The 275,968-nt window shown below is 45.6% G+C and overlaps 10 protein-coding genes and 1 long non-coding RNA gene across 23 annotated transcripts; 4 read left to right on the top strand and 7 right to left on the bottom strand.

Moving 5' to 3' along the window:
• Positions 1-49,433: 49,433 nt before the first annotated feature.
• On the top strand, positions 49,434-50,420 carry LOC102972606 (olfactory receptor 1052-like). The gene has a single exon (XM_007092663.3). It carries the CDS (start codon positions 49,434-49,436, stop codon positions 50,418-50,420), a length of 987 nt encoding a protein of 328 aa, XP_007092725.1.
• Positions 50,421-94,690: 44,270 nt separating this feature from the next.
• On the bottom strand, positions 94,691-145,782 carry CTNND1 (catenin delta 1). 9 transcript variants are annotated; one of them, XM_042957928.1, is made up of 22 exons: positions 145,704-145,782; positions 144,977-145,120; positions 142,606-142,753; positions 117,147-117,265; positions 115,613-115,903; positions 113,327-113,398; positions 112,143-112,295; positions 110,946-111,481; positions 107,134-107,597; positions 105,846-106,029; positions 104,794-104,911; positions 104,178-104,331; positions 103,764-103,781; positions 103,252-103,320; positions 102,299-102,426; positions 102,046-102,196; positions 101,368-101,560; positions 100,909-101,023; positions 100,274-100,361; positions 97,050-97,112; positions 96,147-96,250; positions 94,691-95,371 (listed from the first exon to the last, which is right to left on the bottom strand). In XM_042957928.1, exons 5-22 carry the CDS (start codon positions 115,805-115,807, stop codon positions 95,360-95,362), a joined length of 2,817 nt encoding a protein of 938 aa, XP_042813862.1. In that variant the 5' UTR covers positions 115,808-115,903; positions 117,147-117,265; positions 142,606-142,753; positions 144,977-145,120; positions 145,704-145,782; the 3' UTR covers positions 94,691-95,359. The 9 variants fall into 9 exon arrangements, with proteins under 9 accessions (XP_042813862.1, XP_042813861.1, XP_042813860.1 ...); XM_042957927.1 differs by lacking the exon at positions 142,606-142,753; XM_042957926.1 differs by lacking the exons at positions 142,606-142,753; positions 144,977-145,120; positions 145,704-145,782 and adding an exon at positions 139,692-139,966.
• Positions 145,783-145,939: 157 nt separating this feature from the next.
• Positions 145,940-153,359, top strand: BTBD18 (BTB domain containing 18). Its single transcript, XM_042957356.1, has 4 exons — positions 145,940-146,378; positions 146,551-146,627; positions 147,752-147,916; positions 150,766-153,359. The coding sequence occupies exons 3-4, from the start codon at positions 147,793-147,795 to the stop codon at positions 152,829-152,831; spliced, it is 2,190 nt and encodes a 729-aa protein (XP_042813290.1). The 5' UTR covers positions 145,940-146,378; positions 146,551-146,627; positions 147,752-147,792; the 3' UTR covers positions 152,832-153,359.
• A 222-nt stretch (positions 153,360-153,581) lies between these two features.
• SELENOH (selenoprotein H) lies at positions 153,582-155,085 on the bottom strand. Its single transcript, XM_042957360.1, has 4 exons — positions 154,780-155,085; positions 154,553-154,698; positions 154,300-154,430; positions 153,582-153,761 (listed from the first exon to the last, which is right to left on the bottom strand). Exons 1-3 carry the CDS (start codon positions 154,899-154,901, stop codon positions 154,330-154,332), a joined length of 369 nt encoding a protein of 122 aa, XP_042813294.1. The 5' UTR covers positions 154,902-155,085; the 3' UTR covers positions 153,582-153,761; positions 154,300-154,329.
• Positions 155,086-155,597: 512 nt separating this feature from the next.
• On the bottom strand, positions 155,598-165,995 carry TMX2 (thioredoxin related transmembrane protein 2). The gene is made up of 8 exons (XM_007092626.3): positions 165,759-165,995; positions 158,713-158,773; positions 158,356-158,469; positions 158,026-158,102; positions 157,699-157,805; positions 157,209-157,274; positions 156,987-157,116; positions 155,598-156,481 (listed from the first exon to the last, which is right to left on the bottom strand). Exons 1-8 carry the CDS (start codon positions 165,945-165,947, stop codon positions 156,335-156,337), a joined length of 891 nt encoding a protein of 296 aa, XP_007092688.1. The 5' UTR covers positions 165,948-165,995; the 3' UTR covers positions 155,598-156,334.
• A 266-nt stretch (positions 165,996-166,261) lies between these two features.
• On the top strand, positions 166,262-174,995 carry MED19 (mediator complex subunit 19). The gene is made up of 5 exons (XM_042957359.1): positions 166,262-166,609; positions 172,325-172,581; positions 172,748-172,844; positions 173,163-173,257; positions 173,446-174,995. The coding sequence occupies exons 1-5, from the start codon at positions 166,342-166,344 to the stop codon at positions 173,512-173,514; spliced, it is 786 nt and encodes a 261-aa protein (XP_042813293.1). The 5' UTR covers positions 166,262-166,341; the 3' UTR covers positions 173,515-174,995.
• An 80-nt stretch (positions 174,996-175,075) lies between these two features.
• Positions 175,076-198,933, bottom strand: ZDHHC5 (zinc finger DHHC-type palmitoyltransferase 5). 2 transcript variants are annotated; one of them, XM_042957357.1, is made up of 12 exons: positions 198,673-198,933; positions 194,187-195,405; positions 186,320-186,441; positions 182,775-182,932; positions 181,582-181,754; positions 181,324-181,426; positions 180,647-180,738; positions 180,078-180,210; positions 179,346-179,469; positions 178,782-178,894; positions 177,230-178,089; positions 175,076-176,408 (listed from the first exon to the last, which is right to left on the bottom strand). In XM_042957357.1, exons 2-12 carry the CDS (start codon positions 194,288-194,290, stop codon positions 176,243-176,245), a joined length of 2,148 nt encoding a protein of 715 aa, XP_042813291.1. In that variant the 5' UTR covers positions 194,291-195,405; positions 198,673-198,933; the 3' UTR covers positions 175,076-176,242. The 2 variants fall into 2 exon arrangements, with proteins under 2 accessions (XP_042813291.1, XP_042813292.1); XM_042957358.1 differs by lacking the exon at positions 198,673-198,933 and adding an exon at positions 196,714-196,732.
• A 2,594-nt stretch (positions 198,934-201,527) lies between these two features.
• CLP1 (cleavage factor polyribonucleotide kinase subunit 1) lies at positions 201,528-207,081 on the bottom strand. 3 transcript variants are annotated; one of them, XM_007092623.3, is made up of 3 exons: positions 206,846-207,081; positions 205,486-206,113; positions 201,528-205,079 (listed from the first exon to the last, which is right to left on the bottom strand). In XM_007092623.3, the coding sequence occupies exons 2-3, from the start codon at positions 206,089-206,091 to the stop codon at positions 204,408-204,410; spliced, it is 1,278 nt and encodes a 425-aa protein (XP_007092685.1). In that variant the 5' UTR covers positions 206,092-206,113; positions 206,846-207,081; the 3' UTR covers positions 201,528-204,407. The 3 variants fall into 3 exon arrangements, with proteins under 3 accessions (XP_007092685.1, XP_007092686.1, XP_007092684.1); XM_007092624.3 differs by lacking the exon at positions 206,846-207,081 and adding an exon at positions 206,642-206,839; XM_007092622.3 differs by lacking the exon at positions 206,846-207,081 and adding an exon at positions 206,193-206,632.
• Positions 207,082-210,573: 3,492 nt separating this feature from the next.
• On the top strand, positions 210,574-215,909 carry YPEL4 (yippee like 4). The gene is made up of 5 exons (XM_007092621.3): positions 210,574-210,843; positions 213,140-213,464; positions 213,640-213,683; positions 214,022-214,130; positions 214,343-215,909. The coding sequence occupies exons 2-5, from the start codon at positions 213,324-213,326 to the stop codon at positions 214,430-214,432; spliced, it is 384 nt and encodes a 127-aa protein (XP_007092683.1). The 5' UTR covers positions 210,574-210,843; positions 213,140-213,323; the 3' UTR covers positions 214,433-215,909.
• Positions 215,910-233,138: 17,229 nt separating this feature from the next.
• LOC122231246 lies at positions 233,139-236,064 on the bottom strand. The gene is made up of 2 exons (XR_006208438.1): positions 235,450-236,064; positions 233,139-233,421 (listed from the first exon to the last, which is right to left on the bottom strand). It is a non-coding gene; the product is annotated as an uncharacterized LOC122231246 (long non-coding RNA).
• An 8,420-nt stretch (positions 236,065-244,484) lies between these two features.
• Positions 244,485-257,199, bottom strand: SERPING1 (serpin family G member 1). Of its 2 annotated transcripts, XM_042959180.1 has the most exons (9): positions 257,096-257,199; positions 256,437-256,511; positions 254,548-254,811; positions 254,292-254,499; positions 252,615-252,749; positions 250,348-250,551; positions 250,011-250,150; positions 246,198-246,417; positions 244,485-245,000 (listed from the first exon to the last, which is right to left on the bottom strand). In XM_042959180.1, exons 2-9 carry the CDS (start codon positions 256,485-256,487, stop codon positions 244,747-244,749), a joined length of 1,476 nt encoding a protein of 491 aa, XP_042815114.1. In that variant the 5' UTR covers positions 256,488-256,511; positions 257,096-257,199; the 3' UTR covers positions 244,485-244,746. The 2 variants fall into 2 exon arrangements, with proteins under 2 accessions (XP_042815114.1, XP_042815113.1); XM_042959179.1 differs by having other exon boundaries at positions 254,292-254,811.
• Positions 257,200-275,968: the final 18,769 nt, after the last annotated feature.

The following is a 275,968-nucleotide window of genomic DNA, read 5'->3' as shown; positions in this document are numbered from 1 at the left end:
GGTGAAATGTATTGTAACATCCAGATGTCAACTGAGGTTTAATATCTTTTTGGGAGTCAAATAAAATTAGCTTGAACCCCATCACATGTGTGATGAAATCCCTGTATGTCTGCCTATCCATCTGGCAAATCTGAGGTACTGGGGAATGGGGAGTAGATGGTTTGTGTTTTTCCCAGTTACCTCTAGCTTGAAATTCCTAAATCCACTGATGTACTCTGGCTTATGTGTCAGGAAGGGGGGAAAACCATGGAGCTAGAAATGTAGATGGTATAAATGGGGACGACAGGGAAACAGCGCCTAACCATTGTAGATCTTGGTGGGAGGGGGCAGGGGGAGACTTGAGCACACTGGGCTGAGCCAACAGAAGGGGGTTCACATCCCAGAGGAAACCAAGAAGCAACCGCATCTCTTCTAGACGAAACCTCCCTGTTCACGCGTAACTTCATCAATATCATAGTGAAACAACATGTCCTTGGCAAAGTGAATAATGTGTGGGTGAACCTACTGATCAATGCTGAATGATGGTACTGGCTTTGTTTACACGTTTGGGGTCATTTTTCTTAATATACTGTAGTAGGGCTCTCCAAAGAAATAGAACCAATAGGACATGATAGATTAGATAGATAGATAGATAGATAGGATAGATAAGATAGGTGATAGATACATAGATACGTAGATACATAGATACACACATAGATACATACATACATAGGATAGTTAAGATAGATGATCAATAGATAGATAGATAGATAGATGATAGATACGTAGATACATAGGTACATACACACATACATAGGATAGATAGATACATAGATAGATACATAGATACATAGATGATAGATAGATACATAGATACGTAGATACATACATAGGATAGATACATACATACATACATACATACATAGAAGAGGAGATTTACTATAGGAATTGACTCATGCGATGATGAAGGCTGAGAATCCCACCATCTGCCATCTGCGAGCAGAGAACCATGAAAGCTGGTGGTGTAATTCGGTCTAAATCAAAAGGCCTGAAAACCGGGGGCTGATGGTGTCAGCCCTGGTGGGAGTCCAAAGGCCCCCAAAACCATGCCCACTGATGTCTGAGGAAGGAGAAGGTGGATGTTTCAACTCAAGCAAAAAGGAAATTCACCCTTCTGCCTTTTTTGTTTCCTTCAAGCCCCTGATGGATTAGATGAGGCCCACCCCCGTTAGTGAGGGTGATCTTTAATCAGTCTACCGATTCAAATGTTAGTCTTATCTAGAGACCCCACTCAGACACACCCAGAAGTTGTGTTTTACCAGCTCTCTGTGCATCCCTTAGACCGGTCAAGGTGACACATAAATGAAGAATCACACACGCTAAGGAATACAGCAGGTGCCAGCCCGTCCCCACCACCATCAACACCCGACACTCTATCCCAGACTTAGGAGTTTAGGGACTGTGATCTTTTCATGTAAATAAGCCATTTGCCTGGCAGAAAACTTTCCTTTGAATAATAATTTCTCTTAGGGCCAAGGAGACACAGAGGATCCAGGAACAGAGACAGGGATGTCAACCCCTTTTTCACTGCACAGTAAACTCACACTCTGCTCCTAATTTTATCAGTTCCTGAGAACCCTCACTCCACGGTCCTGAGCCACCCAGTCACAGACTACAAAGTAAACGGGCTTGCCAGAAATTCCTACAAGGAAGGGGTGGGGGGGGGGGGAGATAAGACAGAGAAGGGGGATCGCAGGAGCAGCGGGGGACACGGCAAAGTCTGCTCAGAGACCAGGCACCCAGCTCCCTCGGCCCCATGCACACCGCCGTGTTTGAACAGAGCTCACCCTCTCTTCCCCTCTTCCTTCACCTAAAACCATGTGGAACCCAGTAGGAGTCATTGGAATGTTGTTCGGAAATGAAGTCAAAGTGTTACCTGTCTCAAGAGCGTTTGAATTAAATTTTTATCAACACCGTGTCTTAGGACCACCCAGAGCCCACTCAGTACCTGTGATGTGGAACTTTCTATTGGGTGGTGGTGAAGCCAAAGGTCAGGTGGAGGGGCGGCTGCAGCCACAGGTGCCGAAAGGAAGGCCGATGTATGGTTCTGGCCAGGCAGCCAAGGCACTGGGCCACAGCAGACCGCTGCCGGCAAGTACTGGTTGCTGAGTGAATGGGTACTGTTAGTAGGCACTGGCTCCATCACCCGAGGAAAGCGAGTTAGCCTTGCTGGGCCCCCGCCTGTCCCACAGGGAATGGAGACGTGATGGCCAAAGCCCGCCGTTTACAGATGGAAAAGGGGGTAAGTCACTGCGAATCTCTCCAATGTCCATCTTGTTCCCAAGCATCTCAAACTCATTTAAACTAACCTTAGAGGCCCTTGGGGAAGGACAGTGTAACCAGGTGGGGAGACAGTTCTGGTTTGGGGATATTTAGTGGAACACTCACACTCTCCTTCGCTGACAGCTATCACTGGCCACGTGGGATGTCTCTCCAGGCATCACTTCCGGGGACAACTTGGTGCAGGATGGAAGAAGCCAGATACAAGTGAGAAAGGGGTGTTTCTTGGGAGAAAGAACCCAAGACGGTCCAAGGACGCTTCCAGCTGGGACTGGTCAGAGGTGACCAGTATCAAAGAAGGGACAGACATCCTCCGGATGATTCATGGATCCCACCACTGAGCAGTTGCCCTGACTTCTGCACAGGTCAGAATACTGAACGCTGGCCACGCCCCCACTCCAGAATGTCATAGACCTCAAGTTTCATCCCTACTCTCTCCAGGACCTCAGAGAAACTGGCCACCAAGAAGCTGAGCCAGATGGGAAGCAAGCCTGGCTCGTGGACAGTGTGCGGATAAGCTCCGTGAAGATAGATTTGCTCAAAGGAGGGGCACCGGCCGATCTCAGAATCCCGTTCTCCTCTAAGATGCTCGCAAAGCTCATATGATGTCTGCCGTAATTCGAGAGACAGAGGTTCCAGGGCCGGTCCTCCAGATTTAAAACCAGACAGAAAATTCCATGCCCACAAATCCGTAAAGTGCTGCCCAATGAACCATGTGTCTGAGCGTGACCTCAGGGTTTGAACACTGTGGCTTCCTGGGGGTATTATTACTATATCTGACAGGGGGTATTATTACTGTATCTGACAACACAGTTGTTGTTGTTCTACTCACTGTTCTACTCTGTTCTACTCACTTGTGCGTTTAAGTTCAAAGTTGCAACTTTTAATATAAGTAACCCAATCACTCAGTTTACAAAGTACCAGTAAATAAGTGATGTGGGCGAGGCTGGCAGGCTCTCAAAAAGTGCCCCAGCAGGAAGAAGGACCAGAGAAAGGATCTCTGGGCAAGATGAGATCCTGCCCAACTTCTTAGGGTTCCCATCCGACATTGTGCTCAGACCTTGTGCCCAAATGTGGGTGTCTGTCCTGGCACGGACGTCCCCACCGTGGACCTCCCCGGGGAAGTCATCCCCCAGTGCCTTCTTCTGCCAGCCAGACTTTTCATGTGGTGTGGCCATCACAGTTCATGGTTAAATCCAAATCACACATTAGCTAAAGGGTCTCAATCTACCTGCGACCAGAGGCCCTGGCTCCTGATCGCCCATCCGCCATGGGGCTGAGAGCTGCTCACAGATGTGGAAAAGGCAAAAGGATCCATTTGAGGGACGCAGTCGAGCTGTTTTTTCTTTCTTTCTCACTGCTCACGTTGTTTCCACACATTAAGGAGCCTGAAGACACCTTCATTCTAACGGGAAACATGGTGGGAAGGATCTTGGCAGCATTTTTCCTACAAGCCACAATTTCGTAGCTGTTTTTCTTTTTAATTTTTTCTAAGGTTTATTCATTTTTCAGAGACAGAGAGACAAAGCGTGAGTGGGGGAGGGGCAGAGAGAGAGAGGGAGACACAGAACCTGAAGCAGACTCCAGGCTCCCAGCTGTCAGCACAACGCCCGACGCGGGGCTCGAACCCACGAACCGCAAGATTATGACCTGAGCTGAAGTCAGATGCTTAACCGACTGAGCCACCCAGGCGCCCCCACAATGTCTTAGCTTTAACTTCTTCAACCCGATATTTGCTTCATGGTAAACTCTGCAGCTTGTTCTTTGTGTTTCTTCCTGGGGGCTCATCTTCTGCACTCCATGAGCCTGAGATCGCAGAGTCCCAGGGTGACTAAAACCTTGGAAAGTAATAAAGCTGTAGTGATATGGGGCGGGGGTTCCGGGACGCATGTCACAAGCGTGTGTTGGCTTGTTCCCAGGGCAAGCCTGAGGAAAGTACCGAGGTACAACTAAATGGCCATTCTGCCACTACGAAGACAGTATTAGAAATGGTGGTCACCTAGGGCGCCTGAGTGGCTCAGTCGGTTAAGCGTCTGACTTCGGCTCAAGTCATGACCTCATGGTTTGTGAGTTCGAGCCCCGCGTCAGGCTCTGTGCTGACAGCTCGGAGCCTGGAGCCTCCTTCAGATTCTGTGCCTCCCCACCCCCTCTCTCTGCCCTTCCCCAGCTCACGTTCTGTCTCCTTCTCTCTCTCAGAAATAAATAAGACATTTAAAAAAACAGTTTTGTTTTTTTTTTAAAGAAATGGTGGTCACCTTAGGTGTGACCTTCTATGGGACTGCGAAGGGTGGAAGCAGGGGGGCTCTTTGCCCTTTGCTCTCTGACGAGGTAGGACTGGAACATTAGCCAGAATTTCACTTGAAATCCTACCTTAATGATAGGTAACATTTATCAAACACCTGCTGTATGCCAGGAATTTTCTTTAATTTTTTTTTTATGTATTTACTTTTTGAGAGAGAGAGAGAGAGAGAGAGAGAGAGAATGAGCTGGGGAAGGGCAGAGAGAGAGGGAGAGAGAGAATCCCAAGCAGGATCCCTGTTGTCAGCACAGAGACCGATGTGGGGCTCGAACTCATGAATTGTGAGATCATGACCTGAGTCAAAATCAAGAGTCAGATGCTTAACCAACTGAGCCACCACGAATTTTATTTTCATCTCATAAAATTCTCCCCATCTACCCCTGTGAGACGCAATTTACTATAGCTCCATTTTTAAGATAAAGAAACTGAGTCGCAGAAGGGTGAAGTCCCTTGTCTGAAATTACGTAAATAACAACGGGCAGAACCAGGACTGAAACTTAGACTCTGGAGTGCCAGGAGGGCTTAACCACTATTCTGTACCACCTCTACTTTTCAGAAAGTATTCCATGGACCCTATGATATTGAATTTCTAAGGATGGCCACCATTAATTCCTTATTTCCCTGAATGACATACTGCCCATCCCATGAAGGTTGGGGTAAAAATACAGATGCCTAGTTAAAATCGAATTTCAGGGGTTAAGCATCTGACTTCGGCTCAGGTCATGATCTCACGGTTCATGGGTTCGAGCCCCACGTCAGGCTCTGTGCTGACAGCTCAGAGCCTGGAGCCTGCTTTGGATTCTGTGTCTCCCTCTCTCTCTCTGTCCCTTCCCTGCTCATGTTCTGTCTCTCTCTTTCAAAAATAAACAAACATTAAAAAAAATTTAATTATCTTTTAAATCAAACTTCAGGCAGACAACAATTTTTAGCATAAATACATCCCAATAGTGCATAAGACATATTTATACTAAAAAATACTCTATTTTGTTTATTTGAAATTCGGTAAGGTAGGTACCATGTATTTTGTCTGGCAACCTCACTTGTGACTTGCTCTGACCAATAACACACAGCAGAAGTGAAAATGTGCCGATTTCGGGCTGAGACTTAAAGATCTTAAAGCCTTAAAGTTGGGGGGGTGCCCGGGTGGCTCAGTCGGTTGGGTGTCCGACTTCAGCGCAGGTCATGATCTCACGGTTCATGGGTTCGAGCCCCGCATTGGACTCTCTGCTGTCACTGTGGAGCCTGCTTCAGATCCTCCGTCTCCCTCTCTTTCTGTCTCTTCCTGACTTGCGTTCTATCAAAAATGAATGAATATCTGGGGCGCCTGGGTGGCGCAGTCGGTTAAGCGTCCGACTTCAGCCAGGTCACGATCTCGCGGTCTGTGAGTTCGAGCCCCGCGTCAGGCTCTGGGCTGATGGCTCGGAGCCTGGAGCCTGTTTCTGATTCTGTATCTCCCTCTCTCTCTGCCCCTCCCCTGTTCATGCTCTGTCTCTCTCTGTCCCAAAAATAAATAAAAAACGTTGAAAAAAAAAAATGAATGAATATCATGGGGCGCCTGGGTGGCTCAGTCGGTTGAGCGCCGACTTTGGCTCAGGTCACGATCTCGCGGTCCGTGAGTTCGAGCCCTGCATCGGGCCCCTGTGCTGACAGCTCAGAGCCCGGAGCCTGTTTCAGATTCTGTGTCTCCCTCTCTCTGACCCTCCCCCATTCATGCTCTGTCTCTCTCTGTCTCAAAAATTAAATAAACGTTAAAAAAAATTTTTTTTTAAAAAATGAATGAACATCAAAAAAAGAAGAAGAAGAAGAAGAAGAAGAAGAAGAAGAAGAAGGCTGTTGGTGTCTACTTCTTCCATCTTGGAAGCCCACCCTAAGACCACCGTGCTGTGAGAAAGCCCAGCTAGCCATGTGGAAAGGCCCTATGGAAAAGCACGAAGCCCCAGGTGTTGAGAAAGGCCTTGACCTTCCAGGACGGCCCAGCTGCACGCAACTGTGTGAATGATGTCTGTCCACACCATGTGGAGGAGAACGATTTGCCCTAAGTCCTACTCTAACTCCTATCCCTAACTGTGAAAAATAACCAATGAATGCGGTTTTAAGATACTACATTTTAAGAAGTTTTCTTATATAGTAAAAATAACTGGAATGACAGCTAACGGATTGTCCTTGAATTATTTGGAATTTGGTCCCCAAGCCTCGCGGGGTTCTCTGCAGCGGCTCCATCAGGCGTGGCCTCCGTGCCTGTGCAGTCGTGTCCCAGCCCGCTTTCATTTCCCTGGGGGAGGCCGCACATCCTTGAGCTCCGAGCACGACATTTGGAGACAGCCAGACCTGGCACCAGATTCCTGTTCTGCCACACAAAGCTGTATGACCTTGGTCTCTTTGTCTGAAAAATGAGTCTGTCAATAGTAATTACCTCATAACGTGGTTTGTGAGGATTAAAAGAGATTTAATGTCTATAAAGCACTTAGAACGATGTCAGGCCCTTAATTAGCGTTCAGCACGTCTGAGCTGCTGTCATTAGTCGTGCTTACACTGAGTCATTTCTCCAACCTGTGTTATTTTATTATTTTTATCTCCCTGATTATTTCTCTGCAGGGGAGGAAGTTTCATGAAGCCACAAGTTCACATAACCACGAGGCTGGCGGGGTCCCCAGCAACAAACCAGCAACAAGCTCGCTCTGTATGTCGTGAGCAGAGAAACGCAGCCAGGTGTCAGGCCTGCCCAAGCTCCCGGTCTGCCGTGCCCCTGCCTGACTCCCTTTCCTCCAGGCCCAGCAGTCACTGGGAAATCACAAGCCCCCCGATACAGCCCAGACCTATCAGGTAATGAAGCCGCCTCCTGGGCCCCCAAGTCACACTCCCAAATGTCCTTCTCTTTCCCCGTGAACCAGAAACGCTGTGCCAGAAAAAAAAATGTAGATTCACAAGAACAGAAGTTAAGGGATTCTAAAATCAGACAAGACCCATGTCTCAATCCGGTTTTACAACATACAATCTGGCATGATTTGTAAACAAGAAAGTTGGGTGAAGATTAAATACTCAAATGACAAAAAAAGAAAACCAAAAAGCTAGCACAAAGTGTGCTGTTGAGTAGATGCTCGTTTGAAACACTGTCCCCCTGGCCCCCAGCATTATCCATTCTGGGCATTGAACAAGGCACTGACTGCTGGTTATCAGTGATGTGGTCACGCAAAATGACAGCTTCATTTTGCTCTCCTGTGGCCCCAGCATCACTAGTCCCTACTTCCGTTCCTCTGCTCAACCGCCAACCCACCTGTGCTGATGTTGCCAAGGCCAGGGCCATTTTCTTCCTTCTGCTTTCTCTTCCTCCCCATCGTGGGCGTCCTAGTCACCTTCTGAAGGAGGCAGCCCCTGAAGCCCGAAGCAAACCTCTTTCCATCTGTACCTTTCCTCGTCCCATCTTCTTCCATGATGTTCACACATGCTCAGCCAGCCTCTCGTGATGGGCCGACCGTGCGGTCCTGTGGCGGGTCAGAGCCCAGGACAGGTTATCAGATCCTGGACAGCAGAGTGGTGACTCCAAACCAAGGACGAGCCACGGGTCAAATGCCAGGAGAGGAAGATGAGATTTCCAAACCTGGCTCAAAACAAGGGAAGCAGCATCGTGAGTGAAATCAGGGTCAAGCATGAAGTTAGACCAACAAGTGGTGCCTTGGGAGCAAGACAAAGATTGGATTTCTTGCCCTTAAGCCCACTGGGAAGTCAAACCTAGCTCATGAGGAGCCAGACTCAGAGTAAAGGGGTGTTTCCAGATCCCTCCAGACTTCTGTTTATGCACAAAATGTGTTTGGAATTAAGCTTCTTTTGAAGCTTTAAGAAGCTCCTCTCGGATCCTGGCCCCTGACATTGATCTGTCTTCCACATCTCTATTCCCAGATGAGAGACAATGGCCAAAGACAGCACTCCAGAGGCTGCAGGGAACTATACTCTTTTCCAGCCCCTGTTTTCTTACCAGTTCCTGTTTTGGTCATGAGACTTCCACTTCCGGGAGCGGCATGCAAACACAAGTACATTCATCACTGGGACACTGTGCAATTATCGCCCACAGACTCTGCTCACCGCTGTTACCTGGCTGGCATCTCACCTCCCCAGGGGAACCGCAGGCTCACTAAAACCCAGCCTCATACTTGGTTTCATCCCCACGGAGCCTGGAACAGTGCTGGGTACTTAATCAGGGCATATTTATTCATATATATCTGATCTCTTTCTCTTTGGGTTTTAGGTCTTGGGGCAGGAGATGACAAAAAGAACACCAACTGTCATTCCTCTCTAAGGCCCAGGCCTAACAAAATGCTACTGCTACCTGAGGAAGGCATTTTCCCAACAATGATAATTAATAGCTAATATTTATTGAACATATATTATGTCCCAAGCATTCTGGAAAGCACATTGTACACACTATCTCATTTAACCGTTGTAGGAATTCTGTGAGTAGGTTGTACCCACCGCACATATGAGGAAACTGAGAGCCCACGAACTCTAAGGTCAAATATAGTTCGTAATTGGTAGACCCAAGTCCAGCTGATTCCAAAGCCTAGGCTCTACTCTAGCGCCTAAAACCCCTTGGATTTTTGCAGGAAATTATGCAGCAAGTTTATTTCCACTGCTTCCAAAAATTCCAAGGAGCTGCTCCCATATTTCCCACCAGAGCCCAGCTTTCTGCTAATCCCATAGAGTCTTGACTCCTATCAGGAGTTCCCAGTTTCTACTGAGCACCTGAAAAAGAACCTGGAACAGGAAAACAGAAGTGGGATAGAAAAGGCAGAAAGAATTAGAGCATGAAAGGACCCTTGGTACCCCTGCCTTGGCCCCAGCCCTCTTGCCACAAAAGAAAGCCCCAATGCCCTAAGCCGGTTACCTCTCTGTCAAGCCCTTCCCGGGCCCCATCTTAATGTTAGCGCAGAGTTTTCTCTGTGAGTCATAACAAAGAATAAAGGCACTGCTTCTTTCATGGCCAGTCCAGACTGGTTTCAAGAGTGAACAAGCAGTGATTCATTGATTGATCAAAAAATTGAAGCTTAGAGAAGGAGTGATTTTGCCTAAAGTTTAGCATCTCTCCTCCAAATCAGAGAAGGGTCTGTTGTGCCAGAACCTCAATTATTCCTGGAGCAAAAGGAGGTATTAAGAAAACGTGATCTATGTAACGTGTCTTCCAGTCTTGACATTCACATGAAATTACCAGTGAACCTGTGTACCCATAAAAGATATGGTAACCTTCACAAGGCATTGTAATTCTACTTTTCTTCCTGATTATCAAGTAGTCAAAACAGGAAGCAAAAGGGCCAAAGAAAAGAAAAGGAAGGGAAGGGAAGGGAAGGGAAGGGAAGGGAAGGGAAGGGAGAGGGGAGGGGAAGGGAGGGGAGAGGAGGGGAGGGGAGGTGAAGAGGGAAGAGGGAGGAGGAAAAGCAAGAAGCAAAATGTTCTCAAGTACAGTAACCCTGGGTAAAGAATAGATAGTCAACTGATAACTCTTCAAAAGACCACCAGAAAACCTTTGCTCAGCCGAAGCTTGTCTTTGCCAGGCCTACTACAGTAAGAGAATGCACAGAATCTTAATGTCTCAAAAGGAGGAAATCAATGGAAGATATTTACAGAGTTTGGGGGTCTGGACCCAAGTGGGTTAAGGTAGATTTAAAAAAAAAATTGTTTTTAACGTTTATTCATTATTGAGAGATAGAGAGAAACTGAGCATGAGCAGGGGAGGGGCAGAGAGAGGGGGAGACACAGAATCCAAAGCAGGTTCCAGGTTCCGAGCCGTCAGCACAGAGCCAGACACGGGGCTCGAACTCACAAACCATGAGATCATGACCTGAGCCCAAGTTGGACGCCCAACCAACTGAGCCACCCAGGTGCCCCAAGGTAGATTTTTTTTTTAATATTTTTTGTTACTGTTTTTTTATTAAATTTTTTTAATGTTTTATTTATTTTTGAGAGAGTGAAAGAGAGAGACAGAGAATAAACAGAGGAGGAGCAGAGAAGGGGACCCAGAATCCGAAGCAGGCTCCAGGCTCTGAGTTGTCAGCACAGAGCCCAACACGGAGCTCGAAGACACAGACCATGAGATCATGACCTGAGCCAAAGTCAGACACTTAACCAACTGAGCCACCCAGGTGCCCCATTTATGTCACTGTTTTTAAACCAATCCCTACAACCCAACATGGGACTGGAACTCACAACCTCAAGATGCAGAGTTTGCATGCTCTTAACTGAGCCAGCCAGGCACCCCTAAAGTGGATCTTTCAAATCGGGGAGCACATCAGGACTGGATGAAGTTTGTGACATTATAGTTTAGGATCTGCAGGTACAGGGAAAGCAGGGCCTGAAAGCCAACCTTGAGAAGGAAGATTTACCGAGGAGGACATTGTTTCCCCCGGGTGAGCAATCTACAGTCTGAATAGGACAGCTGTTTGCCCAGACGAGCAAACTATTTGTTTACATAAAATTGGCTTGCAGGGATTTCATGAAGCAAGCAGTGAAGTTACTTCTTCGGTTATGGTCCTATCTTCCGGGCTGAATTTCCTGGAACAATAGTTATGGCCTGTCGCTGTAGGAAGTCACTGCTCCTACAGTAACTCCTGAGAGTTAAGCCATGTGCATACAGAGGATCTCCATTCTCAAATTCAACTTATTGTTGTATTTATTTATTTATTTATTTATTTTTAATGTTTATTTATTTTTGAGAGAAAGAAAAAGAGCATGAGCAGGGGAGGGGCAGAGAGAGATGGGGAAAGAGAGAGAATCCTAAGCAAGCTCTACGCTCAGTGCATGGGGCACGAGGCACTGCTCAATCTCACAACAGCAAGATCATGACCTGAGCCAAAATCAAGAGTCCGTCGTTTAACCAACTGAGCCACCCAGTTGCCTCTGAACTTCTTATTTTAAAACACCACATGGGGGGAGGGGGGCGGCACCTGGGTGGTGCTCAGTCCGTTGGCTCAGGTCACAATCTCACAGTTCGTGAGTTCAAGTCCCGCATAGGGCTCTGTACTGACAACTCAGAGACTAGAACCTGCTTCGGATTCTGTGTCCCCTTCTTTCTCTGCAGCCCCCCACCCCCCACCAACTCATGCTCTGTCTCTCTCTCTCTCTCTGTCTCTCAAAAATAAATAAACATTAAAAAATTTTAAGAACAGTCACCACTGTGGGGCATGCTTCTATTCCCCTGGAGACAGAACATCACCTCACTTCCCCCACCAATGACATTATGACTGGATGACATAATTCTGAATGTTTCTCCCACCCCACCCCACCAAATGAGCAGGGACAGTCAATAGGGAGATCATTTCAGCTGGAAAAGAGCTCACTGTCATGTGCACATAGCCTATCTGTGCCCCAGATGGTTAATGAGTAATCAGCACTCATCCAAAAGGATCCAGTTCCCCCAGTGGGCCTGGGAACAGCAGTACATTATTAGGGCATTGTTAGGTAATTTTAGGATGTATGCTTTATTCAGAAAGACCAGGTCTCCAGCCCCAGAGTCACTGGCTGTGTATAACTTTTAGCAAGCATCTTCCCTCTGGGCCTCTTTTCCCACTCTCAGACACGTTGGGTGGGATGTTTCCCAGGAGTCCTTTCAACTCTGGCTTTCTGGTTCTTTGATCTGGCCCTGCTAATGTATTTCCACCCTCGATCAAAAAAGATGCAAAGATAGTAAAGGACATCCTTTATGGCTGCTTCCATAGCCTTTATATAGTCTTCCCTGTGGGGACATTCCTCAAGAACATACCGTCTAAGCCCATGGACTTGCATTACTCAGAATAGAACTTATCAAGGGGCACACCTGGGTGGCTCAGTCGGTTGAGCGTCCGACTTCGGCTCAGGTCATGATCTTGCAGTTTGTGAGTTTGAGCCCCGCGTGGGGCTCTGTGCTGAGAGCTCAGAGCCTGGAGCCTGCTTTGGATTCTGTGTCTCCTCCTTTCTGCCTTTCCCATGCTCATGCTCTGTCTCTGTCTCAATAATAAACATTAGAAAAATTTTAATTAAAAAAATAATTAAATTAAATTAATTAAATTTAAAAAAGAGTAGAACTTAGCCCAGTGCCATGCAGAAGGAAGCACAAAGAGCTCATGGCACGCAATTGTCTTTCCCACTTACCGCCGAGTGGTAACAACGCACAGCCCTCTGGTTCTCCATCTTTCTATTTCCTGGAGGATCCTGCCAGCTGACGGAACTGGTGTAGGAACACCGATATTTCACTTCTGAGTGAGATTTTCATGAAAACTTTGCTGGTCAGTGTACCTGAGGAGAGAGAAAGGGCCCTCCCAACCTACAGACAGGACTATCGGCTGTTTGTACTTGCTTACTAACGAGTGTTTGTTTGGCAGAATTTGTAAGTTTGGTAGAATTTAGCCCAGGACTTTCTTTCACTGCATCCTATCGCCTGTCAACCAGGTTTGCAAGAACAGAGTCACACAGAACCTGCCATTAATAGCTAGAACCTTCTCATATTATAAAAATAAAATAAATTGCTTATATTATATATATTATATAATATTATCTCATATTATAAAAATAAATTGCTTATATTATATATTATATGATATGATATTATCTCGTATTATAAAAATAAATTGCTTATATATTATATTATATTGTGTTATATTATATTATATTATCTCATATTATAAAAATAAAATAAAGTCATGGGATGTAATGTACAGCATGGTGACTGTAGTTAATAATACTGTAGATTATTAAATGGTCTTAAAAGTTCTCATCACAAAAAAAAACATTGCAGCTATGAATGTGACGGTTGTCCACTTAGGCTCACCGGTGATCATTTCGCAACAGAGACAAATGTCAAATCATTATGTTGGATATCTGAAATTATAAAATGTTAGATACCAGTTATATCTAAATTTTATTTTATTTTATTTATTTATTTACTTTGAGAGAGAGAGACAGAGAGAGAAAGCACACATGAGCAGGGAAGGGGCAGAGATCGGGGGTGCACAGAGGATCTGAATCAGGCTCTGTGCCGACAGCAGGGAGCCAGATGCGGGGCTTGAATTCACAAACCCCACCCGAGTGCCCCTAACTTTTAAAAATTAATAAAAGTCAGGGCTTTTATTTACACTGGGTGGCTCAGTCGGTTAAGCAGCTGGCTTCAGCCCAGGTCACGATCTCGAAAGTCATGGGATTGAGCTCCGCATTGGGCTCTGTGCTGACAGCACAGAGCCAGCTTCAGATTCTGTCTGTCTGTCTCTCTCTCTCTCTCTCTCTCTGCCCCTCCCCTGCTCATACTCGCTCTCTATTGCTTGCTCCCTCAAAAAAATAAATATTTTTTAAAAATTAATAAAAGTCAACAATAGTTGCCTCTGGAGGAGGCAGCAAGGAACCCTACCTGACAGGCCCGGATGACCTGAGTTAGGGTAGATGAGATAGACTTGGGGCCATAGCCAAGAAAAGAAGTTTGCCCTTGAAGACATCAGGCAGCAGAGGCCGCCATATTAACAATTAACACCCAAATCTCACAGGCTTAGAATAAGTTTATTTCTCACTCGTGTTCCTGTTTGTCATGAGTCCATGGTGAGTCTGCTCCTTCTCCCTCCCAGATTCGGGCTGAGGTAAGAGAAGCCTCTATGTCGTGCCCGTGGCTGGTGTCCCCATAGAGGAAAGAGGGGGAAAGTGGGAGACTGCAGGGGGGCTCCAGAGCCTTCCACGCTCAGAACAGGGCACAACTCGCTTCCTCTCATGCTCCAGGGCCAAACCCAATCATGCAGCCGAGCTAAGTCTAAAGGACGGAGATAATGGAGCCGCAAGGAGCAACCTTGACTCCTGGGCACCACAACGACATCCACCACGGAGGGCTCGGCCGAGGCTGTGGCACGTTCACAGGCAGAAGCCTGGCCCACCGAAGGGGGCACTTGCCAGGGAGATGCGTCCCACGACCAGTGCAGGTTGGGTGCAGTGGGGAAGGCCAGGGGACAGAGCACTGTCTCACTTCCACGGGGAGACCCCTTCTTACCTCCAGGAAGTGTGGGCAATCCAGCCGCTCATCTGCTGAGACTGTCTGCCAGATCAGAGTCTAGGGACCAAATTTCTTCTACCCAAACAAATCATTTGCCTAACAAGGCCCTTTGCTCTGTGCGGTGATTTCCTCTGGGGCTGTGGAAACCCAGGGTGCCAGGCTCCCCAAGGTGCCAGCCAGAGTCTTCCTTCCTGGCAGAGGAAAAGCAGGTTCTGTACACCCTGTGCTCACTGGACTTGGCCTCTGGACGCCATACCTGGGGGCGTCTGTCAGAGAGTCTCTTACAACAGGGAGAAGCTGGAGACACCTTACCGTCAACCAAGGGGACCAGTTAAGTAAATGGCGACACACATACACGACAAAACAAGATGCAGCCACCAAGTATGATGATGCAGGTCTTCCTTATGCTCGATACGGGTATATATACACACACACCCCAGCAAGCGCATGTCCCAGGGCTATTCTGAAGGTCAAAGGAAGTAGCAGTCGGGGAAGCCACATCTAGACCTTCAAAGAGCACACATATGTTGGTTTCATTAGCATTTCTAGTCACTTCCTGTGAGCCTGTGCTCCGACCACCTGTGCAGACACTGCTGAGGGCAGTGATCAGGGCATCTTCTGCCCCGATTACCGTATTCTCTACGTCAGCGTTACCCTGGCCTCCTATGCCTACATCCCAGTCACCATCCGCGGGGTGTGTGGCTCCTCCTGAGTCAGGTGCTCTCTCCACCTGTGCCTCCCACCTCACCGTCACCTGCCTCGTCGATGGCGCGCAGCATCACCGTCCCGGATGCTCAGCTGAGCTGTTGTAGTTCCATGAAACAACAGGACAAGGTCGTGTCCGTCTTCTACTCTGTGGTCAACCCCGTGCTGGACCCTCTGATCTACAGCCTGAGGAATAAGGAGGTGAAGGCCACTTACAGAAGAGATGCTTTTGGCAAGCTGCCTTCCTAACCGAATGTGGAACATTCTAGCCCAGCCAAACCATGGTAGCCACCCGCTAAAGCACGGATAATATTAATACTTAGATAGAGTCAAATGTATGCCAGCACTATTTTTTTTATTTTATTAATTTTAAGTAATCTCTACACCCAACATGGAGCTCGAACCCGTGACCCCAAAATCAAGAGTTGCATGCTCTTCTGACAGCCAGCCAGGCGCCCCGAGTACTATTTTTAAAGCTTTACAAAGCTTTACACTATCTACTCATTTCAGCTTCACAATAACCGTATGAAACGGATACTATTATTATCCCTGGAAATCCGAGACACAGAGAGGCTGAGTAACTGGCCCAAGGTCACACAGCTAATAAAAAGCAGAGCCAGAATTTGAATCCAGGTAGGCAATGGCTCCAGAGGCAATGTTCTCAGCCAATACACTATATTGTCCCTTTCTAATGACTGCATCTTCACAGACAGACAGTGGGCACGGTTTTTCCTGAATTCATATGTTATGGGGAAGGACCAGATTATAGAATTATACAGTGGTACAGAAGGGACTAGGGCCTTAGCACACCTGAGTTCATGCTACCTCAGAGTGACTGTCTCTTGACATCTCTGTGATGTCGAGTCAAGGTACATAACCCCCTGACCCTCAGTTTTCCCAAGCGAAAACGGGGTACAACCACCCATCTCAAGTGGTCATTGTAAGGGTCCCGTGAGAGTACAGGAGGCTCACAAACAATTATTCAGACACCACTGTTTTCCTTTCTTGCTTGGAAAAACTTCTTCATAAGAACACATATTTTTTTAATACCCAAAATTGTATTTACTTAGAAGCACTCAGAATATCAACAAAACAGCTGCAACTTTGTGGGGGTTTTTTTGCAATTACAGAGTGGCATTCAGCTAACAGAACAATAATTATTTCATAGAAGATGCATCAGAGACAACTGAAAATGAACAAACTACCATCCCCATATGCAACTCATTTGTGCTGTGCACCAACAAGAACCTGCTTTAAATTTCCATGCCGGTTTACAACCCCCATAAGGTACCAGGCAAGGTTAGCGGCTATTGAAAATACCAGCAGGGGGCGCCGGGGTGGCTCAGTCGGTTAAGCCTCCGACTACTGATTTCAACTCAGGTCACGATCTCCCGGTTCCTGGGTTTGAGCCCTACTTTGGGCTCTGTGCTGACAGCGCAGAGCCTGGTTGGGATTCTCTCCCTCTCTGTCCCTCCCCTGCTTTCTCTGTCTCAAAATGAATAAATAAACATTAAAAAGAAAAAAGAAGGAAAGAAAAGAAGAAAAGGGGAGGGGGGGAGGAGGGGAGGAGGGGGGAAGGGGAGGAGGAGGAGAGGGGAGGGGAGGGAGGGGGAGGGGAGGGAGAGGGGGAGGGGGAGAGGGGGAGGGGGAGAGGGGGAGAGGGGGAGGGGGAGAGGGGGAGAGGGGGAGGGGGGGGAGGGGGAGAGGGGGAGAGGGGGAGGGGGAGAGGGGGAGAGGGGGAGGGGGAGAGGGGGAGAGGGGGAGGGGGAGAGGGGGAGAGGGGGAGGGGGAGAGGGGGAGAGGGGGAGGGGGAGAGGGGGAGAGGGGGAGAGGGGGAGGGGGGAGGGGGGAGGGGGAGAGGGGGAGAGGGGGAGAGGGGGAGGGGGGAGGGGGAGGGGGGGAGGGGGAGGGGGAGGGGAGGAGAGGGGAGGGGAGGGGAGGGGAGGGGAGGGGGGGGGAAGGGGAGGGGAGGGGAGGGGGGGAAGGGGAGAGGGGAGAAAAGGGCCAAGGGAGGCCTCTTGGGTGCATTGGGGTCCTCGAACTTCTTTTTTTTTCCCTTTTAGGGGGGGATACTAGTTTTCATTTCTCTTTCATGATGGGCCTTGTCTACCTTTACCTTGTCTTCAAATGTTCCTTTTTCTTGGGCAGACATGGTCTTCCACTTCTCTGAGCACTTCTTTTTAAACTTTTTTTTTCTAAGTTTATCTACTTATTTATTTACTTGGAGAGAGACAGAGATCGTGTCAGTGGGGGAGAGGCAGAGAGAGAGAGAGAGAGAGAGAGAGAGAGAGAAAGAGAGAGAATCTCAAGCAGGCTCCACGCCACCAGCCCAGAGCCCAATGCAGGGCTCGAACTCAAGAAGCTGCGAGGTTATGACCTGAGCCGAAAACAAGAGTCGGACTCTGAACTGAGTGAGCTCCCCAGGTGCCCCATCTCTAAGCACTTCTTAGAATACTCTGAGAGGGGTGCCTGGGGGGCTCAGTCGGTTAAACGTCCATCCGAATCTTGATCTCAGCTCAGGTCAGGGCCACACAGTTCAGGAGTCTTGAGTCCTGCACTGGGCTCTGCTCTGAGTGTGGAGCCTGCTTGGGATTCTGTCTTTTCCCCCCTTTCTCTGCCCCTCCTCTGCTTGTGTGCTCTCTCTCTCTCTGTCTCTCTCAATAAATACATAAACTTTTTAAAAAAGGAATACACTGAGAAGCTGACGGAAGCATCTCATGCTTCCTCTTGGGAAGTTTGCACAAAGAATGCATATGATGACATTTTTGCCTCTTGACTTCTTAGTATCTCCTATGCCCATGTTTAATTATTTTCTTCAGCGAGGCACAGAGTAGCCCAGTGCTCGGCTGGCTCTCACTTGCCCCGGGGCCGTCTCTATGGAACTCAATGTACCGCCAAGACCAAATATTTTTATACGTTAGTAGTTTTTAAGAATGAGATGATATCATGTAGCTCTGATATTAAATAGCATTTAGTTGAATCACCAGAAAATTCTTTATTTTGTCCTTACCTCTTAGGATTACATCAAGGTAGACACCCCTGCTTGGTGCTAGTTTGACATAAAACCTTCCTTAATCCAGAGGCGCCTGGGTGGCTTAGTTGGTTAAATGACCAATTTCAGCTCAGGTCATGATCTCACGGTTTGTGAGTTCAAGCCCCATGCCGGGCTGTGTGCTGACAGCTCAGAGCCTGGAGCCTGCTTCGGATTCTGTGTCTCCCTCTCTCTCTGCCCTCCCCTGCTCTTGCTCTGTCTCTCTCTCTCTCTCTCTTTCTTTCAAAAATAAATACACATTAAAAAAAGGTTTTTTTAAACCTTTCTTAATCTAGTCTCCCTTTTTAAAAGAGAGAGCAAGCCTTAGCACTTAAGAGTAACTAGCTAGCCTTTAATAATGTTATGTTGGGGCGCCTGGGTGCCTCAGTCATTTAGGGTCCAACTCTTGATCTCGGCTCAAGTCACGATCTCACGGTTTGTGAGTTCAAGCCCCGCGTTGGGCTCTGCACTGACAGTGAGGAGCCTGCTTGGAATCCTCTCTCTGCCCCTCCCCCACTCACTCTCTCTGTCTCTCTCAAAAATGAATAAATAAACTTAAAAAAAATTTTAAATAATGTTATGTTACTTTCATTTTTATTTACTACGCTAAATACTTATAAATATATAAGTATCATAATACTTATGATAAAAAGTATATTTTGATTAAAAAATTGCTTAGAGAAGTCCCATCTTCAAAAATCATAATACAGGTGATACCCAAGGCAAAACATCACAAAGGATGCAAATGAATGACTTTAGAAGCACTGATCTGCATCATTTATATTTTTGGAAACATTTTCCCATTCATGCTTTTATTTGATCTTCATCGAATGCTGTTAGATAAGCCAGGTGTCATTACCCCCATTTGACACATAACCAAAATCATCATAATTAACCTGAGGGGTTGAACTGGCCGGCGCCGAGTCCCCCTGGATGGCCCTAAAATAGCACAGAGCAGAGAACCCAGGCACCCTGAGGATTCCTGATGGAATCCCCAGAACATACTTCTCAACTTCAGTTCAGAAAACATGGACGTTCTGGATCGTCGTGGCCGCGGGCTGCCCTCTCCCTGCCTTCCCGGTTTAGTTTCTTCCGATAGGGTCTCCCTTGCCTCCAAATGCCCCTCCTCTGCCTCACACCTCGGGAAAACACACACTGGGCTAAATCGCTCCTCTTCCAGGAAGCCCTTATGAATCTGCTGGGAACTGCCTTCCCCCGCTAGCAACAGAGAACTGACCTTAACGGCTTAAAGTCCTAAGGTTGCTTATGAGGAAGTCTGTCTGTAGGAGTCAGAGAAGTTTCCCAAAGAGCAGTTAGGCTGAAGCTAGGGCTAGACTGATAACAAAGAGATTTTTCAGGCTGACAAAGGGATCGGGGAGAAGTCCATGCGTCCTGAATTGTAATGGAATCATATATTTTTTTAAAGGCTGCAAGTGATTCACACTGGTGTGGAGGCTCCCTGGAGGCAATGGAGATCCAGGCAAATTCCCTCTTTCTGTCCAGCATCTTTAATACACAACTTCTGCTATGGATTAAATTGTGTCCCCCCCACCCCTAAATTGACACGGTGAAGCCTTAACCCCTAACACCTCAGAACATGACTGTATTTGGAGACAGGGCCTTTAAAAGATGACTGAACTGGGGCGCCTGGGTGGCTCAGTCGGATAAGCGTCCAACCCTTGATTTCAGCGCAGGTCATGATCTTGCGGTTCATGAGTTCAAGCCCCATGTTTCAGGCTCCGCGTTGACAGTGCAGGGCCTGCTTGGGATTCTCTCTCTCCCTCTCTCTCTCTCTCTCTCTGTCCCCCACCCTCACTCATGCTCTCTCTCTCTCAAAATAAATACAAACATTAAAAAAAATATAAAGTGTTGCCTTCATATCACAGTTTTTCCTGCTAGGAAAGAAAACGGACTGTATTCACCTCTCTGGTAAACACGAGAAGAGAAAACAGGGACCTACAAGTGACATGTTTCGAGTCAGGGAGCCAGTGCCTAGGACAATGCCTGGCTTGGTCAGTACTCTTTGAATGCATGAAGATAACGTTTATCTTTTGGATGTGAAAACTGTGCAGAGGGATGGAATATGAGCTCCCCGCCCCCACCAAAATCGTACATCCAGGCAGAAAGAATGAAACCTACCTTTTTCGTCCATGTAAGGTATTTGAGTAGCCCTTGAAGGCATTGGAGTATGCAACCCTTGGCCCGTGGGGGATATTCTCAACTCCTTAGTGTTGCCTTACAAGCCTGTCCCAACCTAACTTTCGAGGGAACACTCACCCCACAGGTCCCACCAAACACCTGCCCAGCAGCCACAACTCATGACCTGGGCTGGCCAGAACCAGTCGTGCATGTTCACATTGCTCTTCCTTTGCTCATGGCTTTCCCCACGCCTGGAATATGCGATCTAACCTTCTATCAGCCTGCCTGACAAATCCCTCCAGCTGTCATTCTAGTCCCAGCCTAAACGTAATCTCTTCTGGGAAACTTCTCTGACTCCTACAGAGAGAATTTCTCATTCCTTCCTCTGCGCTGTGGTTTGCCTTTCTTAAAGAAAAAAACAGTGCTGAGTGGGAAAAACAGAAACATTTACTTTCAAGCAGGAAGCCCCAGTCCAGCACAGTCTAGGAAAATGGGGAAGAAGAAAGGGTGGTTTTCTAAAGCCAGGAGACCATGGTAGAAAACACGTTTTCTCCCCCGTGAGACATGAGTGCCTGGAGTGCATTGTTTTTGGTTTGGGTTTTTTTTAATCTTATGTCCCCATTGAACAGCCCCTGACCTGGTATTGGATACAGAGAGAATGTTAGATTCCTTTTTTTTTTTTTTTTTTTGAGGTTTATTTCTTTATTTTGAGAGGGAGAGAGAGCAGGAGTGGGATAGGGGGAGACAGAGAGGGAGAGAGAATTCTGAGCGGGCTCCGTGCTGTCAGTGCAGAGACAGTGTGGGGCTCGAACCCACAAACCGTGAGATCATGACCTGAGCAGAAATCGAGAGTCGGACTCTTAACCAACTGAACCACCAAGGGGCCCCAAGATTCTTTTTTAAGTTTGTTTGTTTGTTTGTTTGTTTGTTTGTTTTCATAATCTCTATACGTATCATGGGGTTTGAACTCACCATCCTAAGCCTTGCATGCTTTACCAACTGAGTCAGCCAGGTGCCCCTGCCTTTTTTTTTTTTTTTTTTAAGTTTATTTATGAGAATGTTACATTCTTTGTTAATTGCCTGGCTTACACGGGTAGTACAGCAAAGTGCCCAGCACGACACCTGACACGTAATAGAAGCTCAGAGACTGAATAATGGGCAGGAACCTTTCTCCCTAGAACCGGAGGAGATGCCTCCAAAGTCACAGAGCTGCATCTTTCCCATGAGGAGCTGATACCCCTCACTTCCGAAGCTCCAAGCTGCATCTGTGGACCATGTTGCCACACAGACAGCCGTCTGGAAGCATCCAGGAGTCCTAGAAATGGGCCTTACCTACCGCGCATGGGGAGTGGGGGCAGGGGCAGTTCACAGTCTCATTTAATCGTAGATTTTTATTGTTGCCTTCCTGTTGTGGAGAAGGTCACAGGGTTGGAAAACCGTCCTGAGAGTTGTCCTGAGAGCCTGGGGGCTCTGGAGCACAGGCTCCCTCCATAGCTCTGGATATGGGTAACCCTGTCATCACTCTGACCCCCAGCGCTGTTCCTTTGAAGCCTGTGCTCTCACTGAGCCCTCTTTAAAGCCATTTATAATCATTTTAAGTGTGCAGGCTTTGTGTCTCCAGCTAGACTGTGCACTCCCTAAGGGCAGGGAGTGGGGAGCTCAAGGAAATCTGGGTGGAAAGTTACAGAATTAACCCCCAGCACGCTCCCCCTGCACACCTGGAGACCCAGTTTCCCTCAAGAAATCTGGGGGCAGCTCAGTTTTTATTCCCTCTGAGAAAACCCTATCAGCTTCCACCAGCTTCCTCCTCAGGGATGGCTGCCCAACAATTGTGGTAGAGTTGGTCTGACCAGGAACTTCTAATGAGCTCCAGGAGGGCTACGGAGGGCCCCGGGGACGGGAAGAAGACAGGCAAGGCAGGGGACAAGTAGGCAAGTAACACAGCCCCTGTGGATGGACCAGTCTGCTTTCTAGAGCTTTCTCCCAGAGGGCTTGTCTCCAGCTGGGAGTGATCTCCACCTGGGGCTCCGGGAGGGTGAGTCCCACCTCTGAAGGAGAACTCCTTCTGTCTCCACCAGGATGAGTTCAGACAGGCTCAGGAGTTCGGGGGGGGGGGGGGGGGGAGAGACCATGAGTCACTGATGATCTAGAAAGAGCCAGGGAATGGAAGAGGGTGGAACAGGTTCCTCTGCTCTGTCAGCGTCCACACCCTCCTGCCTGACCCCTGTCCAAGGATGTTCAGAGTCCTTCCTAGGTGCAGGCCAGGATCTCTCAGCCTTGACACTATTAACATTTGGGGCTGGATAATTCTTTGTGGGGGAGGGGGCGGCTTGTGCCCATACCATAGAATGTTTGTCAGCATTCTTGACCTCCCCCTGAGATGCCAGAAGCACACCACCCCCTACGCCCCGCTATGCCGACCAAATACATCTCCAGACACTGCCACGCATCCGCTGGGGGTCAGGAGGGGAAGTCAGCCCGGTGGAGACCCCGGCCTCATCAGGATTGCCAGCTCCCTTCCCTTCCTTACGAAGAACACGGGGACGGGGATCTCCACCTTCCTTCTGTCCTCTCCTGCACCTGCCTCTCCTAGCAGCTCGTGGAGATTATCCTTCAGGCCATAATCACATCAGGGCTTTACTGCTGCTTTTTTCAGAGCAGCGGGCAAGAAGCAGTAAGTACTGCTCACGGAGAAGGAATCAAGTTCCCGGAGTTAGTTCCTTTGTAAAAAATGTAAAGTGTCAGAAGGAAAACCACATGCCCAAAATGGCGTCCCCTAGGCCAAGTCACCAAACCAGGGTTTACTACCTGACCGAACTGTAGTTTCAACCTCCCCCATAAATAGAAGTCTTAATGGGTCAGTCAGGAATTTTCTGGTCAGCACCAATGAGCTAATAATGGGTCACAAGGGCCCTCTCCATTCCCCAAGGGAAGATGAGGTCATCTGCATGATAAGAGCCCCTGCCTTTCCCTCTGAAGGAAGGTGACCTGGCCTGAAACAATCCTTTCTTTTCCTAATAACTTCCTTGTCCTACACTCCTTCCTATTAAAAAAACAAAAACAACCTTCCATTTTGGGGCACCTGGGTGGTTCAGTCGGTTGAGCGTCTGACTCTTGATCTCAGGCTCAGGTCAGGATCTCAAGGTTTGTGGGTTTGAGCCCCGCACCGGGCTCTGTGTTGACAGTGTGGAGCCTGCTTGGGATTCTCTCTCTCTCCCTCCCTCTCTCTCTCTGCCCCTCCTCCACTTGTGCAAGCCTGTGAGCGCCCGAACACGCATTCTCTCTCTCTCTCTCTCTCAAAATAAATGAATAAACTTAAAAAAAAATTTTTTAACCCTTCTATTTTGTACATCTCCTCAGAGCTCCCCTCTGCTTCCGAGATGGGCTGCCCCCCCATTCACAAATCACTTAATTAAGCCAATTAGAGTAAATTAGACATTTACTCAGTTGGAATTTTTTTTTAAGTTTATTATTTTTTAAAACGTAATCTCTGTACCCAATGCAGCACTCGAACTCACACCCCGAGAGATCAAGATTCGCAAGTTCCTCCCACTGACCCACCCAGGCACCCGCCCCCCCCCCCCCCCCCGCCCCAGTGAGGCCTGCTTTGAAATGAACAGGGGCGCCTAGGTGGGCTCAGTCAGTTAAGCGACCAACTTCAGCTCAGGTCATGATCTCACGGTTCATGGGTTCTGGCCCCATGTTGGGCTCTGTGCTGATAGCTCGGAGCCTGGAACCTGCCTCGGATTCTGTGTCTCCCTCTCTCTCTGCCCCTCCCCTGCTCATGCTCTATCTCTCTCTGTGTCTCTCAAAAATAAATTAAAAATAAATACATACATACATACATACATAAATAAACAAAATTTAAAAAAAAAAGAGTTGATCGCTCAACTGACTGAGCCACCCAAGAGCCCTTTTTTTCTTCTAAACCCAAGTTATAGGGGCACCAGCGTGGCTCGGTCGGTTAAGGGTCCAACTTGATTTCGGCTTAGGTCATGATCTCACAATTCGTGGGATCAAGCCCCAGTCCAGCTCTTGGCTGATAGTGTGGAGCCTGCTTGGGATTCTCTCTGCCCCTCCCCGGCTTGCATTCTCTCTCTCTCAACAGAAATAAATGAACGTTAAAGAATAAACAAACAAACACACACACACATATACACACACAGTCTATAGGTCAAGAAGCAAAGAGGATCCTATGGAAATTCAGCCTTGTCTTGCCTGGCATCTGCCTCAGGAAGGGCTATTACTGTTTTCTCAGGCAATGCCGAATGGATCCCCAGAGACCAGAGATGGACACGCCTGCTGTGAGGTGGGGAGATGCCCCTGCCACTGGGGGTAGGGAGACCTCTTCCACTGCCCATCAGGATTTAGGGTTCAATGTTCCCAGCTTCACCACCATCTTCCCACACGTCCCCAACACACTTGTTTAAATTCCGCTTTTTTCCCAGTCAGTGCCCGCGCTTGAAGCCTTCACTTGCTTGGTAAACCAGCCAGTCACACGATGAGATCCTGCGTCTGATTTTTCAGCAGTTTTGGTCCTGGGGTTGCAACCGATAAGGGGCTGCCTTGGAGAACACATGGAAGCTTTTAGGTCATTTCTGCGGCTTGAGCTGGGAATTCAAACACTTGAGCTCATTCTTTTATTCTGCCACCTGGTCCGGAGGCCCTCGGAGCAGCCAACCAGTGTCACTCTATTTCTTGATTTTCCAAAATGCTCAAAAGTATCATATACAGAGTTACTTAGCTCCTTGCTTCTTACACGTGGTTGATTGGGAGTAACCAACGTAGATCTTTTGTGCATCTCTGTAAACAGTTGCCACATGGACCAGCAGGGCTCTGTTTCCTTCTAGTATCTTTAAATCTGATCAGATTAGAGCCAATTCCAGAAACTCCAGAACCAATTCAGGAAATTCATCCTTAACGTTCTGTTCCTCTGGAACCACTATTCGTACCAAAATCGGTATTCTTCAAGGTTCTCCAGAGGAACAAAACCGATAAGATCCGCACCCACCCTCTCTCTCAATCTGTGTGGGGTGTGTGTGTGTGTGTGTGTGTGTAGACACCACATCCTCCAAGAAGAAGATATCTGTAACTCAGGGAACAAAATAGCCCTGCTCCATCCAAAACAATGCCCCCTCCCTGGGCAGGTAAACAAAGCAGCTTCCAGGTTGTCTCTGGCCCTTTTCACAGGTTGGACCTCAGACATTGCACGCCACACCCTGCGTCAGGAAGAAAGTTATAAACCTTCAGGCTGTAAATTAGTCTAACCCCACCCTATGCGTAGATTTTCCCGAGTCAGATGCGTCCACCCAGGCTTTATACGCCCTGCTCTTTTCCCTGCAGCTCAATTTGCTCGCCACTTGCCTCACTCAAGACTTCAGATCTGCAAGGCCCTGTGGCCCCCAACTTGTGGGCCATTATCTATTCACTAACCTTTCATCCGGATCTGCTTCCTGGAAGACAGATAAGGTGCTCGGTTACACTGCTCACCTCTCACCGATCCATACATCCCCAAGCCTTGTGGAAAAATTCCTAGTCAAGGCACCAGGCCTAGAATTCCGACCCTGGATGGAGATTTATAGTCTCTCTTTATGGGTGGGGTCTTCCCCATTCTTTCTGCCCAGATGTGCATCTAGGAATCAACTCTTCTTAGCTCAAACAAAGACCCTGCAGCAGCTTGGATGGAAAAAGAAATGTTGAGACCGCTGGGTGGCTCATCAGTTAAACATCTGACTCTTGATATCGGCTCAGGTCATGATTTTGATATTCATGAGATCGAGGCTCAGGTGGGCCCCAAGCATGGAGCCTACTTGGGATTCTCTCTCTCTCTCTCTCTCTCTCTCTGCCCCTCCCCAACTGTGCATGTGCTCTCTCTCTTTCTCTCTCTCAAAATCAATAAATAAACTTGGAAGGAAGGAAGGAAGGAAGGAAGGAAGGAAGGAAGGAGAAAAGGAAGAAATGCTGAGGCCAGGACCATCTAAGCAGAAGAAATTCCAAAATTTTCCAAATTTTTTCTCAGTGGAAATGTTCCCAGATAATCATTCAGCAGCTTTAAAACAAAAAAGCAAACAAAAAGAAAACTTTATGCCCCTAGTGCATAAAACTTGGCATATAGTAAGATCTCTATACCTACATGTATGAATTTGTTATAGGTGGCAAACACAGCCCAGACCCTGGGCAGAAGGGGTGTCTGAGAGGTCTCCATGTTTGAAGTTCAGGAAGGGGTGACCCCTTATTTGCTGTTTTCCAATGTCCTAACCCTTTATCTATAGGAACCTGGGCAACAGCCAGATTCATGACTCCTAAGGTCAGTTCCAACATTCTGCCTTGCGAAGTGTGTGGTCCAAACTCCCTTCCTAACATGGCCGTTAAATCCCCAGGCCTCAACTATGAAGATCCTTATCCAGTCTCCTTCCCCTTGGAACCATTGTTCAAGTTCCACTCACTATTCTGGCTTTTAGAAGACTCTTCAGTTCTGGCTCTTCGGGATTTCCTTTCCTTACATCTGAGCCCAGTCATAGCTTTTGAATGATTTTGTGATTTTTTTTCCCCCTACATTTCTGTACATGAGATGGGAAGGAGTTCCTGTTTCCACTGCGAAAGTAACCACATGAGGTCCAAGATGGAGTTGTTCATGCCAAGCCCATGGCAGCAAACCAAAACTTGGTTAAGTTCTATGCTCGGCTCTGCCAGAAAAAGTAAGCCAAGGTCATCCAATCAACACTTGTCTGCTCAACACAAATTACCTGACCCACCTCCCTGACTTCCTTTTTCTCCATTTACAGAAAGTAACCCTGCTTTGATCAGGTAGCAAGTGCTCAGTACAGCTTCCTTGTTCCTGCTCACTTTGTTCTATGAACATCCTCGCCTTGTACAGCTCCTCGGTGCTCCTTTCTATCTGCCAGAGGGGATGATGCCCGATTCATGCATCGCCAAATAAAAGTTTACTAGATCAGTAAATTATTTGTGAAACATTTTCTTTTAACACCACTAAGTCACCCGCAGTGACTAAAAGCACTGGGCTGATGCACATCTGGTCCTCTGAATTCTCTGTTCCCTTCCCTGAGTCCCCGAGTCCTTCAGGGTTTAGTCTGAAGAGCACAGCCTGGCATGCAAGGCCCCTCATGATCTGGCTCTGGTTGATTCTGGCTTCTTGGCAAGGCCATCCTCACACCCTTTACTCAACATCACTAAAACATTTGCTGTCAGCACGGTCTCCCACACGTCCCCCATTTACATATGTCACCTCTCTGCCCAGAACTTTCTCCACCTCGCTCTCACTCACCCTTTGTAATTCACCCCAGATGTCATTCTCCACACAAGGCTTCCAGGAGGTCTACCCTACAAGCTTGAGTCAACCCCCACTTCTGCTCCCGTGCTCTCTCAGTCTGCCCAAACCTCTCCTCACTGCATATTGTATGTATTTACATTAAAGAATTTTTTCCGTTTGTTTTCTCAGGGAACACTCACCTCACCCACCAGGTTCAGGTTAGGTCTCCAGCTACCATTTTGTGCTGCAAGACCCTGCCCTGGGGTCCCTGGGGGGCTCAGTCAGTTAAGCATCTGACTCTTGATTTGGGCTCAGGTCATGATCTCACGGTTCGTGAGTTCCAGCATCGGGATCTGTGCTGACAGCCTGGAGCCCGCTAGGGATTCTCTGTCTCCCCTCCTCTGTCCCTCCCCCGCTCCAAAACAAATAAATAAACTTGAAAAAAGTTACAAGACCCTGCCCAGAAGCAAGTTCCTCGCTTGCCCAGACTCTTCCAAGGCTCTGGGAAGTTCATAGCTAGGTGTTCACGAGGTCAGATGCTTTCTGTATAATTGTAAGAGGAAGTAATTTTAGCTACAATTGGTTAAAACCGGTGTATCTTTCCACGGCAGGTCCACCCCTCCCCTGCCCCATCACACGTTCTCCCTTGCAGCTTTAGGGTGGCTGCAGACAATAGGAGATCCAGCTAAGGGGTAGTTGAGGCGGGAATATACTTGGGCTTACTACATTTATCTATGACTTGTAAATAGTTTCATCTTACTCAAGTTCCGGTAGTCAACCCAGTGGAAAATGACTTCCAGGAGTCGCCATCACCCATCGTAACAACTCACCCAGCATCATGCACGAACGTACAGAGTCAGGATTCACATCACTGCGTTCACGTAGCCTACAGCACCCAGATGCATGTGTGTTTGACAGGGACAGAGCCAGAAGATATCTATGGAACCCTCTCCCAGCCATCAGAGCTATTATGAATATCATGCGATTTTTAAAACTTTTGTAATGTTTTGGTATCTGTCAGCTTTAGAACACGTTTAATTCCTTGTGATTTATTTTCTCAGTCACTCCCAGTAATCATTTTTTTTTTGGATGTAAACTTATGTTCTTTTCCTTAATGAGCCTCCCCACAATGATATAATCTGCAAGCCCCACAAAACTTGGATTTGTCCCTAGACCTATCCTCTGCCACCACTGACACAGATTAGACTCTACATTCTCTCAGAAATTTGGAATTAGGATTTCTGTGTTACTGGAACTGTAATGTATAAACTCAGGAGCTACGGGGTTACCAGGCTTCTCTCCATGGATGAAGTACTAGAGAAAGCCAGTAGGCAGCATAGCCAGAGGCAGATCATTCTGTGTACTTTCTAGACTCTGGTTTCTGCCTTCTCCCTTCCTGTGGGGTCTGTTTCAGTTAATTATTGCTGAATAACAAATTACCCCAAAAGTTAGCAGCTTAAAACAACAAACATTCGTTATCTCACTATTTCTGCAGGCCAGGAATTTGAGAGCAGCTGAGCGGAATGATTCTGCTCAGTGTCTTTCATGAGGTTGTAGAAAAGATGTCAGCCAGAACCCTGGTGCCCTGTTGGTGGGAATGTGAACTGGTTCAGCCACCGTGGAAAACAGTATAGAGGTGCCTCAAAAAAATCCAAATTAGAACGACCTTCTGAGCCAGCAATCCTACTTCTAGGCATTTATCCAAAGGAAATGAAATCAGGATCTCAAAGAGATATCTGTATTCCCATGTTCACTGCAGTGTTATTCATAATAGCAAAAAATGTGGAAACAATTTGAATATTGTCATTAGGTGAATGGCTAAAGAAAATGTGATATAGATGATTGATAGATAGATAGATGATAGATAGACAGATAGAGATAGGTATACACACACACACACACACACACACACACAATGGAATATTATTCAGCCTTTTCAAAAAAAGAAAATCCTGCCATTTGCCCCAACATGGATGAACCTGGAGGGAATTATGCTAAATAAATAAAATGAGGCAGACACAGAAAGACAAATACATGATTTCACTTACATGTGCAATCTAAAAAAAGCCAGACTCCTAGAGGCAGAGTAGAGTGGTGGTTACCAAGGGCTGGGCAGACGGGGAGATAGGAGATGTTGGTCAAGGAGCACCAACTTTCGGTTATGCAAGATGACCAAGTTCTGGAGATCTAAGATACAGCGTGGTGACTGTAGTTAATACTGTCTTGTATCCTTGAAATTTGCTATGAGGGTAAATCCTAAATGCTCTCACCATACCCACAAAAGAAATGCTAACTATGTGAAGTGATGATTATGTTAATTAGCCTGATTGTGATGATGATCTCACAATGGATCTGTATGTCAAATCATCAAGGGGTACCCCTTAAATATACACAATCTTTACTTGTTGATTATACCTCAATCAAGGGGGGGAAGTAGGGAGGGGAGGGGGTGGAAAAATGTCAGAGAAAGCCACAGTCATCTCAAGGTCGTCTGGGGCTGGCAGGTGTGCTTTCAAGGTGGTTCATTCACAGAGCTGTTAGCCAGAGGCCTGAGTTCCCGGCCATGTGAACCTTATTGTAGGTCTTCTGGAGTGTCCTCAAAACATGGCAGCTGGGTTCCCCCAGGGTGAGTGATCCAAGAGAGGGATAGCAAGGAGAAAGCCATGTGGTCTTTTATGATTGCTATGGCTTGAATTGTGTCCTCCCCCAAATTTACATATTGAAGTCCTAACCCCCAGGACCTCAGAAAGTGCCCCTAACTGGAGGCAGGATCTTTATAGAGATAATCACATTAAAAATGAGGTCAAATTAATGGTATGGAGTCTTAATTTGTAAGTGAATGAATATTGAAATAATACATTCTGCTTGTTCTGTGGCAGGGCAGGAGGGGGAGACTCTGGGCACAGAGACAGATATGCATAAATACTACATGACAATGAAGACAGACAGCCGTGAACCCAAAAGTTTACCAGCAAAGACACATGGAACAGCTTCTCCCTCCCAGCCCTCTGAAGGAAACAAGACCGCTGATACAGTAACCTCAGACCTCTAACCTCCAGAACTGAGACAATACACTTCTGTCGCTTAAGCCCCCCAGCTTGTGGCAGTTTGTTACAGCAGCTCTGAGGAGTCACCCGTCATTTCTTGGCAGTCCATTTGTCAGGAGTGAGTCACCAGTCCAGCGCATGCTCCAGGGGAGGGGAATGAAGCCTCACCTCTTGAAAGGAATACTCTCAGAGAGTATGGAGATATTTTTAAATCACTGCCAAGGCCATGAGATACCTCTATAACCAACCGTATGGGAAATTCTTCTCTTTTGTCTAAATGGACTCAAGTTGGGTTCCTCCATGCTGCATTCAAATGTCCTTGTTGAGAATTTATTTATGTGTCTCTCTGTTCTAATAAGGTCTGGAGGATAAATTGTGAAACTCTGCCTCCCAGAAACCTAGTCTAGGGCTGGAAATATGTGTTCTAAAAACTGATTAATCTGTTAATTATGTCAAAAAATAACATCACGCTGGTGTAGCCCTTGGGACTTCAAATAGCATTTTCCCAATAGATGCTCACTCTCAGAAACCTGTGGTGCAGATCAAGTAAGAGGGTGACTGTGAAGTTTCCAAAAGCATCAAGTGTTATTATTTTTCATGTAGGTGATTCATTCAGTAGATAACTAACAGATATTTGGCTTTTACACCCTTATGTAAGTGTTAGAAATGGGGTGATGAAGAAGAAAGTCCCTACTCTCAAGGAATATACAGTCTTGCATTAAAATCCTTGTCAGACTCAGGTCATGATCTCATGGTTCGTGGGTTTAAGCCCTGCGTCGGGCTCTGTGCTGACAGCTCAGAGCCTGGAGCCTGCTTCGGATTCTGTGTCTCCCTCTCTCTCTGCCCCTCCCCTGCTCTTGCTCTCTCTCTCTCTCTCTCTCTCTCTCTGTCCCAACCAAAAGTAAATAAACGTTAAAATTTTTTTTTTAAATCCTTGTCAGACTATGTATCCCAACCATCTCTGGATGGCTCTGTCTATAACCATCAGCCTCTCCAACTTGGGCCTTTCTTACTAAGCATCTCCCTTTTCCAGGCACTGGATGGTTAACTGAGACCAAGATGCCCTGTCTTTGGGAAGTGGCTGTTCTAGGAGGAAGCAGATGGTCAGAGAAACCCAGGTATCTGAAGTTTAATTTTAATGATCTGTGAATACGTTTTTCCCTTGCATGCTGCAGGGGATCTGGGCCAAAGACTGAGTGGGTGAAAAGGAATAGAGAAATGAAAAGCTAAAAATGACAAACAAGGGAAGCAATGATACATTCTCACTTGAGAAATAACTGAGAAGAGACTGCAGGGAGTTGGTGTGGGTGTATGCAAATATATGTAAATGTGACATCCACACCAGCTCAAATTCTTATAGTCCTTTTATTTTATATACTTGAGTGTTGGTCACTGGGACTATTCCCCTGGACCTCCTATGTGAAATGATTGACTGCTAATCTCACTTACCTCACTATCTATTTGATCAGGGATGAAGCATTTTTCCACTCTGGCCCTTAGTAACTTCTTTTATGCAACAGAGTTGGATACATGGTCTTTACGGTTTCTTCCAGTTCTTACATATGTTGTTAGCACAGAGAACAATCGTTTCCTTTGCCCCTCAGTATTTCCAAGGAAGCTACCCCAAGATTTGAACACTCCTAGAAAACCTAAATCGTGTTGAAGATATAAAAAGTGGTAGGGAGGGGAAAGGAGTTGGAAGAGAAAGAATTAACCATAGAGGAAAGGACAAGAGAATGTAGAAAAAAATAGAGATGTACCTGGCAAAAAACTTGTAGAGAACACCGCACAACTGCATGGGACCCACAGAAATGCAGAGCCATAGGTCATCTGTTCCTTTCCAACAGGAGTACCTACCACAATGCTGGTATACATTAGATTCTCAAATTTTTTAAATCATTGAACTGAGCCAAACTGGAATTCTATTCCATTGAACACATTGTCTCTATAGCTAGAAAAGTCCCCAGTACCAGAGATGTCTGAGAAGAGGTATGATGTCCACCTGGTGAAGATATTGAAAAGGTGAATCATGCATCAGCCAGTGAATTTCGGAGTGACCCCTGAGTCTCTTCAAACTCAGTGACTCTAGATTTCTGTGATAGTTTGAGATTAGACTGAATTCCATGAAACTCTAAAATTTTTGGCTTAGGTACACCTGAGTCTGTGTCTGTAAATCCTGTTGTAGCCTACTCTGCCCCAACTCCATCCAGTTCCTCCCATGCCCAATCCCCAATTATCCTTCGGGGACTATTCAGGGGGGGAAATAACAACCTATCAGATTCTCTGGTCCTGCACCCTTCCTGAGATGCTATTAGCCAACTTTCAGTCATTGTTTGTGCCTTTCACCCCCCCCCCAAAGTCATTTCCTTCTATTACTCAATCAATAAATATTTATTGAGCACCATTTTGTATCCTGCCATGGCGTCTGGAACTATATGGAACAGAGAACATGCAAACACTTTGGTCCTTGCCCTGTGATGCCTATCACCTGGCTGGAGAGACAAAACTGCCACATGTTTTGGCAATTTTCAAAATGAACTTAAGTTTATAACCAAGGATTAAGTGGGATACCCGAGGTAAAAATGCTGTAGGATTTCAAAAGAAAGGAATATTGCTTTCTGTTAGGTTGATCTGGAAGAAAGCAAGTTTACATTGGACATTCAAATATGGGAAAGATAAATCTTGACTGGGGAAGGAAGAAGGCTATCATGAGCTTAAAGAACAAGAAGACAGGAGCCAGAGCAGGGTGTTACACACAACAGCCTGACTGGATGGAGCACAGGGGCAGTCTATGCTGATGACGTGGGAGATAAAGCTGAGGGTTTAGCACAGAATAAGAGGCAGCTATAACCATGTTTCTGAAAGCTGTCATCCTCAGTCTCTCCAGTCTTTGAGGCTGAGATCCAGCCACATTAACACCGGGGGCTATTTATGACTGAAGGAGAAAGTGTTGAGTAGTCATCAGCCCTCAAAGACTCATTCCAGCTACTTCCCACACTCAGCACCATCCTAGGAATGAAGCATGTGCTGGCAGCAGTGAGCCTTATTTGCAGGAAGGTCAGCAGTCAGCCAGCTGGAAAAGAAGACAAGGTGGGATGTGGAGCCTTGAGTGAGAATGGTAGATGTAGGTGGAAGGTTGAGGTGACAGACTGTGAGAAAGGTGGAGAAGAGGAGGCGTACCTGAGATACGACGGTTGAAAAGCAGAGACGCGTTCAGACACAGTTAATTGCAACTTGCTGGCTGCGTCAAGGAGTCGTTTCAGCACCTTGTGACTGGACAGCACTCCCCCCCCCCCCACCCCAGGCTCTTCCCATTGGCTACTCAAAAGTAGATGTGTTAACTTGTTTCAATTCTACCTCAGATTCACCTTTTTCTTTTTCATTCCAATCACCATTTACCAATCCTCTGAGAGCTGTTTAATGGATCTCTGAGACCTCCTTAGAGATGCCTGTATTTAGCACACACACAGACACACACACACTCCTCCAAATCTATTCTACTAGGATGGAATCAAATAGTTTACTCTTTCTGTCTTTGTTTCCAGGAAGACAAAGTTATATTCAGCAATTAGTGAATCTAAATTGTCATCCATGGTCAATATAAACTACATTAACTGGAAGTTACTATGTACCAGGGACTACATTAATCTATATCTTATATGTACTGTATCTCATTTGGTTCTCTCGGCATTCCTTGGGAGACAAGGATTTTCAACTCCACTTTTACAGAGGAGGAACCTGGGAATCACAGACACTTGAATGTAATTTATCCAAGACTACGCCACTAATAAATATCAGAACCAGGATTTAAACCTGATTAAAGTGCTTCCCAAACCCATGTTAGTGTGGACTATTGGATTTTAGGTAAAACACAAGTTAACAAATTTATCTTAGTAGTTACATTTTTCTTCTAATATGCATTAAAAATACAATGGTCTCATTAAATCCATGGCTTTTAGGTATATTTTTTCTTAAGGTAGGGCTGGATTTCGTTCATTCTTAAGTGAGTTGTCTTTTTAAATATTAACTAAATATTACAAGTAGCATGTAAAGTTAGCAAAAATCATGACGGACTTTTAGCAAATATGGTGCTAGCCTTGACTTTTTATGTTACTGAGTTACAGTTCTGAAAACTCACCCAATCCCTAATCTTAGAAATGTCACTGTAGCATACAATTTCTTCATAAAGTGCATAGTCAACAAAGGCACACCGAGTGCAAATGTTGGGACTCAGCTAAATTACTCACTAGGAAAGTGGATCCCTCCAAACACCAGCAGGACAGTGCAGGTGGTTTGAATTCATATCTCAGCAAAATTGCAAGTTTTATCTCTGATGAATCTTTAAGGCCCTGAAACTGAACATGTTAGTTTGCTAAGTTTCTAGAGTCCTCTGTATTTATCTCCTATCACGTATCCATTTCTTTTTTTTAATTTTTTAACGTTTATTCATTTTTGAGAGAGACAGAGAGTGCGAGTGAGGAAGGGGCAGAGAGAGAAGGAGACACAGAATCCAAAGCAGCTTCAGGCTCTGAGCTGTCAGCACAGAGCCCAATGCGGGGCTCAAACCCACAAACCGTGAGATTATGCCCTGAGCCAAAGTCAGATGCTTAGCCAACTGAGCCACCCAGGGGACCCTCAGGTATCCATTTCTGTTTCCCTTAGGTATCTAAGACAAAGGAACCATCTATGGTTCCTGGCACATGTTGGTATTCAATTGATATTTATTAAATGAATTAATAAATAAGTGAATGCCTACATGCATGCATGAATGACTGAACAGTAGGCATTCACATGTAAGTAGGTTTTGAACATGTAATAAAGACAGAAAGTGGAATAAGAGAAAGTTCCCATTTGTCGTTCTTAGAGAAAGCAGTTTAAATATAGATATCAAATCCATCCAGGTCACATTTTTTGGCTCAGCTAATATCAGCAGCTTAAAGAGTCACTCCTGTCTCCCCTACCAATCTAAGCCCAGTGTTGCAGACCCAACATTCATACTTACTCCTTCTCCCCTCCCTGCTTCAAAACTATAGAGGCTTAATAAGCCAAATACTCTTTTTCTCAGTCACCTTTGTGATTAGAGGTAACCCTGTGATCCACTTCTGGCCAATGAGCTTCCAGGAAACATTAGCTAGCTGGCTTCTGGGCAAGATATTTATTTGTTCACTGATTTTTTAGAAATCAACCACCAAATTTATTATTAAGTAGGGAATAAATATCCTCATCACCTAAGGTATCTTGCTTGAGTCTTTTGTTATTTATAGCTGGACAAATGTAATATATTCATCTAATAATGCTATTTAATTCAGCAGATTTTATTTTTAAGCCTCTATTAAAAACAAAGTCTTATTGTCTCCTCATCTTCTACTAAATTCACCATCCCTTCACATGTCCTTACCCTTTCTGCTATCGTACACTGTTGGGAAATATCAGTCTTCCTCTCCTGCACTTTACATTTTATGTGTCTATACAAAACCATCTGCTTGATTAATTCCATTCCAAAATATAAAAGGAAGGCAATTAGAGTTTATCCATGCTGTGCAAACATTGTCTCGTGTGAATCTCTACAATCATGCTTTGATAAATTTTTTAATGTTTATTTTACTTTGAGAGAAAGAGGGAGCGAGAGAGTGTGCAGGCGTGAGTGGGAGAGGGGCAGAGAGAGTGAGAATCCCAAGCGGGCTCCACACTGTCAGCACAGAGCCCAACGCAGGACTCGAACTCATGAGCTGTGAGATCATGACCTGAGCCAAAATCAGAGTCAGATGCTTAACCAACTGAGCCACCAGGCACTGACAATCATGGTTTAGAATAAGCACTTTAGGGGCACTTGGGTGGCTCAGTTGGTTAAGCATCTGGCTCTTGGTTTCCACTCAGGTCATGATCTCACAGTTTGTGGGTTCAAGCCCCGCAGGGAGCTCTGCACTGACAGTGCAGAACCTGCTTGGGACTCTCTCTCCCTCTCTCTCTCTCCCCCCCACTTGCATTTTCTCCCTTTCTCAAAATAAATAAATAAACTAAAAAATAGAGAGAGAATAAGCACTTGACTCCCATTTTGCAAAGAGAAAAGCTCAGGTTAGTTGACTTAACTAAGGCCATAATGATTGTTAAAGCCATATTGTCTTAATCTGTTTAATTGCAAAAGCTCTGCTCTACTTTGTTCTCTCCCACCTACTCACACCTCCATGTAAATTGGTTTCTATCAGCTTATGCTATTTGAACAATCTACTCAATCCACATAAGGACCTCGGTTTCTATATTTGTAGTTGTATCATTTACAGCCAGCTCTTGGTTATCAGTATCCATGGGGAGAGAGCAGTTGCGCAGACATTCCAAACATAACTCATTTTTGTCTCAGAAACCTGCAAGATACTTTGTTTTCATAACAGGCTTTCCTTCTAATTTTTGTTTATCTCAGGCTAACACTAAGATAAATTTGAACTTTCTAAATACTCACTTTCTAATACTCACCTGAGGGCAGGGTGAAAAAGCCCAGGCTGAGAAGGGTAACCACCTGGTGGGATTAGAAATGACACCTGGTTGGAAAGTAATGCCTAACTGGGTGACAGAAAGTCAGCCCTAGAACCATATCCTCTGGCTCTGTATTAGTCTACGAGGAATGCCATCACAAAATGCCACAGACCGAGGGGTTTAAACAACAACAATTTATTTTTTCTTACAGTTGTGGAGGCTGGATGTCTAAGATCAAGGTGTCATTGGGGTTGGTTTCTGGCTTGACCTCTCTTCTTGGCTTGTAGACAGCCACCTTCTCGCTGTGTCCTTATATGGCTTCTTCCGTCTATGCACAAGAAGAGAGAGAGAGATCTCTGGTGTCTCTTTCTCTTTACAAGAACACCAGTCCTATCAGCCTTATGACTTCATTTAACCTTAATTACTTCTCCAAAGACACTATCTCCAACTACTGTCACATTGGGGGCGAGAGCTTCAATATATGATTTGGGGTGGGGCACACAATTCAGTCCATACAGATCCTGGACTTCGAAATTATCACAAGTCATGGGGGCCCGGGTGGTTCAGGTGGTTAAGCATCTGACTCTTGATTTTGGCTCAGGTCATGAGGTTGGGGCTCACGGACTCAAGCCCTGTGTTGGGCTCAGCGCTGACAGCTCAAAGCCTGCTTGGGATTCTTTCTCTCCTCTCTCTGTCGCTCCACCGTTCACTCCCTCTCTCTCTCTCTCTCTCAAAAAAAAATTTAAAAAAACATTTAAAAAATCTTAAAAAAGAAGAAATTAGTGCAAGTCAGAAGAAGATGCGGATGATAGAAGCCATGAGGGAGAAGAAGAGGAAGAAACAAGTAACAGCTACGCATACTGAGCATCTTCTCTGTGGCCCAGGAGGTGTTTTCACAAAAAATATATTTTTAGCTCTCACAGCAAGCTTGGAAGTCAAGTGTTATTACCATTCCATCACCTTTTTTTATTATTATTGTGAAATACACATAACATAAAATTTACCATTTCAACCATTTTTAAGTGCCTCATTCAGTGGCATTGAGTACATTCAGAATTTTGGGCAATCAGCACCACTGTCCGTTTCCAGAACCGCTTCATCATCCCCAATAGAAACTCCATATTCACGAAGAAGCAGCTCTCACTCCCTCCTCCCACAAACCCATGGCAACCTCTGTTCTCTATATTTACCTCTCCTAGGTAACTCATAGAAGTGGGATCACACTATGTATCCCCAAGGATCAACCACCTTGTCTTTTTGTTTTTGCCCGGCTTAGCACAAAGTTTTCGAGGTTCGTTCACGTCATATCGTGTATCGGAATTCCACTCATCATTCTGGCTGAATAATATTCCAGTGTGCGCATAGGCCACATTTTACTTATCCACTCATCTGTTGGTGGACATCTGGGTCGTTTCCATCTTGTCGTTACTGTGAATAAGACTGCTAGGAATATTGGATACAAGCTTCTGTTTGAGTCCCTGCATTATGGGATGAATTATGTCCCCCTCCAAACCCACATTACAATCCTAACCTCCAATACTTCAGAGTGTGACTATATTTTTTTTTAACGTTTATTTATTTTTGAGACAGAGAGAGACAGAGCATGAACGGGGGAGGGTCAGAGAGAGCGGGAGACACAGAATCGGAAGCAGGCTCCAGGCTCTGAGCCATCAGCCCAGAGCCCGATGCGGGGCTCGAACTCACGGACCGCGAGATCGTGACCTGAGCCGAAGTCGGCCGCTTAACCGACTGAGCCACCCAGGCACCCCAGAGTGTGACTATATTTAGAGAAATGGTTGTTGAAGAGGTAATTAAGGGCACGTAGGTAGCTCAGTCATTTAAGTGTCCTCCTCTTAATTTTGGCTCAGGTCATGATCTCATAGTTCATGAGTTCAAGCCCTGCATTGGGCTCTGTGCTGACAATGTGGAGCCTGCTTAGGATTCTCTCCCTCTCTCTCTGCTCCTTCCTCATTCATGTCCTCTCGAGAAGAAAGAAAGAAAGAAAGAAAGAAAGAAAGAAAGAAAGAAAGAAAGAAAGAAAGAAGAGTCCTGGTAAGAAGAGATTAAGAGACAGACACCCAGAACAAAGGCCATGAGAAGACATGGGGAGCAGCCAAGGAGAGAGGCTTTGGAAGAATCCAACCTGCCAACACCTTGATCTTACACTCCCAGCCTCCGGAACTGGGAGAAAACAAATTTCCGTTGGTTAAGCCACACAGTCTGTAGTCATTTGTGTGGCAGCCCAAGCAAACTCAGACACCTGCTTCCAAGTCATGACGGTGGACTTGGTATAACCAGGGCAATTCTATGTGTGACTTTTTGAGGAACCACCAGACTGTTGGTTACCTACAGTGCTGTCACCTGTAACACTTCCCATTCCCACCAGCGATGCACCCAGGTTCCACGTTCCCACGTCCTCACCAACGCTTATTTCCAGGGGTCTTTTTCTAGTAGTCGTCCTAATGCATGTGAAGGCAGTCCCTCTTCTTTCGGATGGATGGTCAGATAAGTTGTTTCTCCCTATTCAGACTCAGACCCTTCAGATACAAATCCCTGCTGTCTCTGTCTTTGCGTCTCTGTTACTCTCTCTCTCTCTGAAAAAGGGGGAAGAGTCTCCTGCCTTCTGAGAGCTACATTTGGGCCCATCTTGGAGTTGGTTAGAAGCTATGGTAAGACCACGGAAGGACCCATCTTCTCCTGCAGAAATTTCATTTTGGGGTAACTTAGAAAGACCCTCACACACATGCACAAAGAGACATATCCAAAAATATTCAGGGCACGCTGTAATAACGAAACTCTGGAAATGACATCTGTGCTCGTCAATGCAGGGAACAGGTAAATTAACTGCTGTATAGTAATATGTTGAAACAGTAAACAGTAAACTTGTAGTCAAAATGAATGAACTATAACTATATACCATCCTGGAGAGTTCTCCAAAATATGATATTGAAGGTAAAACAGCAAATTGCAAAAGAGTATATAGCATGACACCAGACAGCCTGGGACTGGATCAGATTTCTGCCACTCACTAGCTCTATGACCTTAGGGAATTTACTGCACTCTTGTGCCTCAGTTTCCTCATCTGTAAAATAAGAATAATGATAGCACCTAATATTGCTTTTGAGGGACAAAGGACTCAGTACATGTAAAACCCTTAAGACAGTGCTTGGCCCAAATTAATGCTTCACAAATAGCTACTATTATTATTTACAGATTCATATCTTTGGGAACATATAGAAATACATATCTGCTAAGGAAAATTATCCAAAACTTGAAAATAATGGGGGAAAGTGAATGGCATGTCCTTTCAATGTTCGAGTGGGGCGTTGTTTAACAGGCCCACCCAAGGATTTATTCAGGAAAAGGTACCTGCTTTGACCCATGCTTACTGCTGATTAAAAGTTCCAGACTTAGTGAAATGACATGTTAGCTTATAGATTGTTGTCCAGTAGAAATGCAAGCAATATCTGTTTTGCAGAAAAAAATAACCCCAAGGTCATAGTTTATTGCCCAATGAGACAAGAGTCACTGGAGAATCTAACCTAGCAATCTTCTTTTAACTGCCTTTTCAACCAGTTTTCTTCTATTAATTGTGTTAAGCTTATTGCCTATAAATTCCCACCCCCTCAAATGCTCTTTGTACTGACCTTAATATCTTACCGTTTTTCTCATTGATAAGTTGAAGAAAGTCTTTTTTTTTAACGTTTATTTATTTTCAAGAGAGATTGAAAAGCATGAGCAGGGAAGTGCAGAGAGGGAGGGAGACAGAGGATCTGAAGCAGGCTCTGTGCTAACAGCAGACAGCCCAATGTTGGGGTTCGAACTCACAAACCATGAGATCATGACCTGAGCCGAAGTTGGATGCTTAACCGACTGAGCCGTCCAGGCGTCCCAAGTTGAATAAAGTCTTTGATATGTGTGTCTATTTGTAAGAGTCACAGTTTTACTTTTTTTAAAATATATTTTATTTTTTATTTTGGGGGAAGGGCAGAGAGAGAAAGAGGGAGAGAGAATCTCAAGCAGGTTCCATGCTCAGAGTGGAGCCTGACATTGGGCTCTATCCCATGACCCTGGGATCAAGACCTGAGCCAAAATCAAGAGTCAGATGTTCAACTGACTTAGCCAACCAAGTGTCCCAATTTTTTTTGAAAATTATGCTTTCATAAGCTATAAAGACCACAAGCCAAATTTATGATAATGGTTGTCTCTAGGGAGGGAGGGGCATGGGACTGGGGTAGAATACATGGGGATTTCAATGTCCTTTGATGTGTTATTTCTGAAATTAAAAAAAAAAAAAAGGGAGGATGCCTGGGTGGCTCAGTTGGTTAAGGATCTGACTTTGGCTCAGGTCGTGATCTCATGGTTCATGAGTTCAAGCCCCACTTCATGTGAGCATGAGCCCCACTTTCCTCTCTCTGTGTCTCCCTCTCTCTCTTTCTCTCCCTCTCTCTCTCTCTCTCTCCCTCTACCCCTTCTGGGATTCTCTCTCTCAATCTCTCTCTCTCTCTCTCTCTGCCCCTCAATTACTTGAGCCCTCTCTCTCAAAAAGCATATACAGAAAAACATGTACATTTACTAAGTCAAAGTGGTGGACATATGGGTGTTTATTATACTGATCTCTGTTTCCAATTTGTTAAAAAAAAAAAATCCCAAAAAGTGAAGCAATAAAGTACTGAAGTATAGTGTTGGGGAAAGATAGAAAGTTCTATGCACTCATTAATCCCAAATTATTGACAGGGCACAAATTAAGAGGACAAAGGTGTTGTGTTTTGTAGACTGGGACCCAGAAGACACCGGCTAAATTCTTGAGTCTAGAACTAATCAGCTGCATGTGAAAGGAACAGCTTTGAATCCAAATGACAGCCCTGCCTTAGTTTAAAGCTAGGTTCTCTTTTCTGCTTATTATGGATCTTTGATAAGAAATACAATTGCTGAGAAGTCTGTTTTGCTTGCTGTTTGCTATGAGCATTGTGAGACCTTTCCTGATTGTAACCCACTGTGTAGTAGAATGGGCTGTAAAACTTCCTAAATGTAGTCTGATATGTAATGGAATGAGTGATTGTATATAAACTAACCGGCATTTCTCGCTTCTGTAAACCTGCTTGCTTAGCACATTCCTCACCTACCCCCTTCCCCCTTTCTTCCTCCCGCCACAAGTAAAAAACCTCCCCTGTGCTATTTGTCTCTGTCTATAAAAACGCTATACCAACCCTATTCGTGGCCTCTTGTGTCACCGGCGACGAGTGCGCAGAGGACCAGGTTCCAACCTGCAATAAACGACCCTTGCCGCTTGGCTTTGACTTATGACTCTGGTGGTCTTTTGTGGGAGGTTTTGGAACTTCAGGCATTACACATGACCCTGGGTTCCTTTCTTGGAACATCATTTTTGTTTCCCTTAAGATAAATAAACACTGAAGGGGGGCCTGGCTGGCTCAGTGCATAGAGTGTGCAACTCTTGGTCTCTGGATTGTGAGTTCAAGCCCCATGCTGAGTGTAGACATCACTTAGAAATAAAATCTTAAAAAAAAAAAAAAAAAAAACACTGAAAAATTATGGGGTGTACCACTCCACATATAAATTTTAAGGTGTAAATTCAGTATAAGGAATTGCAAGAAAATTTTGATTTTTCTGTGATGCTTCAATATCTTTTAAAATTATTATGAAGCAGTTCAAATAGATACAAAGAAAATAGTCTGATAAATTAACGCTCATGTGCTGATGGCCCAGCTTCGATGATGATCAACCTACAGCCAATTCCTGCTTCATTTACCCTGAAAATGCTCCTCCCACCCAGACTTTTTTTACCTTTTGTTTTTGACATGATTTCATATATTTTATATTTATAATATATTTAATATGCTTCTAAAAGTTGCAAGAATAATACTGGAAGTCTATATATCCTTTACCCAGAGACGTCCCTTGTTCACATTTCTGTATATATATGTGTATGTACACATAGAATATTCATATATATATGAAATTTTTTCCAAACCAATTATCCATAAACGCTTCAGTGAGTACTAAGAATAGGTCGTTCTCAGGGTGTCTGGCTGGCTCAGTCGGGAGAGCATATAACTCTTAACCTTGGGGTCATGAGTTTGAGCCCCATGTTGGGTGTAGCAATTACTTAAAACCATAAAATAAATATAAATTAACTGATTAATTAAATAAAATCTAGGGTTCACCTGGGGGGCTCAGTACGTTGAGCATCAGACCCTTGATTTCGGCTCAGGTCACGATCTCATGGCCATGGGATCAAGCTCCAAGTTGGCTCCCTGTGCTGAGCGTGGAGCCGGCTTGGAATTCTTTCTCTCCCTCTCTCTCTGCCCCTCCCCTGCTCACACTCTCTCAGTATAAATAAATAAACATTAAAAAAATAAGTAAATAAATAAAATCTTTAAAAAGAAAAAACTACGTCTTTCTCTCCCATCGTCAGTATGGTTATAGAAACTGGGACATTTTACAGTGATACGGTACGATTATCTAATACACAGTTCATATCAGATCTCACCAGTTGTCTCCAAAATGCCCTTATTTATATTTTCCCCCCTGTGCCCACCCAGGTTATGTTAAAGCAAAGCCCAATTTCTTATCATTTCCCGGTGCTTTTTTTTAAATGTCCAAATGTGTCCTTTCTCTATGTTGTGCCTCTACTTTGCTGGTGCCCTGAGCACACTCCTGGTCCTGACGCAGACGCTGCTGAGCCATCACACCTCAGCTGAGGGCCTCCGGGCTACATGCTCGGTAATTCTCTCCACCTAGAACAGTGGGGGATTCACACACCTGTAAGCACATCCCACCAGTAGCCTCAGCTGGGCCCAGAGGAAGTCTCTGGAGAGCCAACCAGCTGACAGTGGGGAGGGAGGGAGCCGCCCCTCTCCACCCTCAAAGCAGTGGGGGCGGCAGGGCGGGGGCGGGAAGGGGAGGGAAGGAGGGACAAAGCAACAGCTGGGAGATGCTCACTGTGCTCTTGGTTCATGGTTAACAATCCCCTGGGCTCCTCCTTATGCCCATCGGCATTTCCTATGCTGAGAAGTTAGCTTCCTTTCTGACAATAGAATATTTTAAATAGCTAATATAAATAAATTACCTATTCTGTTAACAAGGCCCCCAGTGCCTCCGTAGATGATTCCCTGGCTGCCCAAACCAAGAGAGCTTCATAGACAGGGTCAAGCCTCAGACTTCCTGCCCTATGTGTCCCCAACTCCCCTTCAGAACCCCTGCTGCTGGGACACAGGAATAACAAGAAAAGGCACTTAGCCCCAGCCACAGACTCTATGGAGCTCAGTGCCACCAACTCATTTGACCAGGATTAGGGCCCAGCCAAGAAGAGCCCCTGGGTAAACTGGGTAAGCTGTCCCCCAGTTCTCTGCCCGCTCCCAAGGGGCAAGATGACTTTTTTTCATCCAGACTTCAGAATCCCAGGAGGAGATAGGGAGTCTTTCTGCTGGTTAAGAATGAACCGTAAGTGCCAACTCCTCCAGGAGACCCTAGTCTCCCTCTGTCTCAAGACTGGAGCAAGTGACCACTGTCTCTAGGGGATCAGCTCTTCTTCCTCCAGGCCTGAACTTTGCAGGACCCCTGAAGAGGATATGGGGGTGGGTCTGTTTCCAGCACCTCCCCAGGGCTCTGAGCCTCAGCAGTCACCCGGGAGCACAAGGGGTTCGATCGAGCTGTATAAACCCTGGCGGAACCAGGATGCAGGAAACTGGTTTGTTAGGTTTATTAGGAACCAGTCCTAATAAACTGGGTGCCCCATCACCTGGTCTGGATGTGTGGCCACCCCAGAAACAGCTCTAGGGAGGGCAAGCTGAAAGACCCAGGCTGGAGCGAAAGTCAGTCCCACACTGTCCCCTCTGTGGCTGGGCTGAGACGATCTGGAGGTGTATCAGGTTGAGGAGCCTCGTCTGCTAAGGTTGGTATTTGTCTCTTAGAAATTCTACCTAGTTCCTCTAGAGCTGATTCAGAAAGCTGAGGTTGCCTGTTAACTTCTCCTTGCTCTCGCTCCAAATCTGCACCTACCCCATCCCCACTCTGCCAGCCTTTGAGTATTCCTGAGATCCCGCTGCGCTCAGGGGTCCTAGTGATCTCTTCCGGCTCCCCATCCGTTGGGTGTTTATAACCTAACCTGCAGTGGAGCGGACCTTTGTGTACACCAGGTGCCTGCCTGTTGCCAGAAGTGGGTCGAGTGGATCGGCTTACACTGTCTTCCCATCTCAGAAACGAAGGAAACCGAGGCTCAAAAAGGTTGAGTAACTCAACCAGGATTCCTGACCCTGTCCAATGCATTTTTGCCTGGTAAATATTTACCGATGAGTTGAATTCCCGCTTCCAGGCTCTTTCTTGTGCTTCCCCGGCTCCTGCACGGAGCGCCCCCTTCCTCACTCAAGGCCCAGCCCCGCACTCCTGTTTCTGAAGCCTTCCTGCACGACTCCAGTGGGTTTTACTGCAGAGAGGACACCACCCGACTTCACTCTTGTTTCATGGGAACGAGTTAGTCATTAGTCTCCCGCAGCAAGACTGTAGTATCATCCGTGACCAAAGCCACGTCTGACACTATTTGAACGGGAGTTGTTCAAATGGCTTAATTGCGTAATTGCTTAAATCCGTTGGAATTGTAATTGTTCAAATACTTATGGATAACGGTGGTTGCTCAAATATTTGCTGTTCACCTGATAGAAAACTTAGAACAGCCTCTGCTTTCAGAAGTCATAATGTGATAGGAAAGCAAAACAGCCCAGAAGGAGGAAAGAAAGACAGCGACACTGATAAAGCCCTGTGAAATGATTCTAAATACATCTGTGTGCGTGAGAGCCGACTGCCAATACCAACCGCACCCAACGAGGGAATTCAGTTGGGTAAGGGAAATCTGACAGGCAGGGCTGAGGGATGGCTTTGCAGGATTTACAGAGGACGCCTGGAGGTATGTTGCAAACTGGGAACCTCAGGGTACATCTGTGAGGCTGTTGGTGGAAGTCACCACAGTGGAGAATTGGTGGTGGGTGTGCCCCTGAAGGAATCGAATGGCCATCTGGAAGGGGGGATGGTGGGAAGGGAGGAGCAAAGGATTAGGGGGGAACGCAGCCTGGAGCAGGGGAATACTGTGGGAAGGGGGGACTTGGGGGAAAGGACAGGAAAGTTTAATTACTGGAGAGCAGGATCCAGGAGCTCACCCTAAAAACAACACTGAGTGTGAGTGTGTGTGTGTGTGTGTGTGTGTGTGCACACGCACGGGCAGAGGATTGGCTGCCATCCTATCAGAGAACATGAAAACATTAATATTCATGGTAGATCAGAGACTTCCGGATATTTGGATTTGGACACAACTAAACCCCTAAGAAAGTGAGAAAAGGAGTGTGAGACACACGGGGCACTCAGTGGAGAAAGTGGAGCACAGGGCAGGACACTGACTCTGCCAGGTTAGACTCCAAGATGATAGGATTCTGCCCCACCCCTGGGACCCTGACTTCCAGGTGGTCTCTAAAGGGCACAGAGTGTTCCAGTGAATTCTCCTACAGTCACATGATCACAAGACCAGCCCTGAGAGGAAGGAGAGGCGGCAGGGCAAGAGAGCAGCGTCCTGGAACTAACCAGTGTTTCTTCTTTTTTTTTCTTTTTTTTCCAATATTTATTTATTTTGGGGGGAGAGCACAAATGGGAGGGGGGCAGACAGAGGGGGACAGAGGATCTGAAGCTGGCCCTGGGCTGACAGTCTGGCAGCAGTGAGCCCAATGTGGGGCTGGAACTCCCAAACCATGAGATCGTGACCTGAGCCAAAGCCGGTCGCTCAACTGACTGAGCCACCCAGGCGGCCCTGGACCAGTGTTTCTAAGGGCACGGTCTTCAAACTAGGGTTGTGTACGCTTGAGGGTGAAGTAGAGACTATTCAGGGGGTTCGTGGGCAAAACAATTTTAATGGGAACTGATTTCCGGAACCTCAAGGTCCACATCTATTCTTTCATGAAATCAATGTCCTTGAAAATACATCTGGGAGGGAAGTGCTGTACTCCTTTCTGATCTCCCCCTTCACAATTGCCCTTCTCTCATTTTTGAAAAGAAATGCGTGCTTCTAACTCATCCTGAATCTTAGTCTAAGGCACTCTGCCAGCATACAAAACCTCCAGGATTGCACACAAAGAGGTAATTTCATAAATAGGTGTTGAAAAATTAAATGACTTTAATGACTGCCTATAAAATCCTTTCTAAGTCAGATGGAAATCTTTCAACAAAATAGAGGGAGGATCTTTTCAAAATGACAGACAATGTAGCATGAAAAATAATTTTTGATGACACATCACTATGTGATTCTTGGCATTAACTAAGTTCAATGAATTGGATGGATTACCATAACAAAACTCATATTTTCCTATCTACTCATTTCTGTTGACAAAGTGTCTCATAACTTCCTACATCACGTACAAAATATTTGCCAGTGATTACCGTTGTGAGTGGCCGAGATATTTAAATAGATCCTCGTGACTTGGACAGACCCTCCCAGAATTGTCTGTTACAATCAGGTATAGAGTATCCTTTTTTTCTGGAGAAATTCACATGGATTCTTTTTTGTGTTGCCTGGGGCTACACTGGCATAAAGATCCACCCAGGCAGCAAGTTCAGGGAAGATGCGCTCTCTCACCGTCAGATTGTACAGGGCCAGGTGTGATATTGACTCTGCCAACGAGGAATAGAGGTTCAGAGAGGAGAATTGCCCAAAGTAACGGAGCTGGAACTAGAGAGCGGGTCTCCTTCCCGTCAGCCCAGGGCTGTGCTCTGAACCTGTTACAGCAGGTAAAAACAGAGGTGGGGCCGTTCCCTGTCTTCTTCAAGGAGACACCACGTTCCCTCCTTGTCGTGGGACCATTTGACATGAATGAAGGGGTTAGTGAGGTTTTCCTAGGACTAATTTTCAGAACGTATTCCAGATCCCCCAAAGAGGTGGGAGGCGAGGGGTGGAAAGAGAGGGAAGTATGGGGAAGAAGGAAAGGACCGTGAGCGTGTCCTGTTCTCCTACGGATAAGCATCTTGAAGGACAGTCAAGCAAGCACTAAAAGACCATTTCCAAGCTGACGGTCTCCCAGGTGACATTCAGTTCAATAGATTCTCAGAGGACACAGTGGTTACTACCCAGAGGGTATGCCCCAAAGGATGTTTCGATGCAAGACAGAATGAATACCCATACGTGCTACAACACGGATAAACCTTGAAAACATTAAGTGAAAGAAGACAGACATGAAAGGCCACATAGAGGAGGAATGCATTTATATGAAATGCCCAGAATAGGCAGATTTTTAGGGCCTGGGGGAAGGGTAGAACGGGGAGTGACTACTAGTGGCCATGGGGTTTTCTTTTTTGGGTGACGAAAGCGTTCTGCAATTAAATAGCGGGGATGGTTACGCAACCCTGTGCATATGCTCCTAACTGACCACTGATTTATACACTTTAAAATGGTGAGTTTTATAGTATGTAAATTTTATCTCGATTTTTTTTTTTAATTTTTTTTTTTTAACATTTATTTATTTTGAGACAGACAGAGACAGAGCATGAATGGGGGAGGGTCAGAGAGAGAGGGAGACACAGAACCGGAAGCAGGCTCCAGGCTCTGAGCCATCAGTCCAGAGCCCGACGCAGGGCTCGAACCCATGGAACGCGAGATCATGACCTGAGCTGAAGTCGGCCGCTTAACCGACTGAGCCACCCAGGCGCCCCTCGATTTTTTTTAAACACAAAATGAAACCGTTGTCAAATATAGCCATAAGCATATTTGTAGATACGGGCACTAGAAATTGCAGAAGAGGCCTCACAATTTGTTGATCACCTCCTGTGTCCCAGACATTCAGATATTATACATTCATTTTTTCACTGAGGCCACAGGACAACCCTGAAAATACGCATGTTTTCTTTGTTTCACAACGAGAAAACTAAAGCTCATCGATAGAGCTTGTCCAAGGATACACAACTAGTTAGTGCCATCATCAGAATTAGGACTCGGGTCTGTCGGGCTTCACAGTACTTGTCCTTTCCACGAGGGCACGAGGCTTCCCATTAGTTTCTTGTGCAAGAAGCCTTACATCTGCTTGGTGTTGTCCCTCATTGTCCTATGCACAGTGGTGGACATGCTCAGGTAATACTGTTCGAGTGATTATCAACTGTCACCTCCACAGATGACACCTGGAGAACTAGCCCTTGCAAATGGCAACCACACTCCAGTTACCGAGTTCATCTTGTTGGGATTCTCCAGTTATGCAGATCTCCAGGAGCTTTTGTTTGTAGCCTTCCTGCTCATTTATGCCATAACAGTGCTGGGCAACCTGGGAATGATGGCACTCATCTTCACAGACTCCCGTCTCCATAGCCCCATGTATTTCTTCCTCAGTGTCCTGTCGTTTCTAGATATTTGTTACTCATCCGTGGTCACACCCAAGCTCTTGGTCAACTTCCTGGCCTCCGATAAGACCATCTCTTTCGAGGGCTGTGTGGTCCAACTGACCTTCTTTGTGGTGCACGTGACAGCTGAGAGCTTCCTGCTGGCCTCCATGGCCTATGACCGCTTTGTGGCCATCTGCCAACCCCTCCATTATGGTTCTGTCATGACTAAGGAGACCTGCGTCCAGCTGGTAGCTGCTTCCTATGCATTTGGTGGTGCCAACTCTGCTATCCAGACTGGGAATGTCTTTGCTCTGCCTTTCTGTGGGCCCAACCAGGTAACACACTACTTCTGTGACATCCCACCCCTTCTCCGCCTGGCTTGTGGCAACACGGCCACGGCAGGGCTGGTCCTCTATATCTTCTCTGCTCTGGTTACCCTTCTGCCTGCTGCAGTCATCCTCACCTCCTACAGCTTGGTCCTGGTGGCCATTGGGAGGATGCGCTCAGCAGCTGGACGGGAGAAGGCCCTCTCCACCTGTGCCTCCCACTTCTTGGCCATTGCCATTTTCTATGGCACTGTGGTTTTCACCTACGTCCAGCCTCACGGATCCTCTAATGATACCAATGGCCAAATCGTGTCTGTGTTCTACACCATCATAATTCCCATGCTCAACCCCTTCATCTATAGCCTCCGCAACAAGGAGGTAAAGGACGCACTGGAGAGGAAACTCCAGGTCAGTATCTTTCCCTGCCGAGTCCTGCAAGGTTATTTGACGGAATGAGGACGGAGCCAGATTCTCGCACAGAGAGTCGTGACGCCGAGGCTTTTCTTTCCAGGAAACAACTTTATTCGTGCTCACACGGGCTCAGAGGGTTTGTACCCAAAAAACTGAATGTCGCGTGCTGTAGCCTTTGAAGCATTTTCTACTTTGTCTCCCATATATGGGTAACGTATAGACATACAGCCTGATCGGGTAGTCTCATGTTACAAGGTCATGAGAGGTGTCACGTAAGGACATACAGAGTTGGGAGGAAGGTCACATACGCACATCGCTAGGTTGCCTTATCTTGAGGTCCTTTCCTCCCCACATTCCTCAGGGAGGGAACTCTAGCACAAGGAAGGTGGAGCATGCTCCGAATCACATTATGAATTGACCTAATGGAGAGCAGCCCTGGAAGAAGGAGGTGGAAGAAGGAGGGAAGAAACAGCAAATATCATTCTTTCTACAGAGAATCGCAGTTTTTGTTAATGTTTATTTATTTTTGACAGAGAGAAAGAGTGTGCATGAGCAGGGGAGGGTGAGAGAGAGAGACAGAGAAAATCCCAAGTAGGATCCATGCTGTCAGCACAGAGCCCAACGCAGGGCTTGAACTCACGAACCACGAGATCATGACCTGAGCCAAAACCAAGAGTCGGACACTTAACCGACTGAGCCACCCAGGCACCCCTCCAAAACGTTTTTAATGACCCTGTTTGCTTCTGATACTTTATGCTAAAAAAGAAATAATTAAATCCTTTCCGGGAAACTGAGTGTGAAAATCTCTCACTTCTGTCTTCTTTCATTAAGCCAATATTTACGAAATTCCTCCTATGCTCCACAGTCCATTAACGTATAACTAAGTTTTCAGTACATGCCTACAACGGAGGTCAAGGCTGGAACATCATGGCGAAGGGACCTGGTGAAAATGAGTCTAATTCATTCATCTGGAAAAATATTTATGAGGCAATTAGGTGTAACACACTGTGTAGGCCCTACCTGGATTAATAGAACAGTGAAAAATAAATCCCATCATGTCGGTGGGTTAATACCACAAAGGCTTTCCCGGGTGCTAAAGATGAGACAGATCAGGTGACTCTCCAGGGCCACTTTTATCCAGCCATCATATCTGGGCCCCTGTCATCTTACCACACTACCATCTCAACCTGTGCCCTCCAAGATTTTAACGGTAGAGGAAATAATCAAGAAAGTCTTGTGGAGTGTTTTTAATTACCTGGCCTGAAGCTGGCTCATGTCACTTCAGCCCACATGCCATTAGCCTGAAACCAGTCTTTGAGTTTAAAATAATTGCAAAGGAGACCAGGAAATGTAGTCTATTTACCCAGAGAGAGGAAAACTAAACGAGATTTAGTAAATACATAGTTTTGTCTCTGTCACTGGCCAATTGGACAGTTGGGTAGAACCATCTTCTATAAGGGATTCTAAAACATACTAGAATAAATCAGAAATAAGGTGCTGGTTAACTCATGTTTCTACGTAATTGAGGTGGACTTTTTCTTCGGATGAAAATTTTAGACTATCCCTTGCCTGATCTGAACTATCCGTGTTGAGTATTCTTTGAATCACACACCTGGGTTGCATGATGCTCCCACAAGCAGTAAAAGTGACTCTGAGATCAGCTAGTTGACCGTTGCCCGAAGCTGGAGGTCACAATTACCTTGACTTCTAAAACTAAATTATACACAACATAGTGGTATTTACTAAGAGTGATCTTATATAAGTTTAAAGGATGTAACGTATCACCCAAGAGTAGGTACACATATAAACATAAGAACTCCTGAAGAGAGAATAAGAAGCCAGAAAAAAGGAAAGCATTTTGAGACCATTAAAGTCAGGGACAAAATACAAAAGTTAAACGCGCCTGATGAGGGAGCCAAAGGTAAGTTGAGGGCAAAGGGCCCCCAACCCCCAGGTGGGGTATGTGTGACATTCCTCAGGCACTGCTGGCTGCCCAAGAACAAAGGAAGGAGAAAAACAAAAGGTAACTGATAAAAATCATAGTCATGCAGGACACAGTCTCCATCAGTTTGTAACTGTTTTAATAATTTACAAGAAAAAAGGCAATCTCCAGAAACCTACAGACTCAGTTTCCTAGAGCCCTAACATCACCCTCCTCTCCATAGTGATGTGGGGAACAGAGGCAAGAAAGAAATGTCAATAAAATTAATTTCTTTAATAACCTGCAGCCCATTGACCAATACTTGTGGCAAATACAGAGTATAACATTCCTCCCGGAACTTCCTATTCTCTTCATGTTAATGTTTTGCTAGAGGGAAAAACAACCTTAGCTTGACAATAGCTAAGCCTTCAGTGTCTTAAAAGTCCTCTTTAGGGGCGCCTGGGTGGCGCAGTCGGTTAAGCGTCCGACTTCAGCCAGGTCACGATCTCACGGTCCGTGAGTTCGAGCCCCGCGTCAGGCTCTGGGCTGATGGCTCGGAGCCTGGAGCCTGTTTCCGATTCTGTGTCTCCCTCTCTCTCTGCCCCTCCCCCGTTCATGCTCTGTCTCTTTCTGTCCCAAAAATAAATTAAAATTAAAAAAAAAAAAAAAAAAAAAAAAAAAAAAAGTCCTCTTTAGCATATGAAAGTCCTCCTGAAGGCCTCCCTTTTGCCTTTACCTCCCCCAACTCCACAGTATATACTCAGTCACTCCTCCAAACCCCAGTGCAGCTCTTTCTGCCCAGGGCTCCTGTCCCCCATGCTTTAATAAAATCACCTTTTTGCACCAAAAACGTCTCTAGAATTCCTTCTTGGCCATCGGCTCCGAACCCCCACCACCACTCCAAAACCGCATCACACCTCTGATATGGCTCTGCTGTACAATTTTTATTCACTATATAAGCAAGTATAGAGAGGGGCGCCTGGGTGGCTCAGTCGGTTGAGTGACCGACTTCAGCTCAGGTCATGATCTCACGGTTTGTGAGTTCGAGCCCGGCGTCGGGCTCTGTGCTGACAGCTCAGAGCCTGGAGCCTGCTTCGGATTCTGTGTCTCCCTCTCTCTCTGCCCCTCCCCCACTAATGCCCTGTCTCTCTCTGTCTCAGAAATAAACATTAAAAGGATTTTTTTTTAAATAAACAAGTATATAGACTTTGAACAAATATTTATAGACTTTCAATCTGAGAAGTGGCTAATTATTTTCCTATTCCTCCCATTCACTGTTGTATCCTCAATGCCTGGCACCTTGTAGGCACTCAATAGAGATCTGTTCAAAAATGAACGAATGGACATCTACACGAAAGTTCTCCTTGGAGCAGTGGCACTGTCATCACCCTAGAGTTTCTGAGAAACGCAGAATCTGGGCCCTGCCTCGGACCTACTGAGTCAGAATCTGCAGGTGCACAAGACCCCCACGTGCTTGGTGTGCACATTAAGGTTTGGGAAGCACTGATTCCCATACTTCGATCTAGCACTAAATTCTAAAGTGAACACAGTATGCAATTCTCCCAGAGCCCCACAGTTTAGCCTGGGAGAAAGTCCTTGGCAGAGGAAAGAGCGTGACAAAACCCAAAAAAGTGAGAAAACTACATCCCTGATCCTTTTTCAGCACTGTATGTGACCTACATTAAAATGAGCAGTAAGAAAAAAAATAATAAAATAAAATAAAATAAGCAGTAAGAGGAGAATCAACACGAACAGGGGTATCATGTTGCCTGAGGGGGGTGGTACAATAAGAGGGCAACGCCACCTGAGTTTGTCTTAACGGTGTGGAGAGTTATTATGGGCTAACACAGTATATGACTATGGCTTCCCTTCCATAATGCCTTGTTGTAGCTGGCAGGTGGCGACCCAACCCAGGATTACATTTCTGTGGACTCCTTGCATCTGGATGCGGTCCTGTGACTCGGTCGGTCTCACCAAAGAAATGTGATCAGAAGAGAGATTTCATTTCAAGGCATAGACTTTTAAGAAGTGGGTGGGTGTTAGGACCTCTTGGCTCTCTATTTTCTCTGCTGCCAACTGGAAGGGAGGGGGACCCCATGACCCTAGGGCATAGTGGAGCCACAGGGAAGGAGCCTGGTCTCCTAAATTAGTGGAGAAAAGCTGCCCCCTAACTGGTTTAACACAGGAATAAGATATATGCTCTATTTGGTTAAGCCACTGAAATTTACCTACAGCTATTGGAGTCACCTCCAACAGAACAATGAGTGTTAGGTGTTTTTGTTTTGTTTCTTTTTTTAAACAAACTGATACAGCCCTCTCCGTGCCCCAGGCTGCTTCTCTGAACCCATCATCTCTGTATTGATTGCTGCATCATTTGGAGATGCATCCCCCAGTGCCCTAGACCTAAAAGCAGTACTGGTCATAATGCCATCTAAATGGAAGCTAAGTAAATGCCATTTTACCATAGCAGGTCCTTCCCCCAAAGGGCAGCATCTTGGGTGGTGTATGTCATTCTCTTCTTTTTACTGCTGAAGAAAAGAAAAGAAGAAAAGCAACACATCCAAGTTATCACAGCTAATAAGACATGCTGGATTTGGGTGGCCCATAAACATTTGAAAGCTTCACCGGCAATTAAGAAGATGAAAATTAAAATCCCAAGATACACTTTTATAGCCTCCAAAACAGTAAAAATTAAAAATCAGACAATCTAAGTGTCAGTCATGGTTGTGTGTAAATTGTACCAGCCACTTTGACAACAATTAGACATCAAATTTAAAAGTTGAACCCAGGGGCACCTGGGTGGCTCAGTCAGCCAAGCAAGCAACTTCAGCTCAGGTCATGATCTCATGGTATGTAAGTTCGAGCCCCACATGGGGCTCTCTGCTGTCAGCACAGAGCCCACTTCAAATCCTCTGAAATAAAATAAATAAAATTAATATAAAAAATAAATACACATTAAAAAAATACAACTAAATAAAAGTTGAACCCGTGGTTTTATGAGTAGGCATGTAATCTAGAGAAATGCCTTCACTCTTGCATTATGAAATATGCTTATAGCAACATTGTCATACCAAAAAAGCAGAAGTAACACAAATGTCTGTGACAGGAGAAAGGGCTGAATAAAATAGGGCACAGTCGTTCAACAGAAATCAGTGAAGTACAGGTCCGTGCACCAACATGAATGTGTCTCTAAAGCATAAGCTTGAGGGGCGCCTGGTTGGGTCAGTCGGTTGGGCGTCCGACTTCGGCTCAGGTCATGATCTCACGGTCCGTGAGTTCGAGCCCCGCGTCGGGCTCTGTGCTGACAGCTCGGAGCCTGGAGCCCATTTCAGATTCTGTGTCTCCCTCTCTCTCTGCCCCTCCCCTGTTCATGCTCTGTCTCTCTCTGTCTCAAAAATAAATAAACGTCAAAAAAAATTTAAAAAAAAAAAAACATAAGCTTGAGTGAAATCAAGACAGAAAAGTAACAGAAGGATGCACACAGTATTATTCCATTTGTATAAAATTTTAAAACAGGCAAAACTAAACAATTATAATGTTTAGAAATGCATTCACAGATGGAAAAACTATTTAAAATAAAGCAAAGAGTGATTGACAGAAGATTTGAGACAGTGCTTCTCGTAGGGAGGTAAACAGGGGTGATATTAGGGGGAGACTCATGGGAGCCTTCCTGGATCACGCTACTCAGCGTGCGATCTGTGCACCACCGATACCGGCCTTGTCTGGGAGCTGGTTACGAATGCAAAATCTCAGGCTCTTCCCCACACGTACAGAATCTGAATCTGCATTTCAACATGATCCCCAGATGATTCGTAAGCACCTTAAAGATACTTGTAACAGTCTATTTCTAAGGTAGATGGTACACACACGAGTGTTTATTTTAGCGATATTCTTCACACGGTATAGGTTTTACAACGCATTTGCATGCATGATGTATTTTACAATTTAGTAACATTTAAAAAATACATAGTTTGAATTCAATTTTAAATCTTTTAAAATATATATAAGTACGAAGACGAATACATAAAATGACAAAGAGCTGAAACCAAAACCTGATATGTACACTCAGGATCCACCCCTATTTCCACTTTTCCATGCCTTTGGCTCAAGGTAGTAAATGAACTGACTCCAGTGAATTTTTCCATTTCTTTTTCTTTTTTTTTAATGTTTATTTATTTTTGAGAGAGACAGAGACAGAATGCGAGTGGGTTGGGACAGAGAGAGAGGGAGACACAGAATCCGAAGCAGGTTCCAGGCTCTGAGCTGTCAGCACAGAGCCCGACGCGGGGCTTGAACTCACAAGCTGTGAGATCATGACCTGAGCTGAAGTCGCGCTCAACCGACTGAGCCACCCAGGCGCCCCAGCTATTTCTAATTCATATTGCAATTGGATGGGCCAAATCCATGATACAGATAGATAAACTATTGGAAGATTCATTCAGTCGCTTGACCTTTTTTTATTTAAATATGCTGGGTTGGGGAGTGAAAGTTATTTCCCCATTCAGCCAATCTTTGCCTTTCCTGGAAAGGCTTTCATGGAATGTGTTTTGGAAAGTGGAATGCCTGAAATTTGAACTTTATACTTAACATGTTTTATTTGTTTGGAAGGAAAGGAAGAGGGGAAGGGATACAACTCAGAGAGCTACAAAGAATTATAAAGTCTCAAGTATGATATAACTGCTTAATTTGATTTTATGTCTGAATGTTATGCACTGTATATATGAATATTTAAAGTATCGAAAATAGATTATATTTAAATGCTGACAATCAAATTCAATTTTCTGGTGTAACTTTGCAACTCAAAAGTCCTTGTTCAATCCAGTTGACTTAAAACGATATTTGGTAAGGAGAAAATTTAACTTTGATGTTGGATACAAAGATATGCTAGTAGTAATTATGCAAATGATAGAGCAGGACCTTGTGTAACTGTCAAATGTCTTTTCAATGCTCTTGAATAATTTGTAAAGAGAAGATTTAAACACTGCTGGTCTCTCCCTTGATAAAGAAGCCTGGAACACACTAAATCATTGCAAACAGCTGGCTGGGACTGTGAAGTTCCCTCTGTGAGGCTGGCTGATGCCGATTCTCAGCCCGGTTATAATAGGTGCTTATGTAAGGCCCCGAACTCACCTGTACAAGTCACCTGTGACTTTTTTATTTCCCCCCCCTTGGCAAGTTGTCTTTGGAGCTACTCATCTGTCCGATGGTGAACACATCCTGTCTGTCAAATCTGGGCAATGCTGATCAGTTTACGAGCCCCCCTCTCCGCAACGTTCACCCGTGTACACACTCCTTCCCTTTCTCAGGGGTTGGAGAGTGCCAGTGAGGACAGTTGGATAGACTGGGATGTCTCCTGGTCCTCTGTCACGTCAGTCCGAGCTGGCATTTCCTAAGACATCCTATTCCCGTTTGGTGTCCAACTGCCAGACCATGATGATCGTGGTTATGACTCCATGTCTGAAAAAGAAGGCCTCTCTGAACTCCGTTACTCCTTCCCTCTCAGGGGGCACCACCCACTCTGCCATGACTCTCTGCCTCTCAAGGAAAGTTGCCTCGGGCTCTCTCAGCCTGGTCCAGCCACAGGCCGTTTCTTCTCAACGGCTCCTATACCTCGAGAGATACAGCTCTAGAGACTGGGCCACAGGATTCCTTCCTAGGCGCTCACCAGCCTGTAAACTCCCATCTGCTCTTTCTTCTCCATACAAGCTCAGGGAACTTTTATCTAGTCTTTGAGAAAAAGAAAAGCTCTGGAAAAACTGGCTCTGACTGATCATATATTCTTATATGCCTGTGGTTATGGCATCAGTTTATGCCCTGGGTTATTGATGGTTCTGGCTTTTGAAGTTCAAAAGCTTCTTATCACAAAAGTTTAATCTCTGCCTTGGGTTTCTAAAACATATTTTAAACCTCAAAGGCCAGGGATTGACTTCTTTTGGTATCTTCACTATGCCGTAACAACCCTTCCCTGAGGCATGGCTGCCAAGAAGTCTATTTGGAACAGGGGGAAGGACCACTGAGAAAAAAGAAAAAGTAAATTATCAGAAAAACAAAACAGTATATCAAAATAATATTCTAATATCTAATAAACATAATTGTAAAGGTCTCCACATTTTGCTGTTACCATGTCACCCTGTTAGCCACGAACTTGGGCAATGGAGGTCCAGCATTTTGTACACGTGTTTTAAATTGTGCTGTTTTCCTTAGTAAATTGAATACAGTTGACAGGCTTGCTTAAATTCAACAAGCGTCAAATTGACTGTTTTTGACCTACCAGATGGTATCTTCCTTTGTCTCAAATGCAAAATCACTAACTTCAGCACTTGATTTTTCCATTCTCCACTCTCCTTTGATAAACAAGGGCAAATATGCAACGAGACGTGCAAGTGATTACACAAACATTTGCCGTATTTAGATGGCAACGCGGCTGAACTGAAACTGTTGGCTGGCAGACAGCAGTACCGTGAGGTAACTGAAGGGGGGTTAGTTGCTGAAATAGACAAAGTAGAATTTGGTGGAGGAAGGGAGTCCAGGGGTGCGGGTCCTATAATACATATGAACGGGCCAGTTGGACACATTCATGATTGCCCTCCCCACTTTCATATCTCTAAGTAGGAGCAATTCTAACAAGGTTATTTGTAACAGCTTTACTGAGATATAATTCACACACCCTGCAATTCACCAAAGTAGGAAAAAAAAACCCAAAGCCCACCACGCTTTCATTCCGGTGTGTTTCTCCTTCACCCTTACACCACTACCGAACTCACAATACTTCTGACACAAGATGTTTGGGGATCTTCCCACCAAGCAATTCTCAGTAACATCAGCGGGGGTCCTACCGTGGAGTTCACTTCTGACACTAACCAGGCCCCACAGGTAAAAACTCGGTGCCACAGGATTACCCCTGCCTCCCTTAAGCTTCAACAGGGGACTTTTTGCTGTTACTTTCTGCAGGGGACAAAAGATGCTACGCCTAGGAGAAACTTCCCTGAAGGTGCTGGTTTTACCTGACTTGGATTCTTCCTAGGCTTTGGACACAAGCCGCGTTTGCCCCTAGTTCAGGATTGCCTCACCTGCCAGGCCTCTGCTGCGTGCCGGGGTGGCCGGTAGGGCTCAGGAGAGGACAGGCGCCAGGGAGTCGCCAAAAAAGAAAAAAAAGAGAGAATTTTACCGTGTATAGTTTTGTGTGTGCTTGGATACACCGTAGGATGACGTGGGATATATTGTATAAATAGTCTTCTTACGTGTCTGAGATTATGCACGATTGGTGCTTTGGCTTTGTAAAGAATTTCCAGATCACCTGACAACAGTTGTAGGGGCAGGGGGATTGGTTCCCTCATCATCCCTGATGTTTGGGAATATTCTGTTTGCTTCTTAGATAGTTAAGAATGTATTCAGCTACTCTGTACTAACTTGAAACGTGTTTAAGGAAAATGATTTCGCCCTCTTGCCGTCCCCTCCACCCCAACTCAGTAATGTCAAGAAACTAAAACCCGATGCCACAGCTCCCGTAGGCTTTTTAGAGATCTTGGATTTTTATGTACAGTCTTAGTCATTTTTAATAAATGTGGTTCATTAAGGGAAAAAAAAATTACCCCTGCCTCTAGTGTGAACAGGTGTATGAAGGAAGTGGTGAATAGGTTTGTTGATATAGAACAAGGTGTTCTCATATGAGCATTACAATGTCAAGATCACATATTAACCCGTGCCAGTGACGCCCTCAACACAGCTGGGTTTTCACCAGCAGTAAAAAAAAAAAAAGGAAGACTGTCTTCACATGTAGCAGCCTTACCTTTCAGTGATGCCTTGAGAGTTAAGGAAATGAAAAATCCTTTCTACCAAATTATAGGCTTGATGTCAAATTGAAGGCCTAGAAAATATTACATGTAGAATCCTGATATTGAGTCGGCCACAGATACATACACCATCTCTTCACCGTCAGCTGTTAGGTTAGTTACTCTTAATATAAAGTAGGTTGATATAAACACCAACACTGGGATGGAGCCTTCCAGCACTGCGGAGCCGTAATCCCCCGGAGCACCGTCCTGGCTTATGCTTTACTTAAAGCGGATGATGGCGAAACACTTAGCACTGACTACGTAGTAAGCTAAATGGCAAATACGAGGAAGGAAAACTGGAAAACTCTTCTCAGGATGCGCTGCAGTTCAGCTTTCAATGACATCTGGATCTGTACTTTGAGGAAATAACAGCAGCCAGTGGGCAGGCTGCCTTTCGGGGGTCCAGACTGGAATACCTTTGAAATGGATGAGTATACCAACTCCTGTCATTTGCAGAAGGGTCGCAAACAAGGAGACAAAGAATTGAAAACCTGTAGATCAAAATCGAAAACTTGCTTTGAAATTCACAGTCACCTCGTACATGCCTAACTCCACGCTAGGTTTGCATCAGCCTTTTATCTGTGTGATGCATTGAGATGGCAGCAGATATTCAAGAAGTGGGAGCTGGAATTCTTTATTGCTCTCAGTAACGTTTTGGAATACCAGTAGTGGTTTTATTTGTTAAAACAAAGACAGGGTGGATGTACAGAATGAAATAAACGTGCTGTCTATTCAAAAAAAAGAAAAGAAAACAGAAAGATTACCCCTGCCTCAGTTCAACACCAATCACAAGTAGTAGGTCCCAGGTTACCCACAACTTCTGTCCTACTTGGCCACAAATGAGAGGTTCCCATGACCTGCCCACCCACTCTTGGATTCTATCATTTGCTAGAACAACCCATAGAACTCAGGGAAACACTTAAGCTTACCGGTTTATAATAAAATAAAGGATATGATAGGGGTGCCTGGATGGCTCTGTCGGTTAAGCATCCAACTCTTGATATTGGCTCAGGTGGTAATCTTATGGTTGTGGGTTCGGAACATGCTTGGGATTCTCTCTCCCTCTCCCTCTGCCCCTACCACACTTGCACATACTCACACGCACCCACCACACTCTCTCTCTCTCAAAATAAATAAATAAACTTTAAAAAAATGAAATAAAGTAAAGGATATGATAAAGGATACAGATGAAAAGCCAAATTAAGAGCTATGTTGGGCGAGGTCCAGCAGTCCCCCAAGTTTGGGAGCTTCTGTCCCTGTAGAGTTGGGGTATGCCACCCTCCCCGCGTGTAGAGGCATGCACCAACCTAGAAGCTCTGGGAACTCCATACTATTAGGATATTTATGGACGCTTCATCATGATTTCATTTCTAGCCCTTCTTCCCATTCTGGAGAATGGGCAGTGGGGCTAAAAATTCCAAGCTTCTAATCATGGCTTGGTCTTTCAAGCCATGACCAGCCCCCCTGCCCCCCATCCAGGGACCCACCAAGTTTCACCTCATTAGAACAAAAGACATTGTTATCACCCAGGAAATTTTGTCAAGAATCAGGGTCAAAGAGAAAATCTTTTTTTTTTTAAATTATTTATTTGAGAGCGAGGCAACATGAGTGGGGAAGGGACAGACAGGGAGAATTCCAAGCAGGCTCCACACTGTCAACACAGAGCCCAACTCGGGGCTTGAACTCACACTGTGAGATCATGACCTGAGCCAAAAGCAAGAGCCAGACGCCCAACTGTCTGAGTCACCCAGGCATCCCTCAAAGACCAAATCTTGGAACAAAAGATGTTCCTAGTGCTCTGATAACTTAGAAAATTATAAGGGTATTAGGTTCCTGTGCCAGGGACCAGGGGCAGAGACATATATATATATATATATATATATATATATATATATATATATAATTTCACATCACCCATTTAAAGCATACAGTTCAATGATTTTTAGTCTATTCATGGACTTGTGCAACCATCACAATTAATTTGGGAACATCTTTATCACACCCAGAAGAAACCTTGGCCACCGTCCTGCAATTCCTCTATTGTCTTTAGTCCTTGGAGATCACTAGTCTACTTTCTGTCTCAAGAGACTTGTCTGGACACTTCATATAAATGGAATCCTAAAACTATGGTCTTATATGACTGGCTTCTTTCACTTAGCATAATGTTTTCAAGGTTTGTCAGTATTTCATTTTTTTATATGGCTGAATAATATCCCATTGTATGGATACACCATATTTTGTTTATCCATTTACTACTTGATAGATATTTGGATTGTTTCCACCTTTTAACTATTGCGAATAACGCTGCTAAGGACATGCATGAGAATGCAGCCATCTGCAAGCCAGAAATAGACCCCTCACCAGAAACACGGACACTCTGATCTCAGACTTCCAGCCTCCAAAAGTGAGAAATTTCCATTGTTTAAACCACCCAGGCTATGATATTTTGTTATAGCAGCCTGAGCTAAGAAATTTATTTTTTCTTTTGTTGTTGATGCTTTTGGTGTCATATCTAAAACTCCATTTCCAAATCCAAGGTCATGAACATTTACCTCTATGTTTTCTTCAAAAGACTTTATGGTTTTATTTATTTATTTTTTTAGTATTTATTTTTGAGAGAGAGATAGAGAACGGGATTCAGGGAGAGGCAGAGAGGGAGACACAGAATCTGAAGCAGGCTCAGGCTCTGAGCTGTCAACACAGAGCCCGAAGCAGGGCTTGAATCGACAAACCGTAAGATCATGACCTGAGCGAAAGTCACTCCCTTAACTGACTGAGCCATCCAGGTGCCCTAAGGATTTTATGGTTTTAGCTCTTATCCATTTTGAGTTCATTCTTGTATATGGTGTGAGGAAAGTGTCCAACTTCATTCATTTGTGTGTGGATATCCAATTGTCTCAGCATCATTTGTTGTAGAAACTGTTCTCTATTAAATAATCTTAGCATCCTTGTCAAAAATCAATTGACCATAAATATATGGGTTTATTTTGAGACTCTCAGTTCCACTCCACTGATCTATATGCCTATTCTTATGCCGGTTCCCACGCTGTTTTGATTAGTGTAGCTTTGTAGTAAGTTTTGAAATTAAGAATCATGAGTCCTCTGGGGTGCCTGGGTGGCTCAGTTGGTTGAGTGTCCAACTCTTGATTTTAGCTTGGGTCGTGATCTCAGTTTCTTGAGTGCAAGCCCCAAATGGGCTCTGCACGGACAGTGCAGAGCCTGCTTGAGATTCTCCCTCTTTCTCTACCTCTCTCTCTCTTACAAAATAAATAAATAAACTTAAAAAAAAAAAAAAAAAGAATCATGAGTCCTCCAACTTTATTATTCTTTTTCAAGACTGTTTTAGCAATACTTTTTTTTTTAAGTTTATTCATTTATTTTGAGAGAGAGAGAGAGAGAGAGAGAGAGCATGAGAGGGGGAAGGGCAGAGAGAGAGGAAGGGAGAAAATCCCAAGCAGGCTCCAAGCTCCCTGTCACCATGAAGCCCAAGTCTTGGAGCTTGATCCCATGAACCCTGGGATCATGATCTGAGCTGAAATCAAGAGTCAGACGCTTAACCAACTGAGCCACCCAGGCACCCCTGTTTTAGCTATTCTTGGTTGCTTAAATTTCCATATGAATATTAGGATCAGCTTCTCCACTTCCATCCAGAAGCTTGCTTGGACTTTGATAAAGACTGCATTGAATCTGTAGGTCAATTTGGAGAGTGTTATTAAAAAAAAAAAAAAAGTTTTTTTAATGTTTATTTTTGAGAGAAAAAGAGAGAGCATAAGTCGGGGAGGGGCAGAGAGAGAGGGAGACAGGGAATCTCAAGCAGGTTCTGCTCTGTCAGCACAAAGCCCAACATGGGGCTTGAACCCATAAACCATGAGATCGTGACCTGAGCCAAAGTCAGATGCTCAACTGACTGACCCACCCAGGTGCCCACGTGTTGTCATTTTAAAAATATAAAGCTTCAGGAGCACCTGAGTGGCTCAGTCGGTTAAGGTCCGGCTTTGGCTCAGGTCATGATCTAACTGCTCGTGGGTTCAAGCCGGGCGTGAGGCTCTGTGCTGACAGCTCAGAGCCTGGAGCCTGCTTTGGATTCTGTGTCTCCCCCTCTCTTTTCCCCTCCCATGCTCGTGCTCTGTCTCTCTCTGTCTCTCAATAATGAATAAATGTTAAAAAAAATTTTTTTTAATGTTTAAAAAAATATTAAACCTTCCTACTCATGAACATGGGATGTCTTCAGTTTATTTAGATCTTCTTTGATTTTTTCAATGATGTGTTATAGTTTTCCAATATTAATTTTGCACTCCTTTTGTTAAATCTATTCCTAAATACTTTGTTCTTTTTGATACTATCATGAATTGAAATGTTTTCTTAACTTAATTTTTGGAATGGTCATTGCAAGTGTATAGAAATACAAAAGATTTTTTAACAACTTTATTGAGATATAATTCACATATAATTCACTCATTTAAACTGTATAATAGTAGAAATACAATTGATTTCTGTATATTCTATATCTTGAGAACTTGCTGAACTCCTTTACTACATCTCACAGTTTTTAGTGGATTCATTAGGAATTCAGGATCATATTGCCCTGAATAGAGAAGGGTTTACTTCCTTCTTTCCAATCTGGATTCCTTCCTTCCTGTCCCCTCCCCAGTTGCCCTGGATTGAAATTCCAGTAGAATAAAAGTTGTGAGAGTAGATATTCTTTTCTATTTTTCTTATTTTAGGACATTTAGTCTTTCACCATTGAAAGTATTATGCTAGCTGTGGGTTTTTCATAGCTCCTTTTATCAAGTTGAGGAAATTCCATTGTATTCCTATTTTGTTGAGTGTTTTTATCCTGAAAGGGTGTTGGATTGTCTCAAATGATTTTCTTCTGCATCTATTTATGTCTATTAAATCAGTAACAATGTCTCCTCTCTCCTTTTTTTTTTTTTAATTTATTTATTTAGAGAGAAAGTACATATGCATGTGTGCAAGCGGAGGAAAGGCAGACAGAGGGAGAGAGAATCCCAAGCAGGCTCCACTCTGTCAGTGCAGAGCCCGACGAAAGGCTTGATCTCACAAACTGGGAGATCATGACCTGAGCCAAATCAAGAGTCAGACGCTTAACCAACTCAACCACCCAGGTGGCCCTCCTCTCTCATTCTTGATTTTAGTAATTTGAAACTTTTCTCTTTTTTTCTTGGACAGTCTAGCTAAAAAGTTTGGCAATTCTGTTGATCTTTTCAAGGAACCAACTTTTAGGTTATTGATTTTTCTCTATGGTTTTTCTATTTGCTGTTTCATTTCTACTCTAATCTTTATTATTTCATTTCTTTTGCTTGCTTTAGTTTTGGTGTGCTCCTCTTTTTTCTTCAATGTCTTAAGGTAGAAAGTTAAGTTATAATGATTTGAGAGCATTCTTCTTTTATAATATAGGGGTTTTAGCTATAAATTTCCCTCTCGGTACTGCTTTAACTGTATCCCATAAGTTTTATTATATTGTGTCTTCATTTTCATTCATCACAACATATTTTCCAGTTTCTCTCATTATTTCCTCTTTGGCCTGTTGGCTATTAAGGAATGTGTTGATTCCATATATGTGTCAACTTCCCAAACTTCTTTCAATTATTGATTTCTAATTTCATCTGACTGTAGCTGGAGATCGTTGAATAATTTTAGTCCTTTTAAATTTATTGAGGTTTGTTTTATGATCTAACACATAGTCTATCCTGGAGAACGCTCCATGTGCACTTGAGAAGAAGTTGTATTCTGCTACTATTGGGCAGGGTGTATCTATAGATATACATAGTTACTGTTAGATTAGTTGGTGCATAGTGTTCAAACCTTCTATTTCCTATTGATCTTCTACCTAGTCTACCCACTATTGAAAGTGAAGTACTGAAGTCTGCAACAATTATTGTCAAGTTGTCTATCTCTCCCATTATTTATCAGTTTTGCTTTGTGTATTTCGGGGCTCTGTTGTTAGATAGATAGATATAGATATAGATATAGATATAGATATATAGATATAGATAGATATAGATATAGATATAGATGATATAGATATAGATATAGATATAGATATAGATATAGATATAGATATAGATATAGATGTATGTATGTTTATTGCTATATCTTCCTGATAGGTTGGTCTTTTTATAATTACAAAATTCCCCTCTTTATCTCTAGTTACATTTTTTGTTTTAAAACCTGTCTTGTCTCATATCATTATATTCACTCCAGACTTCTCTTAAGGCTCTGTTCATTTGTCTTCTCTTTTTCTTCTTTTTCCTCTTCTTTGGATTTTATAACCTCTGTTGATCTGTCTTCAAGCTCACTAATTCTTTCTTCTACCGGTTCAAATCTACTGTCGAACGTCTCCAGTGGGTTTTTTTTATTTCAGGTACTGTACTTTTTAACTCCAAAAATTCCATTAGAGGGGCGCCTGGGTGGCTCAGTCGGTTGAGCGTCCGACTTCAGCTCAGGTCACGATCTCACGGTTCGGGAGTTCAAGCCCCGCGTCGGGCTCTGGGCTGATGGCTCAGAGCCTGGAGCCTGCTTCCGATTCTGTGTCTCCCTCTCTCTCTGCCCTTCCCCCATTCATGCTCTGTCTCTCTCTGTCTCAAAAATAAATAAACATTAAAAAAATTTTAAAAAAAATCCATTAGATTCTTTTTATAATTACTATCTCTTTATTGATACTCTCTGCATAATAACAGATTGTAACCATCTCCTCTTATTTCTTTGAGCATGATTTCTTTTAGTTCTTTGACTATGGCTACTTTGAAATCTGTCAGTCAGGTGTGACATCTGTCCTCACAGGCAGTTTCCGTTGCTTACTTTGTAGCCTATGTATGGGTCCCACTTTCCTGTTTCTCTGAATGTTACATAATTTTTGTTGAAATTAGATACTCCTGATAATATACTGTAGCAACCCTGGAGGCCAGCCCCTCCCTCTTCATCCAGAGTTTATTATTGTTTACCTGTTTGTTTATGTATTTATTTTTGAGCAGCAGGCCAAAGTTTATCAGAATATAAGATTAGGAAGGAAGAATAGTAGGAAAGCTCTCTTTAAAGAGAGGCGACATTCGAAAGTGAATGCCCCTACCTGTTGGTTTATTGACTGGCTGAACGATTTTAGTGAAGTGTATTTCCCCACAGTGTGAAGGCTCTGATGTTGCTCTTCAGAAGATGCTGTATTGGGCATGCACACAGTCACTGTACAATGACAGTGGGACTTAACAGGGCTCTCTTCCACTGTCTCTTTCCTTGTGGGCTCCACCAATGCCAATTTGTGCTATTGTTTGTGACAAATCCCTGGGACATAAATTGCTTCAGAGTCTAATCCAATTAAATTTGTACTCCCTTGCAGGGGAAGTTTTTGAGGTGAGTGTCTGAGGTTTGTTCTGTCCCCAGGGGGCTCTACCTAGATGTCCCTCTCCCTGGTTCTCTCTGGTAAACTAGCTGATTCGTGCTTTCACTTCTATCACTCATGAAGCTACCAGTATTTTCTTTTCTTTTTCTTTTTTTTTAAATTTCTTTCTTTATTTAAGTAATCTCTACACCCAATGTGGGCTCGAACTCACAACCCTGAGGCCAAGGGTGACGCACCCTGCTGACCAAGCCAGCCCGGTATCCTGCTATCAGCCTTTTCTTAATTGCTGTCTCATAAAACCTCCATCGTTTTTTGAGAGCACCCTTAGACATGAACTTCTCCACATTCTGTTTCAAGCAGTCTGCCCTTAAAGGAGAACTTTAGAGTTCTCCATTTTATAGCCTGTCTCTTCCCCTGGGCAAAACCCCTGAGCTGTGTTTCTGAGCTTGGGGCAGGGATGATGATGTCTTTCTCCCTGAGCACACCCTTACCTTAAGAGGAAGGCACTAGGTGGGACAGTAGCCTCTAGTCTTCTCAGTTTTCCTCTCCCAGTATGTCATCTCTCTCCTCCAAACAACCTGGAATTGGGGCCCGTGTTCTTAGCACACAGTGTCTGAGCTACAGCCTCTATCTCAACCTCTCAGCCGCACTTGCCATAACTGAGCCTCTGCAAGAAACAGCTGGTGATGAGAAACGCTGATGGTCTGGGTCTGCTCCTCTTGGAAATCTATCACTGTCCCGAACAGGGAGCCGGAGGAAGAGAGAGCACTGAGTTCTGTGCTGGAGTCCTGGGGCAGCATTTCCTTCAGGCTGAGCTGGGACAGGGAAGGGAAAGAGCAGGTCACGGTTCAAATGCCACAGACTTGCTGTTTTTGCCGAGTAGATTTTCTTAAATAATTGTTTCTTAATTTACCGTATGCCCTAAAAACCACTACAAGACCTTAAATGGCTTATGTTTTATGCTATTGACCAGTTATGCCTGTTTGCCTGGGAAGAAGGTCCATGGAACTCCTGAGAAAAACTCTCTCCTTGACCAAATTTTAGACAGGCTCTTCTGAGCCCTCGCTTCAAAGGGGGCTTGTCCTTGGGCCCTGTCCTAGGCCTGCTGAATACAGCAAAGAATCCTTCTAATTCAATCCCCAGCCCTTGAGATCTGACACTTGATAGCTCAGCAAAGTTCTTCATGTCCCGTCTTGATACCTTCCCCTTGGCTTGTTAAGTGTTTTGTTAGAGCCATTTACCAAGAACCCCCCAACGCCTGACTATTACCTAAGAATAGTCCATTGCTTGACCCTCTCACTCTGCTTCCTTGCTCTATAGCCCACTTTGTCCTTACTGTGTTTGGAATTAAACTCAGGCCCACACGGAAGTCTCTTTCCCCTATCGTAATAGTACTGGATAAAACTTCCCTTTACAGCTTTTAACTGACATCCATCCTTTTCTCTTTGACACTCCTCCCACTGGCCTTCCAGAAGTGAGTCCCCACATAACAGTTTTCTAACACACCGCGTCATATGTAGCATCTAAGTCCACAAGTTATGGAATAGAAAAGTTAAGCACTGTCAAAAGTGTTACTAAAGTATCACAGATATTACTAATATGTTACCTGAGTATCACATAAAGTATCACATTTAATTTCATTTCCTTCCAAATTCCATTCCTGATGCTCATCTCTCACAAAGGCCTGTGACTTTATTTTTGGCTTAGATCATTCCCTTTTTTTAAAGTTTTTGTTTTAATTCCAGTTAGTTAAGATACAGTTTTATATTAGTTCAGGTGTGCAATATAGTGATTTCACCCTTCCATACAACACCCGGTGCTCATCACAAATGTGCTTCTTAATCTTTATCACCTATTTCCCCCCTTCCCCTACCCAACTGCCCCCTCATGACCATTAGTTTGTTCTCTATAATTAAGAGTCTGTTTCTTGGTCTCTCTCTCTCTCTCTCTCTCTCTCTCTCTCTCTCCTATTTTCCTTTTGTTTGTTCATTTTGTTTCTTAAGTTCCACCTATGAGTGAAATCAGATGGCATTTGTCTTCTTCTGACAGATTTATTTGGCTTAACATAATACTTTCTAGCTCCATCCATGTATTTGCAAAAGGCAAGACTTCATTCTTTTTTATGGCTGAATAATATTCTACTGTATATACCTGCTACATCTTCTTTATCCGTTCATCAATCAATGGACACTTGGGCTACTTCCATATCTTGGCTATTGTAAATAATGTTGCTATAATCATAGGGTTGCCTGTGTCCCCTTGAATTAGTGTTCTTGTATTCTTTGGGTAAATACCCAGTAGTGCAATGGTTGGATCATAAAGTAGTTCTCTTTTTAGCTTTCCGAGGAACCTCCCTGTTGTTTTCCACAGTGGCTGCCCCAGTTTGATTCCCACCAACCGTGCACGAGTGTTTTTTCTCTACATCCTCACCAACACTTATTCTTTCTTGTGTTGTTGATTTTAGCCATTCTGACAGGTGTAAGGTGATATCTCATTATAGTTTTGATTTTCATTTCCCTGATGATGAGTGATGATGAGCACCTTCTCATGTGTCTGTTGGCCATCTGTATGTTTTCTTTGGAGAAATATCTGTTCATGTTTTTCACCCATTGTTGTTGGTTTGTTTGTTTATTTTGAGAGAGAAAGAGTGTGTGATCAGGGGAGAGGCAGAGAGAGAGGGAGAGAGAGGATCCCAAGCAGGCTCCATGCTGTCAGCACAGAGCCCAAAGTGGGGCTCGAACTCATGAACCATGAGATCTGACTTGAGCCAAAATCAAAGAGTTGGACACTTAACTGACTTTACAAGTTCTTTATATATTCTGGATTCTAATCCTTTATCGGATATGTCATTTGCAAATATCCTTTCCCATTCCCTAGGTTGTCTTTTAGTTTTGTTGATTGTTTCCTTCACTGTGCAGAAGCTTTTTATTTTGAAGTAGTGCCAGTAATCTATTTTTGCTTTTGTTTCCCTTGCCTCAGGACACCTATCTAGAAAAAGTGGCTACAACTGATGTCAAAGAAGTTACTGCCTGTGTTCTCCTCTAGAATTCTTATGGTTTCAGTTCTCACATTTAGGTCTTTAATCCTTTCTGAATCTATTTTTGCGTCTAGTGTAAGAAAGTGGTCCAGTTTTCCCAGCATCATTTGTTGAAGACACTTTTTCCCATTGGATAGTTTTTCCTGCTTTGTCAAAGATTAATCGATCATTTAATTGTGTGTTCCTTTATGAATTTTCTTTTCTGTTCTATTGATCTATGCATCCATTTGTGCTAGTTCCATACTATTTTGATTACTATAGCTTTGTAATATAACTTGAAGTCTGGAATTGTGATGCCTCCAGTTTTGCTTTTCCTTTTCAAGATTGTTTTGGCTATTCAGGGTCTTTTGTGGTTCCATACAAATTTTAGGATTGTTTGTTCCAACTCTGTGAAAAATGCTGGTGGTATTTTGATAGGGATTGCATTAAACGTGTAGAGTGCTTTGGGTATCATAGGCATTTTAACAACACTTCTTCCAATCCATGAGCATGGAATGTATTTCCATTTCTTGAATTTCTTTCATAAGTGTTCTGCAGTTTTCAGAGTACAGGTTTTTCACCTCTTTGGCTGGGTGAATTCCTAGGTATCTTATTGTTTTGGGTGCAATTGTAAATAGGATTGTTTTCTTAATTTCTCTTTCTGCTGCTTTGTTATTGGTATGCAACAGATTTCTGTACATTGATTTTGTATCCTGAGACTACAGAATTCATTTATCAGTTCTAGCAGTTTTTTGGTGGAGTCTTTAGAGTTTTCTTTTCTTTCTTTCTTCTTTCTTTCTTTCTTTTTCTTTTTCTTTTTTGTTTTTTAGTAGCACCCAAAAGTTTATTAGAGTATAAGATCAGAAAGGAAGAATAGTAGGAAAGCTCTCTTTACAGAGAGGGAACATTCAAAAGGGAATGCTCTTTGACTATAGGCAAGGTCCTTGTTCTATAAAGTTCTCATTGCACCCTCCCCCCTTCCCCCTTGGTCCTTCTCAGGTTCTATCCTTATTGACCGGATACCTCTAGGTGCTGGGTTATCCATTACTGATTGACTTGTTTCCATTGTATAAGGGGTGGTCTACGGCCTAGGGTTTTCTATATACAGTATCATGTCATCTGCAAATAGTGAAAGTTTTATTTCTTGCTTACCAATTTGAATTCCTTTTATTTCTTTTTTTTTTAAGTTCATTTATTTTGAGAGAGAGAATGCACACATAATCAGGGGAGGGACGGAGAGAGAGGGAGAGAGAGAATCTCAAGCAAGCTCCATGCTGTCAGCACAGAGCTCGACATGGAGCTCGTTCCCACAAACCCCAAAATTATTACCTGAGCTGAAATCAAGAGTTGGACACTTAACTGAGCCACCCAAGAACCCCGCCCTTTTTATTTCTTTTTGTTGTCTGATTGCTGTGGCAAGGCCTGTGATTTTAAAGTTTACGAAATTTTACATAACTATTGCTAGTATCTCTATAACTTCTGTACAGGTCTCTCACCACTGTTCTCAGCACATCATCAGCTACCAAAGGCATAGGCACACAGCTCAGTTCACGTTAGTGGTTGGGTCAGTAGCACAGGAGCGTCAAGTGGATAAAAATATAGCGTCTGAGACTTACCAACACATGTGGCAAATTCTACTTTAAGACCCCAGGCTATACATCCTATAGCTGATTCTAGTTCTGCATCTTCTGCTACGTGCTTATAATCCAAGGTAGTCAGAGGACACCAATGGAAGCGTGACCCCATAGAACTCATCACGACTGCTTGCCATTCACAAGATGTAAGTAAGAAGCTTAAAAGAACAGCTGAGTGATATTCACTCTAAGAGGCTAAAGGAAATGGCCAAGTAGTAATACTTTCCTTTGCTCCCTAATTCATGAAATGACTATTCCTTCTTCTCTGACTTTGGAATAGGACCAGGTTTGCCAGAATATGGTGGAATAAGGATGGAAGTTAAAGAGAAGAAGCCTAGTGTTGTTATTAGACTTTTTCTGGTAACCATTGCAAATGTTTTGTATCACTGCCTTGTGAACCAAGAAGGATCAAAATCCAACATGATATGGAAGGGGATTTGCTTGATCAAACTATTCCAATTTTGGAAATCTATACTACTGAGCTTCTTTCACATATATACGAAGACAGGGAAAATGATATTCAATGAAACACTATCTGAAAGAGCAAAAATTGGAAACAACCAAAACGTCCATCAATAGAAAAAAGAGTAAATAAGTTTAGTGGGGCCGTATAATAGACTGCTATGCATAAAGATTAATATGGGCAGATGTCCAAAGTATATTTTAAATTTTAGAACGGTACACACAGAACCATCACTATGGAAGGAAGGAAGGAAGGAAGGAAGGAAGGAAGGAAAATGTCATTTTCATTTGCATTTGTTATCGGCAAGAGTCAAAGTTTTTGACATACTTATTAATCCTATAATCTTTTTGATTTATTCATTCAAGTCTTCTGACCATATATTGTATGAGTTTTTTATATGATAAACACATTACCCATGTGTCATATCTGCTGATTTTTGCCACTTGTCATGTCTCATATTATGCTAATTATCTGTGTACATAACTGTTAAATGTGCACTTTAACATATCTTTTCCTTTTTTATTCATCCTATCATTTAAAAGTTTGTAAGTTAAAAAAATTTAAGACAGGCCACAGATTGAAAAAAAATATATTTGTCAAACACTTAAGAAAGGATTGTTATCCAGAATATATGGACAACTCTTTTTTTTTTAAGACCTTTTTTTTAAAAACATTTTTTAGCATTTTATTTTATTTTTTGAGAGACAGAGTGTGAGCAGGGGAGGGACAGAGGGAGACACAAAATCCGAAGCAGACACCAGGCTCTGAGCTGTCAGCACAGAGCCCAATGCAGGGCTCAAACCTATGGACCGTGAGATCATAACCTGAGCCGAAGTCACACGCTCAACCAACTGAGCCACCTAGGCGCCCCTTTAAGGTCTTACCTTTAAGTAATCTCTACACCCAACATGGGGTTTAAACTCATCACCCTGAGATCAAGAGTGCATGCTCTACCAACTGAGCCAGACACCCCCAAAATATGTGGAGAACTCTTAAGACTCAATGATAAGAAAACAAATAACCCAATTTAAAAGTGGGCAAAAGATGTGAAAGACACCCCACTGAAGACAATAAAGGTAGCAAATAAGCACAAGAAAAGATGCTCGGCATCATACATCATTAAGGAATTGCAACTTAAAAAAAAATCCCACTACACAGCTATTAGAACGACTCAAATCCAAAACACTAATGACACTGAACGCTGGTGAGGGTGTGCAGTAACAGGAACTCTCATACTTTGCTGATGGGAATGCAAAACGGTACAGTCACTTTGGAAGGCAGTTTGACCATTTTTTACAAAACTAAACATACTCTCACCACATGATCCAATAAACACACCCCTTAGAATTTACCCAAAGGACTTGGAAGCTTCTGTCCACACAAAACATGCATGAATGTTTATAGCAGCTTTATCCAGAAGTGCTAAACCTTGGAAGCAACAAAGATGTCCTTCAGTAGGTGAATGGATAACCAAACTGTGGCATAACCATACAACGAAATATTATTTGGTAATAATTCAAACAAAAGAGCTATCAAGCCATTAAAAGCCATGAAGGAAACTTAAATGCATATTGACAAGTGAAAAATGTCGATTTCAAAAGGCTACCTCATGTATGATTCCCATTACATGACATTCTGGAAAAGGCAAAACTATGAAAACGGTAAAAAGGATCAGCTATTGCCAGGGGCTTGGGAGAAGGAAGGGATAACTGGGAGAGCATAGGGAATTTTTAGAGGAAAGAAACCATTTTGTAGAACACTGTAGTTGTAGATACATATCATTTCTTTAAAAATTTTTTAACATTTATTTATTTATTTATTTATTTTTTGAGACAGAGAGAAACAGAGCATGAATGGGGGAGGGGCAGAGAGAGAGGGAGACACAGAATCGGAAGCAGGCTCCAGGCTCTGAGCCATCAGCCCAGAGCCTGACACGGGGCTCGAACTCACGAACCGTGAGATCGTGACCTGAGCGAAGTCAGACGCTCAACCGACTGAGCCACCCAGGCGCCCCAACATTTATTTATTTTTGAGAGACAGAGAGACAGAGCATAAGCAGGGGAGGGGCAGAGAGAAGGAGACACAGAATCCGAAGCAGGCTCCAGGCTCTGAGCTGTCAGCACAGAACCCAACGCGGGCCTGAACTCAGGTACTGTGAGATCATGACCTAAGCCGAAGTCAGACGCTTAACCAACCGAGCCACCCAGGTGCCTCAGTAGATACATATCATCATTACACATTAGTCAAAACCCACAGAAAGAGGGGCACCTGGGTGACTCAGTCGGTTAAGCACCGACTTTGGCACAGGTCACGATCTCATGGTTCATGGGTTTGAGCCCCACATCAGGCTTGTGCTCTGTGTGTCTCTCTCTCTGAAAAACAGATAAAAACATTAAAAATAAATTTAAATAATTTTTTTTAAAAGAGAAAGAAACCCACACAGAGAGTGATCCCTAAGGTAAACTACTGACTTCAGTTAAAAATAATGTATAACATCAATACTGCCTCACTAACACAAAATGTTAATAATAGGGGAAACTGGGGCAGGGGTGGAGAGGGGATGACATGAGGAGATAGAGGGGAACGCTCTATACTTTCCACACAATTTTTCTGTAACTGCTTCAGAAAATAAAGTCTTTTTTTTTTTTCAAAAAGTTTGCAAGCTCTTCCCCTTAAAAATTAATATTTATTTTTTCCTCCCTTTTTAAAAATATATGTTTTTAAATCTAAGTTAATGTAGAATGTGGTACAGGGGGAAAAAAATCTAAAAAGATTTTTTTTTCTCCTAATTGTTAACTCCACCATCCCCACATCATCTTCTGACTTTTCTTCCCTCACTGATTTGTGATGCTTTATCAAACTCTTAGGTACAATAGGACCTATTTCTGTGTTGATCCAGTTAACGTTTTGAACTACAATTGATCTACTCATCACCCAAGAAGTTCATCTTTATTCTTAGCCTTCTATGTCCCTGGCTTGTAAAGTGAGCCTTAAAAACAACTCTATTCCCTTTCAGATCGTACTGAATACTGAATACTTCAATTCCCAAATGACGCATCACATTATTGATGAGGAAATTGGGGCACACAGAGTACACAGACTAAATTGTGGTTATGCAACTGGTGAAAAGGAAGAAATGGGACTAGTACCCAAGCGTTTTTCACCTATATCAGGACATAATCTAAATTCGATCTACCAAGTTTTCAAACAGTTGGAGCTTAGGAAATTTTCGAGAGGTGTTCATTTATTAATTGGGGTGCCGTGGGCAAAAAAGAGGACCTAATGTGCAAATGCCCCTCCGTCGTTCTAGGATAAGATAAGATTCTGGAGTTTTATTTGCATGAGACTCTTCCCAGCTCATTCTCTGGGGGACGCAGTGCAAGTTCCTGAATGGAAGGAACTGTAAGGACACTGATAGGGTAAAGCCCGTTGGTCCAGAGATGGATCCACAAGGACTTCTCCAACTTCAAGACAGGAACCTCAGGGCAACAAGACAGCAGTAGTCTTAGGAGAGGGGCCGGAGGGGAAGTAACAGCAGCCATAGCAGAAAGAACAAGAACAGAGGCAGGTCTCCGGAGAGTGGAGGAATACTAATGGGAAGCTAGGTTGGGGGTCATAGTCTGTCATGATGTTTACTGAAGCCTGAAGTCTGAGAGGAAGTTGTACAGGATTGAAAAGTTATGCTTCTAGTATTAACGAAGTAGACCCCTCTTCCTCGGGGGACAACGGGGTTGTTTCCAACTCTCTTGGCCTCTCAGCCCTACCTACCCACCCCGCCGTGTAATATCTTGCTTGTGTGGAAGCCCTCGGAAGTATTTTTTGTTATGTAGTCCAACTTCCAAGTGTGGTAAGCCACTCCCATTGAGCTGACCGGCCTGGAAAATAGTTCGGAACAGTATACCCAGAGCCCTAAAAATGTTCTTGCTTTTTAACTCAGAAATTCCTCTTCGAAGGAAATAATCCAGATGACGACGATTTAGGCGCAAAGGTATTTATTATGGCGTATTTATAATATGACACATAAGTATTATTCCTAAATATCCAACAACTGAGCAAAAGTTAAATAATGATATATCCATTTGATTAAATATCATGCAGCCATGAAAAAATATTATGGTCTTGAAGAATTAACTGGGAAATGTTATAGGACAACGTTAGACCAGAGAAGCAGCTGTTTATTTTTTTTTAACGTTCATTTATTTTTGAGAGAGAGAGAGAGGGAGAGAGACAGAGTGTGAGCAGAGGAGGGGCAAAAAGAGAGGGAGACACAGAATCTGAAGCAGGCTCCAAGCTCTGAGCTGTCAGCACAGAGCCGGATGCAGGGCCGGAACCCATAAACCAGGAGATCATGACCTGAGCCAAAGTCAGACGCTCAACCGACTGAGCCTCCCAGGCACCCCAATCTGTTAAGTTTTGTGTTTTTTTTAACAGAAAAACACTTGATGGGAGGGTGCCAAACTGTTAATAGTGCTTGCCTCGGGACAGTAGGGTTTAGGATTACAATGGACTTACCTTCTGCCTTTTTAAAAAAACTTTCTGTACTTTCTGTTTTCAATCATTAAATTTTAAATTTCTTTTTACAGCCAGTAAAAGGAATCAGTTAAAAGGAAGTTACTCAGTGACTTGCCCTACACTTGTCATCAGTTTCGAACTAGTAGGATATACCTGGGCCAGTCAACACTAAGCTCACCTGTTTCCTGCACCCCACTCCCCAGGCCCTCTCACTCTGAACCACTGGCTATCCACGGGGATTATACGCCCCACATGTGGCAAACACGCAAAAGCACAGAACACCTTGCTTTGGGTGGGAATCTGCATCTCCGGAACAGGAAGCTTGCATTCTGGATTGGGAAAGACGAGTACAGAAAGAATTGATGAAAGATGGATAAAAGGAAATAGGGAAATGTGGCTCTCTAGGACACGAGAGATCCAGTCCCAGTGTCAGATTCTAGAGTTTCTCCAAGAAGGGGCTTCATTCACTATGGCCTTGGAGAAAAAGTACAGTTGACCTTTGAACAACATGGGTTTGAACTATGCGGATCCACTTAGCTGAGAATTTTTTCAATAAATACAGTATAGTACTATAAATGTATTTTCTCTTCCTTATGATTTTCTCAAGAACATTTTATTTTCTCCAGCTTACTTTATAAGAATACAGGACATAATACAGGAATACAGGACATAATACGTAACGTACAAAATATGTGTTAATTGACTGTTTATGTTAGCAGTATGGTTTTGAGTCAACAGTAGGCTATTAGTAGTTGAGTTTTGGGGAGTCAAAAGCTACATGTGGATTTTTGACTGCCCCAGGGTGGGGGAGGGGGATCGGCGCCCTTAACCCCAGCGCTGTTCAAGGGTCAAGTGCAGTTGTTTTCTTTGGATGAGGACCCAGACTGCAGAATTTGAATCCCTGTAGCCACAGTTCAGTGGTTGAGCAGAGAAGATGAAATAGACATTTCTCAATTTTAGCATACTTGAGATGCCTGAGTGGCTCAGTCAGTTAAGCGTCCCACTTCAGCTCAGGTCATGATCTGACGGTTCGTGGGTTTGAGCCCTGCGTCGGGCTCTGTGCTGACAGCTCAGAGCCTGGATCCTGCTTCTGGTTCTGCGTCTCCCTCTATCTCTCTGCCCCTCCCCTCCTCATGCTCTCTCTCTCTCTCTCTCTGAAAAATAAATATTAAAAAATTTTAAAAAGAATTTTTAGCATACTTAAGAATCACTAGGGATATTGTTTGAATTGCTGGTTCCTAGGCTCTACCTCTGGAAATTCAGATTTAATATGTCTGGACTGGATCCAAGAACACTGTGTGTTTATCAAGCAGTCCTCACCACCACCACCAAAAGCTTCCCGTTGCACTGAGCACCGTTTTAAAAATCTAGAGACTCTGAAATTGTAGGCAAAATGCTGTGTGTGCACACTCTTTTAGAAGAGGTCCCTAACTATCATCAGATTCTCGAGGAGTTCCATAATCTGAGAAGGCTAAGAACCATCTTGATAAGCACAAAAACAAGTAAGGAGGCCTCATTCAAGCATCAAGTCAGAGGGGCAAAGCAAAGTTTAAAAACAAAAAACAGGGGTGCCTGGGTGGCTCAGTCAGTTTTCAGCTCAGGTCATGATTTCATGGTTTGTGGGTTCAAGCCCCACGTCTGGCTCTACGCTGGCAGTGCGGAGCCTGCCTGGGGTGTTCTGTCTGCTTCTCTACCCAACTCACGCTCTCTCTCTCTAAATAAACCTTAAAGAAAACACAAAAAACAAAAACAGCCCACAAAGCCAAACCAGCAGAAACCAGGCAGAATTAGGATGGACTGGGGTGAAAGCCGATGGCTGGAGGACGCTGAGGGATGTACCTAAGGCGTGTTCACCTATAAGTCTGGAACATTAATAGCCTATTAGCCACCAGCAACTCAGCGCATGGGTGTGTGACTTAAAGGCACAGAGATCAGGGAGACATTAGCTCCAGAGGAGAATAATTAGCCGGGAAGTTTAGTGGATTTTCCTAGGAAGGCAGGCCCCAAGGTTGTGGAGATAAGGGAAGAAAAGTGAGTTCGTTGTTGGGTCTTCCAGTCTGGAGTTAAAACAGCGATACGAAGTTAGAGTAGTGGTCAAACAGATGTGGTGGGGACACAGCTGAAGCAGTTGTAGTTGAGACAAAGGCCTCGGTGACAGAAGTGGTCACCATGAGCCCAAACAGGTGGTGTCATTCCCTACCTGCCCACGCTATCAGTCATGGCGCACGGGAGGACGGGGTAGCACAGGGAGCTGGGCTGCAGCCCGTCGTCCAGTAGGCGCTCAGAGAGACTTTGTTGTCAGAAGAGTCAGCGTATTTCCTGACCCTCTTTGTTGTCCTGATGACTACAAAATACTTTCACGGAATGTTTTCACCTCCTGGACCAAATCTTCATTAGCTAAATTCCTCTCGAAACAAATTTCTCATTCACTTGTGATATCACAATAGTCCCGTAGCTAATTTCCCCACCTCTGATCTTCTGCACTACAGCTCAAGCAATAACCTTTCAAATATCCAATCGTTCCCCCAATGGTTAGAGAAAAATTTTAAAGCCTCAGAATCTTGTTTTTAAATGTTACCCAGAAGCCCAATTTTAACAAAGCAGCTAGAAGCAAAGCTGTTAAAATGTGTAGGTGAACTGGTGTATCTTCTGTTCAGCCCCACTCTCCCCATCCCTGTGGCTGCTCAGGAGGTACCGCCACAGAACCCTAGGTCCCCACGGTGGTTTCAAATCCATTTGCCTGCTTGTGACAGGAAAAGAACTTCATAACCCAATCACCACTGCGGCCATCGCCACCCCCTTCCTTGTCCCATTTCTTGCTCCTGTCTATGTGTCCCTGGGCCTAGGCTGCTCCGAACAATTAGCTCCCAAATTGGTCATCCCCATTAAAAACAAAACAAAACAAAACAAAAAAACAGAAAACCAAAAAACTTTTTTATTATGGGGAGTTACAAATAAACATAAAAGTCAAATATTATAATAAGCCTCCATATGCCCATAACCCAGCTTCAGTGGCTATCAGCTCACAGCCCGTCTTATTTCATTTATACTTCCCCCTTCACGCTTGTCCCATACTACTTGTAGCAAACTCCTCATAAGATTTCATCCACTAAAATGTCATCATATTGCTCAAGTTGACAAGAAATTGACAATACCACTGTCACATCTGAAAAACAATAATCTCGGGGCACCTGGGTGGCTCAGTTGGCTAAGCATCTGACTTGGGCTTAGGTCATGATCTCACAGCTGGTGAGTTCAAGCCCCACATCAGGCTCTGTGCTGACAGCTCGGAGCCTGGAGCCTGCTGCAGATTCTGTGTCTCCCTTTCTTCTCTGCCCCTCCCCAGCTTGCGCTATCTCTCTCTCTCTCTCTCTCTCTCTCTCTCTCTCAGATATAAACATTAAAAATTTTTCTTAAATAAAATAAAATAAAAATAATTCCTTAGCAATATCAAGTATCCTGTGTTCAGATTTCTAAGTATCTCATAAAATATCATGTTTATATCAGGATCCAAATAAGACTTGTGTATTGAGATTAACTGATGCCTTTCTTTTCATCTGTAATATCCTTTCATCCTTTTTCTTCTTTATTAAAGAAATTGGGTCACCTACATTTCCTGCAATCCCCCCATTTTGCTAATTGCATCCCCATGGTATATTTTAACATTTCTTCTGTATTTCTTATAAAATAACAATTGGATCTAGAGATTTGATCACATTCAGTACTTTTTTGAGGGGAACAGAGAGAGAGAGAGAGAATGGGAGCAGGGAAGAGGGGCAAAAGGAGAGGAAGAGAAAATCTTAAGCAGGCTTCATGCCCAGCACGGAGCCCGATGCAGTGAGAGCCCAGCATGGCTCTCACTACTGCGAGATCATGACCTGAGCTGGAATCAAGAGTGGGACACTTAACCAGCTGAGCCACCCAGGCACCCCAGGATTTTTTTTTTTTCCAAAACCACTTTGTAGATGGTGTCTGATTGGCTCTTTTCTTGATATTACCAGCTGTTGATGCCTAAGATCTAGTTATCAACGACTGCAAAGTGATGATATTTTACTTTGATCACTCTCATTTTTAAATGAAATGTTTCTATAAAGAGAAATTTCCCCTCACCTACTAGATACCCAGTGAACCATATTACTTTTATACCTCTGTACTTCTGCACATTATTCCATCTGACCTGCATGATTTTGCATCAATTGGTAGAATCCTAGTTATCCTTTGAAAACAACCTAAATTATCACCTCAGTGAAGCCTTGCCCACCCTCCCAGCAGTTTACCCCTCTTACAATGCTAAAAAGTCATCATTATAGTAATGCTTATCTCATTAATTCAAATTTAATGCCTCCATCCCTGGGACCAAAACTCCTCAAAGACAGAAATGGCCTTTGGTTATAAAGTGGTTATTGAACAAATATTTGCAGGATGAATGAAATAGGAATGGAGTCAAGATTTCAGTTTAGAAAAGTATTATTTAGGGGTGCCTGGGTGGCTCAGTCAGTTGAGCGTCCGACTTCGGCTCAGGTGATGATCTCACCGTCCGTGAGCTCGAGCCCCGCGTCAGGCTCTGTGCTGACAGCTTGGAGCCTGGAGCCTCCTTCAGATTCTGTGTCTCCCTCTCTCTCTGCCCCTCCCCTGCTCATGCTCTGTCTCTCTCTGTCTCAAAAATGAATAAAAACATTAAAATTTTTTTAAAAAGAAAAGTATTATTTAAGTGACATTATACAGAACTGCAAGTTGCAAAGCAACTAACTGGCAATGAGGTAACCATCACTGGAATGAGAGTTACCAGAATTTAAGACACTCTACAAGAAGATGAAGTCAGAGCTGAGTTACCAAATGTTCACAGTCATTAACCAGACCAAGAGAGGAGAGCTTGAAGCCTGTCCTCCCGAAAGTACAGCGAAGACAATACTAAGAATCAAGTTGGACCAAGGTCCTAGGAATTCTATCAGTAGCAAGTCAGAAGCAGGTTGCAGCCTTCAAGTGGCTGGCCAGGACTCAAAGTCAGCTGCATCCCACTTGTTTTTGCACTCAAATCATGCCTGGAGATGGCAGGCACAGCAACTCCTATTTTCAAATGAAACCTAAGTAAAAAAGCCACCCCTCCCTCCTGCCCCAGCTCCTTGTGTTCTGAGGGATGGAGAGGGTGTGATGCTTAGCATCTGTGCCCGGGGGCACAGAGCAGCAGGAAGCTTATTTCCAAATCCTCTGGGGAAGTGGGGTGAGGAGGTTGATAGGTTTAACCATCAACCATCTGTCAGAGAGAGGGATGACAGAAGGGAGGTCTGCTCAACCCAACCATAGGATCATGGGCACCTAGTCTCCTAAGGAATTGGGCTGTTGGGTTCCATGTTCGCACAGAAGCTGGAGTGTGCCAGGGTCTAAATAACAGAATGTCAGACTTACAATTGTAAACTAGCCAATCATGAGGAAAACAAGAAGGACCTAGATGTAGTAGAAAGATGTCCATGACATATTTTTAGAGGAAAACACAAATTGCAGAGCAATATGTATAGCCTGCATAGAGTAATTCCATTAATCCCGGGAGTATATGTTGTATGAGTACACATAGAAAGACATTTGGAAGAATATGCAACAAAATGTCAGTAGTTATCCCTGCAGAGTGACATAAAAGGGAGTGAAGAGTTTTAGTTAAACAATATGCTGTTAGATTTTGAAAAAAAAAAAAAAAAAGCAATAAGCTTTTATCATTGAAACCAAGATTTAAAAAAAATCAATGTATGTGGCAGGATGGGGTTAAGGTATATGCTGCTGAATGTGCACACCCTTTTGCAGAGGGGGAGGTGCCTGGTGGTGATGGACTGTGCCAGCAGAGGGCACCCATTCATCATCTCTTCTATCACAGGTGGGTACTCACGTATTTGGCACCTATTTTTATGCTCTGTGCTTGGTGTTTTACTTGTGCTATCTCACAGGTGGAGAACTGCCCTAAAAGGACAAGTCTCCAGCCTGCACTGTTCCCACTTGACCCTTGAAAGCATGGGGTGATGTGGCAGGAAGTCTGTTGGAATCACAGTGAGTCACAGGTAAGGGAAAGAATAAAGGAGAGGCTTTGTGTTCCCAGGTCAGTCCTGCCAGTCCTCCAGGATCCCTATCCCAAGTGAGCTGGGTATCTCTGCTCTGCAGGGAAGATTCACTACAAAGGCAACCTCCCTTGAAGTGGCTTCCTTCTAGGAGTCACAGGATGGAAGCCATCTTCCCTCTCTTCTCTATTGGCCATGCTCACTTCTCTTAAAGGGACAAAATTCTGAGGAGCAAGACATGGAACCAGAGATTTGTGATTCTTGATAGGCTACCAGGTAGTACAGGTCTTGAGTAGCAGCAACTAGACATGTAGTGGAAGAGAGATGAAGAGGAAAGCAAAGAAAGAGAGGGGTCAAAGAGCAAGCAAGAGAGGAGCAGGGAGATGAGACACGATGGTCAGGCAAGGGTGAGAGTGGGAAGAATCTGAGTTATTGCCCATTTTCTCCAATCGATAAAGTGGTTCTTCAGGATACAGAACCTTAGTTTTACACCAGAGGGAAGAGTTAAAAGATTGAATCCATGGTTCTAAGACCCTAGACCTCAAACCTTGGACCAAGAGCTAAACAAACACTAGAGGAAGATCAGAAGAAAAGCAAACATATCATCCAAAGATGAAACAGATCAAAGCAAACTCAACTGTTTGCTGCTAATTACTTCTCTTCACAATGGGGAACCATGCAGGCTTCTTTTAAAAGAGAAAAGTGTTCCTAAGCCAAGCAGTTCTCTAGTTTCAAGACCCTAGTGATATCAAACATTCTAGGAAAGACTCTCCAGTCCTTCTTTTAGTGTTTTTCAGGATCTCCCTTCCCTTCTTAAACATCATTGTGCCACTGGAGTTGGAATCTAAACCCTCTGCTCTTCTCACGTTAACGTTCCTTGGCCCATAGCTTAAATGCTCCCACAGCTTGAAATATGACCTACAGGTTAACCTATATGCTAATAGTTAATAATTTTGTATTGCATATTTGAAAGTTGCTAAGAAGATAGATCTTAAAAGTCCTCATTACAAGGGTTAAAAATTGTTACCTATGCATGGTGATGGATATTAACTAGACTTATTGTGATGATCATTTCACAGTGTATACAAATATTGAATCATTATGTTGTACACCTAAAACTAATGTTATATGTCAACAATACCTCAATTTAAAGAAAATAGCCTGGAGCACCTGGGTGGTTCAGTTGGTTGAACGTCCAATTTCAGCTCAGTTCATGATCTCGCGGTTCCTGATGCCCAGCCCCACATCGGGCTCTGTGCTGACAGCCCGGAGCCTGGAGCCTGCTGTCAGGTCAGACCCCACTTTGGATCCTCTGTCCCCTCTCTCTGCCCCTCCCTCACTCATGCTTTCCCTCTTAAAAATAAAAAAAAAATTAAACATTTTTTTAATAGACCAACAAACAAACAAACAAAAACCATGGGATTTAGATTCCAACAAATCTGGTCAAAGTCTGACTTATGCCACTGAGTGTAACTAAAGGCAATTACCTAACTGCTCTAAGATTTTATTCCTTCCTCTGTAAGCTGGGACAAACAAGAGCTGTAAGTATTAAACAAGAATAATGCATGTGGGGGCGCCTGGGTGACTCAGTTGGTTAAGTGTCTGACTCTTGATTTTGGCTCAGGTCATGATCTCGATGGTCATGAGATCAAGCTCCATGCCAGACGTAGAGCCTCCTTAAGATTCTCTCTCTCTCTCTCTCTCTCTCTCTCTCTCTCTCTGTCCCTCTGTTCAGCTTGCTCTAAAATAAATTTAGAAATTAAAAAAAGAATAATGCGGGGTGCCTGGGTGGCTCGGTCAGTTAAGCGTCCAACTTCAGCTCAGATCATGATCTCATGGTCTGTGAGTTCGAGCCCTGCCTCAGGCCCTGAGCTGTCAGCACACTGGAGCCTGCTTCGGATTCTGTGTCTCCCTCACTCTCTGCCCCTCCCCTGCTTGCACTCTGACTCTCAAAAATAAACATTAAAAAAAAAAAAAGAAGAATGCATAATAATATGATTATGTCATATTATATGAGTCACATATATTATGTCACTCTGCAGGGATAATACTATGATTAAAAAAACCTTTTTTAGAACAAAGGTTAGTCCCCAAATATTTGCTATTACTATATATGCTCATGTCATTCCCCTCTGTATAGGGTTGATATGAAGATTACATGTCAATATATTCAAAGTGCTTCATGTCCCAGAAACAGTAAGCACTAAACATTAACTATTTTACCATCATTACTCAACATACATGAAATTGATAAAATTTTGTCTCTGCACTATGGTGTAGTCTAAGCCTACCATCTCTTGCCTAGAATCTTGCAACTCCTTCTAACTGGTCATCTGGTCTCTTCCCCTCCATTCTATCTCTACAGCTAGTGACCTGGTCACTTCACTGCTTAAAACTCTTTGCCCTCAGGGTAGTTTACAAGTGCCTTGAGGACAAGGGTGTGTGGTCACTGCCACATCTCCATCAACGACCTAGGACCTAGTATACAGCACATACATGTAGATTTCAAGTCTTTTATTCATTTTAATTTCATAAAATCTTTGCCTTGAAAAGTTAACAGTAAAAACATACCAAGACACCTAGATATAAGAGCACTCATTTCCATCTCGCTACTGCATTCATTCTTTTCTGTTGAATTTCTACACTGCTTGAATTTTAAGTTCTTATTTTAATTCCAGTTAGTTACCATACAGTGTTATATTAGTTTCAGTTGTACAATATAGCGATTCAACACTTCCATATACATTCACCCTCTGCTCATCGCTGACAAGTGCCCTTCTTAATCCCTGTCACTTGTGTAAGCCATCATTCCCATATGTGTAGCTTTTTTCTCATTCTTTCCACTGAGTCCCTTCAAATATCTCACAGGTTCTGCATGAAGAGTATGTCTTTGATCTCTCAAGGCTACAGACATACAGAAAAACTGTGGTATCTCTGGTTCAGAGAAGTCTACGCGTCACAAGCACTACCAGCCTTAAGGGACACGTCCACCTGGGCCTGTGACGAAGTAGTATCTAAGCACTTAATGTTAATTCTGCAAGGCTCCTTCCTAAAGGTCCTCACATCTAGAATGGGGCCTGGACTGAAGAGGCATGAGTACCCACCGAGCGACCATTCCTAGCTTTTCCTAAACCAGAGGCTGAACATGTGCACCGATTGCTTGTTATTTTGGATTTTGCCCTTGAAATCATCCCCGAAGTAGTTGGGTACAATAACTGAGCAGAGTACTCATATAACTAAACACAGATTATATATACACATATGTAGACGAGAGGTGCCTGGTGATTGATACAATAATACAGTAATATTCTATGTGCCCACACTGTTCTAAGTGCAATTACATTGTCTCATTTAACCTGCCTAATGACCCTACTGGTAGGTATTATTACTCCCATGTTACAGATGATGAAAGCCACCAAAAAGCTTAAGAAATTTGCCCAAGGTTGGGGCGCCTGGGTGGCTCAGTCGGTTGAGCGTCCGACTTTGGCTCAGGTCATGATCTCACAGTTCGTGGGTTCGAGCCCCGCAACAGGCTGTGCTGACCGCTTGCTCAGAGCCTGGAGCCTGCTTCAGATTCTGTGTCTCCTTCTCTCTCTGCCCCTCCCCCGCTCACACTTTGTCTCACTCTGTTTCTCAAAAATAAATAAATGTAAACAAAAAAAATTTTTTTTAAAAGAAATTTGCCCAAGGTCTCACAGCTAAGTAGCAGAATAAGGACTTGAACTCAAGCGGTCTGCTTCCAGAGCCCCAGTTTAGTGCTAAGTTCTTTTATGTGTATTATCATTCTGAATCGTCTCAAAAACCTATGAGCTAGGTTTCAGAGGTATTAACACCAACAAAGAGAAAATAAATAACGGATTAAAGAAAGAGGCACTTGAGTAAGACGTTAGCACATCTTGGTCTCACATAAAATCGGTGCAACCCATTGCAGATGCACATGCTTTAAGTGGCTCGTAAAAGAGAAAGAAATGTATATTACAGGGCGCCTGGGTGGCTCAGTCAGTTAAGCACCTGACTTGGGCTCAGATCACCATCTCACAGTTCACAAGTTTGAGCCCCGCATTGAGTCCCTCTGCTGTCGGCATGGAGCCTGCTTTGGATCCTCTGTACCCTTCTATCTCTGCCCCTCCCCTGCTTGTGCTATTTCTCAAAAATAAAATGAACATTAAAAAAAAATGTATATTACAAATGTGTGTCACAGAGATGTATCAAAGATGTATCAACAATCAAAAATTTGAACCAACATCCCTGAGCCCTCAGCCCCTCTTAGAACCCAGGAAAGGACTGGAGACCCACAGATGAGCTGGAAGTGCCCAGTGCTCCCCCTTGATCTCTTCTAGGCTAGAATCAGTAGTGCTCCACAAAAGGAACATCTCCCTCATGTCAAAGAGACAGCCCAGCCCCACTCTGAGTTAAGCCCTATTAGGATATGGTGAGGATTCAGGCAAATAAGACTTTGTACACAGGGGATCAGCGACTAAGTCAACAAAATATGAAAATAGTGTCTTGACCTTCTAAGTCAGCCCAACTCACATACCAGCCAGCAATTTTCACTTAAATTTAACTTCCCTTTAATGGAAATTGCTTGAATCTGTTCTTTTCCCCTTCTTACATTTCACTCACTGCTCTTTCCCTGCACACATCTACTTTGTTGGCCACATAGTATGCCCCAGTGCTGTGAAATACAGGTAGGCTCTTCACCTCCTAGAAATGGTTTGGAACTTATATGCACCGTCTATTCTTTAGTTATTTAGCTAATATGCATAGCTTCACACAAGTCTTAAGTTAGTATCTTTCCTCTTGAATGTAAGAACATGAAACTAATGCTGTAATCACCCCCAACTGATGTGCTATTGTCATCTAGTATTTTGACTTGTCCATATCTCCCTCTCAGAAATTACATACTGCTCTAAGTTAATGTTTTCTTACTTTTACCAATATGTACAAATCTTTGTTCAGTGTTCTTTCTTGAATCTGACTCGCCATTTGAGATCATTTTCCTTCTGCCTCAAGAACATCCTACAGATTTTTACCTCTCCTGAGTGGTAAACTCAGCCTTTGTCCAAAAACGGTCTTAGTTAGTCCTAATAAGGTGCACTAGAGGTGCCTGGGTGGCTCAGTTGGCTAAGCAGCTGACTTCAGCTCTGGTAATGATCTCATGGCTCATGGGCTGGAGCCCTGCATTGGGCTCCATGTAAACAGTGTGGAGCCTGCTTGGGATTCTCTATCTCCTCTCTCAGAATTAATAAACTTAAAAAATTTTTAATGTGCACTAAGTGCCAATTTCCATATAACAGTTCTTTTCTTTTCACCAAGATGAATGGTAAGATTCCAGTGTTCTGGCTTTCATTGCTGATGCTGAGAAGTTAGCCATCCAGCTGTTTTCTGCATGTAGTTTGGGGTTTTCTATCTAGCTGTTCAAGATTTTCAGTTTCCTGCATTTCACTTTGTCTCTAGAAATGAGTTCCTTTTCAACTTGCTTGGAATTCATTGGGATCCCTAAATCCAAGGTCTGGTGACTTTCACCAAATCTGAAAACTTATCAGCCATCCTCTCTTTGGATAGTGTCTCTTGCTTCGTATTATTTCCTCCTGGAGCTTCAGATAACGTGCATCAAATCTTCTCTTGTCCGAATCTCACCATCTTCGCTATTTTCCATTCTTCCTTCTTCTCTTCTTCTGTGGAATTCATTCTGAATAATTTGTTGAGAACTATATTCCATTTCACTAGTACCCTTCAACTTTTCCAACCTATTTAATCTGAGTTTTTATTACAAATTTATATTTTTCCTAATTGAAAATGTTTTCTTTTCAAATCTGGATGTTTTATTGTCAAACTTATTTTATGATCAAAACGTTATTTCATTACAATCTGTGGGTCAATGCCAACATCTTTAGTATTTAAGGATCCGCTTCCATGTCTTTTTTGTCCCCCTCTTCACTCATGGTGCCTTATTTGTGTATCATAATTTTTGAGCAGGACTGCTCATTTGCCTGAGGAGTTTCTCAATGGGGACTGAAGCATTTCAGGGACTTCATTTGCTTCTGGAAATCACCTGGAGGCATGAGCAACTAGATACCACTTTAATGGTACAATTTGGGGGGACCACATGGGTAGTGCAAAAATTTGTTAGACTAAAAACCCACAGAGGGCCATCTTGTGGTTACAACTCCTCAGAGAAGATACTGGACTTATTTTTCCTTCCATTGAGCACCATGATGGGGACAAAGAAGTTCCTTGCTGCCCCTTCTATACAGTTTCTTGTTCACCTTGACACGGGGTACTCCAGCTTTACCTGGAGTCACCTGCAAAATTCCTTATTTCCTGTTTCCCATACCCTGTATAGTCACTAAAATAGATGCTTCAAGTCTGCTGAGTTTGGTAAAAACTCTGGGTAAAAGCTAGCTTTAGCATTTGCTTACTTCTTAGGATTCCAGTTTTCACTTCATTTTGAAGATCTGTAGATTCCTTACTTTTATGCTTGTTCATCAATGTGTTCATAAGTATTATTTATAAATACATTTACCCAGCATCTTATTTCTGCTGAAATGACATTTCAGATTATCTAATCCACCAGAATGCCAACAATAGAAGCCTTAACTAGTCCCAACTATACACACTATACTCCGCCCACTCTTGATTCTGACAAGAGCAGGTTGTAAAAAGACTCAGAGCCCAAAGTTTGCAAAAGACCAGTGCTAACCTTGCCTTAAACGCAGAGGAAAAAAGGCCTGAAGTGAAGACAAGAGCAGAGTAAGTGCCTAGCACAACTTCACCACATAACCCACATTTTCTTTTCCTCAGGCACAATCACCTTAGGCCATTCAGACTGTGCCCCCATTAGCACTAGAGATATCTGAGGAAAGACAGCAAGATAGTATTCCCTTCTGCACCTACACTGGAAGTGGGAGAACCTGTCCTTTTCAACAATAGAAATGTATATGGAGAGAAATGTAGCACTTTTTCCTCAGCTAAAAATAAAACACCTTGCTTACAATAATGCTTATGGCTCTTACAATTATACAAACCAGCATAAGTCTCTTGACTCAATCCACTTGTGAAAGCTGGTCCTGGTTATTTCATACCACCATAAAGAGGAGAAAAACAGTCAGGTTATGATAATGCAGACAGACCAAAATGATGATTTTCATGCTTTCCCTACCTCACTTCCTCCAGCTTTCTCTGCATCCATGTTTGCCCCTAAATTCTGGATCAGCTGAAGAAGTAATGCTTTAAGGGACACTGTCAGACAACATGAAAGTCAGGAGGTCACAGGGTATGAGAAAAAGAAATTCCCTCCTACAATGTCTTTTCTTAACTTTTTTTGTGTTTTCTTGAGGTAGGCTGTCTCTCAGGAGTATTTAAGCTTCTAAACACACCCACCTGGCTTTGGTCAATGGGGTCGCTATCTCCCCAGTCAAGGTACCCTTGTAGCCAGAAGTCACACATTAAAGTCAGCAACTCCAGAAATTCTCTCTGCGTTACGGGGCCCCGTATCAAGGACTAGCTTCAGCCCTCAGCAGGTTGGACCTTATCTATAGGACTTGATTTGAAGAGAAGTTTCTTGGGTGCCTGGGTGGCTCAGTCTAAGTGTCCAACCTTGGCCTCAGGTCATGATATCACGGTTTGTGAGTTCAAGACCTGCATCGGGCTCTGTGCTGACAGCTCAGAGCCTGGAGCCTGCTTCAGATTCTGTGTCTCCGTCTCTCTCTCTCTCCCTCCCCAGCTCACTCTGTCTCTGTCTCTCTCTCAAAAATATTTAAAAAAAAATTTTTTTTTAAGTTTCTTCTGCCTATACACTGGCCTATCACTATTCTTTCAAATTCAACAGTAAGCAATTCATCCCTTCCTCTATGAATTCTCCCTTACTGTGATTATCATTACACCCACCACGAAACTAGCAATAGTGCCAATGGAGTTGAAGCCAGTCATCCGGGATTCAAGTTTCAGGCCAAAACCTTAAGCAAGTCACTAGATCACGGTCTCAAGTTACAATTAACTGACCAAAGGCATCAAAATATAACCTAGGTGACTTATCAAGATTTCAGATTCCTGAGTCACTTCTATCAAATCAGTTTTTGGGAATGGAACATAGGGATCTGCATTTTTAACAAGCTTCTCAGATAATTCTGGTGCACTTTTTCAAGTCTATAAGGCCAGGTCTAGTTGGTCTATTATGTCTATCCATGAAAATACCAAGATGAACCTGTATTATCCTATAGTTCAGATAGAAACAGACAAAATTGAAACATAAGGATCTAGAAAGGCCAGTCGGTCCTCAGTTCTTCCTGGGGGAGAGGCTTCCAGTTTGTAACAAAGCACATTAGTTCAGCAAGGAAGAACAAGTGGCCAAGTGAAGTCATAGCTTTGAGCTGTCAAAAAGTATACTCCTTATGGCCTTTTCACAAACACGTTCACAAAAACAGCCTCGCTAAGACAGAAGAGTGGGGGAGCATCCACTATTACCACTTCCAGAAAACAACTCAGGCTCTAAAGGATCGAGGAGGACATGGGAAAATCTTGGCAAAATCCACAGGCTTCCTAAATTTGGTGTCAGAGACACCAAGAGGTTTCAAAAGCATTGCTTCATCAGTGCAGGCTGCTTAAGATACAGGGGCTTTACAGATCATTTTGTTGAACACCTTACTTTAGGTAGGGGCACAGGGGAGAAATGTTTTTAAAAGACCACAGATGAGGGCACCTAGCTGGCTCAGTTGGTAAGGCATGTGACTCTTGATCTCAGGGTCATGAGTTCAAGCCCCACAATTGGGGGTAGAGCTTACTCTAAAAAAACAAAACAAAACGACAGATCTTAGGACTCTCAAGGATTGTAAAGAGAAAGCGTCCATCTGTTTCATCCTTTAAACCTAACATCCACAACACCTAGCACATAGAAGATGTTCAGTAAATATTTACTTTATGAGACAAACAAATGAACCACGCCAGGGAGAGGGAAGTGTAAGATTTGTTTCTAGCTCAATGTCAGTGGATAATAAAGAATATAATGGAAATAAAGGCTATTCACCAGTAGCAAGGTTTTTCTATAGAGACAGAAAAGCATCTCAAGTGAAACTACCAAACCACTTTGGAAAGCAAACTCAGATAGCTTTTTGGCTCCGTGATTCATCCTGCTGGTCTAAAACTACAACTGGCAGACACAAACTAAGCTTTAAAAGAGATCAGCTACAATGCTTAGATTTCCTGGTCTCACTGGCCCAACAAAGTTTTCATACTCAAGACCTAGTTCAACAAAATTGAGACATGACCATCATCAGAAGCTATAGATTTTTAATCTAAAGATTGGGCATACAGCAAAGCATTTTACATAAATTCTCACTTTTTTTTTTTTTAAATTATATAACAGGAAATAGGCGCCCCAGAAAAATAAGTCTCTTTCCATAGGTCTTAATCCTTGGCCTCTGCAGTAAAGACAATCCCTGTCAACCCAGCAAGTGTTTGTGACTCACCCACATATTACTTGGTAGGACACAAAAGCAGCTATAGGTCTGTCCCTTGTCTTCTTACTAAAGGATTACTGATAGCCTGAAAAGCAACATTCTGGCCCAGTATTCAGTACTTATACACATGAGCCTTTTAATTCTACATTTTCATATTTATGAAATATGAGGGCATATTGGAGGAAGGCAATTGGAGTTGTTAGCTTCTAATCTTCTACCCATAAAGTTAAATGTTCAAGAGGGCCACGTATCGCAATGGGCTTTTGTTCAACGTTAGTTTTGTCAAATGTTGCAAAACAAATCCAGTGACTAAGAAAGTCATTAATTCCTATACTTCAGTTTCCTATCTCTAAGTTAGCAATAAGCTTCCCGTGCCCCACATTTAATTTTTAAGAATCTTGAGGGGGAAAATGTTTCATATGTAATTACCAACAATGTTGCTTGGTAAGACTTAGGACTGAGCTCAAAGTAATCCGCTCCTGGTAAACCCCCTTCTGGCTGCTCTGGAGAGAAGAAGGACACTGATACACATAAGGAAATAACCGAAATGAAAAGGAAGGAAGAGATACAGCTTAAAGTGAAGAAATGACACAGACCCCCCACATACACACTTTAAAAACTTTATTTATATAAAAAACTCATTTGTTTTTAAAAGCATTAACAAGAGAGAAAGGAAAACAGAAAAGGTATGGAGCAGAAGACACGCCCCTTAGTACTGTTCGGTGGGGAGGTGGGATTTTTGGTTCTCTGGAATTGAATGTTTAGTGTTTTTATAAACAAAAAAGAAAAAAAATAGTTAAAGGTCCCCAAAAGCCCATGGCTGTTCTATTACCCACACCCCACCGAGAAAAAGAGCACCAGGAAAAGAGCAGAAGAGGACAAGAGAAACCAAGAGTGGAGCCAGGTCCAGATGGGGGCAATTTCCCCTGTGCAGTATGTTCTTAGGGTCACAGAGAGGAAAAGGCTCCTTTTTGCCAGAAAAGGAGTGGGAAGAAATGGGGGGGTGGGGGGGTGGTAAATAAGGGATTTTAATGCATAGGGGAAAGGGAAGGGGGGTGGTGGGTTGTGCACTTGTCTCCTACCCCATAGCCTCAATATATAAGGGAAGGGGGAGAGAGAAGGATAAAGATTTCCAGTTGCATTGAACAGAGCTTTTAGATTAAGGGGAGGAGTAAAAGGCAAATAAGGAAAAGGGTTAAAAAAAATCAACCAGCATAGCAGCTGATTCCTCTAGCCCAACCCACTAATAAACACTAAACAGAAAGGAGGAGATGCTGGGGGTGGGGTGGGGCAGGGAGGGCACAGATGCAACTTCCCTCCGGTCCCTTGGGAGATGACGATAAATTCTGGGCAACTAAGGAGTAAGAGTCGCACCACTCACTCCTCCCACATTTTGAGATTCATCAGAACAGGATGTTTGCAAAACCCCAACCATATACTATTGAGCAAAGCTGAATGGCTGAAATCAGAGGTTCTACCAATTCCCAGTGGAGAATCTAAGGTTCTCTAGGTCATCCCTCCTTTCTGCTAGTTAGGGCCAATAGTGGGTAAGAAAGCAACAAAATATAATTTGCAAAATCATGAAAATGAGACTGCAGAGGCAAAGAAAGGCACATGGAAGGGAAGGAGGAGATGCACCCCAGGCCAAAGGCACAAAGAAGAGGCAAATCCAGGGGCGATCCCCCACCTTTTAAGGGTAAAGGGGGCAGGAGTATGTACATCAAGTCCTTTTGTCAGCCAACCAATCCAGGGAAGAGGCAGGGGAGGACAGAGCTAGAAGGGTAAGAAAAGGAGAAAGAAGGGCAGGGGAGAAGCCAGCTTCAAAGCTTCCTGCCAGTTTCAGACTAACTGATTCATGTACATTCCTACTAGCTCCTGCTAGAGGTTCTTCTCCTCCCCAGAAGACATCTTTCTGATCCTTCTCACCCAAAAAGTCTTCCTTGACACATTCTCCTCTTTCTACAGCCTCTTGCAAATGGCCAGGCCAAGTCAGCAGACATTTCACAGGATGGGAGAGGAAGATTAAGGACAGCCTTAGTAAAGGGCAGTGGCAGCAGCTGAGGGTTGGCATGAGGCTTGGAGAAGAGATGGAGTCTGTAGGTCCACAGTGGTCCCTGGCCTGGAGATGAGATCAAGGTTTCTTAATCTCAGTTCTAGGAGACCTTCACTTACTCAAGGGCCCTTGCCAGGTGGAATGTGCCAATGTTGCCAGCCTTCTTTGATTCAAAAATAGTCATCAGGAATACGGGAAGAGCTCACACTTCCGATTCTCCAAAAAAATAAAAGTCCCTTCCCCACCAAGAAAAAAAAAATCTTGATTAAGAATCATCAGTTTATCAGAGTGCTAGACACTGCATAGACAGCATGTAACTTCCAATTCTTCCCACAGCTTCCAGTGAGGATTCCCACTCTCTCCCTCCCTCCACACAAGGCCAAGAGTTCCAGGGAGAACTGGCAAAAAGAGCTAATTTGCAGCAGTTTCTCAAGATATGCATATAACTGAGTCAGGCTTCTTGGGAGCAACTGGAGGGGATCTGGACGGGGGAGGAGGGACAATTAAGCTTCACTGGAAGAAGGTAGGAGTTGGTAGGAAGAAGGTGGCCACTTAGGGCTATAAGGGCAGGAGGCAGCCTGGCAGTTGGCACAACAGTCCAGCGAAGAAAGGGAAAAATCATCAGTCCATTTCGCCACCAAAAAATAAAAGTACATATATTATAAGCCCAGATGTAGCGCAGACAGTGGTGCTAAATCTTCTGCTGTAGGGAAAAAAGAGAAAGAAATGTCAATAGGGTTGGGAATGAGGAGAACCAAAAGACAGTTGAGCAAATCCGGAGGGAGGAAAGCAGCACGGAATGGAGAATCAGATCACTGGAGGCACGTCCCAGCCTCTTAAGAGGCAATCATCACAGAAGCAGCACCCCCAAGCGCCAAGCGGCTGAGACTAGGGTCTCTGGCCCGAGTGGATCAGCTTGATTGGCAAACTGCTGGCACATAGGGACCTCCTTCCTCAAGGACGATCTTGGGGGTGGCTGGAGGACATACCATGGAGGGGTTAGACACTTGGTCCCCCTCATCATCCAACTCTTCCTCCAGAGATTCCTGCCCCTCGTCCTGCTGTGAACACATGCAATTTGTTAGTATGAGAGTAAGGAAATAGAAACCTCGTGAGTATGTGCCAAACCTAAGGAAAATCCCGAAACTGGTCAACTCAAACAAAACAAGATAATAGTAAGAAAAGGGCAAGATATTCAAGAAAGGGCAGGGACAGGAAGAGAGTAATGTATGAGAATAGATCTATTGGCATTAGTCACATCAGCAATACATTTATGGTCTTCCTTCTCCTAACCTGACCGTTGCAGAATTATGACCCAAGAAATCTCAACAGGAGTCAAAACTCCTACTTTTCCTGAAAATCCCTATCAGAAAAGGATACTGTCTTTCACTAGGTACTTTCTTCCCATTTCACAAAACATGAAGGTTTCAAAACAGAACTAGCCTTAGAAGGACAAGAGTATATAAAAGAGAATTTACCATCAGGGGTGTTCCCTTCAATGGCTCCATTTCACCTAGATCCCCGGATCGATCCAGTGTTCTGTTGTGGTCCCCTCTCTCATTCAGTGTGGAATAGTTGTTATCTAATGAAAAAAGTACAAGAAATACGATATTCCTTCTGGTGTACCATACATATTAAACAGGTAAGTGTGAATTAGGCACCCCTGTTGGGAAGTAAACTTTGTCAAATGCTCCAGAAAGTCATTAAGTTCTAGTCCTTGACTTAAGGTCCCTGACTTAAAAATAATTTGAATCTAGTTGGGAAGACAAATGAAACACACAGAGTATGACATATGATAATAAAGCAAAACAGAAGAGATCTGTCTATAAATGGTATTGGAATTAAGAAGAGAGCGTAGGGGTGCTGCAACAGTCAGGAAGCACCTAACAAAGGAGACAGGACTTGGTTAAGCCTCCGGGGATAAAGAAAATTTAGCAAAGCAAAGGGGAAGAAGGGCATTCCAGGAGGAAGTATGCTCTGAGAAAAATTTAAAAAGTAGAGTAAAGAGACAAAATAGCAAATTAGACCAGGTGGGCTGAAACAGAGTACATGGAAAGAAGATGGAGAGGGAACCTGGGGTCAGCCTGTGAAACTCGGTAACAGTTTAAGGACCCAAACATTATTCTGCAGTAAGTGGGGGTGGGGATAAGGGTGAATGAAGATTTGGGGGTTTTTTTGAACCTTTGAATATGTGGGAATGTGGAAGAAAGTAGATATATCAAGTTTCACTAAATCTCCTCACATCCTTCCAAATAGAAATGTCCAGCCAATGAATGCTCTCCCAGGATGATGAAGGTGCTAGAAAAGAAACTGCAGAGCCAGACAGTTCTCATCCCAATGAAATATAACTCCGTGTCCTTAGGCAGGAATTAATCACCTACCTAATGATTTTGTGTTTGATCCCATACTGCTCATCTGAATTTCTTCCCGATCAGGTTTCTTATCTATACGGAGTCAGAAAGTTATCCAGGTCAAAAACCAACTCTTCAAAATCTATACTCATCATAAAAATTGCTCTCTGGTTGGTCCTCCCTCCCTCCCTCCCATCAAATTTTTACTGAGCACCCACTATGTGCCAGGCACTAGACAAAGCCCTCATGGGACTTAAGAGATCCCTTTCCAATGGAACCCTAACGTTCACCCTTAACAACCATTCACTCTTAACAAGTACTTGTTAAATTATTTGGTCTCCAGACCCCTTTACACAGTCTTAAAAATTATGAAGATCCAAAAAGTATTCACTGGTGTCAGTTATATATATATATATTACTATTTTCCTGTACTGAGAAATTTTAAGTATTTCACTTAAAAGAAAAAATAGGGTGGCATCTGGGTGGCTCAGGTGGTTCAGCACCTGACTCTTGATTTCAGCTCAGGTCATGATCTCACTGTTCGAGCCCCATGTTGGGTTCTGCACTGACAGTGTAGAGCCTGCTTGGGGTTTTCTCTCTCCCTCTCTCTCTGCCCCTACCCCACTTGGTCTGCCTCTCTCAAAAATAAATAAATAATTAATTAAATATATATATTTTTTAACAGTAAAAATAGGGGTGCCTGGGTGGCTCAGTCGGTTAAGCTTCTAAGTCCTGATTTCAACCCAGGTCATGATTCATGAGATCAAGCCCCACCTCAGGCTCTATGCTGACAGTGCGGAGCCTGCTTGGGATTCTCCCTCTCCCTCTGCCTCTCCCCTGTGCTCGCTCTCTCTCTCTCTCTCAAAATAAACATTTAAGTTAAAAAAAAACTTATTCCATGTTAACATTTTAATGTTTTTTAAAAGCAGGTTTGTGGGTTTTTGTTTTTGGTTTTTTGTTGTTTTTTTTTTTTTTTTTTTACATTTTTGCACATGTCTTTAAAGTTTGGCTTAATAGAAGACAGCTGGATTTTCCTATCTACTTCTGTGTTCAATCTGTCATGATGTTATTTTAGTTGAAGTATATGAAGAAAATCCAGCCTCCCACAGACAAAAAGTTGGAAAAAGAATTTTCAACAATTTTTTCAGATAATTGTGTACAGTCTTTGATAGTACACTAATACACAACAAGTAGAATTTCTCTAAAGAGCAAGTAGAGTTTCTCTAAAGTTGGCAGTAATGTAGAATCTGAATCCAAATGAATGACCTCTTCTTCATACTTTGTTAAATTAAAATGCATTGGTCTGTCTTGCACTTTGAATGGGTCAGTTACCCATTCATGATTCTGAAACACCACACACTAGTCATTTGGAAAATACTGGTTCATAGAGTAATGCAGATCTTCTACATGTTAACACATTTCATTATACAACATCAAAAAAAAAAAATCGCATTCATTACTATCACCACTGGTTTGATTAAAATGTCAAACCATTTTGACATTTGGGGTGCCCATGCGATTCAGTTGATTAAAGTTGATTAAGCATCCGACTCTTGATTTTTGCTCAGGTCATGATCTCAGTTTCATGAGTTCAAGCCCCATGTCGGGCTCTGTGTTGGCAGTATAGAGCCTGATTGGGATTCTCTCTCTCCCTCTCTCTCTGCGTGTCCCCACCCCATAAATAAAATAAACCATAAATAAATAAATAAATAGATAGATAGATAGATAGATAGATAGATAGATAGATAGATAGCCTGATTGGGATTCTCTCTCTCCCTCTCTCTCTCTCTGCACGTCCCCACCCCATAAATAAAATAAGCCATAAATAAATAAATAAATAGTCTTTTAAGTATGGGTGTGTTATCAGGCTCATAATGGCAGGTACAAGTTTCTCACTTGAAAATTCAGGCAACAAGTACTGTCAGTTATTTTTCCTGAAAGTGACAAGCTCATTGCATTCATTTTTGAGAAAATGTCTAGCAAATACTCAAGTCTAAAACCACAGCTTGCCATTTTTTCCCAAGTAAAAATGGCATTCCGTAAAAAGAGTGGCTGGTCCACTCAGAAACTCCAACTAGAGCACCTGTGCTTTCCCCCAGGTCCACTACCACACTCTGGATGCAGCACAGGGCTCGCCAAGTACTTCCTATTTCATCAGCACGGGAGATTTCAAAAAGACGTGTGCTCAAGGTCACAAACAATAAAATTAGTAATTCTTACAGCTCCATCAAGTACATTAACAAGTGAAACTGGCTCTTTTTTACATTGTGAGCGCATGGCCACGAAGCCTAGGACGGCCAGTGGTGTGGGGTTGGTGCCAGAGCTGCTGCTGCAAACACTCCCACTGCTTCTGCATAATCAGCACAGATGTCAACAGACATGGGGATCCTCACACCACATCACAAGAACCCCGATGTTGGAACACCTGGGTGGTTCAGTCAGTTAAGCGTCCGACTTTGGCTCAGGTCGTGATCTCAGAGTTTGTGAGTTCGAGCCCCGTGTCGGGCTCTGTGCTGACAGCTCAGAGCCTGGAGCCTGCTTTGGATTCTGTCTCCCTCTCTCTCTGCCCCTCTCCTGCTCACACTCTGTCTCTCTCAAAATAAAAACCTTAAAAAAAAAAAGAGAGAGAGAACCCTGATGGAGGCAAAAGCCAAGTGTCAGCAAGATAATAAGGGTTACAGCACACACTTTCATGAAAAAGAAAATGTTTCATAAAATATGCTAATTCATCTTTGGGGCGCAAAATTTATTTGCTCACACGGCAAAAGTGTTTAAAAGATAAAACCACAAATAGCAGCAGTGATCTCTGGGTAACAGAAATAAGTGATTTTTGTTGTTATTTTTCTAGTTACCTGAATTTTCTAATTTTTCAACAGTCCACATATTACATGGTATTATGTGGAAATTTAAAAACCAAAAAATAATCATTATGCAATATATACATACATCAAAGCACTATGTTGTACACCTTAAATTTACACAATGATATATGTCAATTATCTCTCAAACAGAGAAAACAGTTGTAAGTCCGCAAGCAAAGACAGGATCACTTCCAGGCTACTGCCTGTTTTCTCTTCTAATGCTCAGGCCTACCAGCCTCTGTGGTACAATCCTGAGGTAAAGTATTATTACCGTCTACCAAAAGACTAGCTCATGCAGTAACAAATACATATTCTATTCCACGGGAAGTAAGCCCACTGAAGAATAGCCGTGGTGGAGTAAAAGCAGAGGGGTACGCCCCCCAGACACTGTACCTGATTTTGGGTTCCGGTCAATGAGAGGGAGAGTGCTGTCATCATATGAATGACTGCTCTGGCTTCGAGAAGCATTGTTTAGATTTACCTGGAAGCAAACATAAAATGCAACAATGTCACAGAATACTGAACTCACCCATATTTTATTTCCCAATGGGCACAGATCTTTAGGTTCCTATTCCCAAATATAGCTCTTCCCAAAAGGTACCTCATATGGGTTAAATATCTACATAGTGAAACAAATGAGGGTTTTGTGGCTTCTATTTATGTTCCTGAACAGGAGATTACAGAGGTACCAAACACTCGCACTATCAGAAGGTGACCTAGTTTCCAGTAAATTCCTTCAAGGGGCTATGGCACATCTGGGGAAAAGTCAAACAGGCCATCTTCCCTCGTCCCCACCAATGTGGACAGCATGCTGTGGCACCGAGGAGAACCACAGCTGTTCTGGCACCAAATGAAGCATAGCATCGTTCTTTTTGGGGAAGGAGTAAACTGAATGATCTCCTTACTCAGAAAGACTTGGGATAAAGCAGGACTTAAGGCAATAGTGAGGAGGAAGGAACCAAAGACAAAAGTGTTACGTGAAACCAAGGGAAAAAAGGGTCAAGTCTCAGGCCCAAGAGTTACTCTACCTGAAAGTCTGATTTCTTCCATCCTTCTTTTTCCAGTGGCTTCCGCAGCTCCTTATATCCCCAGATTGTCTGTAATACAAGTGCTGCTGCTCGGACTTCTTTTTCTGAACGGTTCCTTTTGAGGAAAGTAATACGATATGGAATTTGGGTGTTAAGACCAAGGAGGAAGCTGAGAGCCTGTACTCTCCAATATAATGTAACATAAGAAGAAATGCCAAAATGGGCAAGATCAAGTATTCACCAAGTATTGTACTGTGTCCCAAACAGTGACACAAAAAAATGTTTGATGCAACAGGTCTGTTATCAATTTATAGCTCAACATTAAGACAAAACATTAAGACAGCATTATCTCTTCACACTTTATATGTAAATAAGAAAGCAAACATGGAACGCTCCTTCCTAGTAACTCCCCTCTCACACACAAACTCTTCCAGTTGTCATTTTCAGTGTTAAACTCACCCTGATTTGTTGATCAACACCAGCTTCTCAATACCCTGTGTCTCTCGAAGCTTTTTGGCAGCCTCCAAGTTCTCAGCAATAACCTCATTGATGGTGTTCAAAAGAGAGACCACAGTGTCCTCAGAGAAATTCTGGGAAGAGCTCTGCTGCCCTCCTGGCAGGTTCTTTACCAAGTTCGGAATAGCATGTTTACCTACAGCGTTAAGACAGAAGGACTGTGTGCAGGGAGAACAAAGCAAGTCCAGTATATGGAGCCTAACACTGTACTTACTTGCATCAATCATATTAAGTGCAATTCACTGTCCACATGAATCAACTTCATTTTGCTATGGGGTTATCGTATCAGAAGAGCCATGAACATATGGTCCTTCTTACTCCTTTATTTATTCTCCCCTTTAGTCACATTGAAACTATGTGAATACTTTATATCAAATATGTTACAACGCCCACTAACAAAGCAAGTGCTTAATGAAGAATAGCTGTTTTTATTCTAGTTTTGAAGAGTTACCAGTTCTTGTCTTTCTAAGAACCATTAAACTAGAACCCTCAGAACCACAAACTATGGAGGACTAGCCAGGATCCCTCCTCTCAGTCACTGCAATAATAACTATTTAGCATCTGCCAGACTAAAGGCTTGGTACTGATACTGAGATTAACCGTGTGCATCCAACTCCTTACCAATCAGTTCTTTGTTGCGAGCATCTACCGCCAGATTTCTCAGCGCTCCGGACGCAGCTTTCACTACACGCTCGTGTTCACTGGTCAGGAGGTCAGCAATGGCAGAAAGAGCCTTCTCTTGACGCAGAGCAGAGCGGATGTATCGACCGTACTGGAAGTAACACACAAGAAGAGGTGGAACAGATTACAAACGGTGGCAAACTAGTTAGGTAAGTTCTCCCATCTCTAAGTCTATTCTCTGAAAGGTACTCACCGTCCAGCGCCCAGCACACAAGTTCTGGATAGCTCCAGCTGAGGCTTCTAGGATGGCAGGAGTCTTGCTCTCCTTGAGGAGTGAGATGTATATCCGAACCACCTCTGGCTGAAATAAAAGCTCATAGCCTGCACAAGAAAGGGCAGGAAAGCAGGGGATGCTAGTCATGACCTAAACACCAGGCTCTGGCTGGTTGAAGTTCAGCCTCAGTACTCTGGATTGATGGATTTATGCTCCTATACCATTAGACCCCCTATACTCTCCCACTCACCCAAGAGCAAACTCAGAGGCTTGATTCCATGCCTTCTTAAGAATAATTCATCCATGGGAAGAGCAGAACAGACCTCAACTCATATGCAACTCCTTTCTCTCTTTCCTCTTTGTCTCTTCTCTTCCACAGTCTACTTTGGCCTTGGCACTCAGGGCATTCAGGTGCCCACTGACACCGCTCAGGGTTAAAGATTCCTCATCTCAAGTGAATTATTTCTAACTTAACTGAATCATTCTGTCTACCTTTACTATGACTAAGTACAAAGCCTATCCTAGATTTAACAACATCTAAAATTTTTACATCCATGAAGAACTGTGAATTTTAAACTCACTGTACTGGTAAACATAAACACCCAAACTGTGAGAAAGAGGCTTCTTAGAACAATTACAGTCCTAAGGACAGTAGTGGTTACTTAGAGCACCTCCGTTTCTGGCCTAGATGGGTTCAGGACCCTACCCATCCTCCAATAATCTGAAAAGTTGCCACAACAAGCCATCTTTCCTAAGTTACTGCTACAATACCAGTTTCCCAGTGCTCCACCATCATTCCATGCCCAGAGTAGGAGGACAGAAAACAGTGATCATACTGCAGAGTCTACTGTTAGGCTACCAAACACTTGTCTGTGAAATATATATATATGAGACCGAGATCCCTGGAGACTAAAAAGAAAAAGATAACTTACCCCGGGCAGGACTAGTTCTTTTAGGGAAATCCACTGTATCGTTTGCTGGATCCTCTGTGGGTTTTTTCCCTTTGGAAATTAAAAAAAGGAGGGGAGGGGAAAAAGTTTAAGAAAGGAAAGAGTCCACATAGTGTACTTTTTATTCTTCAGTCAAAATCTTTGGATCAGAGATACATCAAGAGGGGGGAAAAAAACAAAAAACAAGGTCCCCCCCCCACAAGCTGTCCCAGCAGGGGGCTGTGCAGAAGCAAGGACAGAAAACAGGCAGCAGACAGGTAAGATAAGGATAAGCACCGTTGTTGCTGTTGTCCTGAGTTCTGATACCTGGGTCTGCTATCCAGAAATAGCATGCCATGAGCCATTAGCTCCAAAGAGCTGAACTTGTTTCAATGGTCCTCCTCAACTGAATTTTCCTACATGCATCCACAGGGAAGGGTTAGGAAATACTAGGGAAGCTAAAACCAAAGCATGCAAATTAGAAGTCCATAAGCGCCTTAAAAGATTCCACTCACCTCTGGAGAACCACTCATCTTCCAGTGCGTCACCCAAGGTGGAAAGCAGAGAGAAATGAAGGAAGAAAAATGCAGGAGAGAGATGTCAACAGGATCATGGGCAAATAAGCAGGGAAGCAAGGAGGAAAAGAAAAACACAGGAAACACAAAGGAGGAATGGGGGAGAAGGCCCCAGATTAGTTGAGTTCTCATCCTTCACTGCCCCCAAACTGATACCAATGACCACCACCACCACCATGATCACCGCCATGAATGGAGAACACGACACTGGGGAAGCGGCTGCAGAGCGAGGAGATATCCTTGACTAGGCAGACTCATGTACCGCTCAGCAAGTATTTTGTGCCTAAAGCTAAAAGAGTTCCTTCCCTTTCCCATCCTACATTAAAGAGCAAGGAACAAAGAACCAAAACTCACCTTTGCCCTTCTTGGCCCCAAAGCAACTGGCAGCATGTGGCCCAGTATTGTTGGCAACGTTGGGAGGTGCCTCTTGGTAACGCTCTGCCTGTGGGATCTCCCGGTGAACTTGGTATGACAAATTCCGAAGAAGGCAAACGCAGTTCTCCACAAGCTTGGGGACACAAGATAAAGGGCTCGGTGAGCGAGGAGAATGCCTATAGTGATTTCCCAGCAAGTACAGGTTTCCATGATCCAAGTATTAAAATACTGATCCCCAAAAGCATAGCCCAATCTGTCATCTCTCACAAAGCCTCTTAAGTGCACCAAGCCTCTCAAAATCCTTGCAGCCTCAGGCTACTGGAAGGTTTCTGCCACCATTTGGTGTGTGACACAAAACCGAGGGTCACCCTTTTTCCTACTTAGGAAAATATAGAACCTTGGAAATATAGCTAAACAGCTTTAAAATAGATTATACAGGTGAAGGAAATTCTAAAGAAAACCATGGTGAACATCTGCTTTAGGGAACAGGAGCTGGTACAGATACCTCAGGTCATCTGAAAGCCTGAGATGGTAGGTCTGCACTCCCGGTGCCTCATGGTTGCTGTGAATGGAATTCACTCAGCCGGCAACTTACCTTGCTGTCTGAATCCTTCTGCCCAATCTCAGCCTGCACAATGAAAATGAGGGCATCCACTAAACCATCACACTCCCGAAGTTTCCGGCGAGCCTCACTCCTCTCTGAGCTGACATTCCTGAGGGGAAAGGGAGAGGCTTCAAGATGACTCAAATCTAGAAATCCTCCCTTGATATCTTCAACATTTACAAGCCTCCTCTGTATCTTTTCTTTTCACTATAACAAATAGTGAGTACTTGTTATAAGCAAGGCACTGCGGTTAGAGAAAAGTTAAGACAATCCCTGCTTTCAGGACATTTATACTGTTAACAGTGCTTTAAGATAGAATAGATACTTCTTTCATGGAAGGACGAATGAAGAATGGGGCAGAGAACACAGGGGTATACTCCAAAGAGAGAAAGAAGATATCAAGAAAATTTTCATGAAATAAAGGCATTTTTGAGTTTAGCCTCAAAAGATAAATAAGGAGGGGCGCCTGGCTGGCTCAGCCGGTAGAGCGTGCGACTATTGATCCTGGGGTTTTAAGTTCAAGCCCCACAATGGGTGTGGAGATTACTTAAAAAAAAAAAAAAAAAAAAAAAATCTGTAGGAAAAAAAAGATAAAAGAGACAGGGGTGATGTGGACTGAAGGAAGAACAGTTCCTCCCCCTACCCTTCTAGTACATTTTGTATTCCTTTTGTTCACTCATTGCAGCCTTACTTGAAATACATATCATTGAGGACAGGGACACAGATACACACAAAAGCTCCAAGCTCAGGACTTGACAACTGCTTTACGTGTGGTAGATATTGAACAAACATTTACAAATTAAATGAACAAAGTCAAAGAGGCACAGAAGTGAGGATGTGCAGAGAACAAGTAAACCAGCGTAGCGAACGTATGTGGCATACAAAGGAGTAGTGACAAAGGTGGAAGACAGGCTGGAGTCAGAGTCATTCCTCCAGTCACAGGAATGGAGGCTGAGTGACAGGCTGAAGAATTTAAAAAGAAAAAAAAAAAAATGTTAGTCCTCAAAACTTCAATCTTCATACTCTTGAAGCCCTTACGTTACCTAAGACAGCCAGCTGTGTTGGTAAGCACCGACTCCCACTCGATATGGCGCGGTTTGCAATCTTCATTTGGTTCCCGCTCCCAACCAGAGTGTGGGATGATCACCTCATCTGTCAGGGCATGCAGTGCATGGTCCACAATCTCCATTTTGATTGAGTCATGGGATGAGAGATTCCACAGGGTTCCTGGCAGAGACAACTCATCAGATAACCTCTCCAACACCCAACACAGGATGTTTGAAGAAAGCCGAAGAGAATCCCCTACTCCATCATTTCTCAATCTTCCCCAATACTTTATAATCTGGTATAACCAGATACATTATACTAATATTCAAGCTTTTGTTTGTGACTCACGGTAAGAAATATACATTATGGCTCAACATACACATACATACATACATGTCATGAAATAAAATTTCATAAAGTAATACTTACTATAAGCAATGCTCTCTGGGCTATCTCTACCAGAGTTTCTCAACTTCAGCGCCACTGACCTTTTAGGCCAGATAATTCTTTGTTGTGGGAAGCTGACCTGTCCACTGTTAGATGTTTAGCATCTCTGGCTTTTACTCATTAGATGCCAGTAGCACTCCCCACAAGCCAAGTTGTCTGTCTCCAGACATTGCAAATGTCCCCTGATGGGCAAGATCAGTCCTAAGAACTAATAATCTACCCTATTTTTTGTTCTCTCTTTCTCTTGAAATACTGATTGGGATTCACAAAACTGTATTTAACATGCACTAATGAATCACGACCCACAACATGAAAAACAACTCTTCTAAAGCAAGGGCCACAAGCTCGATTGTCTACACACGCCAGGCAGGTATGTCAGAAGCAGATACTTAAAAGAAATTACAAGAGAGTAGAAAAACGGCAGACACCCAGCTTCAGTGTTTGGGAGACAACTTCCTACATGGCAGTAGTTGGCTAAAGGCAATAGAATACGTTCAGGATTATTGCAAACTGGAGCGCACACGTACCAATCAGCTCAGACCAACTGTCAGGGAGCAAAATAAACCCACTGTTACCAATCCTTGCACGTTTTTACCAGAAGCCAAGAATCTGGAATTTTAAGTGAAATCTTCTGAATTTTAAACATCAGCAACCAATTCTTTAAAATTTTGAAAACCCTGTGTGATCCAAACAAATCTGTGAGATGGATTTGACCCAAAGACCACCAGTTCACGACCTTGACTCAAAAATAAAAGGACTGGAAATCCTTCTAGCTCTCAACATCTCTAGGGGTAAGAGTAACCCCAACCGAGCAGTCCTCTTGTGCTTGTAACTCACCAGTAATGACTTCAGTGAGGTCCATATCACGAGCCTTTCGGAGCAATCGCACAAGGGCAGGAACACCATCACAGTTTTTTATGGCGATCTTGTTATCCTGGTCACGCCCAAAAGAGATATTCTTGAGAGCTCCACAGGCTCCAAGATGCACTTCCTTTTTGGGGTGGTCTAACAGCCCCACCAGTACTGGGATTCCCTTGAGCTTCCGAACGTCGGTCTTCACCTTGTCATTGCGATAGCACAAGTGTTGCAGGTACGCAGCTGCATTAGACTTGACAGCATCCAGGCGGAACCCTAACATGGCTATCACCTCTGGCAGCTCTGGCTGTCTCCAGTTGGGAGGTGGTGGCCCTCCCTTGCGCAGGCTATCCAAGCTTGCTAAACTTCCCCGTTCATGCTGGGCCAGAGGAGCCCAATAGTACTGGTCCGATGGCACCTCCTCACCAATCATGTCTTCATAGCTCCTGCAGTGTTGGAAAAACCAAGAGGAAAGACAAATACATCAAGTTGTTGAGTCTGGTTTCCCGGTGAGCTCCCATTACCCCTCACCTCCAAGGCAAGAGTAACTTCAGCTCCAGTACACTAGATCTTACCTCTCCTTTGCATAAATGATGCGGTGATCAATTTTTCTTAAGGAGAGAAGGTAACAATTTTAAAGGCATCTGCATTTAGATTAAAACTACCTTTCTTTCCTATCAAGTTTACTAGCTTGGAAGAGAGTAACAAATATTCAGAGACGTTAATCACAAAAAAAGAACCAAATCCTGACTGCTTAGCACTTAAATGATACCTGACAGCTAACCTCTCTGGATAGAGACTGAAATAAACACTCAGATGACAGGGTTAAACCAAAGAAGTCAGCAAACAATGTCTGAGAACAGTTCTTACAAGCCTTTAGCTAAACAGGAAATGAGGCATTTACACACAGGAAACAGCTGCTGGGATTAGACCCTTAAACACACTTCTTATTTAAGCCTCTCCTTATCTTATTTTGGAAATTATAAGAGAGGAGGCGATAAGAGTAAAAACAGTACATGCCTTCTTGGTACATCACATGAGGACTTCGCTTTGGTATGAGCCTGAACATTAATTTTCACAGTCCACCCCAACGTCATCTCTGCTATTCAACAAATATGTTTGAGATAGGATTTCTAGCCTCTAATTTCTAAATACCTCAGATTCTGTCAAAACAGAGGCTACAGAACACCACAGCATTTGGGATACCCAGTCACCAAGAAAAGTACAAAAACAAAGCAACTGAAGGTTTAGAGAAGTCTAACCAGAATTCTTCCTATTTCAGTACTACCAGCAACCACTAGAGGGTGAATCTGTCACACTATTATTTATTCATAACCACCAGGAAGGAAGAGACCCATTATCTGTGAGCTCATCTCACTCTTTGGCTCCCATAGGAGAGAGGAGAATCTATTGTGTGGAACTCTCCAAATGAGTCTGTTGTTTGTTCCACAAAACCCCTCCCACTGTCAGCCCAACCCTCAAGGTTAGCCAGGAACCAAGGGCCTGCCTCAAAGCTGTCAACATCAGCCACTCAACAGCAACTCAGATGGACGAAGCATTTAGTAAAAATCACTATTTTTTAATATCATTGAAACAAAATGAACAGGTTATAGAGCTGAGTTTTAAAAATAAGCTACTGAACAGTATTTTAAGTAAGATTCCAGTTTAGCAGAAGAAAAAAAGAAAGTCAGGGTATGTTTACCTGCATAGGAAAAAAGAACTCGCACCAAAGGAAAGGAAACACACCAAATGTTAACCATAGGTCTTTATCAATGGATGGTGTGCCTTTCTGGGTTTTCTAGTTTTTAGTGAGCATATTTTACTTTGATTATTATTTTAATATAACCAATCACAAAAACAATTGCTATAACCAAGATGTTGGTCACTCAGTTGTATTTCCTTCTTTTACAAGCAGTGGATCATGACATTCTTTCCCTTGTTTTACAAATAACAAAGCTGTACCCAGGAAGATTAAATGACTTGCTTGAGGCTATATAGCTAGTGGCAAAGGCACAACTAGAAGTCTTCTGGTTCAGTGCTTTTTCCACTAATCATTCTGCCTTACTGTTTCCGTTTGACCTTGTATTACTCTCCTAGGCCTAGAGCAGGAAGCAGCAAATGTTCTTGCTAGTCAAGCAGGTTTCCAAGTCCAGTGCCACCCTGGAACAGACCCAAGAACCAGGCCCCAGACGCTCTCTATGTCAATTGCCACAGCAAGGGACAGCAGAGAATGACCTGGCCACCCACACCTGCCTAGGTCCAATCACTCTACTAATGAGGAAGTCAGAAAGGCAGATTTGTTAACAAGCAGAAGGGCCAACACCCTGGGCAGACTCTTTGGTGATAGCTGTTATCTACCAGTGCTCCATGTTGCACCAGCTGAGGTCTGATGCCCACCCCACTGCCCTCTCCCCCCAATGAAAGGTGAGTCACATGGGAGTTGGACTAGCTGTCCAAATGATACAATACCTAAAAGGTGAGTGACTCAGGCTTAGATAATGGGGCCTCTACCCCTGGGCCCAGCCCAGTTCATTATTAACCAAAGCTACCTAATATGAGGAAAATGAGCACAAAGGCATTTGCTTTAGAAGGTTATGATCCCATAGAGAAATTCAGCAACAGCTGCTAGGATAGCCTTACCATCAAGACATCTATACATCTTCCCCTTTACTTCTTATTTTTCCTTGCCTAGTAAACACTATGTCTCTGATTTAATCTAAAGCAGAGTTGGCAGCCTATGGGCCAAACTTGTTTTTGCACAGCCCCAGAGCTAAAAATGGGCTTCTATATTTTTAAAAGTTTGTAAAAAGAACAACAACACACAACAAAAATTATACATGGCCCGCAAAGCCTAAAATGGTTCTATCTAGTCCTTCACAGAAAAGGTTTGCCAACCCCCATTCCAAAGCATTCTCTCAAGGCAAACCATCTACCAGCCCAAACATCAATCAATCATGCCCTTTTTCAGATCACCAAAGAATCCTCCGGGATGAGTAGTAAAGTCAGAAGAGGCAGCTGCTTAGTGACCTTTCAGAATGTCACTAATGTACCACCCTCAAAGGATGCCACCCCCATTTCATTTTATAATCAAATGTAAGAACCAAAACACAGTGTCAATTTGGGCTTTTGTGAGGTCAAGGTTTGTTTTTAACTTGAGATTAAAATCACCACGGGGAGGGTTCTCCCTTCACTGTCTATTCTGGCCTAGAAAGCCTAAAACCCTCAATTCTGAATACCAAATCAGATGCTGAAGAAATTCACAAGAGCAAGGGAGTGTCCCACAGCCCCAGGCACCAAGCTCCTTTGTGATGCTGCCTATCTCTAACTGGGGGTTAGGCAGAAACAGCAGAAACTCTTGGCAAAGAAGCAAAGGCCATTCTTCAGGATGTAGACCAATAACCATCACAAGTCATTTTCTATAATTAGATATATGACTTCTATAATGAAAAAGAGACAAAAAAGCAAGTCAGTATTTAGTAAAATCACAGAAGGGAAGACACAAGCGTCTCTTATTCAAAAACACTTGGAGAAAGAAGAGGGGAGCCTGGGTGGCTCATCCATCTGACTCTTGATTTCAGTTCAGGTCATGAACCCAGGATTGTGGGATCAAGTCTGGCGATGGACTCTGCTGAGCGTGGAGCCTGCTTGAGATTCTCTCTCTCCCACTACCCCCTCCCCCACTTGCTCTCTAAAACAAATAAAATGAACAAAATAAATTAAAAAAAAAAAAAAAAGAAGAGCTGTCCCTTTTCACTATTTTGAAAAGACCCTTACCTTCCCCTTTTCTTCCCTACCTGAGTCGTCGGCGAGGGTCAGAGGGCGTCCCCGTCCGACGGGCAGTGCCATAATCAGACATCATGCCGTAATCCAGGTCATCATAGCCCATGCTACGTTGGTCGTCCTCTAGCCCATAAGGCTCTGGATGAAAACGATGCAGATCCACACTGCTCCCACCTACCCGAACCTGGGGCTGGGGCCCATAGACATCCTGTCTACTAGGTGCCCGATAACCTTCCATGCTGGGCCGATACCGCTCCTCAATGCGGGTCACCCGGGACAGACTGCCATAGTTGTCACTGCTACTTGGATAACCATCTTCATAGTGGCGGCTATATCCATCAGGAGGGTAGTGGAAGTTCCTGGGAAGAGTAGCAGTGCCTGCTTGCCCCACATAGGGACCAGGTCCCCCATTGCCATTCTTGCGGAAGTCACGACCCAGAGTCTGGATATAGTTGTTAGAAACTGACGAGGCATCCACAGGCAGCCCATCTGGTCCCATAGGGACTGGCTGTACTGTCCGTGTTGTCACAGTCTTCACCACTTTCTTGACCTTCAAGTAAGGAAAGAGAAAAGAGTGAACAATAGAAGCTTAAATTCTAGACTGCTCTAAGAAATGAAATAAACCCCTACTGCCAGGCCACTTTATCTAGAAATGCCTTACGCTTTACCATCTACCCTCCTCTCCATCTTAGAGGAAGTCCCCAGGCAGGACAGCTGCACTGACAGTAACTGTGCCTATAAAGGAAGCTACTATAGACCTTATAAGGTCTTTCTTTCTTCCCCATTCCATTAGATTTTCCCAGATCTCTTCTATATTCCCTGTCTGGCCAGAGACCACTTTCTTTATGCCTCCACTACATACATTCAACACCTTTCATCCACCTTAATTTTTTTTTTTTTTTAATTTTTAAATTGTTAAATTTTTTATGTTTATTTTTTTTTTTAGAGAGAAAGAGAGCACAAGGAGGGGAGGTTCAGAGATAGAGGGAGACAGAATCCAAAGCAGGCTCCAGGCTCCGAGCTGTCAGCACAGAGCCCGACATCGGGCTTGAACTCATGAACTGTGAGATCATGACCTGAGCTAAAGTCAGGTGCCTAACTCACTGAGCCACCCCAGTGCCCCCACCCTAATTAAGTTCTTAATCCCTCCCAGTGAAGCCCACAAGAAGACCTCCTCCATCATCCCCGACCTCGTATAAGTCTTAGCTTACTGTGGTCTCTGTGCGCCGAGTAGTTCCATCATCAGAGGTCTCCACGGAGACAACAGACATGGCTCCCTCCGGGTCCTCCTCCGTGTAGGTCTCCACAATCTGCCCTGGCTCCTGCATCCTGGGAATGGTACTATACACAAGGTGACTGTGATCCTGTATGGAAAAGAGGAAAAGCAAGGAACAGCCATAAAGATCAACAGTCCAACCCAATGACAAGCAGTCTCCCTAGAGACAAAGACTTCTCATGCATCTTCCATGGGCCCCAGGATTTTCAGAGGGGTAGCTTTCCCCACGTTTTGAACTTCTACAAAAGAGCAGAAGCTATAATTTCCCAGTTCTAGTCATCTAACAAATATGAACTGAGGGGTATCTGGGTGGCTCAGTCGGTTGAGTGTCCGACTTTGGCTCAGGTCATGATCCTGTGGCTTGTGGTTCAAGCCCCATGTCAGACTCTGTGCTGACAGCTCAGGGTCTGGAGTCTGCTTCAGATTCTATGTCTCCCTCTCTCTCTGCACCTCCCCTGCTGATGCTGTCTCTCCTCTCAAAAATAAACATTCAAATATTACATATATATATATATACGTATACATATATATATATACATATATATGTATATATGTATAAACATATATATATACATATATATGTATATGTATATATATATATAAAAACTGAGTTAACTATAGCCACATCAACACCCAAGTGACAGAGACAGCAGACAGCAGATTTAACTTCCCAGTTCTGGTCGTCAAAGTGAATATGATCTGTGTTAACCGCGGCTACATCTACATATGAGTGACCCTTCAAAAAAGAAGTTCAACCAATAAAGAACTTTTAAGATGAACCAGAAAAATCCCCAAAAGAGCCATCTTCTGACTGGCTCTGTACCCTTCAGAAACTGCCTAAGGCTCAAGACCAACCAGATTTCAGGTAGAAATAGAAGCACGCCCATTCCAGAAAAGGGATGCAGTAATTGAGGGATCAAATACCAGATCAACAGCCATTAAGATTCATTCCAAAATACAATCATCTATACATTGAAGCTCCACTTTTTTATTTTCCTAATTAATGGTGGGGGGGGGGGTACTTACAATGTACTTTACAAGACACCCATAAGCTCTTATAGGCTGGGGAAGGAAGAAGATACAAATGAAAAAGCTGAGACTGTGAACCAAAGAAGTTACCTGGGGTCCGTTGAGTTTCAGATCTGAAAATTTCTGTCGCTCAAGGTCAGCATCGCCCACAAACCGGCCGTTCTGAAACACAGCCCACAAGGAGATAATTCATTTTGTGGCCTTCCTTTGCTCTATCAAATACAAATTATCTTTTTTTCCAAACAGGAAAAGGGCTTTCAAAATGATATTTGTGGCCTGGAGTCCTTCTGTCAAGTACTTATAAAAGAACAACATCACCCCTTAGTTTTAGCACTTTCCTCAAAACTGGAATTGGGCCTGGTACTAGCAGACTGGGTCTTTGGAGTATAAGAAGGTAAGCTCTATGAGGGCAGATGTTTGTTGTATTTTTATTTTTCATTTTTTGGTCAGTTTTGTTCAATGATGTATTTCCAGTGCCCTGACCAATGCTTGGCACATAACAGGCACTCAAAAACTATTGACTGAGTAAATAGCAGAGACTCAGGTAAGCCCTTAAAAATATAAGGCTAGGTTGGGGAGTTTCCAAAGGCCTTCTTTTTTTAAAAAAAAATTTTTTAATGTTTATTTATTTTTGAGACAGAGAGAGACAGAGCATGAATGGGGGAGGGTCAGAGAGAGAGGGAGACACAGAATCCGAAACAGGCTCCAGGCTCTGAGGGGTCAGCACAGAGCCCGACGCGGGGCTCGAACCCACGGACCGCGAGATCGTGACCTGAGCTGAAGTCAGACGCTCAACCGACTGAGCCACCCAGGCGCCCCTCCAAAGGCCTTCTTTATTGCTCCGTCCATCTTCATGCTTTACTACCACTGGAAACTTCCATATCAGAGAGACGCAAGAGATAGGAGTCTCTCTTTCCAATAGGAAGAAAATGAGTACCCCAATTCCCCTCAAGCAGACAGTTGTCTCAATATCATCTTCACCAATGTTTAGAGCCACAGAACACAAGTTGCTCTGTCTTAAGCAGCAGGAAATAATCTGACAACATTATACTATGTAAAAATACATTTGACTGCTCCTCTTCCAATAGAAAACTGTGAGATCCAGCCACCTTGGGAGACTTCCCCCACCCTTCTCCCATTACCTAGGGAGTGTAATGCTGCAGGGAGAGGAAGTTAAACATTATTTTCAGGAAGAAGGAAGGGTGTGGCTTCACTGCTGAACAGAAGTTAAAAATAAAAAAGAGACAGAAAGAGAAATCTTGTACTAAATCCTGGAATTCCCCACCACCTCCAAGCCTGAGCAGTCCTGCTCTCCCCTTAACATATATACCTCTCATTCCTGACCCTCAATTCTGGTTCCTATAAAAATCCTAGGAATCTTGCAAACACACTGCCTCCAAGTTCCTGATCATCCCCTAAATGGACTTCTGTCCTCTTACTCAATATGCTCCTCAGCACGAGGGACCTTCTCTGTCTTAAAAAATAAATAATCAATGAAAAAGGCAACTGGAGCATAAGCTGCAGCATAAGCACTGTTGTTAGTTCCCACAGGAGATCTCTTAAGATGGAGTCTACTGGGCAATGCCTACTCTACACACACACACACACACGCACACGCACGCACACATGCACGCACGCACGCATAACCTCAGACAGATTATATCACAGCAAAGTCAGACCAGAGAAACCATAGGAAACACAAGATACTTCTCATTTCTAACCCCAACTCCCCCAAGTCACATCACAAAGTCAGCCAACCCAGAGACCACTGGCTCCTGTGGTTATCTGGGTTAAATAGCAGCACGATGCTCCTTCTCCAGCTCTAACCAATGATCCCTTCCCTCCAAGACATGATTTGCAAAGCCAACAAAACAAGCACGGAAGGACAATACGGAGCGGGAATACACAATTTATGGACACTGCCACACCTTCTGAGCAGACTGTTCCCTGAGGGAGACTGAACTGGAGCCGAGAATACAAGATGCCCAACTGCACCAACCACTAAGCAGACATTTACTTTCTTGAATTTTTGATACCAAGTTGGGGGAAAAAATCAGAGAAAACAGAAGTAACTTGATTACAGCTCAAAACTACATGATGTAGAATCCCAACCCAGAAACCCCACTCCAGCAAAACAGAAGTCAGACGGATGCTTCTCGAGATAAGTCCACTCAACTCAGCAGAACAGCAATATCCCGTGTCTTATATCAGTATTTAACACCCCTGGATAGGTTCACCATGAAGCATGGGCACTGGACAGCCCAGCACCATGAGGAAAAGTAGTTTCCCAGGTAGGATCATAGCCTCTCTATGACCATGCCAAAGTCCTACCTGCAGGTCTGATGGAGAGTCCTACCTGCAGGTCTGATGGGTTACCTGATGCCGGCGGGTGAGGGTGCCGTTGGCCATGAGTGGGTTGGCATCTTGTGGTGAGACCCGGACGCGTTCCAGTTGCGCCGAGACGTGGCGCCGCTCCTCCTCCAGCGCCCGGGTCAGCTTCTCAAACTGGGCCTCTTGCTCCTTCACAGAGGCCAAGATGCTGGCGGTCGACTCCACCTCTGAGTCGTCCATGAAGGTAAAGGGCGGAGCCGCCGCAGAACAGGGTAAAAAGGAAGGTGTGGATCACAGAGGGAGGAGCAAGGAGGGAGAAGGCCCCCTCACTTCACACTACCGGGAGAAGGTAAGAGAGAGGAGAGAAAAGGTCACAGGTCAGAGAAGACAGATGAATCATTAATCCCAGAGCCAAAGATGCCCTCTTGTGGTTTTACTGCGATGCAGAAAGCCAGCCACCATCAAGCCTGGGAGCCCATCACCAGTGTCCGCTCAAGCAGGATCCTTTGCCCGTTACCCTTTGGTAAACACCTCACCAGAAATAATTACTGAATGGAAAGGTGCAACTAGATCCAAGTCTATACTGTTGGCACGAGAGGGAGAATACGGCTAAGGGCTGCAGTCATGACAGGAGATTAAAACTAGATTATTTTTCCCTGGGAAAATTTGCTGGCATCAACTCAATGAAAATTGTAACTCCACATTACAGACCAGCACTCGCTGTCCTGCAAGAGCAAGCCACTGTTAGAGGTAAGGGGGCAGTACAGGTCCACAGATCTTCCTCAACCTCCCCAAATCTGAACACTGAAATTGTTGCAGTGGTGGCAAAATACACTAAATGAAAATGCTAAATTAGAAGGCCAATTAAAAATGGAAATATTAAAAACTTGCTATCAAATGCAGGAAACAAAGTGAAGGCCCCCATATTTAATACATTCATGAAGGGGCCTTTCTATGTTTCAAAACTGTACTACGATACTGGAAGGCAAACCTTGTGCCTTAGCTAAAGGAGACAAGGGAGCAAAAAAACCCACAAAAATTCCATATGTGAACGTACCCGTGCAGCGACCTTTGCCTCTCTGGGGTAGTTGGAAAATGAGCATGAGGCTCAAACTCTGAAACTGTCCCTTGAAGTAGTTCATATTCTAATTTCCAGACAGTCAATGGCTGGAACTTCCTACATCCCTGTTATTCTACAGAAAGCTCTAAATAAACCAACTATATTTTTCATCTTTACTTACTCCAACTCAGGGTAATATCCAAGTATCTAGAGGGTTGGTGTGCTAGTTATACAATAAATGATAGTTATACAAAAATGAAGAGTTCCCCCTATCCTGTTACATTAACTGCAAGTTGGCCAGTAAATGGAGGGGCACTGTAGTCATACTGTTGGACTGAACAAGGTTTCTCACTTACAAATTGGCCATAGGAGATTTTATGGCCAGCTCACAATATACCATGTCAAGAGGCAGGTTTTAAAATAAACTCTCTTCCCCTCCTTCACCACCCTCTCATCAACCCCCTAAAGAAAAAAGACACTTAAAAATTTTATTCTTAAGAAACATAATTCCATACACACCTGTTAAGAGAAGGTCGTAACTGATTGGCTTAATACAGAGAACAGCCCAGTCTAGATTCAAAAAATCATGGGAGAAGCATCCCAGCCACCACAGCAAGGAGGAAGCAGGAAGGAGACAGCTGCAGAAATATTTGAAGGAAAAATGGGAATGAGAGGAAAATAATATATACACAAAATATTAAAAAAATAAGAGGAACAGGGGCAGGTATTGGGAGAAGGACAATCTGGGAATAGAAGGGAGTGAGTGATGTATAAAATACGACTTGGAATTGCTTAATGTGACAAATGCCCTTTGGACTTTGCTCTGTCTTCAGGTATTTGGACGTTGGATGTAGTTTTCACTAAAACCTGGATTCTACTGTCATAGACTACTTCTGTACAAAACCAGGGGTAGGTTATAATATGGATAAAAATTCATTTACCCCCTATTCCCAGCAACCAAATTGGGGGGGGAAATGTCGTTGGAATGCCCTTCCCCCTCCTCCCCACCTCTAAGGCAGAAACCTCAAAGCCCAGTCCCAGCATGCCCACAAAGACATTGAGAAACCAATGCAACAGCCGTAGTGGGGAAGACATGTGGGGACTAGCCTAGGCTGAGCCTTTTGCTTCAGTTCCCTTTCCCACGCTCCCCAGAGCCCCACCAAACACAAATGCTTGGGCCCTTGGGCCCGTGTGCCTTAAAGTATACGCAGCATTCTGTAAGCAAGAGCACCCAGAGGAGCAGATAGACAGGTGCCCAATAAACTCCCTAATTAGTCCTCCACCACTAAGCTCCTTCCAGCGGATCCAGTACCTAAATCCAAGAATGTGGCAACCCTGTCTAAATTCCTTCTACCCTGGCTCTGCGCTCCCACAGTCACACTTATCAACTCCTGTTCTTCCTTCCGGTCCACTGCCAAGTTCTTCTATTCCCACCCTATATCCCAACAGGCCACTCAAGGGTCTTTAATGAAAAGTAACCTCATTTAAAAAAAAAAAAAAAAAAACAAAAAGCTGCTCCCTTTTCTTCTCTATTGCTTCATTTTAACCATTGCCCTTATCCATCATGTACGATGACCTATGAACCTTCCATACCAAGAGGACTCTAAGCCCAAGAGAGATTCTTCCAGTTCTAGGCTTCAACAGGGCTCAGACTGCAGTTACCACTCTGGCAGCCTCTGCCCTGTAATCTCCTTTACTAATAAAAGCCCAAACCACCACTATTATGGGGCATACAGTGAAAACACTCCCTGCTGCAGAGAAACTGTTTGTCACCCACTTTTATGTCACCCATAAACGGCCCCTTTTTACCCCTACAGCTTTAGTTTAAAAGAAGGGGTTAAGGAAGGTTGTAGGAAAACTACCCAGGGCTCTAGGCCAGGAAGCACGATCCTTCCCCACATTCATGGCTTTAAAGGCCAACCACCTGGCTCTAATTTGGAGAAGAGGACAGCACAGTTAAGCAGAAAGACAGGGTCAGATTCCTGGGCCTAACAGCATGGGGAGATTTTCTGCCTGAAAGAGAGCAGAAGCAGAGGCTGTGTGGGATAGGACTCAGAAGACTGGTCCCAGTCCTGGCTCTGCCACTAGCCAACAATGGCAGAAAGTCACTGCCGTGTTCTCATCTGTAAGATGCCAACATCACCACCCCAGTTTAACTGAGGGTTGCTAAGAGAAACAGGTGAGATAATGTACATCATACAAATGTGAGGTATTAAGTTGTTTCAGGAGTTAGTTTCTATCTCCCAATTATATTACTTAATGGTAATGCCTCAGCCCAAAACTATTCTGTGAACTAGTAGATGAGACTCACTGGATCAAGAGCATAACTGGGTTCTAAGGAGTGGATGAGCTGGTTCCCCCGCTCCAACTCTATTTACTAGGGAGGTCCCACCTAGACCAGTGTTTCTGGGACATAGGGCATAGAGTATTATAGATCTGCTATAATAAGTTCTTGACCCCTTATTTCACGCGTTGGTAGTTTATTACCAAGGAGAAAGGGAAGGTGAAAAGAACTAACAATTACTGAATGTTTTACATTTTTTATCTTGGCAATACTTATAACCCTAAGGAAGTAAGTTCTACTGCAAATGAGAAAACAGGCTCTAGGTGAAGAAATTACCCAAGGTCTAGGTTAATAGCAAGTTCCGAATATCAACTCACATCTATTCCATTCTAAAGCCTGTGTTCTCTTTCTACTACATGCTGTCAAGCCCAAAAAATACAAGCCCAGTAGAAGATGGACAGTCCAGTCCTTCTTCCCCACAGTCCTTGAGCTTTCTGCCCAAACATCACAGGAAAAGGGGGAAGGGGAAGCTTCCATTTTTCCTTAAAGGCTTATTTATATGTCTGCATATAAGATACAAGTGGAAGAACAGAACCAAATGGGAGGAAAAAGCAAGCAGAAGTAGGGGGAGAGAATGAAGCTGCTGGCAAGCTATAGAACACTGCTTCACAACTCAGACTTAAGCAAAGTCTTCTCCATGCCATACACACACAAAAATTATGGTTTAGACCAGAATCTGCAAACCATTAACCGACTTTGGCAATTAGAGTCAAGAAAGTCACGGGAGTCCAGGCCAACACGTTTCTTAATATTTTCAAATGAGTTAACACTGGATCTCACTACAAAAAGAATCAAAAATTCTCAAAGTGAGAAGGAGCAGGAGAAGGCCACACATAAAGTGAGCCCTGCTATTTCCTTAAGACTGTACTTTCCCTTAAGACTACAATTGGGGTTTTTTTGTTTTGTTTTGTTTTTTAATTTTTTTTAACGTTTTATTTATTTTTGAGACAGAGAGAGACAGAGCATGAACGGGGGAGGGGCAGAGAGAGAGGGAGTCATAGCATCCGAAGTAGGCTCCAGGCTCCAAGCCATCAGCCCAGAGCCCGACGCGGGGCTCGAACCCACGGACCGCAAGATCATGACCTGAGCTGAAGTCGGACGCCCAACCGACTGAGCCACCCAGGCGCCCCATGACTACAATTGGTTTTACTTCTAACAAGCCATAGGTCCTACAGACTTGTGTCTACAGCAAAGCCTCAACAATGATACAAATTCAGTCTCTTCTGTAAGAATCCAAAACCAGAAGTTAAATTGGATCAAATACCCAGCAGGACCAAACGGACAAGGCCAACCAGGTAGCTGGGCAAAAAAATATCAGCAGTAGCATGGTCCCCTGAAATGATCCATTCTACTGTAACCCAGCCAAAGAAATGTACTTTGGAATTATGATTTTTAGAAGTTAAAAATACAGACTTTAGAATCAGACTAGGTTCAAATCCCAACTCCACTGTTTCTTAGCTATAGGACTTTGGGCAAAGTACCACTTAATCTCTAACCCTCAGGTTCCTTTTCTGTAAAATGGGGAAATAAAATACATGTAAGGGTAGTTGTAAGAAGTACATAAGACAATCCACATAAAATGCCTAGAAAAATGACTTGACACACAGAAAGCTATTAATATGGTTACTAATACAAACACTGCTACAAATAGCTACCACAAAGGACTAGAGTTTGGTGGTGTTAATAGGTCTTTTGAATAAAACACACGTTTCCACATGCTCCCCTCTCTGCTTTATAGCAGACCAGTAAACTAGAGGAACTCTTCACACTCTCAAAGGGAAAAACAAAATAAAACTCCAGATTAGGGTCAAAAGACCTGGGGTTCAAGTCCTATGTCTGCCAAAAACTAGCTGTGAGAACTAGCTCGCAGGGGAAGTTATAACCCAAGCAATCTGCATTTTTATTACTTGTCAAGGCTTAACTTTAATGGGCTCATATATGTAAACCTATAGGCTGGGTGACTCTGACATCCATGCTATCCTGATAAACATATCCAATAAAGATATGACCAGAATTAGGCAAGCTAGCCCTTATGGAAAGAGGAAAAAGTATGTCCTAAGCCCCACAAAATAGTCTTTGGGGTTCTTAGGAAAGAAATTTTCTGTAGCCAATCCCAAAGCCAGTTCTCCTCCTTCCTTCCTTTTTATTCATCATGAAATTAAAACCAATGTCACAAAGTTCTGCCTTCCTTCCAAAAGCAAGAATAAGCAAAACTCCTCTTCTAGGTCATCCTAGGAATTTCAAATGGTGGTTCTAAAAAGCACACTGAGGGGCGCCTGGGTGGCTCAGACGGTTGAATGTCTGACTTCAGCTGGGGTCATGATCTCGTGGTTCATGGGTTCGAGCCCCATGTAGGGCTCTGTGCTGACAGCTCAGAGCCTGAAGCCTGCTTTGGATTCTGTGTCTCCCTCTATCTCTGCCCCTCCCCCACTCACGCTCTATCTTTCTCTCTCTCTCAAAAATAAATAAAAACATTACAAAAAAATTTTTTAAAGCACACTGAGCCTCATACTGAAGAATACCAATCAATAGAACATAGCACCTGTAACGCCACAGAGCTGTACTACATAACACTCAAGCCAACAAAAGTAGGTCTTCTAGACCCCTAAAAGGCATTTGTTTGCCTTAAATAGCACTTGCTCCAAAATTCAAAGCAATTACTCCTGTTCAAACATACACACAGAAGGTTGCCATTTTATTTTTAAATTAAAGGAATATATTTTGTCAGTAGTTTTTCTCTGGCTTCTTCTCACAAAGAGCGCTTGTACCAGAGTCCAAGATCTAAGTACCCCACCCACCACCTGATGTTCCACCATCCCAAACTCAGTGAGAACAATTCCAGTATACCTCCTTTTGTTGGGAAGACTCACTCCCACCCTAAGCCAAGTCCCTAGACATGATTTGCATTAAGACCTAAAGAAGACCCCGCTCACTTCACGATCTCAACTGACCACTTCTCAGAGTTACAAATCCAATAGTCCAGAAATGGCCTTGTCTCAGGTGTTAGCGGTTTCTGAGCCTCCCCGTGGATCTGCCTGATGTGGGGCCCAGCTTCTCCACTTAAGAGCACCCAAAAGGCAGACTGGGAACTTTCACTTTCCCAGGGAAAGGCTGGGTCTCACTGTGTCCACCATGAATCTCTCTGATATAAGGGAGTCTCTGACAAATCACTGTCCTCTTAGAAACGAGTGATACTTCTGATTGGAGTTCAGAAAAGAAGGAAAATAAATACACAATAGTTTGAAGTTGTTTTTTCTTTAAATACTCTTTGTTAAAAGGAGGTTGAGCTGGCAATCTCTACAGGTCAACAGGACACGTTAAACTCATTTCAGTCTTATAATCCTGACCCAAAGTTACTCATCAGGTTTTAGCTTTTACTGTGACTTTAAAAGAAAAAAAAAAAAAAATATCGCCTCCATCATCTTGACCCTAAATTCGGAAACCAGATGGAATATTCTCCTTGTTCTTTTCCCCTACCAAGTATTCTGGGAACCCCCCAAACCATAACATACTAAATGGATGAATGCTAGACTGGCTTTGAAAAAAAGGAAGGGTGTGGCTCTCAGTTAGTGAGGGGCCCAGGACTGAAAGGCTATGGAAAGAGACAAAACCTGCTTCTCTCTGGGGCACGTATGACACACACACAGGACTGGTCTAACAAGTCCTTCTGATCTCTCAGGCCAGGCCGCCTCTTTCTCCTCCCCCATTACCCACGTGCCTCTCCAAGGCCCTCCACTGGGCCAGCCAACGCTGAATTTTCTCTCAATCCTGAAGGTCTGAGACACGGGAGTTACTTACCTGGATCCCTGATGCAACCCTGCCAAAGGAGCCTCACCTAGCCTTATAAGGAGAAAGCAGAGCTTTAGGGAGAGGCCGATAAGGAAACAAAGATAAGAGGGAGGGGCAAAAAACCAGAAGGAGGTGTCAGACTGAAGGGGAGAGGCCAAATGCCTTTCTCCTTCCTACAGGAGAAGGGAGAAAAAAAGAGGGAGGTCAAGTACACACAATGGGAAATGAGAAAAAGTCTAATCAAAATGGAAAGGTATTGTGTAACTCCTGTGTCATAAAACAGAAATCCTAAAATTAACAAGGACACCTTATACCCTTCCCTAGCCTAGGCTAGGGGAGAAAAAAAAAAAAAAATGGGAAAAAAGCTTAACCTTAGGGTTTTCTAGAGGTCACCCAACTGTCTGAGCTCACATTCCTTTTTTAAGGAGGCACCTTCTCACCAAACCCCCTCACTTTCTATCTATGGTACTCTCACCATTTCTTTGCCTGTCCTCTGATGGGGCTTGGACAAGCTGAAAGCATGCAATTGAGTCACGTTTGCAGTCCCGCTTCCTCAAAGCACTGAAAAGAGCTAAGACACCCCTTCCCCCAGGTTTAGAATATATCTCCCTTTTGAGACAAGCAACAGAGTCTATGAGGAAATGAGAGGAAGTGTGAAGGTCCTGTTTCATCTATAGGACAGACAGCTGAAGGAAAGGTTTTTCCCTACTTTAAAGAAGAAAATCTGACCTTACAGGGGAAGAAAAGTTATGAATTAATTACTGATGTCCCCCATAAGTTATCACAATAATCTTCTCAATGGCCTCTGGGGTGACACTGGACCCTTTTTATAAATGAGTAAACTCTACATCAGAAGAACTCAGTATCTTGCCCAAGGTCATAGAGCCAGTGAGTGGTGGAAACTCATCTGTTCTGCTCCAAGTTCGTGTTCCTTCTTCCCAACGGAGTAAAAGAAGTCTGAACTTCCAAAGGGTCTTGCGGTTAAAAGTCATTCTAATTCCAACAGAGAAGCTGACCAAAAGTAATGGCATGGGGAGGATGGCATGGAAGCAGATAGACTTTTGGGTCTTACCTTCACTTTAATGAGTAAGACGTACTTGATTCTGAGGAAGAATAGCGTACAGTCTACTTCAGATTTATATCCCATTTTATAAAGGAACGAGAACTCAGAAGGGAAAATGCTAGGGGCAAAAAGTAATACAACTTTTTACATAATCACCTACTTTTCCTCTGCAGAGCCTGCTCTAGAAATCTGGCTACATGCCACATTCTCAAATCATCCAGATCTCAAGAAAGAAAACCTAATCACAAATATCCCTACTCTCATTTTTAATGTGGCATCTCACTAAACCAAAAGCAGAGATCAGAGTGGGGTGGGAAACAGAAGGAACTAGAATCGGGGAAGATTGTGCTGGCCAGCATCAGAACAGAGGGGAAGGATTGTTCTAGTGGTATGTTAGCAATCTGCCTCTGGGGCAGCTGTCCTCCTGAGCAATCAAAGGCCGATTTGTATGTGTGCTCAGGGACTAGCCAGCTTGGCAAGAAGTTGAGGACTCAGCCACCCAATCCACAAAGTGCGAAGAGATGCCTGTTTCACAGCTGGAATGGAGGGCAGGGAAAACACAAAACAAGGGGGAAAGGAGGGAGGAGGAGAACAGAGAGTGCTACAGGTGCTATTTCAGTCTAGACAGAGGGGGGGAACATATCCTAGGAAACTACCAACCATTCCTTAGTTATGTGCCAACAGTGAATTGCCAGTACCTCTCAATAGTGAAATCAAAGAATGGGTGGGTTTCTCTGGCTCTGTATGTAGTAGGGTGCCAACTGGAGAGATGAAACCTAAAGTGTTGGGCCCCAGCAACACCCACTTCTCTCTGTCCCTTTCAGACCAAAGTACCTGCAACATACAGAGTGAATAAACATCATATAAACAAACATCTCTTTCTAGAATTCCTTTCTTAATTAAATCCTAGAAATCTATAAATAACAGTAACACACATAAAACTCAGTGAGATTCCCCAATGCTAGGACGTGGAGGCCATTTACAGAATTCGAGTGCTGAGAAGGCCACGGTCCGCATTCACACTCCCTCATCCCTCAGAGTAGCTTAGATGCCCTGAGACCCATTAGACACACAAAGGCTGCTCTCTTCTCAGTAGAGCCCTGGAGCAGAGCTGCTCTCCAGGGACAAAGAGATTTCACAGGAGAACCACAAAGGCATCGCCCCTCTCCGCTCCCCACTCCCAGCTTTCTCACTTCCTGTCACAGTAGCACCAGACCACAGTCTCCCAGAAACAAACAAATACAAAGTGCTGGATTCTGGGCTGCAGGCCAACCGCATTCCAGGGCATCCTGTCTACCAATCACCAGTCAGAGCTCCCACTTTGCCCTGCTCAGTTCCTTATCATGTTCGGGAAAACAACCCTCCTCCCTGCCTCAAGCCAACACTACATAGGACAAAGCTCAGGCCTTTGAGAATCCGCAGAAAGATACTGTGCATGGATCTAAGGGTTTGAAAGGGGTGAGGGGATTCTTAAGATTCCTACTTGGCAAGGCTTCTTCACTTTGGAGGCACTGCATTGGGGCTGTTAGAGCTACTGCTGCTGTTATATTCAGTTCAGCTACATGTGATACATCCCAAAGAGAACTTCACTATGGCAATCGGATTGCTGCTCTGGATTCAGTCAATAGAACATTCCCACCTGGAGAACTACTTTAAAACACATCTTCTGTCACCTTCTCTATCACCCATTTCCAGTTTTCAAAGTCTTTCAAGCCCTTTTCCCCACAAGCATAAAGTTGATTCCTAGAGGCCTCACAGAGAACAAACAAAGGCAGCAGACTCCACCCTACAAAGGGGCAGGATAAGCACCAGCAGGTGCTGGGAGCAAAGTTCTCCGCTTCCCCAGGGAATGAGATGTAGCCAAGTATTGCACAGTAGTTCTGGTGGCAAAGCGGTCAAGACCGCAACCTTTTCCTGTTCACTGCTCCCCCGGAGTGGGTCAGGGCCTGTAGATTTGGAACCTCTTCAGAAAAAGAAAAAAAAAAAAAAAAAAAAAAAAAAGCCTCCCTTTCTAATAAGGGTCCTCAGCTAATTCCAAGAATGGGATAAATGATACATTCTTCTATTATCTTGTACAAACCCCACGGAGGTTAGCCCAAAACCCCAGAAGCAAAGATGCAGATAGAAGTCAAGCTAATCTATTAGCCAGAGAGTCTTGAAATCCAAAGTAACACCCTTTGCCCACAGGGCTCAATTCCCTTTGAATAAAGCACAGCACAGGCTTAGCCCAGAGTCCTTCAACCAGGTGACATTCCAGTCAATGAACTAGTAATATGTTATCATTTCTCAGCTTTTCTCCTCCTTTGCTTTCTCCTACAAACTCCTTTATCCTTCTTCTTGGATCTGCTAGAAGTACTCTGGGCTGAACCCTGATTTCGATTAGTATATGATACAAAAGGAGCCTAAGTCTGAAACAACACAACTTAGAAGGAAGTAGCCAATATCTGAATCTGACATAACCAGGTGGGGAGGAATATACACAAGAGTCAGCCATTCTAGAGCTGGGTAGCAAAGTGGGCACTTAACACTGTGTTTTAGAACAGAACTTCAACAGTAGAGCCTAGTCACTGCAAACTCTATTCTATCACTGAAGCATACACAAAAAAAATTTAAGATCTCTCACCTAGCACTGAATCAGACGAACTCCCTTTTTCTCTCAAGAATAACTGAAAAAGTAGTAACAACTGTTAATGTATTCTTGTCCCATTCTCCCTCATCACAGCCCAGGCCAAATACATCACTCAGTTAAGCAATATCGTGTGAGGTAGTTATACAAAAAAGAGATAAAAAAATAATCTAGTGGGGGAGTTTTCTGGGATACCTATAAAAAAACAAAAAAACAAAAAAAAAACAGGGTTGTCAAAGACTCATCCCAGACAGAGAACTGGATACACCCATTATCAGTACTCCTGCTGATGCTCCAAAAGGATGCTAGGCAGGTTGTCTGCCTCAAATTGAGCAGGTGAAACAGAAAAGCCGTGCTGACTCAGAAATACAGTCACCCCAGGGTGTGAGGGAGGGAAGGAGACCAATATAGCCAACCGATTACAATTCATCATGACTTCACCAAAGGTCCTGGTTCTAATTGTATCTCTGGCTGTTTGCAGACATGTTTCAAAAACCCAACCAATGGAATAATGAATGGGTAAGAAGAAAGTCAATGGAGGGGCCCAAGACTTAGCTGAATACTCAATGGTTAGAAAAGCATGAATCTGTTTTGCTATCTAACTTCCCACATACCCCTTTCCAAATCAGGCCCAAAGCTGAAAGAATTAGAGGGAGGGGAGGCAGAGAAAAGAATGTGACTGAGAAAGGTTTAGTTACATTCCAACTAGCCAACATCCCACATGGTATTAAGAGTGCCTGACAATCCAATCCCACTACATGGGAGTTGCTGGGGCTCTGCTAACATACATCCAATTCCTCCACCCCTCCCACCCCCAAACACTCTGAAAAGAAGCGTAATTGAGATAGCTTGATGAAGGCACCAGCTGTTTCCACCACTCTCCCTCCCCCCAACCCCAGAGACCACAGTTCAAACTCACATCAAACACTTAATACAATTGACTAGCCAGTAGGAAGGAGAAGCCTGGACTAAAATAGCAGGAAGAGTGCCAACTGGCCCCACTTAGAAGGAATGTTTTCTTGGCTCAATTTAAAAATAAGAAACCTTTGTCACCCACTCCCTTCTGCCCAATTATGTTCTCCTTTCTGCAACCTACTCCTCAGTGTCAAATGGATTTCAGTTTCTTCCCTACAACTCCTTGATCTATTTTCAAATGTCAGGGAATACAGGGGAGGTAGAAGGTTGAATGTAAAGTAATGCCTGGGAGATTGGGAGGCTTCCTGGACGGCAACCGCCAAACCCAGCTCAGGCCTCTCACACAAGGGCAAGGAGACAAGAGCCCACACTGCACCCGTCTCCACATTTCAAATTCGGAAAGAAGGGAATGAACATTAGGTTTCCACAGCTGAACAATGATTTCCCGAGGCATGGGTAGCCGGTCAAGACTATTAACGTGATCAGCCCCTCCCCCACCCATATTTGAAGTTGGCCTGAGTTGGCCAAGGAGGAAGGGAAGGAAGCCAGCACTTCCTTTTCAGACAGGAAGTAACAATGGCCCTTCCTGTGGAGATTTAAACAAATTGTCCAGCTGAGTTTCAACGAGAACATCCTCTCCTGAATTTGTTCCACAATTTCAAAATGGAGAGGGGAAAATGGAGATATGGTCCAAAAGTTTCCCTTCCCTCACAACAGGCAAGTCCTCCATACCATGCTGAGTGCTGGCATAACCCCCAAATCAGGCGGTGGCATCTGTAATTACAAAACAATACAGGATAGATACAGAGGTAGAAAACTTCAAATTAGCCACCTTCTCACCAAGTCCACTACCACAAACTATTCTTGTCTACTTCTCATTCTAATTAAATAACCACCCATGTGAGAAATCACATACATATGCAGCTTAACTCAAAACGTTCAGGTTTTATGGTCCTCAAACCTGAGTGATCAGAATCACCTGGGGGGGTGGCTGGATGTTAGTACCTGTGTGGCTTGGTCAGTTAAGTGTTGGGACTTCAGCTCAGGTCTCACAGTTCATGAGTTCAAGCCCCACGTAGGGCTCCCTGCTGTCAGCACGGAGCACACTTTGGATCCTCTATTCCCCTCTCTCTGCCCCTCCCCTGCTCATACTATCTCTCTCGAAAAGAAATAAACATTTAAAAAAGTTATTTTAAATATAATTTCTGGGGCACGTAGCTGGCTCAGTGAGAGGAGCGTGCGACTTGAACTTAGGGTTAGGAGTTCGAGCCCCATGTAGGGTGTAGAGATTACTTAAATGAATAAACTTAAAAAAAAAATTGGAGTGCCTGGGTGACTTAGTCGGTTAAGGGTCTGACTTCGATGCATCGGGCTCTGTGCTGACAGCTCGGAGCCTGCAGCTGCTTTGGATTCTGTGTCTCCCTCTCTGTCCCTCCCCTGCTCGTGCTCTGTCTCTCTCTCTCTAAAATAAATAATAAACATTTTTAAAAATGAAAAGTTTTTAAATTCAAAATACAAAAAAAAATATTATCGCCCAAATCTACCTCCTCACCCCTTATACTTCAATTTCTAGAGAGAATGCCTAGGAATTTATGCTTTTAAAAAGCTCTCAAAGTGATTGATAGCTGCTGGGACCACTGTACTAGCCTATCACTGACAACCCTCTGGCCACCACACTCCTCCAGCAGAAAGGGCACTGGTTATTAAATATAGGATTTGGGCCTGCTCTGCTGTTCACCAGACAGCTCAGATCATTATTCCAAGCCGGATTAGTGACTCTTTGAAAGCCTGGGTTTAAATATAAGAATGACTAGAATGACACCGTCCTAAATCCTATATTCTAGACTCAGAACCTAGAAAGAATTATCTCATTTTTTAGAATCCTGAGCTCCTACATTGGAGGATATCCCTGTTTACATTGTAGACTGGACAACCCTGATTATTTTTAAAACAACTTAGTTTAGAGGCGCCTGGGTGGCTCAGTCAGTTGCGCTTCTGACTCTTGACTTCAGCTCAGGTCAGGATCTCACTGTTAGTGAGATGGAGTACACATTGGGCTCAGCACTGACAGCATGGAGCCTGCTTGGGATTCTCTCTCCGCCCCCTTCTCTCTCACTCAAAATAAATAAATGAACTTTTAAAAACTGATTTGGTTTAATTTTCCTCCAAGAAACAAAGAACTGTGCCAACATTTTCAAAGATTGGTTCCATATATCCCAAAAGAAGTCTAAAGTCGCATATCTAGCATTCATGACCCCAGATAATTCTAGCCCAGTTGACAATAGAACAGAAATAATCAGAAACTCTGGATTCAAATGTTATCTATGACATTTATTCAAGCAAGTGACTTTAACTTCTGGTTTGAGTAAGAGCAAGTGAGTAGCAAAATGTTTTTAGAAGAACCATAAAGAGAAATATTTCCACAGGAAGCATGTGTCACTAAAGATTTAGGAAAAAAGAATGCCACTAAAAAGCATACTTTCAAGACAACTACAAACATCTTTGAATGCTGAAGTAATACTTATCAAGCAGTTATTTAAAGCGACTTCAAAATTTGGGGGATCTGTGATTGCCTAGAGTATTTCCTATGCAAGAGGATACAGTTACTTGACCAGAGAAGGGGATGGAAGGGAAATAAATGTTTCCTGATTGAGGTCATCTCCCAAGGATGATATTAAGTAACAGGATGACAACTAGGTATAATTAAAAAGAAGGACAGAGGGTAACCAGGTCAAGTTGCAGAGCTAAACTCCAAACTGAGAGAGAGGGAGACAGAGATTCTTTCACTGAAGGACAGACTAGCTAAACAAGATTATCGTGAGAGGGAAAGTTAGAATGGTGATTCAAGACACAAGTACTCTTGGTAATCAAATATCCTTTTACTTTCCCATGTGTGGTTGCCACAGAACATCGATCACTAAATAGTTGGTGCTTATTCCTCAATCCCACCAAAGTCAACCAGACCAACCAGCTCAGTATATGCTTTAATAACCCTTAATGCTTAAACATACATATGAAAAAGGGAAAACAGTTATCAGGGATGAATATCTCCTCCCATGAGCAAAACAGAAATATGAAAATGGTGACCTACAACAAGATCGCTGAAGCCATTAAATCCCAATGATCAGGGCTTTGGGGAAGCAGGGGCTTTTTGATCAAATGAACAAACAGAAAAGCAACAGATAAGTGGGGCAGGCATATTTGGTCATAAACCAAAGCACAAATGTACTCAAAAAGAAACTGTACCAGATGTAAGGCTGTCACTTCTCCTGTTCATAGAAAATCGACTATGTAGATAAGAAGGTGGAGAAATACATCTCTAGGGAGGAAATTTTTGTCTCACTTCCCAAACGCATACAAGCTTATTCTAAGTAGCTGCCCTACTATTATATTCTCCAAGACAAGGGTCATCAATCTATGCAAAATCTGCTACTCTGCAAATTATGTGCTGACTATACTCACATGGAACTTCTGCAATGGGACAAAGATAGAAGTTGGGTCAGGTATTGCCTCAACTCTTTACAAAGAACACATAAAAAATTGTTACCATTTGTTGTCCCTGTGGTCTGAAGAAGACTTTTTTTGTATTGTACAGTGCACGACAAGGTCCTAAATTAAATTGTCCCCTCTTCCCCACAACACATACCCAATGAACTTCTCTGAACAGATCTACTATTCCTCTCATCTTTCTTGCTCACTGGTAACAACCAACCTCAGGACCTTTACACATTCTACTCATATCTACATGACTTCACCCTAATATGTTTTAGGTCTCTCTCAAACATACCTCATTAAGTGAAGACTTCCCTGACCACTCTCAGTATACATTTAAAAACCTTACTTTACCCTTGTACTTCTTATTCACCACTCTGTATTCTGCTTTATTTTTTCCTCAATAGTATGAACACACTCTAGCATACTATACATTTACTTGCTTATTTATTATCCGTCTCTTCCAACTAGAAAGTAAACTCTGTGAGGTCTGATGTACTGTTATATTCCAGTGCATGGCATACAGCAGGTTCTCAAATTTCTTTTATTTAAAAAAAATTTTTTTTAATGTTTATTTTTGAGAGCACATGAGCAGAGGAGGGACAGAGAGACAGGGAGACAGAGAATCTGAAGCAGGCTCCATGCTGACAACAGAGCCCAATGTGGAGCTTGAACTCACAAACTGTGACATCATGACCTGAGTCGAAGTTGGATACTTAACCGACTGAGCCACCCAGGCTCCCCTCAAATTTCTTTTAAATGAATGAAGATGTTTCACTCTTCCAATGAAAACAAAAAGTTAAATTTTAGAAAAATAAACCAACTTTGTTCATTTTTCTTTCTATATTTTTTAAGAGTATACACTTAGGCACACAGAGGTTTATTCATATCTTGTTAGGAGATTTAAAAAGATACTCTTGTATTGTTACAACTAAATATTTGGAGTAAAGAAATCCTGCCCTTCCGCTGCCAAAAAAGTTTTTAGCAATAAAGTTCTATATCAAGAGGGTGACATACACATGTGCAAAGCAATTCACTCATTTTTTTTTTAATATTTTTTTTTAGATTTTTTAAGGTAATCTTCACACCCAACATAAGGCTCAAACCTATAACCCTGAGATCGAGTCATGCAGCCCACCAACTGAGCCAGCCAGGCACCCCAACATTTTACTCTTTCAATTAATATGTTGGGCTATCTATTTTCTTCTGAGTCTTATGAATGGGTACAAAATAGATATTTTTTACATGCTCATGTAAGAGCTCATGTAAGGTAGTAAGATAGGATGGGACAAAGAAAGAATGCTGTCATGTTTTCTTAAAATAGAATTGCCTAAGAAGGCAATTTTTAAAAAGAAAAATAGGAAAGAGTAAAAAGATTCATGCTTACTGTTGGGAGCTCTCTTTTTCAAAGACCTGTGATGCTGCTTAATTCAGGAAACACACTTAATGACATCTTTGATTTCCATTTAATGTAACTATGTCCTAATTGTGATCTTAGGCCCATCAACTGGGGTCTCCTGTAGCCTAACCTGCAGATTTGGCTGACCTTCAGCAGGATAGACATTCAAATGGCCAACTCTGCCCTGGTTTACAACGTAGTCAATGGAGAGCAGAACAGAGAGGTTACAGAACCTCCCTTACTCCAGCAAAGAAACCGTGGAAACAAATCAGATTGGCACCAATTTTTCCTTTAAAACAGACTACTCTATTTTAAAAGTGTGCTGAATATACACAAGCTACTTTGTTTCAATGAGATTCACTTCACTTGCAAAGACATGGAAACTGTAGGTGCTTTGATAAAAGTATTGAAAAGTTGACCTAGTTTCTATAACAAGGTCTTATGTCCTCAACCATCAGAATATATTTTGGTTTCTTAAAATATAAGCTCCCTAAAACAAAAATCTTTTCACTCCGCAAAGCAATCTCTCAATGTGCTACTGCATTCCAATGCAGAACGACATGGGAAGCTACACACAAAACTATTAATTTACTCTTAGAAAAGTATGTATTTTTTTCGCTCTACTGCCAATAGAATGAAAGAGAGTAATTAATTGGTAAATGTGGATGGAATTTGAAAATCAAAAAGATAAAAACTAACCTGTTTAAGGTTTATGTATTTTTGAGAGAGACAGAGAGAGATAGAGCACGAGCAGGGGAGGGGCAGAGAGAGAGGGAGACAGAATCTGAGGCAGGCTCCAGGCTGTGAGCTGTCAGCACAGAGCCCGGCATGGGGCTTGAACCTGTGCCGTGAACTGTGAGATCATGACCTGAGCCAATGTCAGATGCTTAACTGACTGAGCCACCCAGGCGCCCCAAAACTAATCTGCATCATTATAAGAGATCTTCTTGAATCACAATTTACCCTAATCTAGACCTAACTGAAAGAAACCAGAAGCAGTATCCTAATACCTGTACCTTTAGCATGAGTGTAGTTTATTCTATGATAAGAATCAGAAACTTCTTCCATATTAAGTGTTAGTGAGGCAAAGCAATGACCAAAAAGACTACCAACCTCAGGAGAAAAGACAGGGAACACCAGAGGTCAGGAAAGCAAATAAAAAGGAGAAAGTGTAGAGCAATCAGTGGAGGGAAATGTGGGTTTAAAGAAATGCAAAGAGTTGGGTGGGGAGCTATGATGGGAAGCTATGAAGTGCCAACAGAAATTAGTTAAAATACTATTCAGAACATTAGTTTCATGGGTCAGTTAGTATGAGGGGAAGGAAAACCTTCAGCCAGAAGAAACCTAGAAATTTCCAGGCAAGCCTGCCTCTGACAAATATACATTTCCCACAGGCCACAGTTTGGCTTTTCCGCATACAAAAGCAGACCTCTTTCTTAAGCACACTTCTCACAGGATGCATTAATGAACTCACAATTTCTACACACCCCAGTTTTACAAATGTCCATAAATAGGGGTTGAAAATAGAGAATGAATTTTCCTGAACATAAAAGGGGAATTTATTTGAAGAAAAAAGATAGTAAAAGCCTGCCTTTATTTCTATGGAGTTTTCTATACAACCATTCATAGCTGAATATTGTCCTACAAAATCCTGGTTGGCCAAAATTTCAAGGTAAACAATCTGGTCCAAAGTCAAAAATAATAAACCAACCAAAGCTTTTCCAGTCCAGTCTCTGAAAAATTAAAGAAAGTTTACCCTTGAATGCTAGAATTTTATCTCTTGTAGATAGAAAAGATGGGAGAAACCTTCTTTTCCCCTAATGTTTCCAAGTCTCTGAAGAAATTACCGTAAGATATTCAAGCTTTGCCACCTGTTTCTCTTCCCCCACTAATGCCTCACTTTACTTTATTAAAAGTTATCCATCCCTAAATTTTGGACAACCTTGCCCATATAACTCCCCAAACTTGTCTATTATTAGACACCATTTTTCCTGTTAAAAAAAGTTAGCTTGGGGTGCCTGGCTGGCTCAGTCAGTAGAGCATGCAAGATATCAGGGTTGTAAGTTCAAGCGCTACCTTGGGGGTAGAGATTACTTAAAATATCTTTAAAAAAAAGAGTTAGCTTACTCATCCAGGAAGCCCATTTATTCCATAATACAAACATCCATACTATAGAGTACCTTAAAGGGTATCTAGTCCAACAGACAAATGATGTTTGAATTCATTTAAAGCATCCATTCTAATAGCAAAAACTTACAAGGCATTACCATGAGCTGAGCACCATTCGATGAATTTTAGATATATTAAATCATTTAGGCATCACAACAATTCTATGAGATGGATTATGTTATTGTTTTCATTTTACTGACAGAGCCAAAGGCATAGAGTGACCAAACAATCTACCCACTATTGCAAGAGTTGAAACGGCAGAGCAAGAGTTGAACTCGGGTAGTCCAGCTCAGGGATCCATGCTCTTAACCACTATGCTACACTGCCTTCACTCTCCATATCTGTGGAACTCTCAGACTGGAAATTCCCTGTTCAGTCAGCATATCGATCAAAAAATACAGAAAAATAAAACATTCGTGGCAAAAGGTTAACTGTGGGTGTCTGGGTGACTAAAGGGTATACTGGAGTTCTTGTGCCATTCTTGCAACTTTCCTCTAAGTTCAACATTTTTTCAAAATTAAAAGTTGAGGGATGCCAGGGTGGCTCAGTCGGTTAAACTTCCGGCTCTTGGTTTCAGCTTGGGTCATAATCTCACGGTTCGTGAGTTCGAGCCCGGCATCAGGCTCTGTGCTGACAGTGCAGATCCTGCTTAGGATTCTCTCTCTTCCTCTCACTGCCCCTCCCCCAATTGTTCTGTCTCTCTCTCAAAAATAAATAAACTTTAAAAAAATTAAAAGTTCAAGGTTGCTTTTATCATGTAATGGGACATAGTTTGCCAAAGTGATGACCAAATTACCTGCTGGCCAGCAAAGAAGGCTTTAAGAAAAAACTCTGGATCCTTATAATGTCCCCACTAAATGTCTGATCTAAATTGCCCACGCCACTCCAGTCAGACTGAAGGACTCACTGCAGAGGAAGTGGCCCTAAAAATGGAGAACACTGTCCCTGAACCATAACAGTAACTGTGGGCTCCATTCTCAGTGCTTAATATTTAATAACCAATGACACTCAATTCCAAATAGAATGGAGTGCGGACATTTACTCCCCAAAATATATTATATAATATAACCAAATACAAATCAATCCATACCCTTATTTCCCCCTCGTTAGTTCTAACCAGAATATCAGTTCTCTCCTTACTATGTCCCTGCCAGGCCGTATCGATGCTCTCTATTGGAAACCTTGCAGTCAGCTGCATTTTCGGCAGAGCAATTCCTATTTTAGCTTTTCATGGCATTTTAATCCTTGTGCAATGGAAGAGAACATGAAATCACATACTGATAACCTAGGAATCATTCCTTTAGGCAGTTTCTATTAGGATTCTCCTAATAGTAACAATCCTAATAGTAACAATGTTACTATTGTTCTACATTACCCATGAAAATTAATTTGGGTTCTCTTAAACTCATACTTCCCAATACACTTGAACAAAATCTGAAGTTTCATAGCAGAAGCACTGACAAAAAAATACAATGATATCCGAACATACTTTCTTTGGAACACTGATGTTCAAAACTATCATCCCAAGCTTTTTATGTTTTCATTAACTAGTATAAAAAACACTCAATTCTAACATGTCGGAAAGCAATACTTTCCTGCTGCTGCCCTAGTAAGTTCCAGGTAAGAAGTTCCTCTCCCCTAGATAGTGGCTATATTTAAGGTTTCAGTGGTTGAAGTTAATAGCCACCTAGATTATGAAATGTTATGATCCTTACTTTTTACACTACCCTTTACACTACTTTTTACACTACCCTGTCTGGAACCTGACAGCTCATCCAGAAAAGAGGTGTTTTATTTTTTTGATTAAAATGTTAAATCTTTGATTATTTCCAGAAACTTCATTTAAAAATGGGAGGTAGGAAATGTGTAAAAGGTTGAAACTACTGACTACAGCAGAAGCTTCTAAATTACACTGTGATTTTGTTAATCGAAGTTGTTCTGCTCCCCACCTCGACTTCCTTTCAGTCTTCCCCACAAAATCCCTCAGTGATTCCCATCAAATGCCTTATTTAACCAAGGCTTACTGACACTGAGATATATACTTGACACTAAAGCAGGTGCTAAGAGGACATAGAAGACAGTCTCATAGTCTAGAAGGAAAGACAAAAAGAAGTAGACAACTTTAACACAGTGTGATAAACATTATTTGAGCTACCGTTACAAGCCTCTCCCTGCAAGTTGCCAATATCATTCCAAACCACATGCCTGCAAATTCTCTAGAAGAAGAAATTTCACTGATAATCAAAGTTGGAGGCATTTCCGGTAAGTTCAAGAAGTCAGGATAGCAGTAATAGGCATATGGGAAGATCCCAGTTTTAAAGACTGAGGTAATATCCATTCTAGCATATTCAGGTCCCTGTGGGGCTTATGGAAAATGGATTTTTTACATATATTATTCCAACATGCAGGGGGTTGGAATTCTAAGTGGGGGACTGGCACTCTGCAAAATTAAACACTCCTGCCTCTAGCAAGGGCTCATTTTAGTTCTGGCTCTTGTTTCTATTCTCTCTGGAGAATGGTAGTATATTAGTGGCTAAGTCCATGGACTTTGTAGTTAGTCAGAGGAGGGTTTAATCCTGGCCTTGGCCACTTACTGGCAGTGAGATTTTTCAGCAAACCTCACGGGCAGTGAGATTTTCAGCAAACCTCAGCTTCTCTGAGGCTCACAGTCCTTAAAAAACAACAACAAAAACAGTGGTGGGAAATTAAGTAAATAGTTTATGCAAAATGCTTAGCATGCAGTAAAAAAAAAAAAAAAAACAAGGGGGCGGGGAGAAAGGGCTGGAAGTAACAGGGGACCACTGGGTACTAAAATAGAAAGCAATAAATTATACAGAGCTAATCATTTTGTTATTCCAATTGAATAGTGATCTATGCTTAATTTATTTGCATCCTTCCTGTCTCACCCATCCCTAGAGAGCAACTACCTCATAAACCTAAGGCTGAATTGCAATTACTCCGAGCTTTTTTTTAAAAAAAATCTACAATAGTCCCAATTTTTATACTGAGAGAACATATCCTAGCCCCTGTGACTCTCCATAATTTGGAACCCTAAGAAAGGCAGTAGAACTCTAACCACCCAAAAGAGACACCCACCTGGAACATACAGACCATACCTTAGTCGTATAACAAAGAAACCAACAGTATATAGGAGTCAAACAAAAAAAGAAAAATCTGCACAACTCATACTTACTCGGCATTTTTTATCCCAAAAGCACAATGAGGAGCAAAACAAAAAATTAAAGATTTACTTATTTGCACCCCTTATATTTCCTGAAAGAACTAGTAGGGGTGAGGTAAGAGACAAATCTTCCATCTTATCAACCAAAAGGCTCTATAGTACACACCAGTCAAAACAAAGCCTCAGTCGTGGAAATAAATATTCCTGGACGCTAGTTACTAGGATGCTCACTGCAGCTACACAAAGCCCAGTATTTAAAGCTGGACCCAAATCACCACCACTCAGTCATCCAGAACCTATTTTCAAACTGCCTTTGTACTCCTCCTTCAGATTCCCTCATCCCTCCCCCTAAAGGTTGAGTGGGAAACCGACACTCTGGCAGCAACATGACCAATCCTCCAAAGATCCACCAAGAAACCTCCCCTAGGCTGGAGTCAAGGCAGAGAAAACGTTTAATATTTTCCAAATTTTCTCTCAAGCAAGAAGTATAGTCGAACAGACTGTACACATTATCTTTTTTCTTTGTTGCTGCACTTGCTATAATTATGAGATCCAGACATCAAAATTTGACTGTAGCCCTCGCATAGATTAGATTAAAAGAAGGAACAAAGTTGTTTCTTCGGAAGCCACAACCTCACCAGGATGAAATCATCCTTCAAGAAATACTCTCATTCTGGAAAAGAAATTCAAGGAAGTGTTGTAGTCCAAAAAGAATGGGAGGGGGGCACGAAATCAGGGGACTATTAAAGATACATACCAGTTTAAAGCTAAAGGGCAGCTTATCTATTAAGGCCTATCTTGTTACAATCAGGGCAGTATCTATTCCAGCTCTAATTTTCAGACCGATGCGCATTTTCAAAGAGAGAAAGAAGAGAATACCCAGTTTTCAGCTCCTGATGAGTTGGCTATATAATTATCTAGAAACAGTATTTTTGGAAGAATGGATTTGCAAAAAGAAAAGACAAATCTTAAGATTAAGTATATGAAAGCAGTCACGGGCCTTCGGCTCGTACATATTTTTTATTTCATGGCAAATTAACCAAACCAAAAACTGACCTCCAAAAAACGACTTTCAGTTGGGTTAAAAAATAATTATTCCTGTTGTACTTTCTCAAATGCATTCTCAACACTAAAGTCTGCGTTAAATGTTTTCTCTTAACCTCACCTTATTTGATCCAAGGCCCTTTCAGAAGGCACAAATATTTCCAGGTGTGTTGCCACTTTATTCAGGTGAAGTTAAAAAGCATGATTAGAATTTCCTTATCCCTTTAAGCACATACACCAAACGTTATGGTACTTGCAAACTGAACATGTAACACCTCTACAAATCTTTGTCATCAAATGTAGTCTTAGGGAGAAAGAAATGGCAATTTGGTTAACATGGACCCATTTGTTTTCTTTTATAAAGCAAAGTAAGGAGGCTACGTCTCGCAGGAGAATGAGGCTCCCACCCACCGCACCTGGAAAAGTGAAAGAGGGATCCACCCAGGAACAGCAGGGCTGGAACTGAGCTGGGCCGTTCAAACTCTCTGGGGGAAAAAACACCACCATTTAAGCTGCAAAGCTCCCTACAACTTTCCACTTCCACAAATCTAATGATAAAGGGGGAGAAAAGTTTTGAAACATATGAAGAACCATCTGTATAACTAGCTTCCAACCCGGACAAATTCCTTTCCCAACCCACACGCAACATGCCAAAAAACCGAACTTTTGGTTTGGGCTCTGAAAATAGAAGTTTGTTAGCTGAACACCAGAAGAAAACATAAAATCAAACAACATACAAAAATGTAAATTTACATGTAAATGTAAATTTGCTCTCACCCCTCTGGATCTATTCGTCTCCCTATGTTAGAGAGAGCTTACAAGTTTGTTTCTGGGTCTTGAATATTTTACTTTTTAATCTAATAAATTACCCAAATTCCCCCAAAGTAAGTAGAAAGAAAAAATAACAATTGCTTAAAAGTCACCCGTCAGCACAGCAGAAGCTCTCGTTTTTAACTTCCCTCTGGTTACCGTAAGACAAAAATTCGACTTGGCTTATCCTCCTTCACCCGTCTGTACACACATTTTTTAAAAAGGCACACACCTCAAATGTGGACTTCTAAAAACCAGTCCTTTAAGAAAGAAACCCAAGGCTTCGTCAATGTGCTGAGAAAGACAAATCCAGCAGGGTACTTGATTTTTCGCCACTTCTTCCTCCTTTCAGGATCAGGATCTTTCCTGCTCTTCTTTCTCCCTCTCTCTCTCCCTCTCTCTCTCTCTCTCTCCTTTTTTTTTCTCTCAGATCCAACACCTAAAATGGAAGTTGCACCCAGCCAAAGGCTAGGGAGCCTGGGTGGTGACAAACTGATCTGGCAGCCCTACCCCCTCGCTTTCCTAAGTGATGTCAGCCCCTGAGAACTTCCAATAGGAGCCAGGCATAAATCAGGGAGCTGATTTTATCCAATAGGAAACTTTATTATAGGAAATTAAAAAAATAAAAAAGGAGAGAGGAGGAGAGAAAGAGACAGGGGGAAGTTTTATATATATATTTATATTTAAAGTGGAGACTACACAATCTCTGAGGAATTACTGCAGAGCTCCAGGGGGGGCCAAAGGAACAAGGGCTCCTTGGGATGGCACGCCTAAGCTCCAGTTCTCTTTGATGGTGGGGTTCTTGCTTCCTCTCCCTTCCTTTCCGGGTAGGGAAATAAGAGAAGAGCTGATTTGATTTGCCTGCTGCTATTTGGTTTGTTGCTTTCAACCCCAAAGCATTTTCCCAAAAGAAGACAGGAAGGGAAGGAGAGAAAAATCCTAGAAACAGGACCGCTATGTATTGATTGGATGGTAGGGAATATCTGAGGTAAACTCTCAATTTCGGTGTTTTCGTTTAACTGCATTATAGCTAAGGAGAAAAAAAATAGATGTTGGACTTGTTAACAGTTTTTCGTGTCTATACTTTCAACTGGTAGGAGGCTGTATCCCACTGGGCTGTTAAAGAAAATCACTGTCTTCCCATTTGTCCCCGAATCAAAAAAATGTGGGTTTGAGGGGGAGAATAAATGGAATTCAGTAAGAAATATATTTAGAGGAGATAACAGCATGTGTAAGAAAAAGTCTCACTTTAAGAAAATTCAGTTTCTTTGTGCACTTCAAGCTTATGATGATCTAGTTCATACATTCTCTTTTTACATTTAACCCACATAAAGGATTATACAGGTATTCTTTTTCTGAGCTGCAAATGATCCTTAATATGCTCTTACACTGTTAGGCCATGAAGGACAGACATTGGATTTTTTTTTTTTTTACATGTTTGACAAAGACTAGCATTTTATGGTCATTCAGTGGTTACTAAAGAAAAATGATAATGATGAATTGAAAATTTCCTTTTTTACTCTTACTGAAAAATCTGCCTGTAGACTGCTGCCAAATGAATCTTCATAAAGTTTTCATAATCTAGAGTAATAGTTAAGAGCATAGGTGCTGCAGTCAGACTGCCTGGCTTCAAACCTTCCTTCCCTGCAAGCATACTTAAGTAAATGTATTCCTACGTGACCTTGAACAAATTATATAATCTCTCAGAGCCTCTGTTTCCTTAACTATAAAGAGGAGATAATAACTATATCTCTCACAGTACTGTTGTGAGAATCAAAACACATATAAAGTTCTTAAAGCAACATACAGTATACAATATAAACTCACTAAGAATGAGTTATTATTACCAGTATCTACCCTCTCCCAAAACCTTCAGTGGCTCACCATTGCCCGATAATAGCAAACAATGACAGAGCATCTATCATGTGAAAGGCACTTTGCACTCATTATCTCTAACTTCTAAAACACCACCATGGAGATAGTATTACCACCATTTCACAAATGAGGAAATCAAGGTTCAGCAAGCTGAAGAAACTTGCCTGAGTTCGTCTGGCTAAGAAGTGGTCCCCTCATTGATCTGACTCCAAAGCCCATGCTCTTTCCATCACCCTACACTGTGGTCAGGATAAAAGCCAAGTTCCTCATCTGCTTTCAAGGTGCCACGTTTACTCACTCAATACACTAAAGTCACCCTTAGTAACCATAATCTGACCTTTCCTTATCTATTTAAACTGGAATTCTACTCCTCAGCATGAATGTGCCCTTCTAATCAGGCAATCTAGTCATTATCCACCCCCTCATATCTGGTCTAAAGTGGCCAAAAAAGGATTTCTCTCAGAATGGATAGAAGACCAAACAGGCATCACAGCACTTGTTTGATGGGCTTTAAACAAACTAACTAGATTGGGAAATTAATACATTAAACAGAGACATGCACGAACTTTAACCCTCATTATCTAGGAACCTTCTCTTACTATCTTATCACATCTTCTACTTCTCTTTCCATCTAGTATTCCTGGTCCTCCATAGCAAGTTCAAAAGCCAAAGATGACTGCCAAAGGAAAACAACCAGCACAAGAAATGTTCGTGGCTCTAGATCAGAGCCACATTTTAGAATATTCTGTTTTTCTAGCGATGGATTGGTCTTGTTTCCTTCACATCATCACTAAAAACTTGCAAGTATTTTGCCTTCCTTTAGTGTGTGTGTTTTCCTGTCTCCTTCACCAGAAGATGAGCTCCATGAAGACATGAATGGCATCTTTCTAGCTCATGGTGTACCCCAGAGCTCAGCCTAATGTCTCGTATTTAGCAACAGATGAGTGAGTGAATGAAGTCTCTTGGCTTACTAGTTATGTAATCCTGGGCAAGTCATTTTATAGTAACGAATTTGTAGATAACATTCGAAATAAAGTTATATACAAACCAAAAAAGATAACTCAGGGGATGCCTGAGTCAGTAAAGCATGAGACAGGCTCAGTCAGTAAAGCATGGGGCTCTTGATCTCAGGATCATGAGCTCAAGCCCACGTTGGGCAGAGAGCCCACTTAAAAAAAAAAAAAAAGATAATTTAGTGATGAAAAAGTTAAAATTTAAATTTATCTGAAATAGCTGTCTCCAAATAAAGCATCACAAGGATCAATACTCACTGAGGGATAAACTCTTTACAGTCAGGTGACCGAAAGCAAAAAGATGAGTTCCACTTGGATTATTCTTAGTCCCTACAGTGAGCCAGGTACCTTCTGGATGTCAAAGATAATGAGTAGACCAGTTTCCTGCTCTCAGAAAGCTTACATGCTAGTGGAGGGAGAGAGAAGATTAATAAATGTCAGATGTAACACTACGCAGAGATTTAAAACAGACTGATAGGGGCACCTGGGTGACTCAGTTGGTTAAGTGTCTGACTTTAGCTCAGATCATGATCTTGCAGTCCAGGAGTTCAAGACCTGCAAGGGGCTCTGTGATGACACCTCAGAGCCTGGAGCCTGCTTCAGATTCTGTGTCTCCCTCTGTCTCTGCCTCTCCCCTGCTCATGTTCTGTCTCTCTCTCTCAAAAATGAATAAACATTAAAATTAAAAAAAAAGCAAAAAGACTGATAATAATGACTCGTGGCTTATTCTACCCTGGATGTCAGGGACAAACTCTTCAGAGAGTTTGACATTTAAGTTGAAATCTTTAAGTTGAAATCTGAAGAAGCAGCTAATCATAAGAACATAGGAGCATTGGTAACTACTAATGCCAAAGTCCTCAAGTGTGAGGCTGAAACATGCTGAATCCAGCAGTGTGTCAAAATGAGGAGGGAGTGATAAGAATATGAAAGATTCTACAGGTTAGAGAAAGGAGTTTGATTTCATTCTTTGTTTAAAATGTTTATTTATTTATTTTGAGAAAGAGAGAAAGTGCTCACGCACACAAGTGGGGGAGGGGCAGAGAGGGAAGGAGGGAGAGAATCCCTAGCAGGCCCCACACTGTCAGTGCAGAGCCCAACGCGGGACTCCATCCCATGAGCCAGGAGATCAGGACCTGTACCAAAATCAATATTCGGATGTCTAACTGACTGAGCCACCCAGGTGCCCCTTGATTTTATTCCTAGGTAGAGGAAAGCCTGTGAGGGTTTTCAACAGCAGAATGACATAATCTAACTCAGATTTTGAAAAGATCTGGCTGTTTATGTGTCAAATGGATTAAAGAGGGGGTACGGGTGAAAGCAAGGAAATTAGTTTGAAGGTCAAGTTGCAGTAATACAAAGCGGACTACAGTAGTAACAGTGAAAACAGGGAGAAGTTAATGGATTGAGGATATGTTTAGAGATACAAGGTTGTTTTTTATTGCGGAGCTTTTTCTTTTTTTTTTTTTCTTTCTTTCATTTGTTTTTACCGCATGGAGTATTACATTCAGTGTGCTCGGTTGCACAGCTCTCAAAGTTTAACTCCCCCCACCCAAGCCACCAGCACTTACACACAAAGAAAAACAAGATACCATAAAACGTTGAAAGATTAGGGAAGAGCTAGGAAATAATACCGTGTTTAAAAAAGAAATATTAAAAACAAATAAGAAATATTAAAGTTATTATATAGGGCTGAGTTCTGTGCTGTGTTGACTCTACTTCTAAAATAGACTGAAACTATAAATGCCAAGGAGAAGAAATGAAAAAAAATTCAACTCCAAAAAAACCCAAAAAAACCCCCCTGGCTATCCATACAAAAGAAGACAAAATATTTTTACTCCTTTCTACCCTCTGGTGGCTACATATTACCATCAAAAGTTTGTCATTTTTGAAGCCCTGAGTAGGATGGCCATTTATCATTCCCTTTAGAAATTCTACTATCACTAGATTTAACTACAATGGTGTTGGATTTAAAAAGCAGAAACCAAGAAGGGAGTCCTCTCCAGTTCTTGAAAATTAATCTAATCCTAATAATAATAAATTCATGAGGAGGTATAATATTTATATTTTTCTTACAAGCCCACAGGATCACCTCTACTGGTACTCCAGCCACCTACTCAAGTCTTGATTCCACAGTAACAGATATCCTAAACAAGCATTGTTCTGCCTTCTCTTTTTTTTTTCTTTTTGCTTGCTTGTGTGTCCTCCTTCTGCTAAGTTTTATGTCCTTTCACGAACTGCTTCCTCTTCAAAATATAACTGCAACCTAAAATGTCTTCTGTTCCTTGATCTTTTTTCCGTCTTGAGAGCAGAGGTCTCAAACTAGGAAAATATTACCTGACTTGGAAATCCACCCCATCCCCCCATATTTGTCAACCTTCTCAAATCCTATAAAAAAACAAAAAAACAAAACAAACAAAAAAAAAAACCAACAAAAACCTTAAAAAAAATTTTTTTTAACGTTTATTTATTTTTCAGAGACGAAGAAAGACAGAGAGTGAGCAGGGGAGGGGCAGAGGGAGAGAGGGAGACATGGAATCCCAAGCAGGCTCCAGGCTCCGAGCTGTCCGCACAGAGCCCCACGCGGGGCTCGAACTCACAGCCGTATTTGAGCGCACCGTACTTTACTCACCTCTCTCCACTGATCCTTTGCAGGTTCCCCGTGTCTTAGGCATCTTCGTGTCCTGTCTCCAGGTGGCCTCCGTGAAGGCTGCTCCGTTTTAATTCGCCGCACTCTGTCACCAATGGCTTTGGATTCAGCTGTCTTCACCTAGAGCTGGACATCGCGGGGCGTGCAAGTGAAGCCAGGCCCCAGGTCCTAACACACACACACGGGGGGGAACCGCTGTCTAGATTTATAACGTGGGCTGGCATTCTCTCTGAATGATTAATCTTGAAATCATTTGTTACATCACCCCTGAAAACAGCTGCTGCCAGTCAAGAGGTGCGCTAACTAAATCATGTCTGGAAGGCCACTGCAGGCCCCACCACACCCGAAGTTCCGTAACCCCCTTGGTCCCACCAGTTTCTAGTGGAGCGGGATCCGTGAAAACCGGATTCCAGACACTAGCCCAACAGCCTTGTTCCCGAACATCCCTGGCCTAAGGAGCTATCAAGGTTAGAAAGATCTGATCAAGGTGCGAGGAGAGCCATCCAGAGGCTTTTTCCTCCGAGACGCCTTCCTCAGCGGGGCCTGGGCCCCTTCAGCGTCTTCAAAGGGAAGACGGAGGTGTCCTTCAACCGCCTCGGAGGCTGCCCTACTGGGGAATCCTGACCCCGTCCTCCCTGTGATTTCGTCGAGTGTCGTGGGACAAGACGGCCTCCACAAGAAACCCTCCCGCGCGGGCCTTCCCACCTACCTCTTGCAGCCCGACCATCTTGGCTCGGCCCTCAAGTCCCTCGAGACGTAGCCTCCCGCCCAAAGCGCTCCTCTCCCTGTGATTGGCCGCCTGAGGAGCCTTCGGCCAATGGGGATGACGTATTCAGGCAGACGTCAGCCCGCGGGCTGGGGGAGGAGGAAGGACGTCGGGCCCCGCGACGCGCCGTGCGCGAGGGCCACAGCGCGAGGTGTGTGGCGCTGGCCGCGTGGCCTCAGGCCCTGGCTGTCACCACCTCCCGGTGCAGGAGGGTGCCGGGCCCGCAGCGGTACGAGGGCACCAGGGAGTGGCTGCAAAGCTCGTGTGGCCGGAGGTGGTGGTGAGGGCGAGCCCTGAATTCGGGCCTTCGGGAGCCTCACGCTCCATTCCCAGAAACCTTTGCGCCTAGAGGTCTCTCTTCAAAGGAGTTGGGCCGGGGCGCCCAGAGCGTGAGGGGCGCCCAGCCTTGCAGGGCCTGCTGTGAAGCCCTGCTTTTCCCGCCAACCCCGATTCCTTGCTTCTGGACGCGGAGCGGAACCCTCGGGCCGTGGGCCCACCTGTGCCGCTCTGCTAACCCTCCCCGCGCAAGGCTCGACTTTGGGAGGAAGCAAGGCAGGCTGGACAGAGGACCCGAGCACCGAGAGGACGCCAAGAGCAACTTCTGCAGAGCTATTCCAGGTCGGGTCTGGGGGCCAGGCGGGGGGCTTGGTGGCTCGGGAAGCTTCCCCAGAGCCTATGTTTGGGACCTTGCAAGAGCTGCCATCCTCCGCCCCTTTCAGCTCTCCGGCTGAAATCGGCATGGAGCCTACCCTTTCTGAATTCACCTTTCCGTCCCCTTCTTTCCTGATAGTTTGACGGGAACCGTTCAGAGCCGTCGGTGCCACCTGACAGAAAACTGCATGCCAGGAAAGGAACGCCAGCTGTGCAGTGAGTGTGGGGGTTTCAGTGCAAAAAGCTGGACATGGAGTGAGCCTGAAGTCAGAATAGCCAGCTTGTTTCGGGAAGGGAAGGATGCTTAATTATCCTTGCTCCGTTGTTAGCCAGGTGATTAACCAGACTGACAAACCGAACGGCCAAATCCTTTGCCAGTTTCCAGGCCGCGTGAGGCTCGCTTTGGTCAAGAACATCTGAAGCAAGGGTGGCAACGTCCTTATTTCTTTCTGTGAGAGACCTTCCCACGGAGTCCAGCACCTGCTTTTCTTTACTGTGCACCCTCTGCTGGTTAGTGTGATAGAGTGAGCTCAAAGAAAAGAAGGTTGTGTACAACCTCCTAGAGAATTTTATGTTCTATATTGTTTCCTTTAAAAGTGTTAAATTGGGGATTATACCCATGGAACTCAGAAGTGTGGTGCTCGGGAAGAATAGGAGTTGTCAGCACTATTGGTGTTGAGTCTCGGTGGTAACGTGAATGAAGAAGGTTTAAGCATAATGGTAATAGCTACTTTTTCTTTTTTTTTTTTTTTTTAAGTTTATCTGTTTCTTTTGAAAAAGAGAGAGAACAGGGGCAGGGCAGACAGAATCTCAAGCAGGCTCTGCACTGTCAGCACAGAGCCCGACACGAAGCTCAAACTCACAAACCATGAGCCAAAATCAAGAGTCAGATGCTTAACCAACTGAGCCACCCAGGTGCCCCAACCACAGCTACCGTTTCGGAAGTGATAGTTATTATGTGCCAGGCACTCACAGTACTAAGCAATTTTACCTGCATTGACTCATTTAACCTGTAAAACAGTCCTACCAGGTAAGTACTATTATCATTACCATTTCATAGATGAGAAAAGTGAGGCTCAGAAAAGTTAGGTCAATTGCCTGAGATTATACAGCTAGGCTAATACATAACAGAACTAAGATTCAAATGTGCACATGCTTCTGAGCTCCTACATGTAACCACTATGAAATTCTTTCTTGAGATACCCTTGGCACAATTTCTGGGCTTATGGTAACTCGACTCACGGCTATTCTCTCTCACTTTCAAAATTTCCTTGTCATTTCAAAGACAAAAAGCAAATTAGGTGCAGCCATTCCTCTGAAATGTACTATCTCATCCACAGGAATCCGATCTGTGAAAACGTAGGTTTGTTAAGAGACCAACATGTGCTCTCCTGCCAGTTCCAAAATCCTATATAGGAATCCCCGGTTTCTGCGGTTGGCTTTTGTGCAGCTTCATCACCAGCAACAGAGCGGTGTGTTCTGCGATGTCCTTCTACAGGCGGAAGGTAAGAGACTGGTGGGGACCCGCTTGAGAAGCCACTCACTGTAGGATACTCACGATGGAATAAGATAAAATGAGTTCAGGGCCAGGGAGTAGAGCACAAAACCAAGAAAAGGTATTATCATCACCTTTGAGTATTGTACATTATTTGGTAAAGAGCTGTTTGTTTCGAGGACAGTTGGCTGTTTTCAAGAGTGAATAGGAGACTGTGCTCTTTTTCTTTTAAATCGTGAAACTAATTGTAAAGTTTAGTAAGCCTAGAAATTCTGTAAAAGATGGATAATATTGTAAGAGGATGATTGTGAAGATGGAGTTAACATACACACAGTGCTCAGAACGGCGTTCTTCATGAATTGAGCACAATGTAAGTGTTAAATAATACTATTACTTATTTTCCCATTTTCTCGTCAAGCTGCTGCTTTACTTTTCTCATCTTCAAATTGGTGGGTTTTGTTGTTTGTTGTTAGACCTAAAAATAGTTAATTTCCACTCCTTCCCTTTACACTTACAATGGTCGAGCAGCATGAAGTAGAGCCTGGAATCATGTAGAAGGCCCAACACTAGGAATCAGAGTCTTAGTTTTTTTTTTTTAAGTCTTAGTTTTGTTACTCAGTAACAAAGTGACAAATGGGCAAGTAAGTCCCACTCGTCTCTGTCTCTCCGGAGCTCAGTTTCTTCATTTATAAAAAAGGATTATGACAACCAACATTGTGTAGCACTCTACATTTTGCAGAGTACATCCAGTATAGTGTCTCATCTGATTCTTAAGACAGCCTTATGAGGTAAAATATTATGTGGTTCCAATCTTAAAGATGAGCGAATCAAGGCCTAGAGAGTTAAGCGACTTGCCTGTTGGTTCTCTTAGTAAGCACAGAATTGGGATTCATTCCTTAACTCCTAATAAAAAACACAATTGCCTGTTGTATACTAGAACAGTGTACTAGCATGGGCGTATAGTATATATGAAGATAAAGTCCCCCTTTGTACGAAAATCATGTAAAGGGGAGACCTTCGGATAACCAGTGCATCCAAGTAACTGTGCAGTATAGGAGTAAGTAAAGGATGATGGAGGAGTACAAGAGAGGGGTACCTTCCCAGACTTGAGGTTCGGGAATAGGGGTTAGGGAGATTTTCTTGGAGAAAATAACCCCTTAGCTGAGATCTGGAAGACAAACAAGTAGAAGGAAGTGAGGAAAGATTTCCCCAGGCATGGAGAACAGCATGTACATAGATGTGACCAGGGATTTGCGAGTGGTTCACTATGGCTAGAGTGCAGACTGCAAGTGTATTGATCAGAGATATGGCTAGAGAATTAGCAATGTAAGGTCTGAAGTGTTATGCAAAGGAAGCAAGTCTTGTCCTCAGAACATTGGGAAATGTATTCATCGGTTTCCAGAAGAAGGTCATGATCATGGTAAAGGCCCAAGCTTTAGAAATAACACTTGGGCTGCATGAGAAGAATTATTGGATTGTTGTTGAGCCCAGATAGAGGGCTATTTTGGAATCCAAGAGAAGGAATGGTGGCCTAAACTAAGGCATTGAGAATAGAAATGTATGGTTTATAATCAGAAAGAATTTACAAAACTTGCTGCAGTTAAGGGCATAGGCTCTGTAGCCAAATTCCCTGGATTCAGATCCTCTCCCTGTGACTTGCTAACCATGTAATTGTGGTGGGCGTATTACTTAGCTCTGCCACAGTTTACTCATCTGTAAGAACAACTGCTTCACAGGATTTCAGTGAAGACCAAATAAATGAATATTGGTAAAACCCTTACTTAGTACATTATATGGCATGCAAGAAGGACTCAAGAAATAGTCGCTTTTTTAACAAAATTAATGTTTGGGGGAGCCCCGCTGGCTCAGTCAGTAGGGCATGTGGCTCTTGATCTCAGGGTTGTAAATTCAAGCCCCATGTTGGGAGTAGAGATTACTAAAATATATGTATGTATCTATATATCTATGTATATCTCTCTATACAGAGATATATTTAAAATAAATAAAAATAAATTTAATATGTTTGATTAGATACAATGAGTAAAGGAGAACAAAGACTTCTAGTTTTCAGGCTTGGGAGTAAAGTGCATACTTATTTTGAAGTAAGAAATGGGAGGTTTTGGGGTTGAGGAATGGAGTTCAGCTTCTAGAAAGGTTGATGCAGGTTATGGCATGTTCAGTGTCTTGGGAAAGGTATCTAGGCAGAGGTAGGACCTGGGAGTCAGCATCAAGCCTTTGGAAACTGAAGTCATGAGAGATACCAACTAAGATTGACAGGGAAGTGCCCATAAAGAAGGTGGCTCACGATAGACAACTGCCTGGTAGGCAGTGCCTAAGAGGTCGGGAGAGAGATGAACCCTGGTTATATGCATCCAAAGCTCATATTCTGTTAGACCACAAACAGCTTCTGTAAAAAATTTTAAATTCTTGTGAGTCAAAAATTTGATGCCCTCCTTTGTGTGAAGCGGTGGGTATATCTTAGCGAACAAGATAGATATGGTCTCTGTCCTCAGAGTTCCACTTTAGTGAAGGAGATGGACGGTTCTAACACTGAGACCTAAGTGCTCTGATAGCTAGAGTACCTCTCTGTGCCCAGGAGCAGCTAACCTAGACTGGAAGTGGGGTGGGGAAAGGCTTTCTGGGAGAAGTGATGTCTAAACTAGATTTTGAAGGATAAAAAGTGAGTTAGCTAGGTAATGTCAGAAGGTTCCAGACAAACAGAAGGAACAGACTTCTCCTATTTGAACTTCCACGGAAGGAAGTTGAGAGAAGCAGCACGTTTGGGTAGTAAAGACTCTGCTTAGCCTGTGAACATGCCAGTTTGCAGGAAATAACAAAAGTGTTTGGATTTCCTTCCAGGTGAGGCAGTTCCAGCCCATTGCTGCATCCTGTCAGCCTGCAGCCCCTTCTTCACAGAGCGCCTGCAGCGGGAGAGGCCAGCTCAGGGTCGGAAGGTGGTCCTGGAGTTGGGGGGCTTGAAGATCAGGACACTCAGGAAGCTGGTGGACTTCTTGTATACCTCAGAGATGGAAGTATCTCGAGAAGAAGCCCAGGATGTGCTTTCTGCTGCCCGTCAGCTCCGTGTCTCTGAGCTAGAATCCCTTCAGCTAGAGGGTGGGAAGTTGGTGAAGGCCCCCCCGGGCCGAAGACTGAACCGGGAGTGCTTACAACCTCCAAGTCCTGCACCAATCTCTGCCAGGGTGCTGGCATCCACCCGCCGCCCTCGGACTCCACTGCCTGTGACCCAGACTCCTTGTCCTCTTGGACTAGTGAGATTGAAGTCCTTGGGAAAGGAGGAGGGGCCCCTGGAGAAAAGCAACCAACAGAACACAGAGAACTCGTCTGGCAATCTTCTGCTCAAGAGGAAGGCCAGAGCTTGCCCAACTCCACAAGAAAAAAGCTCTTCACCATCAAGCCACAGTCAGGGACCTAAAGAGAACAAGAGCGACTCTGCCCTTGCTCCTACAGCAGTTTCCCCGCCTGGTATGTACCCCTCTGTGGATGAGCGACTATTGCCCAGAAAGATCAGGCTGAGTCGCTCAAAACCATCTCCTGATGTCTGTACATCCAAGCCTTCCAGCACTGTGAGCGGACCCAGCTCAGTACCGACAGCCCCTGGCCGGCGTCTTTGGCGGCAGAAGAGTATAAATAAAGGACCAGAAGACAAGGAGAAGCCAGGGAGAGCTAGTCCTCTCCAAAGCATCCCAAGCCCATCTGGTCTTGGAAACACAGGTGGGAACAAGAAGCGGAGCCCTGAAGTCAGGGCACCAAACTCAGACTCTGCAGAGGAGGGGCAGGTTGGAAGGGTGAAACTTCGGAAGATTGTCAACGGGACGTGCTGGGAGGTGGTACAAGAGCCTCCCCTCAAAAACTCTCAAGAGAGCCCTCAGATCCCAGAACCTGAAAGCTCCGAAGAGCCTGCAGGGATGCAGCCATCCTCCGTGAACCAGCAGGAAATGTTATCTGCCCGAGTAGATCTGTGTCAGGACTCCCCCGTGTGCTCCAGGCTACAAGATCTCCTGCTCTCTGCTAGCCACTCCCCAGACCACCCAGTGGCAAAGTCTGAGTTTGGGTCCAGTCCAGAGCCGGTAGGGAAGGAGCCCGGGTTGGATATGGACTGCAGAGAGCACTACGCGTTTGACACAGCCCTGCTGGGGCAGCCGTGCGAGGCTGAGGAGTACCGCATCACCAGTGCCGCTGCCACCAGTGAGCTGGAGGAGATCCTGGACTTCATGCTGTGTGGCTCAGACATTGAGCCCCGCACAGGGTCTCTGGAGAGTCCTGGAGCCGAGGGCTGCAGGACCCCTAATTATCACCTGGCAGATACAGGAAAGAACTGGATCGAAGGGGAGGAATGGTGTCTGCCAGACATGGAACTCTGGCCCAGGGAGCTCACAGGATTGGAAAAGGAACCTGTTGGGGAGAACAAAGAGCCAACAGAGCCCTTTAGCCCCCTTGTCATGCCCTCTGAGAACAAAGAGCCAGATGAGTCCCTCAGCCCCCTTATCATGCCCTCTGAGGTGAGTGAAGAGGGGGTACTTTCAGTAGGAAGCCCTTGGACTCCGGATCTGGAAATTACCAGTTCCCAGCCACTGGATGGTCAGAGAGAGAAGCTTCTCCACATTGACTCTCTCGACGTTCCCCAAAGGTTCTATGAGGATCTCTCACCTCCCTGTTCAAACTGGATGGACGCTAGGCCGGAAGTGTCCCTAAGTATGGATGAGGTATTATACCCTGCTCCAGAGGCAGGCAAGGAGGAACTTGGCAACTCCGGATTGTTGGACCCACTTCCTGCCAGCTCGGAAGAGGAAGAGATTGATGTTGTGGACTGGACGTCAGAGGGGAGGCTGGTGCCCACGGGTATTCCTTCTGTGTGGCCCGACCCTTCCTCAGAGTCAGACACAGAGGTAGACATACTAACGTAGAACAGGTAGTGCAGGTTAGCGGCAGGGGGAGGGTGGGAAATGTTGACTAGCAAAAGGTGTATTGGTAGAGACTAGCACGTGCCCTGTCCCCTTAGCAGGAGAGGCAGGTGTGCTCCCAGGTCTTGGTCGGTCCCTTCCTCTCCTCCCCAGGTTTTGGGAGCCAAGCAGAAGTAGTACCATGGGTACAGAATTATGAACCTGAACCATCTTATTTCTTTGTAATCTATTTTCCAGTTAGTGATAAACAAGTCAAACTATAAACTGTGTGGTCCCCAAATCTACTAGGTCATAAATAACCAACGCCAGGTATCCTAAGTCATAAGACCTCTAGTCACTGCTAGTTTAATAATAAATCAGAAAAAAACACCCTCTGAAACAAAGCGTTTCAGAAGGTTCGAAACAGTGCTGGGGTGGGACAACTGGGTAAGAGTGACAGGACATTTTCCAGTACCTACTGTGGGGCTTATTCAATCCATTATTGAAGTTCTAGTCAAACCTCTGCAGGGGCCAAAAAGATAGAACTCCCATCATCACTTCCAAGAAGTGAGTTAAAAAGAAATACATGCTTTTAAAAAAAATAAATTTACTTTTTTCCCATAGTTTTTGCAAGTATTTCACACGCTATGCCAGACAGCCTAGGAGCTCCAGGATAATTGGTGACCTTAGAATATGAAAAATAGAAAGGGAGCCAATCCCACAAAAGGCTGAGCTCTGTCCATCTAATACCATAACATCAAGTTATTACTCAAATACTTTGTTTCAATTTTTATTAGGCAAACCAAATCCAAGAACTTTTCAGTGCCTTACTAGAGGGCTGCCTCACAACTGAACCATCATTTCTGGAGGGGAAGAAACCAGGGCTTCAGGCACATGACTGAAGTTTGGCCATGTCCCGTCATAAATGCTCCAAACGTCACCAGGGACCGAAGGCTGTGAACGTGAGAAGGGAAAAAAGGGTTAGAGAAGGGGCCCAGGCAATCCTAAAGCCTGAGAAAGATGTGCCCCCCGCCCTGGAGCCCACAAACCCAGGAGAGTTCAAGGATTGCATCCTACCGCCGCATTTCACTCAGCTCATCAGTCAGCTGTCAGTGCCTGACAACATGCAGGAGCATTAGGGATAAAAAAACCAGTCAGATCCTTGGGGCCAGGAGTGACAGTACAGTGGTTCTCCCACGGGATCAAGAGAAGGACAACCGCATCTTCCAAGGGCACAAATTGCATTTCTATAGGGTCATTTACATTACCATCAACATCCTACGACTTAGCTCAAGGACAGTGAGACGTGCAGTTTAGCCAAAAGCACACTGATAAGAAACAATTTTATTGCCGACTTCTAGCTTTCCTACCAGTAATAAGGGGACATCCTGAGAGCAAGAAGAGTTACGAGCGGTAGATCTCGTGTGATATGGGGTAGAGGGAGGGCTGCTTCGCAAATAGCCACAATCCACCCCTCCCGCCCCCTTCAAACCTCAGCGTGAGGACTTCTGCTCAAAACACCCTACGAGAGGTACTTCTTCAGCTCCTTCACCACCTCTTGAGGCTCAGGGAACTTGAGTTTGCGTGGGGGCCCCTTCTTAATCCCAGTCCAGAGCTCCACACCTGGGAAAAGACCGAGAGCGAAGTCACTTCGTCATGCACCAGCCTCTCCCCCCACATCCCGAGGTGCCGGCGGTCTGAGACCGGCGCTTCCCGCCTGCCCCCGGTCCCGGGCGCCCACTCACTGCTGCCGTCTGGGCGCAGCAGCGTCACCTCGAAGCTGCCCCTCCGAGGCCTGGCAGGATTCACTTCCACCGGAAGCTCCGGGGTGTCCAGGCGCAGCGCCTGGCTCAGGGCCGCGGCGTTGCGCCCGTAGACGCGTCAGCTCGTGCTAGGGAGAGGCGGGGAAGCTCAGAGGCCGGGGCCTCGGTGTGCCCTGGCCCGCTTCCCCGTGCCTCTCCAGGCCCCTCACCAATGCTCGATCACGACGGTCGCCTCCTCCACTCTCTTCCGGTCGCCCGCCGGCTTCTCCCGCTTCCCCGCCGCCGCGACCACCTCCGCTTCGGCCTTCCGCTTCCTGCCGCGGGAAGCCATGGAGCCGGGAGCCGGGCCGACCTGGGGGGAATAGGGTGGAGACTCGGACACCGAGGGGGCGAGGACTCCGGCCGCCGCCGCTCGAGCCCCAAACCACAGACCAGAAAACCCGCCGCCAGGCCCAAGCCCCTCCCTCGCTGCGGAAAGCGTGGCCGGGGCGCACACGTGGCCTGGAGGCGGGCTCTCTGGGCACAACCACTCAGCCCGCGGCCTGGGGGTGGGGGTGGGGCCCCGGGCGCAACGCAACCACCCAGCTGGAGCCCGGGGGGTGGGGGCTCCCTGGGCACAACCATTCTGCTCACGGTCGGGGGTGGGGAAGGGGAAAAAGTTCCCTGGACACAACCACTGCCCGCGGAGCGGGGTAAGGTACAGGCAGCACCCGACCGAGCCACCGCACTTCGGGAGGATCGCCGACTAGGTAGCTCTGAAAACAAGCCGGGCTTCGCACAGGCCTTTCTGTAACCATCCGTCCGGTTAAAGAGCGTGCCCCACGCCCCACCTCCTCCTTGGGAACCCGCGCACCAATCCCAAACCAAACCCACAAATTAACTTGGCGAGGTCAGGACTCTAAGATTATGGAAACTAGTCTTCCCCAACTCTCCCGGATCCTGGGAACCAATGCCAGGCAGGTGAGGTACACACTTCCTCTGCAGTTGCCAGGCCTTTCTAATAGGCTAGGAACACACAAAGGCGCAATCAAAAGGAAATCCCAGTCTTTATTATTGAAAACCATCAACTGGGTGTTGGGAGTAGGTAGGAGACTAAGTGAAACCTCATACCTGCCCAAGGGCGGCTTTCTCCTGAGCCCCACCATACAAAGGAACGTCTCAAACCTATTCCCTTTCCTCCCAAACTCCAAAAATTAGGGGGATTATTCAAAACTATCTCCAGTGAGTAAGCTCAGTGGTTAAAGGTTTCTCCTGGGGACCAATGACAAAGTTAGCCTTATTAATGAAGGCCACAGACCAAGCCAGAAATGCCTAAAGAAGTAAGGGTCCTTGAGGAAAAAATCCTAGTGCAGACTCCATACCTAGGCATTTTCTGTTAGGCTTAATATAATCTAGGCAGACTGTGCAGGTCCACTAAGAGGAAGGATGAAAACACCGCACAGTGGAGACATGTGAGTGGTGGACAGCAGCTGATACTCGGACCCAAGCTTGGAAGGCAAGCATTTCCTCCTCCATCATCAGAGATCTCTCCCTTCTTCCAGTGAAAGTTGGCCACAGCAGTGGAGGCCTTCCCGGAGGGTGCCTGTCAATTCCCTGAAAGCCTCTTTAAAATCAGAAGCAGCACCCTGCCTGACTGAGGCAGAGCCAAAGGGGAAACATAAATAAGAGGCCCAGGCCTCAGGCAGGGCCTGTGGTTACAAAAGGGGCAGGGCCTCAAAGGTGGCAGGGCCTCAAAGGTGAGGAAGCACTGAGAAGGCAGGGATTCTATTTGTCCTTCTTGCTTTCCCCCTCTGGCACTTCCGCGGTGGTTGGGGCCACAGGCTGCTCCTCAGGGATGTGATCTCCAGCCTTTGATAGCTTCTTGGCCCTTTGATACAGCTCATTCAGGTTGAATTCTCGGATCACATTCTCCTGCACAAAAGAGGTGCACACATTAGGGTTCCAGTTGGAAAGGAGAGTTCTTACTAGGAAGTCAGAAATATTTAAACACAGTGTAGGAGAGAAGGAAGGAGAGGACAGAACCAACTCTAACCTAACTCTCCCTTTCTGGGTACTGGAAAAGTCAACCCTGTACAGTTAGTTAAGTACCTGTTATGTGACCATCACTGTACCAAGAATTACAGCTACACTTGTAATGTACTCCACGAAACAACCCTGTGATCCACAGGCCTACAGACTGGGTACGAGGGCCTTTGAGACTGAATCGTAACTAATAACGGTTCCCCAGTACTAGCAATTCTGGCACATGGGAGAAGCACAACAAATTTGCTGAATAAATTCATGAATTAAATCTGGTAACGAGTGCCCTCTCTCAAAACTAGGGGGCATGTGGCAGAGCCAGGAATCAGAGTGGAGCTCCAAAGCCTACCACTGTTCCACACCCTTCTCCAAACCGTTCGCTCACTCTTTCAGATACCTCAGAGAAGGTCCAAGAGACAGCTCGTCCTTTTTTGTCAATCTGGGGCCGCCGCATGACCTCCTTGCCACCTTGGAATAGGATCAGAGTAGGGAGTTGCTTGGTAAGGGGCGACGTGCTCACTTTGTACCTACAGGGCCCAGAAAGTACTCTGTAAATGCATCTGTCTACGTCACTTAAAGTGATTTATTGCTCAGACCCTCTGTCCAGGCCTTTACATACCGTGTACTAACATCAGTGTAGCGTCCAACGTCCACCTTCCCAAAATTTAGCCCTGTACAGTTGTACCTGAGAAAAATACATTATTTAACATAGTGAAAGAAGGGAATGGATCAAGGGAAGAAGTCCACATATTTGGGGTGGGGGGAGAAACGCCGTTAGCTGGGGCACCTGGGTGGCTCACTCAGTGGGTTGAATAACTGACTCTTGGTCTCTGCTCAGGTCATGATCTCTCAGTTCGTGAGTTCGAGCCCCCCATCGGGCTTTATGCCACCGTGCGGAGCCTGCATGGGATTCCCTCTCCCTCCCCCCCATCTCTTGCTTGTCCCCTACTTGCGTGTGTGCATGCTTTCTCTCTCAAAATAAATGAGTTAACTTAAAAAAAAAAAAAAAAAGGCTTCAGTTGCAATGTGCAAAAATCAAGGCCAAAAACAATGAGAGGGAGAGTGTGGCACCTCAGTTCCCTTCCTCCCCCACCCTCTGCGGTACTCACTTGAGGGAGAGGTCAGCATAGATAGGAGCAAACGACTGGCAGTCATTAGACCAATTGGCAAAGAACTCCACGATCCAGGTGACCCTCCTGTCCCGCTCCAGCTCTTCCTGCCATACACAGGGAAGAAACAGTGAGCTGGACCACACGGGCTCCCGGGTCTGATTCCTCCCCCTGGCTTTCCCTCTCCCTGCACCGCTCCCTAGCTCTGGTAATGAACCGCAGGGCCCTTGACTTCCATTCTGAAGCACCGTTACTCCTCCTAGCGAGGAAAAAGCACAGATACAAGGTCACCCACGAGGGACCCAAGAAACAGGAAAGAGCACTCACATCAATGGTTTTGTCATTGAAGTACTTGATGTACTCAGGGCCCATATACAGGGGGGGCTTGCACGTCATCAGGAACACTAACCAGAAAAAAGATGTCAGAGGAAACATATAAGGCCTTCGGCAGGGGATTTACTTGCAAACCGACTCGAAGATTTCAGGCACCAAAGAATACACTTTGTGGACACACACAGACCATGGACATGTTTCTCTCTTCCTAAAGTTTCCGTAGATTCTTCTCACCTGAGCCACACACGTAGTTCATGAGGTACAACATACAGAAGAAGGGTATGTTTGGGGTCGGAACTCGGGTCCCACAACCAATCTCCTTACCTATGCAAAGTGTGATGTAAAGCAGGCCCATGCGAATATCCAGACGGAAGAAAAGAATTGCATTGGCCACTTTACTGAACATGAAGATGTTGCCTATATGTTGCTCCACAGTGACTGAAACACAAAGATGTCACAGGTCAGGCTGGGCTGCATACTCCTATATCCCGTTTGTCTCTCTTCCTGTGGTACTTTGGATTGGGAGAGGGGGGAGAGGATAAAAGTTCAAGATCAAATTCAGCCTTGGCGCGGAATGTGGGACTCCTTCACCAAATCATGCCCCTCGCATAATAAGAATGAAAGTACGACCGGAGGGCATTAGTCCCAACCTCGAGAAGCTGAGGTGCAGGCTACACTTACTAGATCTGCGGTTTTTCATCATCACAATGGCACTGAGGAACATCAGGATCTCTACTTCTCTCTGGAAGAGAACCAAAGTGACAGGAAATGCCATAAACAGAGATGATGTGGGTGGGGAAGGGAGCCAAAAAGGGAAGAAAACCCAGCAGAGCTCCACTCTGGGAATGGTGTCAGCAAAGACAGAAAAGAACCGGAGGGGCGCCTGGGAGGCTCAGTTGGCTGAACATCAGTTGGTAGAGATTCTTGATTTCAGCTCAGGTCACGATGTCACGGTTCGTGGGTTCAAGCCCCGCCTTAGGTGTCTCTGCTCCAAGCAGTGGTCCTGCTTGGGATTCTCTCTCTCAGCCTCTCCCCACCGCTCAAAATAAATAAATAAACATTAAAGAAAAGGGGAAAAAAAGGAAATAACTGCAGTCAGCTAAGATGTAGTGGGAAAACCACCAGTCAGGGTCCACCCCTGCCGCAAACTGGCTGGTGTCTTTCAGCAGATCACTTAACCTCTGAGCTTTGGTTTCCTTGATGGAACTGTATCTATTTGTTCAAATATCTAGTAATATCTATTACTGTGAGGATTAAATGAGATAATGGGTATGAAAGAGTTGCATAAAGCCTGGTACCATATAAAACTGTAAGACAGGGGTGCCTGGGTGGCTCAGTCAGTTAGGTATCCAACTTTGGCTCAGGTCATGATCTCACCATTCGTGAGTTTGAGCCCCGCACTGGGCTCTGTGCTGACAACTCAGAGCCTGTTTGGGATTCTTTGTCTCTCTCTCTCTCTCCCCCCCCCCTTTCAAAAATAAGTCAATAAAAAAAAAAAAAAAAAACTGGGGGTGCCTGGGTGGCTCAGTCGACTAAGCGTCTTCGCTTACCTCGGCTCACAGGTCATGATCTCGCGGTTCATGAGTCTGACCCCTGCATCGGGGCTCTGGTCTGACAGCTCAGAGCCTGGAGCCTGCTTTGGATTCTGTGTCTCCCTCTCTCTCTTCCCCTTCCCTATTTGTGCTGTCTCTCTCCATCTCAAAAATAAATAAACATTAAAAACAATTTTTTTAATAAAAAAATTAAATAAAAATATAAAAACTGTTAAGAAAATATAACCAACTCAGCGTGACCCTGGCAGAATAAAACTTTTCCAGGGAAACCTTCTCTGTAATATTTCATTAATACAGTATTTGGCTATTTCATTTGGGCGGGGGGGGGGGGGGAATTGCTTATGTTAAATCATTCCTCCCCATTCAACAATCATAGTGATAATCCAAGCACCTTTGACCGAATTTGAAAGCTGGCAGAGACCTCAGAGCTTCAGAAGCCCTTTTTCAGGATCCTGGGCTCCCAGTTCTTTCTCACTTTCTCAACTGGAAGGTCTGTGAGACAGACAATCATCACAACAAAGAAACAAACAAGGTTATTTCAAAGAGTAAAGACCACAGTGAAGAATAACAAGGACCATGTGAGAGAAAGCATGGGAGGCAGGGCAACTAGAGCTTAGATGGTCTGAGAGGGCTTCCAGACCTTTCTATTTACAACACAGGTGCCCAAATCACTATTTCAGACAGAGCTAATCAACTGTGATTTACAGCTGGGATTCAGGGACCTCTTAGGTCCTGGATTTTTAGCATCAATCTCCTACAAAAAGTAACTGACTTTAGAAAGAGACCTGTAAAGTGGGGGTCAGGGAATACAACAGACCCTACTAAATCATCCTGAGCAGAAAGGAGCAAGAGTTTTCACAAATGGAATTGGGTTAGAATTGGGACTTAGCAAATATGGAAAAATGAACTTAAAAAAAAAAAAAAGGACTGTGGTCTAGCAGGAGAACAAAGATAGGACTGTAAGGAATATTCTCTGAAAACAGAGTGGGTCAATGGCAAAGACTGGCTATGTATACTCCAAACCAGTTTCTCTTTCCTCCTGGGCGTACTTGGCAGTGAGATGCTCTCTGTCCACCTGCACCTAAGTAGAACTGTGCACCAGCACTCCTGAGTGGCGCGTGAGTGGAAGCGATGTGCCATGTCTGTGCCAGGCAGTAAAGAAAGCATGTGGCCTTGCATTCAGCCTTCTGTCTTGTCTGCTGGCTGGATGATGCAAGGATGACCATAAGGCAACAGAGTGAGACTGGGGTTCCAGACCAACAATGCAAAGCGGCTGCCCCTTTAGTTGTTCTGCCTGCTTGTTCCTAGTTTTAAACCTTTTATTATGGAAAGTTGCAAATACACACAAAAGTAGAGAGGACACTAAAAGGTAGCGGAATCTGCCACCCCAAAATATGCTACTTTCGATTATTCTGCGTAATAATTTTGGACTTAAAAGCAATTAAGAATAGATGTAAGAAAAGCTCCTTGGGACGCCTGGGTGGCTCAGTAGGTTAAGCGTCCGACTTCAGCTCAGGTCATCATCTCACAGTTCATTAGTTCGAGCCCCGCCATCAGGCTCTGTGCTGACAGCTTAGAGCCTGGAGCCAACTTCAGATTCTGGGTCTCCCTCTCTCTCTCTGCCCCTCCCCCACTCGCACTCTGTCTCTCCCTCTCTCTCAAAATTAAACACTAAAAACATTTTTTAAAAAATGGGGGGCCTGGGTGGCTCAGTTGGTTAAGCATCCAACTTCAGCTCAGGTCATGATCTCATGGTTCATGAGTTCGAGCCCCGCATCAGGCAGCTCAGAGCCTGAAGCCTGTTTCAGAGTCTGTGTCTGTCTCTCTCTCTGCTCACACTGTCTCTCTCAAAAATAAATAAACATTAAAAAAAAATTTTTTTTTAATTAAAAAAAAAAAAAAAGAGATAGGAAAAAATTAAAAGAAAAGCTCCTTGCCCTCCCTCTCTGTGTCTAAAAGCAGGACATAAATTTTTAAAGGTGTTCCTCCAACCCTCTCTACCAGGAAGGACAAAAGTTAGTCAACGGAGACAATTTTAGACCCTATCAGCCTGGAGACAGCACCAGAGGAACCTAACATAACTAATGGGACTTTATCTACCATTAGTTTACCTTCCCACAGTTTGCCGCCCTTTGAAGCCTAAAAGTTCTTTCCTTTGTCCGGTCATTTCTCCAAAAATGTATTACTCTTTGTTGAGCCAGAGTTCTTTTTTTTTTTTTTTTTTTTTTGAAAAATTTTTAATGTTTTTATTTATTTTTGAAAGAGAGAGAGAAAGAGAGAGAGAGAGACAGAGACAGAGAGACAGAGCATGAGCGGGGAAGGAGCAGAGAGAGAGGGAGACACAGAATTCGAAACAGGCTCCAGGCTCTGAGCCGGCAGCACAGAGCCCAATGAGGGGCTTGAACCCACAAACTGTGAGATCATGACCTGAGCTGAAGCTAGACACTCAACTGAGCCACCCAGGCGCCCCTATAAGCCAGAGTTCCAATCCACTTCTGAGTTAATTCATTTTCCCTGGGTATCTCCATGTACACGAGGTATACATATGAATAAACTTTATCTTTTAACTGCTTTTATTTTTTTTTAAGTAGGCTGCATGCCCAGCACAGAACCCAAAATGAGGCTTGAACTCATGACCCTGAGATCAAGACCTGAGCTGAGATCAAGAGTCAGATGCTTGAGCCATCCAGGGGCCCCCCTCTTAATTATTTTCAATCTGTCTTTTATTACAGGGGTCTCAGCTAAGACCTCAAAAAGGTAAAGAAAACTAATTTTCCACCCCTACAATACTTTAATAAATCCCTACTACTCAGATTTAACAGTAATGTTTTGCCAAAACGGTTCCATTTCACCTATGCTACCCACTTGTTTTGGAGAAACTTAAAGCAAATTCTAACTATTATCATTTCATCTATAAATACTTCAGTGTGTATCTCTTACAGATAAAGACTTCTGTTTTTTTTGTTTTTTTTTTTAAGGAACCTTTTTTTTTTTAAGTTTTGTTTTTTTTTTTAAGTAATCTCTACACCCAACATGGGGCTTAAACTCACAACCCCAAAACCAAGAGTTGCATGCTTTTCCAACTAAGCCTGCCAGGCTCCCCAGGACTTCTCCTGCTTTTCTTTCTTTCTTTCTTTTTAACAAACCAAAATAGCATTGTCATATCTAACACAATTAATAATTCCTTACTGTCATTTACTACTTGGTCCTTATTCACATGATACCAGTTATCTCAAACTGTCTCTGTACAGTTGCTTGTTCAAATAAGGAACAAGCAAGGAAGGTCCACACAGTACATTTAGCTGATGTGCTTCTCTGGCCTTCCTTTATCTCTAAAGGCTATCTATTCTTTCTTTTTACCCTAGGCTATGTATCTATCGAAAACACGCATCCAGGTGCCTGCGTGGCTCAGCAGATTGGCTGAGCGTCCCACTTGGGCTCAGGTCATGATCTCGAGGTTTGCGAGTTTGAGCTGCTCACTGGGCTTGCCATCACTGCGGACAAGCAGAAGCCTGCTTCGGAGCCTCTGCCCCACTCCCCCCACCTCTCCCCTGCGCCCCTCCTCCACTCTTGAGAGCTCTCTCTCTCAAAAATAAACAAACATTAAAAAAAAAAAAAAAGATAGTCATATGAACTGTCAACTTTCCCACTTTCTGGATTTGGCTGTTTGCAAACTGATGGTATGTATTCTTCTGATGATGATTTTCTATCCACTGTGTTTTTTATAAAGTGGCAATGAAACCTAGAGGCTTGCATACAATGAAATCCATGTCTTTTGCAAGAAATACGTCATTGGTGGAGTATCTAGCACCACCTTCGGCATCCCTTTAGAGATGGTTTTAGCATCCACAGATGATCGTTGCCTAGGTTTATTATTCCATTAGGGGTTGCTACCTGTTTTTTGGTTGGTTGACTGGTTTTTTTAGTAAGCTCTATGCCCAACATACAGCTTGAACTCACAACCCTGAGATCAGGTGTCGTATGCTCCACAGACTGAGCCAGCCAGGCATCCTTGCTAAATGATTTTTAAATTCTATCAGTCCTTCTGTATTTATTAGCTCAAATTTGTCTATTAAGAAGTCAACATTCCCTTAGCAATTATTTGGGTACTCTGGAGACAATATATACAGAAAATGCAAAATGATTGATTCTTTCCTTTTATTTAATAAAACAGAAATAAACTTTTATTAAGTCACTGAAAATCTGAGGTTTACTTTTTTAGAAAATATTTTATTTATTTTTGGGAGAACAAGGTGGGGAGGATCTGACGCCGGCTCTGCACTGACAGGCTGACAACAACGAGCCAGATGTGGGGCTCGAACTCACAACCCGTGAGATCACTACCTGAGCTGGAGTCCACACTCAACTGACGAGCCACTCAGGTGCCTCTTGTTATTTATTTATTTTTATTTAGCTGTTATTGCTAACATTATTTACCTTAATACCCTAACTTCTCAGTCACCAAGGTAAATCAGTAAAACATGGGTTTTCCAGGAAAACAAACACTGGCTATAAACTCTAAGTAAAAAAAAAAAAAAAAAAAAAAAAAAAAAAAAAAAAAAAAAAAATCTATTAGAGAAACAGTAAAATACAAAAACTCCAGTATTTTGCATATTATTAAAGGAGAGTATACAAAGAAATTAGTTCTATAAAAGGTCCCTACACTTATTAAAATCTTTGCTACTACCCACTTATGTCTTGTATCTTTGAGTCCCATTTTGGTTAAATCAGTATAGAATACAGTGGTCCTCCCTTATCTGTGGTTTTAGTTACCTGCGGTCAACCTCAGTCGGGAAACACATCATCCTCTTTCTGACTTATCAACAGAAGGTCAATAGTAGCGTAATGCTATGTTACAGTGACTATGACATTCACCTCACTTCATCTCACCTCCCTTTATCATCCGATATCATCATCAGAAGGATGAGTATAGTATGGTAAGATATTTTAGGGGAGGGAAAGAGAGAGAGAGACCACATTGACATAACTTTTATTACATTATATTGTTATACATGTCCTATTTTATCATTATTGTTGTTAATCTCTTACTGTACCTAAATTGTAAATTAAACTTTACCAAAGATATATATGTATAGGACAATCCATCATATATATAGGGCTCCATGCTATCCAGAGTTTCAGGGAACCACTGGGGGTCTTGCAATGAATATTTACTCCCCACTCGCCTCAGATATACAGGGGAGGGGGACAGATGGACTACTGTATTAGATAAAAATAGGATCTTCTAAAGTAGCATGGGTACACTTGAGCTAATTAGGAACACTAAGGACAGAGGAAACATGAATGAGTAAACAAGGAATGGAGGACAAAAATAAGGAGTGGGTTCTGGTAAACGTCAAGACTCATTTGGGGGTCTGAGAAAAAGACAAAACCCCAGGTTGACCCTCCTCCCTCAGAACACAGCTGCTGTTGTACAGCAGAGAGAGAGCACAGAGCTTCAAGTCATTTTTCTGAGCGGTCTCTCCTCTCCTACTCAGGAAGTACAGCAAGAGGCTTGAGATAGAGTTCTTTACAATTTTGTTTTTTGTTTTTTTTTTTTTTTTTTACAATCCCTTTTTAACAGACCTAACAACTGTGTTCATTTTTACATCCCGAGGACGCAGGGCAGCGCCTAGCAGATAGTGCCCACTGTGGAAATATTAACTGGACTAAGAAACGGCTGATAAGAGCGTGCAGGTGCTATGGCCAAAACAGTGGTTTCAAGTCGCAATCACTCACTAGCTGACTCACTAGTGATTAGTTTGGCAACTCGCCTAACCACGCCGAGATCAACTTCTTCATCAATAAAACGTGAATACTACTACCCGCCTTGTTTATTTCACTGGCTCGTCAAGAGACTTTACATAATGGGCAGTCCTGTAAAACACTGTAAATGTGTAGAGTTTGGGTACGGCTGTTGGCCAGCAGGAATGCTGAGACAGAACCAGGACTCAAGAACACTAAGAGCTAGCCTGCTGTGCAGGATATCCTGTTTTCCCGTCTTAATTAAACATGAAGTGGTTTAGGCTCGATGATGGTCCAGGCCCTACATTCTAACAATCCGTAGGTCCGCTACAGGCTGGGAACCTCAGGTATCCTCAAAAAGGTGAACCTCGAGGCTCCCGCATGCAACCGCTGGGGACAGGGACAGTCAAGGTCGCGGGGTCCGCTCACCCAGTCAAAGTCACACGGGTTGCCGTCTTCGCGTTGCGTGGGGAGACTGTTGCAGAGAGGAGGTAGCTTCCTCACGAGTAGGAATGCAGCAGAAAGCAGGGCTGACAGGAGATAGTAAGGTCGGGCCAGCCAACGTGAAAGTCGTGGCACCGAATACACCAGAGCAATTAAAGGTGCGAGGACCGCCATCTTCCCGGCCCTTGCGGCGCCCGCCGCTCTTCAGCGTCTGTAGGTCCGGCCCCGCCTCTCTCACCATTGAGACTGCCATTGGGCCTAGTCTCGGATGCACCGCCTCTGTGCCCGGAAGTAGATCTCTCATTGGACGCTGCTGCAGGGAAGCAAGTAAAAGGGATTTAACACCTTATTGGTCGATCTAGCTGTCGCTTTTTCCACTTAAGTCATTTTATTGGATATGCGACTGTCCCGAACGGAGAACTACAGAGAAGAATTTAATTAGGTTAGATAGCACTTCCTGAACGTTCTCATAAAGCGACGGAAGTAGTTGCAGGAAAAAGGTAGGCGGAACACCCAATGAAAAGCGGCTCCTGAGGAAGGGGGCGGGACACCGTGAAAGGATTGTCCAATGAAAACTACCGACGCCAGACACCGGGACAGGGCCGGGGTGGAGGAGACGATGGAGAATTTCTCGGCGCTGTTCGGAGCTCAGGCTGACCCACCACCGCCCCCAACCGCACTCGGCTTCGGACCAGGGAAGCCACCACCTCCGCCTCCCCCTCCTCCGGGCGGGGGCCCCGGCACGGCCCCGCAGCCCACCTCGGCCACTGCCCCGCCCGGCGCCGACAAGTCAGCGGCTGGCTGTGGTCCCTTCTACCTAATGCGGGAGCTGCCAGGTGAGTACTAGGCCCGGCCGAAAGCAGCCAATCAGATCATAGTGAGGAGATGATGGGCGTGGCTCTCAGCCGGCTGGCGGAGGTGTTAGGTAACCTAGGCAACGCGTGCCAGGACCTTGGTGCTCAAAGTGAGTTGGAAGGGGTCTGAGGATTCCCACCCCTTTGGATGAGTGACGTGAGTTTTTGGCAGGGATTGGGAGGTGGCAGAGAATAAATTTCCGTGACCTTTCACACCATATCTGGCTCTGTGCCTGATACTGGTTCATGGTTGCCTAAAGATTATCCAGAAGTTGAGTTTGGAACTCGACAGTCCTCATTTAACATCCCTGCAGACCTAAGGTTTTCCAAATCTGCCACAAACTTGCTGTTGGTTTAGGCAAACTTGCATGCTGGCAGTAGGCATGTTGCTGTCCTACTCAGGGCCTCCACATTTCCTTATCTGTCCGAAGGAGCGATTAGAATTGAACCAAAAATTTGCTTTGCTGGAGCACCTACTATGTACCAAGCACTGTTCTAAATGCGTTAAGGTTCAGCTGTGAATAGGGTTGACAAGATCTTTGCCTTTTCTGGAGTTTACATTTCAGAGGAGGAGGCACAGAGTACCCTAGATAACATCAGATAATGGTTAGTGCTAACAGGAAAAAAACTGGTAAAGAATTGAGGAGGCGAAACTACTTTAGCTAGAGTGATCAAAGAAGCCCTCTCTGAGTAGATAATTTCTGAGCTTAAATGTAAAGAGTCAGCCATGTGTGAGGGGGAGAGCTAAATCAAGATGCAAGAAACGAGGTCAGAAGCCCTGCTGTGGGGGAAAAGCTTGGAATATCTGAGAGTCAGAAGACCAGCTGGACTCCAGTGAAGGTTCAAGGGAAAGAGTTACAGGAGATGAAGGTGAGAAGGGCAGGGAGAGGACTTTGATCTGAAGTTCAGGGGGAGCCATTTTATTTGTTTGTTTTTTAGTACTCTCTATACCCAACATGGGGCTCAAACTCATGACCTGAGATCAAGAGTCACATGCTCTACTGACTGAACCAGCCAGGCGCCCCTCAGGGGGAGCCATTTTCACACAGGAAAGTGACATGATCTAATTGTTTTAATCACTCAAGCTGCTACATTAAGAATGGAAAGTGGAGGGGCGCCTGGGTGGCTCAGTCGGTTGAGCATCCGACTTCGGCTCAGGTCATGATCTCACAGTCTGTGAGTTCGAGCCCCGCATCGGGCTCTGTGCTGATGGCTCAGAGCCTGGAGTCTGCTTCTGATTCTGTGTCTCCCTCTCTCTCTCTCTCTGCTCCTTCCCTGCTCATGCTCTGTCTCTGTCTCAAAAATAAATAAAAACATTCAAAACAAAACAAAACAAAACAAAAGAATGGAAAGTGGAGGTGGGGGAAAGTGGGGAAGTCAGTCAGAAGTTACTGCTTAGTAGTCCAGGAAAGAGACGACGGTTTGGACTAGGCAGTAGCAGTGGAGGAGAGAAGTGAACAGATAGATACAGGATAAATGTTAGGGGTGGAGCTTATAGGAACGAAGGATCGAATATAAAAGTAGAGAGGAGGGGCACCTGGGTGGCTCAGTAGGTTAAGCTTCCATCTCTTGGTTTCGGCTCGGGTCCTGATGTCACGGTTTGTGGGTTCGAGCCCCTTCAGGCTCCACGCTGACAGTGCAGAGCCTGCTTGGGATTCTGTGTTCCTCTCTTTCTGCCCCTGCTCCGCTCGTTCTTTTTCTCTCAACTAAAAACTAAAACTAATGATAATAATAAGAAGAAAATGTAAAATAAATAAATAAATAAGTCTTTAATAAAAGTAGAGAAGAATTGAGAATACTTGTAAATCTCTGGCTTGAATAATTGGGTGGATGGTAGTGCTGAGACCAAGAAGGAACAAGTTTGAGAAGGTGGAAATCAAGAGTCATTTTGGACGTGTTCAATCTCCCAAGTGTCTTTTTTTTTAATGTTTATTTTTGAGAGAGAGTATGTATGTGCGTGAGTGGGGGAGGAACAGAGAGAGAGGGGGTCAGAGGATCCGAAGCGGGCTTGAAGTTGACAGCAGCCAGCCGGATGTGGGGCCTGAATTCACTGTGAGATCATGACCTGAGCCGAAGCCGGATGCTCAACTGACTGAGCCACCCAGGTGCCCCTCCCAAGTTGCCTTTCAATTCCTCCCAAGTCCTACTGCTACATCTAGAGTTGAGAGAAATAATAATGCATATTGGTACAGTGCCTTGAAGTTCACAATGCAGTTATATACGTATGTAATAGAGTTTAATACTTAGAATAGCCCTTTCAGGGCCCCCTGGGTGCCTCAGTCGGTTGAGCATCCAGCTCTTGGTTTTGGCTCAGGTCATGATCTCACAGTTCATGAGTTCTAGCCCTGCATCAGGCTGTCTGCTGTCGGCACAGAGCCTGCTTCGGATCCTCTGTCCCCTTCTCTGCACCTCCCCCGCTCGTGCTGTCAAAAATAAACATTTAAAAAAAAAAAAAGCTGTTTGAGGTAGGCATTTTATAGCTGGAAAAAAAAATTGAAGCACAGAGAGATTGACTTTCCTTTGGTTAGTGGTTGATGTCTACCAGAAGTTTCTCCAACCTTATCTATTCTGATGGTACCTGTTTGTATCAGTCAGTTGATAGAGATATTGAATAGGTTTTGGGCAAATGCTGGGTATGTAGGAAGTGGGATATGTGGTGAGAAGGGGAGAGAACTAATATGTCTAGTCCTTGCTTTTTTTAAAAAATGTTTTTGATGTTTATTTATTTTTGAGAGAGAGAGAGAAAATGAGTGGGGGAAGGGCAGAAAGAGAGGGAGACACAGAATCTGAAGCAGGCTCCAGGCTCTGAGGGGTCAGCACAGAGCCCGACATGGGGCTCAAACCCACAAAACATGAAATCATGACCTAAGCTGAAGTCTGGCGCTTAACTGACTGAGCCACCCAGGCACCCCTAGTCCTTGCTTTTAGAGAGCTTATTTTACTTAGGGATATAAAATATGTGGTTTAAGGATAGTGTCTATATTACTTGTCAAGGCTAATCTCATTACTTTGTGGTCCTGCCTCACATACAACTAACAACTACACGATGGGGGGCCCTGGTTGGCTCAGTAGGTAGAACATGCAACCCCTGATTTTGGGGTTGTGAGTTCAAACCCCACGTTGGGGGTAGAGTTTGCTTTAAAAACAAAACAAAACAAAAAAAACCCAGAAAACTACATGATGGTTTTAAAAATGTTTACTATCCAAGATGACAGAAAGAGTTGTCACTTGAGCCAGACCTGGAAAATTCATATTGGTGAAGAAAACTAGAAAAGATGGTCTTATAATTACATCAGTATAAAAACAAATTTCCTAAAAGGAAACAAAATGAGCGTGTTTTTCAGGAGATGATGAGACTCATTTGGATGGATCAGAATTTGGCACAGGGGAGTAGTGGTTGATCACACCCCAAAGCTTACAGTAAGATATGTTTTATCGTGAGTGCCAAAGGAATTTGAGCTTTTTTCTTAGGGTAATAGTACATCATTGAGATTTTTGAACTGCGTAGTACTGCTTCTAAAAATATCTGGAGAATATGGGTGCCATGTATTGAAACAGAGAAGCCATGAGTGAGGTGGGGAGTATTTAGAGTTTAAAAAGATGAATCTGGGGGCACCTTGCTGGCTCAGTCAGAAGAGCATCCAGGGGTGCCTGGGTGGCTCAGTTGGTTAAGCATCAGACTTTGACCTAGGTCATGATCTCGCCATTCCCAAGTTCAAGCCCCACGTCAGGCTCTGTGCTGACGGCCCAGAGCCTGGATCCTCCTTCAAATTCTGTGTCTCCCTCTCTCTCTGCCCCTCCCCCACTCACGCTCTGTCTCTCTCTCTCTTTCTCTCTCTCTCAAAAATAAATAAATGTTAAAAAAAAAAATTTAAAAAAGAAGAGCATCCAATTCTTGATGTTGGGGTTGTGAGTTCGAGGCCCACGTGGGGCATAGAGATTACTTAAAAATTTTCAAATCTTAAAAAAATTTTTTTTAATTCAAAATTAAAAAATGAATCCGCATGAAATTGACTAAGAGGAAGTTGGAAATGCAAGATTAGTTTTTAGGAGGGGAGTCAGGGCTGGAGGGAGAGATTTATAAATCACCTTCGTGGAACTGACAGTCAAAACGGGAAGTGGGGTGGACGCGTAAAGTGTTCCAGAAAAGCAGGAGTGCCTTCTCACCTCAACCTTGAGCATGACCACCTGGAAGAGGAGAGCCGACCAGGGCGGGTGGGGAAAGCAGGGCACTCTTATGGCAGGAGGCAGTGCCTAGTTTTGAGGAGCAGTACTGTGGCACTGAGTCCCCTGCTGTTACAGTAGACCACTCCTGAAATGTTTGGCATGAAAAAGAAAAAAGGGAAGAAGGTAGGGCCTAGGGGTATGGAGGGGAAAATACCTTGCTCACTTAATAGTTACTGAGCACTGAAGTGTGTACTGTGTTGGGCACCGGCGACACAGGTATGAACAGGAAAGACCTGGTCTCGGCCCTCAGGGGACTCCCGGTTCAGAGCCAGAGTTTTTCCAAGTGAATGATTATGAACAAGCCACTCTTGTCATTTGTATTCTTCGTGTTCGTCATAACCGTAGATGAAACTGTAGGCAGGCTAGACAGCTCCACCCTTGCCTCTAGATCCTTACTACTATTACTAAACGTATTACTAATACGTTTCTATTCTTTGAAAAAGGTCAGCCGTGCAATATTTGTACTGATAGTGCCTTGCATCTATAGAATATACTTTTCAATGTTTTCATTTAAACCTTGAAAAAAATTAAGTGTGCTTAAGAGAGCTGTTACCCCACTCCAGAGATAAGAGGAAACTGAGGCATAGAGTATGACTAGGATGAGAATCCTGTTTGCTCAGCTGCTAATCAAACATTTCTTTTTTCTAGGCAAAGCATTATACTTTAATTAGGAAGAATAGAGACGGTGGTAACAAGTTAGGCAGCAGTAGCTTAAAAAAAAACCCATTTATTCCCTATGTAATTAGTGGTTCTTGCTATTAAAAAAAAAAGAAAGAAAAAAAAAGGGGTCCTTGACCAGAGACATTCAAGCCATTGGGTCATATTTGGCCCTTACCTTGCTTCTAGTTGAGCTCTGAGGTAACATCCTGCTGGTGTCAGAGAGTATAATTTCTCGCTGTGAAAAGCACTTGGAACTGTGTTTAGCCTGGAGTAAGGATCATGTAAGTTACTACTGCGGTGAGTGCAAGGAGGGGAGAGTGTCTCCTTCATTGGGGAAGAACAATTTCCATGTGCCCTGTTTGGATTTTTGCCGACTTTTCTCCTTCCCATTCCAACCTACCCTACCATTCTACAGTAGTATATTTTTTAGTGTTTATTGTATGTTATTTCATTTTGCTGTTTTTTACTTTAAAAATAAATTTAAATCTTTGTAATGCTCACCTAAAAGATTCTTTACAGTCCTTCACTTTCCCTGTGGGGTTCTTAAAAAAATTCTTCAGGGCGCCTGGGTGGCCCAGTCGGTTAAGTGACCGACTCTTGATTTCGGCTCAGGTCATGATCTCACGGTTTCATGAGTTCGAGCCCCACATCGGGCTCTGCACGCTGACCGTGCACAGAACTTGCTTGAGATTCTCTCTCCACCTCCCTCTCTGCCCCTCCCCTGCTCGCGTGCTCTCTCTCAAATAAATTTTAAAAAATTTCTCTTGGGACTGATTTTTTTGTTGTTGTTCTTCTCCCTGTGTCCTCTAGGTAGCACTGAGCTGACAGGCAGCACCAATCTGATCACACACTACAACCTGGAACATTCCTATAATAAATTCTGTGGGAAGAAGGTGAAGGAGAAGCTAAGTAACTTCCTGCCTGACCTGCCAGGGATGATTGATCTGCCCGGTTCCCATGATAACAGCAGCCTCCGCTCCCTCATTGAGAAGCCCCCTATTCTTGGTGGCTCTTTTAATCCTATCACAGGGACCATGCTGGCTGGCTTTCGCCTCCACACTGGCCCGGTGAGTCCCCTCCTGGGGAGGAAGAAGGCACATGGGGAGGCCTGAAAGGCATGGAGGTGGTTTTTCTGTCCAAGTCTGTTCCTTCATAACTTACTGAGCAGAACAGATGATGGGAGCAGGGGATCTCCTCCCTCTTCTCACCTGGACCTTCCTTTGCTTCCTTCAGTTGCCAGAGCAGTGTCGTCTGATGCATATTCAGCCTCCCAAGAAGAAGAATAAACACAAGCACAAACAGAGCCGTACCCAGGATCCTGTCCCCCCAGGTAAGAAGCAGTTCTGTTCAAAGCCAGAAAACCTGGATCTGGTTGGACCTTCCTCATTTAAAAGGCCAGAGAGGTTCCTTACACAGCCCTGGACTCCCAAATTCTCCTGAAACTGATCTAAAGGTAATTAGTGTTCCTTGCAAGTAGGTCTCCTGGGCAAGTAAAAACCTGGAACCGTGCTTTAGCAGTGCCTCCCTATGCTTTCTGGCCGCTACAAGAACAGCAGTTGCCCTTGACTAGGTTTTCCTGTGGTCTTTTGAGTTCCTAGCAGTAAGGAATTTTGAGCTCTGCAGGTAATAAGCACATACTCTCCTACAGAAACGCCATCTGATTCTGATCACAAGAAGAAGAAAAAGAAAAAAGAGGAGGATCCTGAACGGAAGAGGAAGAAGAAAGAGAAGAAGAAAAAGAAGGTAGGGTAGGGGCCTGTTGCTGCAGCCCCCCGGAATCTCCCCACTTCACCCCGCCCCCAGTAGGCCTTTGCCTCAGCTTGGACCCAGGATTGAAAACCCAGGGCACATCGGTTTTTTCCTGTACAGCCCTGATCAAGGCCAAGGCTACTTCCTAGTGGTTCTTACCCTTCCTTCCTTGTCTTCCCCAGAACCGACACAGCCCAGACCACCCAGGCGTGGGCAGCTCTCAGGCCAGCAGCAGCAGCAGCCTCCGCTAACAGGGCTCTACCAGAATGGCTTTTCCTGCCTGACAAAAGCTGCCTTCCAGGCTCGGACACTGCCTTGGGAGCATCCCCTGCAACCGGGACAGAAGCCAGCTCCTGCTGTGCTTGACTGAGATTAACGCATTATATGACAGAAGGGCCATGCTTTTGTTAAGGCTCAGCCCGGTTGGCTTTCTCACGGACCTCTCTTCCTCTCCCAGGAAGCTTTCTTTTCATCTCTTTTGTGCAATTGGTCTGATTTAGGACATTGCCTCATTTGTTAGGGTTTTTCTTTTTTTTGAAAAAAAAATTTACATTTATCAAACTGGGTGAACTGTGGCTGCCTATTAAGAGGTAAGTGCCTTTCTGTGTGAGTCAGGGTTTAAGCCAAGGCATTCAAAGATCAGAGCGAATTTGGGTCTTATCATTATGTTATCTCATTAGCAGGCAGGGAAACCACCAGAGTAAGATCTGGGAGCATGGTCACAAGTGAGGCAGAGCTTGCTAATACCTGTCTACAGCAGACACATAACACTCTGCCCACAGTGTTGAGAACCAAGCACCTGGATGAGGCTCCAACTGAAGAGTTAATCCAGTTAAGTCTCAACTGTCTTCTGAGTCAATCTTGCATTGAAACAGAGTCGCCAACTGAAAAAGCACCCACAGTCACCAGTGTAGTTCAACAAGGTTAATTCCTGGTCAAGCCTGTGATTTTTTTTTTTTTTTTTTTTAAATAAACCTCTGGCAAGCAAAGGTAAATGTTCTTCTCGTCTTCATAGGAGTCTTTGAACTGCCTCATTCCTTAATTAAGACAAATTATTTGGCTGATTCGAAAACATTTCTAAGCTAAGATAGCAACAAAAAGGCAGCCTAAACCAGCAAAATGTAATAGAAAACCCAAGCTAATGTAATCTGACTTTAAATAAACTTGACACAGAAGAGTTAAAATCTGTTGCCATGAGCCAGGGTTGTTACTTAGATCAGTAGGTGGAAAACCACTCGTTCAGCAAGTTTTAATCTAGGATATCAGAGCAAGAGCGTATATACTTAAGTCATGGACAGCGAAAATAATGGGTTCTGGTCAATTGCTGGAGATTTAGTATCTGAGGAGGCCTATTTAAAACTAGGGCACAGCCTTTTTGCTTCTGACAAACAGAAGAGACAAAGTGAGATACCAAATTAAAGTGCCAGCCATATCCATCCAGTCAGTCCGCCTCTAACAGGCTTTTTCATCCCTCGATCATCCACTGTCTCACCTTTGGCTACATCCAAAAAGGGCTTTACTTTCCAGAGACAAAATTTTATATTAAAGAACTGTGGCAGTCAAGATTCTCTAAGCTTTGAAATGACCAGGAGTTTTGACGGTCACAAAAGACTTTTCAGGAATTTTTAAATTAAATCACCAAAATAAAAACAGGACCTGTCCTGTAACGTTTCAAGTAGTTATTTTCACTATAGTCCTGCCTAAAGGTGAGCCAGGACAAGAGAAGCTTATGAGGTTTTCTTTGTAACTTCCCACCAGAGACCATTCACCCTGCCTTAACCAGACAAAATAACACAAGTCAGGGGGAGCTGGTTAGATCAGGATTTCTTTTTATTCCTTGTTGGTTTAAAATGGCTAATCAGAATAAAAAATAAAAGGGCCTCTGTCTAGAGGCTGGGGTCTCCCCTATTTAGAGGTTAGAACCCAGGTACCCCCACTACCCAGCACCATACTGAGGTGGGCGGAGGGGTAACCCCCAAGGGACAATCGGAGGGCCCTAGGCCTGCCGCTCCTTCTCTCTATCCCGTTTTTGGCATGTGATGAAAAATATTGCTTTTTGGATTCATCTCTCCCGGCCTTGGATTTAAAAATGTTAACCGTGTGAGTTGGGGGAAGGCTCTGAGGGGACTAAAGGAGCCCACCCTAATCCCTCACCCCCAAGAAGCGGGGGGGATTATCCAATATTGTTTCTGGAGTTCAGCCAAGCTCGTTTCCTGATCTCCCCACCACCACCAAAGTCATGGGGCTGTGACCCCTTTCCTGGGGAAACTAAGTGCCAGTGAGCCTAGAAAACTAACTCTCCTCTCCAAGTCCTTCCCTCCTCTGACCAAGACCCCAGACTCGCCTCTCCCCCAGGTGTCTTTCCTGATCACTATGCACCAACAACAGGGGGTGCTGTTTCCTTAGTGGGTAACTGGGACAAGAGAGGGAACCACTGGAAAAGGAAGACTTCGAAGGATGTCCCCACTTCTTTCCTGCTGGTCTGAGGAATGGGAAGAGTACGATACCCCTCCTACATATCCCTCCCTCATTTTCCCATCCCAGGATAGATATAGAATTTCTTTGATATTTATAATATATATATATGTATATATATATATATGTACACACACACCTGGTAACGCAGAGAGGAAAAAAATAGAATCCGTAACAATAATAAAAAAAATTATTTCTGGTTTAAAAATGATCTGGTTCCCTCCAGGGCGAGCAATTGCACAAATGTCCACTGAGTCTGGTCCAGGGGTTAAGGAAGGGAAGGTCTTAAAAGGTGAAGGGGATTGCTACCCCAGTCTCAGGGCCCCAACTCTCCAACTCCCCAACCCCACTGCATTTTATAAAACGCTCCTCATCCTCTTGGAATCGGTGGTTTAAAAAAATGTCCATGCAGGGCAGGGGAGCCCCTTGAGGAAAGGAAGGTGGCCACCTGGGGCCCTTTGGTGTAGGCGCAGAGGCGTGGGGCGGAAGGGAGGTGCTGAAGGCTCACACGGAAATCTCATAGGTGGTACCACCCACCCCTGACACCTTCTTGACTCCACCCCTTGTGGGGCTGCTGAGCGGAGGCTGGCCTGGGCCAGGGGAGGCAGAGCCTATACTCTTGGGCTGCCCGTTGGATTTGCTGTAGGCGGTCTTGAGCTGTACTTCATCTCTAGGAAGGAAAAAAGATAGGTGTCATCAGAACTGGGACACCAAACACAGAAAAGGGAGACTGTTTTAAAAATTACTAGAACAGGGGAGCCTGGGTTAAGGGCCCGACTCTTGATTTTTTTTAAGTTTATTTATTTATTTTGGTGGGGGCAGGGGGCAGGGAGAGAGGGAGAGAGAGACTCCCAAGCAGGCTCCACACTGTCAGCACAAAGCCCGATGTGGGGCTCAAACCCAAGAACCGTGAGATCATGACCTGAGATGTAACCAAGAGTTGGATGCTTAACCCACTGAGCCACCCAGGCACCCCCTGACTCTTGATTTTGGCTCAGGTCATGATCTCACGGTTCACAGGCTCTAGGTCCGTGCTTAGGATTCTCTCTCCCTCTTCTTCCCCACTCGAGCGCACGCTCTCTCTCTCTCTCAAAATGAATAAGCTTAAAAAAAAAGTTATGAGAACTGATGTGCTTTTCTACGTGCATACTTTCTTACCCAAACGTTCCCACCTATTTTATTGCCCTGCTTAACACAAACCTGATGCCCTATCTCCCCTATTTATTCCTTCTCTCCAACAGCGGCTACCTGAAATACTTGCTCTCAGGCAAATAAATACATTTGGGGAAGACAGGATGAAGATAAAAGTATTGCTCTTTAGGCTTTTAACAGGAATAGCCCATGCAGGCAGCTGGAGACAGTGAGCGAAATGAGCGATCTACAAGCAGGCGCCTCTGAGTCCACCTGCACATAAGTGAAGTCATGACACCTTATGTAGGCCCCGGGGCGAACTTTAAAATCCACTGAGGGTCAGGAAGGACTCATACTTACTTGGGGGTCAGTAATGGCTGCAAGGCTACTTCCTCTGCCTCGGAGACACCAGGTGGGGCTTTTTGGCTGCTGTAAGACATAGATCGGCCCAGGTACGGGGCAGTTGGGCCTGGTTCAGGGGACCCTAGTCCCCGGCCCCTTAGCCCATCTGGCTTGCCAAAACGGGGGGCAGCTGGGCGTCCCAGTGGAGTCTTAACCAAGGGTGATCTCTTCGAATCGTCTGAGGAGGAACTAGTACGAGGGGCATGGCCTGAGCCCGGCGTTGACTGAATGCCTGAGTCCCCCAAGCCTGGTTCTTCCTCACGGCCCGGGAGTGGGGGTGACTGGCGTAGCAGCTTCTCTCGTTCCTGGAGGGAGGCCACAATATGGCGCGACAGATTGTCGTACCGGACTGGCGAGGGCTCTCGGTGCGTTGGACCAGTTGGCACCAGACGTGGGTGCCTCTCGGCTTCCCGTTGCTGGGCCAGCCGGGCTGACAGGAAGGGAGAGGTGTAGCCTAAAGGTGGGTCTGGCTCAGGCCCTGCCTGCACGGACTCGAAATCAGGGCTGTCTGAAGGAGTGAGCAGGCTGTCATAGGACAGGCTTCCGTTGCGTGTCTGGTTGGCCAGGCTCTTATAGGAGGTGGAGGTTGTGCCCTCTGAACGAATGGACTGCAGCTGGCCCAGCTCAAAGCCAGTGCCCTGGGCCGACTTGAGGCTGGAGGAGCGTGAGCCACTGGACAGTGGATCGAAGTGAAAGCTTTTGCCGAAGGTGGGAGAACGGAAGCTCTCTGGCTCCAAGCTGGGCTCCGAGCGGTAGCTGGGATGGCGGCTGCTCTCCGCAATCGAGGTTGGCTCCTTCAAGCTGTCCCCACGGCTCAACTGAGGGAGAAAATAAAGCGTGCTCTTAGCGCTCCTCCTCTTGTGACAGATCCTAGGCCCAAGAGCCTAGGCCCAAGAGTCCGTCAGAAACAGTATTTGTCATGTGCCACCAGTATGCTTAGAACTTTTACACGCATCATCTTGTTCAACGCCTAAAGCACACCTACGAGTTGGAACAAGTATCTCATTTTAAGATGCAAAAAATGAGGGACACCTGGGTGGCTCAGGTGGTTAAACGTCCGACTCAATTTTGGCTCAGGTTGTGAGCCCAGGGTCATGGGACTGAGCCCCGGGTCGGGCTCGGCGCTGAGGGTGGAGCCTGCCTAAAATTCCCTCTCCCTGGGCCCCTCTCCCTGGCTCACGCGCACTCTCTAAAATAATTTTATTTCATTTATAATTATCTAAAATAAAACAACAAATATATAAAATAAGATACAGAAAACGAGGCTCGGAGAGGTCAGGTAACTTGCCCACGATGGGTGCTGAACTCAGATACGGTGTTGTCATCAGTGCTTTTATCTAGTCTGCTACGTTGCCCCCTCTTTGAAGGACACGCTGTCAAGGAGACTCAAGCCCATTAATGCCAACAATTGGTAAAATGTCTTCGGTTTCCTCCTCCCCTTCTCCGATATTCTTTTTCCCAGAACAGCTGACCTACATCAGAGCCTTACTTCTTACAGAGTACTGAGTACCTTGGCGCTGGAGGAATGAGGCATGGCGGCTGACGTACTGCTGCTGCTGTAGCCCGGCCGGTACTTGTACATGGTGGGTGTGGGAGGGCTGTCCTTGCCCAAGAGGCTGCTATCTGCAGGAAAAAAGGCCCGGGGACACCGCTTTACAAGCTGTTCTCTTAATGTGGCCAGCGCTCCTTGAAGGACGGAGGGAGAATAAGGTACGAACAGATACACCGGGCAACAGAAAAGTCCCGGGAACGTGACTTTGCTGCAGCCGAGACTAAAGACTCATACCGGCCCAGAACCAGAGAGAGAGAATGCACCAAAGAGGTCTAGGAGGTTCTTTGGTCTATCTGAAGGCCGACAGTACCCCCGCCTCCCCCGCCCCCACCCAACGACAAAAGTTCAGTTCACTGCAAACAGCTAAGTGGCATCCCCTTTCTCCTGTCCCAGCTGTCCAAAGAAGCGGCCCGAGGCCCACCCGTTGGGTGTTCTCAGCCACCCAACCTTGGCTCCCCGCCCTTGGCTGCCCGTCTTCTCCACAGCATACAGTAACCTTCTCACGTCTGCCACTGCTCTTACCCTCATTAGTAGCCAGGCTGAGGTGTGTTCGTAGCCCCGTGTAACGGCTCAGGTCCGGCTTAGGAGGAGGTGGGGGTTCGGCATCTGCAGACTGGCTCTCCGTTATCTCCAAGCTTCCCTTAGACTGCATAAACGAGGGAAAATCAGATTGGAGAACTGGGTGTAAGGGCAGCTCCAAGGATTAATCAAACCGGTACAAGAGGGGCGCCAGGGCGCCAATTATGTATTTCTAAACTGGGACTAGAAGACAAGGGACAAGAGCCATTTGGGGGATGACAACGGATAAAGAAAAGTCTTCAACAAGGTTTAATTCTGTCACTTATTTGTTCATTTCCACCAACTATTTGTTGAGCTCCTACCATCTGGAAGCTGCTACATTAAGTCCTATGAAGACATGGAAATGAATGGACTCAAATTCTACCGTCAGTGAACTCACAATCTAATGGAAAAAAGAAGATATGTACTTAACTAGTTTTTTAAAAGATTTTCTTTCATTTATTTATTTTAAGTAAACTCTCTACTCTCAGTGTGGGGCTCGAACTCACCACCCCAAGGTCAAGAGTTGCATGCTCTACCAACTGAGCCAGCCTGGCGCCCCTGTACTTAAGTAATTTTTAACACAAGTCAGAGAGTGATAAATACCGTTAAGAGTAATGTCAACTAAAATCAAGTTTCCATCTCTTTGCCATGCAAGTCCCCAAGTTACCTACTTTACTTCCCTAACTTCCTCACCTTGCTTCTCCTCAGCTCTCCCTGGATACCATTGTCCATGATCTTCACAGTTATCTGCCCATCTGACACTTCTGGTCGAAGGAAGGGAGGTCTGATAACAATCGTCTTCTCTTTCTTTGGTCTTCCCAAGTACCTGAGTGTCAAGAGCGAGACGGCTTTCATTCACTCATTCTAAAATATCTATTGGTTGCCTACCTTGTATTAAGCATTTTTACAAATACAAGCACGGTCTCACCAAGGCAGCAAAAACCTTAGCACTGAACTGATTTCTTAGATTCCATGAAGAACTGCACCACGACTAGGCCTCTGGGCAGATACCTAGATCAAGCCTCTCTGCAATAAATCTCACCCTGAACTCTCAAAGGAGAGTAACCATAATACCTGAGGAATGTCAATTGAATTCAGAAGGTCCACTAAAGGATGCCATTTCTCTCCCTTGTAGGCACTTCCCATTCTAAGAGAACCCTCCCTAAATGACAGTCTCCCACCCAACCGCCCCTAGACTAGAACAAGCCCAAAGACAAAAGCTTTGACCAAGAATGAACACTAGACCAGAGGGGTGGGTGTACCTGGGTGCTGGGGAACTGCAGAGCACACGGCTGACGTTGTTACAGCAGCCATTGGTGAAGGGATTCACACCTCCTCGGAATTTACCCGTAACCTAGAAGGAGCAAAAAAGGGCCCTATCAGTCAGACAATGGGACCTTGATCCCCAAAGGCCAAAACAAATCAATTATTGTGCACCCACCATTTGGGAGATAAAAAATGAGTAAAACACAGTCCTGCCGTCAAGAAGCTTCTACTTGTCATGGCTAAGAATGGGGTCTTCAGTTCAAATCCTACATCTACTTCGTGGTAGCTACTTGACCGTAGGCCCAGTGTTCTCATGTGAAATGGGGATACGCAGATAATATACACGTAAACAAGTAAGGTCACTGCTATTACGTGCACGGAAATAAGTGTTTTCCTTTAAGCAGCTCTAGAAGCTTTCTGAGCACTGGCCTAGGTCTATTACTGTTTCCATCAGCTCAGAATTCAAACCTTCCAGTATATGAGTGAGCATTCTGCAAATGGTTGTTAACTGAGAATGGCTCTGTGCTCATGCCTGCATGAGGAGCGTGGACACTGCATCACAGAAAGTACCCATCAAGCAGCCATCTACGGAAGCACTCCACTCCGCTCCTACTGGAGGACTAAGACTCCCGCGTCCAGCTCTACAAAGGTTTCCCAGCCCTTCTCCCCGTACCTGCTCATTGGTTGTGCGTCCCCTGGCCACCAGCACCACGTGAAATCCCGTGAGGCCAGCTACAGGGATGAAGAATAAGCCAGCCACACACATCACTGCCATTCTAAAGCCAAAGAATCAAGGAGAACAGAGCGGCTCGATCCCACCATCCCCGGCCCCTGCAACAGCCACGTGACCTTTGACCCACGCCACCACAGCACTCAGCTTTCCTCCTCCTCACCCCTCCCCAGCCCGAAACCCATAGGCCTTGAAGGATACGTGACAGCCGTGCGGACCCCTGAGAGTTCCTCCATGTGGTAGAGGACGTAAAGGAGGCCAAAGCCAAACACACCCATAATGTGTGCTGTCAGGGAAAGGAGGAAGAGGAAGAAATAACGGTAGTTCCGGCGACCAATACAGTTGTTCACCCAGGGGCAGTGATGATCAAATTCCTAGGGGCAAAAAGAGAAAGACTGAGAAGCGTCCTTGGACCATAGCCCTACATCGCTTCTGTCAACAGCAGGAACAAATGTCAGAACTGAAGTTTTACTTTCAGTAATACGTGATCAAGTTCACCGTTCAGTTGCAAAATTAACAACAGGCTCATGCAGTTTATCTTGCTCTATCAAGCTGCGAGGAAGACCTCCCAGAAGCTGATCAAAGTTTATCCAATGTGACCAAAGAACTCCAAAAGGGATGAATATCAGAGGCTTTGCAAAAACATCAAGATTCACGAGAAAAGAGGCCTGGAAGGAAAATCTGGCAGACCACTGCTTCCAGCTAAGTAAAAACTGATTGGAAAAAAAGGGTTTAAAAATAAAAGACGAGGGCTGCAGCAGTTCAAGCAGGAAGAGAAATATAGCTGTAAAGTCTGAATGCAAAGGACTGCATGATGTAGTAGATGCAAGAGGTAACACAAAGCCAGGACCAATAACCAAAAAGATGAGTCAAGGGACACAAGGTTAGGGCTATGAATCCTGGTGTCGGGAAAGCCCATTCCCATCTGGGGTCCCTCCTATAACAGACAAATAGTTATGCTCTCTACCTCTCAGGCGGACAGCTTTTTTTTTTTTTTTTTTTTTTTTTTAATGTTAATTCATCTTTTGAGAGAAAGAGAGAGAGAAAAACAGAGCACGAGTTGGGGAGGGGCAGAGCGTGAGGGAGACACAGAACCCGAAGCAGGCTCCGGGCTCTGAGCTGTCGGCACAGAGCCTGACACGGGGCTGGAACTCACCAACCACAAGATCATGACCTGAGCTAAAGTCGGACCCTTAACCGACAGCCACCCAGGCGCCCCTCGCGTGTACATCACTGGTAACACTTTTTGACAGAGCTTCCATACGGCCCAGACCGTTAGCCAGGGCTGTATTTCATCCATGACCCAGAATCCAGAGGATTCAATTCTTCTTCCAAGGGCGGGAAGAAGAGAACTCAGAGTAGGCACCCAGGCCGACCCCACTCAGAGTGCTTACCTCCACACAATTGTCACAGACACTGCAGTGGGAACAGCGGGGAGGACGGTAGAAACGGCAAGTGGCGCACCATTTCATGCGCACTTGGATGCCCTTAATCTCCACCGTTTTGTAAAGGGGAGCTCGGAAGTCATCTTCCTTGTCTTCATCCTCCTCAGCTGCAAGAGAGGAATGATCAATTAAAAAACAACAGTGCCAGGACTGGGCTCGGCACGAGGGATGCAGTGATATGTAAGTATGGCCTCTGCCTTCAAGGAATTCGGTCTAATGGGTAAGAGAGAACAGGAACTAGTAACTAAAACCGTGAGATCAGCTCTGTACCCAACGCGACGGGAACACGGTGGGAAATGAGGTTCGGGAGAATATGACTCAGAGGTAGCTCTGACATGGGTATGCTGACACTTGGTTTACATATTACAAATTACATTTTTGAGGAAATAATTTACATATCGAAGCACATACACAAAGAGTCGGCATAATAGTTCAACATCTATACATGAAAACTACAGCAATCCAAGAGAGGAACTAACAGCAAGCTTGTTTTCCACGCACAAACCCCTTCCCCAAAAGAGCTTCCCCTATTCTATTAATCTCCTGTATATTTCAGTATTGTTTGCTGGCTCAAGACACTCTCCTTACCTGAATGCCCTTTCAATTCTCAACTATCAGAAACTCATGATCCTACTTCAAAACTGAAAGTACATTATTTGCCTTCTCATCTGCTGTGTACTATTTTTATTTTTTATTATTAATCTAGAAAAAATACATGTGGGAAGGAAACATTAAATAAACGAAGGAGCAGGGATTAAAAATTAAGTTTCCAACTTTTACTGCTCTGGGGAAGTGTTTAGAATACAGATAGGTAAAAAAATGCAAGGTAAAGAACTGTATAAACAAAAAGATAGTTTTGAAAATAGACACAAAAACACACACACATTTGCTACAGATAAGTGGTATATATAAATGTTATATACATAAACCCTCAAAACACTGAAGGTAAATATAAATAGTAGTTATCTTTGGGCTGTGTAATTACAGGTGATGTATTTCTTTTTTATGCTTTCTGCATAATAAATACTCACTATTTATTAAGGTCTTTTAGAAAAAGTTTCCTCTTGGGGTGCCTGGGTGGCTCAGTCGGTTAAGCATCCGACTTTGGCTCAGGTCATGATCTCACAGTTCGTGAGTTCGAGCCCTGCATCAGGCTCTGTGCTGACAGCTCAGAGGCTGGAGCCTGCTTTGGAGCCAGTGTCTCCCTCTCTCTGCCCCTCCCCTGCTCGCTGCCTCCCTCTCTCTAAAAAATAAACAAACATTAAAAAAACAGATAAAAAATAAAACAAGTTTCCTTTTAAAGGAAAAAAATTAAAATGCTACTTATTTTGAAATTTCTGATCTTTCCACACCCATCATCTATCAGAAACAAGCGCTTTCTCTTCTTAAAACACTACACGGTTCTTTAGTTACTCTTAGACCTTAGCACACAGTACAGGAGATTTATTCATATAAACGTCATCCCTATTTGTCCTTCCACACTGAGCTATTTGAAAGCAAGAACCTTTAAAAAAAAAAGTCATCCCAAATGACCACGATAATGCCTTCCATATTAGATCAATAAATATTTAATATATGAACATTAAAGGCTCATTAAAACAGTCCTCTTTGGCTTTAGGGACTCCAAGTTCCTTCGGTTCAACTAATCTTTGAGACAGGAGTCACAAAGCACAGCGACACAGGCTTTGTGAGTGCAATGATCTCAGGAAAACCTCATCTCTCACTCTTAAAAGCTAACTTCACGTTTGACAGAAAAACTGGTTATCAGCAACAACCCTTATCGACTTCTAACTCTAATGACGGTTCCTGACTCTCACCTCCTCTCCCAGAACAGCCTGCTTCTTCTGTAAGCACAACCCTTCCAACGTGTGCAGGAAAGCACACCCTCACTCTGGAAGGCCTCTCTTCTACCATCTCCCTCGCCTGTCTGGTTCCACCTCCTCACGTGACCAGAGTGCTTCCATCTTCTCTAGCACACAAAAAAGAAAAAGGCCAAAAGCCTCTCTCTCCCTCTCTAGTAAGACATCCATCTTCTGCCTTCTCTAACTTCTTGAAAGAGTAATCCTAACATTCATGGACTCTGCTTCCTCACTGCCCATTCACTGCCTTCCAAGCCATGGCAGTTTGGTTTATTATTTACCTGTATTCTTCCCACACACATACATACCTAAACACACTATGACAACTATTCTCGTCAAGATCACAAATTCCAACGGGCGGTTCTGAGTTTTTCATACTGGATCGAATTTCTGATACTGCGAACCATCATGAACTTCGTGAACCTTTATTAGTTCCCACTCTGTGCAGTTTCTTCTCCTACTAACCTTCTTACTCAGTCCCTCTTCAGTGGCTCCTCCTCCTCCTCTGCTCATTAAAATGTCAATGCTGGTCAGATCTGACCTTGGTTCTTTCCTTACCTTGTTGTACTTTCTCTAGACAACCTTACTCCCGTTGCTTCAAACACCACATGGCTGAAGCCTATGAGACCCAGGTCTCTGACAACTGCCAGCTGGCTGACTATACCTGAATGACCCATAACTATCTCAAGTTCAACATGTCTAATGGGCTGTCTTCCTTCCAAACCTGTTCAACATTCCTGTAACTCATATCTTGTTTTATAAAAATCAGCATCCAACTGTCTCCCAAGTTAGGAACGGTGGGATGACCCTAGACAATTCCTTCACTCTCCTACTCTCCCCCAATAAGCAAACGGTCATGAAGAATTCTGTTGAGTCTACTGAAAAAAAGTCTATAAATCCAGCCTCAAATTCAAGTTCTCATCCGGTTTACATTATTGCAATTGCCTCCCAAAAGGTATCTGTACATTTTTATAAGATTTATTTTTGTAAAACAAAATCTGATCCCATGATTCCTCCAGTTAAAGACCTCTTGCTGTCCAAAGGAAGAAACAGCATCCATTAATTTAGCACACCAAAGTCTTTCACCATTTGGCTCTTGGTTTACCTCCTACACCGTCTGGCCCCACTGTGCACTCTGTCTGCTACCCCACTAAGCATGGCATTCGTGGCTCCTGCTGCTTCCTCAGCTGAGAACACATTTCCCTGCCATCCTCCGCTTGAAGTCTTTCCTGCCTCCTCCTCGCAGCATTTCCCCAATTTATTCGGGCAGCTCCAAATGCTCCCTTTTCTGTGCTCTCCCAGAACCCTGCCTATGCCCCCACCAGTTTACCCCATACTGTGATAACCGTCTAATCCACTGTAGATTATCATTGTGCCTACGGATAATGCCCAGCCCACGTGCTTGAAATGAATTTCTGATGAATGAGTAACTGAAAATCAAAGAGCTAACCCAAAGTGAATCACATGACTAGAAGTTAGGACATCTATTCCAGAAGACCCCAACCCGCTTTTCGCCTTAGACTACAGAAGTATCCCAAACCCCTAGGAGTCCTAAGGCCCGGGACCAAACGTGTATGTCAAAAATCACTAATTTTCAAAGGTAGTGAGGAGGTTCCAAGAGGAGAGAGATCTTACCTCGAGGGAAAATCCCTGGGTCCATGAAGGTGGCCATGCTGAAGTTGGCCAGCACAAAGAGAAAAACAATGGCATTGTAGATGGGCACTGCAGGTGACACGTAGAGGCTGAGTCCTGGACAGCTGTACGGATAATAAAGAAAATGAGGGGATGCTCCACCACTCTGGACACCAATCATACAGCCCCACAGCTAGAAATCTTGCGTGTGCCACCTCTACGGTCTCAAATTATCTTTATCCTTCTCAACAAGTACGTCTAGTTTCCCACAGAAACACTCATTTTAGATCAAGGTACAAGACTCAGAATCTCTCCTACTGTAATCCCTTGTACTGAGGTCTGCGTTCTTCAGATTCATTCCTGCCCGGTGAATCTTTCCATGTTTCAGAACCTGTCCTCACCTCCTTTTAGCCAGGCACAAGAGCCGGGACCAAGTATGTAACTGACACCAGCCACATTCCCTTCTCGAGCAGCCTCAGGCTGCTGGATCTCAGCCATGCCCCACTGACCTGCACATTGGCACAAAGCATGGGATACCACCTGCCTCTCTGGCTCCCCTTCCCTCTTCCCAGCTGGCTTTGAACCACTCTCAACTGCCTGAAATTTCTTCCCTGCATCAGATATTCCTGAGAGTTTTATTCAACTAAAAGCTAGTTCTCAAGGGAGGCAGGGGGACCACACACAGAAAAGATTAGCTACCAAGACACAGAACTAGACCTCTTGCGGCCTATAAATGAAGTAGAAGAGTGGCAGGGCCGGGGGTGGGGGAGAGCAGGTATCAGACCAAATCAGCCCTAAATTCTATAGGAAAAAGAAACTAGCCAAACATAGCCAATATTCCAAGGGTCCAAACCAAAAGATATGCTTTAGGTTAACATTTCTTTGACAGAAGACAAAAGAAAAGGGTGCCCTAGTCCAGGGTTACGCGCCGTTTCTGTGAGAACAGGAGTCTGAGTAGGAAAGCCATAAGACCTCTTCCTTTCTCTGGGAGCTGGAAGTTTCAGAACATCTGATGCGCTGGTTGTTTTGTCAGTACTATCAAGTGCCCTCTCTCCTATCTCAGCTCAGGAAGAACTTCCCCTTACAAGACAGTGGCTAAGTACCCTAATCTGCTTTGTGGCTGAGAACTTAATCTCCAGAATGAGGACAGCATCTGTCCTTGTCCCCTTTATCTAGACCAGCCAGAAGGAAAAGGGAGAGTTCACTGAAAGAAAGGAAGAAGGGGCCAGGAGAACAAGACAGCAAATGAGTCAGGAGAATTAATCCACAGCAGCCCTGGATTCTGCTGACAGAGGAGCTCTATCTCCATCAAATCAAAATGCACAGCCCTGAACAAATCAGGACAATTTTCAGGAATTGAGCTCTCCAATCAGATACAAACTAATAAGAGCCAAAACTGATGGTCACAAAGCATCTCACAAGTCTTGACCACCTCCAACTATTTATTCAAATTCCATTTAGCCATTCATTAAAACCAAAAAATGTAAGTCAATGTTTATTGCGTGCTAGGCTTATTACATAGTAAATATCAATTAACTCTTTGCTTCTCTTGGCGGGTCAGCACATAACTGGGAAACAAAATAACGAAGCAAGGCGCAGGCACTGATTTCAAGGGAAAACAGACCCTCAGTCACAGCTCTCGTCTTACTCCAGCCACGTCTCCCACGGAAGCCTCATCCTGTGGCAGTTCTCTGGCTCAGAAAAGATGTCCCCATACTCTGGCAGGGTTTGGGGTGAATACAAGCAAGAAGAGGCCTTACACAGCCCCACCCAAAGCCTGACCTCCTAGGCTCTTTAGGAGGGAGGGAGAGAAACTGAAAACCAGTCATCCAGGTCAGAGCCCCTCCCTAGCACTTAGCTGTCGCTTCGATTTCCGCCAGGGGAAGAGGAGAAGGGGTGACTCACTGGACTCCTACAGCCTGGGAAGATAATTAGAAGGGGAAAAAGAAATGGAATCCTTAGAACACAGAGGTGCCCATGATTTAAAAGTCTCATTCCTAGAATGGACAACTGTAGCCACTGTGGCCTCTCGAGCTTCAGACAAACTACAGGTTCCTCAATCCCTAAGGGAAACAAAGGTGAAGGAGGAGGAGATGTCAGCCCCTCCAAGGCCCAGATGGCCGTCTTTCTGACCCCATTCCTTCTTCAGCTTCTCCATTTCCAAGTGAAGAAAATCACCCAGTTTTTCTTGGGTGTGCTGCCAACCACCACCCCTGGATAGTTGACGTCACCCCTGCGACCTTCTTTTTCCCCTCCAAAGACTTTATTTTTAAGAGTAACCTCTACACCCAACGTGGGGCTCAAATGCACACCCCCAAGATCGAGAGTCGCCTGCTGTACCGACTGAGCACGCCAGGCGCCCCACTCCTGCAACTTTGTATCAACTCTTCCCGGCTGAAGTGTGTAACCCCAGAATCCAGTTCTGGTATCTGTTGCCAAAATAAAGCCCATCCCCACAGGAGCAGCATCTAGAAATGATGCAAGTCAACTTCACAGGCAGCACCTGCCCCTAGATCGAAATCCAACCCACTGCTTCCAACCTTCACACTCTAGCTGAGGGAACACCCCACCAAGGAGAGGCGTGAAGGAACAGAGTCCGTTCCTGCCACATCCCATACTCTGCTTGGCTCGTGGAGAGGTTTGCAGTTGCTATAGTACTTTGCCAGATTCCTAGGTGACCACTCCAAGTGGCCTGTCTGAATCTGTTGCCTTCCATGGAAAGAAGGGAGGAATGAGCTGAGGAGGAGCTGTCGGGGCTGGTCCTCAGCCTATGGCAATAATCACAGGGCTCCAAAGCCTAGGGAGTGGCCGTAGCCCAGAAGGCTGGCTGACTCACTGATGAGACTCCCAGACCTATACCAACCCAGGAAGAACAGGTTCTTCTGCCCACCCATCCAGTACTCCTGTTTTCAGGGAGAGTGGGTTTCATTACCCACACTCCCCGGGGCACCTGGCTGGCTCAGATGGAAAAGCATGCAACTCTTTATCTCAGGGTCGTGAGTTTGAGTCCCACACTGAGCATGGAGATTACTTTAAAAAATAAATAAAATTAAAAAAAAAAACAAAAAACCCACACACTTCTGAAAATCTGTTTCCAAGCCCTCTCTAACACTTCCCTGTTATAAAAAATGGTTAAGCTGCTGGTAAGAAAAAAGTAGGAGTCAAGGAGCTTTGGCTCCTAATCCCATCTCAATCAATGCTTTGCTATGTAGCCTTAGGTAATCTGCAAACTCCAGTCGTGTTACTTCAGCTACATAATAGATATGAGAATGAAGGAGACATATCTGAAAAGATCCTGGAATTCTTTTCTAAACCAGCTGTCTTAATATTGAGCATTCACTGGATAGAAGGCATCCCCCCACACCAAAAAAACCCCACATGATTAACAAACACCCTCATCATCAATTATCATTCCAGCCCCACCTTCATCCTTAATTCCACTTCCCCTCTGTGAGGTACTAGAAATTCAAGAACACTTAAAACAGAGGCGCTAAGCTCCTGAAGCATAGGTCTATGCATTCCACCGATGCCTGGCACATAGTCTATGGCTACTGCTCCTTGTTGATGAGGCAAGGCTGGAACGAATATTCCACTTCCAGCCTCTAGGGATCCTCAAGATTCCAGGAGAAAACGATTTCTCCCCTTCTAGGTAGGTAAGTTTCTCTTAAAACACTTGATTTGCGGTGTCTTTACGCACACTTTCAAGCAGCCGAGAGCAAGATGTAGGACTTGGGCACTTATTCCTGGATGTGAAAACAACGTGGGAAGTAAAAGGAACATCCACTGCTCAATTAATGCCCTAAATCACGAGGCTACTCCCACTCAAATCAGGTGCTAGCACCTCTGCAGTCAAGAAAAAAAGGACCAGAGGGAGAGGCACTGAGGTTACCCAACGCCGTTGGTAAGAGTTGGGAGGGGCTAGAGGCAGGAGCTGAACAGCAGAAAGCACTCTCATGGATGGGACACACTGGAAAGACCATCATGGATTTCCAGACAACCCTGACATTTTTTCCTTCCCGCAGAGGACCGCCTGCAGCAGAGATCTTACCCCTACGCCCTCCCTCCAACTTGAGAAGTAGACACACAAAGAGACACTAGCTGACTTAACTCACAGCTCAAGGAGATTTTAGGAGAGGCAATTCAGTGGTTTATTTCAAACCTTACTGCCAGGAGTCCTAAGAAAGACTCAGGGATCCCCGAAAGAGGCAAAGAGGAGACACCAAGCGGCTGGGCCTCTCCACAGCAGCCTCACTTGAAGCAGAGCAGCCCCCCTCTCGTGTCTTACGCACTGGGCTTCCACGGAAGATCTCACTGGATAAAGGGTCATGGTGCTCAAGTAAACTCCTCAAGGTCAACTTCTTCATTACACAAAGAATAGCTCCACAACGGTGAACAGACTTTACCAAAATTAGTCTCCTGACCCCCAAAACAGTGCTGATTCCTCTTACCTGGCACTGCCCCCCACCCTTGCCAATCACGAAAGGGGACTTAAACTAAGATAGATGAGGATCCAGACCCATTACCTTAAACACAGCATCTAGGACCTAACTGGGAGGAAGAGGGTTCCTTCATCAGACACTCTCCTTCCCAGACAGCGAAAGAGGAAAAGAATGAAAACAGAATCCTCAATAACTCTCCTGCTCAGTTTTGGTACAGGGCAAACTGAGCGAATGGGAAGGAAGGGTTAGAGTTCTGAAGGGAAGGCCTCAACTGTTCTACTCAAGCTTTTCCAGGGCACAAGGTCACCCTTTGATGACCAAGCCCAGCCAATAATTTCTGCTCACAGCTTTCCCTACCTGACAGGGAAAGATGGAGGGTAAATTGTTCCTAATGAGTTCCTAAGGCTACATGCCTGCACTAATTATGTCAGCCGACTGAGGGACTCTCCCTCCCACTTCAGGTTCTCTAGGCCCCAAAGTCATCCCCTCTTGGGACTCAGACTGATGTAAGAACAGATAGTTACAGGCTAGTGAACAGAACAGGAGGAGGACAGAGCAGTTACAGATTTAGGGTCCCAAATAGGAGCTGGTTCAAAGAGAGCCTTTCCCTGGGACGCCTGGTTGGTTCAGTTGGAGGAGCGCTTGACTCCTGATCTCGCGGTTGTGAGCTCAAGCCCCACGTTAGGTGTAGAGACTACTTAAAAATAAAAATTTTAAAAACAAAACGAGTCTTCCTCTGGTTTATTTGAAACCAGAAATTCTTTTTTAGGTTGTAAATAGTTTCAAACAGGGAGGTTCTCCAAAGAATTGAATCTTAAAAGAGATAGAATCCATGGGGGAACAGTTTTTGAGAACAGGAGCAGCTCAGCCCAGACCTACACCTACAGAGGAACCGCTACGGTCAGATGGAAAGGAAAAGATGATAATTTCACAGGTACCAAGAGGTAGGTGATAAAGAGAAATAGGGTGTTTGTCTCCATGGGGAAGAAACGAGCCCAGAAACTTGTCCTGAGGAAACTGCCAAGGGAGACTCCAGCTAGGACAAGGCTCTTCTTCGAACTCTGGATTGGAGGCAGTCATTCCAAAGTCCATACTGTCCAAAATTCTTTTTCCTGGGGCTGAGACACCATGGAATTAGGAGGGCCCCTACTTCCAGGCACCAGGGAATGAGAAAGTAGGTTAAATAGCTTCAACTATCAGTTGAGAAAATGCCTACGTCAGGACAACTCTTTGTGGCGAAACTGGTAGAACCAGCCAAGCACTTTAATGGCTCCAGATTAACAAAATAAGAATGGGGCTTCTGCCTGCCCTATCTCAGGAATAGGTGGGTTGGAAGAAAGAAACCGCTCCGTGAGTCCCTTCAATTTCTTAGCTGCCCCAAGGCTGTGCCTTTTGAAGGAAAACAGACCCTTCCGAATCAAGCAGGCCTAAAGGTGTCAACCTGGTCTTATAATCTATCCCTCCTGACACAGCACCGCAACTGCCACAAGGATATACACAACCCTTGGTTAAAATGCTGATTCAAGGGGAGCCCAGCTGGCTCAGTCAGCAGAGCAGGAGACTCTTGATCTTAAGGTTCTGAGTTTCAGCCCCATGTTGGATGTAGAGATTATGTCAAAATTTTAAAATCTTAAAAAAAAAATGCTGATTCTACTTGCTGGCCGTAATAGCAGAAACCAAAACAAGTCATACTGAAGACTCACACCTCCTTCTCGATAATCAATGCACAAAGGACAGAACACTGGGGGCGCCTGGGTGGCTCAGTCGGTTCAGCATCTGACTGCTGGTCAGGAGATGCTGGTCAGGAGATGCTGCTCAGGAGATCAAGCCCTACATCGGGCTCTGTGCTGACAGCATGGAGCCTGCTTGGGAATTTTTCTCCCTCTCTTTCTGCCCCTCCCTGGTTCACACACATTCTCTCTCTCAAAAGGAATAAACTTAAAAAAAAAAAAAAAAAAAAGGACAGAATACCGAACATGTTGAATTTAAGCAAGAGAGACAAACTATGAGAGGTAAAGTCAGAGAAGAGTAGGGCTGCTTTAGATCCTTGAGGGACTCAACAGGCATGCTCAGGCTGGAGAGCTGAGGGCCAAAGAATCCTCCAGCCTCCAGAGGAACAGGTGAAAGTTGGAAGATGCTCATACCTCAGATAAGAGATTCATTTTTTTTCCCCGTTTAAGACTCAACAGAAAAACATCATTGCTTTACTGACTCTACTAGCCAAGCAACACAAATCTTTCAGAATTCCTTTTGGCATCTGAAGCTCAACTTGGGGCAGGAGGTGGGGGGGTGGTCTTCCTCCCCTCCTCGAATTTAATAACTGTTCTAGGTTTCTCCGCATAATAGTAACTGCTCCCCTCTCCCCCCACCGCCAGCAACTCCTGCTTCGTTTTTCCTTTAAGGAGTCGAAACTGCTTTTATTCCCTATCCCGTCGAACCATCTCCTTCCTCTTGCCAGCAACCTCACACTGCTCTCAATAACACCTCACAATTAGGTCTGAGCCTCAATCTCGGCAAAGTGAACTCCCCAGAAAATCTAGCATGCTCTGATTGTTCCAAGAGCTACAGCTAGAACACTAACTCAGTGACTCAACAGTTTAAGGCTCGGAAGCCGGGTACACGTTAATTTATAAACAGGTAACAGCAAAGAGGCTGGCCAGGTGGGTAACAGCTAAAATACAGGATGAGGGAAGATCAATCAGTCTCCTCCAGTGACCGGCAGATGAACAAAGTCTGAATACCCTAAGCAGGAAACCTTTCGATGCCAACGGCTCTTCCTAATAGGACCAGGGAATGCAAGAATTACTGCCATCCCCTCAGCAGGGAGGGATGTGAAGGCAGCTCGCCAGGGCTCTTCCTAAATAAAGCCTGCCCTTTCCCAGTGGCCTTCACTTCTCCAGGCGTCGGCTCTTAAGAGTACAGAGAAAACCATCTGAGTAACACAAAAAGCCCAGCTGTCTCATTGGTATATCTTCTAAATCAATCCTGCAATTCTCCAGTATGCTCAGCTCCAGAGAGCCCGGGGAAAAGCCATTACTCTGTGAAAAACCTCTCATCTAGTCTGGTTCTTTCTCTCACAGAACTGATTGCTTGAGCTGCTTCAAGCCTCTCTGGTGGTTTCCTCCTACTTCCTTCCTAGTTCACGATCATCTCGTGATGGAGCTGGATAGGAAAACACAAAGACATCTGTGATTCCAAAGGAAGGGAAGCAATGGAAGGTAGGGGATTCAGAAGAGTACAATTCATACATAGCAAGGCTGACAGGACAGGCTTTTTCGCACTCGTCTCCCCAGGTCTCTGAGGTTTGTTTTCACCTCACCTCACCACACCGCCCAGGCCTGGCAAGTAACTGGCAAAACTCCAGAGAAACCGTACTCCCCCACCTCCCACGGAATGCCCCCCCCAGATACCACCACTGGGGGAGAACTCACGTAAAGGCAAAGAAGAGGGTCGTAGCTCCCACTAAGAAGATGGCGGCTGCGGAGACTGGAACATACTTGCTGGGCTTGAATCTCTTTCCAGACTCTGCGGGCATGTTGGAGCTCTGATGGGAGGTCTGCCCTGCCGCATAGCCCAGGCCCACACAGCGGCAGAACAGACAAGAAAATGGGATGAGGGAAGCAGCGGACAACGAGAGCACAGAAGGAAACCAGGGGAAACCGAAATTGTGAAAGTATCACCCTTCCCCCTCCCAAATAAAACCAAAGGTCAAAAGATCTCAAATGAAGGAAAGCACATGGGAGGGGGAAAGGTGATTCGAAATGATGAATAACCACCTCCCCAGAACAAGGCAGAAGGAGAGATTAAGAAACACAACTCGTACGGTCTACAAAGAGGGGACAAACAGCAGGCTGTACACATGCAAATGGTTGCAGGTGGAGAACATGGGCCACCAGACAGATCGAGGAACAGCTCATGGATGGAGGCAAGTCTTCCAAGGGCAAGAAGGGGAGCCTGTCAGGCAGGGCAGAGCACCTCGGGCAAGGCAAAAGTCTTCTGAGGAGACACTATAGCACCTCCAGGACTACCACACTCCACAAGATGTGAGGTGCCCCTCAGAGAGGTGCGCCCTGTGTTTCTATTTTAATCCAAAAGGGAACCTGAGGCCCCTTCCAGTTCTGAGGAGAAGCGGTTTTCACTGCGGTCCTCGTCCCTTTTAGGCAGTTTCCTCAATGCCACCACTCCCACACCTTGACTTCAGGGTCTGTAGTCCAGCAATGGTGGTTTAATTTTATTTATTTTCTCTTGATGGCTAAAGCTGGGCAGCAGCTGTTACAAGGTTGAGTTGCAAATCCTTTTCTTCAAAGGGGGAGGGAAAACAGAGAGAGAGAGAGAGCGCGCGCATGCAAGCGAGCTTGTCGGTCTTCAATCTCTTCTTGTCATTCCCAAGCCCCCTAAGGGCTCCGTTTCCTATCAAGTTCATGCAAAACTAAGGAGAAATGTAAAATCCCTGAAGCCATGTTCTTCCCAACAAGCAAAATAAGATGAAGAAATCAATTCCACTCAACGATAGTTTTAAAAGGGTACTGTGGATGATGAAACCAAAGTTCCAAAGAAGTCCCTGTTTCCAGGTTAGTCAATGTCTCTGATCTTTCTTCTTCAGTCTTGGGCTTTCTAGATGCAGAATTCAACTGGGTTACAGTGATTCACCTGGAAAAAAAAAAAATATATCTTTATCAGATAAATTCTTTCAGGGAATTTCTTGAAAACATCATGACTAAACCCCACAGGCTACTCTGTTTAAAAAGTGCCTTTTATGGCATACATTTCACTTATGTGCAGGTGGGAAAGGACTCTGAATTGAGAGAACAACGGATTCACAATCTTTACTTCTTCTCAGTGCTGTTCATATTGGAAAGAAGAACATGGCTTCACTGGCCTAAGGTCATCAAAGAACTAGCTCTTATAAGGGGTGCGTCTCACCTGACACCAACGGGCAGTAACAAATATCAAGAATATCAAAATCTAAAAACATACAAGGGCACCGCGGTGAAGGGCAGTCCTAGAAAAGAGACTTCTCTTTAGAAAAAGAGAGTATTTATTGCAACAATGAAAAAAGAAGAAAGTAACCTCAAAATTAGGACAGTATGTCTCATTTCCTTTCTGTGTAGGTCTCTGTCTCTTATCTCTCTATGCTTTTTAGTTATAACCCTGAAGAGGCAGATACTGAGTTTTTGGTCTGCTGGAATAACCCATGAAAGGACCTGGGTGAGAAATGTCCTTGAACTGAGAGGTGAGCCACTCTCTATGAGACACCAAGTCAACCATAGGGGCTGGTCCTTGCCAATTCAACACCTTATTCCTACACTGGCCTAGCAGAAGTTCAACTGCGCCCCACATTCCCCATATGATTAAGAGTAACAATTATTTCTGTTGACGGTAGTACCCAAATAACACCAGCACTTTGGATTTTATAGGATGCTTTTCATCTAGTGATCTCAAAGCACTTAACTCACATTATCTGGTGACACAGTCCCTTACCCCACTCCATAAAATTGAAGGCTAGAGAATGCCTGAGGCCATTCTACTTAATCGCTTGAACAGTCAGGTTAAGAACCAGAGTTCACATGCCCCTTTGCCAAACCAAAGCCTTTCTACCACTTTCTCATCCACTACACTACTTGCCCAGTGATTACATTTTGGAATCTGAAGACCAAAAATTTTACTTAAGTTAGAATTTAAAAATAAAAGTTCAGGAGTGCCTGGATGGCTTAGTTGGTTAAGCATCTGACTCGTGATCTTAGCCCAGGTCTTTATCTCAAGGTAGTGAGTTCAAGCCCTGTGTGGAGCCTACTTTAAAATAACTAACTAACTAAATAAATAAATAGGTAAAAAATAAGTTTATTTGACCGAAGCAGTCTGCTATTTCCCTTAATACCAAAGGCAGAGATTCAAATGTCAGAAGATTCAGACAGCAAAATACAAATGTGCCCTGGAATTTACCGCTTCCTCTCTTACCTGTGGTATGGAAGGCAAAGGCACCTTCCTTCAAGATTCACTGTCTCTTTCCTTAAAAAAACAGAGTTTTACAGGGCCAAACAGCAATATTAGAATACAGTGAACACTTAGAGACTATAAGAAATTGTTAAAGGCCTAAAAAAGATAAATCCCCTCTGGCTCTTGATTTTATGATTATTTAACACTGAGTTTCTATAGGACTGAAAGCCCAACCGTCTCAATTTAGGCCTGAGTAACTTTGTAAACACTGAAAGGCAAATTCTTGGTTTGTGGGCAGTACTATTAAACTTACCCCTCAAAAGCCCAAAGATGTAGAGAAGGCAGAAAGCTGCACTGCTTAAATTTTACCCAAAGTAATAGCATTTAGACACCTTACTTTATTTCAGATTGTATTTTCTGACAAGAGAAAAGTCACATGGGCTCATATTGCCACAGCAATACAGGGTCACAGGGTCATAAAAGGCCATGCAATTTGGGGAGTACTGTGACGGGAAACAAAAGAGATCAGCATCTGAAATCTTAGGGCACATATGTGAGAAGGGAGAAGACAAAAACTGAACAATTTACTCGGCATAATAAACACACACCAAGTCTTAACAGAAGAATGTGCTACGGGCAGTAGGGATGAGACTGCAAGGTGAGTGTGGTTCGTCACAGCCAGCAGTCTGGATCCATACCAGCATGAGAAAGGTGTACAAGAATGTGTATGACACATGCAGACACAGAGTAATCTACCGAATGGAAATATGTATATGTAAAACAAACTATAGAGTGCTCCTTATCAAGGCTTAACACAAGTGGGTACCTCCTTAAAGGGGGCGGATGGGTATGGGCAGTATTACCATAACACAAGTGTTATTTGTTGAAATAAAGTAATGTTAACAGAGCAGTATAGTAAATCTGAACACAAAGCAACCAAGGTATCATGGAATAATCCACATGTCAAGATGTTGGCTGGAGTCAAGCATAAGTTTAATACTGGTGTTACTACATAGGAGGTATGTATGTATGGCAATACAATTCCTGTAAGCATCACGCGGATTTTTAAAAATGGGTGATTATGAGCATTCTGAAGAGATTTGATAGAGTACAGAGGGATACTGGGACAAAAGGACAGGGATGCTAATATAAGATCAACCTAGACAAAATGGTACTAACCAGGAAGTAAAAAATCCAACGCAAATAAAAGGACCAGAATATAACACATATTCCTTCCATAACTTTTAAATCACTTTCTTACTTCTCGTTAAAGTGTTTTCATTTGGCCAAGTGGGTAAAACACTTTCCACCCCTTTGTCCCACAAAGAGAGACCTATAGGTAAAATATTGGCCAACACATTCGAGCTCCACTAGCAAAAAGTACAAAGTACTAAAAGCACGGAGCACCCAGCTGGTGGGGGTAGGGGGAGAGAGTGGACGGATGCGAGAGAACAGGTAACAGGATGAAGCTTGAGCCAAAATAAGTATCAGCAGAGGAGGGCAAGGGACCTGAAATGCAGGGAGGCAAAAGGGGAACAGCACCCAGTCGCCACCCTGGAGCTGGAGACGGAGAATCACCATACGGGGCAGAGCTGGCTGAGACCGAGAAGACGGAATCCGCGGCCGCAGGGCCCACCGAGGCTGCGGGAGACGGCAGAGCCCGGGGGCGCAGGACCGGGGGCGGAAGGGGCGGCGGCCGGGCGCCAGGCGCGCAGGGACCAGGGTCCCGGGCCAGGACCGGGCGGCCGGGCACTAACCCGTCCAGAGCCCCGGCGGCCGCGGATCCCCGGCCTCTACTCGTCGTCCGTTTCCGGGGCCCACGGGTCCCGCCGCAGTTGGATGACCCGGCCCGGAGCAGGAATGGGGCCTCAAACCACCTCCCCCCTTTCTCGGTCCCCCTTCCCTAGAGGTCACTCTCCCCTCCCACCTCCCTGGCCCGGCACTTCCGGTTCCGCAGGGGCCGGTGTACCCGGTACTCACCCCCGGCGCGGTTCCCGTCACCGCCGCCGTCGTTGTCGCCGCCGCCTCCCGGCAGTGCCGTCCGGCCTCTGAGAGGCCGCGCGCGGCCCCCGCACGCTCCACGCCCGCCCTGCTACGCGCGCTCCCGCTCGGCGACGCTCGTCTTCGAGCCGGCGCGCGGCCGTTGCCCTAAGTGCCGGGTCTCGAGCCCTCCCAGCGTTCCCATTGGCTCCCCGTCCCGGGCGCGCGCGACGTCTCGCGCGGGGCACGTTTCTCTCATTCATGCGGCTCGCGCCGCCGCGCCCGCCCCCGCTCACTCTCCCATTCACCCATAGCCCCCACCCCCACTCCGCTCCAGGGCGTGCGCGCGAACCCGGCGACCGCGGCGACCTCGCGGCCTGATTGGCTGCAGGAGCACGGCGCCGTACACACGCGAGAGAACGAGCGCGCGCGCGCAGGGCCGTCGGGTTCCGCAGACTACTGGGAGAGGAGGATTGGCGTACTGCGGAGTCGGAAATGGGGAAATGTCCGGGAAAGTCTTTTTCCTGCTTCCCATAGGCTAGCCCCACAGTATCCAGGAAGAAATCCTTGGAAGTAAAAATAATTACATGTGTGTGCTGGAAATACTCAAAAGCAAGGACCTAGCCTCTCTCATTCTCTAGAACCCCTCCAAGGAAGTGTGGTACGACCCAGACAGGCTTCCTGTGTAACCAATCGCCAGTCGGCCCCGCGGTCCTCGCCTTTCAGCCCCTTCGTGCATTGGCTAACCCCTTGGATACGAAATAGCTCCCACCCAGCCAACCACCTCCATTTTTTTTTTTTTTCTTGGATGGCGAAAACTTTATTTAAAGCAATCTTAACGGAGGAGTCCTCGGTCGAGCGAGCTCCCTAGTGCCAGCAGAATCCCGGGATAATAGAATGGTCTGGCTGGGGCTCGCGCACGGTGGGGGCGCCTGGACTGGAAGAGTCATGTGGGGCGAAGCTCCTGCCCAGGCCCCGGAGGAAGAGGAAGGAGAGGGGCGCCAGTCTTGCAGCGTCCGTGGTGCCGACCGTGGCAGGAGGCGCAGGGAGCGAGCGCCTTGTGAGGCGGTGGCAGCCCCCCCTGAGTGCCAGAGGGCTCTGGGCTTCATTCCCTTAGTTTCTCACTGCTGCACAGGGGATGGGCGCCCGCTTCCCTAACTTTGCCCAGTCCGGGAATGCAGGCTGGAGGACGGCTGTCAGCCCTGGCGAGCTGCTGGCCGACCGCGAAGATCACAGTGCCACACTTTGCCCTAATTAGCCCTACACAGCTGTGAACCCAAGAGGAAGGCCAGGTGTTGTTCTCTCCTCATTTAGCTCAAGGCTATTTCTCTTTTGAAAGCAGCTCTGGCTATTACATAACCAAAGTGTTCCAGCAGCCACTTCTCTGAAATCAAGGTTCTTCACCTGTAAAGTGTGATTCTAAATCCTGCAGTGTGTCCTCGGGTTTGGTGTCAAATGTTTCTGGTTTAACTGTAGTCTGATACTTTAGTACTAGGCAGCAAGATAAAGGACAAAGGTTTTCTGGGATCTAGTCTAGCTCCTCTGACATGGCGTATATAATCAGGTTCTAGTTCATTCTTTAAAAAAAAAAATTAACGTTCATTTATTTTTGAAGGGGAGAGAGACGGAGTACGAGCGGGGAAGGGGCAGAGAGAGAGGGAGACACAAAATCTGAAGCAGGCTCCAGGCTCTGAGCTGTCAGAACAGAGCCCCATGCAGGGCTGGAACTCATGAGCCGGGAGATCATGACCTGAGCAGAGGTCAGATGCTTAGCCGACTGAGCCACCCAAGTGCCCCAATTCATCCCAATTCAGGATTTCAGTCCATTTACTGCAACACACTATAGAATTCTGTAACTGGCAGTGTGTACTAGAAAATGAAAGCCCCCCCCTTTTTTTGATAAAAAATGAAATCTTGATAACATTTTAGACCATATAAAAGGCAAAGCTAAGGTATTATTGGAGACACAGTATTTCTTTTATTTATAGAGGCTTTTCTATCTGTAAATCAGGTTAATTTGTTTCCTTAGGAAATCATATTTCACTTTTCTACTGCATATTTTTGATTTTAAGACTTCATTTCCCCAAATTCACAAATTAGGCGTATTTCTTTTCCTACTTTCAACAGTCTAATAACCTGTCAGTTGTCTTGTCTTTTAGCTAGAGGCACTACCAAATGAAAATAAAAATTTCATCTTCCACCAACCAACCACACAGCTAAAACTCCCCTAGGACACTGGACTACTAGATGCCAGCCTCTTAGCCGGATGAGCAATAATGGTGGCATAATCATTATCCCAAGATTTAGATGAGATTCCATTTTCTTGTCCCTTTTGTTTTAGGATCATGCAAGATATTTCCTGGAAAGGATGTTTAATAGAGCCTAAGGTTTAAAGTACCAGCCACTTCTGAAAACTACTGCACAGTAAAATCTAGGCTAAAACAATGAGGTATCCACACCACCCAAACTTCAAATAAATTAATTTGCTATGTAGATCACATAACACCTTATAGTTTTTGTCTAATGTATAGTTTTCCAGTCCTTTACATCTTCTCATGCTGATAGACGGCAAACTACAAGGTCAATTTTACTTCAACTTACTGGTAAACAGGCAGGGGCGCTTGGGTGGCTCAGTTAGTTAAGTCTCAGACTCTTGGTTTTGGCTCAGGTTGTGATCTCACTTGGTTAGTGAGATGGAGCCCTACATCGGGCTCTTCGCTGAAAGTGCGGCGCCTGCTTGGGATTCTTTCTCTCCCTCTCTCTCTCTGCTCCTCCCGCACTCTCTCTCAAAACAAATAAACTTAAAAAAAAAAAAAAAACAGACAAAAACAAACTGCTACCCTTGGATTTAGGCACAGAGACGAATGCCCTCTCAGTACCAAAACCACCAACGATCTGTTATTTTTGTAGTAATCTCTATACCCAACCTTAGGCTTGAACTCACGACCCTGAGATCAAGAGTCACATGTTCTTCCGACTGAGCCAGCCAACCACCCCACCCTCTTTATGTTTAAATCCTGCTGCCTTCCCACCTGTCCTTGTGAGAGCTCTCTGCTTATGTTAAAGCACTTTCTCCCCTTGTGCTCTGGATCTCACCCCCTTCACTCCTATATTTTCTTCTGAATTTCTCCTTTGACCTTGTATTTGAAACACAGAAAAAAATAGAATGGTGTCAAGAAGATTCCCATACCAATCATTAAATTCTCTCCCTCTAGTCTGTTGATATGCTGTGTCACCCTATCTAAAAAAAAACTAACAAACCCTCCCTTAATACTACATCCAGCCCCCTCTTAGCAAAGCTTCTTGAAAGAGTTGTCTATAGATGTTATCTTTACTTCTTCAGTTCATATTATTTTTTTCAATAATATATATATTTCAATAGGACTTTTATCTCCACCATTCCAAAACTACACTCATAAGGTCAATACTGACCTCCATGCTTTCAGATCCATAGCCAAGTCTCCTTTGCTAGCTCCCGTTATACTTTGCCTCTTATGTTTGGGTGCCCTGAAAGTCCATCTCTATCTTCTGATTTCCATTTATACAGTTCCTAAAGAATTTTATCCAATACTACTGCCTTAAAAGCCTTCTACAAGCCAACAGCTCCCATAAACCTTCAGCCCTAACTTTCCCAAACCTTCCAGATTCTTTCTTTTTTCTACCTGTCCGCACAGCATCTCCATATGGATGACTAGTAGACAGCTGACACTTAATATTGCTAAAGTAGGACTCTTGATATTCTCTCCTCCCTCCATGAATTTCCCCAGTCTCCTATCCAATCTAGCTACTCAAGTAAGAAATACAGAAATCAGCTTTGATTCCACCTTCTTTTCTCCACCACTTCCATTAGCCAAGTCGTACCTTACCTCCAAAATATCCCAAGGCAATCTACTCACCAATTCCACCTCTGCTAGTCTAATCCCCTATCAATTCTCACACTGAAACTACCCCAAGTCTAACTTGTATCCTTGATCCTAACTCTTTCCATTATCCACAGAGCAACGATCTTTTCAAAATCAGACCATTCCTCTGTTTAACCACCTGCTTTAGTCTAAGTGTTTATGTCCCCCCAGAATTCATATGTTGAAATAATAAGCCCCCAAAATGATGGTATTAGGAGATAGGGCCTTTGAGAAATGCTTAGATCATGCTTCGTGAATGGGATTAGTGCCTTTGTAAAAGAGGCTCCACAGTGTATCCCTGGCCCTCTACAATGTGAGGACATAGCTAGAATTAGGCAGTCTGCAACCCCAAAGTGAGCCATCATCACAACAGGACCTTGCTGGTGCCCTGACCTTGGACTTTCCTGCCTCCAGAACTGTGAGAAATCTCTGATGTTTATAGGCTATCTAGTCTGTGGCATGTTGTTACAGCAGCCTGAAGGAACTAAGACACCACCCCTCTCCCATCATTTGCCACTGCTCTTGGATTACAAAAGCCTTACATTATCTGGTCTCTGCTGCCCCCTCCAGCCTCAATTTTTACCAAGCTTCTCTTGATACACCAGCCTCTCCCTTCATCAAACACATCAGATTTTTTCCTTTCTTAGCGTTTTGCAGGGTTTCCTCCACCAGGAAGATTTTGTCCCAGTCTCACCCAGCCATTTAGGTCTTAACGCCAAACGTGCTCAGGGGAGGCCTGTCCTGACCACCCAGTCTAAAGCACTGTCCTAGTCACTCTGTCTCAGATCACCCAATTTTCAGTCTCTGCATAGCACTTACTGTTTTTGTTTTTCATTCTATGTAAGCTCTGTAAGACTTTGTCTATGTTGTTCCCCATCTACAATAGCAAATAACAGATACTCAATAAAGATCTTGTGGAAAGAAGGAATGAAGGGCATCACATATTTACTCAATCCAATCTAAACTAGGAACACAAATAATCCACAATAAATCAAAAGAGAATGGGCTTTCCCAGCTTCTTACCACCTGAAAAAGCTGAATTTACAGTTGGACCTAGGACCCAGTTCCCAACCGGACAGACAATAGGAAAGACAACTGCAGCCGAGACAGCAAATGAGCTACGTCTGGAAAACGATCAGGCTAGAAATCTCAATCCAACTTTATCACCAGCCGCTTCAGCTTGTCATAGTAAACCAGCATGGACAACAGATTTAGCATCTATTTACCTATGAGGGAAGGGAAGGAGAACCATTATAAAAATTCACTTGCTTGGTTCACAAGTGGGCTCTTGGCTTTCGTCTCCTCTAAGAGTTTAGCAGTAACTCGTTCCAGTGATGTTTCCATAGTGCTTAGGGGAAAAAACAAAATTTTTAAAAATTATACCAACTTCCGTGATATGGCAAAAATATTTATTAAAATTTTCCAAGTTTAAACTTGAAAGAGGCCTCCTGATTCAATCTTTCATCCTGGATAAATGAGATAACAAGTACTATATACAGAATATAAAGCAGTAATAGTAAAAAAAATTCCTCCTAAAAATTAGTCCACCAAGTGGACAGTGGCAGAAATGGGACTCTCCAGGGCCTCAGAGAATTCAAAGTGGCACCTTAGGTGATCCAAGAAACCAATTATATTCTCCTAGTTTTCCATTTGGCTCAAGATTAGAAGAGTTAGGTTACCACCAACTGTTTCAAGAGGTAGAAATATGCTTTCTACTAGTTCACTATTTACTGGCCCGCATGGCCTCAACAGATTCTCATACCTCAGCCCATCTGCCTTTGGTGATGACCAGAAGACCTCTACGTCCCAGGCAGCAAGGCTTCCTGCTAATCTCTACTTAAGATCCATGAACCTGATATCCATGATGAGAAGGAAGTTCTTAGGCAGTGGGCGGGGGGCTGGAGAGAGAACAGTAAACACCTGATGCTCCAGGTCCACGCTGGTCACCACGATGAAGCCAGCGACACTTGTCTCAGAAAGGTTCTCCTCTGTGCCCTCAGCAGTGCTAACACTCAGGAGGTGGTGCACCATATCGCGGCCAGGCGTGACAGGTACTAGCTTGAGCTGATTGTCCTCCTGAGACATGCCCAAAGGCAAACAGGAGTCTGGAATGGTGGGTGCCCCAACTTTGTAGATTTTCACATCTGAAAATTTGACATTGAAGGCATGGGGATAGAAACAGCCCCGGAATCCATAGAAATACTCACGGATACGCTCATCCCTACATTCCCGCCGGAAGTCTTTGGAGCGTTCAACCACACCCCCGGATTTAGGGAGCAGCACAGTGCGTACAAAGTGAGGCAGGTCCCGTTTTAGTTCATTGTACAGTCGTTCTTGATCCAGAACCACAACCACATCTACCTCAAAGGCTGAGGCAGCGTGCACCAGGGCCTGGTAACCAGAGCCCTTGACCCAGCCACAGGTATTAATGACACAGCCACTCACAGAGGCCCTTCGGTTCACTTCACATCTTTGATTGAACACATCCGCTAAACGAGAAGTAATCTGCAGAAGAAAGCACGAAGGTGAGGAAAAGAGACACAAAACTAGCAAACTCATAGCTATGTAGAATAAGTGCTTATTAGGTACAAGAGAAGATGACAATCTTAATGGCTGTGGTTTTAACCTCATTAACATGGATTTCGTTTTTATGTTGTTTCTTCTGTTTATTGTTTCATGTCCTAAGTAGAGACTGAGTTACTTACTCAGTAACAACGGGTCCACAGACTCGTTTAACAATCTGAGGTTGACTTATATTTGAAACGGTCTTTCCCAAAATCATCTGGGAGTAATACCAGCTGAGAGGGAGCAAAGAAATGGCCATAGACGGTTTTAATTAGCACACTTTTGCACAGCTTCCTATCCTGATAGCAGCCCTTCCCTCCATCCCCCCCTTGGCGCCGGCTCTGACCTTATTATAAAGCTTGATGTTGGTGCCAGGAGTGGTGGAGCCAAAATGATACACCAGAGGGGCCTGGATAGAGAATCCCTCTTCAACATCTGCCGGCCGCTCAATGTAGAGGGCCCCCATGGTACCAGGGATGGAAACAGAGCCCTGACCCACATCCAGCTCCACGTAAGTAGGACGGCGGCCCAAACGCACTGCGTAGTTGAGCAGTAGACGGCACACTGTGGACTTGCCCACATCAGTGGGGCCCACTACCATCACTCGGGGGCCTCGCTCTTCTTCCTTCTCCGCCTGCCTCCTCATCTGCTCCAAGGCTGTGTGAGTGTTGAGATAAAGTAACATAGGAGTGTCCTTGGAGACATAAGCCACCTCGGTGCGGCCACTCAGCTGTAAAGAACAGCCATGCCAAGTGAAAACAGCCACCTTGGCACCGGCATCAAAAGTGAATTTCTTGTTTCGGGTCAGCTCTGTGCCGAAGATTTCTGCCATCCCAGCCAGCAGCTCCAACTGAACTGACTGAGATGCCTCCACCTCAAAGCGAAGTTCTGTTTCTCGCTCTAGTTCAAATTTAGTTGTTGGCTTCTTGTCATCACTGGCCTCCTCTCCCATCTTTTCTGTGTAGCTGCTGAGCCTAGAACACAAATTAATTATCAGATCTAAACAGAAGTTAGGACACTGTCCAAAATCCTCCAATGGATACTTCTCCTTACCTGCTTTATTTTTCTCCTTATCTGTGATCACCACCTGTCTCACTATATATTTATTGTCTGTCTACCCCCACTGGAACGTAAGGGTTGGGCAGTCTGGTTTGCTGCTGTATCTCTAGTATCTAGAATAGGACTGGACAACCGGTAGGCACCTCATAAGTACACCGGGTAAATAAATGATTCAGACATAAAAAAACTGTTTCTACAGATTGACCTAAGACTTGATTATATCACCTCCATTGCTCCTTTCGTCACTCTCGGGATACTCGACTTAAGAGGGCAACTGATGCCCTCTTATTCAACAAGAAAGGGCGTCTGCAATCTGGATGCAAAGCAGAGAATATGGAGTTTGCACTTGGAAACAGCATTAAGGCCCCGCTCAGCAACTACTAGGTAGTGTCTTTAGACAAATCACCTAGCCTTCTCCTCAGTTGTCACCTGCAGTCACTTACACTTCCTCTCACAAAGTGTTGTTCTGGGGACTGTTGGAGGGAAAAAATTACTCCGTAAACTAGAAAACGCCAAGAAGTAATGAAGAATGATTTCCGATCCCGAGCCGCAGCTCTAAGTCCAGCATCTCTCCCGGCAGTCCCAGACGCCGAAGTCTGTCCAGGCTCTAAGGGGCGACGGTTCCATTCCTGAGCTTATCATCTCACCTGCACAAGCCACGAACCCAAACCGGTAAAACGACGAGCTCCCGGCCGGACCTAAACCCAACTACACGCCACGCTCGCCCAGTTCCACGCCGGAAACAAAAGCGGTTCCGCACTTGCGCAATGGAGGAGGCGCGGTCGCGCGATGTCCCTTGGGATATGTAGTTGTGCGGGAACGGCCTCGAACTGTTGAGCTCGCGCAGCCGCTCGGCCTTCTGGGAGTTGTAGTTAAAGGATTGTTTTGATCATGACGCCAAAGGTGGGAGGGGCGGTGGCCCGTATTGTTTGCGAAGCCGGCGCGGCGGGGGGTAGGAGGCGTGGCGGTTACGCCCCGCGCGGGGCGGGGACCCGGCGAGAAGCCAATGGTTGCCGAGGCGCGGCTGCTGCGGATTGTCGCCCGAGTGTGCCTGCTCACCTGCAGCCGGGAAAGAAGGGCGGCGGGAAGCGGGGGTAGGCTCACCATCTGGGTCCCACGACCGTCTACTTGCCGGGACCACAAGCCAGGATGTGAGAAAATGCGCAAAACCCCACGCGGAACACGAGGAAATCTGAGAGTAAGGAAAGAGAAGGAGAACAGCTTGTCCGAGGCCAGCCTGGGCTGTCATCCCCTACCTGACACAGTGCGTGGCACCTAGAGGGCATTAAGATTTTTTGTTTGTTTGTTTTAATAAAAGAATAACAACCCAAGAATTTCTTCCAGTTACTCTCTAGGTCAGTCATTACCCAACAACGTCTCTCCTATCGAGTGGGGAGTTCTGTTGGGGACTCCTTTCCCTCCCTGAATCCCCGTCAGTTATACCAGGCCAACCATTTACCCCGCAGGCAACAGGTTGGGCCACGGTCTGTAATTCTCACGAGCTTGGGCTTTGGAATCTTGTGCTCTGCTATGCCACTTTCTCACTGCGTGACTTTGGGCAGATCAGGCGCAAACTCTGAGACCCAGTTTCTTGTCTAAAATAGGGATAATAACTGTACTCAACCTCTTAAAGTCGTTTTTAAAGATTGAATGGGATGATACATGTAAAGTACTAAGCACACTGTAACATAGCATTTGATTATAGCTTTTTAAGTTTTTATTATAGGTTGAGGAGGGGGAGCACGAATAATGCCATCCATTTGTACAGTAGTTTAAATATTTTTCAAAGCCCTTTTCACTACCTTCTTTCACAGCCACCCTGTAAAGTCCGTTTTATTATCTCCACTTTCAGACAAGAGAGGAGACTAAGGCAGGTGAAGGGACTTGCTCAAGCTAGGACTCAAACCCAGGATTTGGGAGTTTGCTATTATAATAGCCAACACATAGTGTTAGATGCTAGGTACTATTCAAGGGGCTTGACAGGCGTAAATTCATTCAGTCCTCACAAGAATCCTGTGAATATACTGAAATTGTCATCCCGCTTTACAGATGAGTACTCTCTTCAGTCCGGTTACCACCGTTAATCTGGGTCCAGAAACCTGGGATGATTTTCTGGGTTGCCTTTTTCACAGTGGCCCTACCCTAGCAATCATTTGCGTGGGAGTGCCATCCTCACTGCTCACAGCTTTTTCTTTAATGGTTTGCTTTCATTCATTCATTCACCACGGCATGCGTTCTCTGGTGACCTGTTAAATATCCCATGATCTTTCACCGTCCTTCAAAAATTCAGTTCCAGGATTCTATTTGCCAATTTTTTCCCAGAATGAGCACAGCCTCTCCTGTTTCCCTGCAGTCTACCTCCCAGATCTGTTTCTTTGCCTCCACACTCTCTCCCTTGAGACAGTTTCTCCCAAATATCTGAAGGACATCTTTACTTGGATACTGTATAGCCATCTCAAGCTGAATTTCACGCAAAGAAACCCCTCTCCTCCTTTGGACTGTTTCACTTCTTAAACAAAGTGACGGCACAACATATAGAGCATCCGTGCTTGCCTAAGCTCTCCTCACTTTTTATCTTCCACCAAGAGCCCTTGTCATCTGCACCCCCAACAATACGGTCCTCATGTGTCTTTTTTATTCTCCTCTCCAGCTGAATCTTTGATCATTTTCTTCCTGAGTTAAATTAATTGGTATCCCTTTTTGCTTCCAAGCTCTCAATCCTTGCCCTAAGAGCTACTCACCTACCCTTTCCCCACTTCCGTTGTTTCCCCGCAAGAATGGTTCCTCAAATGCCTCCCTCCACTTACCTTTCCTTTCTCATCTGCTGCCCAGACAGAAACACTTCTTCCTTTACCCAGTTCTCGCTCTCACTTCCAAACCTCTGGTGATATCACTCATGGCACCTGCACTGTGTTTTCACAATTTACCTCAAACCCCAGAATCTTCCCTGATTAAATATTCAGAATTCCTTGTATTTTTTCATACCCAGCTAGCAAGGCCTCCCATTACCCACATCTCCCTACTCTTTCCTTCCTTGCATGTGAAAAGACAAACCACCCACAAGCTGTCCTTTCTAAGTCCCTATCTTTGTCACACTTCATTTTTTCTTTCTTTCTTTTTCTCTTTCTTTCTTTCTTTCTTTCTTTTTTTGTCACACTTCATTTTCTAGATGGTAGCCTCTGTTAGAAGTTGGGGTTTTTCATCTTAGAGAATGTGTTCTGTGCCCACATACTTTAAAGATATGCACAGGACAGCACTACATGAAAAATAGAATCTGAGTCAAATGAAAAATACTTGGAAGCTGATAGAAAAAATAGCACTGCGAGATATAAGTTCTTCCTAAGATATCAAGTTGGTATGCGTCTCTTGAGATCTCAGAATTTAAGAGTAAATCCTCTCTGGGTTTAAGGATATTAAGTTGAGCACACTATTTTTGAAATAATAGTAGCTGCTGTTATTTATATTTATATTTGTATTTATATTTATAGCGTGCCAGGCACTTTTTAGGTGTTTACAGGTTACTTCACCTTATTTCACCTCTCCATGGGGTAAATGTCACAAGCTTCATTTAGCAGAAGAGGAAAACTGAAGGACAAACAGGATGAGCAACTCGCCCGGTGGTTCCTCGTGAGCATATTGGCAGAGCTGGATTCAAACTCAGATCTCTCTGAGACCCAAGCCAGACACTCGGACCACGTCTGAAGATGCAACTCAGCCGCCGTTTTCTGATCATCTTCTGGATGCAGGGCTCTGCGCTAGGCACTGCAGTCCTGGGATGCAGAGAGGAGTTTCCCAGAGGACGCTTCTCAGAAAGTTTACAGCCCGTTAGAGAACCTTATGTAATGTGGGTGTTTCTGTCCAGAAAGCACAAGTAGCTTGTAGGTAGCTGAGCAGAGGTTCCTGCTTGTGAGATGTCCAATTTCATCTGTGACCCTTTCGGGGACATTAAGCTGAGGCTTGGAAGTGTCCGGTACAAGCTTGGGGGCACAGTTTGCCCTATGTGACAATTAATATGTCTCTCTTTTCCCTGCGTCAGGGCTGGCATTGGAGCTGAGATGGGAAATATATCATCTTGGATGTGTGTGCACACGCCTCTCTGCATCCGTCTCTCACTGTCACCGCCTGGCCACCTCCTTTCCTCCAGCCCTGCCACCCATACTCCATCCTGGCCAGCCCTGTCCTTCCTCCAGGTTCCTTCTGTCTCCTTGGCCACACTGCCTTCCTCCTCGGCAACCAGCCTTTCCTCCTGCGCCCCCCTGGCCACCCCGGCCCTCTGCTCCCTCCCCTAGCCCCATCCCTCGCAGCCCGCCCCCTCCCGTCCTCCCGACCCGCCTCCTGTGTCTCCCGGCCCTGCTCTGACGTGGGAGGTGAGGGGGTGGGGGGACGGATGACTCACAGTGTTATGATGCAGTTCCACAACACACAGCTACATTCACCCACAGACCGAGGTACAGACGAGAGACAACCTCTGGCCCCCCAGCAGCTGGCCAGCTTGGCAGCCCCAGTCTCGAGCCCCTAACTACTCTCCCCGCCCCCATCCCCTTCCCAATTGAAGGAGCGGAAAGAGAAGAGAGAAGAGTGAGCAGAGAGATTGAGAGATTGAGAGAGAGAGAGATAGACGGAGATCTCTGGAGCAGACCTCAAGGTGAGGGGGCAGCCCTTCTCCAAATGAATTTTTTTCCCCTTTGCAAATTTCCTCCTCCTGCTGCGTGTTGCTTTCTCCCCATCGCAAAAGCATTATTCATCCACCCTTTGTCCTCCCTTCCCCCTCCCCGCTGCCTCTGCTCCTCTCTCCCTCTCCGAGCTCTGACGGTTCCGCACTTAGATTTCCCGGCAACTTCGGCTGCTGCATCAGGCCTCACTGTTTATTGTTTTGCTGCTGATGCAGACCCCCGAAGCCCGACCGGGGAGCTGGCTGCGCTGCTGATTATTTGGACCATACCATACCGAGAACGCCAGCCCGGGGGGGTGGGGGATGAAACCTCGGAGCAGATGAGAAAATCCATTGTGAGCAGGTGTTGCGTCCGCCCCCCCCCCTTACTCCCCCAGGCACAGGATTCGCACCTGGTTCCCCGAGCCTCTGCCTGGGCGCCTCTGCTGTCAGCACTGGTTGCTCAGCACACCGCCCGCCCCCCCCCCCCACCAGCCCTCCCTCTCCCCTACCTCCCACGGTCCAGCCCAGGCTCACTTGGGGGAATATCCTCTCCCTAACACTCAGCTTGCCTTTGTTTTTCCATCATTTGCCCAACTTGCTTCTCCCTGTGATCTGAGCCGGGAAAGAAATGAACCCATCTCCCCCTCCCAGCCCCCCTTCCCCACCCCCCTCGAGTGATTCTCTGGCCTTCTGTGCAGCCTCTCTTTGGCCTGATGGGGAAGCAGGGGAGAGAGAGGGAGGGAGGCGTGACATAGGCTGGGGAAGGAGCTAGAGAGCAGGGACCCAGCCAGCCCCTTCACAGGTGCACTTAGATGGAGAGCAGCAGAGGGGAACTCAGGCAAAGTTTGAAGGCAGACCTGGGAAGTGGACGCTGGTGAGGAGGGCCCAGACTCCTGCAGCCAGAGCCCAATGTCACCCTGAACTCAGCTCAAGGTGTCTTTCTGGGGCCCAGCCACAGGGAAAGGACCTCAAACTGAAGATGGGCTCTGTTGGGGGTTCTGTGGAGAGACTGCTGCCTGGTGGCCCCAGGAAACACTAAAATGGCTGGGGCACCAGTGGCCACCACAGAGGACATGATGAGAGCCTCTTTGCCCTGACTACTCGCAGCCACACTGTCCCTGCTCTGCTTAGTGGCCTTGCCTTGCCAGAGCACCGAGCTGGCACCTCTGAACCGGACTTGAGCTAAATCACCCACAACAGGCCTGAAGGCCCCATGAAGGAGACACCTTATCAGACGCAACAGAGGACGCCTCCCTTCTTATCCTCCGCCTCTCGTACCCTCAGTCACTTTGGGACTGGAGTCTGGACAGATACCAATATCTTTCTCACCATTCCTAACCAGAAACCAGCAACTATTTTATCTGCTCTCACCCACAAGGGTCACTGCTGTTCGTCCCTGGCCCTGGGAAAAGGTGGAAACGTTCTCTGCCTTATACCCCAGAGCATAGGTTTTGAAAATAAGAATCTCCCACTTCTGCTCCCACTGCACATCACCTAGCCCAGGAGTGCCACCCTCCCCGAAGTGATCCCCACTTCCCATGGCTTCCGGCTGTCAGGTCTGTCTCTCCACGGGCTGAATGTCCACGTCTTTAACTGAGGCTAAGGCAACAGTTAGAGTAGTACAGACAGACCGAGGGGCTCAGAAGCTGAGAAAAGCTGGGATGAGAGGACCAAAGTGCGGGACCGGGCGAACAGCCACATCTGAGGTTGTCCGCACCAACGGAGACAGCCATGAAGTTCTAGTTCCGGGAGTGCGGGACCCCAGGCCCAGGAAAGGGCCGAGCAGGGCGTGTGTACTTGCCCGCCTGCTGGCCTCTCTCCCACGCGACACCTACGAAGGACCAATTGCGTTGCAAATGGAGGCCACAGAAAAGAAAAACCGCCAGGCTTCCCCAACTTGCAAGAGGCTCTGAACCTGAGCCTTCCGGCGCACGTGGGACGCAGACCCTCACCAAAGAGCCAAAACCCAGGCGAGAGCACTCGCAGATGACGTTGCTCCCATGGCAGCATTTGCACCAGCAGGCTGCTCTCAGTGGAAAATGGTGGAGGCTGCTCCCGCCCCAGGAGGGAAAGACACCACCTCCCCGGCTGTGGCACCGGAGGCCTGGAACAGCTGCCAGAGCAGGCGGGAATCCAGGGACCGGGGAGAGAGTGCGACTGGACGCTGCGGGGGGGGGGGGGGGCGCAGGACGATGGTGATGGGGGAACTAGGGGCAGGGGAGGGCTGAGCCCATCTTCCCTGTTCCCTCGGGAGGGGCTCTCCTGATGCACTCTCCCCTCTTCCCAGGTGACTTCCATTTCTATCTGGTTCACGTCTGGGGGGGCCCTGGCCGGGCAGCCCCCCCACATTTCTCCTGCCCCGAAACACGGCTCTAGCCAACCTGCTTCGCTGCTTCACCTGCGACCGACTGTGTGGGGGCTGCACGGCGCCAGCCCCTCCAGCCCGCCAGGGCATCGTCCTCCAGCCCGTCATGCCCAGCTGCGACCCGGGCCCGGGCCCTGCCTGCCTCCCCGCCAAGACGTTCCGCAGCTACCTGCCTCGTTGCCACCGCACCTACAGCTGCGTCCACTGCCGTGCGCACCTGGCCAAACACGATGAGCTTATTTCCAAGGTACGCCAAGCAGGGGGGGCCCGCCGCTCGGCCCTGCCGGCTCCCACCAGGATTGTCCAAACTCACCTGGCGGAGAGGCAACAATGCCCACCCGCCCTCTTCCTTGCCCCTGGGGGACCCAGGCAGTGGGGCCCAGGGTACCCCGGCAGTCACCGTCTGTCCTATGTCTCCACAGTCTTTCCAAGGGAGCCATGGCCGAGCCTACCTGTTTAACTCCGTGTGAGTCTACCTCTCTCTTTGTGTGTATGTGTGTGTGCGCGTGTCTGAATGACTTTCCAGTGTGGGAAAGGGAGGTGTGCCATCCGCAGGTGGCCTGGCGACTCCTGCTTTGGCAAAGGGGGCCAGAGACCCAGTGTGCAGTTCTCCCGTGGAGCATGTGGGCAGAACTGGAGAGGGAAGGCCCGGGCACTAGTCATGAACGGGTGGATTGCTGCTGGCAGGGGCTTCCAGTTGGGCAGGGCTCAGCGCTCTCCAGATGGAAGTTCCTTTGGGCTGTTTGGGGGCTGAACTGATGGAACAACTCCACTGGTGCCGGGTCCTTCCTCTTCCTGAGACAGGGTCAACGTGGGCTGTGGACCAGCCGAACAGCGCCTCCTGCTCACGGGGCTCCACTCGGTAGCTGATATTTTCTGCGAGAGCTGCAAAACCACGCTGGGCTGGAAATACGTAAGTCCCAGGAGAGAGGGCCACCCTCTCAAGCGGACAACCAAGCCCCCCGCCATGCCCACACGGCCAGGTTTTTGCATGACGCCCAGAGGCAAGAGGGAGTTAGTTGCTGGGTTGGGGGGGCCTCTTGGGGGGCAGGGGTAGTACAGCAGTAGTAGGAGGTCCTGGAGGGGGTCTGCTTTGTCCTGCTTTCACTGCTTCCCCTCCACCAGGAGCAGGCTTTTGAGACGAGCCAGAAGTACAAGGAGGGGAAGTACATCATTGAAATGTCACACATGGTGAAGGACAACGGCTGGGACTGAGGGGCTCAGGCAGGCTGTGCCCTTCCTCCGCATGCCCACCCTCCCCGCACCCGTCCCCGGGCCCTGCCAAGCAGTCCATACCAGCATGAGTACTGCCCCACCCCTGGGGGGAACCCAGCTCCCGGCACCCCTCCCCCGCCTCCACCTCATCACCCCCAGGCCCCTTTGGAACAGGGGTCTGGGGTACCCCAGGGGTGTTCAAGGCTCAGGAGTGGGCAGCAGTCAGGGAGAGCCAGAACTGGGGAAAGGGGATGGTTGCGGGTTCTTCTAGCCCTAAGATCCTGAAAATGGAGGTGAGAGCAGGGCGGAGATCAGGCAGAGGACCAAGGGAGGACCCGTTTCTGCCCCAACCTCTTTTTGAGAGAACGGAGGACAAGTTTTGAGGCATGGGGCTGGTAGATCCCAGCCCACAGAATAGCAGGTGAGAAGGGGCTCGAGTTGGGAGTGAAATTTTGGTCTCAGACACTGCGACACACCGGAGTCTCTGAGGGTGAAGTTTCCCACCCCTGTTTGTAGGAGAAAGCATTCGGGGGTGGAAGGAAAGAAATCCCAGATCCCAGGCCCTGGGAAATGAAAGAATCACAGGGGTTTCCATTTTACTCCACTTGTTAGTTTATCTTGGCACTAAAGAGGCACTTTCGAGTACGTGACTTTCGCCAGGGGGCGGGGTGGGAGAAGCTGCCGCTGGAACAGCCCCCACCCCCCACTGGCTGTTTCCAGAGCGAGCAGTCCGTACGGGCATTCTGAGGCCCAGCCACTGCTCCCTGGGACCCAGTCCCTTGGAGGGGAGGTGGGACATCAGTGCCACGGGGCCAGGCTTCCTCGTGGCTGCCACCAGCGAACGAAACTTTTGTATGATACATAAAGTGTTTGGGTCTATTTTTAATAAAAAGGGGAAAAGCAACCGTGAGGCACTCTCTCCTCTTGACTTTGCTTCCCATGCACAGACCTTAACTTATACTATTCTGTCACACTCCCCCCCCAGTACCTGTCCCTTTAGGCCACTAGAGGGCAGCAATTGCTTTGTCTGTGTCGAGACCCCACTTGAGCCCTCACCAGGGGGATGGGTCTTCAGGTGAGGTTTGCTTAGTGAAGCGAGGGCTTTTGTGAGCAGTGTTTCCAAAGGGGGCAACCAAAACAGCGCCTCTTCCAGAGCCCTTGACAATGAATCAGGTATTGCCTGGATCCAGGATTGGGCACCTGGAAGAGGCTCACCCCTGAACAAGGGTGTTCTTGGGTCCTATTGCCTTTCAGCCTGGACTTGGAATGTTTGGGTCAGCTCATGGCCACACTCGAGGCTGAAAGGAAAATCGATCAAGCAAGGCAGCTTGATCCAAAGTGGAACTGAACAGCTCAAGATGGCAGCCATCAGTGCAACCATGTGACCCACGTGCATTTTCGGGGCAGTGATGTGAAATTCCCATTGTTGTTGGGTCACTGACAACCGCAGGGAGGACTGTACACATCATAAAAATCACCTTTTGTAAGCTAGCTTGTTATCCAGATTCGTTCATTGATATTGCAGATCTTTGCAAAGCACCTGTTACCTGCCAGGCATTGTGTCATGCACTGGAGATGCAGTGGACAGCAGGGCAGCTGTGGCCTGACTTGGGGGGTGGGGGCGGGCGGTGCTCTCCATCTAGTGGGAGGACGAACAGTAACCAGATGATTCCAGAACAAGGGCTCTGAGCAGGGATGGGGAGTAGGCTCAGGGGCTCCTAGCAGAGGCTCAGCCTAGATATAAGGAGTCAAGGAAGACTTCACAGAAGTGATGACTGAAGGCACGTGGAAGAGACATCGAGTGGACACAGGGGAAATGGGGAGGGGCATATTTCAGACACAGAGAACTGTGTGCCAAGGCTGGAGCTTAGTTAATTGGAGGAGGGAACAGAAGTTTCCCCAGAAAAACAGACCATTTGGGGATCTAGATTTCATCCCAAGGGCATTGGGAAAACACTGAAAAATTCTTAAGAGTGGAGTGACATCATCAGACAGCTGTTTTGTGCCCTGAGAAGAGGCTCAAACAGAAACGTTAAGATGCTGAAGAAAGTTAAGGGACAGAAGCTAACTGTACTACTAAATACCATATGGTCAGTGTCAGAATGGAGAGGCTGTTTGGGCAGAAAGGGAGAACTGGCAGATACAGAAGTGCGTGAAGAAGGCAGATACAAGCCCTGAAGGAATGACGGCCAGCACCTCCGAGGCCTCGGAGGCGTCTGTCCCGCCATTCACTTTCTGCGTGCCTGGTGATGCCTAGAGATCCAGAAACCCAGAAACCCTCAGTCCTACTTCTGGTGCCAAAGTTCAGGAAGGGTTCTCTTCTCAAGCCCCAAGCACTAACCCTGAAAATCAGGCACAAATGAGCTACCTTCTTAAAGCTCCCCCAAACTGCCCCCCCCTTTGCTTACTTTCACAACTTCTTATTTCCTAGGCACTGTGGGAAACAGAGAAGTAAATGGTGTAGCCGTTGTTCTCAAGTTCTTTGTCATCTCCCCAGAAGCAATCGTTCTGTGGCTTGGCTCCAGGGATCCTATTTAATCTCTAAGGTCAGGCCATGGGCAGTGCTGCCCAAACCTTGGATGCCCAGACAGGTGTACCCTGGATAAGCATCACGACCAAACACTCTATTTCCCAGCAGGGTTGTGCGAGGAACTACAGGTGGAGATGAGGGATCCTTTTTATTCCCCAAGAGCCAGGGGAGGAGCTGCAGGTGCAGAATGCAAGGTGCACACAGGTTCTTGTCCCTGGTGAGCAGTCCTTCCAGGTCAGCCCTATCTCCTTTCCTGTGCATCCAGTTTTTCTCATGGAGGTCCACTTCGGTCCTATCGGTGACTCTCCCAACCTTCTCCATGCACCCTCCGACCCCAGGCTGAGTCTGGGAACTCTTCCTTCTGAAAGGTTTGAGGCTTTGGAAGATAGTCCCCTACAACCAGCAGGTGGCATCAAAACCTTCCAACCCTCAGCTCAGGCAACCTCCCCGCGGACAGAACCTACTCCAATCTCTCCAGATAGGTCTACAAAAAAGACGGGTGAGCTGTCAGACTTAGGACAGGGTAATAGCTAGGCGCTGCAATGTAAGAGCTGTATAACCATGGCCCACACTGCTTAAACCTCCCTGGCCCTCAGTTTTTTCATCTGTAAAATGGGGATATTACTTGCCAGGAAGTTATTAGTATGACGTGCCTAGCGCATGCAAGTGCTTCCAGACGTGGGAGCGGTTAGTGCCGCTAACAGGCTTCCCAAATTCTCACCAGGAGGATAGCTGATTGGTGCCCAGATGGGAGAGGGAGTCTTGATACAGGAGACAGCCGGCGCTGGGTAGCACTACACGGCCAATGCCCTTTTAACATTGCACTGCTAGTGGTAGGTGCAGACAGTAGCACAATGTGAAAAGAGCTCCGGCCCGCAGCAGAGGCATGCCGGCCCTGCCTCCTCGCCCCTTCTCCCAGGCCCCGGCCCACTCAGCTCTCTTGGCCTCCCTCTGCCCCTTCGCATCTTCAAGACAGCTTCCCTCCCTTCTCAATACTAACCCTTTATTTTCTTTCCCTTCCTCCTCTGGCCTCCTTCCTCATACCCTTCCCAGAAGAGACTGCCTTTTATCTTAGTGTTTTGGGGTGCATGAGGGGAGGCGGGGTCCATGGAAGCGGCTAAAGGGACACCTTGAGCTTGGCACTCAATTGGAAGTGACCGGTAGCAACCCCAAGTGTTTGGGGGTACACTCACATGAAACTCTGTTTCCCTGGATTTGATCTCTGCCAGCTTCTCTTCGGGGGGAGCTTGCTGACCAGGACCGCACCACACTCTAGTCCTCCCTGCTCAAAAGCTCTCTCCTCTTCGTTCAAATAAAGGGGAGTTCTAGGCCTCCAGGGGACCACCTCAGATGCACCTCCAGAACCAGAGGGAGGAAGAGTATAGTCACAGCTCCCAGGCAGCACAGTGAAGCTTCCAGGTCTAGAGGAGGAAGCCCCACCCCTGCATCTCCCCTCTGCGGCCTTCTTCAAATCCACCTTACGGAGTTCACATTGAACAACATCGTGAGGATGATCCCCTCTCTTGTACTGAGCGTCAAGGATGGGCTTTCAATGGCAGTGAGATCAGAATCCGAGTGGTTCCCAGACTCCCCTTAGAGTCCAAGCTCACTCACAACTTGCCCATCCTGGCCCAGGGAAGGGGGCTTAAACACTGGATAAACAATCCTGAGACTGATCAAAAGCCAAAGCCAGAAGACTGCCTCCAAGGGGCACCTGGAGAGCCCCGCAGGACCCGCTCCTGGCTAAAGCAGTGGTCCCAGAAGCCGAACTCCAGTTCTGACCCGGTAAGCGGTGTGTGGCCCAAAGGGGCAGAGGCTGGAGGGCGATTCCTCAGGCACACTGATCAGTGAAGGCCTTCGCGGGATAGAGCTGCCTCTGGGCGATACCCTCGTCCCCACTCCACCGCGGGCAGGAGGCACGGAGGCAGGGTTCCGGTTAGGAGCCCTTCCTCCGGGCTTCCCCTTCCAGCTTCCTCCCACCCCTCCGGGATCCGCAGACAAGGGGCCCTGTCCTGCAGTTTGCACAGTTGCAATGACGGAAACCAAGAGCCCGCTAGGGTCAGTCATCAGGCCTCTGTGTGGGGCAAACCAGTCCGGGCTGGGAAGTGGATCACGCCAACAGGGAGCAAAGGAGTGAAGGTGGGACTGCCCAGCCAGCCTCGGGGGGTGGGGGTGGGGGCAGTGGAAGATTATATTCACCAACGAGCGCCCAGATCTCTCCTAGGGGAGGGCAGGGAAGGGAGGCTAGGGCCAAGATCCCCTCAGCTCTCACACCCAACTCCTTCCAGAGCGGGCCTTGCGATTCACCAGCCAGCAGGGCCCCTCCCCCACCTTGGGCCCAGGAGCCATCCCCCAGCTCCTTCCAGAGGCGGGTGTAGAGACCGAGGAGGAAATGGGGGAGGGGAGGCCCCGGCTCAAGTTCTCTCCACTCCCCCTCCTCATTGGCCACCATCTTCCGGCCCCTGCCCCCCAGAGCAGCAGGGGATGGGGCCCAGCCTGTGGAAGGGAGAGAAAGGGCAGGTGGAGGGTTAGCCGGAGCAGCAGGGGCAGGGGCAGGCCCCAACTGTCTCCTCCCACCCCCTCCCCGCAGCCATGGCGACAGGCGGAGGAGACCAAGAGGGTCCTGAAAGCCGTGTTCTGTGAATGGGATGAGAAGGGCAGGGCAGGGGGTGGGGAGGTGGGGGGAAGAAGGGGGTGCGGGGCTCTCTGCCTCAACACCCAACTGTGCTGTACCACCCCCCGCCCCCCCCCCCCCCCACCTCCAGGCTGGACCACACACGCGCGCACACAAACTCCCAGCCATACTTGCCACACAGCTCAGCCCTTACTCCACACTTACCCAAACAGCAAGCGCTGGAGTGTGAGCACACAGCTCCCCCACATCCCCGCACCCCTGAACACCGCACACTCGCAGCTCAGGAGCGGGCCTCCCACCCACCCCCAGCCCCTTGGCTCACCCCACAACTTCTCGGGATGCAGAACTCCCTGCCCGGCTCCAGCCCCTTCAGCCACGGCGTCTCCCCCCGCCCCGCCCCCCCAACCAGGCCCCCTGTGCCCCGCACCGCCCCCCCCCCCGCCAACACACACCCTCCCACACACGCCCGGGCACGGACAGATGGCCCAGCCCCAGCCCTGCCCAGCCGAGCCCCCCGCCCCTTCCCCACCACACCCCCCGCTGGAAAATGACAGGGAAGCCACCCCGGCGAGACGTGCCCAGTGCTTCCCAGTGGCAGTTGTTTCGAAAGGAGAGACCGAAGAGATGCCCACGAGTGGGGGAGCACGAAGAGGGGAGCGGGAAGACGAGAGAAAGAGCCCAGACCACCCCCTCCCCGCCCGAGAGAGAATAAAACCGAGAATCGGTGGCGTTACCCTTCTGGGAGCTCCCGATACCTACACATTTCTCTTCGTTACGTTCCTCTGCCTGCCACCTCCTTCTTCCCGGGCTCTTTCTCTGCCCTGCCCTCCCTCTCGGCTTCCCTCCCTGGCCTCGCTCCCCCTCTCGCACGCCCTCCCGCGCCCCGCCGGCCCCTCTCCCGGCCGGGGCCCCCGGCCCCCCGGCCCCCCGGCCCCCCGCGCCCGCCGAGCCGCCCGCCGCCCGGACCGAGTCCCGAGGCCGGCCGGCCGCGGCGCCCGCGTCCCTGCCCGGCTCGCTCTTCCCCCCTCGCCCCCTTTCTCCTTCCACACTCCCTGCCGTCCATCTTGAATACTTGGGATTCTTGAATGGAGTGAGCAGGATCCGCTCCCCCAGGCTCCCATTGGCTGTGGGTTAACCCTTTTGAAACGAGATCCTCCCTCCCATTGGCTGCCGGGCTCCCCTCTTCTCCCCCAACCCCCATCCCCTCCGCCTCCCGGCAGCAGGCGAGGTCAGGGCGCTCCCGGGCGCCCCCTCCCCTGGCCTCTCGCCCCCTGCCCCCACCCCGGGACGCCCCTCTTCCTGCCCTTTCCCTCACACCGCCCCCCGCGCCCCCCCCCCCCCCCGGCGCAGGGCGGCAGGTGAAGGCAGGTCCCGTTCCCGCCAAATGGGGCCCCAAGGTTGGGCCGGCAGAAACCTTGTTCCCAGATGCCCCTTGTGCTGGACTTGGAGACCTTGTTAGACGCCGGGGTGCAATTTCCTGCCCCCCTGCAGCCCCTCCTGGAGCAGAAGTACCTCTCCAACGGGGAATCCGCGCAGCTTTTCGGCCTCACCCCGGAGATCGGGGAGCTCCGGATAGCTCCTGAACCAGGCAGCCCCCTGGGCTGGGCAGGAAGAGGGCAGCTCCGGAAAGAAGATCTGAGGCTCTTCAGAGAAGCTAATTCCCTGAGTGCCGCGGGGCAGGTCTGACCCTACCAGGAATGTGCAGCATCTGGAGCTCTGCTCAGTCACAAACATCGCCTGGGACCAGCTCGGCCTGGCCCACGTGCTGGGCCCACTGGGGGCTCTGAGTTGGGGGAGCCCAGAGAGGCATGGGGGAAGGAGGCAGCAGGGAGTAAGGGATGAGTCAGGCCCGGCCTAACATGCATGGGGAACCTTTGTTCTAGGCCCAGATCCGCCCATAACATGCTTGGCGAGGTCATGCCTGCTTGGCTGGGCCTCAGTTTCCCCATTTGCAATAGATCGGTCTAGCAGAACACCGTCCTATAGAAGTTTCAGCGGGAACATGGAAATGGTCTGTATCTGTGTCATCTGATGTGGTGTCCACTAGCCACATGTGGCTACTGAGCACTTGAAATGTGGCCAGTGTGACTGAGAAACTGGCTTTTTAACTTGATTTAATTGTAATTTTTTTCCTTTTTTTAAGGTTTGGTTTTGTTTTGTTTTTGTTTTTTGAGAGAGAGAACACGCTTGCGTGAGCGAGGAGAGGGGCAGACAGAGAGGGAGAAAGAGAGAATCCTAAGCAGGCTCCCCACTGTCAGCGGGGAGCCTGAAGAAGGGCTTGAGCTCACTGTGAGATAATGAAGCCAAAATGAGCCAAAATGAAGAGTCAGACGCTTAACTGACTGAGGCACCCAGGTGCCCCAAATTGTAATTTTTAAAAAGATTTTTAAAAAATTTTTGAGTCAACTCCACACCCAATGTGGAGCTCGAACTTGCAACCCTGAAACCAAGAACAGCATGCTCTATCGACAAAGTGAGCAAGGCGCCCCTGTAATTACTGTTAAATAGTCACATGTCGCCAGTTGGCTATCATTTTGGACAGTGCAGGTCTAGAATCCTTGTGGTCCTGCTGGTGAATAACATCCTATGATTCTTGTTGGGGGAGGCGGGAGTGGGGAAGTCCTTTCACTTCATCTTCAGGTACAAAATGCTCTAGATACAAATCACAAATCACCAGGGGCATCAATACCCGGGAAGTGAGGCTCAAATCCCCGCCACCTCTATCAGGAATCGTTTTCTTATGCTCATCTCTGTTCTGAGAAGGGATCTGAGATACACAAACCCTCAATCCCATGGCGGATTTGGGCTAGCAGGGAATTTGCGGGTTTGCCCAACCTTCTTGGTTTTTCAAGGATGGAAACCACGATGTTGATGAGGGTGAGGGTGGTGGATGTCCCTTGCCCAAGGGGGAGCAGCAGGTTACTTTGCTTATAAGTTAACACACACCCATACATTTAGCACATGTCTTTGGGCTTCTGTGCTCCCCCCACCCCCCACCACCACATATGACTCATGAAGTCCATTCGATAACTGTACTTCTCTGACCCAGGACAAATGTATGGCTGATGTCAAGGGATAGCCATCTCCGTGGGAGGGCCAGATAGGCTCCTGGGTATGCCACCTGTTCCCTGAATTCGTGTGCTTGAGAGACTCCGTTGTGGCATCTTCGACCACGAGGAGAGAAAGCTATGGGGCAGAAGAGTGACTCTGGGCTGACCGGGAAGCAGAATTGGCAAGGGACCGAGTCTTCTGGAGGAGGAGGGGTGCAGGGTGTCAGGATTCTGGTAGCTACAGGCTGGGATGGGTGCATGCAAGGCCCTAACACCAGCGGGGACAGAGCTCTACAGGAAGCTGGCAGAGTGGAGACTTGTGTGCCAGCCTGAGCTAGTGCAGTATTTATCCACTTCCCACTTCCAGAGGGCCTCTGCCTGGCTGATGTGCCACAGGGGCGAGGGGAGAGGAAGACACAGCACCTCCTGGGGAATGGCTTCTGTCTTCAATACTCCCTTACTTTCAGGTGGAAATTGCTAAATGCCTTCTCTGGGTAACAGACAGATAAGGAGTTAGCGGAAGAAGGACCACTTCCGATAGAGAATGGAATCTAAGAAGGCATCCTGGAGGAAGTGGCATCTAAGACTCCAAGGCTAAAAAAGATTTAGAGATGAGGAGATGGGAGAAAGGAGGACAAGGGAACGTGAAGGAGAGGAAACAACACGCACTGAATGGTGGGATGTGTTCGGGGTGGGTGGGAAATTCAGTGAGAACCTAGGATGTACGAAGGGGGATAATAACAAGGATGGAAAGCTGAGCTGGGACAGATCATGGAGGTCTTGAACACGTCCATGTTTCCTCTCGTTTTTCTTGAAGTTGCTCTTCTCCTTTTCCCACCAAGAGACGCGTCCCACCTACTCCTCCCTCTACCTCAGTGCCTCCACCCCCAGCTCTCTGCTGCTTTCACTTTAGCCCGCAGGCCCCCTGTCCACAAGTGGCCTTCCTGGGGCACAGTGGACACCAGGTCCCCAACAGGGGACTCTCCTGGGTCCCTCTCAGCTCAGTCTCCAGTCTCTGGATTCCCCACGCCCAGGAATGAACTGCATGGAGAAAGCTTCCTGTTTCCCTTGTCACCTTCTAAATCCCTGCTTGGCCCATTCGTCCTCAGGAAAGAGTTGGAAGGAGGCCAGGAACAGCCAGACGAGGTCCAACCTGTTGTAAGAGTGTAAACCCCACCCCACCTCCGAGTCCTTCCCTTCTCCTCTGGGAGTTCCAGAATGCACCTGGGCTTTGTCGTAGTCTCGCTTTCCCATTGTCCTCCTAGCAAACCCAGGACCATTTTGGAGGTGCCCCCTCCGCCTCCCTCCCCAATCCCCAGAATCCTACCCAGCTCTCTATTTGGGTGCACCCCGTGGAATTCTGTAATTGTGAGGCGGGGAGACCATCTGCCCCAATCCTCCCCCTCTCGGAAGTACTGAATCTGGAATGTTTGGGAAGAGTTGCCTCCCTTCAACATCAGGGGGTCTAACTTGGTTGCTGATCAGTGGCTCCCATGTCACTGAGATGATACAGGCCTTTACATGTGAGCCTCTGCAATTTCCTCTCTTTCCAGGATAAAGCGCCTCTGCCTTTTTACCATCCTGCTTCTCTCCACCATTTCTGTGTGTCAGCGCTTCCTGTGTGGAAGGCTGGGAAACATCCCTGGCCCCAAGGTGCTCACAGTTGAGGAGTACAAGGCAGACACACAAAGAGGGAGTCAGACTGCAAAGGTACCCAAATAAATGTAAGAACCTTCTTTCTGGGGCGCCTGGGTGGCTCAGTCGGTGAAGTGTCCGACTCCAGCTCAGGTCGTGATCCCACAGTGTGAGTTTGAGCCCCACCTCTCTGCTGTCAGCATAGAGCCCACTTCAGATCCTCTGTCTCCCTCTCTCTCTCTGCCCCTCCCCTGCTCGTGCTCTCCCCGCCCCCCAAAATAAACATTTTTTTAAAAGTCTAAAAAAAGAAAAAAGAACCTTCTTTCTGAAGCAAACCCATTTCTCTGAGGTCTTAGTACTATTCTTGCTTTATCATCTGCCCCATGTATTAGGCCCCCCAATCCCTTTCCATGAGCCTAGAGCAAGGTCAGCGAACTACAGCCCACAGGCCAAATCCTGTCCTCTGCCTGTTTGTGAATAAAGCTCTTTGGGACACAGTGGTGCCGATTCCCTTAAGGATGGTCTCCGGTTGCTCTCACACTACAGCGGCAGAGTTGAGTACTTGTGACAGAGACCACACGGCCGGCAAAGCCTAGCACAACTGGCTCCTTATAACAGGAGTTGGCTAACAGCTAGTTGGTAGGCAGTTTGGGACCCTGTTGGCTCAGCAAGATATAAGGGAACTCAGGAAAGATGACCGAGTTGGGAGTGGAGGGGCCTAGCCCAGACTTTCCTCCTCAGCCTACACGTACGCTCAAGACTTCCAGAACCTACGGGGAAACCTCTCACCGTGCCAGTCGGCTTCTTACCTCTCTGTTTCATGTCCCACCCATTCCTAAGCCCACACAGCCGGGCCTTGCCCCTATCTTCAACTGAAATGTTCCCACTAGGACCACCAATGACCTCCTCATTACCGATTCCATTTTTTTCCTCAGTCCTCCTCGTACACGACGTCTCTTAAGCATTTGCCTCTATTGACTATGTCAGAAATTCCCATGGCTTCTGGGAAGACTGGTCTCTCTTGGATCGCCTCCTATTTGTACAGCTACTTTATCTCTGGTCCCTTCTCATGTGTCCTCTTCCGTCCCCCCGCACCTACATACACGCGGTCTGCAAGGATTTGTCTGGTCCTCCTCTCCTCCATACTCTGTCACCGGGACAAAATCATACACGTGCCTGATTTCACCTGTCACTTCTGTGTTGATGGCTTCCCAATATACAACCTCTGAACTAAAGGCCCAGATTTTTTTTTTTTTTTTAAAGTAGGCTTCATGCCCAGCGTGGAGCCCAACTCGGGGCTTGAATTCACGACCGTGATGAGACCGAGATTTCTAACAGAAGTCAACCTCTGTGGCTCCTCAGATACTTGTCTTACTGACCAAACAGAGTTTGTCCAGCATCAAACGCTGTCTTCCTCTACCTCTCTCCTCGCCTAATCGCCTTTGCTCTTCCTCCAGCTGCCCCTTATTTGTTGCTGTTCCCAATAAATCCACCCTCAACCCTTCTCTTTTGGGAGTTGTATCCATCCTTACAGTTCCGGCAGTCGCCGATCCCCGAATCACTGCCCAAGCTATGTCTCCAGATGTGTTTCCAGCTGCCTCCTTACATTCCCAAATATTTGTATGAGGTAGACATCTGATGCTTTTGCCTGCCCAGATTTCATCCCCCTTCTGGTAACTACACCTTCGCTTTCCTTCATGGAGACACCTATTCTCCACTTTGAGTCCCCATGATTCACCCGAGGCTGACCTCACCTACCCCTCCAGGGGCAATCACACAACCCAGTTGTATCAGTTGTCTGTTGCCGTGTAACCATTTAGCCCACAGCTTAATAGCTGAGGACAACACACATTTATTTTCTTGCAGTTTCTGTGGGGCGGGAATCTGGGCAGGGCTTAGTTGGGTCCTCTGATCATGATGTCTCAGGTAGCTGCCCTAAGAGTGTCTGTCACTCAGGGCAGGGGTTCATCTGAAGGCTCAGTGGGCAAAAGGAATTGCCTGCAAGCTCACTTTCTTGGTGGTTGGCAGGATTTCGTTCCTTGAGGCCCTCATTTCTTTGGTGGCTGTTGGCTGGTCCTCGGTTCCTTGCAACGTGGCTGTGTCCAGCATGGCGGCTTGCTTGCGTCATCAAAGCCAGCAAGCGAGAGAGTCTTTTGGCAAGTGGCAAAGCGCAATCTTTTGTCACCTAATCACAGAAATGACAACTCCTCAGGGCGCCTGGCTGGCTCAGTCAGAAGAACGTGCAACTCTTGATCTTAGGGTGGTGAGTTCAAACTCCACGCTGGGTGTAGAGATTACTTAAAATAAATAAATAAAATGAACTTTAACATTCTTTTAATGTTTATTTTTGAGAGAGAGAGAGAGAGACAGAGCGTGGGAGGGGGAAGGGCAGAGAGAGAGGGAGACACAGAATCCGAAGCAGGCTCCAGGCTCTGACTGTCAGCACAGAGCCCGACACGGGGCTCGAACTCACGAACCATGAGATCGTGACCTGAGCTGAAGTCGGAAGTTTAACTGAGCCACCCGGGCACCCCAAATAAATAAAATAAACTTAAAAAAAAAAGTGACAACTCCAACGTTGCCATATACTATTAGTTAGAAGTAAGCTACCCAAAAGAAGGGGATTACAAATACTAGGAAGTACCGTCACTAAAGGGCCAACTTGCAGACTGTCAACCACAGAGGATTTAGCCAATTAAATCACCGTAATTGATTCAAGGATGGGTATCCACTCAGAGTCCATCAGCATTAAGACCCGAGAGGTTGGCTGGAACCTTGGGGACAGTGGCATTGCTGGGGTTGTTATGCTGGCGAAAGGCAAGCTTGAAATTGCTGATGGCCTTCTTCTATTCACATAGGGTTTAGGACCCTGTGACCCACAACCCAAAGGTTCCCAGCTGATCAAAAGTCTCAGGGATGCCTTGGATTCAGTTTGCTCAAACCCATGTTGATTACCATACCTTCACCTTTCCCACAGGCCCACTTCTCTCCCTAGGTTCTTCTTCACCATTAAAACCATAACACAGTCGCTCAGGCTGAAAACCTTGGAGTCACCTCCAGCCTTCCTTATCTGCTGTGGAGACTGGAATGACCCGTGCAACATGGCTTAATTCTATAGAACTGTAAGAGAGACCTTCTGTATTTGCAGAGATGGGGGAGGCTCTGAGGTGACCTCCTGACACACCATTTTCGTATAGGCAAACAAGTCACTCTAGGTTTTTCGCCAAGCCACTAGAATCTTACAGAATTTCTGGATGTGAAGCACATGGTGTAGAGAATGAGAATAGGGCGTCTGACTCTCCTAGCAAAATGCACCATAGGCTACAGGGAAATTCTGGCAAACTGCCTGGTAGCTTGTGGTTTGGAAGGCACCCTGGGCTGGATTGGTGAGAATATTCCTTCTGTCTCTAAGGCAGATTAAAAGAAATTGTGCCGATGGGATGTCAACTATACTCCCAAAATTAAAAAAAAAAAAAAAAAAAAAAAAAAAAGAGCGTCTGGGTGGGTCTGTCAGTTGAGCATCCGACTCAATTTCGGCTCAGGTCTCACAGTTGTGAGTTCGAGCCCCACATCAGGCTTTGTGCTGACAGCTCGGATCCTGTTTGGGATTCTCTCTTTCTGCCCCTCCCCTGCTCTCTCTCTCTCTCAAAATAAGTAAGTTAATTAAAAATATATTGAAAAAATAAAAATAAACAAATACAAAATTAAAAAAAATTTTTTTAGTGTTTATTCATTTTTGAGAGACAGAGAGAGACAGAACATGAGTGGGGAAGAAGCAGAGAGAGAGGGAGACACAGAATCCAAAGCAGGCCCCAGTCTCTGAGCTGTCAGCCCTGAGCCCCATGTGGGGCTCAAACTCACGAACCTTGAAATCATGACCTGAGCCGAAGTTGGCGCTTAACCGACTGAGCCTCTCAGGCGCCCCAACAAATACAAAATTAAAAAAAAAGAAATTGTGTGATTTGAAAATCACTCACAATGTCCTTTATATCTTCTTCCTTAGGGTTCCAGTCATAAAGCTAATCCATACCTCTCTTTCCCTATGCTACTTTCATCCAATTGACCTAAATCCTGGGCTCAGATGTTCCTATTTTCACCATTCCCCTGCCAGCTGAATATCAGCCTCTGAAAACTGTCCTCTTTTTTTTTGTTTGTTTGTTTAATGTTTATTTATTTATTTATTTATTTTGAGAGAGACAGATAACGAGCAGGGGAGAGGCAGAGAGAGGGGGAGAGGCAGAGAGAGAGGGAGACAGAGAATCTCATGCAGGCTGTGCATTGCCAGTGCAGAGCCCCACACGGGGCTCGAACTCACGAACCTAGAGATCACGACCTGAGCTGAAATCGAGTCAGATTCTCAACCTACTGAGCCACCCAGGTGCCCCTGAAAACTTTCCTCTTAACCTCCGCTCCATCAGAGTGCAAGTCCACAACACAAACCTCCTATCCTTCACCTGCCCCAAATTGTGATGGCTCCCTAGTTGCTTCCTGACCTTTACTAGGTCATGGACTCTTTTTTTGAGAAGGTGATGGAAACTGTGGGTAACTCATTCTAGAAAAATCTGTATTTTGTGTTTGGGTGTACATCACAAGGCAAAATGAACCCTCTGGATTCCATTTGCATACTGCCTCCCTGACAACATACCCTCCCATTTTCCTCCAAGTTAGACCTCCGTAAAAAGGATGTAGTCCAGATTTTTTTTTAAGCAAGGTATACTTTCTGTTTTTCTTTTCTTTTTATTTTTGAGAGAGAAAGAGAGTATAAAGGGGGAGGAACAGAGAGAGAAACACACAGAATCTGAAGCAGGCTCCAGATTCTCAGCTGTCAGCACAGAACCTGACCTGGGGCTTGAACTCATGAACTGTGAGATCAAGACCTGAGCCGAAGTCGGACACGCAACCAACTGAGCTACCCAGGGGACCCCTCTAGCCCAAATGTTTTAGCACAGTATTCAGGACCTTCCAAATTCATCTCCACCTGCCCTTTTAGCTGCACCTCTGCCTTGTGTGATTATTGTTATTTTATGCCTGGTTCCCCATCAGACCAAAATCCTCCCTGACAGCAAAGACTGTGTGCCCTCTCATTTTTCCTTGTTACATCTCCCCAGATGGAATGAAAGTTTCTCTGGAGCACTAATCAGAACACCTTGCTTAGTCTAGATAAAGTGTTGGCTCACTGTTAGATTTTTCAAAAAAATTATTTCATTGTGTTGAGAGCACTTAACATGAGATCTATCCTCTTGACAAATTTATAAGTGGACAATACAGTATTGTTGACAATAGATGCAATGTCTTCAGCAGATCTCTCGAACTTACTCAGCTTGTTTAACTGACATCTTACGCCATTTGATCAGTAATTCCTCACACCCTCCCCCCACCTTCGGCTCCTGGCAACCACCATTCCACTCTTGGATTCTAAGAGCTTGACTATTTTGGATACCTCATAGAAGTGGAATCATGCAGTACTTGTCTTTCTGTGTCTGGTTTATTTCACTCAGCATAATGTCCTCAAGGTCCATCCATGTTGTTGCATCTTGAAGAATTCCCTCCTTTTTTTAAGGTTGAATAGTATTCCAGTGTGTGTGTGTGTGTGTGCGTGTGTGTCCTTCTATATATATATATATATGCATATATATATACTTTTTTTAAAGTTTATTTATTTATTTGGAGAGAGAGAGAGGGAGAGAGAGGGAGCACGAGCGGGGGGGGGGGGCAGAGAGATAGAGGGAGCGACAGAATCCCAGGCAGGAGCTGCACTGTCAGTACAGAGTCCAGTGCGGGGCTCGATCTCATGAACCGCAAAATCATGACCTGAGCCGAAACCAAGAATCTGATGCTTAACCGACTGAGCCACACAGGTGCCCCACATTTTCTTTATCTATTCATCTGTTGAACATTTAGTTTGGTCTTTCACCTTGGCTATCATGAATAGTGCTACAACAGACTGCTGGGTTTCTAGTAATTTCTAACAGCAAAGGGGTTTTAGGGTGATGGGCCTAGATGATATGATACAATGTCATAGTTCCCAATCTATATTCTAGTAGAGTTCTGAGGTCAAAACTTTTCAGTTTTAGTGGACCCCATGGAAATGGGTATTTCTTAGACCTTGTGACATGATTTTGGCTTGAGAAAATATAGGTCCCCACAGGTGAACTTAGCACATTTACCATTACTGTTGCCAGGAATCCTTTTTTGGTAGCTGGGGCCCTTTGGGGTCCCACAGAAACTTAAAGAACTGGCCCAGTTGGTGGACTCTTAGATGAGTTTATTGATTCATATTGTAGACCTGACCCAATTCCAACCCCCAGCACAGGCCAGGGCAGGAATGTCCCCTAGGTCCCTGCAAGGTCTCCCTTGTGGAGAAATCTGGGACAAAAGAATATTGCCCCTCCTTGGTCACATTTCAAAATCCCTCCCACATTTTGTCCTTACTCCCACACCTCTCACATACACTGGGATATTTCATACCACGTGGTAGGGAATGGGAGGAAGACGGTATCAGTCCATAAAAGTGCATGTTCTGAGGGGACAGAGACTCTGTTTGTCTTGTTTGACATTGTATTTCCAGTGTCCAAACAGTGCCTAGCATGTAGTAGGCACTCAGTTAATACTTACTGAATGAATGAAGGGGGCATTGAGAGAAGTCAGTGGATCTTTAGCTTCCAATCTGTAAATGCCTTGTAATTTCATCCAACCATAAGCACTGAAGGATCTGGGTCACACTAAGCGTGACAGCACCAATGGGATGACTTCAGATTTCTCCTACATGCAACATATGGAACACTGATAAACCAGGTGTACTCACTGTGTGCAAGGGTTTCATGTGACAACATCAACATGCTGTGGTTTGGATTATAGGTTCAGATTTGATTCTGCCTCAAGCTCTGGCCATCGTGTTTTATCCCAGCCAGCAGAAGGGAGGAAGAGGGACTGAAGAAGGGTGTGTCCCTATTTTAAGGACCCCTCCCAAAAGCTATCCTTGACACCTTTGCTTACATCCCATTGGCCAGAACTTAGTCACATGTCCACAACTACCTTCAGGGGAGGTCTTCATTTCAGTTGGCCAAGTTGCCAGCTGAAAATCAGGGGTGCTATTACAAAGGAAGAAGTGGGGAACATATATGGGGAGAGACTGTTGATATGGTTGGGGAGGTGGTTTGACATGGGAAGTCTGGCCTTGCAAAACCAGAGAAGCCTGTCTGAACTCAAGCTCCCAACTCACTGTTCTTACCTATAGAGTGAGGGTCACCAGGCCAATGCCACCTGGGGGTGCAAGAGTGTGCTCTGTGGGTAAAAAACATGGCTGCTGAAGTCAGGTGGCCATGGGATCAAATACATCGCTGGATCTCTTCCTTTCTTTCATGTATGAAGCAAGGACAACAATACCCATTGAATAGGTTATTATGAGTATTTTGCTACTGGGAAATCCCTGGGACAAGGTTGTTACCCAAGAATGGTGCTTTTTCTTATTATTATTCTTGTGGTAAAACACATATAACATAAAATTTACGCTTTTAACCCGTGTTTAATATACAGGAGTGTTAATATATGCACACTCTTGGGGTGTCTGCCTGGCTCAGTGGATAGAGCATGGGACTCCTGATGTCGGGGTCGTGAGTTCAAGCCCTACCTTGGGCATGGAGCCTACTTTAAAAAAAAAAAAGAAGAAAACAATACAGTCAAACCTTGGTTTGCAAGCATAATTCGTTCTGGAAACATGCTTATAATTCAAAGCACTCGTATATCAAAGCGAATTTCAAGAACCATTGGCGCACGTTGGGATCATGTGACATTGCGACCCGTACTACTCGGATTGGAAGACAACGCTTGTTTATCAAGTCAAAATTTATTGGAAATGTTTGCTCGTCTTGCAGAACACTTATAGAATGAGTTACTGGCAATCCAAGGTTTTACTGTATGTATATATATATATATATATATATACACATATATATGCCCACTCTCGAGCAACAGATCTCTAAAATCTTTTTGTCTTGCAAAACTGAAACTCTACACCCACTGAACAAGAAGTCCCTTCCCCGTCCTCCTACCACTCCCTGGTAGCCACCTTTCTACTTCCTAAGACCACGACTGCTTTACATAACTCAGACGGAGACTCGTGCAGTATTTGTCTTTTCGTGACCTGTTTCTTTCAGCTAGCCTGCTGGCCTGAAGTTCACAGTCATGCTGTGGCATACGGCAGGATTTCCTGCCCTTTTGAGGCTGAATAATGTTCTGTTGTATGTATACACCACATGTTCTTTACCCACACATTCTTCGTCTAACGGACATTGAGGTTGCTTCCATCTCTTGGCTGCTGTAAAGCTATAAGCGTGGCAGTTCCTATCAGAAACTGGTTTGGTTAATATCAGAAACCAGTTAGTATCGGAAAGTAGTTCTCTCCTTTTTTTAAAAAATGTTTTTAATGTTTATTTATTTTTGAGAATGGGGGGGGTGGGAAGGGGGAGAGAGAGAGGGAGACACAGAACGTGAAGCAGGCTCCAGGCTCCGCTCTGTCAGCACAGAGCCCGGTGTGGAGCTCGAACTCAAGAACGGCGAGATCATGACCTCAGCCGAAGTCAGAAGTCAGATGCTTAAGCGACGGAGCCACCCAGGCGCCCCTATTGTCTCCTTTCTTTTAATACCCTTGCCGGGGAACTTCATGGTTTGTTTGCTTTTTCTGCATATAACTAATTGTTAGGTTAAACACTTCAGGTGCTTGGACATGGGAATTCTTTAGATACTACCTATCAATTAGGGGGAAAAGGGAAAACACCCCCTCTCCCTCAGGATGATAACAGAGTATAGATTCTCTTTAGGTGGCCCATTTGAATAGAAAAAGAAAGACAATCTATCTGCGGGGTTGTCACACTGTTTAATCCTACAGCTACAGTTCCAGACTCCAGATGTTGCCTTCCACGAAGGGTGCAGAACCATCCCCCAGTTCCGACTGAAGCTGTCCATCCGTGGAGTCCTAAATTCTGACCCCAGGAATCGAAGACGGGGGACAGCGGTGAGGAAGAAAGACCACCCACACAAATGTGTAATTCCTTGGTAGAGAGAACACTTGTAAGGCAAGCCCCTGGCCGATAATAACCGCAAGAAGCTGTGCTTTGGTATTCCTTCCTCTAGTGGTTTCCTGAGGAGACACATTAAGTAAGAATAACATCAATGTCATCATTATAAAGTAAAATCTTTACCCAAATACGGACATTGCACGCTCTGTGGGGTTTTTTTTAAAACCATTTTTAAATTAAGCTCTACACCCACCTGATACAGGGTTTGAACTCAGGACCCCAGAGATCGAAAATCTCTTGCTCTACCAACCGAGCCAGCCAGGCACCTCTGGACATTGTACACTTTGAATCAAAAGCTTTTGCTGCACGTTTATAGGCATAGGTGGTGCCACAGAAGCACAGTGCGAATCAGGTTCCCAAAGGAGCTTCCTAGTAGTTGGAGTGAAAAGGCAAATACTCATGAACATGTTACAAGTTATGTAAGGCAATATATGCTCAGCCTGGTGCTTGGAGGAGGGCGTGGTGCTATTGGCTGGGAAGACCAGAGAACACTGCTGGCTGGGGGATGGGGATTTGCACTGGACTCAGAATGGCAGCATTTAAATAAGTAGTAGGATTTAGAAAGTATTTTGTTGTTGTTCTCGTGTTTTAGCTGGTATATACCGAGTGTCGGCTCTATAGATGCCATACTTGAAGCTGAAGATAATGACAAAAAACCATGGTCCTGGCCTTCAAGGAGGTTTTCAGAATTATTTCAGCATGGGAGCAGAGTTTTCCAGTGAGGCCAACACTGCCCTGGCCCCAGAAATACCTCCAGGACACTCAGTCCCCACGAAGCAGAGCTAGATGACCAGGGATTGGGGATCCAGGGCTGACAGTCTGGCTCTGATGCTGTGTCCCGAAGCCAGCCACGTCTGGCACACTGGGACCACACCGGTGGGCCCCACGGTGGAGTCATTGCAGCCTGGCTGGCTCAGCGCCATGCATTTTCTGCTCAGCCCCCGACCCTTGGCCTTTGAGCCTGTTATTTGGTCTCCCTCTGTGGGACTCCTTCAGACTTTGACTCTTTAGTTGATTTAGGAGAGAAGACGAGGAAGAACTGCCAGTGTGGCTCCCAAGAGAAAATGCTCAGCAATGAGCTGGCAATGTGGGGAGTCACCTGCATGGAGGTGGCGGGGGGCGGGCAGTGGGAGAAGCACGGGGATTCTGGGATATGCAAGTAGCCGACTCTGGTTTGAATACCTTCTCTAGCCCTCCCCACTGGGTGACCCTGAGCAGGGGTCTGTTCTTTCTTTCTTTCTTCTTCCTTCCTTCCTTCCTTCCTTCCTTAAGTTTATTTATTTATTTAGAGAGAGAACATGAGCAGGAGATTGACAGAGAGAGGGAGAGAGAGAATCCCCAGCAGGTTCTCCGCTGTCAGTGCAGAGCCAGACGCAGGGCTGGAACCCACAAACTGTGAGATCATGACCTGAGCCCCCGGGCGCCTCTGAGCAAATTACGTCTTACAGGCTCCTCTTCTTCATCTGCAAACCTGGCAAAACAATCCCAAGGTGCAGGATTATTGCAAAGTTGCAGTGAAATACTGAAGCCCGGTGGGGAGCACATGGTACAAGCCGTTTGCCAAGGGGTAATAGATGGAAGGAGGGTGGAGGAGCGTTCCGTGAGCTCTCCCCGGTGCAGAGAGAGGAGTCAAGAGCTAGCAGCTGAGCCAGGGCATGCCCGTAGTTACGATTTTGGACAGCACTGCATTCTCGGCTACAGCGCTTTTTGCTTGCCGGAGCCATTCTGCGGTCACTCAAGGAGAAATGGAGTGCAGTGGGGGAGGGGCCCAGGAGGCGGCCGCACGGCCAGCCTGTCGCTCCCAGATGATGGATGAGCCTGTTCCAGGCCTTGTAATTAGTGCTGACTGGCTCTGAGACTCCTACCGTGGGGGAATGTTCCCTGCTTCCCCCATGTCAGGGAGGCCCTCCTCAGGGTCTGCGGCTGGACTGGGTGTAAAGTTTGCCCCGACACTCCAGCACACCCTTCCCGAGACCGGTGTGCATGTGTTTCTGTACACGTGTGTGAATGTGAGTGTCTGTGCCTGTCTGTGACTCTGGTGACCGCGATTGTGTGTACATGTGTATACACATATGTATGAGTGTACTTACACGTCTATGAGTGTGCATGTGTGCTAAGTTGTTAGTCGAGCCCACGATTAAATACGCGATGAACTTTTGGCTTTCAGCCGGGAGGAGGTGAAGGTGCAACTGTCTTTGGTCGCCGTTCATCCAACACCAGCCACCTCCACCAGGCCACCTAAGTTCGACTCCACCAAGATCAAAGTCATATACTTGAGGTGCACGGGTAGGGAATTCAGTGCCGCCTCGCTGTAGCCCCAGAGATCAGCCCCCCCGGGTCTGTCTCCAAAGAAGGTTGGTGATGATATCGCCAAGGCAACCGGTGATGGGAAGGATCTGAGGATTTCAGTGAAACTGACCATTCAGAGAAGACAGGCTCAGACTGAAGTGTTTCCCTCAAGGAACGGCCAAGAGATGGAAGCAGAAAAACATTAAGCACCGTGGAAATACCACTTTTGATGAGATTGTCAACATTGCCCCACAGATGCAGCACTGATCTTTAGCCTGAGAACTCTCTGGACCCATTAAAGAGATCTTGGGGACTGCCCAATCTGTGGGCTGCAATGTTGACGGCCACCACCCTTGTGACATCATACGTCACATCAATAGTGATGCAGTGGAATGCCCAGCTAGTTAAGAACTACAAAGGAAAATATTTCAATAAAGGATCATTTGAAAACCAAAAAAAAGGGGCGCCTGGGTGGCTCAGTCAGTTAAGCGTCTGACTTCGGCTCAGGTCATGATCTCGCGGTATGTGAGTTCAAGCCCTGCGTCGGGCTCTGTGCTGACTGCTCAGAGCCTGGAGCCTGTTTCAGATTCTGTGTCTCCCTCTCTCTCTGCCCCTCCCCTGCTCATGCTCTGTCTCTCTCTGTCTCAAAAATAAACAAACGTTAAAAAAAAGTTAAAAAAAAAAAAAGCAATGAGAGGAATAAATGCTAGTCTTTAGTCTTGGTCACTTGAAGCAGACTTCTTATTTCAAGAAGTCACTTGACTGGTCCCTTTTAGTTATCCAAACGTCTGGCAACCCCAGTCCTGAGGGAGGAAATAACAGAAACGTCCATCGCTCTGTGCAGGCTTCCCCTCCCTGAGTAGCCACATCAGGCCAGGCGGGAGGAGGTGTTCCACTTGTATAAGGGTTTTTCTGGAATAAGGGAATTCATATTTCCCCAACATTTCTTCCTAAGATTCAAAATTGAGAAACGCTTTTGGGATGGATGAGTGTAATTTCAACCAAGGCTTAGGACAAGGAATATCAGTAAGTTCTGAAAAATGAAATTACCTTGGGGGGCACCTAGCTGGCTCATCAGTAGGGTATGAGGCTCTGCATCTCAGAGTCGAGAGTTCATTCCCCACACCGGGAACGCCTACTTGAAAAAACAAAATAAAATAAAGTCTTCAATAAAAGATAAATAAGTAGGGCACCTGGGTGGCTCAGCCGGTTGAGTGTCTGACTCTTGATTTCGGCTTGGGCTCTCAGGGTTGTGGTATCGAGCCCCGTGTCAAGCTCTGTGCTGAGTGTGGAGCCTGCTTGGGATTCTCTCTCTCTCCCTCTGTCCCTTTCCCCCACTCACTATCTCTGTCTCTCAAAAAATGTAAACAAACAAACAAGCAAACAAACAAAATTAAATTATCTTGAGAGAAAGGGAATCTGCGTTCCTAAGCACTGGGGTCTACTCTCCACCCTGTCATTCATCAACTACGACACCTTAAAGGAATAGATTAACTGCTTTTGTTTTTTTAAGTTTATTACTTTACTTTTATGTAATCTGTACAGCCAACGTGTGGCTCGAACTCACCACCCTGAGATCAAGAGTCACATGCTCCACCCACTGAGCCAGCCAATAACACCTGATGAATTGCTTTCGAAGGCTTCATTTTTCATCTACATCATTTACATTTATATATTATGTAAATATGAGTTATGCACATTTGAAAAACTGCAAATCCCCCTAAATTAAAAAAAAAAAAAATCGCTGGGGCGCCTGGGTGGCTCAGTTGGTTAAGCGGCCGACCTCGGCTTAGGTCATGATCTTGCGGTCTGTGAGTTTGAGCCCCACGTGGGGCTCTGTGCTGACGGCTCAGAGCCTGGAGTCTGTTTCAGATTCTGTGTCTCCCTCTCTCTGACCCTCCCCCGTTCATGCTCTGTCTCTTTCTGTCTCAAAAATAAATAAACGTTAAAAAAAATTTTTTTTTGAAAGAAAAAAAAAAATCGCCCAGGTTACATGATTTCAAAATTGGTGAGTTGAGTGGGCCTGTGGACTGCGTTTACAACCACTGTCACGTGACCGCATCCATTGCTCTGCAAAAGTAAATAACTGCTATTCATGTTCATATCGTGTGAATTGAGCCATTGTTTATGGGCATCATACCTTCTGAGAGTGGACACTAATGACTGATGGGCTGTTACTTTAATATTCAGCCTTAACATTTAAAATATTTTCTGTATCCTAGGGCGATATTTTCTGAGTTCATTAACTGGTGGCATGAGTGCCAAAAACCACGGTCCAGAATCAATAACTTTTGTAATGGAAGTTAGATATGATAAAACACTCTGAAAAAGCCCAAGGAACTGCCGTGACACGCCAAGTAGTTAATTTAGGAGCGCCTATTCCCTGAAACGTTAGAGATTCTAGTGTTTAGCAAATAAAAAAAAAAAAAAAATAGCACGAAGGCAAAGATGTTCTGCAGTGGTTGAAGCTTCCTCCGCCCCCCCTCCCCTGCCCTTTTACAGTGATTCTTCTGGAAAATACAGTGTCAAGATACTTAAGTGTTGAATGATCCAACATCTTTGGGAGCATCCCCTTTTCATAAGGTGTGATGTCTCCTTAAACGAAATTTTATAATCCATGAAAATTTCTTAGTGTGGCGCCTGATGGCTTGGTAAGTGCTGGGAGCATGTTAGGTTGTTGCTGCTGTTGGGGTTATCAACCTGGTCCTAAGGGTTAGCCTGGTCAGAACCAGGCTGGTTCTGACACAGCATGTGGCTCAGGAGGTCTTCTGGAATTATCAAGGTATTGATTTGGGGGCGATAATGGCTGAACGAGGGTAAACCATGACTTTATTTTTTATTTTTTATTTTTCATTATTTATTATTAAAAATTTGTTAATGTATATTTATTTTTGAGGCAAAGAGAGAGAGACAGAGCCAGCATGAACACGGGAGGGGCAGAGAGAGAGGGAGACGCAGAATCCAAAGCAGGCTCCAGGCTCTCAGCTGTCAGCACAGAGCCCAACGCAGGGCTTGAACTCACAGACAGTGAGATCATGACCTGAGCTGAAGCCCGACGCTTAACCGCTTAACCGACAGAGCCACCCAGGCGCTCCAACCGGAAACTTTAGAATGGAAGTTGAAATCCCCACCTTGGCTATTAAAGTATCTGGAACCTCATGGGAAAATCACAAATGTCCAAAAGGCTATGCAGGACAAAGTTTCAACAGTGACACCGCGTGGCAGCAAGGACCAACTGCAACGGAGTCCTAATCCCACTTCTAATCACACAGGGTCCTTTCTCAGAATTCCTTCAAATCAAATCCTCCAGGTGTGGAGGATTGTGTACTTGGGGAAGGAAGCGGGTCATTGGAACTCGGTGGGCTGACCCACAGGACTTTGTCCTAGAATAAGACCACAGTGCGTGGCGGGAGGGTGGGGGTCCTAGATGTGTGCATGTCTGTGTGACCCTCTGTCTTTCTCAAGTGACACGTATGAGGAGTGAGAGCTTGTTAGATATGACACAGAGATAGGAGCAGCAAGAGAAAAACTATACGTAAGCAACTTGAAACTTCACGTAATAAATCATGTCTGATATTATGATATAGACCAAAAGTCCTTGATTCTTTAAGGAAAATCTCAGAGCAGCCAGTTGCTTGGGAAAGTTGCTAATAGTTTTTCTACAGATATGTAAGATCACTATAGTGGCCACAACTATTCGTGCTTCCTTACACCCCGGCTCTTTGCAGAGTGAATTTGCAGGATACTTTTAAGACTGTGGAGACCTGGGGCGCCTGGGTGGTTCAGTGTCGGTTAAGCCTCTGACTCTTGGTTTTGGCTTGGGTCATAATCTCACGGTTTGTGGGTTCAAGCCTCGCATCGGGCTCTGTGCTGACCGTGCGGAGCTTGCTTGGGATTCTCTCTCCCTCTCTCTCTGCCCCTCCCCCACTTGCTCTGTCTTTGTCCCTCTCAAAATAAACAAATAAACTATTTTTTTAATGTTTATTTTTGAGAGAGGCAGAGTGTGAGTGGGCAAGGGGCAGAGAGAGAGGGAGACACGGAATCCGAAGCAGGCTCCAGGCTCTGAGCTGTCAGCACAGAGCCCGACGCGGGGCTTGAACTCACAGACAGCGAGATCATGACCAAAGCCAAAGTCAGACGTTTAACTGACTGAGCCACCCAGGCGCCCCTAAATAAATAAATTTGGAAAAAAAAAAAAGAAGTGGAGACTTGTTCCCTACACTTTCATTCTGATGTGGTCTAGAACGAGCATTCAGTGCCTGTTGTATTACTTCCCAGTTTCAGACTAAGAGACCTTGCCTCTGCTTCCACTCTTAGGCTCCTTCGACCTCCACGAGGGAGCCCGGACTAGCCTCCTAGCAGATGAGAGACAATGTGGAGCAGAGCAGGTCAGCTGACCCATCTCAGCCAAGATCCAAGATGTGCAAAACAGACCCTATGAGCTCAGCAAAGCCAAGCTTCATCAGACCTTCGAGCGAACCCCTCAGCTGACTGCAGTCAACATACAACCAGGGCCACCCAGAAACTGTCAGGCCCAGATTGACTCAACGACGCATAAATGTTTATTGTTTTAAACAAACAAACCTAAAAAAGTGACACATGTTCTCTTAGAAGAAAATCCCCAGATCAGAAAATATTTCAGTTCTCTCCAATTCCAGATTTTCTATTCTTTCCTGCTACCAGGGTGTGGTGATTCATTCAATCATTCATTCAATAGTTTATAGTGTGTGTGTGTGTGTGTGTGTGTGTGTGTGTGTGTGTTTTAGTGTAAGGCACTTTAATAGGTTTGGTGGGGGTATATGGTTGCGGAGCATAAGAAAACACAGATATAAGGTCACCTGGCTGGGCTCTGCTGGTGGGACTTGTGACTCTTGATCTCAGGGCTGTGGGTTCAAGCCCCACATTGGGTACAGAGATTACGTAAAAAGAAAAAAAACTTTAAATTTTTATTTATTTTAGAGAGCGCATGCACATGCACATGAGCAGGGGAGGAGCAGAGGGAGAGAGAGAGAGAGAGAGAGAAGAGAAAGAGAGAGACAATCCTAAACAGGCTCCATGCTCAGCACTGAGCCCAACGTGGGGCTTGATCCCACAACCCTGGGATCATGACCAGAGCCAAAATCAGGAGTCAGATGCTCAACCGACTCAGCCACCCAGCCTCCTCTAAAAAAAATCTTTAAAAAAAAGGAAAAGAGGGGCGCCTGGGTGTCTCAGTCGGTTAAACGTCCGACTTCAGCTCAGGTCATGAGCTCACGGTTTGTGAGTCCGAGCCCCGTGTCGGGCTCTGTGCTGACAGCTCAGAGCCCGGAGCCTGCTTGGGATTCTGTGTTTCCCTCTCTTTCTACCACTCCCCTGCTCGTGCTCTGTCTCTCTTCTCTCTCTCAAAAATAAACATTAAAAAAATTAAATAAAAGAAGTACAAAAAGAAAAGAAAAGAAAAAGAAAAAGGTCTGATTTACAGTTTAGTTTGGAAGGAAAGGAAGCCTGGCCTGATAAACTACCTACTAAATTTGAATTCCGACACCAGTGGGATCAATTTACAGCTGTGTGACCTTTGGATAGTTACTTAACCTTTCTGAGTTTCAGCTTCCTTATCTCACAAACAGGAGTAAAACCTGGCTTTCGGCATGGTGGACAGGGTCCAAAAAATTTACAAAGTGCTGTGCCCATGGGTCAGAATCATTTTCCACCTCCTGACTTTGCTTGTCCGTATCTCAGGTGGGTACTGAGCACCACCTTCAGGTCAGGGTCTCCCCAAGGAGCAACGAACCTACTGGATTGAGCAGGTAGGGGCCTTTGCTTTCAACAACCGCTCCCATAGGAATCAGCCCAGACAGGAAACGTGGCATCTTCCCAGCGGCCTGCAATTGACTTTTGCCCCCTGTGAAAGGGAACGATGTGCAAAGATCACCCTGCAAATCAGGCCTGTTGGGAAGTGATGAGCTCTCCGTGTCCACAGAGCTACAGGTCATCTGGGTGGCCCTTGTCTGGTTCTCAGCCTCAGCTGGGAGACTGAGCCGCAAGGAAGGCCTTTGACCTGGGACCTGCCCTCCTGAGGCTTCGCCCTAGGAACAGTCCACGGGACACGGGGGAGCAAGTGTGAGAGCAGAAGACAAGCTGATAGGTGAATACAGGGGAGGGGACAAGCCAGGAGTACCTCTCATGTCTTCTTCCCGCCTCTGAGAATTCGGCGTCTGCCAGAACGCGCGTGGACGAGAGTACGCTGACCAGTTGAGGCACCAGGGAGCCGACGTGCTTGGTGATCAGAATCCATCCTGTGCCAGTCCGGCCAATGTTTACCGAAGCTGCATCACCGCACGCAGGAGAGAGAGGGGCCAGACTGAAGGCTGAGGGCGGGGAGCCTGGCTGCAGTACCCAGCCTGGCCAGTGATTGCACGGCCCCCCTCCCCACGCCTCAGTTTCTCCTCACGACCAGGGTGTTCACTGAGAAGGGGGACGGGGAAGCCAGATGCTACAGGCAGCAGAAGTCCCTGGAGCAGGAGGCAGCGGTGATGTGGTGGCTTTGATGGCCTTAGGAAATCACTCACTCTACAGAAGCAGCTCAGGCAGGACTAGCTTGACTGAGGTTAAGACCCTGTCAGAAAATCAGGGCACCTGGGTGGCTCGGTCTGTTGAGCGTCTGACTCTTGATTTCAGCTCAGGTCATGATCCAGTGTCGTGGGATTGAGCCCAGCGTCGGGCTCCGCACTGAGTGTAGAGCCCGCTTAACATTCCCTCTCTCTTCCTCTCTACCCCTCTTCCCTGCTCGTGCTCTAAGGAAAAACAAAAAAGACCGTTGGGGCGCCTGGGTGGCTCAGTCGGTTAAGCGTCTGATTTCAGCCCAGGTCATGATCTCGCCGTTAGCGGGTTCCAGCCCTGCGTCGGTCTCTGTGCTGACAGCTTAGAGCTTGGAGCCTGCTTGGGATTCTGTGTTTCCCTCTCTCACTACCCCTCCCCCTCTCATGATCTCTCTCTCTCTCTCTCTCTCTCTCTCTCTCAAAAATAAACATTAAGAAAATTAAAAAAAAAAAAAAAAGACCCTATCAGAAAATCAAATCTTCCTGTAGGGCACATGCCTGATGAAACTCTTGTGGAACAGGGATACATCCAGAAACCAGTCCTCCTGTTTGGGTTGACAACACTGTAACTAGGAGGGGGGAAGAAAGGGGTACAGACACATTTGGCGGGGAAATAGGGACAGGGGACTGAAATAAAAATGGGATGAGAAGGGGAGAGAGGGAAAAAGGGAGCTAGAAGGGCTAAAAGTTGGAGGGAAGGGGCGCCTGGCTGGCTCAGTCGGTTAAGCGTCCAACTTCGGCTCAGATCATGATCTCGTAGTCCGTGAGTTTGAGCTCCACATCGGGCTCCGTGCTGACAGCTCGGAGCCTGGAGCCTGCTTCGGATTCTGTGTCTCCCTCTCTCTCTGCCCCTCCCCCGCCCACATTTTGTCTCTCAAAAACAAATAAACATTAAAAAAAAAAAAGGAAAAAAATTTTAAGAAAATAAATAAAAGTTGGAGGGAACGTTAGCGAGTCGAAGAGCAGAAGGCAGACATGAGAAAAACACATTGAGACATCTTCAGGGATGCAAAGAACATTCAGTATTAAAGTCTATCTTTTTTAAAAAAATGTTTATTTATTTTTGAGAGGGAGAGAGAGAGTGCACGCATGAGCAGGGGAAGGGCAGAGAGAGAGACACAGAATCTGAAGCAGGCTCCAGGCTCTGAGCTGTCAGCACAGAGTCTGACGTGGGGCTTGAACTCATGGACAGTGAGATCAGGATCTGTGCCAAAGTTGGAGGCTTAACCCACTGAGCCACCCAGTTGCCCCTAAAATCTATCTTCTTACGGGCATCTGGCTGGCTCTGTCGGGAGAGCATGAAATTCTTGATTTGGGGGTTGTGAGTTTGAGTCCCTTGCTGGGTGTAGAGATTACTAAAACAAAGAAATAAACAAAACTTTAAAAAACTACTACATACGAAATTGTATCTTCCTATTTGTCTGTCTCATCAAGCTGTAGGTTTTGAAGGCAGGCACTAAATTTAAGTTATCTTTACATTTTCGGTGCTTAGCATAGTGCCCGACACGTCCTAGGTATTCAATGAACAGATAATTAGATATTTAAGAAAAGTCAGGATTTTAAGACAGAAGGGCACAGAGATATAAGAGAGTGGCTCTGAATTTTCAGAGTCAGAAACGTGCTTTCAAATCCATTTCCTAACTGTGTGACTTCGAGCAAGACTTCATCTTTCTGAAGTTTTCCGTATGAAGTTGTGGCAAGCATTAAAGGTCTGCAAAGCTCAGAGCAGATTGCCCGTGTAAGCTCCCAACATTAGTGACTGTTAGTGTCGCGGTTGTTTGCAGACAAGGGACACGGGGACTGTGGTAAATGCAGGTCACCAAGAGCCCCTGACTCATGGCCTCGTCTGGAACTTTGTAGTGCCTTTCCATTCTCATGCTAGATGCGGGCAAGTGACTTGCTCTGGCTGATGGTAAACTTGATGCAGAGGTGTGGAAAAGACCGCTCATTTCTGACTCTCTTGGAATCCCTGCCTGCAGGAAGGATGTGGGAGACCTGCAGAGGAGAGCCAAGGTATCCCAGTGGAATCCATTATAGATCGGTCATCCCCCAACTATTAGAGATGCATGAACAAGTCCTGGGAAGATCAGCCAGGTCGGTAAGACCACTCCTCCACTCCCAAGACTTATGTGAAATAATAAGTGGTTGCTATGTTAAGCCACTAAGTTTGGGATGATTTGTTACCCAGCAATACTAGCTGATACAGGGGACATGGGAGCCCTTGTCCTCAAAAATTGAAAGGCAAATAAGAGAGGAAGTCATGGTCTGCCAGGTTTTATTTGTAGAGTCTGGTAAACTTGAGCCAGAGAAAGCTGCAAACAAGTGTTTTGGGGAGCCCTAGGGAAGGGACATTAGATGTAGGTCCCTCAGCAGACCCCGAGGGCACCCTTCACATGGAGGCAGGGAACACACGAGGCGGAAGGTGGCTGGAGGTGAGTCCAGGCAGGCAACAGCAAGGCTGCCACCGGAAGGGCGAGGCTTGAGGGGGAGGGCTTGCCTTAGCCTGGTGGCCTGCGGGTCTCAGATCCTGGGGTCATACACCCGCCCCATGAAGACAGGGAATTTGTGTTGCTGGTCCCAGATCAGGAAGAGGAAGGGCTGCTGCACTTCAAAGACTAGCAAATTGCGGGCCACGGAAACAGCCGAGGCCGCAGCCGCCTCCACCCCGGACTCCGTCAGCTCCAGCACGGCCTGGTGCTGCATCGCAGAAACCTGAAGATCCGTGTCGTGTGTCAGCCCGCACAGGTTGAGGTCGTAAAGAAAGTCAAAGAATTCTAGAGCAGACCAGAGAAAAACAAGGAGTCAAAGACGAGCAGGAGGGACGCCTGGCTGGCTCAGTTGGTAGAGCGTGCAATTCTGGATCTTGGGCTTGTGAGTTCGAGCCTCACATTGGGTGTAGAGATTATTGAAAGAAAGAAAGAAAGAAAGAAAGAAAGAAAGAAAGAGAGGAAGGAAGGAAGGAAGGAAAAGAAAGAAAAAAGGAAGGAAAGAGGAAAGAATAAGGAAAGAAGGAAAGAAAGGGAACAAGCAAGAGAAAGAGAGGGAGGGAGGGAGGGAGGGAGGGAGGGAGGGAGGGAGGGAGGAAGGAAGGAAGGAAGGAAGGAAGGAAGGAAGGAAGACCAGAATGAAAGCCTCAGCTGCTGAAGACATTTGTCCTATATTGTCTGGGTTAGAACCAAGCCCCAATACTCTCTTTGTCCACTTGCCTTGCTTGTCAAGTTATATGTTGTGCCTTCTGGTCCACTTTCTTAGATCCTGTATCAGTGGGCTGATCTTCACTCCAACTACCACCCTCTCCGAAGAGGTGAGAGGCCTTGCCACACCCCCCCCACCAAAGAACATTGAGAAATGATATTCTTGCTTCCTTGGACCTTGGAAGTGAGGTCATACACCAGAAAGAGGTCATATGTTACCAAATGAGGTCATATACTAGGAAACAAGTTCACCTATTAGAGGGTTCTATAACAGAAAATGAAATGATATATCTGGACATGAGGTCAAAGATCCGGAAGTGAGGCCAAAAGTCAGGTAAGAGATCTCTGTTGCCTCCCCTAAACTCAGAAGCCTCCAGACTCTATTATGCAGATAGCTTCTTGCATAGTCCATGGGGTGGCTGCATGTTATGAAAGGTGCCTGGGGAAGGAGCATCCATAACCCATCCTGGCCACCTGTCCCAGTGTCTATGACACGATGAACCAGAGTAGGAATAGTCGAGATGGAGACCTGGGTTGATGTTCTTGTTCATTTCTAATGAGCTCAAGGGACCTTGGGTGAGTCATGTAAACACCGAGTCTCAATTTCCTCAATGATCCAATGGGATGATAGCATCTTCCCCTCTAACTCACAGGACTGAGGAATAACCTGAGATGACGGAGGTATAAAATATCCTAGAGAGTGCTAAACCACATCCTAAGGATACCCTCCTCTCCACCCCAATGGCCTTGGAGTAATCCTGAGCTGCCAGAGCTTACTTAGGTTCTCCACGACCGTCAGCATGTCTTGCTTGCTCGTCACTTTGATGCGGGGTAGCGTCAGGAGAGTGGGCTGGAATTTGGTCATCTCCAGCTTCTTCATGACAGCCTTGAAGACAGTGGGGCTGAGAGCCCGTTCCAGGTCTTCAAGATGGTGTTTCGTGTTCTGGGGCACCAGGATCACCAAGCTGAGGTTGTGGGAGAGCTGCAGCTGCCCCACCTGGAGGGTAAGAGATGCGCCTTCTCAGCCTTCCGACCCCGGCTCTCCTGGCTCCCACCCACTGCGTCCCAAGGCTTATCGTTGGTCTGCTGCCATAGTCTGTGCTACCGCAGCAAGCCGCAGCCGGACCGAGGCTCCCAAGCTTGGCGACAAAATGGGGAGGCTAGCTGGGTGAACGGTGCCAGTCTAGCTCTGTGAGTTGCATCTCTGGCGAGATGCAGAGAGAATGAGTATGGCTTTCTGATCACACAGGCGGAGGACTATACCCCGACTCTGCTGCTGACTAGCCACACAATATAGGCAAGCAAGTTGATCTGAGCCCTGTTCCCTTCCCCTCCACTGTGCTGTGCATAAAGTATATAACAGAGTCATCACATCAGTCCTTTTATTTATGTGTTTAATTTTTAAAAAAATTTTTTTTGAGAGAGAGAGAGAGCGAGTGCATGAGCTGGGGAGGGGCAGAGTGAGCGAGGAATCCAAAGTAGCTGTCAGCTACTTCTGAACGATCAGCAAGGAGCCTGAGATGGGGCTCAAACGCACAAACCATGAGATCATGACCTGAGCCGAAGTCAGATGCTTAACCAACTGAGTCACCCAGGTGCCCCAAATGCTTATTTATTTTTGAGAGAGAGAGAAAGAGAGAGAGAGAAAGTGGGGGAGGGGCAGAGAGAGAGGGGAACAGAGGATCCGAAGCAGGCTCTGTGCTGACAGCAGAGAGTCCGACGTGGGGCTCGAACTCACAATCTGTGAGATCATGACCTGAGGCAAAGTCAGAGGCTTAACCAACTGTGCCACCCAGGTGCTCCAGATCAGTCCTTTGAAGGACGTTTTTAAAATTTTTAAGGTATCTTTTTTTTTTTTTTAATTTTTTTAAAATGTTTATTTATTTTTGAGACAGAGAGAGACAGAGCATGAACGGGGGAGGGTCAGAGAGAGGGAGACACAGAATCTGAAACAGGCTCCAGGCTCCGAGCTGTCAGCACAGAGCCCGAGGCGGGGCTCGAACCCACGGACCGCGAGATCATGACCTGAGCCGAAGTCGGCCGCTCAACCGACTGAGCCATCCAGGCGCCCCAAAATTTTTAAGGTATCTTTACACCCACCATGGGGCTTGAACCCACAACTGTAAGATCAAGAGTCACATGCTCCAAAGACTGAGCCAGTCAGGCGCCCCAGTCCTTTTAAAGACTTTTGGTGGCTCTTTATTGTCTATGAGATTAAGTATAAATCTCTTCGTGTGGCATTTGAGATTGTGTACAAGCCGATCCTAGCTTACCTGTCAAGCTTGCCATTAAAAGGACTTCCAACTGGTGGTCAGACAGAAGTGTGACTCAAGTACAGGACCCATAGGTCTAATATAGAGGGGCTCTCAACCCAGGGTGAATTTGCTCCCAGTGGACACTTGACAATGTCTAGACACATTTTGGTTGTGACAATTGGAAGGGAGGGGACCCACAGTGCTGCTGGCATCTAGTGGTAGAAGACAGGGATGATGCTAAAATCTACACAGTGCCCAGGATAGCCCCTCATAACAAAGAATTACCTAACCCGAAATGTCAATAGTGCCAAGGCTGAGAAACCATAGTCTAATAGGATGTAAGAGACTATAATTACAAGGGCACCATGGTTGAGGTTGGGATAGGAATGAGAAGAATCTAGAATGCAGAATTCAACTGGGCAATAAAGAAATTAATGGGAAACCCATCGATTGTTGGAATGCAAAATAATGGCTCGTGGGGCGCCTGGGTGGCGCAGTCGGTTAAGCGTCCGACTTCAGCCAGGTCACGATCTCGCAGTCCGTGAGTTCGAGCCCCGCGTCAGGCTCTGGGCTGATGGCTCGGAGCCTGGAGCCTGCTTCCGATTCTGTGTCTCCCTCTCTATCTGCCCCTCTCCCGTTCATGCTCTGTCTCTCTCTGTCCCAAAAATAAACAAAGTAATGGCTCGGAAGAAACTGGCGTAAACTGATATCAACTGAAGAACATGGACAAAGGGTCCCTGTTGGCATAGGCACTGGATAGGGCAGACTCATCTGGAAATGTATACCCTTCAGGTCCTGGGTACACACCTTGAATCTCTTACCATAAGATTACCATGTTGTGGTCTTAAATTTTCAAGCCAGTAACCCTTGTATTCCTGAATCCATAAATCTAACCTCCCTAGTTGGGTAAATGTTCTTGAGTCCTAGTAAGCCTTAGAATTAAGTATGAGTTTAACAAAGTAAACCAACTCCATAGTATTAACATCAGAGTATATTCAGGGTGGTTGGTGTGTTCATTATTCAAAATGGTGTTTATAATTTTTAAGAGAACAGACATCGGGGCGCCTGGATGGCTCAGTCGGTTGAGCATCCAACTTCAACTCAGGTCAAGATCTCACGGTTTGTGGGTTCGAGCCCCACACTGGGCTCTATGCCAACAGTGTGAAGCCTGCTTCAGATTCTTTCTCTCCCCCACCCTCTCTCTGCCCCTCCCCTGCTCATGCTCTTCCCCATTCTCTCTCTCAAAAATAAACATTAAAAATATAATAAATAAATAAACTCATAAGAGAATCAGACATCTTAGTTTTATGCTTTTAAGCAAAAAAAAAAAAAAGGTGTAGGATAATTAAATTTGAGAATGATATTGAGATGTTGGTGGAAAGCTGATTTACTCTTCAAATTCAATTTTTACTTTACAGTAAGATTTAGGTGCTTGGAAAGATCTAGCCAACAGGGGGGTTGTAATTCAGCCCTGATGGGTATCTGGCAGGCTTAAAAAGAAAATCAAGTATATGAAACTTATAAAGTATTTTTATAAAGCAAAATATATGGACAAGCTCAAATTGCTTGTGGAAATATGAACCATATTTGTAAATGGAATAAATGGTTTAAAGGAGTTTAATCTGGCGGCGCCTGGGTGACTCAGTCAGTCAAGTGTCTGACTTGGTTTCGGCTCAGGTCATGGTCTTATGGTTCATGAGTTCGAGCCCCACGTTGGGCTCCACACTGATAGTGCAGAACCTGCTTGGGATTCTCTCTATCTCTCTGCACCTCCCCTGCTCATGCTTGCTCTCTCTCTCTCTCAAAAAAAAAACAAAAACAAAAACACAAAACCAGAAACTTCTGGGATCCGTATTCAATCTTCCCACCCTTCCCATCCATTGACATTTTACCATTCAATTTCTGCTAAGGAACATATGCCATTTAACACATGCACACACGTGCACTTACCACGCACATGCACACACAGCTATACCTACTCATACCCATGTACATCTACATATGCATGCTATACACACGACTTAACTAAGCCACCAGGGTCTCCTGGTGGGTTGACGAGAAAAAGAAACAGATGAACAGACTCACTTTTTGACATTCGATGCAGTGGAGATGAAGAAACTTTTAGAATCCTGCTTTCCAGCCTAAAATAAACCATGCCTGCCTCGGCCAAACTAGAGAGGGGAAAAGCAGAAAAGATAGGGTGGAAATACAGATGGAAGGAGTAGAAATGAGGAGTTCATAAGGGTATGCCCCAAACTGATGGGGGCCGTGGCATAAAAGACACCAGGACCTGCCAGAGGCTCTGAAACGAGAGTGGGAAGGGCCCAGAACATACCTTGGCTTTCAAAGTTGGGTCAGTGAAATGGGCCACCGGGTATTTCTTGCTGTTCATCATGGATGCTTTTATCACAGAGGATTTGAGGTAAAAGGGCTCCATCCTGGTTCTTTTTGGATCAAAGGTTGTCTTCCACTTGGCTAGAGGGAAGGGGAAGGAGAATTACTCTAAGCAGGTGGGCAAGGGATGACGAGGAGCTCAAAGCCCTGTTGGCAAGGGGTGGGCCGGGCACAAGGGGGTCCAGCTGTGGAACTTGGGGTTGCGTGGGCTTGCAAGCCAGGAAGAGGGAAAGGACTCAGGGCAGAAAGACCGCGTGGCTCAAGGCTCGCTCCCTTACCACTCAGGTAGACGGCGTTGAGGAAGACCAGGCAGGTGTCAGAGGGCAGGCTGTCCAGCAGCTGCGTGATCTTGTGGTTGGTCTTCTCCGCCACCCAGGTGTTGATGAGCTCCGTATTGACATCACTGTCGTTTCCCAGGACTGTGGGTCTGCTGCCATAGAGGTTCTGAGAGGCATTCACAAAGGTGTCTCTTACGGCCAGGTCTGGGGGGCGGGAGGCAGGTGGAGAGAGGGAGGCATGAGTCCCCTGAACATCCTCTCCCTTCTAGGAGCAGGCTGTGAGAGGGAACGCGTTTCCTATCGCTCTCAGCTCGCCGCAGCGAACGCGGCAGGCTGGAGCAGGGGGCCAGCCCGCTCCTCTTACACTGGAGGCCCCGAGAAAGCCAGCCCTGAACTGAAGGCAGGACCCATCCGAGGCCCTTGCTGTCTCCCCTTGCCGTGTGGTTGTAGCTCGGCAAAATAACTCTTCTGAGATACTAACTTCCATTTGCCAGTGTTTTCCCTACTCTCTCCCCTGAATTCAGCAGAGAATGGACTCTGCTTCTCGGTGTCAGTGGAAATCCGGTGAGATTTCCCGGCTTTTCTTCTCTAAAGTTCAAGTCCACTAAAGAAAATAGTGTTTGGGGGAGCCTGGGTGGCTCAGGCGGTTGAATGTCCGACTCTCGATTTCGGCTCAGGTCATGATCTCACGATTCGTGAGTTTGAGCCCTGCCTCGGGCTCTGCGCTGACACTGCGGAGTCTGCTTGGGAACCTCTCTCTCTGTTCCTCCCCTGCTTGTGCTCTCTCTTTCTCTCTCAAAATAAATAAATAAATAAATACTTTAAAAAAATGGGGGGGGGGAATAATGTTTGAAGAGTAATTTTTCTTGGACTAAATAGATAACATCAAATGCAGTTGTGTTTTCTACCAATCTAGCAAGACAGAGGATTGAGTGGATTTGTAGCAAATAAGTAAATGCAGTGTTTCTTGAACACCTCTGAGACGATTTTGCCCATCTCTAAAAACAGGGTATTTTTTTTTTTTAAGATAATGGGCTGATGGCTGAGTTTCCTTTGTTTCTTCTTCTTCTTTTGTTTTGCTTCCCTGTGTTTTCTGTTTTTTACAATGAGTAAGTATTGCTTTTTAAGTTTAAAAAAGTGGCGCCTGGGTGGCTCAGTCGGTTGAGTGTTCGACTTCAGCTCAGGTCATGATCTCACAGTTCGCAGGTTCGAGCCCCAAGTCAGGCTCTGTGCTGACAGTTTGGAGCCTGGATTCTGTGTCTCCCTTTCTCTCTGCCCCACCCCCACTTGTGCTCTGTCTCTCTCTGTCTCTCTGTCTCTGTCTCTCTCTGAAACAAATGAACATTAAACATTTTTAAAACAAGTTTAAGAAAAACAGGAAAAAGTTTTCCCTTTAAAGAAGGGGGTCAGACTAGATCTGTAGTTTTCGAACCTCTTTAAGGAGAAGAACTGTGGTTTCAAATAGTCATGTCTGAAGCCCACAGTTAAAAGGGTTCTGGTGGAAGCTGGGGGAGGGCTCGGAGCCTGGCTGGCCCCATCTGCCCCCGCCCCCACAGCTGGTACCCCACCCACCACTCAGCCTCCCTGATCACCCCCCTAACTTCCACCACGACCCCTGAAGCAGCTCAGCAGAACCCCAGGGCTCTGGGGAAGAAAATTTGAAAATAACTGTATTACATCATTTTGGAAGCTTATTAACCTTATTACATACTCAATAATGCAATATACGTAAATGACCACAAATTCACAGAACACAAAAGTGCAAACAACTACAAGTCTCAAGGCTCCCCTGACCCAGATTAATAAAAAATTTTCAACTTGAGGGGCACCTGGGTGGCTCAGTCGGTTAAGTGTCTGACTCGTGGTTTTGGCTCAGGTCATGATCTCACGGGGTTCGTGAGTTCAAGCCCCACCTCAGGCTCTCCCAACTCCGGATTCTCTCTCTCTCTCTCTCTCTCAAAATAAATGAATAAACTTAAAAGAATTTTTTTTAACTTGAGCCCTCTGGTCCTATCTATGAATAAATGCAGAAGGCCATTCTTAATCTAATCAGGGTTGATGCATGGAAATGACTTGCCCAAGGCCTTACCAGGAGAACCATCCAGTACCTAGAGCCAAATGGCATTCCTGCTGAGGCCCTCACCTGCTCTGCAGTCCATCGCTGATGTTCTAGCTCTAACGTTCCCTCCAGCCTCTTTCCCCAGGTCCCCCTCAGAATCCTCTCCAATCCCTGCTTAGCAGCTGTTGTCTTCTCCCAGGAAACTCACCCGGGCTGTGGAAGATCTGAGAAAATGAAGTGAAGCCTTTGGATGTGAAGGCCTTCATGGCCTGGTGGACACAGGCAAAGTCCTCGGGGTAGGAAAGGAGGTTCTCCAGGTTTCTCTTGGTGCTGTCCCCAGCGCCTACGACCAAGGGCAGAAATGAGGGAGAACTGCAGGAACGGGGGACCCACCATTCAGGACTAGGATTGAGAGACCAGGCTGGAATTATGGGGGGGGGGGGGCACGTTGTTTCTTGCTTTGAAGGGAATCGCAAATCATCTGAGTGGGAGCGACTGTTTCAAAAGACAATTCCTATGTCAAAGACAGGGGTGGGGGAATTGGGAATAATCACGGATAAGCTTTTCCAAGGCTTTGAATAGTCTCCATTTTTCCACCTAATTTTAATCCCACATGTCACGGAAGGCCTAGTCCAATCACTGCCTGTTTCACACGTACACTATTACTTAGTTGGTTTGGGTTTACAAAGGTTTACCCTATAGGCAGGGACACATGAGAGGAGACACCAGAGAATCACAAAACAGCATTGATGTTTGGGGGCACCTGGGTGGCTCACTCGGTTAAGCATCTGACTCTTGATTTCAGCTCAGGTCATGATCTCATGGTCTATGACTTCAAGCCCCAAGTCAGGTTCTGTGCTGACAGTGTGGAGCCTGCCTGGGATTCTCTCTCTCTGTCCCTCTCCTGTTCCCTCCCTCCCTCTCAAAATAAACAAATAAAATTAAAAATAAAAAAAAAAAGAGCATAGACGTTCAATACCCTTTTAGTTATTCATTATTAGATGTTTATTGTGCCCCTCTTCTGTGCAGTAACAGAAAAAATTTATGGAGCACTCTAGGGGGTATAGATAGAGGTTAATCCCACGGGACTTAATAGCATCTCTCAGGAAGGCAGAGGATTAACATTTTTTTGACCTCCCTCTGAGCCAGGCACTAAGCTATCTGCTTTCTTTTTTGGAGTAGGTACAACCATCTCCATTTCACACCTGAGGACTCAGGCTCAGAGAAGTTAAGGAGCCTGCCAAGGTCACACAGCCAGAAAGCACCATCAGCATGATTCTATTCTACGTCTATCAGTCATGGCTTCACCTTCCTTACCGCCTTACCCTGAACCAAGGCTGGTGACTGGAACTTTGCTTTATATGTTCCTGTATCGAAAATCATATGACTTCACTCATATGAGGACTTTAAGAGATAAAACAGATGGACATAAGGGAAGGGAAACAAAACTAATATAAAAATAGGGAGGGGGACAAAACAGAAGAGACTCATAAATATGGAGAACTGAGGGTTACTGGAGGGGTTGTGGGAGGGGGGAGGGGCTAAATGGGTAAGGGGCATTAAGGAATCTACTCCTGAAATCATTGTTGCACTATATGCTAACTAACTTGGATGTCAATTTTAAAAAAATAAAATAAAAAATGTTTGTTCCTGTACCGTCCGTGGGGTTTTATAGGCCTTGGTGCCTATCAAATCACTGTTAGCTGAAGGCATACGTGAATGCTCAAGAATGAAAGGTTACCCTCCCCCCAAACGTAGCCCATTTTTATAGCTTCCTCCCTGAGGCATCTGGGGTTTGTAGGCATCTGGGTGGGGAACCTCCTGGGAGGGGCCAACGTACAACTCGGAGAGAACTTTGTCCGGACCTGAGTTTGTCAGAACTTACCAAGCAGGACCTGAGTTAGGAGACTGGCAATGCTGAATGGAGAAAAGGCCATGTTGGTCTCCACCTTCTTAATTGCTGAGAAGGCATGGTAGAGCTTCACCGAGAAGTCCATCAAAGCCTCTCCCAACTTGGACTCTGCCAACTGACTCTCCACGTCAGAGCAGGAAGTATCAGGCCCCGGACAGAAGGGTGCCGTAGTGGGCTCGGTAGTGGGCTCGGTAGTGGGCTCGGTAGTGGGCTCGGTCGTGGGCTCGGTCGTGGGCTCGGTCGTGGGCTTAGTCGTAGGCTCGGTCGTGGGTTGAGTAGTGGACTGGATGAAGGGCTGACGGGTGGATTCAAAAGCAGTATTCGTTGTTTCGACGGTTGAGCTGGTTTTCAACAAGGTGGAAGAGTCCTCGGTGTGCTGAATGGATACATCCTTGGGGATCTCTCCCTCCAAGATGTGTTCTTCGCTTTCTCCTTGCTGGCTCTCTGCCGTGGAGCTCTGGCTAGGAACACTCCGATCTGAGAAGGCGCTAACCTGCGGTTCAAGAAACGGAGTTTCATTTTTCCCAGCATGAAGCACAGTCCCCCTTAAACACTCAAAGCGGGAAGGGAAGGGGGGGCTGTGGAAAACGTCCTGTACTGGAGAATAACTGCTGGAAAAACCTGGTGGGTAAGGGGCCTGCCTGAAGCTGCCAACCACTAGTTTTTCCAGAGAAGGGGCAATGCTGGAGCCGGTGGGGGCAGGGGTGGAGACAGGGATAATCTCCGCAAAGGTAAGGAGCAGACGGGGACTCTGTTAACTCTGGGCAATCACTGCCTTACGGGAAGTTGTTTCCCAAATTTTGGAGCTGAGTGCCAACGGCCATTTATCGATGTTCTTGCAATTTCTTCTTCTTCTTTTTTTTAATGTTTACTTATTTTTGAGAGAGAGACAGAGCGGAAGCAGAGGAGGAGCAGAGAGGGAGACGCAGAGGGAGCTCCAGGCTCTGAGCTGTCAGCATGGAGCCCAACGTGGGGCTCGAACCCGCGAACCGTGAGATCTCATGACCTGAGCCAAAGTCGATGCTTAACCGACTGAGAGCCACCCAGGCGCCCCTCTTGCAATTTCTTTTGGGTATCGGCCTGTCTCAGCTCACCTGCCAGGCCAATATAGATATTTGAGCTCGTGATCTTTGCGTGAGAACTGTGGTTTTTCAAATTGTGGGTTGCAAGCCGTTACAGTAGTGCCTACCGAAAACCCCCAGCGTTCCAAAAGAAAGGAAGGGAGGAGGAAGAAATAGTATAGACCAGTGGCTCTCAGTCCGAGACCATTTTAATCCCTGGGAACTTTTGGCAATGTCTGGAGGCAGTTTTGGTTATCTTACGGGAGGGAAGGGGATTGGGGGGTAGGGTGGAGTTGCTAATGGCCATCTCGTGGGTAGAAACCGGGGATACTGCAAAGCGTCCTCCAGTGCACAGGATAGACCCTCCTACTGAATTATCCAGCCCCAAATGTCATGGCTATTATCCCATCTCACTGATAAAAGAAACTGATGCTGAGATATTCAGTAACTAACCCAGGGTCTCACAGAAGCTGATGATTCGACTCTGATTCCAGATCCCTCGCTCATCAAAGGGCAGCACCTGCTGATTCTCTAATGGAACTTCCCAGGCCAACTTCCACACTCGACCATCCCTGCACAGACGCGCAAAGCAAGCGCCCACCTTCCTCCTGACTCCCACACCGCTGGGACCTCTGCTGCGATCGGCCCCCACCCAGACCCCCGGAGTGTTTTCACGGGCGCAGCCCCCGAGAGAACCAGGGTCTCAGCAGCCGGGGCCCCACCCCACCCCGCAGCTCAGTTTGCCACCATAACCCCCGGCTTCTAGATCACAGAATGCTGTCCATCTCCTGGCCCTCTCTGACCCTCCCGCTCTATTCTCCACTTTATAAACCATCACAGGTAAGCTCGGGGAAGGGACTTGCTCAAGGCCACCCCAACTGGTGGGCAGCGGGCCGGGATTAGAACCTGGCTGCTGCCTCACTCTCTCCGAATCCCGGGGCAAGGACCACACTTGCTGATGTCAAGAGGAGCTCTCTTCGTTCTCCGGGCCTGGAACGGTTAAACCTCAACCCCCTTCCCCCCCCCCGCCCCACGTCCCTTCGAAGGGACCACTCACCCCAGCCAGCAGCAGCAGCAGGAGGGTCAGCGAGGTCAGCCTGGAGGCCATCTGGGCGGCGGCGTCAGCCGGGACCTGCGGAGACAGCCGGCGTTGCAGTCAGCTCCCAGCCCTGGGGCCCTGGGGGCTTCCACCCCACAGCACCTTCCACCCACCCTGGGCCCGCCCCCATTCGGTTCCCGGCCTTAGCCCCTCAGCGCGAATCCCCTCCTCCTTCTCCTCCTCCTCTCCCAGGCTCCTCCCCCTGTTTTGTTTTCCCCAAACCGCTTCCCTTTCCCGGCACCGGCTGGCCCTTCCTTCCCCCTCCCAAGGCCGGGTCTCCATCCATCTGTTCCATCCAGAGTCCGGCTTTAAAGCCTAACAATGACGCTAGAGGCAGGGGGAAGCAGGGGAGGTCCAGAGGGGGCTGGGCACCACAGCTCAGGCGGGAGCGGGAGGGGGGTACGGTGGGGGGGTTACGGTGGGGGGGGGGTAGAGAGGGGCACTGAGGGGAGGGGGTAACGGGAGGAGGGGGACAGAAGTCTTCAGTGGAAGCAAGTCTACAGAAACTTCAGAGATAAAAGGGGGGCAAGAAACCAGGGAAGGGAAAGGAGACGAAGACACCCCACTCCCCACCCCCACCCCCGCACCCCTGCGCCCCCCCTCCCCCATCACCAAACCTGCTCCAAACTCCTGGACGCTGGGCAGCTTCAGTGCCGACTGAGTGGATAGTCCCGCAGGGTCAGGGAGGTGGGGTGCGTGGTGGGGTCGGTCTTGGCTATTGGCTGGCTCAGGACACTGCCCAGTTACAAATTAAGGATGATTGATCGCCGCTGTGAGTTCCCGTAAATGGGGATGGGACGGACCACTCGGTCGGGCTTCGTGGGGCCGGGCCAGATTTCAGTCCCAAGCCCCTTGGGAGCCCGGGGTGGAGAAGCTTGGGTGCAAGTTCTCAGCCCTCCACACCCAAAGTTCCTCTTCTGTCTTCATGGGTCCTGATGAAACTGCATAGACCCAGAATATACTCCATAGTTTACAAGCAACCAACTTTTGGGGAATTGCTCAACTCTGCTAATCCTCAAAGTAACCCTTTGGAAATCGGTCTCATTGTGCCCGTTTGGTAGTTTAAAAACCTGAGCCTTGGAGCAGTTAAATGTCTGGCCTGTGATCACCCGCACTTGGAAAACAGCCTGGACTCTGACCTAAATCCCCTCAAGTCCTGAGCTCGGCCCTGTTCTCCCGTGTGCTGTGCGGGTGTCGTGCTTCGCCGCTGGAGACCTGGAATTAGTGGTTCTTCGCTTGTAGAACAGGTGAGGAATCCGCGAGGCCGCCAGCCCAGCAAGCATTCATTCCCCTTATGCCTGGGCAGATGGTTGGGTGTGAGGCCAGTGGCCTGGGAACCAGCAGACCTGGCGATGAGGCCTGGCTTGCTGTGTGACCCCCAAGTTGTTTCCCCCTCGCACCAAGCCCTCCTCTCTGGGTTGCCAGATAAAACACAGGAAGCCCTGTTAAATTTGAATTTCAGATAAATAAACAACCAAAAAAAAAAAAAATTCTTAGGAAGTATGTTCCAGGCAATATTGGGAAATACTTAAAAAAAATTTTTTTTTTCTCCTGGGGCGCCTGCGTGGCTCAGTCATTTAAGCGTCCGACTGCGGCACAGGGCATGATCTCACAGTTCTTGAGTTCGAGCCCCACATTGGGCTCTCTCCTGTCAATGCAGAACCTGCTTTCCATCCTCTGTCTCCCTCTCTCTGTGCCCCTCCCCTGCTCACTCTCTCTCTCTCTCTCAAAAAAAATAAACATTAAAAAGTAATAATAATATTTTTTGGTCACTTATCTGAAATTCAAAATTAACTGGGCATTCTGTATTTTATTTGCTAATTCTGGCAACCCTTCCCTCTTTGCCCAATAAGGTCTCTGATATGGCTGTAAAGTTCTATGATCATCTCACTGCTGGGCCGGTCCTGTTTAGAACAGTCAGGAAAGTTAGCTGCTAGCTTCAGAACTGCTATCCTAAGGGACTGCCCAAGGACAGGACGAGAGAATACGTGTGCGTCTCCTTGGGGGTCATTGGAAAAGACCCATAAAGACTATGCTTTGCTGGTGGTCCACTTCCTATGGCCACTTGGGAACCCCCTCAGCCATGGGGGAGTTCCTTCACCACAAGGGCACAGAGGATGCCACTTCCCCATCCCCAGGCCCAAGCTGGGGGCCTGGGACACACACTGAGCTTGTGGATTCTGGGAAATTGGGTCAGCCAAACAAAAAGAAGGTGGTGGAAAGCAACCTCATTCATCCTTGTTAATTTTCTTTTTTTTTTTTTTTTTTTTTTTAATTTTTTTTTTTTCAACGTTTTTAATTTATTTTTGGGACAGAGAGAGACAGAGCATGAACGGGGGAGGGGCAGAGAGAGAGGGAGACACAGAATCGGAAACAGGCTCCAGGCTCCGAGCCATCAGCCCAGAGCCTGACGCGGGGCTCGAACTCACGGACCGCGAGATCGTGACCTGGCTGAAGTCGGACGCTTAACCGACTGCGCCACCCAGGCGCCCCCATCCTTGTTAATTTTCATGACACCTATGAAGTGGGTGCTCATATTAATCTCATCTTAAATTTAAAAAAAGAGAGGGGCGAGGAGCCTGGGTGGCTCAGTCAGTTAAGCCTGCAACTCTTGATTTTGGCTTAGCTCATGATCTCACCAACGGTGAGATCTTAAGAGCCGCCTCTCTGTGTTAACAGCACTCAGCTTGCTTGGAATTCCCTCTCCTTCTCTTTCTTCCCCTCCCTCGAAATAAATAAACATTAAAAAAAAAAAAAAAAAAAAAAGAGAGGACATGTCCTGGAGTGCCTGGGTGGCTCAGTCGGTTAAACGGTTAAGCATCTGACTTTGGCTCAGGTCATGATCTTGCTGTTCATGAGTTCAAGCCCTGCATTGGGCTCTGTGCTGACAGCTCAGAGTCTGGAGCCTGCTTCACATTCTGTGTCTCCCTCTCTCTCTCTGCCCTTCCCCTACTCATGCTCTGCCTCTGTCTCTCTCTCTCTCTCTCTCAAAAATGAATAAACATTAAAAAAATAAATAAATAAAATTAAAAAGAGAGAGAGAGAGTGGAGCTTGGAGGGCTCAGTCAGTTGAGCATCTGACTTTTGATTCTGGCTCAGGTCGTAACCCCAGGGTCTCGGGATAGAGTCCCGCATCAGGCTCCGTGCTGAGTGTGGAGCCTGCTTAAGATTCTCTCTCCTTCTGCCCCTCTCCCCTGCTCATGCTCTCTCTTCTAAAATTAAAACAAAAAAAAATTTTTTTTTTTAAGAAGAGAGAGACTCATAGAAATTAATCGATCCGTTCAACATCACAGAGCAAGTAAGTGACGAGCCAGGATACGGAACAAGTCTGTCTGAACCACAAATCCTGATGAATCCTTGTAAAGAAGAGGTAGACACCAGGGGTTAACCTGAAGCAGGCACCAGAGTGAACATCTCCCGTCCAGCAGCCAGAGTGTGGTGGTCTGTGGACCAGTCTCTGGGTGGAGAAGGCCTGGTGGAGACGTTTGCCCAGTCTGTGGGTCTACCTCCTCAGCCATCTCGGCTCTCTGGCCACTCTGGACATTCAGAGGGTGTCTTTGCTTTGTGGAGATTCTCCTGTCCGATGAGGTTGATATTAAAGCTGAAGGTCTTCCCTGGCTGAGGACATTAGCATTTTTCCCCAAGACGAATGGCCTGCGGTTGACTTAATTAGGATATTTGCAGAATTTCTCACTAGTCTGGGTGTTCAGATAGCCAATCAGCTCAGGGTTGTGAACTCAGACCAACCCTGGGGGGCAGGTCTAGGGTTTCTCTGCCTCGAGAACCTTCCCTTCTGGTGGGGACCTCTTCCCCCATATTGATATGCACATGGCTTCTCCCCACTTGGGTACCCTGGGTGAGGTTCAAGTTCCCATTAAAGCTCTTTCTCTAGAGAGAATTTTATCACGTTGGGCATTTTATCAGGTTTTGAATATTTTTCTTCCAGTTGGTCCTCAGATCGTAGAAGTACAAGTTACGTGGATGAACTCTTGCTCAAAATGTATGCACCTATAGTTTCTCCTCTGAAGAAAAATGAACCAAAATTTGGACCCGGGGCAGAGGAATCAGGGTCATCTTATTCTCAGAACACAGAGACTTGTTCAAGTGACTGTTTTCTCCCATGGACAGTACACAACTGATACCACCTTAGATGCAGAGAGAAGTGGGTTGATTACATGTGAAGAAGGCCTTGGGGGGCTCCTGGGGGGCTCAGTTGGTCGAGTGTCCGACTTCAGCTCAGGTCATGATCTCACCGCTCCCGAGTTCAAGCCCCACGTCAGGCTCTGCGCTGACAGCTCAGAGCCTGGAGCCTGTTTCAGATTCCGTGTCTCCCTCTCCATCTCTGCCCTTCCCACTCTGTTTCTGTCCCTCCCCCACTTGTACACTGTCTCTCTGAAAAATAAATAAACATTAAAATAACTAAGGGAAAAAAAAAGGAATGCCTTGGGCATTAGGGCGCCAACCTCTCTTCAGAACCTGGCTGAGGAATACCATTCTAGGGGAAGAAAAATTTGCTTTGACTTCTTATTTACTATGGATCAGGGCCCAGAATCTTTCATGTCGGATATTGACCTGCCAAAATGGGTAAGATGCAAATGCTTTTCTCTGTATTTTTTTTCAATTAAAAAAAATGTTTATTTATTATTAAGACAGAGCGCAAGTGGGGGATATTGACCTGCCAAAATGGGTAAGATGCAAATGCTTTTCTCTGGTATTTTTTTTCAATTAAAAAAAATGTTTATTTATTTTTGAGACAGAGCGCAAGTGGGGGATATTGACCTGCCAAAATGGGTAAGATGCAAATGCTTTTCTCTGGTATTTTTTTTCAATTAAAAAAAATGTTTATTTATTTTTGAGACAGAGCGCAAGTGGGGGATATTGACCTGCCAAAATGGGTAAGATGCAAATGCTTTTCTCTGGTATTTTTTTTCAATTAAAAAAAATGTTTATTTATTTTTGAGACAGAGCGCAAGTGGGGGAGGGGCAGAGAGAGAGGGCGACACAGAATCTGAAACAGGCTCCGAGCTGTCAGCACAGAGCCCGATGCGGGGCTTGAACCCACGAACCGTGAGATCATGACCTGAGCCCAAGTTGGACGCTCAACCGACTGAGCCACCCAGGCGCCCCGCTTTTCTCTGGTATCGAAGAAGGTAAATAGAAACATTTGGAAGAGACAGTAATGATAACCCCAAAGACTGTGGTCTTCTTGCATGGTAAGGCAGTAGCCACTTCCATTGTCGACTTAGACGGGTTCTTCGTCCAGAATTCTCTTTTTCATTGAGAGTGTGCGTGTGAGCTCGTGCATGTGCACACACGCACGGACACGTAGTTTTTTGCATCCTTCTTTGAACCCGCTTTGTCATCCTGATGTTTGTCTCCTTAATATTCTGTGTATCTGTGCGAGAACGATGGTGATGTTGCTACCATCTTGAAACGCGGGTGGTGGCTTCCCCTTTTGTGAAGCTATTGATGCTCTGTAATTGAAGGTGGACCACTGAGGGACCCTTGTCTCGTATTTCCTGCAAACACAGTCCTCTCTGGGGGAAGGCACAGGTGTGGCAGCCATGAGTGAGGAGAGGTTCCTGCTGCCGGTGCTCCCCTGACATCTTCCCTCATTCCCTTTCTCAGTCAGCCCCACACGGGCTCTTTCCTGCTCAACCTTCCAGAGACTGAGCCACCCTGGGAACCCACTAGCAAGCCCTCCTTCACAGGACCTTTCTCCAAAAGACCCTCTTCTCAGATATTAGCACTCCTGTGATCACGGCAGCACTATTCGCAATAGCTAAGATGTGGGAACAACCTAAAATGTCCATCAACAGACGGCTGGATAAAGAAAATGGGAGATGTACATGCAACCGATTACTATTCAGCCTTAAAAAAGAAGGGAATCTTGGGGCGCCTGGGTGGCTCAGTCAGTTAAGTGTTCAACTTGGGCTCAGGTCACGATCTCACGGTTTGTGACTTTGAGCCCCGCATCGGGCTCTGTGCTGACAGCTCTGAGCCTGGAGCCTGCTTCGGATTCTGTGTCTCCCTCTCTCTCTGCCCCTCCCCTGCTCACGCTCTGTCTCTCTCTGTCTCTCAAAAATAAATAAATGTTTTTTGTTTTTGTTTTTAAAAGAAGGGAATTCTGCTATTTGCCACAACACAGATGGGCCTTGGGGACATTATGCTGAGTGATAGAAGTCAAACAGAGATGGACAAGTACCACATGATTCCACTTTTTAAAATTTTTTTTTAAATTTTATTTAAATTCGTTAGCATACAGTGTAGTATTGGTTTCAGGAGTAGAATTTAGTGAATCATCATTTACATACAACACCCAGTGCTCTTAGTCACAAGTGCCCTCCTTAATGCCCATCACCCATTTAGCCCACCCTCCCACTCCCCTCCAGCAACCCTGTTTGTTCTCTGTATTTGAGAGTCTCTTATGGTTTGCTTCCCTCTCTGTCTTCTATTATTTTTTTTTATGTTTATTTATTTTTGAGAGAGAGAGAGCGCGCAGGGGAGGGGCAGAGAGAGAGGGAGACACAGAATTCAAAGCAGGTTCCAGGTTCTGAGCTGTCAGCACAGAGCCCGACGCGGGGCTCAAACCCACAAACCGCGAGATCGTGAACTGTGTGAAAGTCAGACACCCAACTGACTGAGCCACGCAGGTGCCCCTGTTTTTATCTTATTTTAGTTTTCCTTCCCTTCCCCTATGTTCATGTGCTGTGTTTCTTAGTTTCCACATGTGAGTGAAATCATACGATATTTGTCTTTCTCTGATATATATACATATATATATATATACATGTATACATATACATGTGTGTATATATATATATATCTCCCACATCTTTATCCATTCGTCAGTTGATTGACATTTGGGCTCTTTCTAAAATTTGGCTATTGTTGATAGCGCTGCTATAAACATTGGGGTGCATGTGCCCCTTTGAATCAACATTTTTGTATCCTTTGGATAAATACCTAATAGTACTTGGGGCACCTAGGTACTTCTGCTCGGGTCATGATCTCGTGGCCCATGGGTTTCAGCCCCGCATCAGGCTCTGTGCTGACAGCTGGGAGACTGAAGCCTGCCTCGGAATCTGTGACTCCTCTCTCTCTGCCCCTCCCCTGCTCATGTTCTGTCTCTCTCTGTCTCTCAAAAAATGAATAAACGTTAAAATACATACATACATACATAATACAATTGCTGTGTTATAGGTTAGTACTGTTCTTAATTTTTTGACGAACCTCCATACTGTTTTCCAGAGTGATCTTTCTTTAAAAGAATGGAATTTATTTATTTGTTTATTAAATGTTTATTTATTTTAAAAAAAATTTTTTTTAACGTTTATTTATTTTTGAGACAGAGAGAGACAGAGCATGAACGGGGGAGGGGCAGAGAGAGAGGGAGACACAGAATCGGAAGCAGGCTCCAGGCTCTGAGCCATCGGCCCAGAGCCCGACGCGGGGCTCGAACTCACGGACTGTGAGATCGTGACCTGAGCTGAAGTCAGATGCTTAACCGACTGAGCCACCCAGGCGCCCCAAAATGTTTATTTATTTTTGAGAGAGAGAGAGAGAGAGAGAGAGAGAGAGCACGCGAGTGCACCCAAGTGGGGAGGGGCAGAGAGAGAGGGGGACCAAGGATCCCAAGGTGATGCAGGGCTCAAACCCATGAACCCTGAGATCATGACCTGAGCTGAAGTCCAGTGCTCAACCACTGAACCCCGCAGGTGCCCCTAAGATTTTATTTTGAACGGGTCAGCCTGGGTGGCTCAGTAGGTTGAGAGTCTGGCTCTTGATTTAGACTCCGGTCATGATCTTGCAGTTCATGGGGTCAAGCCCCACATCAGGCTCTGTGCTGACACTGAGGAGCTTGCTTGGGATTCTGTCTTTCCCTCTGTCTCTGCCTCTCCCCTACTTGTGCTATAAACAAACAAACTAACAAACATTTTTTTTAATTAAAAAAAACAGATTTTATTTTTAAGTAATCTCTACACCCAGTGTGGGGCTTGAACATACAATCCAGAGATCAAGAGTCACATGCTCTACCCACTGAGAGAGCCAGGCTCCCCTGGATGATTCCACTTTATGAGATATCTAAAAAAGATGAATTTAAAAAATCAGAATTTAAAATGGTAGTTACCAGGGTTTGGGGGATGGGGAATTGTTAGGAGGCATACAGGTTCAGCTAAGTAAGATAAGTTAGCTCTAGAGACCTACTGTACAATATTGTACTTATAGTCCAAAATAATGTGCACTTAACATTTATTAAGAGGATAGGTCTCATGTTAAGTGTTCTTACCACACACACAAAAAAATAATAATAAGTGAATAAAATAAAGAGCCTCTTTTCTTCACCTTCCCTTCAGACTTCTATAGGAGGCAGGTGGAAATGAGAAACAAAGACAGGAATTAGATCCAAACTGTTCAGACACAAATACCCCCAACCCCAGACCCCAGACCCACAACCTATTTGAAGCTCCTGGAAGGCCAAGGAATACAAAGCTTTTCCGGGTGGAACGAAAACATTTGAGGACTCCATGTGGGTGTTCTATATGGGCTAATTTCTTTCTTTCTAAGGACCTTTTATATTATTCTTTCAGTTATTACTGAATGTCATATATGTGCTTTGTAAAAATTTTCAAACAATCCAGACACGTATAAATGAAAAGTTGTTCCAGAAACCACTGCTGTTAATAGTTCCAAATGTGTAATTCCAGACTCTCCTCTCTAAAAAATACTATATATATTGGGGTGCCTGGGTGGCTCAGTCAGTTAAGTGTCTGACTTCACCTCAGGTCATAATCTCACAATTCACGAGTTTGAGCCCTGCACCAGGTTCTGTGTAGACCGCTCAGAGCCTGGAGGCTGCTTTGGATTCTGTGTCTCCCTCTCTCTCTGTCCCTCCTCTGCTTGTGCTCTGTCTCTCTCTCTCTCTGTAAAAGAAATAAAACATAAGAAATTTTTAAAAAATACTGTATCTAGTATATATATATATTATTTTATATAGTATATAGTATATATCCCACGCACATAATGATTACTTCTCCATGATTTCTTACTCAGTTAAATGTCATGGGCTTTGTTCCATACTTTATAGGCACCTCTAACGGCTGCGTGGTATTTCATTGTATGGATGTATCACACGCTATTTTTTGGATCTCACACTGAGACACAAATGGGTTGATTCCCATGTTGATTCCAGAAAGCTCTCTCTTGCCTGCCCACATTTACACTTGTTACTCAGCAGCTTAACTAGTCTCTCTGCCAAATTTCTGTCTCTAACCTTTGACTCTAGCTCAAGGTTTAGACGATCTGCTCAGCTGTGATTCTGGTCCCCTTCCAATTGGGATTTCTCCTTTTGACCTGCTGCTTCTACTTTTCACGCACTGCTCCCGAGTGCGTCCCCAGTCCCAGGGAAGCCAACCAGCCTTACCCAGCCCTCATGTGTTTATGTGTGGCAGAGGCTAGGAGCCGACACTCTAGCCCTGTCTAAGTTGAACACGGAGCCCATCACTTACCTAGGTAAAAACTGTTCTGGGGGGCACCTGGGTGGCTCAGTCGGTTAAGCATCTGACTCTTGTTTCGGCTCAGGTCATGATCTCTCAATCTGTGAGATTGAGCCCCGTGTTGGGCTCAGCACAGAGTGCAGAGCCTGCTTGGGATTCTCTCTCTCTGCCTCTGCCCCACTCACATTCTCTCTCTCTCTTTTTCAAAATAAATAAACATTAAAAAAAAACTGTTCTGGATGGGGTGCCTGGGTGGCTCAGTCAGTTGAGCATCTGACCCTTGATTTCCACTCAGGTCATGATCCCAGGGCCGTGGGATCAAGCCTTGCATCAGGCTCCACACTGAGCATGGATCCTGTTTTAAGATTCTCATTCTCTCTCTCTCTCTCTCTCCCCCTCCTTCCCTCTGCACCTCCCCTGTTTACGCTCTCTCTCTCTCTTAAAATAAAATAAAATAAAATAAAATAAAGTAAACAAAAAAATGTTCTGGGGCGTCTGGCTGACTCAGTAGAGCATGCCAATCTTGATCTCAGGGTTGTGAGTGCAAGCCCCACATTGGGTGTAAAGCTTACTTAAAAATAAACATACAAAGAAACAAACAAATAAACACTGTCCTTTGCTTCAGCCTCTACAATGCAATTACCATTGCCCTACCAGCCATGTAAATATCTCATCATCCAAATTTGTATCTGCCACGAATGGTAATTTTTTTCAGATAGAAGAGTGTCGTGTGTGACGAGATGCAGTGCAGAGAGGGGGAAGGGCCATGTGCTACTGAGTCACAAAGACTTGGATTTAAGTCCTGCTGCTCTAGTCACTAACTATCCAAGGGAACTTAATAGTTCCAAACCTTACATGGGAGTGGTACTGTCTCTTCCACAGGGTCTTTTTTTTTTTTTTAATGTTTATTCACTTTTGAGAGAGAGACCGTGGGAGAGAGGCAGAGAGAGAGGGGGACAGAGGATCTGAGGCAGGTTCCTCACTGACAGCAGAGAGCCTGATGCCGGGCCTGAACGCATGAACTTCGGAGCTGAAGTCGGATGCTTAACTGACTGAGCCACCCAGGCGCCCCCAGAGGCTCATTTTGAGGATGAAGTAAGACAGGTTTGAAAAGTATCTCAAAGGTGTTTGAAAATGATAGCCGTTGTGATTAGATCCTTACTAACAGCTTTTGAGTGGGGATGATTGATTTTCCATAATTCTCCAGAAAAAGCACTGTTTTTCTTTCCCATTAGAACGGTCATAAACTGGTTGGTCATGGATGGAATTTTACATGAAGGGTGGGTTTGTTTCTTGAACAGACGATGCCTGTGGATATCAAATTGTGAGTTTATAAGTTTTGTTATTTGGTAGACCACATCCTTCGACTTTTCTCTTTTTCAAAAATGTCTTTGTTCTTGATTCATGCCTTTTTTTAAAGAGTGTGTAAGTGGAGGAGAGAGGCAGGGAGAGAGAGAGTCCCAAGCAGGCTTCAGGCTCAGTGTGGAGCTCAACTCAGGGCTTGATCTCATGACCCTGGGATCATGACCTGAGCCAAAATCAAGAGTTGGACGCTCAAACTTCAAGTTGTATTACATAGCTGTAATCATGAAGACAGTATGGTACTGGCACAAGAACAGACACTCGGATCAATGGAACAGAAGAGAGAACCCAGAAATGGACCTACAAACGTATGGCCAACTAATCTTTGATAAAGCAGGAAACCCATGATACTTAACTGAGTAAGAAATCATGGAGAAGTAATCATCATGTGTGTGGGATATATACTATATAATATATAAAATAATACATATATTATTATCCCTCTGGTTTTGTACATACATATATATGTATATATAATTATAATATGTATATATGTAATATAATATGTATAAAATGTGTGTATATATATATATATATATATATATATATATATATATATATCTCCTTGAGGAGAAAGCAGGCAAAAACCTCTTTGATCTTGGCTGCAGCAACTTCTTACTAAACACGTCTCTGGAGGCAAGGGAAACAAAAGCAAAAATGAACTACTGGGACATTAAAATAAAAACTTTCTGCAAAGCGAAGGAAACAATCAGCAAAACTAAAAGGCAACCGACAGAATGGTAGAAGATATTTGCAAATGACATATCAGATAAAGGGTTAGTATCCAAAATCTATAAAGAACGTATCAAACTCAACACCCAAAAAACAAAGAATCCAGTGAAGAAATGGCCAACAGACATGAATAGACACTTCTCCAAAGAAGACATCCAGATGGCCAACTGACACATGAAAAAATGCTCAACATCACTCATCATCAGGGAAATACAAATCAAAACCACAATGAGATACCACCTCACACCTGTCAGAATGGCTAACATGAACAAGTCAGGCAACAACAGATGTCGGCGAGGATGCGGAGAAAGAGGATCTCTTTTGCATTGTTGGTGGGAATGCAAGCTGGTGCAGCCACTCTGGAAAACAGGATGGAGGTTCCTCAAAAAACTAAAAATAGAACTACCCTACAACCCAGCAATGGCACTACTAGGTATTTATCCACGGGATACAGGTGTGCTGTTTCGAAGGGACACATGCACCCTAATGTTTATAGCAGCACTATGACCAATAGCCAAAGTATGGAAAGAGCCCAAATAGAAATTGATGGAAAGAGTCCATCGATGGATGAATGGATAAAGAAGATGTGGTATACACACACACACACACACACACACACACACACACACACACACACACACTGGAGTATTACTCGGCAATCAAAAAGAATGAAATCTTGCCATTTGCAAGTACGTGGATGCAACTAGAGGGTGTTATGCTAAGCGAAATCAGTCAGAGAAAGACAAATATATGACTTCACTCATATGAGGACCTTAAGACACAGAACAGATGAACACAAGGGAGGGGAAGCAAAAATAATATAAAAACAGGGAGGGGGACAAAACATAAGAGACTCCTAAATATGGAGAACAAACAGAGGGTTACTGGAGGAGTTGTGGGAGGGGGGATGGGCTAAATGGGTAAAGGGGCATTAAGGAATCTACTCCTGAAATCACTGTTGAACTATATGCTAACTAACTTGGATGTAAAGTAAAAAAATAAAATTAAAAAAAAAGAGTCAGACAGTCAACTGACTGAGCCACCCAGGTGCCCCTGATTCCTGCATTTCAATATATATTTTAGAATCAACTTGTCAGTTTCCACAAAATAAAACAAACAAAAAAACCTGTAGGGATTTTGACCAGTCATTACTTCTGTAGATTATTTGTGGGGCAGAATTGACAACTCTTCCAATTACTCAATATATTTCCAGTCATTTGTGTCTTTGTTTACATCTCTCAGTACAGTTTATAGTTTTCTCTATAGATGTATCCCACCTGTCTTTGCTCATTTTCTTCCTAACTACAGGATAAAATATTTTAAATGTTTTTATTTATTTCTGAGACAGAGAGAGACAGAGCATGAGGAGGGGAGGGGCCAAGACAGGGGAGGCACAGAATCTGAAGCAGGCTCCAGGCTCTGAGCTGTCAGCACAGAGCCCGACGCGGGGCTCGAACTCACAGACCGCGAGATCATGACCTGAGCTGAAGTCGGACGCTTAACCGACTGAGCCACCCAGGCGCTCCAACTACTGAATACATTTTATGCTGTTAAAACACAGTTTATATTTTAGTTCAATCTGTTTCATTAAAAATAATTTTTTTTTTATTTTTTCATTTTTTTATTTTATTACCAGGGTGCCTGGTAGCTCAGTTGGTTAAGCACCTGACTTTGGCTCGGGTCATGATCTCACGAGTTGAGTTTGAGCCCCACGTGAGGTGTAGAGTTTAATTAAAAAAAAAAAAAAAAAAGTCTTTCTTTCCACACTTTCAATAAAATCTAAACTCTTTAGTCTACCTGACTTATGACACTGGTCCAAGCAGACCCTGCCTTCTTTAACATTTTTTAATGTTTATTTATTTTTGAGAGAGAGAGAGAAAGGCAGAGAGAGAGGGAGACACAGAATCATAAGCAGGCCCCAGGCTCTGAGCTCTCAGCACAGAGCCCGATGCGGGGCTCGAACCCACAGACCGCGAGTTCATGACCTGAGCCGAAGTCGGACGCTCAACTGACTGAGCCACCCAGGCGCCCCTAGAGAGGGGCCTTTCTGACCACACTGTGGTCCCTCTGGTTTCTGTCTCTACCGCTGTGCCCCTCTCTCTGGTTTTCGTCGTCACATTTACCACAACAGGGACAATCATTCTGTTTGCTCATTACTCACTTGATGATTGGTCTTCCCCACCAGATTGTGAACCACATGAGGGCAGGAACCCTGCACATCTTGTTCACCGTGTGTTCCCGGCCCATCATTCTGTGCTCACCATGGGGACACACGTAATAAATGGTTGTTGAATAAATGGATCCATCTTGCCTAAGCTAAAGGTCAGTAATTCTGAAGGCAGAGACTCCCCACAGGGGCTGGATGAACCACTGAGAGTCTCAAGTGATTGCGTGTGACATCTAGTGACAAAATTGTGTGTGCCTGGGAGAGAAGATGGGTGAATTCCGTGGAAATGAACTCAACGCAAGCTCTTCACCCAGTCAGAGGTAGTATGGGATTCCCTTCTGTTGGTCCCTAACAATTGCTTCTTTCTGACCCCTCTCCATCCTTCGTCTGGGTAAGTGAAAAGAAAAGACGACCCACAGACAGGAAGAGTGGGTGTGGAGAGAAGCATACCAATTACACACCAGTGTCTCCTGCGGAGGCCGGGGGCTCATGCGGGGCGCTCATGGAGGTGTCCTTGTGGTTTGAAATCCTCGCCTGCCTTGTGAAAGGCTCAGATTCCATTTCTGGCCCACGCAGCTTCCTCTCAGCCCACCAGCTGCCACACAGCAGACACTCGATAGATAACCGTGGAATGATTGAATGACCAAGGTCCTTTGATATTGGCCATCAAGGACACAGATTAAATTGTCCCCCCGTGCCTTCTAGCAGCTATTTTCTCCTGCACACCCATCCCAACCGTCACTTCTGGCAGCCGCAACCAGGAGACTGGTGGTGCCTGTTACCTCCTCTAAAGAACTGATAAGACTAAGAGAGGAGAGACACAGAGATAGCACATGGGGATGGGGAGGAGGGGAGAGCAAACCCTCCCCCAAATTCTAGAGAAACAGCTGCAGCCAGGAGTCCATTAACAATTCAAGGTCAAGGCATTTTCTTTATCTCCCCCCCCCCACCCCAATATATTCCAGTCCTGTTTTCCTTATGAATGCTAGCCCTGGGTTACTCTCATTTCCGTACTAAAAACACCACTTGATTAAATAGATGGACATTTAAACATTAAAGTTAGTTGCCGACATTTACCTGTGGGATACACAAAAATGGTCTTTTGGTTAAAATTGTAAAATATCACAAATAGAGGGAGCACCTGGCTGGCTCAGTCAATAGCACATGTGACTCTTGGTCTCGGGGTTAAAAGTTCGAGCCCCATGTTAGGTGTAGAGATTACTCAAAAAATAAAATCTTGGGGCACCTGGGTGGCTCAGTCCATTGAACGTCTGACTTTGGCTCGGGTCATGATCTCAAGGTTTAAGAGTTCGAGCCCCGCATTGGGCTGTGTGCTGACAGGTCAGAGCCCTTCTGATTCTGAGTCTCCCTCTCTCTCTCTCTCTCTTTCAAAAATAACTAAAAATGTAAAACAAATTTTTTAAATAAAAATAAAAATAAAATCTTAAGGGGCGCCTGGGTGGCTCAGTCAGTTGGGCATCCGACTTCAGTTCAGGTCATGATCTCACGGTTAATGGGTTCAAGCCCCTGTCAGGCTCTGTGCTGACAGTACAGAGTCTGCTTGGGATTCTCTCTCTCTCTCTCTCTCTCTCTCTCTCTCTGCCCCTCCCCTTCTCTCTTTGTCTCTCAAAATAAATAAATAACTTAAAAATAAAAATAAAATAAAATCTTAAAAAAGAAAATTTCTTTAAAAATATAAAATGTTACAAATAGGGCCATACGGTCGCTTTCTATCCAAACCAACCATATTCTACCATTGCCTAATTTCATCCCTGGGTCTACCTGCTGGATTTAGGATTCATTTGGTATTCAAACCCAGCCCAGGCTTTTCATTTACTCAGAAGCTCCCTAGGGGCCTTTCAGGGCCCAGCTTCCCACTCACACAAGTAGCAAAAGCTCCCAGCTCCCAGATCTCTATCCCTGTCCGCATTTTCAAAAACTACACTTTCATCTCCCATGGCCGTCCAGAGAGCTGACCCAGAAAGCAGACCCATTGGTAGAGTTGGCTCTCCTGCTAGGCCTCTGGCCTTTCCCCTCAGCCTCTAGTCCAGGAGGCTAAAATGGACGTAAGAGGGCAAGACCCTGGGGGAGGGGCGGCCAGGGTCCCTCCTCTCTGTCTCCGAGGCGTCCTCTGATGGGTATGTGGTTACCTGGGTGACAGGAGTCAGTCCTCAGGCCTTGGCAGGAGCCTCCTAGTCAGAATGCTAATTTACTCTTCTTCAAAGCTCCTGCAATTCTTTATTATTATTTTTAACAAGGCGCTGCTGCCTGGATTTCAAGGGACTCTGTCCTTTGTTAGCCTTTCTGAATGGTTTTTAAACAGTGTTCTGATGGAGACAGAACCCTGATCTGAAGATCCAGAGTAGTTTCCTTACAGAGTCCTCTGGGAAGCCGACTCCCCAGGCCGTGGGCTTGGCCAGAGCAGGCTGTGGGGTTATTCTTGCTGGAGAAGGCCTGCGGCCCGAAGGGTGTTCCCAATCTCGGGAGTGATCTGGAGGAACCCAGCTGCCTCATCATGAAGTGTCCTGAAGGATCCAGAATGCTTAGGAATTCCAGTCCTGGCTCTGTGAGGCTTTGTATTTCTAGACCCCAGTCTTCTTATCTCTAAAATGAAAACCTTTCGGGGTGCCTTGGTGGCTCAGTCACTTAAGCGTCAGACCTCGGCTCAGATCATTATCTCACGGTTTGTGAGTTCGAGCCCTGCGTCGGACTCTGTGCTGATGGCTCAGAGCCTGGAGCCTGCTTCCAGATTCTGTGTCTCCCTCTCTCTCTGCCCCTCACCTGCTTGTGCTGTCTCTTTCTCTCTCTCTCCCTCAAAAAATAAACATTAAAAATTTTTTGAAAATTAAAATGAAGAGCTTTTATTTTTGCCACATTCTTACACATCTGTGTACTTTCACATCAGCTCTGAACTGAACTGTGTCCCCCTGCCCCCCACAAGGTTCCTGTGTCGAAGCCCTTACCTCTAATGTGACTGTATCCATAGACGGAGTCTTTAGACTGGTAAAGTTAACGAGGTCACAAGGGTGGGACGTGAATCTAACATAACGGAAGCCTTCTAAGAAGGGGAAGAAAGACACACGTGCACCCCCTCGTCGTGAGGACAAGAAGTCTGCCCGCAGGCCAGGGAGAGGGCTCTCTCCAGAGGTCTACTCTGCCAGCGTGAACTCAGACCTGCAGCCTCTAGAACTGACAGAAAATACATCCCAATTGTTTAAGCCACCCGGTCTGCGGTATTTTGTTATGGCCGCCAGAACCGACTAACACGATATTGTTTAAGACTCATTTGTTTACTTGAATACACTTAAATAAAAAGGAAACTTGACATCTCCTTTGTAATTAGAAAATTGGTAGCACTCACCATAAATAAAATCAATCAGGGCCAACCAGGCACAGAGCCTTGAGCCCAGGATACTTTTAGGGGTCTAGAAAATGCTTTAATGTAAATTTCTTTTAACATCAGAAGTTAAAGGGGCTCCTGGGTGGCTCAGTCAGTTGAGGTCAGGTCATGATCTCACAGTTGGTGGGATTGAACCCTGAGTCATTCTCCAGGCAGATAGCACTGAGCCTGCTTGGGATTCTCTCTCTCCCTCTCTCTCTGCCCCTCTCCCCACTCTCTCCAAACAAACAAACTTTAAAATCAGAAAAGACAATAATGAATCCAGCCTGGATTATATTCTTGTTTATACCAATGCACTCATAAAATATAATTTTTAAACTCTACCTTCCCTCACTCCCTCCTTTCTTTTCTCTTCCTTCCTCCCTCCCTCCCCCTTCTTTCCTTCTTTCTTCCTTCCTTTCTTTCCCTTCCTTCCTTCCTTCTTTCTTCCTTCCTTCTTTCTTCCTTCCTTCTTTCTTCCTTCCTTCTTTCTTCCTTCCTTCTTTCTTCTTTCTTTCTTTCTTTCTTTCTTTCTTTCTTTCTTTCTTTCTTTCTTTCTTTCTTTCTTTCTCTCTGTCTCTCTCTCTCTCTTTTTCATTTAACGTTAGAAGGTCCCACCAGGGCAAAAGTGCCTAGGGCCCATGAAAGTCAGAGTACAACCCTGGAATGAATGTACCTATAAAAGAAACACAATGAAAACAGAATCAAGTTACTAACTTCTAGCTGATTCTGCCTGCTGAAATTTTCTATACCTCCTTTATGTACTTCCTTAGACCCTGTTTTGTTTTGTTTTTAAGTTTATTTATTTTTCAGAGAGAGAGAGAGTGCATAAGCAGGGGAGGGCCAGAGAGAAAGAGAGGGAGACACAGAATCTGAAGCAGGCTCCAGGCTCTGAGCTGTCAGCACAGAGACTGACACAGGGCTTGAATCCATGAACCGTGAGGTCATGACCTGAGCTGAAATTGGATGCTTAGCCAACTGAGCCACTTAGGTGCCCTGCTTTTCCACTTTTTTAAAAAAAATTCTTTATTTTGTGTGTGTGTGTGTGTGTTGTGTGTGTGTGTGTGTGTGTGACAGAGAGAGAGAGAGAGAGAGAGAGAGAGAGAGAGAGAGAGAGAATGAGTGGGGAAGGGGCAGAGAGAGAGGGAAAGACAGAGAATCCCAAGCAGGCTCTGTGCTGCCGGCACAGAGCCTGAAGTGGGGCTCGAACTCAGGACCCGCGAGATCATGACCTGAGCCCAAACCAAGAATCAGACCCTTAACCGACTCAGCCACCCAAGTGCCCCCCACCCAAGTCCTTCTTTAAAAAGGAGATTAACATGTGTTAGGTCTTTAAAGACCTACTGGCACCAAATTGATACTTTGTCCTGGAGAAATCAGGAAGGATCAGAAGAAATTGAAAAGGAAAAGCTTCCTCGGTCTGTGATTTTTTGTTAGCTTGTACGCCTAAAATTGCTTGACACCCCTCCCGTGGGTTCATCCTGTACTGGGGAGACACTGGATTTGATGATGACAATGATGAAGACGGTGATATTGGTTGTTAGATTCCTGTGGTCCAGGTTTGGTTTGAGTGCTTACTGTATTTCTGGCCCTGGGCTAGAAATTTTCATATTCAAATCTCACATAATCCTCACCAGGACATTGGGAACACGGTATTAATATTTCCATCTTATAGATAACTAAAGCTTAGGGAGGGTGAGTGACTTGCCTAGAATCACTTAGGAAATATCAGAGCTTTAAATCCAGGTCTGATTGGCTCTGAATTCCATGCTCTTAATCCCCAGGTTACACTTCCTATTTTTGTCTCCCCCTTTTCCATTAATTTTCTTTACAAACCACATTGTATGGGGTACCTGGGTAGCTCAGTAGGTTAAACCTTTGACTCTTGATTTCAGCTCAGGTTGTGATCTCACGGTTTGAGTTCGAGCCCCGAGTCTGTCTCCATCTGTCAATGCCTGCTTGAGATTCTCTCTCCTCTCTGCTTCTCCCCCACTTGTGCTCTCCCCAAAAGACATAAATAAAAATAATAAATTAATTAAAAATAAAATAAAAACCATATTATATTTATTTATTGTTTTGAATGGATAGTTATTCACATATGAAAAATTTTAAATACCGAACAGTGAAAAATAAGTCTCCTTCCGACTCCAAGATACTCAATTTCCCTCGTGAAACTGATAACCCACTCATCAGTTTCTTTCTTTTCTATTTTTTTTTTTATTTGAGAGAAAGCATGAGCAGGGGAGGGGCAGAGGGAGAGAGAGAATCCCAAGTAGGTTCTGTGCTGTCAATGTGGAGCCCAACATGGGGCTCAATCCCATGACCCTGGGATCGTGACCTGAGCAAAATCAAG

The sequence above is a fragment of the Panthera tigris genome, chromosome D1, assembly GCF_018350195.1.
Source record: "Panthera tigris isolate Pti1 chromosome D1, P.tigris_Pti1_mat1.1, whole genome shotgun sequence".
Classification (NCBI taxonomy): Eukaryota; Metazoa; Chordata; class Mammalia; order Carnivora; family Felidae; genus Panthera; species Panthera tigris.
This window is presented reverse-complemented; position numbering and strand designations above follow the sequence as displayed.

Coding starts and splice junctions, on each gene's coding strand:
- LOC102972606 (XM_007092663.3), top strand. CDS start 49,434: ATGACACCTGGAGAACTAGCCCTTGCAAATGGCAACCACACTCCAGTT.
- CTNND1 (XM_042957934.1), bottom strand. CDS start 115,807: ATGGACGACTCAGAGGTGGAGTCGACCGCCAGCATCTTGGCCTCTGTG. Junction 104,332..104,793: donor AGAAGGATTCAGACAGCAAG/GTAAGTTGCCGG, acceptor TGTGTCCCCAAG/CTTGTGGAGAACTGCGTTTG. Junction 102,427..103,251: donor AAGAACTAGTCCTGCCCGGG/GTAAGTTATCTT, acceptor TTTCTTGTGCAG/GCTATGAGCTTTTATTTCAG.
- BTBD18 (XM_042957356.1), top strand. CDS start 147,793: ATGTGCTCTCCTGCCAGTTCCAAAATCCTATATAGGAATCCCCGGTTT. Junction 147,917..150,765: donor TGTCCTTCTACAGGCGGAAG/GTAAGAGACTGG, acceptor ATTTCCTTCCAG/GTGAGGCAGTTCCAGCCCAT.
- TMX2 (XM_007092626.3), bottom strand. CDS start 165,947: ATGGCGGTCCTCGCACCTTTAATTGCTCTGGTGTATTCGGTGCCACGA. Junction 158,774..165,758: donor ACCCGTGTGACTTTGACTGG/GTGAGCGGACCC, acceptor GTTCTCTTCCAG/AGAGAAGTAGAGATCCTGAT. Junction 158,470..158,712: donor GATGAAAAACCGCAGATCTA/GTAAGTGTAGCC, acceptor TTTGTGTTTCAG/TCACTGTGGAGCAACATATA.
- MED19 (XM_042957359.1), top strand. CDS start 166,342: ATGAAAACTACCGACGCCAGACACCGGGACAGGGCCGGGGTGGAGGAG. Junction 172,582..172,747: donor TTCGCCTCCACACTGGCCCG/GTGAGTCCCCTC, acceptor TGCTTCCTTCAG/TTGCCAGAGCAGTGTCGTCT. Junction 172,845..173,162: donor CCAGGATCCTGTCCCCCCAG/GTAAGAAGCAGT, acceptor ACTCTCCTACAG/AAACGCCATCTGATTCTGAT.
- ZDHHC5 (XM_042957357.1), bottom strand. CDS start 194,290: ATGCCCGCAGAGTCTGGAAAGAGATTCAAGCCCAGCAAGTATGTTCCA. Junction 181,427..181,581: donor GGGGTCCGCACGGCTGTCAC/GTATCCTTCAAG, acceptor CTTTGGCTTTAG/AATGGCAGTGATGTGTGTGG. Junction 178,895..179,345: donor CAGCCTGGCTACTAATGAGG/GTAAGAGCAGTG, acceptor TTTTTCCTGCAG/ATAGCAGCCTCTTGGGCAAG.
- CLP1 (XM_007092623.3), bottom strand. CDS start 206,091: ATGGGAGAGGAGGCCAGTGATGACAAGAAGCCAACAACTAAATTTGAA. Junction 205,080..205,485: donor ACATCAAGCTTTATAATAAG/GTCAGAGCCGGC, acceptor TTTCTTCTGCAG/ATTACTTCTCGTTTAGCGGA.
- YPEL4 (XM_007092621.3), top strand. CDS start 213,324: ATGCCCAGCTGCGACCCGGGCCCGGGCCCTGCCTGCCTCCCCGCCAAG. Junction 213,465..213,639: donor ACGATGAGCTTATTTCCAAG/GTACGCCAAGCA, acceptor ATGTCTCCACAG/TCTTTCCAAGGGAGCCATGG. Junction 214,131..214,342: donor CCACGCTGGGCTGGAAATAC/GTAAGTCCCAGG, acceptor CCCCTCCACCAG/GAGCAGGCTTTTGAGACGAG.
- SERPING1 (XM_042959179.1), bottom strand. CDS start 256,487: ATGGCCTCCAGGCTGACCTCGCTGACCCTCCTGCTGCTGCTGCTGGCT. Junction 252,750..254,291: donor CCTAACTCAGGTCCTGCTTG/GTAAGTTCTGAC, acceptor CCTTGGTCGTAG/GCGCTGGGGACAGCACCAAG. Junction 250,151..250,347: donor CAACGCCGTCTACCTGAGTG/GTAAGGGAGCGA, acceptor CCTTCCCTCTAG/CCAAGTGGAAGACAACCTTT.